The 246,923-nt window shown below is 48.6% G+C and overlaps 1 protein-coding gene across 4 annotated transcripts; it reads right to left on the bottom strand.

The window, feature by feature from the left end:
* Positions 1-10,147: 10,147 nt before the first annotated feature.
* Positions 10,148-246,679, bottom strand: Phactr3 (phosphatase and actin regulator 3). 4 transcript variants are annotated; one of them, XM_006976034.4, is made up of 13 exons: positions 246,452-246,679; positions 94,554-94,715; positions 91,109-91,186; positions 80,083-80,265; positions 70,633-70,842; positions 65,934-66,108; positions 64,785-65,029; positions 42,020-42,173; positions 18,399-18,454; positions 15,129-15,190; positions 14,066-14,206; positions 12,932-13,008; positions 10,148-10,708 (listed from the first exon to the last, which is right to left on the bottom strand). In XM_006976034.4, the coding sequence occupies exons 1-13, from the start codon at positions 246,552-246,554 to the stop codon at positions 10,693-10,695; spliced, it is 1,662 nt and encodes a 553-aa protein (XP_006976096.1). In that variant the 5' UTR covers positions 246,555-246,679; the 3' UTR covers positions 10,148-10,692. The 4 variants fall into 4 exon arrangements, with proteins under 4 accessions (XP_006976096.1, XP_006976095.1, XP_006976098.1 ...); XM_006976033.3 differs by lacking the exon at positions 246,452-246,679 and adding an exon at positions 220,675-221,488; XM_006976036.4 differs by lacking the exon at positions 246,452-246,679 and adding an exon at positions 161,205-161,850.
* Positions 246,680-246,923: the final 244 nt, after the last annotated feature.

Raw genomic sequence — 246,923 nt, 5'->3', positions numbered from 1 at the left:
ATCTTTATTTACAGATGATATTGTAGTGACTAAAATCTACTGGAAAACTCCTGCACTGATAAATACTTTCAGCAGAGTAGCAGGATACAAAATTAACTCTCAAAAATTAATTAACTTCCTATATACAAATTACAAATAGGCTGAGAAAACAGGGAAACAACACCAGCTTTCACAAATCCTCAAATAATATAAAACATATTGGGTTAACTCTAACCAAGCAAGTAAAAGACTTGCATGTAAAAACTATAAGACATTGAAGATACAAGAAGATAGAAAGATCTCAAGTGAAAATGGACATCCTACCAAAGCACTCTACAGATTCAATGTAACTCCATCAAAATTCCAACACAATCTTCACAGATCTTCAAAGGACAATTTTCAGCTTCATATCGAAATACAAAAAGAAAAAATATACAAGATAACTAACATAATTCTGAGTAATAAAATTGCTAGAGTTATTACTATCCACAACCTTAATTGTACAATATAGCTATAGTAATAAAAACATTATGGTATTGGCACAAAAACAGGATACATTGATCAATGTAATTGAATTGAAGACCCAGACATAGATCCACATGTCTGTGAACACCTGGTTTTTGACAAGACGGAAATACACAGTGGAATAAAATAGTATCTCCAACAAATAGTGCTGGTCAAACTAGATGGCTGCATGTAGAAGAATCCTAATTAGATCCATACTTACCACCCTGCACAAAACTCAACTCCAAATGGATCAAAGACCTCAGCACAAAACCAAATACACTGAACCTGATAGCAAAAGTGGGGAATAGCCTTGAATGCATTGGCACAGGTGAAGACTTTCTGAACAGGACACCATTAACACTGGTGCTAAGATCAATTAATAAATGGGACCTTAAGAGACTGAGGTCCTGCACAACAAAGGACACTGTCATTTGGACAAAGTGGCAGCCAAAGAATGGGAAAATATTTTTTACCAACTACACATCTGAGGGAGGGTTACTATGCAATATAGATTAAGATAAAAAAAAATATCTCAAAACAACCTGATTAAAAATGGGGTATGGATATAGACAGAATTCTTGAAAGAGGAAACTTAGATGACCAAGAAGCACATGTTCAACATGTATTTGAAGTCATCAAAGAAATGCAAATCAAAACTACTTTGAGATTTCATCTTACACCCATTAGAATGCCTAGAATCAATAGATGACTACTCAAGCTGGTGAGGATATGGAGTAAGGGGAAAACTCATCCATTGCTGGTCGGAGTACAAACTTGTATAACCACTATGGAAATCAGTGTGGCAGTTCCTCGGGAAGATTGGAATCAATCTACATCAAGATCCAGGTATGTCCCTCGAGTATATACCCAAAGGGTGCTTCATCTTATCACAGAGATACTTGATCAATCATGTTCATTGCTGTTCCATTCATAATAGCCAGAGTTGGAATCAATCTAGATGTCCCTCAAGAGGAGAATTGGTAAACAAAGTGTGGTACATTTACATAATGAAATATTAGTCATAAAAAACGAAATTATGAAATTCACAGGTAAATGGATGAAATTAGAAAAAAATCATACTGAGTCAAGTAACACAAACCTAGAAAGACAAATATGGTATGTATTTGCTTATATGTGGATATTAGCTGTTAAGTTAATAATAAGTAAGCCACAATCTGTATAACCACAGAGGTTAGATATAGAGAAAGGACTAAGAGGGACAGACTTTTCTAGTTAAAGGAAATAAAGTATTCTATTTCAAGAAGTGTGAAGTGAAACAGGAAGACCATGCAGGGGAGAAGGAGAGAGGAGGACTGCTGTGGAATAATCCTCTTGTGAACTGTAAAGACTGGTCACTTGAATTGGTTTAATAAATGCTGACTGGCTTATGGCCAGGCAGGAAGTATAGGTGGGATAACCAAACTAAGGATGCTGGGATGAATGAGGGCAGAGTCAGAAGAGTTGCCAGCAGACACAGAGAGAAAAGCAAGATGAACATGCCATTCTGAGAAAAGGTACCAAGTCACATGGCAAAGCATAGATAAGAAATATGAGTTAATTTAAATGTAAGAGCTAGTAACAAGCCTGAGTTATTGGCTGAGCATTTGTAATTAATGTAAGCCTCTGTGTGGTTACTTGGAACTGGCATCTGGGAAAGAAAAGTCCACCTATACAGAAGACAAGGGAGGGAATACAGGGAGAAATAGCTAAATTAAGGGTCATTTGAGGGATAGTATGGAAACAATACAGTAGAAGCTTCATAAAACATACACATATATGAAGGCAATCTAAATGGAATTTCCAAATAACAGGGGACAAAGAGCCCCAACTGAACATCTCTTCTTACCAAACAAAGCTTCTACTACCAGGAATGGGTTCCATTTAATGGAGTTGTTGCCCAAATAGGTCCCATGTTTGGGAACCCCCAAATAACCCAGGCTGCTGCCAGGGCTGTAGGTTGCTCTCTACAAACTAATGGCAAGGCCCTATTGCCAGAGACAACACCTTTACAACTTTTGAGTATAGAGGAGTTAAGTCTGGTGCCTACCTAGAACCTTCACCCCTATGGGCTACTGTTCTTGGTACTGGAAGGTACTCTGCACACTACCATAGGAGAAACATAAACACCAACTGAGCTATAAAACCTTTGATTTACAGTTATGTTTTACCTGCAAGATGTGTTAGTGCAATGGCACAAAGCTTCTGTGAATAACTAACCAATATCTGACTTGACTTAAGGTCCACTTCACAAGATGGAACCCATACCCAGTGCTGCTTAGGTAACCAAGATCCTGAGAATAGATAGACTAGATACCTCCAGGGTAAAACCAAATACTACTGTTCTACTAAAGGAATATCAGCAATAAAATGACTCCTAATTACATTCTGTTATACTAATATATCAGTGCCTTGCTCAGCCATCATCAGAGGAGCTTCCACCTGCAGTAAATGGAAGCAAATGTAGAGACCCACAGCCAGACTGTATATAGAGAGTGAAAGACCTTGGGACACTCAGCCCCAAATAGGATATCTCTATAAAATACCCTCCCTCAGGCCTCAGGGAACCCTGTGGAAAAGGAGGCAGAAAGTGTTAGAACCAGAGCAAATGGAAGATACAGGGAAATAAGGTCTTCTAAATACAACAGGACCAATGTACATATTAACTCACAGAAACTGAAGCAACATATTGGGCCTGCATGGATCTGCACCAGATTTGGTTCTAGAACTGAAAGGAGAAATATAAACATGCCCCCATCCCTATCCCAGAAGCTATGTCCAATTGATAACTACTTGCAGATAAAAATTTAGTCTTCTCCAGTGGAGTTTCATTGGGGAAACAAACCACTTTTAATATAGGCCACATGCCCAGCAGTAGATGGCCAACAGAAAACAGAGAATCTTTGGAGGTTCATGGCAAGTTTTGAAGTTTTCTTTATCTTACATCCCAACCTCAGTTCCCCCCCCCCACTTCTCTTCTCCCAGGCCCTCTACCTCCACCTCCCATCTGGCCCCCCATCTACTTCTCCTCCATTGCTATTCAGAAAAGGGCAGGTCTCCCATTAGTATCAACAAAACATGGCTTATCAGGTTGCAGTGAGACTAAGCACCTCCCCTTGTATTAAGGCTGAACAAGGTGACCCAATATGAGGAGTAAGTAGGTTACCAAAAGTCACCAAAAGAGTCAGAGACAGCACCAACTCCCACTGTTAGGAGTCCCATAAGAGGACCAAGCTACACAACTGCCATATATATGCAGAGGGACTAGGTCAGTCCCATGCAGCCTCCCTGGTTGTCAGTTCAGTCTCTGTGAGCTCCTGTGAGCCCAGGTTAGTTGGTTCTGTGTGTTTTCTTGACATCTCTGGCTCCTACAACCCTTTCTCTCCTTCCACAGGATTTCCCAAGTTCCACCTGGCTGTGGGTCTCTGCGTTTGTTTCTATCAGTTGCTGGGTGAAGCCTCTCTGATGACAATTGGGCTAGGTACCAATCTATGAGTAGAGCAGAATGTTGCTAGGCATCATTACATTAACTTTTTTGTTTGTTTGTTTGTTTTGGCCAGTCCTGTTTGGTTCTATCCTAGGTCTCTGGGCCATCCAGGCTCTGTGTCTTGGTGCTCCAGGCACACTCATGACTTGGGTCTCAGGCTGGACTAATCATTGGTTGGCCACTCCTACAATCTCTGTACCATTCTTATACCAGCACATCCCATAGGCAGGACAGGCTGTAGGTCAAAAGTTATGTGGCTGGGTTGGTGTCCCAATCCCTCCACTAGAAGTCTTGCCTGATCACAGGAGATAATCAGTTCAGGCTACATATCCCCTATTGCTAAGAGTCTTAGCTGGTGTCATCCTTGCAGATTCCTGGGAGTTTCGCTTGCACTGGGTTTCTACCTTACCCCCAAATGCCCCCTTTTCCAGTGGTCTCTTTCAGTACTCTCCCCTTTCTCCTCCCACCTGACTCCTCATGTTCCCTCCCCACGAAATCTATTTCCCTTCCCAGAGTGATTCAAGCATACCCCCTAGAGCCCTCTTCTTTACCTAGCCTCTCTGGGTCTGTTGATTGTAGCATGGTTATACTTTACAGCTAATATCTACTTATAAGTGAGTACATACCATGTTTGTCTTTCTGGGTCTGGGTTACCTCATTCAGGATGATTTTTTTCTACTTCATCCATTTGCCTGCAAATTTCATAATATCGTTGTTTTTAATGGTACTCCATTGAATAAATGTACCACATTTTCTTTATCCATTCTTCCATTGATGGACATCTCGGTTGTTTCTAAGTTCTGGCTATTATGAATAAAGCTGTTTATGAACATAGTTGAGCAAGTGTCCTTGTGGTAGGATGGAGTTTTCTTTGGGCATATGTTCAAGAGTGGTATATCTCAATTTTGAGGTAGATCAATTTCCAATTTTCTGAGAAGCCACCATATTGATTTCCAAAGTAGCTGTAAAAGTTTGCACTCCCACCAGTAGTGGAGGACTGTTCCCCTTGCTCCATATCCTTGCCAGTATGAGCTGTCACTTGTGTTTTTGATCTTAGCCATTCTGACATGTGTAAGATGGAATCTCAGAGTCATTTTGATTTGCATTTCCCTGATGGCTAAGGATGCTGAACATTTAAGTGTTTCTCGGCTGTTTGAGATTCTTCTGTTGAAATTCTCTATTTAGAGCTACACCTCATTTCTAAATTGAATTATTTTATTGGTTGATGTCTAGTTTCTTAAGTTCTTTATATATTTTGCAAATTAACCCTCTGTCAGATTTAGGGTTGGTGAAGATCTTTTCCCATTCTGTAGGCTGTTGTTTGTCCTATCAATGGTGTCTTTTGCTTTATAGAAGTTTTTCAGTTTCATGAGGTCTCATTTATTAATTCTTTTTAAAATATTTTTATTTTTTAATTTTTTGTCCTAACCTTATAGATCTTTTGCATACACACACACACACACACACACACACACACACACACACACACACATATATATATATTATGGCTTCTAGTTTTGTGTTTTTATGCTGTTCGTGAGTATGCAAATGAATGTATCTCTACTTCTGTTTCTTGTGCCTTTTCTTGGGCTCTTTTCCTTCTGTTTGTTTTTGTCCTATTCCAATGTTTGTTTTCATTTCATCTTATATTTTATTGTGATCCCTTAGATGCCTATTTGTTTTCAAATAAGAGATAGAAAGGGTGTGGATCTGGATGAGAGAGGAGGTGGGGAGGAACTGGGAAGAGTAGAGGGAGGGGAAATCATTATCAAGATTAATAGAAAAAAATCTTTCATCTATAAAAGAAAAATTTTCTCCTTTGGCATATCTACTTAAATGTGTCCTGTTGATCAAGATCATCTGAAAAGTGAAAGTGCTCACTTCTTTCCATTTCTTTCTATTTAAAACTTATTTTTTTTGCAATCTTGTGTTTTAAGCTATCATATTTCAGTGAACTTACATTGTATTTTATATTTAAAAAAATACCAGAACCATTAGCTAATGATAATTTTAAATGATAGCTGTTCAGATTTGATCTGTGGGCTACAGTTTATAGACCCTCCACATTTAGGAGATAGACTTTTTTAAGGTCAGAACTTGCTGTTATTAGTTGTTCACTTTTATTCAACTAGAAACAGTTGTGATTGTAGTTCCCACAGTTGAAAACCTGAGGAAGAAGAACATGTTGAACCTAGGAGAGGTCAATATGAGCAATAGAGTAAGACCCCATCTCAGAAAGGCAAAAGCTTTTCTCTGTTTCTTACTTTTCCACAGAAATAGTAAGACAGACCATTTGCTCAATGCCAAGTATAAGTGGAGAAAATTCTGCTAAAATTTTAAGTTATCTATTACAGACCTATTGAAAATGAATGGTTGTTTTGATTTTCTTACCTGGATTGCAATCCGCTACTTTTCTGGTATAGTTCTACTCCTTCTCAACCAGATGGAGGCTAATATCTGTACCAGATATATACATGGAAAGAAGACAAAATAGAGAAATAATGTAAGTATAATTAGGTAGAAACTTAAACACTTGACTGCATATTCCTATACTGCATATCTACATACTGCCAAATCCTAATACCACACCAACTTAATAGGCCAACTTGGCTTTTGAATTCATGGTAGACTCTAAAGTTTTTCTATAGCTTTTAATTCCATACCAAGTTTTCTAAGTAGTTTTGCTAAATCTGTCTCAGTACTAGTATGAAATTCTAATTGCTAGAATAGATTTCTTCAGCCATTTTATCATCATCACCCACCCTGTGAATGATTACCTAATCATTTACTATACATGATGGGTACACACTTTAAGTTTCTTGGCATATTTAAGCATTGAAGTAAGAGTAAGAATTTAAAAAGAATTCTGGGCAAAATAACCACCTAAGAAATTAATGTCAACAAATAAGCCTAACATGAAATGTAAAAAGAGTAAGATTGTGTTTCCTGAACCATGCGTTGTGCATACTTCACATTCCCAGGTGGAAATGGAAGGAATGGGATAGTGTTTACTCAGTAGGCACTAGAATTACACCAATGTATTGTATTTCTGTGGAAAAATAACAAGCTTCATTTAAAAGTGATAATGTATATAAATAGCATTTAGGCATCTGTAGAAATAAAAGACATCACTTTCAGATTTATTCCCTGTTATTGACGAGATACTGTAACTTTTAACACATTTTCAGGTTAAAAACTTTTAAAATATTCTTATTGTTCTGAACATAAAACTTGTTTTCAAAGAATCATGACTGTTAGTATCCCATTGTTTATTATATTCCTATATCATTCTTTGTGCACAGGAGAGAAGTCAAGAATAAGTTACAGGTATTGGCTTTTTAAAAAACTGGCATATACTGTTTTATTTGTGTATTTTTAGTTGCTCCATTGAAAAATAACTGAGTAAATGGGTTCTGAGAAGATGTAGGATGAATTTGGGTTTTGTTTCACTTTTATGATGCAGAGCCTCGTGTAGCTAAGGCTGGCTTGAACCCATGATCTTCTTGAAACCTCCAAGAAACTGTATTTACACAAGTACACTACCCTGATGCCCATATTTTTAATGGGTTTGAATTTGCTTCTGACAGATTTGTAGCTAAAACCTGACTTACATGTGACAGTAAGCTTAAGCCTGTAGTTACCATAGATCTCCACAAGATGGACCTCTTGATCTTAGGTGGTCTTCATTTTCCTGATTCAATGATCTAAAAATTACTTAGGTAAGAAAACTTTTAGTTTCCTTAAAATTTTAAAAATCATGTTAAAGTTACAGATTTTTTAGTAAAGCTTTGTAAGCTTTTTAAGGTTAGCATTATTTGCATTAAATATTTTTACTTTATCACATTTTATGAAAATATAAGCCAATGATGTGTAAAGTTGACACCTAACAACCTCACTCCTCAGAACCACTAGTTATGAGGAAGAATTCTAAGGCAACAGAAATACTTTTCTTAATCCTCTGGACTTGAATGTTAATTTTGTTTTCAAGTTTAGAGTGTCAGAGGTGACTGCATATGCTTAGCACCTTGCCTGTGTGAGTTGTGAACTGCTCTGTATAGTGTGTACCTCTAATTTGGAAGGTACTTGGCATATGTTATATACTTCGTCACTGTGGAGTTAAGTTGATGTAGCTGGTAAACATACTTGATTCACATCTGTCAACCCTTTTATTCCCTTTATGACACTCATAGGAATATGAAACACAGAAGTACAACTAGAGAACAGTTATCAGTAAAGCCAAACTAGTAGAAGTTGGGTACTTTTATCAATTCCTTCACTAATATTAAATTTTTCTGTTACTTTTCAAGTCATCTTGAAACTTCTGAGGTTAACCAAACTTGAATCCTTCTTTGGATGTCCTATACATTTGGATGTCCTATACCTTAAAGTTTTATTAGCTGTAGCTATAGGATTTGACTGGAGCAGAGACCTAAAGGTTTCTGTGTCCACCAGGTCATCTCGACAAAGGCTCCACTTGGCTCTGCTCTAAGCAGTGTGGGTCTTTTGTCTACTGTGGGTGAGTAGAGTTTCTAGAAGAGCAGCAGATTCCCCTTTGTTCTGTAATAATTACATGGGTATTTCTGAGAGATTGAAATTTCAGGTTTTTTGTTATTGCTTTGTTTGTTTGAAACTTTGACCTGCTCACATTTTAAACTGAGCAAAATATAAAATAGGAGCTGCTAATGTGTATCTTTTTTTTTTTTTTTTTTTTTTGGTATTTTTGAGACAGGGTTTCTCTGTGTAGCTTTGCGCCTTTCCTGGAACTCACTTGGTAGACCAGGCTGGCCTCGAACTCATGGAGATCCGCCTGGCTCTGCCTCCCGAGTGCTGGGATTAAAGGCGTGCGCCACCACCGCCCGGCTACTAATGTGTATCTTGAAATAGGAAAAAAAAAAAAACCAAAACAAAAAACCACATGCTTTGATGTTAACTGGCCACAACTAAGCATCAATGGACTCTACCATACACAAATATTCTACATGCATGAGAAATTCAGTTTGTAGCTTCCAGTTACAAAGGCTTTAATTGACACACAGCATAGAAGAGGTAAAGCTAGAACTTTTCTGCTGTCATTTCTTATTTAAAAACTAATTCAACTAATAGAATGCTTGCTAGTATTAGGACTGTTCACAAATTTCTTAAGCCAGAGCGCTATCACAAATGTCAAGCAGGTTTCATAGACAACATAGTCCACCAGCAGTTTTTAAAGAGCTTGGAGAGCAGTGAGGTGTGGAGGATGTGTGAATTTGTGCAGGACACTTGGTTGGTCCTGGTGCTATTTAGCTAACACACTAAATGCTGAGAATGTGCTGGGTTAATACCAGCATGTTAGCTACTTTACCTCATTTATATATATTACAGAAGTACTGAGATCATCCTAAAAAGCAAGTCACTTGCTTGGAAGAGCATAGAGCCTAGATTTGAGTGTCAGTCTTTGAATTTTGAGATCACGCTCCAAGCCATTGTTTCCTGTTAGCATGTTGAGCAGAAGGGAAGGAAGACTTCTTTTGGAAAGACTTAAAAGCAAAAAGCAAAACAAAACAAAACCACCACCACCACCACCCCCAAAAAAAACCAACTAATGTAGGGGATTGTTAATTAGCTAACTTTCTCTCCTTATACTGGGGTAAACTATTACTCCAAATCTCCATTCCATCTAAACCTTTTTGCATAGGGGTTTTGACAATGCAGGCAAATAAAAACTTACAACTCTTGTTAAATAGGGCATAGATTTTCATGTTGGTAGGGTTTCCAGTACGTTACTTCTAGATTAAATGCATTCAATACTCCTTCATAAATTTTCAATTTTACTTGAAAAAAATAAAAGGAAATAAAAGGTTACTAGCTTTTTTTTTTTTTTTGGTTTTTCGAGACAGGGTTTCTCTGTGTAGCTTTGCGCCTTTCCTGGAACTCACTTGGTAGCCCAGGCTGGCCTCGAACTCACAGAGATCCGCCTGCCTCTGCCTCCCGAGTGCTGGGATTAAAGGCGTGCGCCACCAACGCCCGGCTTAGCTTTTCAAGACGCAAACCTTTATGTATGCATCAGAATCTACAGAGAACAAAGTTGGAATTTTCTTGTATTTAGATTCTGATGGTTCAAAGGTGTTAGGAATTGACTTGTTTTTTCACAGTCTCCACCTATACCTCATCCCAACCCCAAGAAAATGAAAGCCTGTGTTCATTTCCTGCAATAAGTAGTCATTTAATTAAAGAACAAAATTAACAGGAATCAAAATGTTGGAGCTGTATTTTTTTGTTAGACATCATATAAAAAAGAGAAAGTATAATACAGTAAATCACTCTATAACATGAACTTAGTTTTCAAATCATCAGGATAAAAATGTCTTTTCAACAAAATACTGAATGACACTGGGTCACATGTCCCTCGTGGCGGAGGCTGGGAATGTGAGCCTGCACATGCATGTCGCCCATCCTCCATGACGCTGCAGAACTGTAAAACAAGGTTGAAGGCAAACAAGTTTTCTTCTGGGAGAGTTACTCTGGGCCTTAAGTGACCCCAACAGTTCACACTCCTCATACACCAAAGAAGGGAGTGAGTGTGTCCTCTGGGTTGCTCCTCTGTAGGTGAGTGGTCAGGATTGCTCCTCTGTGTGATTCTGTTCTTCTCACAAACACAGCAGTTAGTCTTGAGGAAAGTTCCCTGATGAATGTTCAGTGTTGGTATCAAAAATTAAACACAAATTCTTCTCAGAAGAAAATCTCTATGGCCTGTGGAATCTAGAAATGATTTTTAAAATTAGATGATTTAAAAACAGTTAAAGCTGAAAAAAAAACAACTTCCACAAACAAATTTACTGCTGCTCAAAGTTTCTTAGATTTATGTATAGGACTTCAAGGAGGGAATTGCTGTAGCTGAATAGCCTCACAGAGTTTCTCATGATCAACAACTTCATGTGAAAGCTGCCAGTGAGGGTCTCAGAAGCTTTAGGACTCAGTCTAGGTGGTCACCTCCTCTTGAAAATATCTTTAAATTCATGATAATGCTTAATATATTCAAGAAAATTACATGAGACTCAAATACTGTGTTGACTTTGTAAAGTTGCTATGAAGTGCTAATCTGAATGATTTCCTCACTTTTAGGTTTGGAGGCTCATTCTTTAAAATTCTGTCATTGAAAAAGCTATCAAGAACTTACAGAAACACTAGGAAACAAGGAGGACCCTAAGAGAGACTCGTGGATTGCCTGGGAAGGGGAAATAAATGAGGTCCCCTGGGTAAACTGGCAGGGGGGGAGGGGCATATGTAGAGGGGGAGAATGAGGGATCAAGATGGCTGAATTGGGGGAGGGATGGAAAGGGAGAACAATGAAAGAGATATCTTGATAGAAGGGGCCATTATGGGGTAAGGGAGAGGCCTGGTGCCAGGGAAACTCCCAGGAATCCACAAGGATGACCCCAGCTAAGACTCCTAGCAATAGTGGAGAGGGTATCTGAACTGGCCTTATCCTGTAATCAAATTGGTGACTACCCTAATTGTCATCATAGAACCTACATCCAGTAACTTATGGAAGCAGATGCAGAGTCCCACAGCCAAGCACTGGGCTGAGCTCTGGAGTCAAGTTGAAGAGAGGGAGGAGGGATTCTATGAGCAGGGGTGGTGCTGGTCAAGATCATGATGGGGAAAATCAGAGACAGATGATCCAAGCTCCTGGGAGCTCACAGACTCTAGACCGACAGCTAGGAAGCCTTCATGGTACTGACCTAGGTCCTCTGCATGTGTGTGACAGTTGTGTAGCTTGGTCTGTTTGTGGGGCCCCTAGCAGTGGGATGAGGATTTGTCCCTGGTGAAAGAGCTGGCTTTTTGGAACCTATTCCCCATGATGGATTGCCTTGCCCAGCCTTGATGCAAGGGAGGAGCTTTGTCCTGCCTCAATTTGGTATGCCATGCTTTGTTGACTCCCATGGGAGGCCTCACCCTTTCTCTGAGAAGTGGAGGAGGGGGTAGAAAGGCAGTAGGAGGAGGAAACTGGAGGGGAGGAGAAAGGGGAAACTGTGGTTGGTATGTAAAATAAATAAAAAATTTAATAAAAAAAAAACTTGACAGAAACAAAGGTTGATTTCCATACACAGGCTTGTCTATTTCTTTAAAATAAAATAAGCACTAAAATGTGTTGTAAAGAAGAATTTTATTTCCTAAACTTAGATTAAGATTAATAAGGGCTAGGCTAACCTGTCTGGCATGAGAGGAAACTTTAAAATTTTTGTTTGCATAATTTTCTTTCCTTACAACCCTGACACAAGTCGGGGAGTTTCATAGTTACTTTCAGATTGCAAAGCAAATCTTTTAAATAAGTGTAGTGGCCACTTGGGATCCATCACTGCAGTTGAAGGCAGTGTACAGGAGCCAGGGTTGCTTTTCTTTTTCTATTTGGGGCTTGAGCATCCTTCAAGGAAAAGGACAATGGGATTGTTATTGGTTAAGTTCTCATGTGCCTGTAAGTCCTGAGAAAGGACTTGGAAAGTATGCAGAGCACTAGAAGGAAAGTTTTCCTCCAGCTTCTTCCATGCATCAGCGTGGGCATAAAATGTGCTGCTCAACTTGATGGGGAAAGTTGGGCAGGTGCTTCCTTTGTATATTACACTGTCACAGCCTCAGCACCTGTTTATGTTACACATGGTAGATTGTCACATATGTGCTAAAGAAATGAATGAGCTTTGTCGTTTGATGAACAATGTTAATATCAATATAGATACAGGATAGGAAAATGTAGACTGTTCTCACAGCAGTCTAGATGTGGCAAATTCTGTAAGTTAATTTTTATTACTGGAATTAAGTAATTCCAGAATATTTTAATCTGAGACCAATTTTCTTAAACATAGCAACTATGTATCCCTTCTCACCACCAACCCCTCCTTAGTAACAGTTTGTCCCAAGGAGGTGGTACTGAGTATAAAGCTCCTTGTGGCTAGACATCATGCAGTTCACACAACAGAAAATTACCTTGTCAAGTGCTTGCTAGATGCGTGTACCTCCATTTCATTACTTTTATACTCATTTAATTCTTTACGAATTGCTGCCTGAAATTTAGAAAGGGTAGATTTTTCAAGTTAACAAATTATTACCTTTACATATTGTCAGCCATTAATATGTGCAGAAATATTGTGATCAATAATCAGGAAGGAATTAATTTGCTGTATTGTAATGGGGCAGACAACCCTTCCCACCCTAACTAATGAACCTAACACAGTCTTGGAGAACCAGTAAATAATAAGATCAGCTTTTGAGCATCTTTTTATTGGGCTATCAGAAAACCCACACGTCACTGGAACTTTTGAGCATATATTTCTGTTTTGTGCTGTGGCAGAAGTAGAGTTAGGATCTGTTTTAGGGCCTCTAGTCTGGCCCTCCTCTAGTTTCCCTAAATACTCTATCATGACTGTCTCAAAGATGAGCCCTTCAGGGTCCAGGTGAAACGAGTATCTATTGGAAACAGAAAGCCTTTGAGGTGAGCTGTTTTCCTATATTCATATAACATTGACTGCTAAAGATATTCTCTCCCTTTGATCATCTAAGCATGTTCAACTCCAGTGTAATAGCATTTTTCCAGGTTGCTACAATAACTGAATATTTCTAAGCATGTGTAAGAACAAATAACTAATTCAGTGGTTGTATAAGTTTTCTTTTCCAAGAAAAGTATTCTGAAAGCTTCCTCTATGCGTCTGGGCTTATGTCCTACTAGATAATATATTTCAAACATGGACAGTCACTTACCCTATATGCTTGGGTCATTTTATTTCCTTTATACCATCCTTGCAAAATTTTGCAGTTCACACTTCCATGGCACTTGGAAATTGCCGTTTCTTAGGAAAAATGCTTGCACACTCTGTGATGGCCACCCACTGGATATGCCAGGTAGCACTTGCATTGACAACCCCAAATGTATAATGATACTTCCAAGTGTCCTTCAGAACAAAACTGTTCCCTGTCCCCTAGCTCAACTCCACCCTAAATTATCTTCATGAAACCAACAGGGTGTGGGACATAATTCACCTAGTGGTTCACACTGTCTTGGAAAGCCCCAGCCTGAACATAAGATGTGATGCCCACTCCCCAGCCAGCACAGAAGCAGAGAACCTTATCTGCTGCTGACAGTCTTGTCCAGGGTTTGTCTGCTCTCCTGTCATAGTCCTGTGCTCTTGCTACTTCCACATAGTCGCTGAAACGGATCAGGATTTTTCTGTCTCTCAATTCATCAACAGTGGGTCTCTGGTTAAGCTAAAATAAAAGATGAATATAGTTAGGCATCATATGCCACACTTGTTTTCTTGTAGTAAGAAGACATGAAGAGCTGGAAGGCTGTTCTGGTAGCTCCAAGTTCAACACAGCATGGGCCTGGGTCAGCTAGGCAGTAGAGTAAGCAGGATGAAAGGTAGATTTGAGCTTTTGGAGTTACTTCCTAGACCAACCATTGTAAATCTAACTCGATGTCATATAAACCCTTGATGCTGATTCTGTAATCAGAGAACTAAGGCAACTAAGAGTGACAAGTCTAAAAGGTATGTAATTCTTAGTGTAAAAAAATAATGCTCCGTTGCCTTCTGTCAAGGAATTGTAAGTGGTATTTGGGTATCACTGCCTTCCCAGCTGATTGCTGCTAGGGCCTTGCCACCTAGGTGCAGGTAGACACTGGGATATGTGCAAAAGGCTTTGCTTTTGGAGCAACTGACACTATGTTGCCCCGGAAAGCACAAAGTCACAGGTTACTTTACACTCCCCATCAAAATGCTGCAGAAGCTTTCCCTGGTTCTTATCTATTTATAAAATAAAGTGCTTTGATTATAATCCAGTGCAGGTTAGTTTTGTCCACTCTACATAAGTTAGGGTCATCTGGGAAGAGGGAATACCAATTGTGGAATTGCCTCCACCAGCTGGCCTGTGAGTATGTCTGTGTGGACATTTTCCTGATGACTGATGTGGGAGGGCTGAGCCCACTGGAGGTGGTGCCACCCCTAGGTAGGTATCTCTGAGTTGTATAAATAAGCAAGCCAGAAAGTAGCACTTCCTTATGGTCTGATTTAGTTCCTGCCTCAATTTCTCTCAATGATGGACTATGACTTGGAAATATAAACAAACCCTTCCCAAGTTGCTTTTGGTCATGGTGTTTAACACAGCAATGTAAAGCAATCTAGGACAATACCTTTCTTGTCAATCGTTGCTTGATTTCTCTCCTTTCTTCCTGCTCTGTCTGATCATTCCTTTCTGTGAAAGATTAAAACAGAAATAGAAGTAGGTTGAGCATTTCTTGTCACACAAGCAAGCACCAAGTTTCCTAGAGCCGCTTTATAGATGGCACCTTTTGACATACTAGTTTCTATGTTTGGGGTCACTTTCCCAAAAGCTGCTCAGGACATGCTGGCCTGAGCTGTCATGCATGATTATCCTTCCTAATCTAATTCTCCTCTGCCCTATACAGAAGTATGTTGTTGCTGCTTACTTCTGGGGAACAGCTATCTGTTGGTCTTCAGTCCACTCAAATACCGGTCTATAATATCTAGGAACATAGGGAGCATACAGTTGCTATAGCACAATAATCAAGCATATGCTCAGCTCTAAATAGTCATCACAGTTTGTGTTCTGTCTTTCCATTTTACAGATGTGTACACCTTTTAGACAACTTGTACAAAACATGAACTTCAGATTCTAGGCAACATAGCATCAAATATGAACATATTCACAATCCAGCTTCTTCTCCATTGTTGAAGCATAACTACTTGTATATGACAGTATCTTCTAAGGGGCCAAAGGTCCTCAGAATTGGCTTTGCCTCTTGAGTTGTGTTCACACTATACTTGGGAGTTAAAGGTAGGCCAACATGTTGAAATACTGTAGTAATGTAAGCCTGGCCCTTGGATGCAAAAAGAAAAATGTAGTCCTATTTCTGGCATTCTGGTTGCTAAATAAAGCCTCAGGTCCCCAACCTTAACAGAACTCCTGCCTAGGAAAAAGATCTCACCCACCAGCACACAGAATAGCAGTACAGTGATGTCTGGGGAGGGGATCCCTTGAAACCTACACCAAACATAATTTTACATTATCTGCATTTATTTAAATGTTGCATTTCAAACACTCCTGTATTGGGGGAACTGGGTATGTGGGTGTTTAATACATCTGAATGTGCTTCTCAATACTTTTTCATTTAAAAAGCTATCTTAGACTAGAGTATTTTAGACAAAAACACAATCATGTTATATGCTTGCTTAGTTCTTCAGCCATATATGGTAATAGAAGAAGCACTGTTGTAAGCTATGGTCACAAAGTAGTGAAACAACCAGGAAACGGTGAAAATGTCATCATACCAGGCCTGAGAGGCTAGAGCTATGGCATGAAAGCTGTTCTGAACAAACAAAGGCCCTGGACAAACCCCAAGTATAGTCTCCTTGTGAAAAGACTGAGGAAAAGCGGGATTCCCCCATTACCCCTTAGTCGTGAAAATATCATCTACAACCCAGTTTGGAGAAGTTATACCAGCACCTTGGACAGCTCCATGTGCGTCTTCTGTAAGTATCCAGGACTATGTGCTTGCTTCTAATGTGGTGACTAAGAACTTGGACAGCCAGAGCGGTGAGACAGTATTCATGTGTTAAAATGTCACATTTCCTCAGGGCCTTAGCTGCTTCACTAGTAAAATGGGGACAACAGCCACCTCTAAGATTTGTGGTAAGGATTAAGGAACACATTCCAGGTCATGTCTGGCACAGACCGAGCCCAGTCACCATATTTGATTAGGCCACCAATACATGGAATTCTGAGTGTGTGTCAGATGCACTGCCATTTCATACATCTCCCCTTGAAGAGAAGAAAGCACAAAGTTCAATCACAAGTGGAACTACATGTAGTGTGCACAGCTAGGTGTGCTACTCTTACTCCATGTGTGGTAGCCCGATCCTTGCCATAGACAAAACAGAACCTCACAAATCAAATAGTGGGTTCCTTAGACCCTCCCACTCAGGACACTTGACAAGGCTTCTGGGCTAAGGATAAATCTAGCCTGCTGGTGAAGGTGCTGTGTTTACAGTGTGTTGCCATGGTCATCACAAGGAAAAATCCACTTTGCTTCTGTGTGCTGAAGGTAAGTACAGTAAGTTCCAGCTGCTTGCTAGCTCCACTCACTGAGCACAGTCTATTTTTAAGACTTCACTGTTTATTTCGTATAGTAATTAGAAGCACAGGTGTGGGGCTTGGTGGGGGGACCTGGTTACACACATGGAAGAGAAGACACTTGCTATGGATGGAGGGAGTGGGTCTGGGGCTCTTCCTGTGTCAATAGCACACCTAGAGTATGACATGACCTAAATATAGAACAGCTTTGTCTAAATCTAGACCACAGCTTTGAATAGCATCAATGACATAAGAATAAATTTTAAATAAGTGGCTTTATATTTTAATATCCAAATAATTGCTAACTAAAATAGCTTGACTCCTATTGACTAGCTCAAGCGTGGTATTGGCCACGGTCTAGGCAACATAAAGTACTCACCACATAAGTTTAAAAACAGAATTCCTAATCCTAGATGTTTTCCCCCAGCAGTCTACAAAGGAGGGGATAGCTTTAAGGTTAAAGGCAGTATTGAGGCAAAGACAGGAGAGGAATGAATTGAGCTGCATGTGCAAATCAAGACTCTGCAGCCTCACTGATAGTACCAGGTCAGTCTTGGTACTGTTACAACTTTGAAAAAGGTGTTCACAAACAAGATGCAGGCAAGTGGAGTGTGCAGCACACAGCAGGAGAAAAGCTTAAGAGTCATGCTACTGGACTGACTTTTGTGGAAAATACTTTAAAAACCAGTCTGTTAGCCAGGGAAACACTACTCAGGGTACCCCTTTGGAGGGTTTGACTACCTTCCACAATCAAAGACCATGAAACTTCCATACAGTGGACATTATTGTTAGACACCTGGATTCGGCACATTACAATTACATACCTAACTAGGCTGAAACCCAAAGTTCTGAGCCACAGAAGTTTCAGTGCTCTAGTGAGCTGTCATTTATGTCTTCTAGGAGGAACAAGTAAGGGGTGAACCATACTCTGGGACAACTCCTGCCTGGGTCTGTGATTTCTAACACCTGTAGGATGCCCACTGCCAATTCCCTAGAAGCTTTGCTTGGCATCCAACATGTACAGGGTTAATGATTTGTTTCCCTTGGGTCTACAGGACTATCTAATAAACCTGAAGATAAGAGCATCTTTAATTATGCTAGGAAGAGAGCTATTTTTATTTCATTTTAGAAAGAGCTTTCTGAATGCAGCTACTTTGAGTCCTTTCTTTCAGAATTGCTTAGCTACTCAGATTTAAGGGAACCCATCATATTCAGTCTGCAGAGCTGGGCTGGGCTACTAGAGCTCAGATTCCTGCAGCAGCCTCAGCACATGTGAGGGAAACCTCTAGAGGAATCACCCGCTACTCACGTTTCAGGATATTTCTTCTCTCCAGCTCCTCCACGGCTGGTCTCTGGCTCAGCCTTCTGCGGAAAAACACTAAGATTATGTTTTGCACCATGGTGGCTGCCTGGAAGTTCTACCCAGGGTCTGTGCAATGAGAGGTGCCTGGCATACACCCTTGTAGTTCCAGATCACCTTCCAAAAGGGAGACGAGAGTGGACCACTAGAGCCTCTTGCTGGCAAAATCAAGTCAGACTTCCATATGGGAGGGAAAGCTGGTCCACAGAGCCAGTGCTGAGGAAATCCTTGTTCCACTCCACATCATCACCTGCCCCCTGCCTGGTGTGCACAGTTCACCCAGCCACATGCATGTTTAATCAGTGCAGAGCTTCATTCAGGAAAGTCTTCTTCCTGCCCATTAGCTTAGGCAGAGGCAGGCACCACTGCTGGGCTTCAGGCTTCTGCTTGCAGCCATGCCCCCAGATCCCTGCTTCCAGGCATCAGCTCCATCCTCCATCCTCAGCACAAGGAAGTCAGCCCAGGAATACAGCCACCTGCCTGCCAGGCTGAGAGGAGCCTTCTCTGCTCTGCCCCACCCAGGGGGAGTGTCTAGGGCCAGCAGAGGGGCCTTGCCTCCTGTCAGTGAGCACACAGCTCTAACACCAATGACAGCTGGGGATCTCCCAGCTAACTAGGAAGGGAGCCGCCCACACATGCGCCTCCCGCCTCCCTTTCTCCCTCTAGCAGCCCAGATGAGTGTGCCAGTGTGCTGTGTGAAGACAAATTACTATTTCCTTTTCAGATGGTCTCTGGCTCGGGGAGTTGGAGGACACAGCCCAAAAAATAAAACATCAAAACATAAACAAAGGGCTTGTCAGGAGAGGGAGGCATAATTAGACAAAATCAATGCCAAGCTCCAATTATTTTTATCTAAAATAATGGCTTTGGGTTGGAGCCAGAAGCCTCCCTACTTCCGGATCCTCAGCCACTGTAGCAAGACAGCAGAGCCAAATCCCTGAATACTCAGAGTCGGGGGCTATAACATTTTGCCCCTGTGAAAATGTGTATCTATTTATAACCCCTGTCCCAGCACAAAGACCAGGGCGTGGTGTGTCTGTTCCACACCTCCCTCTACCCTGGAGCACAAGTTTGCTTTGGGCTCACCCAGAGCTTTGTCTGCGAGCTCTTTTGGGGCGGGGGAATGGCCTCCATCCTACTCCTAATGTTCTCTGAGATTTGAACCTGGACCCTGACAACCTCTGTCTGGCAACCAGAGCCAAGAGTCTCCCCATCTGCCCTAGGTAAAGCTTGCCAAACCTGGCCCCTGCTCCCTGCTGCTGTAGCCCTAAACCCTCTCAAATGACCCTGGACTACCAGCTATGCATCAGACACTGTTCCAAGCCCCATGGACACACTGCTGGGCCTGCAAGGTTTGGGAGAGCTTGCTGTCCAGAGGGAGAGACAGCTAAACAAGAAACAAATCAGCAGCCATTTTCCAGTGGCCTGCACACAGAACAAATGAATTGAGGGATAAGGGACCAAGCAGGACAAGGGAGTCTGGGCAAGGTGCAGTTGTACTGACCCCTGGCGACAGGAAGGGATCTAACTGCTCACTTTCTGGGCTTGAAGACTAAGGGAAGAAGGAGAGATCACATGACAACCTGCTGCAGTTAAGCCTACAAGGTCTTGGAGGACATATGCGTGTAGACTGTATCTTGACGGTTCTGGGGCTGAAGAATGGCATGCTCTAAGGTGTTCTCCCATTCTTTCCAACCTGCTCAAGAAGCACTCCATTGACAGAGATTGTTCAAGCAGGCTGTGGTACCACAGGCAGTATGACAGGGCAGAGGATGGGCTTTGGAAGAGGGAAGACACACCCTGATGATCAGAGCTTGTCATTTTCTAGCTGAGCATCTGTAAGGAGGGCACTTGGCTTTTCTGAGCCTTACTTCTCACATGCAAGGAGAACAAAACAGGTCTTCAAGGAGCTGTGTACATGCAGTCAATGCCAAACGGTGTTTCATAATATTTGCTTGGAGTTAAGAAATCTCTCAAGAATTCCTACACCTCAAGGGTGGCCATACCCAAAGGCTCTATGACCCTTGTGAAATCAGGATTTGGGCCATCAATGCATACTTTTTTTTCCTGACATTTATAAGTAAATGTTTTCTTCAGAAAAGCAATCCTAGCAGGGTATTGTTCCATGATATCTGATTATTCTTGTTATCTGTGTGAAGTGGTCACCTGTATCAGGCACTTCCTCCTAGCCCCAAATGTCATTCTTCAAGTTCACTACCCAGCAGAAGACAAGCAGAGGCCATAGGGAATTAGTTCATGGGCTGGGCCTGGAAACAGCCAGACTGTTCAGACTCTCCCCTCTTTACCTGAGTCCCTACCCACTGGGGTCCACCATACCAAGGCAATGCTGCCGCACGGCCCCTTGACTGCCTAGTCTAAGTATCTCATAGGACCGAGCACCTCTGACCCTGGGTAGGTCACAAGCCATCTGCCAAGCCAGGGGTGGGAGGTTGGACTCTTCCTTCTCACAGTGCTGTACCCTTAGGATAACATGAGAAAGCTCAGCCCTAGGTCAGGTGAACAGCCCATCTGAGCAGCCCACCGCTTTGCTTCAACACTGTCACCATTATAATGACAACCTCTGTTGTTAGCTTCTCAACCAATGTTTGTGGAATGAGATGGAGGACTTCCCACTCCAAGTGCAAAACCCTGGAAAGAGACGGTTCACAGAGGCATCTGACCACCTGAGCTCAGGGAACAGGACCTGCACCTGAGTTAATGAGGAATCCCCTGCCTCCACCCTACCCCAGCATCTCAGAGCCTAACACCTGCCAGGTCTGCATGTGGCAGATTCGAAACAAGCCAGACACCTGGTCTCAACTCAGGCCACAGGAGCCCTGGCAACAGGAACCAGAACCCACAGCTGGATCCAGCAGGGAGGGCCACAGCAGCAGTGGGCAGCAGACGGCAGGAACAGACAAGCCTGACCTTCAGGACAGGTGGTCAGGCTGAGGCTGGTGGAAAGTGAGGCACACAGGCCTTGGCTGGTGGTGCAATGGCTACTCAGGCCATGAGGACATGGACATTTTATGGTCAGAACTGCAGTCTTGGAAAGGAGGGTTGGGCTGAGGGAACACCTCCCTTATGATCCTAGAACTTCCTGATAGTGGAATTGGCGCACCTTGCTGCCAGTGAGCCCAGAGGGGCAGCAACAGATGTTGGTGAAGAATGGACAGAATGAGTGCTGGGTCTTTTCTCATTCCCTGGACTGTAACATTCAGTCTGGACAGTGCTACTACTTTAGTGCCATTGTCTCAGGGACAAGGAGGCAAGAAACAGCAAAAAACTGCCTCAGAAGAAGTGCTCTGGGAGCCAAGGAGGCCAGGAGCATCACAGACCAGTGGGATGCCTGGCTCATGATTCTCATTGCCACCGCCCTGTCCATGATTTGGTGACAGTGACTTACCATCTGGAGCTGACTCCCCACAGTAAGGCTTGATGTAGTAGACAAGTACATCACCACAGGACAGAAGTCCCGCCCCCCCAAGGAGAGAGGCATCCTGACACAATAGCATCCAGGGTACAGAGGAGGGAGTGTCAGAAGGCTGGAGGAAACAGTGTGGGCTGCGGCTTACTTCACCCACTGCCAGGAACATCGAAGAGCCCAGCTCTCTGTGAGTCCCTGTAGGTCCTGGTGCAGGAGAACTAACAGGACAGTGACCTCTCAGTGGCTTTCTGGAACTGTCAATCTGAAAGTCACCTATTGTGGTGATATGCTGTTTGTGATCTAAGGCTCAGAGAGACAAAAGAGCAAGACACAGCCACCACCTCTTACGTCCCCAACTATCTCAGGGTCATGAGTTCTTGTTTTGCAGAGAAAAACGGGAGAGTTGGCAAGGTAAGAGGTGGTGGTAGTGGCTTGCTCTTTTGTCTCTCAGCTTCAGGCAAACTTGATTTGTTAGATCACAAACAACATATCACCACAACATACAGCCCTGACGTGCACTGTGAATCCAGCCAGGAGTGGGCAGTAAGGGCACAGGGAGGAAGAGGTGGCAGAGGTGGAATGGAGTGTGGAGGTAGAGGCGGCCAGCACACAGTGGGTGGAATGCACAGGTGGATACTGAAGATAAATGGGGTGCCTGCACCTCAACATTCCTGTCTGTGGAAGGCTGGTGAGCTTTTGCTCCACTGGGTCAGCACCTGGAGTCAGGGTACTCTTATGTGCAAGCTACAGCATCTGAGCTAACAGAACTACAGAGTGGAGACAGGAGATTGCTGCCCGGGGACAAAGCCACAGCCATCATGAAAGAACAAACCCTGGTGCCCTGTCCCTTCCAGGATGAGAACGGTGACAACGCCATTTGTATATATCATGTATAATTCAAATTCTACACACACACACACACACACACACACACACACAGTGTTTGAGATGAGAGCTGGCAGCTCAAGAATCCCAGGGTTGGCCTACGTACAACATCTTAATGTTTCACACTCTCAAAATGTACAGCGGTTGTCTGCCCATGAAAACCATCCCAAGATATATCACCAATCCAAAAAACAAGAAATCAGATTTTGTGGGCAAAGAGGTCTCGATGCTTTTCTTACTATAACACATCCCATGGCATTATATGTGCATATCAGAATGACAGGACCCTTCCTGTGAAAACAGGGCAAGCCCTAAGGTTGACTCTGTGGAAAGAGCCTTGTGCACACCCAGCCATGGCAGCTCAGGCCCAGCCAGGACCCCAGAGGAGGCCTGATCATCTCTGAGCCCGACTGCTTCTCCTCACAGCAGGGACCTTCGGAGATGAGGACGACCTGGGAGCGTCCATGCAGAGAGCACACGGACACACAGCCTACTACCTCTTTCTCTCTGCTGCAGCCATGCTCCTACATGCCCTTCCTCCCCACACGGTCCTCCCCACATGGTTCCCCGGGATACCTTCCCCAGGTTACTGTGTTCAAGCCTTAATCCACCCTGGGATTCTAATTAATATACTGTCCGTCCCTCTCTGGGCAATGGCTTCCCTTCACCTTAGCGCTAAGCTCTCTGGGTATCCTCAGCTTGTATAAACTTGCAGCTTCCATTACTCTCATCCATCCTATATGAGAAGGGCCTTGGTTCAAGGCAGAGACAGATATGAATGCCCTGAAAGCTGACTCTAGACCTACGATGTTGATAAGGTACCTGATCCCTCTGATGTTTGGTTTCCCTTCTGAACAGTGGGCAGATGCTACACCATGTCTCGGGTTCCCCATCAGGACCAGCTGAGGCACAGGAGCATGAGGCAGCAGGCATCATGCTCTCAGAGGACAGCAGTCTCCAAGTCCTGCTCAGCACATGGTCTTAACGACCTGATGCTCTGGGCTGGATAACTACAGGTTCACCTCACGGTGGATCTGCTTACAAAGGATGCCAATGACAGCTCTGTAAACATTGACTCCCAGCTGCCAGTTTCAATGCCACCCTAACCTAGACTCCACTTAGGGTTTCACCAGGTCAACTAAGTGTTGGGCCAACATTGAAAGATTCCTTCCAGAAGAGGCAGATGCCTCCTAGAGACAGGCTGCATCTGGAGAGCAGGCGGCGGCGGCGCTGCACCCCCGGATCCTGCGGCTATTTTGGGAGGTGATCCTGCCCCCCAGCTAGCCATGAGTCACTATGAAACTGGGATTCCCCAGTGAGGGGGTGCCAACGCCACTGCTCAGATCCAGATCCAGGCGAGTGGAAACTTCTTTCACTGCTGACTGCTGCCATCAAAGGCGACAGTGCACGGCCACAAACCACGGGGTGACAGGAGAACACCTAGAGAATGGGGGTCAGGAGGACAGTCTGCTCCAGAGGGGTTCCAGGAGAACAGCCCACATGACAAGGGCACGTTGCCACGAGGAAAGAGTGCGCCCACGTCGGAATCATACACACACCTGAGCAGTGGACTATCCACTCACTGAAGGCTTACCTAGGGAGATGCCAGCTGCTACCCCCCCCTCCCCCCCACACACATACACATAACCTCTAGGGTGATCCTGTCCCAGCAGCTACCTGCCCCAGCTTTCTGAACACAAGGGTGGGTGTGGACCCAAGGCTTCCATTCCCATGTCCAAAGCCAACCTCTCTCACGTCACCCCATATCTCCGGCTTGTTCCGTGTCTACTGCCCTGTCTTAGAGTTTGTTCCCACCCAGCAACCCTTTGTTTCTAATTATACCCGCTCCCAATATCCTAGGGGTCACCGCGTCTGATCATAGTGACAGGCACCCAGAGTCTCTGTCCCTTCTAGCCCCACCATAGGCTGGCCTTCATGAAACCCCATGATGAACTCAATCCAAATGTCCTCAGCAAGGCTGGGCAGTCCATGGTGACTCCTGCATCACTTTCTGCTTCTGCTCTGTGCTCTGTGCCCTGTGCCATAGAACACAAGCAATGGCTTCAAATGGCTCCTGGTGCCAGGATGCCCTTCCCAACTCAGGGTCCCCAACCCTACTAGGCTTTTATCATTATATACCTATATCACTGCACAGCACAGACCAGCACCAGCTTTACCTCTAATCAGCCTTCACACTCACTTTAAGACATATCAGGGGCGAGAGAAAGAGCTCATTGTTAGGTAAGGTTCTTGCCATGGAAGCATGGGGACCTAAGTTCTGATCCCTAGCACCCATTAAAAAAACACATAAATTAGTCAGACAAATAATATCAAAATGGGTAAACGTTTTGACAAGCAGTTCATAAAACCACAGATGGCTAATAAGTGCATAAAATGCACAATTTTATGCACAATATATAAAATAAAAATTAAAAACAACAACAACAAAACAGGTCACAGCATGTCATGCCTGTAGGTCACAACATCCCATGCCTGTAATACTACCACTAGGAGGTGGAACAGGATGACCCTGGGGCTTGCTGGTCAGCCAGCCAAGCTGAATCAGTGAGCTCTGAATCCAGTGTGAAACCCAAAATATAAAGTGGAAAGAGATGGAGGAAGACACCATGGACCTCTATCCTTCACACACACACACACACACACACACACACACACTCACTCACATCGATGTAATGTCCTATTCAGAGAAGAAATGGAGAAAAGGAAACCAAGTTTCCATAAAACAGGATACATTTATGCAGGAGCTCAGACACGACCTCATCAGGAGATGGCGTGAAAACTGCATTGCTCCACCTCCTCAGTCATCAGGATGACATCAGCAGCTAATGCACCAGGCCCCGAGGGATGCCATCGCATCACGGGGCAGATGTTTCTTGAAACACAGGAAGGATTCTTGGTAAGGATTTGGACAGAAAGAGGCTCTTTCTTCCCATCCAGAGCCCTTGTCTTCCAGGAAGCAGTCTGAGCACCTTTCCAACAAGATACTTCATGTCTGTCCATGTGCCTCAGCCCACATTCTTGGGAGCAAGAGGGGACATTCAAGTGGAAGGAGCAAGTCTTCACTGCTCAGGGGCTGGCCCTTCATCTGCAGAACACTTACCCCAGGGCTCAGGACAGAATCACTGGAAGAGCCTTCAGCACTGACCCTCCATGACCCTATCCCAGAATCCCCAGAGGCCCGAGGGATGGCTCTGCCAATGGCTGCCACGCACCCCTGCCCTCAGTGAGGAGTGGTGGTGGCAGAGGAGGAGGGAGTCTGTTTGGGCCCAGGTGCCCTCTGAGCTGTACTATGGCTTCTGTGAGGCTCGCTGTTTCCATTTGCCCGACACAGTGGCCCTGCCATCCTGTGTGAGGAAAGGGTGTTTCCAAGCTGCCCACAGAAGCCTGGGTCACCCTCTCCCCTTGCAGCAGGAGTCAGGGCCCCTGAGGTGCTGGGACTGGGAGGGTCCCGCTTCCAGTCACGTGGCACCCAGGCCGAGGCCAGCAGGCCAAGAACACCTGCCTCTCTAGACGAGTCCCAGGCTGCCTGAGAGGCACCAACCTGACCTTAACACCTGGGGCCCTTCCCGCTCTGCTCCCAATAGGGACAGCACTGAAATGGTCACAAGTCCCCAGACAAACATGAACCCCAGAGGGGCACTAGAGAATCCTCCAGGACACTGCTGTTGCACATGGTCTCAGGCATGTGGGACACAGACAGGCTGCCCTGTGGAGCTGGGCTCTTATCAAGTCCTGCAGAGGCACTGGCCGAGTGGCAGAGGGCAGCAAGCTTGGTACGGTAGTGCTGCCAAGGAGAGGGACAGGGTGCCCAGCCACAGCTGACGAGAGTGGAGATGGGACCTGCGACCATCACTGCTTGACAGTGTCAACAGGGTGCCCCCATCATGGCTGCAAAGAGTGGAGGTGGGACCTTCCACCATCATTGCTTAGTCCCTTCCTACTGGGGACATCCCAGTCATCACTGGTGGGACCGTAACATGGGCCATATAGGTACATTCTCCCGTGGTAAGTTTTTGTCAAAAATGATGAATGTGACCAGGCAAGGTATCGCACCCACCTATCATCCTAAAATCTAGAAGGCTGAGACAGAAGTGTTGTGAGTTCAAGGCTATCCAAGGCTACATAGTGAAATTCTGTCTCAAAGACACCAACAAAATTTATACAAGTACCTCTTCTCAGATCACCAGACCCAATTCCAAAAACATGTTTTCCAAGCGTCTCAAATAATATCACACACACATACACACATACATGCATGCACACTCAGTCTCCTCCCTCTTTTACACACACACACACACACACACACACACACACACACACACACACACACACACACACACACGATGTCCACTATGGTGAAGGTACAGCGTGAAAACAGCCAGAACCTCTATGTTGGCCCTGGTGTGGAAGGCTTGACAGACAGACTCTAGAATAAACAAAAGAGCATAACAATGAGTGGTCATGGCAAGCTCACACCATCTGCAAAAATCTGTCAGGAGATGGCTCAGTTGCTAACACCTGACATTCAATCACAAGGCCTGAGTTCAGATCCTCAGAACCCAGGTATGCTCATCTAGCTCATCTTTACTACCCAGGTGTCTGCTGGGAGGCAGAGACAGGAAGATCCCTGGGGCATCCTGCCAGCCTAGCCTCATTGGCGAGCCCCAGGCCAATGAGAGACCAGTCTCAAAGGAGGTGAATGGATAGCATTCCTGGGGGCGGCACCCAAGTTTAGCCTCTGGCTTTACACATGTGCACACACGTGGTCACAGCCACATCTCACCCTACCCACAAACTCACAAAGAAACCTGGGCTCCACCCAACCTTTGCCTCAAAACTGGCTTCTCCATGAATTAATGGTAGAGTCCTATCTGTCCTTGAACGGAATTCCTGCTCATCTCTCTCTGAAGGTCAAAGTTGAGCAAGTTAGAGATCTCAACCTGAAAAGGTGGTCACCTCCATTTACCCAACCAGATACTCAAAGAGCTGAGGGGCAGGATCCATAGCTACAATTCAGCCCACACCAGCTGCCTCAATGGAAAGGAAACTGTGAGCTTAGTGTGGAACCCCAGTGGGTTCCTGAAGAGGAAGGGAGTCTACCCGTAGACACAGCTCTGAAGGGGGAGGGAGTCCATCTGTGGACGCAGCTGCAGACATGCCTGAGAGGCCACGCTGAGCTCAGGGCCTGTCCTCTCCCAGGTCCAGTCCTGCACGCCCATCCTTGCCCGCCACGGATCCCACAGCTCTTTCCCATCATCCACAAGTGGCAGCGTCTGTTCCCAGCCCTGCGGTACCAGCTGTGCTTAGTGCTGGAATTAGGTAATTTAATTAAGCTTTCTGTACATTGACTGCCTGATTTACTATGGTTAGAAAAGGAACATGTCATTTCTATGAAAGCCAAGTGGAACACTCTGGAGCCAGGGCTAGGAAGCTTCCAAGGCTGCTGTGGGGTGAGTGTGGGGCTGAGTGTAAGGATGGGGTGTCATAAATGCCTGGGGAAATCTGTGCAGACTGCTCTGGGTGGCCATGCTCTCACACCTCTTGTGGAAGATGTGTCAAGGCTGTTCCCACTCGGAGCTCCTACCTCGAACACTGGATGTGTGGCTGGGTAAAGCATCTGAAGCAGGGACAGCCGTGTGTGATTTCATGTCCTAAGCAACCTAGTGACAGATCTTCAGGGCTTGGAGCTGAGGCGGGGCTCTGCCCTGTAGCCGTATGCATCATAGAGGGCCACACAAGGACAGTGAGGAAGTCTCTGTGGCTAAACCGAATTGCAGTGGTAATGGAGAAAGGGGGTCTCAAAGGAGGAGAGGCACCACTGGTCCAGCTGTCCAGGGTCCTCGGAGCTCCCACATCTCCTTCCCTCTCCAGCTTCTCCCAGACGCCCGCATCCTGGGCAGTACATGAAGATCAGGGTGAGCATTTATAGAAACCCCACAGGCCTCCTAGAACCAGCTCTGTAGAAACAGCTTCTCCCTAGCTGTGAGACACCACACACCTCCCCTTGTGTCTCTGAGCCCCTGCTTTCTTGTCTGTGAACACTTAATGATAGCATTTGCACCTGCGCATTGAGTGAAATGAGAAGGCACACGTGGCTTCAACACATGTCAGCTTGAGAGCATGACCACAGTGGCCATGCCTACAGGTTTAAGTCTCAAGGCCCAGGAGAGCAGGGCTTTGCTAAATTCAGTCCCAACAGGTGGGGGTCACATACCCATATGGCCAGCTCCAGCTAGTTAAGGGACCTCACCTGGGTTCTCTCCATCCAGGACTTGCAAACAGGTGGCCTCCAAACACCTGTCGCCTGTCCCTGGGGTTTGGGAATCAGGCTTTAGAGACATGAATGGCAGCTGGTGGCATGCTATACCCTTTTTCCCAGACACACCATGCCATCCTCTAGATTCCCAATTGCATGGAAAACTATAGCAAGTGGCTTTTCTGCGGGACTCAGGGGACATGGACACTGCACAGATACTGAACCAAGGCTCTGGGCCTCTCCTCTGCTCGGACGTGCTCAGGCTCTACCTCCTGAGCTCCACGCACAGGCAGGCTCTCCCTCTCTGCATACTGTCTCTCTTGTTCAGAGGGATAAAGCTTTGCATCTGTTCTAGGCTTATGCTCCAGCTAAACTCTTCCCCTGAAGCTCTTTGTCATTTGCTTCCCTCCATTCAAGAGCTGAACAGGTCAGACCCTCCCAGCTCCCTCACTGCTCTGCTGACCCGGGCAGGCCCTGCCTTCCCAGACTGCACCACTCATCTGTCCTTCCAGACTGCTGCCTGCCTCTGCCCCGCATACACACACATATACACATGCACACACACACACACACACACACACACACACACACATATACACACAAGCATATTCACATACTCAGACATGCATGCATAGACACACACGTATACATGCACTCATACACATGCTCATACACAAGCATATATACACTAATACATACACATACATGCATACACACAAAGAGAAAGATTCTTGTCTCCTGACTTCCTTTGCCTTTCTGCAATAAAATCTTATGAGAGTTTTGGGGGTTGGGCATGTAACGCCATTACACGTTCTAGAGCACGAACGGTGTAGACATCTGCATCACTGTCAGAAGGTTGGACCTGCCTGCGGACCTGGAGGGAAGAAGTGGTGATCTCCACAGAGGTGGAGCAGGAGAAGGAGCCAAGGACACCTGGGTAAAGCAGACCTGAGATCAGTTTGCTGGAGATTGCTGATCAACAACTGGAAGTCCCAGCAACCAGGCTCAGGATTGCCTGGGATCAAAGGTCAGCCAGACTTCCTTCTTGCATTCGGACATACAAAAATGGAGGTACTGAAGAGAGCCCTCCCAGGGTGGCCAATGGCTTGATGCTAGCTTCCCAACCACACCACTATACCCTTGATTAGACCAGCGTCTGCAGTGTCCCTCCTCTGCCCCACTGATTCCAAGAGCCCCCTTCCCTCCAGGCAGGGGTGAGCACATGCTTCCTGACTTGGCTTCACATATGGGCTCCATCCCCTCACAGGTGGGACCCTGGGCATCGAGAGGACCAGTAGCCAGCATTGCCCAGGTGCTTTCTCTGCCAGGAAGATGCACCAGGAGGGAGTATGGTAAAGATGAGGGTGAGGCTGTTGCTGGGACAATGGTGACGAGGAAGAAGAGGATGTGATGAAGATATTGATGAAGATGATGGCAATATGGGAGAGGATTGGACACTGAGAATGTGACAATGGAAACAAAGTTGAAGGCCATGATCACCAAGGATGCTCACGGTGTCATAAAGGTTTGGCAAAGACGGCCATAGGCACCACACTCACTCCAAATAATTGGGAAACCGTGTGGATTAGGTGCTGCTCTGGGGGTTGGATTCCAGCTAGTGAGCAAGAGACTCCTCTCTGTCATGGTGGAAACATCCTCAGACAGACTGGGGATGGACACAAATGCCCCAGATACACGAGACACAGGGCTCCAGCTAAGACAGCACTCACTGTCCTTGGCTGCAGGGCAAGGCCAACTTAGGACAACACAGGGATGGCATCTCAAGAAAGCAGCTCAAACTGCCCGACTCCTGTTCTCACCACCTCAGCTTATTGGTTTTCTTCCGCAGGAGTCCCCCCAGAATCCTGCCCACAGCCTGGCCCACTTTACAAGGAGGGAAGGGAGCACCTGCTGTGGAGGAACCAACATTGCTGATCAGCTTTTGTTGCCTGAGCCAAGCCCTACTCCCCGGCACCACACACAGACTCCCAGCAAACTGGAATCTGAAGGAGGGGGAGTCACACTGCACCCCCTTTCAGGGAAGAGAGTGAGGACCAGGTGAGGCCACACACTGAGTCGACCATGCTCCAGCATTCACTGAGTAGATCGCTCACTCCCAGACAAGAACACACTGCTCAAAACAGAAACACAAGCTGGGCACGGTAGCTCACAGCTGTGACCCCAGCTCTCAGGAGGTACAGACAGGAGGATCAGAAGTTCAAGAGCATCCCCAGTGAAAGTGAGGCTACCTTGGGCTAAATGAGACCCCATCTTAAAAAATAAAATAAAATTAGAAAACTCAGAAACAGAGAGGGAGGCAACAGCAAGGGGTTGGGGCTGGAGAGTGAGGTGGGTGTAACTATGAACAAATGCATTACACACGTGCGTGCAATTGTGCCATTAATAGATGCAAATAAACTCACATCACATTAGCTCATTTCCATGGATTCCGATGTGTGACCCCAGGCCAGCTACAGTCCATATGTGCTGTAGTATCCACACAATGCTTTTGAAAATTCACACAGAATCTTAATATTTAAATGATGTTCCATGTAAGTTTTTCAGTTTATATAAAGAACTCCCAAATTCTTAAAAATTCAGTAACAATAAACCCTGTTTTAGCAGTTAGGAGGGCTTATCCCTTACTGCTCTTGAAGACCAGAGTTTAGTTCCCAACGCTTGCATGGAGTGGCTGACAACCACCTGTAATTAAAGGGGATCCTTCTTCTGGCCTCCAAGGGCACCTGCATGCATATGCACACACATGCACATATAAGTGTGTGCATGTGTGCATGTGTACACACACACACACAGACATAGAGAGAGAACAAAAACTTTCTAGTTAGGTCTGTTGCCCACATATCCATATTAACAAGTAAGAAGTATATATACCCATCAGAGACTTGAGGTTCACAGCTCTGAGGTGTAGCTAGCTCCAAGACCACTTCAGTCTAACAGGAAGTGTACCGATTCCAACCTAGGTGCACCTACTACAACTGAACTCACCCCTAGAGTCCTGTGTGTGTCCACTATCTGTGTCCACTGAAAGCCCAAGGTATACTTCTGAACACACCAGTCACATGTCAAATCTGTAAACAGGACCCTCATACCTCAATGTGCCTGAAAACCTGCCACACAGAGGAAGGTATTCATCCAGTGCACATTCATTCTGTAGAACTCAATTCTTGTCCCTTCTGCCTGATGTACCCTAGTAATTCATCCCTCTTCCTCAAAAAAGTACAAAAATCACTTGACTATTCATATCTGTCCATCCACCTATCACATATCTACTCACCTGTCTACTTATCCATTTGTCAATCCATCCATTCTTCCATCCATTTGCCCATTCATCCATCCATTTGTCTATCCTCATTCATCTGTCCATCCATCAATCTTTATAGCCACTTAAAAATTATCTATTCATCTGTTAATTTTTCCAATTGTCTTTCCATCTACCCTTCCATCTAACTGTACAGTGATCCATCACCCATCCATCCTCTCACCATTTTTTCCATCCAGGTACCATCCAACTAGCCAACTCATCTTTTGATCCCATTTCCCAAGCATAGTCTATCCCACCCATCTATTGGGCAGGGATTATCTGGGAGCCTATGTTGTTCTAGGCTCTGAGAAATAAGCACTGAGAAAGGTCCTTCTTTCAGTAGTCTACTTCTCACATGGAAATCAGGTAAGCTAGAGGACAGCCAGGGATGGGCCAAGACCAGGTGCTGCATGAAGATGAAGGAAATGGACTCCATAGGTACCAGGTTCTACTCTTGTCTGTACCCAGCTGCTGACTGGCTATAAGAAGTCTTTCCCAGGTTCTCACATACAGCCAGGATTACAAGGCCCATCATAAAGGAACTGAATGCTGTAATGCACATTGTACCCTCGTTATAAACCAAGTGCCCTGGCCACACAGGGCTCATGAGAGGTGAAGTTCCTTAAGGCACAAGAAACCGCTGCCCCCGCAGGATGCATGGGGCTCCTAGAAGATTCTCAAGCACATAGCTTTGAAATGGAAAGTGCTGCTTGCAGCTTTGGGGCCACTGTGAACCCTTGAGAGCACCTCACCCTGCCTGACTATAGTCTTTCTTCTTCCTACTAATGGGACTCTGCTGTTGAGTTAGCTGTTTGTCCAAGAGCTACTTGGAGCATAGAGAGTTCTTTCTTAGTCCACTCATTCACTGTCTGAAAGTCCCTTGGATGCCTCCATCCTCCTAGAAAATTCGAAATCCAAATATCAGGAAGTTGTATGCACTCTTCCAAGGAGTGTCTTGCATGCTACGGTCCATGCTGGGGACATTATGCCTTCCCTGCTAAAGCCTAAACAATAACAAGGACCCTAAGGACCCTTTGGCATAGCATCAGGTCAAACTTGTGAGCCCTGGGCCTTTGATCCTGGAGAACTCAGTCCCTAGCCCCACATCCACCACTGAAGAACATCTCAGCCATACAAACAGAAGCACATGGCTCCTCACATGGCAAACCTGAACTCTTTACTCTCTCAGGAAGGCCCCCTGATAGGATCACGCAGGCTTCCAGGACAAATCAACAGGCATTTCCTGGGGCTGTATTTTCAAAGGAAGCCAAATGCCATGATTTCCAGGAGATGGACAATTTAGTATCCAGACCACCCTGGAGCTGGTTCTGGTCCCTGCAGGAGCATGAACAGCCATCACCCACTGTCCATCATCAAAGAAATGATGCTAGACCAGAGTGAAGATGCTGGGGTGGGAGTCAGCCCACCAAGCATGCGAGGAAATGAGAAATCTAACAAATGTCAGACTGGCCCGGAGCCCTGATCTCTGGCTCAGTCACCTGCAAAGCTTCATTTTACTTGGACGGAGCGCCCCAGCCATGCTAAACGCCAGAGCCCCCCACAGGCCTGTTTTCCTGTCCCTCATGCAACCTCCCTCAAGCTTCCCTCCTCCTTCCTACATTCTCCTCCGGCACAGGCCACATCGTGTCCCCAAGCTGGAAGATCCTCGCCTCTCACCACTGCTCCCACTCCTTCTGAGTTCTCATTCTGTAGCTACGGCCTCTACACTGAACTGCTCCCTCCCAGACAGAGGCTCCTAAGTCTCTGGCAGCTGCTGAAACTTCTAAGATCCACAAGGCCCCTTCTGAGGGTTACACCAGCAGTGACAATGGCTGAGGAGAGAGAGAAAGATGGAGGTACAGGACACACACACACACACACACACACACACACACACACACACACACACACACACCACACTTCCCAGGAGCATTCTGTTAGGACTCTTTGGGTAACCTGTCATGTTTCTCAGACCTTGTTTCACAACAATGTACCAGCTACAGGGACCTACTTAGAATACCAAGTCTCCAGCAGTACAGAGTGAGCAGAATCCAGCTGGCATGCTCAGACTGAGGGTGTTACAGGGAGCTGGGACAAGGTGATAGAGACAGAGTGGAGCCATGCCAACTGGGGTAGAGGGTGGACTCCGTAGGGTTAGAGAGAAGATTCAGCAGTTACAAGCACTCCATCCAGAGGACCTGGGTTTAATTCCCAGCACCCACATGGCAGCTCACAACTGTCTATAAGTCTAGTTCCAGGGGATCCAACACCCTCACAGAGACAAATGTGCACATAAAATAAAAAATATTTAAAAAAAAAAAAAAAACAGGTCTCTCTGGGGCAGTGACGTTAAGCTGACCAGAAGCAGCATGTGCACGCCTGGAGCCCCAGGAGACGGTCACCTATGGACCCCTCCAGCAGTTACCCATGACCAGGCAGGCACAGGCCCTGCAGCCCACAGGCCCATCACTTGACCACATACCTTCCTATTCATTGAAGTCAGGCCTGAGTATCACACCAACCTCTGATGCCCACTGTCGTGACATTTTATCTGCGACTCTTCCTGCAGGCTAATCTTTACCCCCTGGAGCCTTCTGCAGGCAGCTGGTCCATCTAGCTGGCCCACATGCAGTGGCTTACTGATATCTCTGTGAATAGATCTGCTCATGCTGCCCACTAGCACCCATCAGCTGCACACTGCAGGAACTTGAACTTTCTGTAGTTGGGTGTACACCATGACAGGCATTCAGATGCAAGGGCATTTGAAACGGTTGGGTAACCTGGGCCCACTCTCCTGCGCCTTCACCTTCTCCACAGTGTGAGCATCACGTTCTGGCTGGCAGCTATGGGTCCACCGAGGGTACCAGCCTCTGGGAGGAGGACACCATGAGGGTGGCATTTAGTGCCTGGTGGCACGGTGAGGCCATATTGCTCGCTGTCACCTGTGACTCGCACTCATTTCTCAGCAAGAGGCAAACAGTGTTATGGGATGCTGTGACATTATTAAGGGCACAGGTACGATGTCCCACACCATGCTGCACTGAGAGCGGGGTCCCAGACTTGCAGACACTGGTAGACTATCCAGTACACAAGGATGTGATGTTACCAATCCTATTAATACAGCTGTATCAGACTATGGATTTTAGACACAGGACATCATCAGCTGCCTGAACATGGGTGTGTGCAGTCAGCATCAGCAGCTGCTTGGTGATTAGGAGTTGGGCACTGAGGTCAGAGATCTTACTGAGATGTTGTGGCCGTGACCTGAGTCCTTTCTTCCTCCACAGAGCAAGAGAGGTGCTCCCCTACAGGGCTGTGGTCAGAGCTGAAGGCCACCGGCACCATGCCAGCCTGTAAGAGTACTGCTGTGGACAGAGGTTCACGTACCAAGCCCCAGCAGCACCAGTACCCTGGTAGGACCCAGATCATCCCCCGCTTGGCCTAGTACAGACAGTGTCTCTCATCACAAACCCTCGGGGGAGGCTGTCTCCAGTGTGTTCTGTTTTGAGATCTTAATGTGCACTGAGGCGAAAGCATTGAACGTGGCTGTCACACTATGTCCTGCTCCTACTGAGCACAAGGACAGTTGTGGGGTGTGAAGCCACCTCCCGACAATGTTTTATTCCCATAGGACATTGATCTGCAGAAGGAGCACTGGAGAGGTCAAAGGAGAAGCCAGCGTGTGCCTGGGCTACACATTCTATACACATGCAACACCCATGTCACTTGTGAGGATGCAATGTGGAAGCAGGAATGGATGGTGTCCACACTGCAGTGAGAAAGGGGACCCAGAGGATCCAGGACAACTTGACTTGGGGACACTTCTCTCTTCAAGCCTGAACTTGGGGTTCCCTACCACTCCCATCTACACTGGCTGTCCCAGCTCAGGGCTAAGATGGTGTCAACCTCGTAGGCTTGCTCTGGGAATGCATCTCCCAACAGAAATCACTAGGGGTTTCACCTGGCATTGACCTTAGTACAAGTCAGGAACCCAGGAAGGCTCAGAGACAATACTGGACTAGCCTGTGAAGGACAGAGTGGCCAAAGCCCACAGGGAAAGATCAAAGTTGCTTGTTCTGTGAACAACATTCCTTTGTCTCCTTGGAGACTCAAAAGGAATGACTGAGGAATCCTGTCCCTTCTACACCCTCTCCTGCCCATCTGTTCTCAGCTTCTGGGGTACAGGTAAGTCCACATGTATTAACACCGATGGTCATGCAGCTCAGTGGCAAGCCAGGGAGGTTGACAGCCTGGCTAGGCCGGGCACTGTTATTTAATCCCCTCTTACAATTGATATGTCCACACAGCACTGATCAAGCATTACATTAAAGATCTATTATGTAAGTGTCTTGTAAAGTGGGCAGGAGAATCCCTTTGTTGTTACATAATGTCTATGTACACTGTTACCCGGGTGCCTCCTCCACACACACCTTTAGGAAACCTCACCACCCTCCATCCATGATCTCTTGGGGTCCACTGTAGTATCAGACAATTAGTTCACATTTGGGTCTGATACCTCCCTTTTTTTTCTTATTTTTTTCCTTTTTTAAAATACACGATTTTTGGTTGTTTTAAATATTTTCAACACTTGGCATTACCATTTTGAAACATTTTTACATTTGACACAAACAATCCATAAAAAGAAAATATATAAGCCTCAGTTATATTCCCAGACCATCATTGCTGCCTTATCTGAACTGTGAGGTTCTTGAAGTCAAGAGTCTCTTCATGCTGGGAGAGAAAATACGCCGACATTCCTATCCAGTGCAATGATGTCACATCACTGTTGCCCATGGACACCCGGGGCAGGGCTGTAACAGGGAAGCCTTGGCCTAGAGGACACTGGACAACAAAGCGTCCAGTACACCGACATGGCCCCCATCAAAGAGGAGGTGTTCCTATCGAATCTTCCAATCTAAAAATAGACTTTGAAACTATACATAAAACTGTGTCCATAGCAATAAACAGAAGCAAAAAGCGCCTACACCAGGAGCTTAAACACAGCGCACACTTCACAGGACAGAACACATTAGTCACAGGCAGCTGTGCACTTCGCCCTGGACTTCTTGTGGACAAAGCAATAAAGGTTAACACAATTAATTATAAAATGTTCATTACCCTTCAAATAGCAACAGGCTAAGCAGAAACACAGAGCACTTTGATACTAAAGCTCAGAGGATTGTCTCCAGGGGTCTTAGGGAGGTCACAACAGAGCACAAAGTGGCAGTGACACTGGGGGGCAGAGCCTGTTAAGGTGCCGATCCTGGGGAGATGGTTCAATGGGTGAAGCATGTCCTGAACTGGCATGGACCTGAGAGTCCTCAGAACCCACATAAAGCCAGACACGGTGCACATCAGTAACCCCAGCACTGGAGTGAGATGGGAGGCGAAGACTGGTTCGAGACCTGCTGGCCTGGTGTAAATGGTAGCAATGACAGGAGACCCTGCGTCAAACAAGGTGGGGACAACACCTGAGGCTGTCCTCAGACCTCCACACTTGCACTGTGGCACCGGCTTCCTCCGTGTGTGTGCACACTCACAGAAACACTCTCTTCTCTCTCTCTCTCTCTCTCTCTCTCTCTCTCTCTCTCTCCAGCCCCCTCCCCCATCCTACCCACTTAGGAGATGAGAGGAGGTTCTGGAGGTCTGCACTTCACAAGCCTCCTGAGAACCAGATAAGAGAACCAGAAAGCATGGGAGGAACAATTACCCACCAATAGTCCCTGCCATGTACTTCTGGAGGCACCATGGGGCTTGCCCTGTGAAGGGATGAGTGACTAAAGGCCTCGGTGCACACCCCACACCCCACATAAAGGGGATAACAACAGAGCACAAAGTAGCAGTGAGTTTCAGAGCAACATTGCTTCTTGTCTCATCCGGACTGATGGCAGAGACCACATTGCTTGGCCACACCCTTTCCTATGAGTCTAGTTGCTTCCAGTGGGGGCAGTGTTGAGTTTAAGCTTGTTAACACAACTGGCCACCTGGCTTGGTGGTGTGTTCATTTTCCTCATAAGAAAACTGGAGCTATGCAGAGTACCCACCCCAGGGCACGTGTGCAAGCCTTCAAGGAGATTGTGAGTACACAGCACCAAACAAGCAAAATGGACTGAGCAACAGCTACCTTATGACCATGGCTGTCTCCGAGGCTGATGTTCACAGGACCGGATTTAAAGCACCCAAGGTGAACTGGGCTCACACCCATTCAACGTCAGGGCAGGAGAGAGACTCAAAGCAAGACCCTCTGAAGTCTGTTAACAATGTAACCTCTGCCTATGCGGTGGATGTGCATACTCCAGACAGGACTGGCTTTTGAGCAACTAGAAGCAGCAGATGTTTTTTTTCTGTTAAGTCTAGATTACATATTTCCAAAGCCCTGCGTCCACGGACTCAAGAGCTTGCACCATGCCTGGCCTCCGTAGCAACCTCAGCAGAATGTGTGACCACCAAGCACATCATCCGGCGAGGGAGCAGTGCCCAGTGTACACACCACCCTTGGTTGCATCACACAACCCCCAAAATGCTGCAGAGTTCTGGTGAACAAGGTGAGAGGCAGCTGGCTGGTGGTGCGAGTGTGCCTGGCACTGTTTTCCTTGAGCCCCTGCGTTCTCCCTGGGCATAGTGGTAGCAGTCTGTTCTGGATGCAGCAGAACACAGTGTACAGAGAGAAGTTAGGATCGTTTAACTGCTGTGCTAATGTGCTAAGCGCCAGCCCCTGGAGGAGGCTACTGAGCTCTAATCAGCCTCTCACTCAGCCCCAGAACAAAGGCCTCCCCCAGGGAGCTGAACAAGAAGCCATACAATGTATCACTCCAGAGGCGCCTGTCCAGAGTCTGATCCCAGGCAAGCCATCACTAACTGTCTAGGCACAAGTTCGTCATGGGCTCTAAGGCCACTTGGGTTACTGGTACCTGTGGCCCTGTTTATTCAATTCTCAGGAAGCCTGTTGGGGGCTACTATAGCTTGTGCCTATGACAAGCAGCCCATGAGGACACCTGGCCATGACAGTAGCAGTTCTCAGTCAGTACCTCCTGCCAGGAATGTGATCTTGTTCCTCTTAAGTGACCTGGAATCTTAAAAAAGCTACCAGCCCCCACTGTCCCCACTTTACAAAGTGGGGGAACCCCTGGCCATGGCTGAGACAGGGCATTGCCATCTAAATCTACCTTTCTGAGGACTCGCTCACTTCTGGATATTTTCACAAAGTATCTCTCCATCTCTAACCTATGTGGGGGGGGAAGTTCGCATCCCTTCTACTGCCCCCTAGGGGTGTAGACATCTTTGCTCCAGACATAGTGTTTTGGCCAGGGCTCTGAGCACACCCCACATGAAGCCGAATCCCACAGAAGACAGCTCCACCTGGTGACTCAGACAGCACACCTCTTGATGCCTCACTGTCCAGCATGCTTCACAGGAGGCTGGCTGGGTCCTCCACGACTGTCTGATTCCTACGCCCACTTCTCCTCCCACAGCACCCTGGCAAGACACTTTACCCGCTCACTCCCCAAAGTGTACTAACAAGAAGTGAGGGCACCTCGCAGTCACTCCGGAGCTGCCAGGATTACCTAGATGGAAGCAGATAACCTTAACTGGCAGCATGCAGTCAGTGCCTGAGAGTGACAGCCAGCACACACTTGTGCCTCCAGGCCTGGGGAGGTTGAGGCAGGAGGGTCTGGAGAACAACCCAAGCTACAATATGAGACCCCATCCGTGGTGTCTTTATACTTAATGTTTTTGAGGAAGGTGTGTGGACAGGACCAAGGGGGCACTGTAGTGGGTGGCTGTTTGAGCCATGCCCTGAAGCACCACCCCTAGTGCGGCAGCTGCAGCTCTTACATCTGCCTGTGACCTTGAGGTACCTGCTCCTGGGGCACGGTCACCAGGGACCCTTAAGACCCGGGATGCATGTATGCCCTCTCTCTTGGATACCTTGTGGTTTTGGATGCTGAGATCTTGGACTGAGCTGTTCAGCATGGGATATAGCTCAGGTTTCCTGGACCCTACAGTAAATCTCCCCCAAATAACTAATCTCCATGGATTAATCTCATTAGGGCACACAGGCCTTTGCTTGTGATTCCCAAGGAATCACACTGGTATTTCACACTGCCATGTGAAACCAGGACTCTGCACGCTCACCCACATGCATTTGAAGGGCAAGCTCAACAACCCTGAAGGAAGGGATGGGCATCATCACAGACCTTCAACTCCTACAGAGGGTACCCCAACCTCACTGTGGTACCCAGACCAGGCCTGGAGGAAATGAACGGATGGGAGACAAGGAGCATGTCACTCAGGGAAACCCCAGAGCACACAGAAGATAAAAATTTTAAGATTTTGAAATAGCAAAATAAAACACTATGGAAACCCCAAACACTCTTGGGAATACCATTGATGATGTGTTGCCATGGCAACCAGAGGCTGGATTGTTCAGCAGTAGAATGCGGAAGGTCCTAAGATGGCACACAGGGAGGGCTAATTAGACTGTTCCTGCAGGGAAGATACAGAGACACCAGAGGCCACCTCTAACCTCCAGGGGAGACTCACCGTCTGCTGCTCTCTGTATCTAACTCTGGAATGCTTTTCCATTTTCAGATGTAGTGGCAAGCAACTGAGAAAGCTACACAGTATCCTAGAGTCTAAAATTAGCATCCAGTTCTGTGAGCAGAGGGGAATCCCGGTCCTAGAAATTCCCAAACCAAGTAGCTCCACAGCTTCCAGGCCCACCCTTTGAGGCTAAGCTGTTCGCAGCTTCTCTGCAGCCCCACCCTCCACAGTCCCACTCCTGAGGGGCTGTGCAGCCCTCCTGGCTGCAGGTGATTGACAGCCCCACCCTCCACAGTCCCACTCCTGAGGGGCTGTGCAGCCCTCCTGGCTGCAGGTGATTGACAGCCCCGCCCTCCACAGCTCCACCCTCTATAACCCTGCAACCCTGCCTTCTGTACTCCAAGACCAGGCAGTTCCCTCTGGCCCGACACACAGCACAGTCTGTCCTCACCCAGGGTGAGTGACCACCAGGTTACCGAGCAACCGTCACCTGGTGGCCTTCAGGGACTGTACGACATGACTTTTTCTTGTGGACCTCAGACAAGACTTTGAGGCAAGGGGAGGAGAGCCTGGCCCAATCTGTGACTTAGTGTAGGGATTGTTAGTGTATTCCTCATCTTGTAGCACATAGGAAGTGATGCACATTCTGTCCCCCAAAGTGTGACACTGTATGTAGACATTCATGTAAGTATAGCTTTTCCAACAGACTCAGATGATCTAGCAAGGCTGGACCCATGTTCTTAGAGGGAGATAACTAGGTGGAAGCTATGTGGAGTAGTATGTAGCCAGTCCCACCACAGAAAACACATGTCCTCAGCAATTTGGTCCAGGCCCTCCCTCCCTCCTTCACACATCTCCCTTGACTCATGCAGATCACTGGTTCACCTTGGGGTATTTTAGGGATAACTGAGAAAGTTTTGATTGTCCCAGGGAACATGAAGGCACAGGCCAGGGATGCTGCTGAGCCACAGGCACACGGGCAATCCCATCAGAGAGCTATTTGTCCCCAAGCAGTGTCAAGGGCTGAATGACCTGCTGCAGACTCTGCATCTATCTATATGCCCTGCCCAGCACTGGGCAGAGGCCTCTGCATTAGTCTGCATATAACTACTTACTTGGATAGCTTCATTTCTATCTGCTGTCGGATCTCCTGCCTCTCCTCATCAGTCCTCCTGGGGAAGATGTTCCGGTCCTCCAGCTCCTGCTTGCTCGGCCGGTTCCTCAGCTTCACCGCCAGCAGCTCCTTCTTGCATTTCCTTGGCAACGTTCCTGTGAGACCCACCAGGATGAGAAACATATCTTAGAGGACTGGCTTCCTGTAGCCTTCAGTGGATGCAGTCAGGAGTTTGGACTGGGGACCAGGGGCTGAAACCGGAAGACCCACACATGCTACACTGTGCTGCTTTCTAGAGGCTCAGTGGTCAATGGGCAGGGCAAGGTGCATGATGCCACATGGTGGGTCATTAGTCCCCCATTCAGGGGTCACATGCTCCACAGTAGGGATTATTCAGGAACTAGACACTTGGGTGGTCATGGCCCACATTGCCTTTCAAAGCCATCTGCACTTGGGCCATGAATTACAGAGAATCTCTACCTGTGGTGGCTGTGACTCCAGCCCTGGGTAAAGCTGACTTCTCACCCCGGTGCCTTCCACTGTCTAACTGCATATGTGTACTTTCGGTACCGAGAGCATGCCACCCAAGCTCCTCTGCCTGCCCCCTGCCCTGCTGACACTGCCGATAGATGCCCTCTCTCTGGACGGAGGACACCCCTGGATCAGTCTCCATCATGACCCAGCACCTTGTCTGTCTTCCCTTGACCAACATCTCTATTAACTGCTGGTTGTCATCTGTCTCCTTCACTAACTAGACTTTGGTTCAGTGACAGCCACTCTCCTCAGAGAGACATGTGGACAGCAGAGGCACTCAGTGAAGAATATTGCAAGTGCATGAATGACCAGGCTGGCCCTGGGTCTGCCTGGCTGAGTTGCATCTTAGCATTTGTACATGCGCATGCACACCATAAACAACACTTAAGAAATAAACAGCCTGAGACAGAGCCAGCACACACTGTGCAGCAGAACACACAAAACAAGCAAATATATAGAAGATGATCCTTTAGGAGGAATTCGGGAGATAAAACACAAAAACAGAACTCTTCTGAGGCCTGAGTTTCTAATGGGAAGTTGTTCATCACATGCCTTAGAGAGAAAGAAAAAGTTATTGCAAGACACTTGGGCATGGATTCCAGTCTGAGTCTGCTTTACCAGCTTTGCCAATGATGGTATCCTCACAGTCTCATTTCTTACAGTCTGAAGAAGCCATACACAGTTTCAGTTGGTGTTTCTGTCCATTATTAAGGATGCAGAAGCTATAGTGACTTAATGACCTTAAGACATTTCAAGGATCTAGGGATGAAGCCTTCATGAATGTCAGGGACTGCTCCCTAATGAAGGAAAAAAAGGCCATTCTCTGACCACTGCAGCATGTTCAACCACAAAACTCCACTGACTGTGTGGCATCCTCATATTTAGTGAGGTGTGTCTTAAAGTCACTGTGAATGTCTGTAACACAAATCTTAACAGGTCTTATTAATAAAAACAAACCTGGAGCCAGGTACTGGGGTCAATGCTGGAAGATCAGAGAAGCAGAACAAGCCACAGCCACTTCGCCTCGCCAGTTCCTCAGCTGATCCTGTTTCCTCTGAATCCTCATCCAAATGGATCTCAGCTGAACTGCTTCTCAAAAGTCTGAAAGCTTAACCAGCTCTAGTTCCTGGTCCTCACGTCTTATATACCTTTATGCTTTCTGCCATCACTTCCTGGGATTAAAGGTATGAGTCACTATGCCCGGCTGTTTCCTGTGTGGCTTTGAACTCACAGAGATCCGGATGGATCTCTGCCTCCCAAGTGCTAGGATTAAAGGCATGTGCCACTGCCACCGTTCTTCTGCTATGGCTTGCTATTAGCTATGAACCACAAGCACTTTTATTTATTAGCATACAAATAAAATCACATTTCAGCACAAATAAAATATCACTATAATTGTCTTAGTATCATCACTACAGATGTAATCAGATTTGTTCTTAACTGAGAGGTCCTCTCACTGATACTTCTGGCCAGAAGTAGAAATTTTCCCTGCATGAGATCTTTGCAAATTAGAAAGTAGTTCTTATCTGTGTATGCCTGGTCTCCAGGACCACCAGAGGACACACAGTAGGGCCACAGCAAGAACTTCTGGCCTGCCTTCACCAAGGTTTAAGCTGGAGGCTACCAGAGTTTGCTATTTAGCACTCAAGTGGCAATAGCAACAAAAGGGAGATTCCAGAAAAAAGAGTCTACAATAAGGACTTCTCGTGGATTTGAGTGAGCCTTCTGTCTGACGGGGCTGGTCGTCAGGAATGTATCTGGAGAATAGACTGTCTGCTAGAGAGAGAAAGTGAAGGTTGAGAAACAAGCAAGACTTCTGTCCCCACAGCTCCAAGAACTCAGGGCCACACGTACTTCCTCCCAGTCTTTGATCTTTGATCTAGAAATCTTACTTTTAGGGAGCCATCCCAACCCCCTCAAAACAAATCAGAGAAGTGACAGGGAACAGACAGGACTCTCTCATGTTCTATGGACAGTTCTGTAGTCTGTGCTGCAGATGGGACTTTCTCACACATTGCTGGCGGTTTGTTTTCTTGGAGCTAACCTCTAACCCAGAGGGTGCCTCAGGAGGAATTTGAGGCTCCTAGGCAGGAGTGACAGAGGACAGTGAGGAAAAGGGCCTAACAGTTTTAGTTTCCACTCAGTTTCCTAGCTGATGGGTGTGGCAGACCTTTGCAATGTTAACCCTCTGTTACCCAACTCTCTGAATAAAGCACAGCTTACAGATTCAATTCCTGCCTCTGCATCTGCCTCCTGGTGACAGGCAGCATGGACTCTGCCTGCCAGCTACATAAGAACATAAAAGGAGGCCTCTCTCCAATGAGGTAGGTAGGAGGCAGCCATGGCTGGGCACCTGTGAAATTATGGTACATATTCCCACCTGTGTTCCTCTATGCCAATTCAAAATGGCAGAGACACGTGCTGTATAGTTTTGTGCCAACATGATGCAAGCTAGAGTCTTCAGAGAGAAGGGAGCCTCAATTGAGAAAATGCCTCCATAAGGTAGGGCTGTAGGCAGGCCTGCAGGACATTTTCTTAGTGATCAGTGGGGGAGGGCTCAGCACATTGTGGCTGGCACCCTCCCTGGGCTAGTGGTTCTGGAGTTTATAAGGAAGCAGCTGAGTAACCCAGTAAGCAGCACCCTCCAGGGCCTCTGAATCAGCTCCTGCCTCCAGGATCCTGCTCTGTTTGAGGTCTTGTCCCAACTTCCTTCAGTGATGAACAATGATATGGAAGTATAAACCCTTTCCTCCCCAAGTTGCTTTTTGGTCATGGTGTTTCACTACAGCAATAGAAACCCTAAGAAAATATGTTACTGAAACACAAAACATTCATGACATCACCAAGGGAAAAGAGAAATACATTATAATGGAGATACATGAACATGAGACCAATTTTGTAAATATTTATAATTTCACTATAAATTGAAGGTGAAAGCAGGTCAAGAATTATTTTTCTCACTCATTTTTGTTTTCTGTATTGGAGGTTTGTCCTGACATAAATACACTCTCCTGGTGTAAAGTAAATAAGGGCCTAAGGTGAATGTGTCTGAGTGGTTTTGATAAGGATGCTAGGGAAAGTTTCTCCTCCATAAACAAGGAAACTTGGTTTCATTCACAAATTTCCAGAACCAGCATTTTTAGAACTCTGGGAATTAACCTAAATATTTCCACAATGTAGAAGTGTTTATTCAAGAAACATGGGCTGAAAGTCTGAGTGTTGGGAAGGAAGATGGGATGCTGGCTCCTTTCTGGGTACCAGAGTGGCCCAGCCAGCAGCTGACTGCAGCACAGGGCTGCACCTGGCCTTCCACTCTCCATGCATGCTGCACAGGGCTGCACCTGGCCTTCCACACTCCATGCATGCTGCATAGGACTTCACCTGGCCTTCTACACTCCATACATGCTGCACAGGGCTGCACCTGGATTTCCACTCTCCATGCATGCTGCACAGGGCTGCGCTTGGATTTCCACACTCCATGCATGCTGCATAGGGCCATACCTGACCTTCCACACTCTATGCATGACTGCTACACAGGGCTGCACCTGACCTTCTACAATCCTTGCATGACTGTTGCACAGGGCTGCACCTGGATTTCCACACTCCATGCATGCTGCATAGGACTTCACCTGGTCTTCCACACTCCATGCATGCTGCATAGGACTCACCTGGTCTCTACACTCCATACATGCTGCATAGGACTCACCTGGTCTTCTACACTCCATACATGATGCATAGGACTCACCTGGTCTTCTACACTCCATGCATGACTATTGCACAGGGCTGCACCTGGCCTTCCACACTCCATACACGCTGCATACTGTGTGAGATTCAGCACCCCTCCCCTCCAAGTCCCAGCCTCGTTAGCCTCCATGATCCACCCCAGAGGGGAGATGGTGGGTTCTGGACAGCCTCTGCCTCCACCACCCTGACGTCACAGAAGCACAGACACCCTCAGCTGCTGCCTGTTGTGTCCTCCCAACCCTGTGTCATGCCTGCCACTCTGTCCACACATAGACTTGTTCATTCAGGTGTGCTCAGGACTCATTCCTTCCCCATCTGTCCATGCCATTCCTCCATGCCTTCCTCTGCCCCTGGACACCAAGCACTGACTGCTGAGGGCTCAGTATTTCCATATCCAGACCCAGCTTCCTCCTACCATAGAAGCCTGCGACATCAGCTCCTATGCCAGTGCCTGCGCCTGCACCTGAGTGTGTGTATGTCCACCTTGGCACCCTGCCAGAGCACAGAGAATTGAGTGACAGGCCTAGAGGGAAAACCAGGGCTGCCCCAGCACCCACACTCCTCACCCTGATGCCATGAGTCCTAGCATACCTTTGTCATGTGCCTGCCTCACTCCTAGTACCCACAGGCGACAACAGGGAGGGAAAGACATAGGACAAGAGCAGGTGCAGCGGCCTCAAGTGCAGCGGGTGTGCTCCGCTGTGTGCCCTCTCCACGGAGCTTTCTGAGTGCTCTTTTGTTTAAAGAGCCTGGAGCACGTTATCCTGGTGCAGGGGTGGGTCAGGCGAGCTCAGCAGTGGTGGGGGCTCTGCTTGCTTGTTCTGCTACATCTGAGCTTGGACAACGTCTACGGGGTCATGCTGCACAGACTATGACAAATAAGCCCTACAGGGAAGGTGCCTCCATATCCAGAAGGAAGGTGAGAACACAATGGGAGTTCAAATCCAGCTTGGGCTGCATCAGGAATTCAAGGCCAGCCTGGGCTACATATGGCACTACCAAGAAAGAACAGAAAAGAGAAATTAGACCATGAGAACATCAACATCTACTTCTGCCAAGTGTGTATGGGCCGGATTCTCTTTTCACTCCAAAACAAAGCATAGTAGAAATATAGGAATGATTTTCAGATGCTGAAAACAAGCAGCAACAGAGGGCAAGGGGAGAGACGAGCATTGAATGAGGCACTCCCTAGGGGTCCAGCAGACGCTGGGATGGATGCCGGGCTGTGACTGACAGGGGCCCAGGAAGAGCCTTGGAAATTGTCTGAGTTGAGAAGGTGAAGCAGAGAGGCCGAAAGGGCCCACAGCTGGAGTTTGTAGGACAAACAGCTGGAAAAACTGAGCAGTGGCCTCAAGATGTGCTGAGTCTCTTACGCCTTGAGTTGGCATATGCCTGGGAAAGAGGGCCACAGAGGCACTACCTGGTGCCCAAGGACATTGGGAGACCTGTGGCTGTGCCCCATGCCCGTCAGTCAGGCTGGAACATGAGGTGATCATCAAGACACTGGGAAGGGTGCACAGATGGTCCTGGTCTTTGGAACGAACAGTCATCAGCCGGATGGAGCTTAGTTCCACTTCTGTCTAAGAAATTGTAAAAGCTAGACCAGGATGCGTGAGGCCGTTTCCAAGTAACCAAGCTGCTTCCCAGAATAAAACTCAACAGATATTTATAGGACTGGAAGAGCATCCGACAACCAAGAAATAGATTCACGATGTGTGTCAGCCAACCCAAACTCCCCACGCCTACAGAGAAGCGGGAAGGGCTGGGCCAAGCTCCAGCGGCACAAAGGGACCGTGTGGAGCCTGTCATCACTGTCACTGGCAGTGAGAACACCTTAATGGCCTTGAGAGACAGAGAGGCACGCTGCTGTGGCATGATGAAGGGAACCACCCAGAAGCAACACACTGAGATGACACTCACTGGAAGACAACTCAGGCAATTCCGACTCAACACACGCCAAAAATATCTCAGGATAAAGGCGAACACTGTTTCAGAAATTAGAAAGCGACAAGAACCAATGACTGAAGGTAATCCTTCAGGCGGTAGGGAAAGGATGGACTTTAGATGGAAACCTGAAATCCGAAAAGGAAAGAGGCGGCATGGGGCTGCCACCTGCAATGCACAGATGTATTCTTATTTAATTCTCTTTAAAGAAGCTGGCTTTTAAAAATTATTTTTAAATTATGTGTATTTGCATGTGTGCATATAGGTCTCTTTGAAGGCCAGAAGAAGACTTTGGATCCCCTGGAGCTTGAGTTATAGGCAATTGTGAGCCACCCAACACGATTGCTAGGAACTGAACTCAGTCCTTTGAAAGAGCAGTGTATCATCACCTTAGCTGCTGAGCTGTTCCCCCAGGCCAAGAAAACTGAGTTTATCAATAAGAGCAGTGGGGAACAGAAAGAAAAGGAAGCAGCTACTGTACGGTGACTGCCCCAAAGTGAAGGCAGCATAACCAGGCTTCAGGGTGTGGCTCAGTGGGCAGACTGCCCGCTCAGCAAGCATGAAGCCTGCAGCTCAGTGCCCAGCACTGTGTAAGAGCCACGCACGCAGGCAGCCACCCATTATCCCAGCACTAGAGAAGCTGAAGTGGGGGAATCCAGAGTTCAAGGTCACACTCAGCTATATAGTTGAGGTTAGCCTGGGCTATACAAGTCCCCACTTCAAAAACAAACAAGGCTAGAGAGATAGCTCAGCATTAAAAACCCTGGCTGCTCTTACAGAGGAACCAGGTTTGATTCCCAGCACCCATATAGAGGCTCAGAACCATCTGTAACTCCACTTCCAGGGACTTGACTCTGCTTCCTTGGGTTCCTTCATATGTCTGGTGCACATGTATACACTGAGGCGCATGCGCGCACACACACACACACACACACACACACAAAACTATTTTCAAAAGAAAACACATGCCACACAGTAAATCGAGATGTGATGACCAGCTACATTCATGTAGATATTCTGAGCATTTAATACAGAAAGGAATGTGAGTGAAAAGCAGAACAAAAGTTCAAGCTGCCACAAAACACCTGCTGAAAAAGCAGAGGGCAGGGCGCCCCTATTCTCATCCTGGCCAAAGAAAGCTGAAGGAGGTCATTAGCAGACAGGGGGAATTTCAGGGCAAACACCTTAGTCAGCAGGAAGGGTCACTCTGTTGTCATAAAGAGGTCACTCCACACATAGGTCATAAAGAACCTACATATGGGGGCCTTCTCAGGGCTTCAGAATACGGAACAAAAACCTGAGAAAACATGTAGGGCACAGCTGCGGCCAGGGGTCTCAGAGTTTTGTCCTGTGGCATTCAGAGTAGTAGGCAGAAACTCAGGTACTAGGGCCGACTTGCATACACCCACCAACACCACAGGCTGACACAGAATCCAGGCACAGAACACTGTCAGAGATCATGTGCTCCCTCCAAGTACAGGAGCCCCCTGTACTGGGACATAGCCTGTTCTGGGCCATGAAACAGGTTGATAGATTTCAAAGACCTCAATTCATATAAAACATGTCCTCAGACTAGAGTGGAACAAAATTGGAAATCAATGACAAAAAGATCTCTTCAAAAATAACCAGACTGAATTAAAATATATATTTAACTTCTGAGAAACCCAAAGTTCCAAGAAGAACTCACAACAGAAACACAGAGGATTTTGAAGCAAATGGAATCTATCAAAATGATGCTAAGGGGGTGTTTACAGCATTGAGTGCCCTTATTAAAACTACTGGCCTTAGAGTCGACCTCAATAACCTGGAAAAAGAACAAAGTAAACCATGGAGATGGACATAAAGCAATACGAAAGTACAGAGCAGAAACTAACTAAAAATAAAGACACTAACATGAAAAGTCAGTCAATGAGAAGATTGGCAAAACTGTAGCAGGATTGATCTGAAAGGAGGAGGAGAAGGGGAGTGAGGAGTGGTGGGTATTATCAGGAGCAGAAGAGATGACATGTCATCAAGTCTGCAGATCTTAAGAAGATACAAGAGGACATTTTCAGTGACTTCATGCTAATAAATTGGCAATTTAGATGACATAAACCAGTGCTAACTAGTTTTTATATCAGCTTCCCAGGATCATCTGGGAAGAAGAAATTGAGAAATTGCCTCCCTATAGGATTGAGCTGTAGACAAGTCTATAGGGTATTTTCTTGCTGGATGGTTGATGTGGGAGGGCCCATATCACTGTGGGCAGTGCCACCCCTGGGCTGGTGGTCCTGGGTACTATAAGAAGGCAGGCTGAGCAAGCCATGAGGAGCAAGCCAGTGAGCAGTGTTTAGCCATGGACTCTGCTTCAGTTCCTGTCCCGGCTTTTCTGGATGATGGACTCTAGTCTTTAAGATACACCCTTTCCTCCCCAAGTTGCTTTTGGTCATGGTATTTGATCACAGTAAGAGAAAGGTAGCTAAAAACATAATTTCTGGAGCAATATAAATTGCCAAAACTCAACTGAGCAATCATAACTATCTTAGGCTATATCTATTAAACAAAAGTAACTTTTAGATGATTCCATGGGCTGTGTTCTCCGGGTGTCCCTGAGCCCTCTGGATCCTACAATTCTTCCTTCCCTTCTTCCACAGGGTTTCCTGAGCTCCAAGGCACCTGATGAATATCTCTAATTTGAGCTCTCTCTCCACCTAATGTTTGGCTGTGGGTCTATGCATCTGCTCCCATCAGCAGCCAGCAGACGCCTCTCTGATGAGGACTGGGATAGGCACTGGTCTATGGGTATAGCAGAACATCATTAGGATTCATTTCATTGATTTTTTTTTCCTATACTAGGTCTCTGGGCTATCCAGCCTCCAGTTCCCGGTCATCCTGGCAGTGTGCAGCATGGGCTTCCTCTTGTGGAGTGGGCCTCAAATCAGACCAGGCATTGGTTGGCCACTTTCACAACTTCTGCGCATGCAGAGCTCATAGGGGCTCAAAGAGACTGAAGCGGCAATCATGGAGCCTGCATGGGTCTGAGCTAGGTCCTCTGCATATATGTTACAGTTGTTAGTTTCGTGTTTTGTGGAGACTCCTAACAGTGGGAGTTGGGGTATCTCTGACTCTTTCACCTGCTTTTAGGACCCTTTTCCGCCTCTTGGGTTGCCTTGCCCAGCCTTGATATGAGGGTTTGTGCCTAGTCTGATTGCATCTTGTTATGCCATGGTCTGTTGATGTCCCTGGGAGGCCTGCACTTTCCCGAAGGGAAATGGAGGGGTGGATTTGGAGAAGAGGAGAGGTAGGGGGAACTGGGAGGAGAGGAGGGAGGGGAAACTATGGTTGGGATGAATTATATGAAAAATAATAAATTTTTTAAAAAGTAACTTTTAGTTTAAAACTTACAAACATACAACACACACACACACACACACACACACACACACACACACACACACACACACACACACCATGGTGATTTTAACAAAACATGTCATGTTAAATAACATAGGTACTGTACAAATGATTTCAGAAAATTGAAGAAAAAATACTTCACAATTCATTCAGTGCAGCTAGAACTTACTTTGAAGGAAAACCCAGAAAACTAAAGTTTGACATTTCACAAGAACAAACACGGATATAAAACTTAAAACAAAAATCATCCCCAGCTCTGCAGAGCAATGGACAGGGTACCAAATTTCTAAAACAAAAATTTAGTAAATCTAACAGTTTATAAAAATGGGGCCTCTACACATGTGTGTACACAGGCATATATGTACCTGAACACATGTGCATTTGCACATACATGAACACCCATACTAAATAAAAAGGGGCTAGCACTACTCAGGTTTACAACTTACTAAGCACTGATAACCAGGGTATGTGATGTTGGCAACTAGAGAGGCAGCACATCAGAGGACGAGGAGAGAAAGGCCAGGGGTTGAATCCCACACATAGAGATGACTTTGTTGACAAATATGAAGAGTGTTCAGATGAAGAAACATCTTTTCAACAAATGGCCGGGGGGAATGAACTTTGATTCATCATTCATACCATGGCATATACCTAAAGATATGCCACAGACACAAATGTAAAACCTAAAAACAGACTTCTGGAAGAAAACAGGAGGAAACATTTGTGACCTTGGGGTCCACAAGGGTCTCCTGACACAAACCCAAAGCCCAAGCCACGAAGGAACTTGGTTGCCGCTGCTCTTCCAGAGCAGGAGCATGAGAGGAGACCGGACTGGAAGAGAATGTACGTCAAGTGGCATCTCTTGGAGGACTGTCCTGAGTGTATCGCCTGCTTAGGGAGATGATCAGCCTTGTTTTAAAAATTAGGCACATATTTGAGGAGATGGAAATATGAACAACATTTTAAATCAACATGGAAACACAAACACAAACCACCTGAAACACTAATGCCTGCCCTGAAACAAAGGGTGTGTGGGAGCTTGAACTCAACACAGTGCTGGTGGTGACAGGAAATGCAGGCAGTTTTGGAAAACACTGTCAGAGAGTGTGCGCGTGATCATGGGCATGCACGTTCACGTGAGTGAATGTTTGTATATGCACATGAGGGTATATATGCATACGCATGGATATCAGAAATCAACCTCAAGTGTGTCTCCTCAATCTCTATCTTATATTTTGAGACAGGTTCTCTTACTGAACCTGGAGCTCACTGAATGGTCTAGACATTTTGGCCAGTCAGACCCAGGGATCCTCCTCTCTGTGTCCCCAGAGATTAAAGGCACATGCTGCCATGTGGACCCAGTTTTTTTTTTACATGGATGCTAGCATCGTAACTCAGGTCCTCCAGTGTGAAGGGCGAGCAAGCACTCTACCACTTCCTGGCCTTGGCCAGTCTCTTCAACCGTTAACACCTTCATACGACTCAGACGGTCTACTCTATGTATTCCCCCAAAGAAATAGACGTGTGTGCACACAAAGGCTTCAACACAAGCAGCTGCCAGGGCTGGGCCTGTGCTAACTTTATGCCACCCAGGTGTGTAGCAGCAGCTGCTACAGCTGACCAAAGACTAAAGACTAGTTACGTACTCAACAGTGGAAAGGGGGCTATAGATTCCTTTTACAGGAACATTACATTACAGGAGAACAGGAAGTGGGTCAGGAAGCCAGGCTGTCTCAAGTGTGGTAATGTTGCACAGATAATGTATGCTTCTTATGTGGTCAATCGCATCTCACTGGAGATCCATAAAAAGTGATTGAAGATATCCTTACATGTAATTCTGGCAAACAGTGGCAAAACCATGATTTTGAATTATTTTGTGTACCTCTGTTAGAAGGCTCATCCATGGCCTTGTAAATCTTTGAGAATAAACCTCATTCTTCTCCCCAGGGCTACAGAGGACACATAGTCTGCGCCCAGCCAGGCATCCCTTCTCCTCTGCTACAGAAACTTCCTTCCACTTCTGGAGTATGTCCAGGCCTATCTCGTCTTTGTGCCAACTCTTCCCCCTGCTCATAATTCTTCCTGCATGGCTGGTTCCTTCTCGGAACGCTCCAGCTCCTGGTTTACCTCCCGGAGACCATGGGGGTTACCATGCTGTGTGGAGGCAGTCGTTACTCTCAGGCCCATCAACTAGGTGATGCCCACCACAACACATACTCCACTTGGCAATTTGCTTGCTGGCTAGCTGGCCTGTGTGTTGTCTATAGAGTCCCTAAACCATGGGCTCCAAGGGAGAAGAGAACCCTACCTGCCTTGATCACACTTGATCCCCAGGGCCCAGAACAGGGCCACACACACAGAAGATGCTCAGATGAACTGGCCAAGAGAGGGTGGGTCTAGACCTGTCTAACCATCCCAGACCCTTAGTCTGCACCTAACACCACCACTGGCTGTGCCATGAGGACCACACTGGCACCTTAGGTATCACAGTTACAGCTTCTCTCTAGAGAGGAAGAAAGCAGTGGATTAGGAAAGGCTGGCATGGGGAAGGCCCTCCTGCATAGTTCTATGTGGTGAGGGGATGGGGAAGAGCAAGGGGAGAGGGTTGAGTCTCACTCATCTTCAAGAGGGAAAGTCTCACACATGCACCTGTGCCTGGATATGTATTGAATGTGCCCCCCTCCTCCATAGTGGGTAAGAACTGGACCCTAGGAAACCCCCTGGAGAGGCAGCTGTACCTAAGAGACGGAAGTGGAAGTGATTCTTTTTAAACTGACACAGTGTGAACATGTCACCTGTTCTCACACTACGAGTAGGCACGAAACATGCTTGCATGGTCTCCAGGTGGTCCCAGCCTCCCTGCTGTGAGGCAGCACTCTTCAAGATCAGGGGTCCCAGGAGAGCAAGACAAGTGGTGATTTGTGTCCACATGGAGCTGTAGCCAGGCCACTCTCAACCAACTAGGGCTTGTCCCAGCTACTGAAATTAAAGCTGAAAGGAGTCCAGGGCTCTGCAGGTAACTAATGAAAGGATGGTGATGCCCATGGACACCTGAGATGTGCTGGGATGTGGCCATCTGAGAGCAGAGCTGGCCACCTGCCTCAGGGAAGCATGGCCTCTGCTTCAATTATAAAATGTCTGTGTACTTGCTTACTGCATATGTCTTAAACTGGCCATAGCCAGGAGAAAAACCATCTCTTTCCCCACTCACCCCTCAGCTCTAGAAGAAACTATGGTCCAGGCTGGCTTGGGCAACGATTTATAGAAGTGCTGTGCCTGGGTGTTTACTCTGGCAATGGTACCAAGATAAGCAGAAATTCAGAAATTTTCTCTTAATTTTATGTGTGCGGTGTGTGTGTGTGTGTGTGTGTGTGCGTGCGCGCACACCACATGCATGCTGTGCCCCTGGAGGTCAGAGGGCCATCAGATCTCCTGGAATTGGAGTTACTGAAGGTTTTGAGCTGCCATGTGGGTGCTGGGAACCAAACCTGGGTCCTCTGGAAGAGCAGCCAGTGCTCTTAACTGTGGAGCCATCTCTCCAGGCCATAGCCATAAAATTTTAAAGACCTCTGTGCATCTAAACATGGATGTCTTCCTCCCTCCATAACAGTAGACAAGGGAAGCATAGGGAGGTTGACATTGTTGAAAAGATCTGTGTGTCCAACAGAGAGAGCCCCATACAAATACCCAGGAACTCCTAACCTTACACAAGATCCTCTATAAACACTAACTGCCCAGAGGAGCCTGCACAAACATCAGTTTGAACTTTAAAAGTTATCCCTCTGCTGTTCGGGTATTGTTGATGTAATAGTGCTGGGGCTCTGGGGCATAAAGCTTTTTGCATTGGGAATGTGACAAAGACACTTGTAAAAGAGACCACACAGGGCTCAGCTGGCTTCCCTCTGCCTGTGATCCTCCAGTGGATCACAGCCCTCACATATTCAAACATGCAGCACCTTGATCATGGAGTCTCCAGACTCCAGAAGTGGGAGAAAAGAAATGCCCATCCTTTACAAATTGCCTGATGTCTGCTATTTTGTTACAGCAACACAGAACAAAGATGACACTCTAACCTCAGGCCCTCCACAGCGCCTGCCAACCTCGAGAGCCTCAGCATGTCCGCACCAAGTTAGGGCAACTTTGGATTGGGTCCATTAATAAACTTCACTTCAAAAACTGATGATTGAGCTGCTGACTTGAATTTGACTTAAAACTAAAAGGTTGTTTGATGAATTTTGGCTTGAGATTAAGACAGAATTTCTAACACTTTCTGATATGGCCCTAAACACATCTGTCATTTTTGAACCCTATATTTAAGCAAAGTCATCTTCTTGGCATTGATGACTGTAAAATCAAAACATCGATCAACTCTGAAAGACACTCAAGAGTCTCCGTGACCTGCGGCCTCAAACGTTCAGCCAAGATTTAGCGCTTTCTGCAAACAACACATCCATCTCGCTGGTGTGCAACTGTGCTTTTATCTTTAGTAAATGGTGAAATGATGATATTCATACCAAAGAACTGTTTTAATTAAATTTATTTATGGCTTTTAAGCAGTTAGTGTGCTGTCTGCATACCTCTTTTGTAGTTCTATATACCCATGGTTGAAAAACAACATTTCTCAAGTGAAAAGGAGCCATGGGGGTGGGAGTAAGAAGCCTGGGCCCAGCAGCATCCCCTTGTCACACTTGTCCACTCTTCTCATAGCAAAGAGACCTCCAGGAGCCCCCTCCAGCTGTGTGCAGATGTCTGTAAATGCCTTTAACGGCACAAAGACTTTAACATGTGAGTGTGGTCTCATCAGTGAGATCATGACCTGACAAGAAGCAACCTAAGATGGGGTTGGAGAGATGGCCCAGGGGTTGAGAGCACTCTTACAGAGTGCGTCAGTTCATTCCCAGCACCCACGTGGTGGCTCATAACCACCTCTAACCCCAGTTCCATAAGATCTGGAGCCTACTTCTGGCCTCAGTGAGCACCACACATATTTGGTGTATATATAGACAAATACTCATACACATAAGTAATAAATAAATAATGAAAAAGAAGTAACATGAGGGAGGAGAGTTTATTTTGGCATATAGTTTGGTGGAGTACAGTCATCACAGGAGAAAGAGCTGGTAATGGATCTGTGGATGCAGCATGAGCCTTAGGTGGCTGCTCACACTGTGTCCTCGGGGAACAGAAAGAGGTGGGTGCCTGCTCAGCATCATCTTCTGCTCCCTTCTCCCCTGCCTCCTGTATTCATCTGCATAGTTATCCATGCTTAGCATGAATCCTTCCTCTGCAGTTAAACCTCCCTGGAAACACCCATCTGGGTGTGCCTGTGAAGATGTCTTTTAAGTGATTCTAAATGCAGTCAAGTTGATGAGGAAGATTAACCTTTACACCACATAAACCTGCTAGCTGCAAAGATAACTCAATAATTACCTATTAACAGTCAGAAAGCCCTCCATAGACACCTGTACAAGGTGTAAACTACTCAATAAACATACATTGCCTGCATAGAGATCACAATAGATAGGACTTTATTGCACAGGCAGAGCAATGCAAGCCCTTGACAATGTCCTCAAACACCTGTCACCAGCTAGCTGCTGGCTTCACACTGGAAATTCAGATTCTCTTGTAAAGTTGTTACAATAGAATGGCGCCAATGGGAGAAGATAGAGAGCCAGAGATAGACCCTTTGAGTTCAGCTGACTCCCTGCAAAGGTGCCAAGACCACACAATGGAAGAAATAACATTATCTCTGATGCCCAGGGAAAATGGACATTGGACCTGAGCTACTACAACCCACACAAGCTCTTGCCTCACACCTCTAGCTCCCATCTCACACTATAATGAAAATCAACATGAAATGGGTAAAAGATGTTAGCATGAGGCTTGAAACTGCAGAATTATAACAAGAAAACACTAGGTAAATGTTCCACAGCATTGTGGGCAAAGGTTTCCTATATAAGACCAAAGAGCAAAGTGTAAAACAAAAATGAAAACAACAACAACAATAACAACAATAACAAACAGTGGCATAGCATCGAATTCAAACACCTCTACACAGTAGCGGAAAATGGGCAGAATAAAGAGACCACACCACTGGGGAGGCAGTTTACACAAACCGTCCATTAGCTACGAGGTCAACACCAACACGCAGAAGAAATTCACTCCAGTAGCAAGGAAACAAATCAGCATCCACTTTTAAAATGCGGAAAAGGACATAAATGAACAGAGGAGGCCTGGAGAAACGCTCAGAAGGCTGCCACACAAGCACGGGGAACTGAGTTCAGATCCCCAGCACGCATGTGAAAAACAAGGTGTGGCCTCATGCTCCTGCAGTCCCACTACTGGGGAGGAAGAGGGGGCATCTATGAGTTGCAGGTTAGCCAGTCTGGCCTGATTGGTCGGCCCTGGGCCAATGAAAGGCTTCATCTCACAAAAGCTGAGGGGGGGGGGGGTAACCAGTGCCAACCTCTGGCCTCCAGAGGCGCGCACGCACACGCGCGCGCACACACACACACACACACACACACACACACACACACACACACACGACAGATGGAGCTCCCGTGTATACATGCGAAGTCCATCATCGCCACTACACACCAGGAAAGCTGAGTTACACCACAGGGGACAACAGTCCTTGTCCACCGGAAATGGCTGCTGGGGGAGAGGCAGACAACAGTGGTCAGGGTGCAGAGAAAGGACCATCTTCATGCACCACTGGTGGGAGCTCAGATCAGGCCAGGCAGCCCAGGTGAGCACAGCTACCACGCACCCACTGCGTCCTTCCTGAGTAAGAATCCAAAGGGATTAAAGTGACGGCTCCACAGTTAAGATCACGTATTGTTCTTCTCAGTCACCCATGTCCTACAGCTCAACTGCCTGTAACTCCAGCTCTAGGGGACCCAACACTTTCCTCTGTCCTCACACATGGCACATATACATAGACACATAAACAAAAATAAAAATATTTTAAAAATGCAGTGTGCCAGAGAGATATCTGCACACCTATTTTTATGGAAGCTTGTTTTACTAAATCTAAAACAGAAGATAGATCTGCAAATGAATGGATAAAGACAGCACGGTCTCTATACAGACATAATGCAAAGGGAAGGGGAAGAAATTCCATCACGCACTACCCTGGTGCACCGTGGAGGGCACTATGCTGAGGAAAGCCTGCAGCACAGAGAGACAAGCACCATGTGCTTCCAGGGATGTATTTTGAGCTGTCGAGCTCATGCGAGTTTGGGGTGAACTGTGGTTATCTGAGGCTAGAGTGTGGTGTGGGAGAAGAGATGCGGATGGAAGATAAGTCTCTTGGTGACCTTGTGGGAGGAGCTTTAGTGAGCTTTGGTGTGGGTGGGGCTACAATAAAGCTCAACACTGTGTTTCAAAATGGAGAAAGGAGAATGTGAATGTCAGTACTTCCTGTGTATGAGGGGTGCTAAGTGTATTTACTCATCCTAGCTCAATCACTCTGAAATGTGGTCATCTGTAAGAACATCACAAGGTACCAACACATAGTTTAAACAGTTGTCCTTTGTCACCGAAAACAAGCTAAATGGTCTACGCCTGGGGAAGGCCATGGGTGAGGCGTGCTTGCTGTTGATGAACTCATGAAGACCTGAGTTCAAATCCCTGGGGACTGTGTAAAAAGCTGGACAGGGTCACATGCATGCCTGTGTGGTGGGGGTGCAGAGACAAAATGTCACTGGGGCTTGCTGGCTGGCAGCCTAACTCCAGGTTCTGTGAGACCTGTCTCAGAAAGTGATAGAGCAAGACAATGCACACACACACACACACACACACACACACACACACACACACACACACACACAGAGCCAGGCAAATACATAAAGACTTTGTTCTCAACTGTGGCTGGAGTTTAGGACTAACTGGTGAATTAGTCTGGTTTCTCCAAAGAAGCTCAGGCAACAGAATGCTCACACCACCCACAAAAACACACACACACATGTACATGCGTGTGTGCATGCAGATTCATGGGGCTATCAGCAAGCACAGGCCATCCAGATGTGGGTGGTGACAAGTTCAAACCTCAACAGCAGCCTGAGGGGCTGGGAGCTCAGCTGGGCTGAGATCACAGGACTAACAGAATGTCTTCCCTGGAAACCAGAGATTAGTGCTGAAGGGGTTTTCAAGCCCTTTGTGGTCTTCACACAACACTCACATCCTTGAGGGCACCCCTTCCTGCAAGTCACCCAAGGGCACACCCCTACAGCACATCTTCCCAGCACCCCAGGAGCATCTGATGAAAAGTCTAGAAGGACTCTCTAGCTAGGGGGACACACGGGTACTAAGAAGGCTGAAAGCTACAACACCCAGGCCTTGGGGCAGCCACGTTAGTTCTAGGGAAGGAGCACCTGAACACTTTTGAAAGTGGTCATACTTCCATAGAGAACAGAGATCACAGTATAATCTATGCTGCTCAACCTGTCACCTCCAACCACCTCTCTGGAAGTCCTACCGCATGCCCTGGGCCGCCTGCATCCAGAGATCAGTCACTAGCACCATGCAGGATACCTATGAGAAGGAAACCTACAAGCCTGCATTTGAACTGCAGCCAAAGACCTGGATACAGTGGGCCAGCAAGCCCCCTTCCCTCTGCCTCAGAGAGAAGGGACAAAATAGAGCCTGCCACATCAGGAAGTCCTCCATAGCGGCAACAGACCACACACGAACTCTAACAAGGGGAACAGAAAGAAATGCCGAGTACCAGCTCCACAATGAAAATCTGAAGGCGGCACTGACTGACTGTGACTGTCACTGGCCACAGAGCTCCACCCTGACATCTCGACCACTTGGTGAGGATAAGCACAGCCTCTTCCTCCTTTATCCTCACTCCAAAGACCCACCAGGTTGTCCCAGAGATCAGAATCTAAATTTCTGCAGCTGAGAGAGAGAGAGAGAGTGAGAGAGAGAGAGCACAGAGAGAGACTGTTCACGTGTGCCCGTGTATGCCCCCCCCCGTCCCCCTGTCCCCGTGTGTCCCCATGTGTGTCCCCGTGTTCGTGTGTGTGTGTGTGTGTGTGTGTGTGTGTGTGTCCCCGTGTTCCCCTGTGTGTGTGTGTGTGTGTGTGTGTGTGTGTGTGTGTGTCCGTGTTCCCCTGTGTGTGTGTGTGTGTGTGTGTGTGTGTGTGTGTGTGTAGCTCCACCTGCTGGCCACAAAACACAGATTTCCCAGCCTAGAGCCCCAACCTCCCAGGTTTTGATACCCGCATTCTGTGGACTCACCACAGCGACAAGTTCAGGTGAGTCTTGAACCATCAAAAGGAACCTTTACACTGTCCTCTCTGCACACAAAATGGGATCAAATGACGGACACTTTTGACATGTCCACAGAGGATATGCATCCAGTGGAGAGTCACACTCCCCCTTCATATCTAGACCGTACTCGGAACCAAGAGCAGCACTCTCTACAATGTTCACCATGCTGTCAAATGCCTGCACCTACTGTGTCCTAGGGCTCCACCTCCAGTCATGTCCTCGCTGCCCTGACGACCTCTGTAATTGGCTATTTTAAGTAACAGAAATACAGCTGGCCGGTCCTAATCATATCAAGTTAGAAACATTATGCCTTCTTTGTATTATTTAATCTTATTACGCTGACAAAACACCTGAGAAGAAGCAACTTAAGGATTTATTTTGGCTCAGTGTTTGAGAGTGAAATCCATCACGGCGAGGGAGACATGATGGTCACCACGTCCAGTCAGGAAACAGAGAAGTTTGCTGGAGCTCAGCACGTTCGGCTCGCTTTCTCCTTTTATCCTTTTTATCATGTGTGGGCCCTCAGCCTCTGGGATGGCGCTGACCACCTTTAGGGTGGGTCTTCTCCACCTCTGAAGAGTTAAGCCCCTTGTGGACTACCCAGGGTGTGTCTCCTAAGTGACCCCAAATCCCGTCCAACTGACCGGTGGTGATCACCATAACATTTTCTGTGTCCCTTCTTTATACTATGGCACATAGCTAGGTGCACATATGAGTTTAGTTTAAAAGGCAACAAAAGAGGATTCTCAAGGCTTGTCTCCTCGGAGTATCTTGGACATGTTTGTTCCCCAGACCTCTCACATCTTGTCATCTGCACAGGGGTCTACTATCCACATGGGGTGTGACTGACTGACTTCTATTGACCCTACTCAGAGAACACCCAGGTTCCTGTCGCAAGTAGCATCACTGTGAACCTCTGCACAGCCCAGTTCAACAGACAGCAGTTGCATGGGAATACTGGACCATGACTGAAGGTATGTGGGGCTGTCTCAACTAGGTTAAGAGTTACTACCAGCACCTGGTGAACGGGGCTAATGGGTGATTCTCAGCACCCTACAGGACATACATGACCTGTAGAAAATACATTTATGGCCTCAAATGTTCATCGTGGTACCCAGTGCCCATCAAAAGTCTTTGTGGCCAACAGCTGTTCTTTGGGTGTGTGAGGACCTTGAGGTAGACTCCAGAAGCAAAGCCTTTGGGGCAGAGACTATGAGCTTTTAAATTTGTATAGCTCTTTAGGCAAGTCACACCTAATTCAGTCAGAGAGATGAGCAAGCCTGACCAGGGTCACAACGCTAGGAAAGGATGTATCAATATGTGGTGACTGAGCCCTAAAGAAAGTCTCTGTGTTCCAAGAGCCCAGGAAGGAGGGCTGTGTGAAAGGACAGATGGCCCTCTGCTGAGAAGCCCAAGTCACAACCAATACTTCCCTTCCTAAATTCTATTTTGAAGCCTCAGCCTTTACAGCCTTCATGGGACAGTAGTTACCAGGTCGTATGGGGGAGAAGATGAAGCCTTCCTCATGGGATTAGTGCTTCATAAGACATACCACCTAGGAGCCAGGAGCCAGCCATCGCCAGACATCAGATCTTGGGTTTTTAGGTAAGTCTACAGCATTCTGTGATAGTAGCCATGCTATGGCCTCCTGGGTGAAGTTAGGGACCTGCCTCATCATAGCTGGGAACATCCACTATGTGTACAGTCCTGCAGCTTGTGTGCATGAATAACTGGAATGGATGGGATCTAAATGCAGGCACAAACTATGTAGGGAGATGAGAAAGGCCCAGAACCATTTCTTTCTCACTCACTGTGGTAGTTTGATTGTAATTGGCCCCCATAATCTCACAGGAAGTGGCACTATTAGGTATGGTTTTGTTGGAGTGGGTGTGTCCTTGTTGCAGGAAGTGTGTCACTGTGGGGGTGGGCTTTGAGGTTTCCTATGCTTAGGATATCACTGAGTATGTCAGCTCACTTCCTGTTGCCTGCAAGATGTAGGAGTCTCAGCTCCAGCACCATATCTCCCTGCCTGCTGCCAAGCCCCCCACCATGGTGATAATGGACTGAATCTCTGAACTGTAAGGCACCTCAATTAAGTGTTTTCCTTATAAGAGTTGCCATGGTCATGGTGTGTCTTCACAGCAATAGAAACCAAACTAAGACATTCACCTTCCTGCAGAAGCACCTCAGATCCATGTTTCCACCCTCAATCATGATTCCTCTGGTCCAGGCACAGAGATGATATGACAGACAAGCCCATGTGGGCTCTAATCATGGGTTGAAGACAGGAAAAAAGACAAACCAAACATCTCCTTCTAGACACATATTGAAATGGTTCCTTGTGGAATTTGCCTCACATTACTGGTGGATTCTCTGAAGGTCCTGCCGTCCCTGAAGCTGACCATATGCACTCAGAGTGACTGAGCCTATGTGTGCATGCAGGTGTGTGTGTGCATACAAGAGCCTGTATGTGCCAGCATACATACACAGAGCTCTGCATTCAAGAAACACACAAGCCCAGAGCCCATGAAGTCCCTCACTACACTGCAGACATCACATTCCACCTACAAGTCCAACTTCCAGGATCTGAGCACAGCAAATGTCTATGGCACACAGTGGGGCCAGCAGATGGCCTTTGTCCCAGACACTCAGAAGCCAGGCCTTCCCCTAACAAGGCTTCCATTGTTTCCAAACATGAAGTTCTGATGCAAGAGGTCTCAAGAAAACTTTCCCTGGAACATTCATATGGGGCATCTAGAGTGCACACATGGGACAGATGCTAAACCTTGACCCTCGCTGATGGGAGCACTGAACCTTGACCCCTGCTGATGGGAGCACTGAGCCTTGACCCCTGCTGATGGGAGCACTGAGCCTTGACCCCTGCTGATGGGAGCACTGAGCCTTGACCCGTGCTGACGGGAGGAGGGTGGGAGATATATGCCACAGGCCCACCTGCTGCCTCTACTTTCCTGTCTAGACCACACAACAGCTGAGATGTGAGAATGGGGTCTCAAGTTAGGAGGCTATGACCAGGGTTGAATAGTTCTGTTTGTCCTTGTCTGCAGTTGTCAAGGAAGAACGGCCTCATGAGAAGTCCCACTGTGAATAATTGTCTTCCCCAAAGCAACATTTATAATATTTTTGGGGATGGGGAAAATGGTGCTGAATTCATCTTCCAAACATTTAACCTTAAAAATTTGTATCTTTGAAGAGTCATGGTCACACTTGAGAATATGACAGCAGCTGTCTGCACTTGATTTTCGGAATCAAGGCCCCTAGGCTACACATCTTGATAGTGACTCCTGGGCTCTCTTTGCAAGCAGCAGGGAATTCTGTCTCCCCCAGGAGAATACAGAGACACAAACACAGACCCAGAAACCCTGTGAAAAGCCTGTCTTGCATAAGTCTGTCTGTCTGTCCATTCAGATCACTCCTGATGTAGCTATTGGGGGTCAGTCGATTACTTGACTTTTGTCTTCTCTCTCTCCCTATTTCATCTAGTTTTAAAATCAGAATGCACAATGCTGGTCATGTGCACACTACCTCCATGCTGTTGGCCAGGCATGCTTGGGAGGCCATCTCAAGTTCACTCACAGCCCACTTGTGTGTATTGTCAATGTCCATTGGAACAAATACCCAACCTCCCAGATACAAGTTCACCCAGTGTCTTTAAAGTCCTCGCTGGGCCTTGTACTCCCACCCCCAGGGAACAGCTCACTTTCCAAAGAACCCCCGCCCCCCATCCCTTCGGAGCAGGCCCTTTACTCTGCCCATTCCAGCCAATGGCTCTCAGAAAAGCACCAGATTCGTGTGGCTCTGGGTGACATAGCACTGGCTGATATCCCTCCCCCGGCCGTTGCCCTCCTCACCGGAGATGATGGAGTCGTTGAGTGCCTCCTCATCCTGATACAGAAGCAAGTCATCTTTGAGCTCGGAGCTCAGCATCAGATTCTCCTTGTTCTCCTCCGAGTCTTTGGCAGTCCGCTTGTTCTCTGAGGACCCGTCAAAGCTCCATGTCTCCTCCCTTTCCTTGCCCCGCTCCATGCTGGATGTCCTGGACAGACGCATGTCCATCCGCTTCTTTGGAGACCCTCTGCATTCCCGTCCTTGAAAACTAAATGGGAAAGATGGTTCGTGTTACACGTGCCCATTTTGCTGGAAGCCCATAGGAATCAATGTAGGACCTGGTGGACACTCCAGTGGTGGTGGCCCTGAATGATTTCTCAGCTTGGTCCTGGGCACCTTGTGCAGAGAGCTTTGAAAGGAACCCGGGGCTTTGAGCCTATAGTACTTGGCTTTACATGTGCCCTGTCTGAAAAGAGGGCATGCACTAAACCCTGCAACACATGTAGTTCAACCATTCAGACCGGGGCTTCGGGGGCCTGAGAAAGACACTGTATTCCCCCAGTAAGCCACCAAACTAGCGTGTGGGCCAACTATGCCAACCCTCTATGGGCTAACTCTCCTCCAGCAAGGCCCCCTTCCTTCACACCAGCCATAAGCCATCACAATCAAGAGAGCTGTGGCCACAGGGCAGCTTGTGTTCTCATCATCAGATCCCTGGGGCCTTCAGGGTCCTAAGCCATTCCCTCTCCCAACTATTTCCTCCCAGGAAGCCCCCAGTTCCCCCCCCCCCCCGCCCCCGTGAAGGATCATGTAGGCAGTCTCCTGGTTGGCTTTCCATGTGCAGCGTCCGTCCTACTTAGAAAATCAAGATGGGGGGCTGGAGAGATGTCTCAGTGTTTAAGAGCACTGGCTGCTCTTCCAGAGGACCCGGGTCCAATTCCCAGCACCCACATGACAGCTCACAACTGTCTATAACTCCAGTTCCAGAGAATCTGGCACTTTTACACCAATGCACATAAAATAAATTTAAATACATTATTTGAAAAAAGAAAAAGAAAATCAAGATGATTCTGGTGGAACAAGAAACCCAGTCCAGGCCCTGGGTGACTAGGAAAGATCCTCACAGGGATGGTCCCCATGGGTACCCCAGGTGTGCAGGGTCACAGCCTCACCTGTCCTGACGGTGCTTCGTAGCCAATGCCCTGTGTAGCTCCTCAATCACGCGGCTGGGGGGCAGTGGCCGGTGGACAGTGGTGAGATGAGGGGACCCTGTGGGGGTGGCAAGCTGTCCTCGGAGAGCAGGCTCATTGCTCTTCATGCCGGGGCCTTGGAAGAGTGCGGCTTGACCTGGGGTGGAGCAGGAACATACACAGGCATCACCTTCCACGTGGGGACCAAGGCCCCGAGGGAGATGTAAGGGCATATACTCCTCATGCCCTGCCAGGCCACTTCACCTACATGGAGGCTCAGTCCAGACTCTATTCCCAGGGAAGGGACCAGGACTTGACTGCCCAAGGCCCTACATATATAGTGCCATTCGATTGGGGGAGAACTCTTCAATGTCAAAGCCAATGTTGTTTGGCAAGATCTGGGCAAACAGTACCCATTCCCTCGTCCCTTTGAAGGGTCAGCTTCCTGGATCTGTTCTTTGTTACATGGGAATCATGAATCCTTCCAGAGCCCTGCAGCCATCCTTCCTTCTGCCTCTGCTCTCCAAACGCTACCTGTTCCCATTCACTTCCAACCTCTCCCTGCACCTCAGCCTTGGGGCTCTTTCTGGACTGCGAATCCTCTCTCATCTTTCTCATCCTCCTTGTGATGTGATCAGACTCACGGCCCAGTCCCAAAGCCCCTTGGGCTGCCCTGCTCAGCCCCCTGGCATCATCTCCTCCTGGTTCCCAATCCACTCTCTTCACTCTGCCCCATGAAGACCCTTCTAGTTCTTGAAGCACCATGCTGCCCCAACTCTGGGCCTCGGAAGGCTCTTCCCCTCTATCCCTTCCTTGGTGAGACCTTCTCTGAGTCTCATTCCTGTTTAGAGTCCCAAGTACCAGTCCAGGAGGACCACTCCACCTTTTCCTCTCTCTCAGTCATGAGGGAGAGGCTGAGGCTTCTTTACAAAGGTGTTTAGCTGTCACCCAAAGGATGAGCAGTGCCTGTGTGGGCAGACAGGATAGGGCTTTGGTTCTTCCTGGGGACAGTCCCTGCTTGATATGTCAACAGTGCCCTGAACACCCACAGGGATGCTGTGTTCCCAGACTTCTATTTAGTTAGCATCGACTCCAGTCCTTGCCAGAAAAGTTGTACAAACAGAGGAAGGCAGCATCCATGACTTATCCACTTATGCAGCAGCCAGGCTGGAGCTGGGATCTCACTAAAGCTCTCTATGCCAGTCAGTCACATGTATATCACCCCAGCACAATGCAGAAACAAAGACCCCCACAGTAAGCACAGCAAACCAGCACCCTTCAGCATTTCTGAGGATTATGCTAGCCTACCGGCAGACTAACATGTGCCCAGCACATCTCTTACTGTTCCCATTTCTGAAAGGGAAAAACTGAGGCTCAAAGATGGCCCAGGGGTGTTGCCAGGAGGCACCTGCTCCAACTGCACCCAAGAGAGGCCGTGAGACCCAGCAGTAGAGTGGGCTATCAAAACAGGACCAGGCCAAGAAAGGGTTTGAGCTGAGCAGCCTCTGGAGGCCAGGCAGGTGACATGCAGGGAGCCACAGGCTGCCGGAGTCATAGGAAAGGGAAGAGCAGTGGCAGAGGCTTATAATCTCATTTCGACCCTCAACAGGGCTTCCCTGAGCCAGGAGTGTTCACCATGAACACTTTCCAAACGGGGCCAGCATGGCTTGGGAGATGGTTCAGATGGTAAAGTACTTGTCTTGTGAGTTGGGGACCTGAATTCAACTCCCCCAGAATGTTGTGGAATATTTAACTATATAAAGATGTGTTGCATTTGTTTAATTATATAAAGATGTGTTGCTGTTTTACCTTGCCTGCCTAAGGTACCTAACTGGTCTTACAAAGAGTTGAACGGCCAATAACTAGGGGGAGTTATAGGCAGAACTTCTGGGCGGGGAAAGTAAGTAGAAGAAAGAAGAAGAGATGCCAGGGGTCAGCCAGCCAGACACAGAGGTAGCAGAAAAGTGGGACATGTGGAATGAAGGAAAGGTAAAAAGCCCTGAGACAAAATATAGATAAATAGAAACAGGTTAAATTAAAAGAGCTAGTGGGACAAGCCTAAGCTAAGGCCAGGCATTCATAATAATAAGTCTCTGTGTCTATTTGGGAGCTGGTTGGTGGCTCAAAGAAAATTCCAACTAAACCAGAAGCTGGTTTTTTGTTTGTTCATTTTTAGTTTTGTTTGTTGTTGTTGTTGTTTAAGAAAAAGAGTCAAGTGTGATGGACAGTGTGTGCTTGTAATATCAGCACTGGTGAGAAGGGGTGTGCAGGCGGGGAGGGGATATCCCTGGGGCTTGCTGGCCAACCAGCCAGCCTAACCAAATGGGCAAGTTCAAGGAAAACAAGAGACTATCTCTTCTCTCCTCCCATGCCCCCTGGCTTCCACAGTCATGCAGTCATATGAACACACATATGACACACATGTCTAGGACCAGAAACATGCCCTACAAATCCAGAAGCAGGCCCCTACCAGACTTCACACAGGCTAGCAGTAGTCCAACCCAGAACTTACGGCCTCCAGGACTGTGGGAAATAATCTGCTGCTGACAGGTTATTTTGTCATAGTAACTCAAGGAGATGCAGACAGCAGGGCCCTGGTGTCAGGCTAGGATGTGCCTCACCGGCCTCACCAGTGCCAAGGCAGCGAGCTCAAAGATAGGAACTCTGATTCTCTGCTGTCACCTAGCGCTCCTGTGTGGAAACAACACGTCCCAAGAGGGAAAGAAACAGGGGGACCTCAGAGGCAGAGCCACCCGGACGTGGTCTCAAAGGTACAGATTCCAGACAGAAGTTCTGAGCTCATGACCACTTCCTGTTCAGTCCAACTAGTGACATCAAAATACAAATGCCTGCTGCCCCTGAGTTCCTTCCACTGAGAAAGGGCGAAGTGTTGCCAGACAGGCTGTGGGCAGATCATGGGGACCCAGAGGGGGTGTGTGAGGGAGAGCTATGGTGGGAGAAGTGTTCGCACTCTGAGGTGGGAGTCTCTCCCAAACAATGGAAACAGAAAGTCAACAGACTATCAGAACCCATTGCATTTTCTGTGGGAAAGGGCGGCATCTGCTGTTCAATCAAGTGATTTTGAAATGCTTCAGATGTCCACGCTTGGAAAGGGGGAGTTACCACGAGCATGGAAACCAAATGCTTAATTTTCTCTCTGTGTGGTCATGCCAGGCAGCAACTGAATTTTTTATTCATTTCCAGTGATGCAGAAAGCAGAGTTATGAGTACTCACTCATTCATACCTCGTTTAAGTACACAGCTGCCTGCACCCACTTGGCACCTGTCACATGCCAGACACACGGCTGCACCTGCATATGACTGTGATGCAGAGACTGAGTTCCACTGGGGCTGATTTGGATACAGGGTTTGTGGGAACAAAGCAGGTGGCTTAAAACATCCGGACAGCTCACTCTAGTCTGGAGGCCAGACATCTAAAATCAAGGTGAGGTCAGGGTGAACTCCACTGAGGACTTAATCAGGGACTATTAGGGTTAGGGCTGGGGTTACCCCCACTGAGCTCCATCCCCCTCCTTATGCCATCAGCAACACCCCAGGGTATCAAACATTCTTCTGGGAAAACCAGGAGAAGGTCTATGTGGTGGTTTGAATGGGAATGGCCTCCGTAGCCTCATAAATTTGGACGTTTGATTCCTAGTTTTCAAAACTGTGAGAAGGATTAGGAGGTGTGGCCTTACTGGAGTAGGTATTATGTTGTGGGGAGAACTGTGTCACTGGGGGTGGGCTCTGAGGTTTCAAAAGCCCGCAGCAGGTTCAATGTCTTTCTCTCTGCCTGCCTGTGGTCAGGATCTAAGCACCCAGCTGCCTGCCTGCATGCCACCATGCTTCCTGCCATGATGATCATGGACTAACCTTAGGAAACCAAAAGCAAGCCCCCGGTTAAAAGATTTATTTTAAGTGTTGCTGTTACAACATGAAAGGGCAGGATATTGCTGCTGGCCCATGTTTGTGTGTGATAGCAGAGTTTGAGTCTGTATCAGCTGCAGGATCTGGGACAAGTTACGTTCTCTGTCTTTAGTGTCCTAAACTGTGCACGGAAAGCTTGCCTCTCCTCCCTCAAGGCTCAGCCTAGTGAAGGATGTTTGTAGTGCCTGTCCACAGGGGGCTTCACTGAGCTGGGCTCTACTCTCTGGTGTCTTTCTGTGCCCACTGCTTCCAAGAAGAGGACATAGGAATGTGCTTTTTTTTATTAAAAACAAAAAAGCCACCACTCAGTGGATAGCCTGACTCTGCATGGGACTGAGATGAGTAAAAGCTGACGTCCTGCAGTTACTCCCCCGCGAGGCCAGAGCTGCAGAGGAAGGGGACACAGGAGGAGATGACAAAGGGACTTCTGCCCATGTGTGCTGTCCCACGAAGGGCCAGGGCTGACCTGGGCTCTGCCCCAATGCACACACAGAGCATATCAGGGAAGGCCCCATCCTGAGGGCTGGCTGCATGCCCTGGATCCGGGGTCTAGAAGGTTCCCCTCTGACCGTTGAAGGGGGCACAAGCAGTCTGCACTCAACAACCAGGGCCTTGTAGGAACTCTCTCTAGGGCCTGCCTGCCAAGCCTGGGCACGGGCAAACGTGAGAGTCAGCCGGGAGTCAGGCAAGATGGGCTGAAGACAAGGACAGAGTGTGTGGCCGCTCAGCAGGGAAGAAGGACATGAAGACCCACCTGTGACAGTTTTTGTGGCTTTACAGCTGGCCTTGGGTGGCGGGGTGGGCAGCAGTGGAGGGCTGGGGAGCTGGCTCGCAGATCTCTCCAGGGGTCTGGGAGGACTGTCCGGGGAGTCAGACCCAGCTAAGGCTTGAGAGAGCTCGTCAGTAGTGGGCAGGAGGCTGCCACCATCGGCTTCTTCCACACTGGATGCAGATGGCATCTTGGCTGGTTCAAAGGCAAAATAGAGTATTTAGAGGGGGCTGCCATAACATGGCTGGGATAAAACAAGACCTGGGGGCAGTAGTCTTGATGGAAAGAAAACACACTGACACCTCCCCACACGTGGACTTAATTGCCTGGACAGTCAGTGAACAAGAAGAGAGCATGAGAAACAGCGGGAGCCGGGAAGTCACCTCAAGCATAGGTCACCATGTCCCTCCCCACACAGCAAGCCTGGGCTCCTCACACCTGTAAGCATGCCATCTTGACAGATTCTGGAGTCAGAGAGGTGAGTGCAAGCTGGGTGTACTCTTTGGCCTGGCTTGTTGCTAAAGCTCTGTGTACTTCTGCTTACTAGTAGTGACTATCAGTGGTGACAGCTGCGTGCAGGATTAGTTCAAGGTTTAAAGGAAGGAATGGGTGAGGCCACGTGTGCTAGTGCACACCTGTTGTCCCAGAGTATCCCGAATTGGGAGCCAGGCTAATCTCCACATGAAACTATATCTCAAAGTCAAGGAGCAAGAGCAACAGCTTCAGGACAAGGCAGGGGTGACGTCTACGTGAGTGTCTGATACATGGGGACCTTACACCAACAGCTATGATTTGTCTATGTCTGGGTTACAGGAGACCTTCCCTGGCACACAACTCTGGGTGAGGTGGTGGAGGCAGGAAGGATGGAATTTCCAGGGAAGGCCAGCCCACCAAAGCCCCTGTCCTCTCTCCAGCTGTTCCTCCAGGCCCTTCCTCCTCTGTGAGCTCCCACGGACCGCCCTGTTTTCTCCTGGTCCACCACCCTCCCCTTCTTGCCATTCTTTATAACCAGACCACACTGCCATCCCAACAGCTTGGCATCCTCTGAGGAAGGCTGCTCTCTGGATGAAGACACTGTTTAATACTGTCCCTTCCCCCACAGGACCCAGCCAGGGCCTCTCCTGCAGGTGTCTGTATCCAGCCTCTGCTGTCTGTTCATATCTCCAACTGCTGACATGGTCCCTCCACCCTGTCACACATCTGAAGCTTTACAGAGGCAAAGGGGGCCATCAGACATAATGGAGCTACTCGGTCTCCTCATCAAACACGCGTACTCTCCTTCCCCTTCAAGGTAGCCGTCTCCCTCCACCACAAACGGACATCCCCTTGCTTCCTGCTTTGCCGGCACAAAACCCATGGTGCCAAACTTTCTGGAAGGCACTTACTGGACACACAGCTGCCTGAAGAACTCCCTCCCTGAGGGGCAGGACTGGTCCCTGGGGACTGGGAGCCAGTCATGCCAGGTCTTGGGACCTGAGCGCTGTCCATGGTTCTGAAGGCCCCTCCCTGTCTTGCAAGCATCCAGGGTAAGCCTCTGGGCTCTTACACCTGTCCAAGCATGTGAGCCATAGCTGGTTCCTGTGTATGCAGCATGTTGCAGTTTCTACCTCTTACATCAGCTCTTTCAAGTTCATGGAGATTCGGCTTTTGCATCCAGGGCTGGCTGTCCCAACTCCCATGAGCAAAATCCCTTGAAGAGCTAACAGCTCTGTGTCACTGGGGTGGGCAAAGTGGCCATAACCCACACCCTAACTGTGTTCCTGCCCTGTGTTGGATGGATGCAAACTCACTGTTTTTAGTTTATCATGACTTAAGCTGTCCCTAGGAATGTCAACTGCTAAAAGGAGTTTTTCCTTTTAGAGGACCCCGGACTCTGGAACAATCATTCTACCCCATTAACTATAATGTGTGGCACATAAAGTCTCCACTCCTCATTATGTCATTTAAGTTTTGCCCTGATAATATCACAAAAAACATTCTGTGCTTTTTGAGGTAAAAATGGTTGTGATATCTAGGTGAGAATAGAGATGGCCCATCTCCAATAGACATGTTGGATCTTCCGCATCGTGTAAATCAGCACAGGGTGGTGGACGCTCTGTCCCAGAGCCCAAGCTTTTACAGCCAAGCTCATAGTCATGGCCAGCAGGCTCGGGGCACACATCTACTCTGCCTGTTCTCACAGTCATGTATGAGACATTCTACTACACTGAGCATCTGCACATGACAGGATGTGCCAACAGCTTGCTCTGGCTGGGTTTGCATGACTTCCTGTCCTGATTGCTTCTGAGTAAGCATGTTCTCTGGGGAACAGCTCTTAACATGTTTCCATGGTCATGATTTGGGGAGAGACAGAGTATCAGCTGGGCGACACCTTCACTCAGACCAGCACACACTCTTCTTCCATGTACTGACACATTCCAGACAGTTAATTGTTCTCTACCTCTATAAGCCTCATCTTCTGCTAAGGAGGGAGGCATGAGGAGGCCCTAGAGGTGTCTGGGGATGTGAAGCACTTGTCTGGTTTGGTCACTGGAGGCTCCGCTAGGAGAGGTGAGGGCTTTGGCAGGTAGATGGGTCTCCTCTGCTTAGGAAGGGGCTCCTGTCCTTGATACACCACTGCAGTGGGTGACCAGGCTGATCTCTGTAGCTCCTCCATGGCTCTGATGTATTCTTCCTGGCACGGGCTTCAGACCTGCACACTGGGACAGGCTAGATTCATTCTCTGGGACCTGGTTTCCTCCTAAGGATTTGGATGCAGCATCCTGATTGGACTCCCTGCGTCTGTCTTGGGGCATTGCCACAAGAAAGGTCAACATGGAGACAGGACAGCCAGGGCTTGGGTTCTTGCGCTGGCTGAGCCAGTGGGGTCAGTGCAGGCCTGTCTGCTACGCTGGAGCTCCACGTGAGATCTGGCCGAAAAACCCCGATTTGGGCCAGTCTTGCAGCCCTATCATCTATGGACAGACCTTACCCTGTCTGTCTCTCCATTTCAGTCACATGACATGGGGAAAGCAATCCAACACTCATGAACTCATATGTCAGCATCTCTACCTTGCTTTAACTGTAAGTCACTGTAGACCTCCTACTCTAGAGGCTGAGGCAGGGGGATCACAAGTTCAAAGACTGCCTGGGTGGCAGGGTAAGTTCAAAGCCAGCCCAGGTAACTTGTTAAGACCCTGTCTTAAAACCAAAAGGGAAAGAGGGGATGTAGGTCCATGGAAGAATACCCGCCTAGCATGTGTACAGCCCTGAGTTTGATCTCCAGTACCACAAAAATAAATGAACTAACGAGTGCAAATTAACTCATTAAACACAGTCACCAGAGCTGTGCCCCTATACTCTGACACCATTCTGTCTTCTACCTGGGAAGTCCTTCCCATCCTTTCATCATGGCTGCACTGCTAGCTCACTCACTAACCTCTAATTCTCTTCTTGGCATTTGGCTCCCACACTTCTCTGCTACTCTGGCTGTACCTGATAGTTCCATGTTCCTTGTGGGCTCTGTTCCCTGTACCCACCCCTTACTGCAACATCAGCTCTGGCCTGGGTCTTCCTCCACAAATACCCTGTGGCTACTCATTCCCATAGCTGGTCCTCTGGCTTCTGCATCCAGCACACTCTCATTTGATGAGTCTTCTGAGATTCTCCCCCTCCCCAGAGAGTCAAACAGGCTGGAGGCCCACATATGTCCTTATCCAACTCTTTATCTTCTGTACAGCAATTGAACCCAGGGCCTTGATGTGCTAAGCAAAGAAGACTTATATATAAAAGTCCCCCCTTTTTTTCTTCTGTGTGTGTTGTATGTACACACACACACACACACACACACACACACACACACACACACACGCATGGGATGGGCAGAGTTTGACATCATGTCTTCCTCTACCACTCTCCATCTTCCATTGAACCCACCGCTTGCCTTTTCTGCTAGGCAGGCCAGTAAGAGTCTCCAGGATCCTGTCTCTGTCCCCCACAGCACTGGGGTTACAAACACATGCCACAGCATCCACCTTCTGCATGAGTTCTGGGGATCCAGACTCAGGTCCTGATGTGTGTGCAGCAAGCACTGTCCCCACTGAGCCACCTCCCCAGGCTTCACTTTATGTGGGGACCGGATGTCACTAAGTTGCTTTCGATCTCCTGCTTCAGCTTCCCTGGTGGGCGAGACGACAGGTCTGCACCTCCGGGTTGGGCTCTGACCCACGTCTTGATTTCTCATACAAGCCCTGTACGCCTTCCATGCTCACTGTCAATCTTCCTGCTGAGCAGCACCTGGATCCAGGCTATCTTCTCCAGACCGAAGCGTCACCCTTCCCTGGGCCGAGTCCCACGTGGCCCACCACGCAAGAGCCAACAGCCCAGCCCCTCCCATCTCATCCTTTCCACACTACAGCCCCCCTCTTCCCTGCAGTTCATGGACAACTCCTGTCAGCTCCACCCCCTTCCTCCTCAGAGATGTCATGTATCCCCACAGAGGGCTAGCAGAGGCCTTCGGGGACCTGGCCCACCTAGTCTCAGCCAGACTTCCTTCTAGCCTCCAAGCATCCCATCTTTGCCTCCTCCCCAGCCCCAACATCATCCCCCAAGTCAGAGACTGGACATTTCTCTGTAGATGGCCAGATGGCAACTGCTTTCAGCACAGATTACATAGGCTTTGCCACAATTATAGCCTCTGTTGGAACGGAAAGCTCCGGAAGGTCTGGCCAACCCAAACATCAAACTCTCTCTTGGCTTCACATGAGGATGGACATATGGCTACCTCTCACTCTCATCACTGCTCAATAGATCAGTGCCCCCATCCACGTGTCTTCCACATCCACAAGCGGCCACTGACAACCTGTAGCTAATGTGATTGGAGTCCTGAAACTCAATTGTTTTTACACTGATTAAATAGTGATGTGACTACTGGTATGCACTGAGCAGAGAGCTCTGGGTTCCCTGAGGGAGTTCCAGGGTTCCAGGGCCTCCATTCTAACCAGTGGGAGATGGAAAGCAGCAGAGGAAGACATGATGTCAAACTCTGCCTATCCCATGCATGCATGCGTGTGTACATACAGCACACACAGAAGAAAGAAAAGGACAGCAGGTATGGGCCTTCACTTGCTTAGCACATCAAGGCCAGACCCTGAACTGTCCCATGGAAGTTAAATGCTGCCATCTCTGCCTCCTGGTGGGCACTTCAGAGAATGAAGCCAGGAAACACAACCTCCCTCAAACCCAGGAGCTGGGTCAACATGGACCTCCAAACCAAAGGAAGGTTGCAGCCGCCCCTTTGACGGTGTCTACACCCCAGATGCTGCAGTATTCAGACAGATTTCACCCCTTCCCTACACACACACACACACACACACACACACACACACACACACACACGAGAGAGAGAGAGAGAGAGAGAGAGAGAGAGAGAGAGAGAGAGAGAGAGAGAGAGAGAGAGAGAGAGAATCAGGTGTAGTTGGGCCAAGTAGCAAAGCGGGTGGCACCTTCTCTTGTGTCTGTGTTGTGTGTGTGTGTGTGTGTGTGTGTGTGTGTGTGTGTGTGTGTGTGTGTGTGTGTTTGAGTGGTTTATGTGTGGCTCTGTGGTTTGTGTGTGTGTGTGGTTTGTGTGTGACTGAGTGGTTTGTGTGGCTGTGTGGTTTGTGTGTGGATGTGTGCATGTGTGTTCAGGCCAGAGGTTAACCTTGAGTGTCCTCTCTAGGGTTGGACTGGGTAGCCCTTCTGTTTCCTCATCATCATCCTTGGAATCACAAGCAAGCAGCACTGTGCCCAGCTTTTTACGTGGTCCTGGGAATCGAACTCAGGTCCTCACACGTGGCCAACACTTGACCACTGAGCCAGCTCCCAGACCTAGGAGTCTTCTCTTGGCTGTGGGGGCAGCAGTGTCATCTGTATTGAGGTCTGCTGACCCGAAGCTGCCATGGGAAATGCTACCTAGAGCAGAATGCTGGACCTGCAGACAGGATGAGGCTCAGGTGTGACCAGGCACCATTACATAAACAAGAAAGGAGGTTTGGAGCCAAGGACTATGACAGTGCCACGGACTTTCCAGTGACCTCTCTCCCTGACCTCAGTTTGGGGAAGATCTGATTTTTAAGAGAAGGCACCTGACACTGACACTGACCCTTCTAGAAGGCATCTGAGTGTTGGGGACAGGAGCCCACCCAAGGTCGGGGAGAGGTTGAAGGAGCGAGTGTTTGCCTTATCTGTTCACCTGCGAATCCGGATTTCTCTGCTGTCAGATGACATCTGTCTGTTATGAAATGAGCTCCGCACAGAAGGACAGGGCGCAGATGCAGCTGCTCCCTCGGGCACGGAGCAGGACGTGGGACAGTAAGGGGAGCTGACGGCTTTCGGTCAGCATCTGGTCTCCCCAGCTCTAAGGGAAAGATGAGGACCAGGGTAGCCTCAGGTTACAGTCACTAAATAATAGAGTCCCAAATAGGGACCAGAGGCTCCAAACCCCTCACCCTCCAAAGGAGGGGGCAAAGCTGGGGCTGTGACTTGATGGCTTAGAAGAAACAGTTTGGGTGTTGTGAGTGGCTGTCCTCTGAGCTGGGCAAAGCAGCTGCCATCTTGAGGTCAGCTGTGTCCACTGGGGAAAGGATCCTCCATCCCAGTCGGGTGTTCTGACTGTCTACATGTACCTCACCTTCTACACAGCTGTTCTCTACCACCTGATGCGCTTTCCATGCAAGTGAGAAAACCAGGACCAGCATCCTCAGAACCCACAAACATGCTGGTGGGTGTGGTGGTTTGCCTGTAATTCCAGCCTCGTGAGGCGAGCCTGCTAGTGAGACCAGCCATGTTAGCCAGCTCTGGGTTTGACCAAGAGACTCTGCTTCACAGAGTGAAGTGGAAGAGTGACCAGAAAAGATTTCCAGTATCAAACTGAGCCCTCCACATGCACCTGCATACATACATGCACACACATATACCACACATACCACACACACACACACACACACACACACACACACACACACACACACACACACACACGTAAAGAGAGGGAAATGAAAAACTCTCTCAAGATCCAGGGTGAGAAGTCTGTATGCCACTGGCACTAATTAGTGAACACAGCATTATGGAGATGCTTTCTATCTATCCACATCACCCATCAAGTCTTCTCTCATCCTTGAGAACTTAGGACTCACCTCTATCTCAGCTGGGAAAACGAGAAGCCTACTTTCCTCAGACCCGCAGGAGCCAGGCATTACCCCGACTGACCACAGCCAGAGCTTGTCATCAGTAAGTCCCTTTCCACTCTCCGCTGGGCTTTCTACTGCCCCTGGGTTGTACCCAGGCCCTGGGAACCATGGCAGCTGCCACCCTCCTTTCTCTGTCTAGCCCAACATAGGCCATATGTCACCATATTCAATTCCCTAGTCTCTCTTACTTCCTAGATGACCAGGGCCACCAGCCCAGCTGTGGGCAGTTAGATGACCAGGGCCATCAGCCCAGCTGTGGGCAGTTAGATGACCAGGGCCACCAGCCCAGCTGTGGGCAGTTAGATGACCAGGGCCACCAGCCCAGCTGTGGGCAGTTAGATGACCAGGGCCACCAGCCCAGCTGTGGGCAGTTAGATGACCAGGGCCACCAGCCCAGCTGTGGGCAGTTAGATGACCAGGGCCACCAGCCCAGCTGTGGGCAGTTAGATTACCAGGGCTACCAGCCTAGCTGTGGGCAGTTAGATGACCAGGGCCACCAGCCCAGCTGTGGGCAGTTAGATAACCAGGGCCACCAGCCCAGCTGTGGGCAGTTAGATGACCAGGGCTACCAGCCCAGCTGTGGGCAGTTAGATGACCAGGGCTACCAGCCCAGCTGTGGGCAGTTAGATGACCAGGGCCACCAGCCCAGCTGTGGGCAGTTAGATAACCAGGGCCACCAGCCCAGCTGTGGGCAGTTAGATGATCAGGGCCACCAGCCCCGCTGTGGGCAGTGGCCGGGAGCAATCTCTAACAACATGCTGAGCCTTTCACGCCCACACCCCTGGTGATTTGGGGCAGATGCACTTTGCTGTCTGAATCAGATGCGTCAATCCCTGAGATGATAGCTTTCACCGTGGCCCTCCACAGAAGACTCATCAGTCCTGTTCTCTGTTGCTGTGTGTGTGTTCTCCAAGGGCGAGCTTCCCCTCACCCTGCCAGGACCTGTCCTGAAGGGCCAGCATAAGCCAGGTGGATCTCTGTGAGTTCAAGGCTAGCCTGGGCTACAAAGTGAGTTCCAGGAAAGGCACCAAAGCTACACAGAGAAACCCTGTCTCAAAAAACCAAACCAAAAGAGAAAAAAAAAAAAAAAAAAAAAAAGACATGATGGCCTCAGCAGACTCACTCTGCTCCCTAGAGGCCATCTCCAAGTCTTGTACCTGGAAAGCCCCCGAGGTCAGACATAGGCCTCATCCAGAGCTATTTAGAGCCAAGTGGGAACAAAGAACCACCAAGAAGTAAAAGCTACCAGTATGAGCTGCGAGCAGAGACCCAGCCATGCGGGAGTGCTTGAAGGCCAAGTCCAGGGCTGGGGAACAGTGACCACAGAGTACAGGCTCCACTCACAGATCTGGAGAAGCACAGATACCCAAGAGGCAGAGCACACACCATGGCAGCTGCTAACATTGCAGGGAATCTGGGGACAGACAGCTGGCAAAGAGCACCCGGTGACTCTGGCTTGGTTAAGGAGAGGCCAGGGATCAGACACCCACGGGGCTGGAACAGAAGCCCAGAGGGTTCACCTACAGCCTGCGTTCCCAAGTCCCCTAGAGAGTTGTGGCGTTCAAGCTCCAGCCCCAAACTGTGCAGCATGGATCAGGCACGAGGCAGCAAACGGGCTCCCAGGGCTACAGTCAGGGGAGAGGGTGGGGCCTGAGCCCCTTCATGCTTTCTTTCTTGTCACCAAGGGTCCTGTCCCCTCCCTTAAAACAAAAACACCAGCCCAGTCCTGACCCCTCCAACACTAGCTACTTGTGGACAGAGCACCAAGTCCCCTCATGCTCCACACAACCCCAATGTTGATCCTATAACCTCTCCTGTGTAACACAGGGCCAATAGCCGGGCCACCTGTCTGAGAAGCTGCAGAGAGCCCCACTCAGGCCACAGCACAGCATGCCTCTCCCACCACACACACCTGCTCTGGCATCTCTCAGGGGAAGAGCCATCTGCTCCACGATTAGACCACTGCCCCAGGACACACCCATTTAGGGGCTGGCTGAAATGTATGCCTGCATTTGGTGACGTCAGGAAGCATGCTGCAGGAGTGGCCATTTTAGGTCCCTCACTCCTCCTGCACCCAATTTGGGAGAAACCAGGAGAAGAGACTGTTCCAGTGAACATTTAAGTCCCCCAGCCATGGGATGAGGGCGGCAGAGGGTACTCAGTCTTGGCAGTGAGTCGACTGTCTAAGCCCTGGTAGGGAGTGCTCAGACCACCATCCGGCTGGTACCTGTGTCATCCAGATGGGCATCGGAGGACAGAAGCTCATCCTGGGCGGGCTGATCTGTCCCACTGGCCGAGGGACTTCCAGGCTGGACACCCTCCGAGGTCAGTGTCTCCTGCTCGGCAGTGGACGGCTCACTCTGCGCAGGTTGGGGGCCTTCACTGGGACTGCATACTTTACTTTCAGAATCTGCAAAGAAATTCAATGTCAGCCAGGCCACGCCTCCTTCACACCCTTCTTTCACACAGAGACCTTCCTGCAAGATGTGGCACCCCACACTCCACTGGGAGTTCCTCTCTCTATGCTGTGCTTCTAGATGAGCCTGGTACCTTCACGCCCAGGTCCATTCTCCCCATGCATCCTTGTCCTGTAACACCTATGACAGATGGGTGATCCCCTCACCAACTCCCACCCCTTTGCCATGCACCTTTAAAATGGCTTCAAAATTCTGTCTGTCCCCACTTGCTCCCTCCCATACCATGGTCCTCATCTGTGGGCCACAGGGATATATCATAAGAACTCAGCTGCTGGTTATGGCAAAGTCACTACCTGGAGGGATCAAGGATTTCCTCCAGAGGAAGCCAAATCCCAAGGAGTTTTTGGTATTACTTGGCTTGTTATATATCAGCTGTCTTCTGTTATGAAAATCATGTGTGCCTTCATAGTTTTCCCAATTGACTTTTCCCTAAGAAGGGCTAACAGTGTAGACTGATCACTCTCTGAATGGAAATACACATTCCAGGTATTTGGAGGTATTTGGAGAACAGCCTCAGGAAAGGCTTTCTCTAGAATCAGATATCTCCCTTGGCCACTTTCAAGGACTAGCAGTAATAACAGTCCACATGCAACTCTCCTGATTTAAGACAAATTCCACAAGGAGACACCTCCTAGGTCAGGTGGATGTTAAGTAATAGCTTCACACAATTCAGCTTGGACCCTCCTTTCTTACAGCCTTACTAACTTTATAGAGCTCTAACTCCTTACTTAACCACTTCTAGGAATATTTAGATAACCTTCTGCACTGACAGCTATGCTCAGCCAGAACCCCAGTTCAAGCCTCCCTGTAATTATCATCATTGGCAGCATCCGGCCAGGTCCATCCCCAGATGGAGGAAAGTACCTTATCAGAGATACCTCCATACTTTCTAAGAATAGACTTAAGCACCCAGCCTACCTGTTTGAGAAGGCCTGGCGGATGTGCCAATTAAGCCTTACTTCCTCCTTTCCCAAACCTTACCTCCAGTTCCAGATCTCCCTTTAACTATCACCAGAGGCATCTAGCTTTACACAGGTTGCCTAGCGACTGAGCACAATTTCCCCCACCCTGCAGAAAAACAGCAGATAGCTTGGACAGATATGAGTCACAGGAAAAAAGAAGACAGTTTTATTTTCTCCCATTGACCTAGCAACTTACAGATTCTTAACATTTTCTACCAATCACATTTAAGATTATAGTTGAGCACATAGCAGCCCTCTTCTTAGATATTACCTGAATTCAGCCTTTAGTTAATTCATTTCCCCATTGGTCACTTCCCTTTGGGGTTGCAAATTATAATTAACGGTTATTGCCTCTCAGTGTGATTCTTATCACCCCTCTGTTTGACCCTGGAAGCCTGGCTTTGCACTGCCAAGGGATTACTGCTTGTAAGTGTATGTATACCGGGACTCCCAGGGCACAAGAGATAGAGAAAAGAGAATGGAAGAACTAGACGGGTAAGAACTTGAGAGGAACGAATTGAGATGGGGAAGAACTAGATTGAAGGGCTAGAAGAGAGTACTAGAGGAAGAATCAGATGGGGAAGTACTAGCTGGGTAAGAACAAGATGAAAAGGACCTAGATGAGGCAGAGTTAAGATGAGAGAATTAAGGTAGAACTTGGAGGGAGCAATAGATAAATATAGAGAGAAATCAGGCAAGAAAGGAGCCAGACATGAGAACAGAACTGAAGCTGTGTATAAAGGATGTTATGCCAGAGGAATTAAAGCAAGTGGACTACAGAGCTCCGTGTGCTGAGATTCTATTTCCTGAAAATAGTCCTCGATGTTAGTAGTTCTCTCTCCTGAGCCCCTGGGATGTATAATATTAAGGCTGGTCCCTCTAATATTACACAAGACTTATCCTAACAACAGACTCAGGCAACTGAGCCAGGAACATCTGACACACGGCAACAGATGTTGACTGTAGGTGACCCTAAGGTGCCAGGGATGTTACACAATGTGGCTGCAGACAGATATTCATCTTGGTACCCACCCCTGACTGTCAGTCACCAGGAAGCAAATGCCTGTCAATTGCCTACTGTGTGCCTGGAGATTAACAAGACAGACATCACCCTTTGCCCCAGGTGGTGAACATTCTCAAGAGGCCTCAGAGATAGCATCTCAAACCCAATAATGGTCAAGGACAAGGATGGAGCGAAATACTGAGAATTTACACAGCAGCTTTCCCAGGATAAGGGGAATGGAGCCTCTCATGAGGGCTTCAGGAAGGCTGGCCCCTTCTTCCTATGGCTCAACTGCTGGGGTATCTGAGGGTCTGTCTCTGGGCACATCACCCTCAGAATGGCTTTAATTAAAACATCAGGCCCACAGGGTTAAACACCCCAGGAACCTAGGCTGGGAGGGAAAGTCCAAAGCCCTGGTGCCAGACAGCTCACTTCCCAGGGAGGACAGTCACCCTTTCTGGTGGCTTACCTTACAAGTAAGTCACCATGTGCAGTTTCTAGCTTCCAGGAATGTCAGTGAGGATGAAAAAGCTTCCTGTGCCCCAGTTTTGGCCAAACTGTAAGCCTGAAACTTACTCAATAGGTCGGACTGGCCAGCCAGTGAACACCAGAGGCCCAGCAGTCTCTGTCTCCCCTGTGGCGGGTTCACAGGGGTCACCACCACACCCAGCTCTTTCACTTGGGCTCTATGGATCAAACTCAGCTCCTCTTGATTGTATGGCAAAGGCTTTACCAACTGAATTACCTCCCCTCCTAAAGAAACCAGCCTTCCTTTGCCAATATTGCTACCTAATTTCTTTTGGAATACAGGGAAGCTGAGGCAGGAGTTTCTAGGCCCCCCAGTGCCTAGGAATAAAATGACTTTTCCGGCCACACAGCTCCAGGGAAGATAATCAAACGACCCTTCTGAGATGCCAACCCAATCTGATGGAAGGCACTCACAGTCTCCCATGTTTTTGGCCATGCTTTTGGCCCCCAGTTTATGGAGACACATACAACACAGTGTAGCAGTGTGGCCTGCAGAGATTTCAGCCCTGGGTCATACCAGGGTGCTCTCCTGGCTGTGGTTCCCATCACAGAAGTAGAGGATCCATTTATTTCAGAGCCGAAGCCCCCTTTTACAGTCTTGCCTCACCCACTGCACCGGGGGTCTCCACGACTGCCCACTTCACCCCATCATGCTCTGCTGGACATTCCTCTAGCATGTGTCCCACCCACTGCCGCCCAGCAGCACCTTAGTTTCCTTATCTACAATGTGGGTTACTAATGGCTTCCTGAATGAGAATTAACTATGCCAATGGAATGTTCTAGTATAAGTGAGCCACAGGTGCCTGGTCTCCTTGCTGCTGATTGTAAAGAAGACAACAGAACTGGCCACCACCCCTGTGGCAACAGCCTCAGAACAGCACAGTTCTCTCCCTAGGGTCCTTCCCAGGCCCCAGCCTCCTGACTGATCTAATTCCTTCCCTCAACCCTCAGGAGATCTGAACCTGACTAACTGTTCACTACCTTCCATCAGGGTACTTCCCTCTCCATGGGGGAAGAGTTGAAAGGCTGGCACAACCAGAGGTCTATACATCTACGCCTGGGGGGAGCTCCTCTTTGGGCCACATCCCCTGCCCAGAGGTTCTGGCAAGGCCAGCTGCCTCCTCAAGAGGCAGAACCAGCAGCAGATAATCCAAAGTGACCACTCACTGCTGGCCACCAGTAACCACTCACTGCTGGGTACACAGTGACCACTCACTGCCAGCCACGTGGCCTGCTCTCTCCCACAAAAGCCCTGATAAGCCTCAGAAGTCTTAGCAGGGACCAAAGGTGTGCAGGCTGTGACCACATCTGGCTTCTGGCTCTTGCTGCCAGGGACAGATCAGCATAACCAATGACATAGGATCAGACATCACTAAGCTTGAGACTGAATTTTTAGTCCCCATGACTGGCTTGCTTGTTCTTGACACACCTTTGAGACAGTCCCTGTTGCCAGGCTCCGCAGGCATTGTGAAAATGTCGTTACCCTAGAGAGTGACATGACATGATGCTGAGCACGGTGACCTGGGCATCGTGAAGCTCTCTGGAATCCAAACACTGAAGTCTGACTAGTTTCTATGTGATAACAACAAGACAGGATGGGGTGTGTATGCTCCTGTGTGTGTGTGTGTGTGTGTATGTGTGTACGCTCCTGTGAACATATGTGTGTTCCTGTGTGTGTGTGCTCCTGTGAACATATGTGTGCTCCTGTGTGTGCTATGTGTGTGTGTGTGCTCATGTGTGTGTGTGCTCCTGTGAAAATATGTGTGTTCCTGTGTGTGTGTGCTCCTGTGAACATATGTGTGCTCCTGTGTGTGCTATGTGTGTGTGCTCATGTGTGCATAACTATGTATACATGTACACACACATCCCAGAGTGCACACGTGCTTTCAGTGTGCATGTGTGCTGTATGTTCACATGTGTGCTGTATGTTCACATGTGTGCACTGTGCATGTGTGCTGTATGTTCACATGTCGTCTGTGGCAGGTATGCACACTGTGACTGCTTAGTGAAACAGTTTGACAGACAGGAGGGTCAGCTTTACTGTCCCTGTCATGTTGGAAATGGAGGACTCAAAAGAAACACTCTTGTCCATCTGGCTGACATTGGTCCCCAAGGAATTCATGCTGGGAGGAGGGGAAGGAAGTCTGTGCCAGCTCAGCTGGGGAACCCGGGAAGAGATGCCACACGGTCTTGACAATTTGTTAGACCACCTTGCTGGAGAGACAGCTGGGGCCTGTGGGGCTGAGGGGCCATGCCCTGACCAAACGGCTTTGCTGTGTACCCCACTGCCTTCTGTTTAAACATAAACCTCTTGTCAGGACCTAGAGAGCCACTGGACCACTCTGTTCTTCCCACTGAATAAATCTGCGTTTTCTCTACTATTGAGGACAGGTTGATGAACCTGACTTCTAAGTGACTGCCAGAGCCAGGCTCTGACCCTAACAACACCCCAACAACTCTGTTACCTCCACCAGGGTGGGTGCTGTGCCGGAAACAGGTAAGCATGTGGTGGGTCCTGCCACTCTGCGCCCCCCACTGCCCTGTGCAAGTGTGAGTGGGACAGCTGTTCACTGCTTAGTGGACTCAAGCCTGACAAAGGGCCCCGCCTGCTGTTAATTACAACCATATCTCATCATCATCATCATCATCATCACTATTACAAACAGCAGAAATAGCAGCAGCTGCCCCTGGAAGCCCAGCGGGTCCCAGCGAGGCTGCACAGGTACTGCAGGCCTGGAACCTCCATCTGTGCCTGCAGCTCAGCAGCCCCGCTGTCCCGTTCCGGTCCATGCACCGAGGTCCTGCCCAGAATCGCACTCAGTGAGAAGCTACAGTTCCCCAAATAGTCCTGGTGTCAGGGCCTGTTGCTAAGAAATGCTGGGTGGGGCCCATGCCCTGCTCCTCTCTCACTGGTCAGCTGGCCTCCTCAGGTCAACCTTTCTCCCTATCACTGCCCCTCTCTTCCCAGAGCTGCAAGGGGAAGGCAGAGCTGTGCACCCGATCTATGCTGTGGGAGAGGAACCTGACACAGACACGCACAGAAACACATACACACACACACACACACACACACACACACACACACACACACACACACACACGCATACATGATCACAGTGGGAGCACTTGTGTGCGTACCAGGGAGCGTGCATGCAACATCAGAAACCAGTCAGACTTCCACTGTCCTGCTCCTTGGGACACAGCAATAACATAATGTGTCTCTTATAAAATATCCAGTGCTGGGATACAGGAGTTCGTAACTTACTGAAGAAAAGATCAAGTCACAGATGCAGGGTAAGGGAAGGGGCCATTCCATAAATGGTATTGTCTGCCCCAGAAATGGGCAGGACCCTGTTCTTACTCCAGAAGGTGGGTTGGAGACATTCTCAGACACAGAAAATGGGCAGAGGCTGAAGGGGAAAGGTCACCTCTCCTGCCCACAGCACAGTTGTCTGACGGTGTCACAAATAGGGTCCTTCCTGCAACCCAGCAGATGACCAGCACGGCAGAGATGTGAGGGACAGGGGGCCAAAGTACTCATGGAGTGTACTAGTTAACCACACCTGAAAACACCGCACTGGCGGAGTGCAAAGTGTCCCCGACACTCCTGGGGACATGCAGGGTCTCTCCTACCATCGGTGTTCAGAAACCAGGCGATCCCTCTGCCTGACTGCTTCAGAAGCAAGCTCCAGAAGAGTGTGTATGTGTGCCCATTAACAGTTGTGGGTGTCAGGTGCAGGACTCTCCGGGAAGATGGCATTCAAGTTCTTGGGTCACTAAGGATTCTGGGCGTGTCTAGGGTCATCCATGGCCAGGAATTCCCTCTCTCTCATTACCTCTTTGCAGCCTCCCAAGCTGCCTGGCAATGAAGTCTGGTCTCAGTGTGACAGGCTCCATGAGGGCGGTTGGCCACAAGGGGGCACCCCTGGCTGCAGATTGAGCCCACTTGCCTGGGAGAAGGCCAAGCTGAGCCAAAATCCATAACCCAGCCAGAAAGCTGGCCCCCACCCCAAACTGCACATTTACCCCCAACCCCCACATCTACCCCCGCAGGAAAGGTGGAGGTGCAGTGATTCCTAGTCTTCATACTGACCCCTTCTGGACTCCAGAGCTGCTTGACTTGGGAAGGTGCAGCAGTTACCAGGTGCCATGAAGTCCAATCCTGGCTAAAAAGAACCCCTGTGCTCCTGGCCCCTAGCTTGGCTCCACTCAAGGTCAGCACTTTACCCAGCAGGGGTCTGCTGCAGCGTTTGCATATGTTTTATGGTGCATATTTAAAAGCAGGCAAAGGACTCCACCCCATAAGAGTCCTGGGAAAAGCAAGTCACCTGCCTGCAGAGACAGCCTCTTTGGCCCTTTGCAGCCTGAGCCCCTGGCTTGGCTCACAAAGACAAGCTCTCTGCACACCCCCAGACCCTCTCCCAGGGACGGCCTGGGCACGCCCCTGTCACTCCAGCCCTGATACGTGCATATGTGCCACAGGGAAGAAAGGGCATTTTGCACCTAAGCCCTTCTTCTCCCTCACTGCCCTCCAGCTCTTCTAGTCTTCTGGTCCCTTCCCTGAGCCCCTGAACCCTGGCACCTGGTACTCGCTGCTCCCAGGGCTGCTGGAGAGTCAGTCTCCACACCCAGGAGAGCCACTTCCCCATCTTCTCTGCAGGGAACTGGAGTCCGCTGGGAAGGCTTATCAAGTACTGACTGTGGCCCTGCCCCCGAGCACCCCCTAATTTAAGTGCTGCCCAATGGCAGAGGGCTCCTGAAAGAGCCCAGGTGTAGCTCAGCAGGGACAAATAAGCTCCCATGTATTCCTGTGCCACCACATGAAAGCCATGCTGGCCTCCGAACTCACCTTTAGTCCACAAGCAACATCTCTCACACCTCCCACCATTCACCCCGCCCCCAGGCCTCCAAGTGCCCCATGGGTGTACTTCCTTACCATTCTTCTTTCCATTGTGATTTGTATTTGGAGGGCCCCCTGAAGCCTGTGTCCCCCACCCACCCACCCCTGGCTCTGTATTCTGGGAGGATGGTGTCTCAGTAGCTGGTATGTCTGTCAACTAACACAGAGCCTGGCACAGAGTGGGCACTCCGTAAAAATTTGCAGCACTGAGCTGGACGGTGGTGGCACCAGCCTTTAATCCCAGCACTTGAGAGACAAAGGCAGTGGATCTCTGTGAGTTCGAGACCAGGACAGCTAGGACTGTTACACAGAGAAACCTTGTCCTGAAAAAAAAATTTTTTTTTAAATTGCAACATCAGTTAACACCTGAATGCTCAGCTACCTAGGATGGGGACTGCTTCAGGCCACTCTAGTTCTCAGACCAGTCGCTCTGCAGGATTGAAAGGGTGTTGTCTGGGAGGCAGGCTGGGCCCAAGCCAGCCTTCAACCTGTTTTATGTGTCCTTGAACTAAGAATGGATCTCACATCTTTAAATGGTTGGAAAAGAAGCCAAAAGAAAGACAATAGTTCATGATTCATGAAATGATTGAGAATTCAAATCTTTACACCCATAAATGAAGTTTCCTGGTGCATAGCCATGCCGATCAGTATGTGTTTTTCTGTGGCTGTTTCTGCTACAACGTGCAGTTGCACGTTCCCTGCGATCAACCGGCCCCCACAACTCTGGCAGGAGTTCAAGTCCATAAGCTACAGGTTAGTGGCATTTAAAGGGCAGAAACTCAACCCAACAGTCAGGTAACTGGGAAGTGATTGGGGCTCAGTGCGGGGGAGAGACACTGACATAGAAACAGAATGCTCATGCACACAGTTACAGGATGTAACTCCCGCTAACACAATGCTGTGTGCTGCCTTGGTACTCTGCCAGCAAGAAGGCTGTTTTGTGACTATTGTTATCACCATGACCAAATACCTGAGAAGACATAACTCATGGAGGGCAGAGTATTTGAGTTACCATGCACCATGGTGGGAAATGCATGAGAGTGTGTGGCGGTGCCACTGGGGATGTGAGGTGGCTTGCTTCCACCTTCGAGAGTGGGCAAACAGAGACCTGACTAGAGGCAGGGTTAAGCTTAAACCTCAGGGCCCACTCCTCCAGTGACACACTTCTAAAGATTTCACAACATTCTAGATATCACTTGCTGTGTAAGCCCCTCTCCCTGTGGCCAAGTATTCAAACCCAGGTGTCTGGGGAGTCATCTCCTATCCAAGCCACAGCAAAGGCCACCATCAGAACTGAACGAACACTCCAGGGCCATGCCCTTGACCCTCCAAACTGTGAGCTAAATAGACCTCTTTTCTTTATAAAGTGATCCTGCCTCTGGTGTTTCATTATAGCAATGGAAGGCAAATATCCCAAAGCCTAAAATGTTCACTATCTTTTTCCAGACAAGTGCTGTGGGACGGTCTGTATGTCAAATTGCTCTGATTGGTCAATAAATAAAACACTGATTGGCCAGTGGCCAGGCAGGAAGTAGGTGGGACAAGGAGAGGGGAGAATTGTGGGAAGCAGAAGGCTGAGGCGGGGAGACACTGCAGCCGCCGCCATGACCAGCAGCAAGTGAAGACGCCGGTAAGCCACCAGCCACGTGGCAAGGTATAGACTTATGGAAATGGTTAATTTAAGATAAAAGAACAGTTAGCAAGAAGCCTGTCACGGCCATACAGTTTGTAAGCAATATAAGTCTCTGTGTTTACTTGGTTGGGTCTGAGCAGCTGTGGGACTGGCGGGTGACAAAGATTTGTCCTGACTGTGGGCAAGGCAGGAAAACTCTAGCTATAAGACAAGGCTAGCCAGCTTTTTCCTAATTGTGTCTAGAAGCTAGAAGGTATGTGACATGGCCAGTGGACTCACCCCACCCAGTCCTGTGGCCTGCTGTAACTGAACATCACCACTGGGTCTCCGATTTGACTTCATCCATGTGACAGAGTTTAGTAAAGCCCATGGTATTCCTTCTAGACGTTTTCTTCATCCATTATTCAAACTAGAACTTTATTGTTGACCCAAATCAAATTTCTGTCTTTATTTCCCCCTTATTCATTGAACATAATGTTTGTAAAGTATACAGCTGTTTTTATTTTCCTGACCCAAGACCTAAAGGAAAAACCTGCAGGCGAGGAGACATGGCAGTCAGACATACCACACAGGCATGGGGACCTGAGCACAGATGCCCACGCCGAGAGAGACAGGCACAGAGGCAAGTGCACACAATCTCAGCATGGGGGGCTGGGGAGCGCAGAGACAGGGGGATCTGTGCTGCTCACTGTCCAGCCAGCAGCGCTGAGTCCACCGGAGACTTTGTCTCACACAAGGTAGAGAGTGAGGGAGGCCTGGAAGTCAACCTCTGACATGTACACACATGCCATATGCATACATATGCACACATACCCACATACACACACAACTCTGGACACTTTGAAGACCCTCTCCAAATTAAAACTACTTCAGATTTCTACTCAGCAGTGACATTCCACCAGTGCCAGGAGACTCAGAGCTTTCAACATCCACAGGCCACGGGCCACAGGCCACGGGTCACAGAGCAGGGCTTCCTTCTGTGAGGAGCAAAGCACTGAAGGCATCATGCAATCGCCCTGGCCAGTTGCCCCCTGAACGCAGCATCATCACAGTGTTCCAACCAAAACTCAGGAAGGGAGATGATGTGAGGAGCTGTGGGCTTCAGCCACATCAGAAAAGACTCATTCACTTCCTGAGTCCCCTTCCCAATTCCTGGCACTTGGGTCAAATTACAGATACCAGCAGAAAGGGGGAGACAGGAGTTTGATTGCATGCTACAGCTGTGGGTGGGGGTGGCCTTGGCACCCAAAGGCAAGGTTAGCAGAACACCCAGCCTACCCGACAGTCAGAAATGCTAGCTATGTGGCCAACACAGGGATGGTTATCATTTGTTCAAATCGAGGATTTCATGTGTGAATATGAAGAAAACTTAACACTTAAATTAAAATCCATGGCTGCCACTTAGAGACAGACAGCAGGATGTTCAATGAGCGCCCTACACATGCCCTGGTGAACAGTCACTGGAAATGTCAATGGAGGAGGTCGGTGCTGTGCTACCTCAGCTGCTGACGCAAGCCATCACTCGACCCTTGGGGAACTGGAGAACAGTACCCACCTGGCCACGGGACACCCCCTTCCTTCCTCGGATGGATTCTCTGAGCTCTGCAAACCATCAGACTCGACGGGCTCTACCATGGGCCCACGCCCCTGAAGACCCTGCCTCCTCTCCTCCATGCCCCGTGACTCCACCCAGTGTCTTCTCTGCCCTGGGGGCTCCACTTAGGTCTGCCCCTCCCAGGAGCCCACTTACCTTGCTCCATCATCTCCAGCAAGCCCTGCTTGATGAGCTCCTCCCGGCCTTGCCTGCCCGCCATCTTCTTCTCCAGTGCTGCAGGACACAAACGCCTCGTTAAGTGACAGCTGGAGGCGGTGCAGCCCCCACCACCACCACCATGGTGCAGCCCCCACCACCACCACCATGGTGCAGCCCCCCACCACCACCATGGTGCAGCCCCCCCCCCCACCATGTGCTGCTCTGGGTGAACAGGGAGAGGCGCAGAGACAGTAGACGCCTGAGGCTGGGGACCTGCCCCCTGCCAGCCTGGGGTGCAATTCTGAGTTTGCTACCTAAGCCATCTAATAAGCAGTGTCCCCAAACTCCAGCCATAGGAAAGCGGGTTCAGGGTCATGTTCAAGAGATCATTTCTGCAGTGTGCTATCATGATTCCCTCCTTGACTCTGGCTCCAAGGCCATGTTCACTCTCTACGACAGCTCCTTCGCTCAGACAATGAAGCCACCCTCCCTTTACCCCCAGTGCTCAGGATACACTTCTGTGGCTAGTGCCAGCTTTCACTGACTCTGCCAGTGCATCTCTCCTCAGGAAGCATCTTCCAGCCAACCCCAGGTAAGAGCATTCAGAGGATCCACCACCAATTGCACTCTGGTCAACCCACTTCTGACTGTCTCTGGGGTGTTCCCAGAAACCATGCTAGGGCACAGGATGTTGCCTGCACTGACTTTGGTCCAGCCAAACACACACACACAAACACACACACACACACACACACACACACACACACACACACACACACACACACACACAAACACACACACCCTACCTTCATTTGTCCACAGGTGAACCTCAAATACAGAACCACATAGTTGCTTAGGTCCTGGATGCTTTCTTTGAAAGCTCAGAGTGGAGTCTACTTGTCAGTAGGGTCCCAATACCACTGCCTATGTGGAGCAAAACCCTGACAGGTGGCCAAGAACACAGCCAGCCCACCTGTCAGAGCTCAGAGTACCCACAAGGGCTGACAATGCAAATGATATGCTAAAGTGTTTAGCAAGCATGGACTTCAAGCCGTGCTCTGAGTTAGGTGCTGGGAGTCCCTGAAGGAAAAACCAGTCTGTCCCCATCCTTGTAGAGTGTGGAATGATAAGGCCTTCTGTCCATTACAGCTAATCTCACAGTGACTGAGCACCTACTCTGTGCCCTGAGTATCAGGCATTGAGCAGGACAAGCCTGGTCTCTACTTGTGACCGGCAGGCATGGGTGGCAGAGAGGACACATGTCTACAGGCTGAAGTGTGGAATCAGAAGCAGGGAAGGGAGCCCACTGGGGCCACCGAGGTGAAGGATGGCAGGGATTCAGGATGCTGCAGGAACAAGACACTTTGAGGTGATAGCTTCAACTTCCAAACCAATTTCCAGTGTCAGTGGTGTGGAGGAGGGGCAGTGAGGGTTGACTGGAGGACAGGCTGAGAGGGAGGAGGAGGAGGAAGAGAGAGGGTTGTAGGCACTCAGGTTAGCCCTCCCCTGCTCATCCCTGGGTTGTTTCGACTGGGCAGGTTGGACAAAGGACATCGCTTGCACTGACTCAGGTCTGATCGCTGACCCAGAGTCAGCTAAGGACAGCAGACCCACTTGCTCTTTAAAGCTCAGAGGCCTCTGCCTTGCCTCATCCTGAGGTCAGGACTGGACATGTTAAAATTTACAGCATCAAAAGGTAGGGGGAGTGAGAATAAGGATGTGGGAAACAGAGTGCTGTCACCCAATTTCCAAATGCCTACATGGGGAACGCAAGGGCAGGGCTACCACAGGTGTCACCTAGAGTCTCTGTGCCCTTTCGGGGCCCCCAGAGCAGCTTGACAACCCCCGGCAGAACAGTACTGCAGAATGTTGAGGACCGGAGCAACTGACCCAATCTTCCCAACCTTCCAGTTCCTCAGCACCTCAGGGTCACAGGGTCACGTGCTCTGGCCCCTGGACTCCCGTGTATCCCTGCCCAGTGGCAGGACCTTAGAGATGGGGCCCAGCTTTCCATCTGCTTTCTGCCTGGCATGCTGGGAGTGCTTGCGAATGCTTGAACAGTTCATCGTTTTCGTTCTTCCCAAGAATAATCTGTCCATCAGCTTCTTGAGTGGTTAAATAATTTGGGAAGATGCATACCCAAGAGTGAAAGCCACGCCCTCTGCTGCATCTGCCGTTGCCCCGACCCCAGGCTGGACGCTGTGGGGGCCTGGGTTTTTGTCTCCCCCATCCTCGAAGCCCTCAAGCATGTATCTCTTTAGAGCTGGGCAGGAAGTTGGGGCCCCTGGGACCCCAGAGGCAATAGCCTGAGACAGGCACTTGCCAGGCATGTCCCTGGGGCTGGGAAGGAGCTGCACACTTACAGCAACCTCACTAATTGCTTACAGCTGCAGCTAATAGGCAAGCGGCTCAGTGGGAGGGCCCTAAGGCCCAGGCTTCTTGGCTCCTGGGGTTGGTGGCTCTGGAGGCTGAGGCTAAGCTTCTAAGGGACCAGGGGTGGTAGCCGGTACCCAAGTGCCCACCAGCACTCCCGGCCCTGGGTGAACAGCCTCCTCTCCGAGTCCTTTCCTCTCTCAAAGCAGGGTAGGCTCACATGAGAGAGGGGTCCTCACGGAGAGATGCACACTTGCCAGATGCTGCCAGCCCCTGCCCGGCAGCACCTGATGCTGTGGCCTCTCCTTTGGCCCTTCTGTCCTGGACACCATGCCACAGTGCACTCTTGGAACCAATCATATGGCTGATTCTGAGTGGCAGAGGCAGTGGGACGACACGGGGCAACCCACTTCCCTCCCAGCTGGGTCTAAGGGTGCAGGACAAGTGAGTGGGGACCTTCTGGGTCCTGGGTAGGAGGTGGTGGGGAGAGCATCCCTAGACCGTGCTTAGAACTGGGGTGCAAGCCTGTCTGCTCGCAGAAACTGCACCACAGCATGGATCTTGACCCCAGGCAGATCCTAGGAGCAGCGAGGGCCATAACTAGGCCCCTGCTTCACCTGAAAGGGAGGGTCAGAGCCATGAAACAGTCATTTGTGAGCTGAGGGCTTGTGGAGTGTGGTCTGAGAGTGAGAACAGCAGCCCTTGGGGCTGGAGAGATGGCTCAGCACTTAGGAGCACTTGCTGCTCTTCCAGAGGACCTGGGTTCAGTTTTCTGCACCCACTTGGGCAGCTGACAACTGTCTGTGACTCCAGTTCCTAGGGATATAACCCCCTTCCTGGCCTCTGCAGGCATCAGAAACGCACATGGTGCACACACAGGCACATACATCCAGGCCGGACACTCATACACATAAAAATCAATCTTAGGTCAAGTCTGCCCGTGGCACTGCAAGGCCATGGCCGACCCTGTGTGCCCTGTGAGACCACCCCTACCAGGTGGGAGGCTGCACAGCTCTGTGTGATGTGGGGACCGCCAGCTCGCGTCACCCTCCTCTCTCCAGGCCCTTACCTGACGTCGTCTGCTTCAGCTTCTCGTTTTTCTTTTTCCTCCATTTCCACGGTTTGAAGATCCGGCCCAGCGTGGCCAGCTTACTGTTCCTCCGCACGGGGGGAGTTCGAATCCCTGAGACCAGAGGCTCGGAGCGTGCTGGAGGAGTTTGGTCCATCTCATCTGCAAGATAAGAACAGGGATGGGTCTCAAGGGATGATTATCAGGCTCTGGGGACTCAGGCGATCATCCCACCATAAGTGACCTCATAAAGCATATAGCTCAGGGAATAGGCCCAGCACTGGACTTTCTCTAGGCCGCCTCTGACAGAGTACACACAGGAGGCAGGGTAATTCATGAGTGGTGTGATCCATTTTCCTTCTGTGGAGACCCTTCTCCTTAGCCCTCATGGTTCACAGCCCTTGCCCACCCTACCTCTTTGCCATGGCTGACTGCATGATGAACTGCCTTCTGCCTCAGGACCTTTGTACATGCTGTGCCTCCTGCCTGCACTGCTTTCTTTCCCAGATTCCCTGTGCCTCAGGCAGGGGTATCCAAGTTTCGACACTGGATGTGACATTGTCATTTACGAATGTGTTGGCCTATAGCCATAGCTACCCTGGGGTGTATGCTGCTTGTGGGCTGTAGATTAAACACACATAGTGGATGTAAACAATGTACTCAGAGAAGTGGTTTTTTCACTCTAGGAAATCTTCACCGTCTTCCTGCCCAGACTGGGCCAAGTCCTTGGCTTATATACTATACACACATGCATCAAAGAAGCACAAAGTCCCCCGAACTGCCTTCCCCTGTTCATCAGCACAGACCAGGCCCAGCTGCAGAACACAACATAGGTCTGGCCATCAGACCACCATAGGGGACGGATGCAGAGCAAGCTGACCCCTGAGTAGACATATGGGAGCATCTGGCCTTTGGGTCCCTCCTTGCTGGTGACTCAGGACATGTGCACACAGTGGAAGGTGCACACAAACAGATGGCCTAGGAAATTCCAGGCAGTGCAGTGTGTCATGCTAGGGACGGGTAGCAAGCTGCAGGTCCACCTGTTACCTGTGGTCAGGGTCTGGGCAAGGTGTTCCCAGACTCCTGGTCTCCTATTCAAGGAACTGAGACAAAAAGTGAAGCCATTTTTGCAAATGTAGTGAGGAGGCAGAGTTACTTAGAGCAGAGAGATAAAGGAACAATGGGTCTCATGAGTCAAGGACCCAATGATAGGTGTTTTGTGGTTCCTTTTGTGGGGTTCAAGAGAAGGAGGGGCTGGCTGCTGTGAAGCATAGTGAGGGCCATTCTCTATTCTGACTGATGAATTAGGTCATGCAGTCATTTCTCTACCGTGCACGATGCTTCTGATTTTTATCACATGTGTGTCTAATTATGCATTGGCACAAGATGATAAGTAGGGGGCTTCCTCCCTAAAAGTTGACTTTGAGGACATAGTTTACCACGAACGTACCCAAAGTGAGTTCAGGTCAGATCATCCTATTCTGGTCTCACACCTGGACACAGAGTATGATAGAATGGAACTATCTTTAAGTTTGGCGGTTGTCAAGGGAAGAAAAACGGCCCTTGTTCAGCAAGGAGTGTATGTGCACCCCGATACAGGCAGGGGCCTGGGTGGGGTTCAGGAGCACTTTTTGTAGAGGGGGTATGTGGACGTAGTTCAGGCAGGTAAAGGAGCTGGGTTGCCAAGTGTGTTACTAGAAGAGGGGGTGTTTACCCAATTAAGTGGCACCCAGGTTACTCAGTTATCCCTATGTTTGCCTGCCTCAGATCCACTGGGGACGGGCTAGCTTGCTCTCATCTCCCTAACCAGGATACAGATGAGGAAGAGAACCAGGCAATGCCATGAGCACAGACAGAGACAGACCCAAGGAGAACCACTAGGTCAAACAACCATAGATGCAGAGGCAGAGGCAAGGGGGTTGTTACAAGTTTGAGACAACCTGGGCTACATCAGGAGTTTCAGGCCAGCCATACACACAGGGAGACCCTGTCACAAAAAACTTGAAAAATGTGTGTAAAATCATGTTACACGTGCTACTTCAGTGTGCAGCCCAAGCTGGTGTGTGCAGAGGATATATTTGTACCTGTAGAGAATCAAAGGATCACTGCTGTGTCTGGGCAGGAGGAACAGGGACACCCCACACAGGATGTTCCAGAGCCTCTGACGCATCGGGCTTGTAGGAAGTTTAGCTCAGATGAAAAACAAAATTCAACAAGAACGGCCACAGGACACGACTGGGTCCAGGGCAGTGCCACCACTTTCTGCTCACCCTGGATCCCCATCCAGCCGTCACAGCTTAAACAACAGTCCAAGCACCACCCTAGAGGACCCCTCCTGTCACTTCCAACAGCGCTCGGGACCTGAATCCCACCCAGGCTCTTGGGGAGAAGCTGCAGACCTGATTCCAGGCACTGGATCTTGACCAAAAGCTCCTTTACCACTACCAAGCCCCCACACCGTGCCCATGACCACACTACCACCCCGAACCTCCCACAGCCTGGGGTCCATTCACCACCAGGGGAGGAACTGAGACTCTGGTCTGAACAGACTCCAGAGCTGCAGCAAGGCCTAGAGAGCCAGGCAGAGCTCTGGGTGTGACTGTGCCTCAGAAGCACCAGGCTCTGGGAGGTGAGGGAGAGTCAGTCTTTGGGACCCCAATGGGTCAAGAGCTCAATCAAGCTTTCAATCAAGACTTTCTACAGCCCACCTTCCCCACCGTCTGCTGCACACTGGCAAAGCAGCAGCTGCAGATGTCAGGTGGGAAGGACCAGCACGAGGCAGATCCTGAAGGCTCTCAGATTCATGACTTCGCACGTTTCACTCAGGACGAGCCTAGGGCTGCTCCGTTAATGTGACCTCCCTGCAGGTACCCACAAACCAATAAGTAAGAGGGTCCCAAGCTGACATTCCTCACACAGTGTCACAGGGTAACAAAACACCTGACAAAGAGTGAGGAACAGAGAACCCTACCAGGGACAAGGACAGCTGAAAGATGTAGGTCGGTCTTGGACGGCTCCCACCATCACTTCCCCAGGGCCACACAGTCCGTGCTGGATGCAGACAGTCTCTTCCTTCCCAAGGCAAACTATCCCGTGATCCTCCCCTTCCCTTTCCTTCCTCCACCCACCGGTGCCAGATGGGTGTGGCACTGCCAGTCTGTTGGTCCCAGCAACATTTTTGTCCCAACAGGACACAGGATAGGAATAGGCCATGTCTCCTAAACCTCTGGCTCACTGGATGGAGATGGTGACTGATGCATTTGATGGTGGTATCTTGCTTCCTCTATACCCTGTAGCAGTCACCAGAGAGGCACACGGTATAGAGGATAAGGGTGTCTCAGAGGGAATCTAGAGGAAGGGGGGTCTGGGTGGGGATGTCCATCAAGGTGACTAGTAGATTCCCACAAGAGACACCATGAGGACTCTAGAGGAGGACACATACGGCTGAGCCTCCTAGCAGCCAGGGTAAGAAGCAGCACACATAGATTACACTACAAGTCAGCCAAATGACTCCATTATAATTACGCAGATCACTAGGACCCTGGCCAAAGTGCTAGCATCTCAGCCCCACATATCTACACTGGACTTCTGCCCGGTGTTCTGTGAGCCTTAGACATAGGAAGCCAGTTACATCACTTCCTACTCAGCCCCACCTCCAGGGCTTCCTGGCCAGGGGGACACAAACTGCCAGTATAGTCTGTGCTCTGTCATGCCCCGGCCATCATCACTGCCCAGCCTTCAAGATAGTACACACTCACGGCTGGTGTGACTGTGAGATAGTACACACTCACGGCTGGTGTGACTGTGAGATAGTACACACTCAGGGCTGGTGTGACTGCGAGATAGTATACACTCACGGCTGGTGTGACTGCGAGATAGTACACACTCACGGCTGGTGTGCTCTGTCATGCCCCAGCCATCATCACTGCCTAGCCTTCAAGATAGCACACACTCATGGCTGGTGTGACTGTGAGATAGTATACACTCACGGCTGGTGTGACTGCGAGATAGTACACACTCACGGCTGGTGTGACTGTGAGATAGTACACACTCACGGCTGGTGTGCTCTGCCAGGCCCCAGCCCAGCCTCAAGACAGTACACTCAGGGCTGGTGTGACTGCGAGAACACAAGGCCAGAGGCAGCCCTGGTCCCCATCCTGGCCCTGATGCTTAGTAGTAGAACAAAGTGTTGGCCATTCTCCTACTGTCCTTGTGCCCTCTCTGCACTCTGGTCTGTCATGGGTGGGGGCATCTGTCTTTGCTGTGACATGTGACTCGCTTCTACATGGGGTGAGGGCCAGCTTCTTCTCCCTCTTCCTCCTCCTCTTCCTCCTCCTCATCTTCCTCTCTTTTAGTCATTATCATCAACCTCTCTTTTAGCCATCATCATCCTCTCTTTTAGCGATCGTCTTTTCCTAGGCCTCCTCCACGTACCCCTCCTCCTCCAACATTCTCACTATCACCATCACTGTGCTTGGATCCCCCAGCCTCTCTGAGGGCCTTCATGGCTATTGGCTATCACAGGTTCAGGGAGGGGCACCCTGCGGCTCTGACACACATTCAGCCTCACTGCACAGAGGAGAGCAAGGGGCACTTTGGCTTCTCATCAGACTGCATTCCTCCCTTCACTTAACTCATCCATCCGTCCATCCACCCATCCGTCCATCCATCCATCCATCCATCCATCCATCCATCCATCCGTTCACTCTACCATTCTGTAAAAATGCACTGGCACCAACTGTGCACCAGGGATTTGTTAGGAAAGCATGTAAAGAGGAGGAGAAAACACAGAGCACCTTCCTTCCTGGGTTGTAGTCGCCTGTGGGACAGGGAACAGAGATAGTCAGTAGGGATAGAGCGTGCTCATCTATAGAAGGCAGTTGCGGTCCCTGACATTCTTTACTGCCCATTTCTTCATCTGCCTTCATCCCATCCATCACCTACCATGGGTACCACATCACACACATATTTACATTGTGTGTGTGCTGCATGGTCATGGAGGTCTCCACTCTTCTCAACCTCATCTCCCACTGGGAGCTCCATGACAGAGTTCTGGTCAGGGAAGGGAGGCACTCTCTCTGGGACTCAGGGAATGCAGGGACAGTACATGCAAGACGGGACCAAGGAGCTCCTGATCCAGAGTTGGGGCCGCATGCTGACCCTGCCAGCAGGAAGTATCAGAAAAGCTGCACAGAGTTCCTACGTCAGAGGAAGCTGGTGTCCCTGTAGAATGGGCTATGCAGCTCAGAGAATATCTCAGGAGAGGGATGCAAAGGGTGAGAAGCAGGACTCCATGAGACATTTGACCCTTGATTAACAATTCAGCAGGGAGCTACAGCAGAATTTTCGGCTCAGAAATTCCATGTATGGCATCCAGTGAATCACACAGCATAGAGCAGTTGCTCCTTGTGGTCCTCACACCATCAGGGAATCAAAGGGCGTTGTGGGGGAGGGGTGGGACAAGCTTGCAGAGGTCCGAAAGTTGTGTACTTGGCCTGCTAGCCTCCTCCTACCCTGAATGTCTCAAACCTCCGGCCAGGCGGGAGTCCAGGAGCAGAAAGGTCAAGATGCATGTCCTGGCATTTGGAGAGAGATTACCTTCAAACACCTCAGGCAGAGATGGGCAAGTGTCTTGAACTTGTGTATGGAAAATTCACTGAGTAGGAGAGAAACTTTGTGCTGACTGAGCAGGTCAGACACCCCACCCACCCCCACCCCTGTGACTGTGCTGACGCACAGGGAATGCGCCATGTGCACATCTTGGTAAATATTTAGTAAGGACCATGGGCGTGTCTACAGAGGGATGGGACAGGTGAGCATCCTGATGTCTCCTTCCTGTGAGTTCTTCCTGGAGCCTGTCCCTGGAGTAACAGACACCACCTTCTTCTGGTAAAGAGACTCTGGGAGGTGCAAAGGCCTCATTAGTGGGTCCTATTAGCAGGTCTCTGAGTAACACAGTAGTGCTAACTGCCGGGCTACCTCTGCCACCTCTGAGGCATTAGCAGCTAATTGCTGTAACACCACTTTCCATATCTAGTGGCTGCCTCCCACGTGCCCCTGTGGTAACCTTGAGAGAGGCTTCCCTCCTGAGACTCCCAAGTGATGGAAGGGTTGGGTCTGCTCTGATGACTTATTTACATGCAGAGACACATCCAGCCCATGGAAACTCTCATCCCACCTGCCCCACCTCGGGTTCAGGATAGCCCATGCACAGTGCCCATGAAGGCAAGCATCCACAGCATTTCTGGCCCCCACATCTAGCTGGCTTCAATAAACTGCAGGGCTGGTTTCCATGCCTATTGCATGGAAATCCTGGTCCCAAGCCCTTATTCATAGTCTTCACCCCTGAGCTCCTGTCCCCTCAACTCATTCTACAGCACCCACAGATGCTAGAATGAACACCTGCTCAGCCAGAGATGCCAGGATACAGGCCTGTAAAGGCTGGAACCAGGACCCTCCCAGTCCATCACTCTGATACCCAAGCAGAGTGTCAACGGGCATTTCTGCTTCTCCTCAGCAGCCCTACCCTCTCTACCAAGACGCCTTCCCTTCTAAATGCTGTGAGAAGAGACCCCCACCTCCCTGGGGAATGAAGTCAGACACTTGGGACCCAGTGGCCTCGGGGTGGCAGGTACTGTCTATACCAGACCACAGTGGACAAATGGTTTTCTCCTTGATTACTTCATTCATTCACTCACAAACTCACTTATCAAGTGTCTGAAGAGGGCTTCTGTGCACCAGCATGGCTCTGACTTCCAGACAGAGCAACGGGTGCCCTCATCCTCCAAGGTGTTATCTCCTTCTGAGAGAATGAAAGGTCAGATATGGAGGCCCCTAGTAACTGCAGAATGGGACGGAGAACTCTGCATTCTGTACGGAGTCTTTCCCTCTCCCACAATCCAACTGAGAATACCAAGGGATCGTCACAATGGAACAAAGCCCGGTGCTAGATCTGAGAGTTCCCAAGTGGTGCTGGGCACTGTCTTTACCACAGAGCTTGCTGACCTCGAGGGAAACCAGGAGGAGCCAGGGCAGGACCTGCTGCTGGAGGAAGTCCTGGAAAGTGCCATGAGAGCTGCTGAGGGTGGGTGAGGGGGGCCTTGCACTCAGGCACTCCAGTAGCCGTGAGAAGAGTGTGAAGGGTGCAGGGTCCCAAAGGCCTGGCTTTCCTGGGGGTGCAGAGTGGGGTAGAGCCAGCCCCAGACGCTGGAGCGCCCCGAAAAATATGAACATATAAGACTCAGATGTACCTGAGGTGTCTTAGAGACAGTTTGCGACTGCTACCCACACACAAACAAGTACACACCCAAACACCCAATCAGCAGCAGCATCTCATTGACTGAAAATAATCTCTAATTAAAAAAAACTAAATTTGTTAACATCGATACATGAAAAATGAACATTTGCTAGCAGGGGTCTGTCCACTTGATTTGAAAGATCACAGGCTAGAGGACAGAGCAGAGAGCTCAGCTAAGAGTGGTGCGTGGCCGTGACAAGTGTCCTGAGGACCACAGGGGATCAGTGAGGGCCCCAGTGTCAGACCAGCCCTGAGACCATGGTGGGTGGCAGACCATAGGCTGACAGGGGTGAAGGTAGGAGGCCCCAGGACAAGACCTCGAAGTCAGGAAGCAAGGCTTGCTGTGGCCTTCCCACGGGGCACAGCAGTGGATATAGTGTCCTGCTATACGCAGTGTTCTCTCCTTTGCTCCTAACATGAACTAGAACCTTCTACCCTCTTCCAACCCCAGCAGGTGGAGCATCACTTTCATCCTTGTGCCCACACCGGGAGGAACCAAGATGTTCTGGAGACATCTGTGCCCTCCCGTCCATCTGCAATCAGGCTAGCAAGACAATCGACTCCAAGGAATTGTGATTTCTTCCCTGTGAGTCTCATGATGGGAAAATGGAAAGGTTGACGCCTGTAGCCAGCCACAGGAATTTATCTCCCAGGAAGAGATTCGCTGGGTTCTGATGGCTTGTCAGACCCCCTTGCAGGAGAACCTGGAGCCCAGACATGACTGATGGTCCGTGATGGGTGGGATCAGACTTTAACCAGGATTGCTTAGCTATGCAGACCTCTTGCCCTCTGTTTAAACCTAAACCTCATGTCAGGACCCAGAAGATAGACTTGGGGGTCACTGAACCTCTGTTCCTCTTCCCAGTGTGGCCACACTGAATAAATCTCCTTTCCCTGCATTTACATTTACTTTGTCTTTAATTGACCTGTTGAAGACTGGTGGCCAAGTCTGGCTTGTTAGGACTGCCAGGACCCAGGCTCTGACCCTAACAGCTCCAGCAACATCACCCCTGCATGACTGTGGACAGTGACTCTCCTGATCCTGAGCAGTGATGGAATGCAATGGGCAACAAGAGCCAGAGCCTCATCTTACCCCTGTATACCCCGTCAGCTGATCACCAGTTGCCTTTACAGAGAAAAGGGAGGCGGAGATTGGGACTTGGGGACTAAACCACCAATGTGACCTGAAACAGAATTTCGGGAAGCATCAGGGGCCAAAAGGCCCATTGCCTATGGTAAAGCAGCAGGCACAAGGTTTCACAGCCATCCCGAAAGTGCCCAACATGCATAGGTACGAACCTGCAAAACCAAACTTGAAAAGTTTCAAGTCTCATATGCAAAAGCACCCCATCTGTGACCTCCAGACCTGGAAAACTGCTGAGTAACATAGCAACAGCTCACTGTTCCTGTCAAGCATGCTCAATAAAGGCAAAACAGGGCCATGCCAGTACAACCTCCAGGGGCAGGATTAGTGCCCCGCCCCCGGGCTTCTCTTATGCACTGCTTATGTAGAGGCAGGAGCTGGCCACTGCAGGGGGTGATGCTAAGAAGTTTATTTATAAGGGGGTTGGGAGGGATGCTAAGATGTTTATGTAAAAAGTAGGGAACAGTAATATTCCTATTCGTTTTTTGGAGACTGCAGGCTGTTTCCTCCCTCTGGGTCAGCTTACCCAACCACACACCTTGGATCCCATCATAGCTCACTTGGGCAGAAACTCGACCCTCTGACTTTTCAGTGTGGAGTGAACAGGGCCCTTCCTGTAAGAAAATACAACCCTAGACCCACACAGTTCCCAGCTCTGCACCATGCTAGGACCTGCAAATGGACAGAACGGAAGGGTGAATGAGGATAAGGGGAAGGGTTAAGGCTGGGCACACACTCAGATGAAACATACTGTGGTCTCTCAGGACTCGGAGCTTCCTGGGGCCCTGAATTCATCAACAACCTCAGGCCCCACAGCACCAACCATGGGGAACTGGCTGCCACCCTCATCTCCTCTCCCCTGCTGCATTGCACACCTACTAACATGCATTCCTGGGGGCCCAAAGAGAGGCTACTGAAAGCTCCTGGTTCCTTCGGCTAACAGCTCCAGGAGGCAGGAAGCCTCAGCACAAAGCAGATAATAACATTTGCCTCTGAGGTAGGCAGTGGAGCCCAGACTATGTGACCTAGTTCATCCTCGGACACTATCTGAACTAGTCAGTGACACCAGTTCATGACACTGGTGTTGTCTGCAGGATATTCCAGGTGACCCCACAGAGGGATGCTCTGTGTATGGGAGGAAGAAGTAGCTAAGAAACACCGTCTACACCACAAAGTCCCTCTAGAAAAGCCCCACTCCACACTGGCACAGTAAAGGCTCCAAGAAGTCCTGTAGTAGGCAATCCTGGTCATCCTGTTTGATCCCGCCTGGCAGCAACAGCCCCACAAACTGCTCTAAGACCAGGCTCACCGTCCTCCTGTTAAGAAATGTTAATGATTATTTCTTATTTTGAAAACGTAAGTCTTCCCTAATATCTGTGATACAAAGTTAATAAGAATTCTCCAAGATCGTACGAGAAGCTGGTTCTCAGAACCTCCAGGCCCTTGTGTTTCCTTGCTGCCCAAGGCCCTGTCTGTACCCAGGAGTCAAACTGAAATCAAGGCATGAGAAATGGCCACATTGCCACCTCTGAAATAGCTCAACAGCTTTTCTCACTCAGATGAATTGTGGACAAGACAGTGATCTAACCAGGGCGCCATCTGCTTAGAATCAGCCTGTGGTTCTGCCAATGGTCGCCAGGCCTGCCGGGCAGATGGCCAGTTCGCCAGGCATACGTGCAGGTCTGTAGCTCTGGAGATGCTGGGCGGAGCTGGAGGCAAGAGCACAGATAGGAGGTGGTGGGGTCCGGAGGAGGAAGGGGACCATTGCCAACAGCGTTACTCTTTCTGCTGTTTAGATGCTTCTAGATTTTTCTCAGAGCAAACTCTGAGACGAAGGCTCAGGCAAGAAGCCACCTACGTCTTCATAAGGGCTAAAAGCAGACTATAGAGACGTTCTCCTAAAAATTACATCTTAAAGAAAGGAGAGGGGGGGGAGAAAGTATTTGGGGAGACCTCAGCACTCCGGTACAAATCCAAGCAAAAGTGTGATTCAGAGTTCATATGCCTGAACTTTCTGAAATCAAAGAGCAAGGTTAGCTCCTTCCATGATGAAGCTGTTTCCCTTGCCCCAAGACACCCACTTTTAGAATCAATCTTTTCTTGTCTGAAGCTGTCACTGCCATCATGGAAGGAGGCAAGAGGTGCTGTGGGATGGTCTGTATGTCAAATTACTCTGATTGGTCAATAAATAAAACACTGATTGGCCAGTGGCTAGGCAGGAAGTATAGATGGGACTAATAGAGAGGAGAAAAGAAAGAACAGGAAGGCAGAAGGAGGCACTGCCAGCCCACCAGGACAAGCAGCATGTGAAGATGCTGGTAAGCCACAAGCCATGTGGCAAGGTATAGATTTATAGAAATGGATTAATTTAAGCTATAAGAACAGTTAGCAAGAAGCCTGCCACAGCCATACAGTTTGTAAGCAATATAAGTCTCTGTGTCTACTTGGTTGGGTCTGAGCGGCTGTGGGACTGGTGGGTGACAAAGATTTGTCCTGACTGTGGGCAAGGCAGGAAAACTCTAGTTACAAAGAGGGACTGAGTTCAGTCCCCAGCAGCCACGTAAAAAGCCAGGTGGGGCAGTGCACACTTACAATCCCAGAGCTGGGAAGTCGAGACACAGAGGTCCCTGTGGCTCCCTGTGAGTCAACCTGGCCTAACTGGTGAGCCCCAGGTCCCAGTGAGAGACCCTGCCTCAAAAACACAAGGACAACACCCAAGGAACAGCACCTAAGGTTCACTTCTGGCCTCCACACATTTGTGGGACATGAACCTGAGCACACATGTACTGAGTACACAAAAACACATGTGTACACATCTTTATACACAAAACACACATGCATACATCTGCATACACAGAACACATGTGAACACATCTGGATAGACCAAAGCAGGTGTTTTGCTTGGTTTAAGTGTTAGAAGTCTCTAAGCCAAAAGATTTTGTTTTAAACTTTTATTTTGAGGTTAGTAATGAGCAGATGTCTTCTCCAAAGTTCAGGTGGCAAATGTCAAGGGCTCTGCTGGCCACCCAGCCTCATTTGTGGGAGCAGGGAATCAGCCAGAACTGATAAACCAAGCAAAGAATGTGAGTATATTTTAATAAAATTTTATTGACAAAAACTAGTGGTAGTTAGATTTGGTCCATAGTACAGCTACTGTTCTGGGTGGGACCTTTGAAAATGTCTTGAGAGAAAAACTACTACTGGTCTCTCTAAGCATAACAAGGCAGGAAATAACTGACTGAAGGTCCCAGTTTGTTCTTTTTCATCCTCAGGACCCAGGTCTGCATCATTCTCCCACACTACCACAACCTGTGACCTGTGTTGTCCGCAGCAGTAAGTTTGCTGCCTTAATTTTAAATGCCCTTTTTTGTCCTGTCCCAGTTAAGTTGTTTGTGTGAAAAATGTGCAGATGGATTCCAGAAGGTGCTCGGGATCAGTTCCCCTGTGGTTTTTCCTGTTTGGAAAACAGTGTCAGGCTTGCCTCTGGATACAGAGTAACCATTCCTTGACTCCTGCTGTTGGAGGGGTATATAAACCCATGTTGGTATGAATAAAGAGAGCTGCTTCCCTGAGGAACTGAAACCACGGTGTGTCTAGAGTGCTGTTTAACCTTGGCGTCCCTTGCCAGATTTTGTGCTCCAGCTGTGCGGATGCAGCACTGCATCTCAGCCTCTTCCCAGCAAGCAGGCCTTCGGCTCAGTGTATAATTCACTCTTGGCTTACAGGTTTATTCATTTCACATCCTCGGTGGATACCTCACCAAAAGGATGAAAATTAAATAAAGGACCCGAAATAGTCCAGGAGGGCCGGGTCAGAGCTTGGTAAATGGGCGAGAACCAGATGGAAACAAGCCAGGATTCTCTTTGGCTGAAGGTCCCTCATGGGAACCAGTCCAGAATCTTCAAGAACACAGCATGTTCCTGCAGGTTTACCAGGAACTGTTCCTTCACAATTTCTATAAATTTGGGGACCCCATGGCATGACACACCATGCATGGAAGAGACCTTCCACTCAGGAGCAAAGGACCCTGAGAAGCACGCAGGGCGTGTGTGATCTGTCTCTCAGGAACTGATTCTGCTTCAGGCCCCTACCTTGCTGGCCCTGCTTCCTTTGGTGATTGTCAGAGAAGCAACAGAGCGAGATGGAGATATGCAGCTGTGAGGGGGCCTGTCCTCTTGGTGGCCTGTCTGCCAGGTGACCTTGAAGATGGCCAGTGTTGTGAGAAACGACCCTTGTGTACCCAGAGAGATCTAGCCTCACTATCCCACTAGGCAAAGACATGGCCAGCCTCATTTTCCCTCTCCCCTGGGCCCAGCTGAGCAACTTGCATCACACTGGGAGTTCCAGGGAGTTCCGCAGTTTCTACAGGGGTCTGGGAGGGCACATGACACCAATTTCTCTCTCCCTCGGTGCATGGCACTGACCCCTGGCACCTCTGATCCCTTTCCTGATGAGACCAGCTTCTGCCCTTGTGCAGTCTAGGGGCAAAGGATAGTGCCAGCAAGTGGACAAGACACCAGAGCAAGAAGATTCATGGTATCTACCTTCCCCAAGCCAGCCTGACCCCTCCAAAGCCCACCCCACACTCTCTGCACACATCCACAAATGCAGCCCTCTAACAGATTCTGTGGCATTTCCCTGTCCTCACACCATGGAAATCTCCCCATCTCCCATGACCTCAGAAGCTTCCTCAAGCTCCTCACCAGCTCCAGACTCCAGACTCCAGCTCTACAAGAAGGCTATTCCCCATACCCTCACTGTAAGATGAATTGCTAAACGGTCTTATTAAAGGAAAAACCCGGAGCCAGATATTGGGGTAAATTCTGAAAGATCAGAGAAGCAGAACAAGTCACAGCTAACCTCACTTCGCCAACTTCTCAGCCAATCCTGTTTCCTCAAACTGGAAGCCTCTGTGTCCTCATCTGAATGGATCTCAGCTGAACTGCTGCTAAAAGCCTAAAAGTTTAACAGCTTCTAGTTCCTGGTCCTCATGCCTTATATACCTTTCTGTTTCCCGCCATAACTTCCTGGTGTTAAAGGCGTGAGTCACCATGCCTGGCTGTTTCCAGTGTGGCCTTGAACTCACAGAGATCCAGATGGATCTCTGCCTCTTAAGTGATAGGATTAAAGGTGTGTGTGCCACCATTTTCTGGCCTCTATGTCTATCTAGTGGCTGTTCTGTTCTCTGACCCCAGATAAGTTTATTAGGGTTACTAGTATATTGGGGGACACAATATCACCACACCCCACCAAAAACCACTTCCTGCTTCTGATTGTTCATGCCTGATGGAAACACCTCCTCATACATCCGAACTGTCGATAACCCCAGTACCCCACAGAGCAACTCAACTCTGACCCTGTACCCCACATCATGCCTTAGCACTGATACCAGCATCCCACACCATACCTCAACTCTACCTATGAGCACTCACATGAACACACACACACACACACACACACACACACACACACACACACACACACACTTCTGGAAGCATGCCATCTCACAGACTTGGTATTGTCCGTTTCTCCCCCACTGCAGTGATCCTGTTTGAAGCAGGCACCTGACACACCACGCTTTGGCAGGAATCAGTGGATGAATTCATGAGTGGAAGGAGTCAGGAGAAAGACTGGAGCAGGCTCTGGGGTTAGAAAACAAGACGGGTCTCCTAACCAGGGAAGGACTTCCTGGGAAAGTAAACAGAGTGGAGAATCAGTGGGCACTAAGCAAGCTTTAACAAAGACAATAAGAGGTAACAATACACTACTGTGTGGTCATGTCATATTTGTGAGCCCATGTCCTGGGTGACTGCCATTCAGGAAGCTGTTCCTGTGACTGCTGTGGCATTGCTGATGAGAGCTTCTGAACTGTTGGGTTCTTTGGAGTTTCTGCTTTCAGCTCTTACAGGCATACACATAGTGTGGGAGTCACTGGGAGGCTGGGTAGTTCTATACTGAACTCTCCACCACGGCTTACGTTGGCTTACTGACCCACAGGGATAGAAGTATTGGTTCATGCTGCCATCCAGATCACTCCAAAACGTGAAAAGCCCATCACAAGAGATGGTGTGTATGTGAGTTCATTTGTAGGTCAATTCACACGCATGGAAAGCATGAGTGGCCGCCAGGCACTGGGGGTTGCAGGGAGGTGAAGGGCAGTGTCTTCTGCATACTCAGGAGTGACACAGGAAATGGCTGGATGACCGCACTCCGAATGTCACAAGCTGTCCATGTCACTGTGTCGTGAACTTGACCTCAACTGCCCCCAAGTAAAGAGGTGACTACCCACTGCACCAGGCAGATTTGTGCTATGTCCTTTGCATACTACCACACTGAGCTTCTGCTTCAAACCAACACATGAGTGTGTAAATCTCCCATGGGCAAGAACTGTACTCCTGTCAACTCCACAAGGCCCTCACACCCCTGAGCTGATGCAGAGAGGAGCAGAATGCACACCTGACTCACACACAGGGCTTGTGCACCATTCGGGAAGTGCAACCAGAGGTGTGCGGGGCCGCATGTCCTCTGCGGAGGCAGTAAAAGGCAGCACGGAGCTCCTGAGGTCAGCAGGCCCAGAGAGAGAAGCCAGCAAGGATGGCTGGACATCTCAGGACCCTATTGTGAGAACTGCCTTTAGAGTCAGGACAGGACTAGTGGCTACTGGGGGCCACCAGGATGTGGGGAGAGGAGTCCCTTACTTCCTGTTAAGTGACAAAAATGATTTGGGCTTGGCTATGGTGCTGATGTGTGGCAAGACAACTTCACTCAATGCCACCGAATTGTACCTTTACTATTTATTCATTCATTCATTTATCTGTTCATTCATTCATTCATTCATTTTTATTAAGAATTTGCCCAAAGGCCAGGGCAATGACTCAGTGTATAGTACACTTGCTTGATAAGCATGAGGACATGAGTCTGAACCTCCAGCACCCATGTAAAAAGGCTGACCGTTGCTATGTGAGCCATAACCCCAGCATTGGGGGTCACCATGGCTATGCGAGACTATAACCCCAGCATTGGGGTCACCGTGGCTATGAGAGCCATAACCCCGGCATTGGGGGTCACCGTGGCTATGCGAGCCTATAATCCCAGCATTGGGGGCCATAGGAAGGGGGAGCTAGAGAGCTTGCAGGCAAGCCTGGCCCCCAAGGGTGAGCTAATAGTTCACAAAGGAAGAAACCCTGGCTCAAAGCAACAAGCTGGAGAGCTGTAGAGGACAACACATGGTGTCTTCTGACCTTGACCTGTATGTATGTACACATAGGCACTCACACCCACAAAACTCAAGTGCATGCAACATACATGCACTGCACACATACACAGAGAATCTGATCAAAAAGCATCCTGAAATGAAGAGCCAGAATCCAGTCAAAAAAAACAAAACAAAAAACATTTGCAACATATTTAGCAGACCCACTCTGGTTTCCATAGCATGGAAAGACATTGGGGTTGGGGCAGGTCAAGTGTGTGCGTTTCCATGGAGACTGTACAGCACAGAGACGAAACCCCCCCAGAAAGGCTTGGGGTGCAACAGCCTCCACAAGGGCTGACTGAACACCCCAGGCTTCAGGCCTCTCCAGGGAAGGAGACTGCACCCATCCCAAAGCCATGCAAAGCTGGGGTGTCCAGACCAGAGTCGAAGAAGGCACACACTGGTCAGCTGCTCCATGCACACATCAGCGACCCACTCAGCTGCCTCCTTCCAACAACTCACTCTCCAGCTGCCTGAACAACACAAAGGGTCTTTGATTGCAGTTTGTAGCCCAGCAGGCAAGTCTGCACGTGTGGTTTAAAGGTTTCCGCCAAACTGAGCCTGGGGACCACTCAGGTCTCAGCCTTGGAAATCATTTCTTCCCTCATCCATTAGGCAAATGTAATCAAGGCCAAGAGCACTAGCCCTTGCTGTAACTTGAAACGAGCCTGTATAAGAACAGAGGAGAAGACCCTGCTCCTGAACCCACCCATTCCTCTGTGGGGTGTAGACACAATGGCTCCGCCATGGTCAACTCCTCAACATGGTGACTATCAAAGATGTCCTCGGTCAGCTGTGAATGAGGTGAGGCAGAGATGTCAGGAGCCTCATACACACCTGGGACTGGGAGTTAGGGTTCAGAAGCAGCTGGCAGCTCCTTCAAAGCATAAACAGCTACCACTTAATAGTCCTACTCCTGAAAACACAAGCCGCATGACATTGGTATGTGGATATCCATAGTAGCGTTGTTCCTAACAGCCAGCTGGTGAGACAACAGCCCAGAAGTTCAGCAGTGGTACATGCAATGCAGTCAGTCTATAGGTAGAACAGACCGGGATATTAAGAGTAGCAGCATGGATGAACCTTGAAAACAGGGTACCAAGCAAAATATATGAATCATAAAAGACCACACACTGAGCTGAGGCGATGGCTCAGTGGATCAAAGCACTAGCGATGCAAGCGTTAGGACCTGAGTTCAAATCTCCAACACCTAAGTAACAAGCTGGGTGTGTCTGTACATGGCTATCACCCTAGCACTCTGAGAGGAAGAGAGCACCCTGTCTCCAGAGAATAAGGCAGAGGATGTTAGAGCAAGACACCTGACATCCTCCTTTGGCCTCTATGTGGACTCTTGTATCAGCATACCCAACACACACACACACACACACACACACACACACACCACATTTTATAATCTTATTTATATGAAAGGTCAGAACAGGACAATCCACAGATAGAGTGGATGATGGCCTCCAGGCTGAGGAGGGAAGTGGAGTATGATTCAGTAATAAATGGACACAGGGTTTCCTTGCAGGGTGAAGATTTGAAAACCACTCTGTGATGGAGGCTACAGTGAGGGCTCCCATAGATGCCACGGAACCTAACATTGCACATGGGGACTTGAGGTGTATGAATCATAGCTCCACAATGGGAAAAGCAGAACTAAACCCCATCGCTGAGCCATATGACAGCCATGAATCTCCCTCTTCTGGAAGGCACCCCTGACCTGACTGTATGTGGAAACCCAGGATCTGGCACTGCGCTCCATTCCCTGAGGTCTGCACTATCCCCATCCCCAGATACAGGATCCATGTCAAATCAAGCACAAGCATTTGCCAATGTCCCCAGACCTTTCGGCTCCTCCCACAGTTGACTCCACTTGTCTGTCCACTGCCGCCTGCAGCACCAACTGTGCCAAGAACCATCAATTGTCCAGCCTTACCAGTTCCCATTTCTGCTACCCAGCTGCCCAGACCACCCAGAGAGGTCAAAAGCTCAGACCAAGCTCAGTCGTTTTCCGGCGAAGCCCTCTGGAGGCTCCAGGCATACAGAAGGTGAACACAGATTCCCCTGTAGTCACAGGTCATACTTGACACTCACTTGACTTGAGTGCTGCACTCCAGCCACACTGAGGACCGCACTCACACACCCCATCTGTGCCCCCACCATGGCCGCCTCATGGCCTCTGTGGTGACTCTTACTGCGACACCCCAACACTGTTGAATTGAGGACTCTTTGCCTCTGAGGATCCGCTGAACAGAGGCACCCCTCTCCCCCCACCCCCCAGTCCTTTGCTATGGTGACTTTCCTTCATGGCCCAAGGAGTCACCTTGCTGTTCTTTCCTCGCTGGCATTGATTTCTTCAGCCATCTGTTCCCTTCGCCACTGGAACAGCATTTTCTTGAGAGCAAGGATTTGGTCTGCTTCTCATGACTTCATGCCCTAGGGAAGTGGGGCTCAGGGTCCCTCCCCTGTTAAAGTCCCTCTGCTGAGAAGACAGGGAGTCCACAGGCCTGGTGTCCTTCTCTGCCGGTGCTAGCCATCCCCTGCTGTGACAAAATGGCTCTTCTTTCTTCCATGGCCTCTCTTTTTTTTGGTGTCTAGAACAACACTAGACACTCTTCCATTTGAGAACAATTCTCCCCCACGCCCTGGTCTGGCCCACTCCCATTTCAGGTTACAGCTTAAACTGCTCTGGAGAGAAGACTGAGTCCTGTTCGTCTCCAGAGCTCCAGCACAGCCCTCATTGTATTCCAGAGTGTGCAGGCCACTGGCAAGTTGTTCTTACTAGTGAACCAATTTCCACACCAGGGCAGGGTCTCTCACAAATCCAGTAAGACCTCCTGAGAGGAAAGGGTCTGTAGGTGTGTTTGACACGGCATGGTTTGGTGTGGCCAAGCTTCCTTTCCAGGAGCCAGCATGCACTGGGCTTGAATGCAAGTTCTGATGAAGTGTTGAGACTCGAGGGAGTGACGCCAACCCTCTGAGCCTCAGTTCCCTGCTCCTGATGAATGGAGATAAGCCTGTCCCTGTCACATGCGATGGCCATGAGGATCCCTGGATGACGCATGTATACAGTGATTCAGTGTCCAGTGCTCAATGACAGTTCTCCTATCCTCCAGGCCAAGCAACTACCACCTTGGGGAGTCCGGCTGAGCCCTCCAGCAAAACCATCTCCCAGTTGGGCATGCTCACTGTGCACACTCTTCACAGAGGGCAGGATGGGTCACGAGAGTCGCCAGCTGCCCTCTACCACCTGTCGTATGCAGCTCTGCCTTAACTGCACGTGGCCTCTGGGGGGGGGGGGTAGAGCACACAGTCAGGAAGGCTAGGAGAGGGAGCATCCATCTGAGCAGTCACAGGGAAGTCTTTATCCCCTGCTGGATAAAGACTTTCCAGGTGCATCCTGTTAGGGGCAAGGAGGCGTACCCGATAAGTAACCCCTCACCTGGGGTCTTGTCTGTAAGGAAGCCCAGTAAACTCCTTGGTTTCCCCAGAGTGAACTTCAGCAGATTTATTGGTGGTTTGTTGATTGGCAGCTTGAGTTTGTTGCTGGGACCTTAGGACAGGGAGTTGGCATTGTCTCTGTGTCCTCCTGGGAAGGAAGGAATTTTAGCAACACTACAGCATCTTCAGCATCAGCTTTTCTTTTCTTCCTCTCTCTCTCTGTCTCTCCGTCTCTGTGTGTCTGTCTCTCTGTCTCTCTGCCTGTCTCTGTCTGTTTCTGTCTCTGTCTCTCTCTTTCTTTCTCTCTGAGTCCCTTTAGCAGTCAAATGTGACGGAACTCTCATTAACACTGGCCACACTGGTGAAGAAAGCAGAAAAGGCAACTCCAGGGCCCACGTGCCTTAGCAAGCTGGCTCATTCTCCCAAACCTTTTAAAGGCCCCTACAGACCAGGCTCAGTGGAAATGGCAGATTTATTCTATCCATTTCTCTGGGGAGGTGAGCTGAGGGCCATTGCTGCTTCCTGTGAGCTAAAAGCCCACCATCCTTTCAAAACCCTGCACAACTGGGCAAACTCAAAATTGTCGTAAGGAAAAAAGTAAATGATAGAAGATCCTGTGATAATAAATAAGAGAAAGTGACCCTCCAGCCTACTGTCCATCAAGCTGACAGCCCCTGGGGGGCAGCTTATTACTAATTTATTCATCTGGTATTGGTGAGTACTGCAAACTAATTTATTAAAACAAAACAAAACCTCAGGCCACTGTGCACTTAGACGCATTAAACTTTCATAAGACCTCACGGGTCCTTGTTGAGAAGAGGAAGGACTCTTAGAGGAGCTGGTACTGCCTGGGGAAACAGCAAGGCCATCTGGTGCCAGCGTGAGGCCCATGTGACTTGGGCCAACTGGCATGATCTAGCAGGAGAGAATCAAGTCCACAAAGTCGTATTCTGACATCCATGTGTGGATTGTGGCAGGTGTACACTCACTGTCACACCTGCATCATGCATGCACAAATAATAATAATAAACTTTAATTTTTGAAACATATACCTTAAATCAGAGCTCTCTGTTACCCAAGTAATTTTCTTCTTTACAGATCTCTAAGGAAAGACAAGTTCATGTGTCATGATTCAGGGTGGCACAGGAATGCACAGGCTGGGCTGGGTCTTCTGGGTGTGACTTCCAGTTCCACCACTTAATACCATGGAGCCATAGTCCAGTTACTTGTCCTTTCTGAGCATGAGTGTCCTGGCTCTAGACCATCATAGATTATCTAGTCATGATACCATCTACCTCCCTTCCTTTCATGGAAAGGGAAGGAGATGAGGAACCACACACAGGCCCTGAACATGCTAGGCCAATGGGTATGGTCTAGTGAATTCTAACCATGTCTCAGTCCTGTGGGCAGCTGTATTCCTGTTTAGTTCTGTGGGATCCACAGCAGACTCCACCAATGTCAAGGTTCTGTTTGGTACTGGGAAGAGGGGACGAAACCAGTCCATATTATTCCTCACAGTGGCTTAGCATCTACAGTCACCACAGCCAAGATTACAAATGAAATAAGTTAGCCCATGTTTTTTCCATTATTAACATCATCAATCTGCCCCCTAAGAGAGGATTCACTGAATAAACATGCCGGGTTCTTTTAATTTTTCATGAAAACAAGAAATAATTGTCTTGATAGGCTGCTTGAGATGGAAAGAAAATGAAGGTAGGAATAACTTCCAGAAACCATCTCATGGTGACAACTCTGAGTATAGCACATGCCATACCTCTTCCATTCATTTGCTTGTTCTTCCTGCCAGTGCTGAGGAAGCACCTGACACTACATGGCACTCACTCGGGCAAACTGGTGTCAGTGCTACTCAGAATGCAGGCTTTGGTCTAGCAACAGCCTTTTGGCCAGGGCCAGCTGTGTACCTGGCCTTGCACTGAGCATGGGACTTCCTTGGTAACCAGAATACACACAGACCTTGTTCTTAGACCCAACGCTTGATGGGCCTCATCCCATTTGGTGGAATATTGATAAGAAAGCAGAAAAATTATCAAACTATAGGACGAGCAATATAGCACATTCATAGATTGCAAGGCCAGGCATTTTAAGAATAGTATTTAGTCTCCAGATATTAAAACAAAGAATCACATGAACAAATGTGTGGTTACATGCAGGTGACTATTAGTAGGTGAAGACAGGTCCTCTGTCCTGGACTAAAGAGACTTCCTGGGCAGGAATGTCCTCTGGGAAGACATAAGGCTTAGAATGAGCAAGATCTGCAGATGATGAGAGGAGCAGAGAGGAGGAAACCTAATTTCAAAAGCTATAGGGAAGAGTCCCAGAGGGGAGTGACCCTGGAGAAGCAGGAGAGCTTAGGTCACAAACCTGGGACCCTGGAGCATATGGGGAGGGAGAGGCAGGGTGAGGGATGCTGAACACTCACATTCATGAATTGAAAATAGGCCTCCAAGGGGGAACATACTCAGGAGAGGCTTTCATGTTTGGTGCCCCATGGCGCCAAGGGTGCGATAGACAGACATTTTTTGCTGAATAAATATACAAATTACTATTTTCTATTTTCTCCTATGGAAAAATATGGACAGGCCTTTCAGCCTCTACTTTTAATTTCTTTTTTTTTTCTTTTTCTTTTCTTTCTTTTTTTTTTTTTTTTTTAGTTTGCAACCTTCTTAATGCTGGTGTCTGCTGAATAACCAGCTGGTGTCCTCTGAATTTTAAAAGTTCTGAAATGAGAAATAATACCATTCTTACACAGATCTAGAGAGAATGAACCACAGAGGACCTGCTTCCTGAGGCCAGGACAGCCCTATGAACCTGCTTCCTGAGGCCAGGACAGCCCTATGAACCTGCTTCCTGAGACCAGGACAGCCCTATGAACCTGCTTCCTGAGGCCAGGACAGCCCTATGAACCTGCTTCCTGAGACCAGGACAGCCTTATGAACCTGCTTCCTGAGACCAGGACAGCCTTATGAACCTGCTTCCTGAGGCCAGGACAGCCCTATGAACCTGCTTCCTGAGGCCAGGACAGCCCTATGAACCTGCTTCCTGAGACCAGGACAGCCTTATGAACCTGCTTCCTGAGACCAGGACAGCCCTATGAACCTGCTTCCTGACACCAGGACAGCCCTATGAACCTGCTTCCTGAGGCCAGGATAGCCCTATGAACCTGCTTCCTGAGGCCAGGACAGCCTTATGAACCTGCTTCCTGAGGCCAGGATAGCCTTATGAACCTGCTTCCTGAGGCCAGGATAGCCCTATGAACCTGCTTCCTGAGACCAGGACAGCCCTATGAACCTGCTTCCTGAGGCCAGGACAGCCCTATGAACCTGCTTCCTGAGACCAGGACAGCCTTATGAACCTGCTTCCTGAGACCAGGACAGCCCTATGAACTTGCTTCCTGAGACCAGGACAGCCTTATGAACCTGCTTCCTGAGACCAGGACAGCCCTATGAACCTGCTTCCTGACACCAGGATAGCCCTATGAACCTGCTTCCTGAGGCCAGGATAGCCCTATGAACCTGCTTCCTGAGGCCAGGACAGCCTTATGAACCTGCTTCCTGAGGCCAGGATAGCCTTATGAACCTGCTTCCTGAGGCCAGGATAGCCCTATGAACCTGCTTCCTGAGACCAGGACAGCCCTATGAACCTGCTTCCTGAGACCAGGACAGCCCTATGAACCTGCTTCCTGAGGCCAGGACAGCCCTATGAACCTGCCTCCTGAGACCAGGATAGCCCTATGAACCTGCTTCCTGAGGCCAGGACAGCCCTATGAACCTACTTCCTGAGGCCAGGATAGCCCTATGCTAAAGTAGAAAAGTATTCCTAGAGTGAAAGTGGCAGACAGCCTCTCCTGACTCAGTAACAGAAACACTACAGAGAACACCAGTAAACATGATCTAGGACAGACAGGAAGACAGAACCCTGCTACACCGTCAGGCTCATTCCAGAACTCATTCAACATCCAAAACCATTGCATTGACTTCACAAAAAACTATCACAGGGTCATTTTCAACAAATGCAAAAACAGCATTTGATAAAAACCTGCACCCATTCATGATTAAAAAGTGTTCCCAATCTCAGAGACCTTCCTTAATCTCATAAAATATGTACACCATGCTGGCTTCAGACTATGTCTTACAATGAAATATTGAAGCATTCCCTCTGAGGTCAGAAACAAGACAAGAATGTCTTAGTTTAGAATTACTAGAGGTTTTACCAGTATAATAAAAAGAAGAATTGTAATGGAGAAAAAAAGGGAAGTTACCCTTCCTCTCCAGAGAAATGTTTTATAAAATCCAAAAGAATTTCTAAAATTAGAATAATTTACTAAGTTAATTACACAGAAGGTCCAAGAATCAAAGAATTGGGAAATGATATTTAACTAATGAGACAATCTTACTGTCATTTAAAAAAATTTCTAGAATAATTTTGGTGAAACTTGTTCATTAAACATTGTGCAGAGCCGAGCGGTGGTGGTGCACGTCTTTAATCTCAGCACTCGGGAGGCAGAGCCAGGTGGATCTCCGTGAGTTTGAGGCAGGCTTGGTCTACAGAGCAAGATCCAGGACAGGCTCCAAAACTACACGGAGAAACCCTGTCTCAAAAAAAAAAAAAAAAAAAAAAAAAAAAAAAAAAAAAAAAAAAGATCTTCTAGGCCGGGGAGACGGCTCGAGCAGTTAAGAGTATGTATTGCTCTTGTAGACCAGGGTTCGTTTTTCAGTACCCACCTTGGGTGGTTCATAATAGCCAGAGGACACGATGCCCTCTTCTGGCTTCCATAGACACTGAACTCACATGATCAAATCCACACACAGACACGTAATTAACAATAACAAAAACAAACCCTAAAAGAATGATTACAAAATAAAATATTAACTTTCATAGAACGATTTCGTGAAATGAATCTGAAGAGAAGTCACACTGAGGAGTACCAACCAAACACTCACGTCTAGAACACATGCTTTTTCATTTCTAGCAGTTTCTATTTCAGAAGTTTGACAGGTTGTCCAGGTGCTTGGGAACAATGCATGCTAACAGCCTGCGAGACAAGGAAGAGTTAAATTGAGGTCGGGAAGGAAGGTAGAAGTTTGATGTCGTTGATTTTCAAGAAATGCCTAGTGACCCATGGTGAGGTTTTTCCATAGGCAGACCACAATAGCTGGAAAAATTTAAGTGACGGTCACTAACAACATCAAGGGAAGGGGAAAGGAGATGGCAGAGCACGCAGAACTGCTGGGCTGCAGGAGAGCTCACATCAAGACGACTAATCAGGAAAACTCTGGAAAAGTGTCTGAGAACATCCAAACGGGCTGCAGTTCGCACCAGAGAACGTCAGGCTGAAAACAGACAAAAAGCACAAGTCCTCAAGAGTTCCTAGTGGCCCATTCTTAACAGCCAAATACTGGAACAAAGTGATTGTCATTGACAGCCGGATGATACCAAGGTAGGGAACAGCATGAGGGTGAATGTGGTATTCGCACAGCCACTGCGAGACCAGCCTAAGAACTGTAAGAACCAGCCACCGGGAAGCTGATGCGAAATACTATGCACTGCTCTATTCCGACAAGACTCAAACACTGGTAAAATTAGCTTTGCCGGTGCAAGTCCTGGGGGTGATCCTCTTGACAGTGCTGGCAGGGACAAGGGTGACAAGGGTATGTCAGGCCACTGGTCATGCTCTGCTTCATAGGCATCTAAGCCATTCCAAGGGTGTGTGCACTGATTGCCTGCACATTCAGGGGGGTTGCATTTTTATAAGCATCAGTAAAGATCTTTATTACAATTTTAGGTTAAAAAACAAATCAAAACAAAAACAAACGAACAAAAACCCTGTCTATTGTGCAGTTATCCTGTGCAGGATAATTCCTGGTGGGAAAGGAAGGGACACACTCAAGGGGTTCCTTTGGGTGTGAGACTTTAAATAACAACCAATTCCTAGGATTGACATTTCTCTTGGTCTCTCCTTGTTTTTCGAAATGTAAACAGATGTCCAGGGTGGCTTGTGCTCAAGGCACACTGGGAAGAGCCCAGAAGGCAAACTTTCCTTCTTTCAAAACAAGAAGGCAATCGAGGGCTTTGGGGATAGCCCACAATGTTTGGGGGTCTTTGGGGCCTTAGGGGTCAACAACTCCAAAAGAAGTCATTCCTGGCCCTGGGCGGTTTATTTGTTCACCTCTGGTGTCTAGCTGGGGCTTTGCTGCATTTTTCTAGGGTAACTCCACTTTAACTCTATTTACACACTGTGGAGACGTATTCAGGAAGCTTCTACATTAGCAGGTTTCCACAGGACTTTTTTGAAAAGTCTTTAGTGTTAACTTTTCCTTCCGATTCCTTCCTCTGTTCTACCCTCCTTCCTGACCTCAATTTAACCCTTCCTGTTCCATTACTCCCTTCTAGCCCCTTATACAAGTCCATTCAATCTCCCTCTGCATGGTCCCTTTGTAATTTCCTGATCTCTGTGAGTTTCCACATGAAATAAACATATATGAAGATTCACAGAACAGCCACAGAGGAGACAGAGGAGAGAAAACAGGGGGTATTTGTGACCTGGGTTATGTCACTGGGAATGATTGTTGCATGACATTCTCAAAGAAGAGAGAGAGCACAAATAAACATGTAACACACACACACACACACACACACACACACACACACACACACACACAAACTAGAAGGACAGAGTTTGAAAGTTTCTGCCATGAAGAAGCAGTAAATGTCTGATGTGCTAGATGCCGTAACTTAGTTTATAGATGTCTTAATCAGGGTTTCTATTACTATGATAAACACCATGGCCAAAAGTAGCTTGGGAAGGAACTCTCAGGTTATACTCACAGCTGAGGGCAGGCAGTATGGGCAGGAACTGAAGCAGCAGAGACCATGGAGTATGGCTGTGCAGTAGTTGCTCTCCAGGGCTTGCACAGCTTGCTTTTTTAACACCCAAGCCACCAGCCCAGGGATGGCACCACCCACAGTGCGCCCAGCCCTCCCCCATCAATCATTAATCAAGAAAATGCCCCTAACAGACTTCCATACAGGCCAATTGATAAAGGCATTTTCTCAGTTTCCTCTTCCCAGATAACTCTAGCTTGTGTCAAGTTGACAAAAAGAAAAACAAGAACAACAAAACAAAACAAAACAAAAAAACCACAACCAACCAGGACAGCATTATACAATATACAGGTATCAAAACATCCCACAGGGACTGGGGATGTTGCTCAGTGGGTAGAACACTTGCCTAGCATGCATGCAGCCCTGGGTTTAATCCCCAGTCTATAATCCTAGCACTTGGGAGGTGGAGGCAGGAGGCATCAAGACAGGCCTGGGATGCTAAGACTCAGTCTCAAACAACCAAAACTCACTGATACCTATAAATAGGGACAATTTTTACATTTGATTTATCAGCTAGTTTTGCTTATGTTTTTGATAAACCTATTTTCAAGAATAAATATGAATGGCCTGCTAAAGAAAGTCTATATTGATATACTTGGTGTCTGGAAATCCCAAATAACACTGTGAGCTAAATTAGCTTGGGTTGAAGAAACTCAAAACCCTATTAAATACAACATGTATTTGCTTCCAGAATTTAATCAAATCATATACCCGACTGTCAATTGTCTAAAATTACAAGTTAACCAGAAAATGGCACAAAAGAAATGGAACCTTCAGCATAAGAAGAAAAAAAAATCTGTTTTTAGTATATTCTCTAAATGTAGGGGGCTCTACCATGAGGCACGAAGTTCATCTTGTCACAAGAGTTGTCCGAATCTCCTGAGAGTGTGAGCAGGGGTCCTCTCAGAGGGGGCAGGGTGGGGAAGAGCACCTTGAGACACAGCCCAGAGATCAAGACCACCACAACTACAGGGCGGCTGCAGGCAGCCTGAGTTCCTAGGCACAGGCGCACACTCAAGTGAGCTGCATGACTGAGGCCAGGAGAGGAGGAGGCAGCATGCGCCAGTGGGGATCACAAGGAACATCCTAATTAGGTATTTGGGGAAAATGGCAGTAGAGATTTTCTCACTGACACAGAAGTGGATTCCAGGGCAAGCTGAGAAAATTTGGGAAAAAACGAAACTGACTCTGAGTCAAGATAAGCATTTTACATTTAAAGGCCAGAGGATCAATCTGGAACAAAAGCCTCCCCGACCCCCTGCAGCTCTCATCCGGCCAAGGTTCCAGCAAAGGTGGCGGCCTGGAGGTCATCTGCCTGACCTAAGCCTCAGCACATAACCTCAGCTGCTGTGAGTTCATGGGCAAGACAGTCATGCCATGTCTCATACATCATACAAAATTGCATACATGTGGGAAAATCTCAAGAATAATAAAGATTACAATAAAAAAGAAAGATCATTACCTTGAGAAACACACAAAAAGAAACAATGGTCCAAATCACTTAAGTTGAAACTTCCACTTCAATATCTACATAAAACAAAACCAAATGATACACTCTGAAAAAAGTTCACAATAATGACAGGGGGTGAAGCTTTGGCTACAATGAGATATTTAAAACCAACAGGAAAAAATGAAAGCTGCCCTCCCTTTGAAAAATGCAGTGTTTTCAAAAGAAAAAAAAAAAAAAAAGGACAAACAGCAAACACTGAGTGGCGAGGCCTGCTCTGTGGTCTCAGAGAAGCACAATCAAGGATGAGTTTCATTTTTGCCAAAGCAGTGATTGATTTGTTTTTTTAATTAACTCATCACATTTAAGGGATTTGGAAAGATGAGCACACAGTACAGATGGGAGCATTGAGTGACACCAGCCCTCCAGAAAGAGCTGGCAAAGCCTGTCCATGCCTTTGGGGGATTCTGCACCCTGTGCCTCCACCTCCACCTAATTAATTAGAGACATAGACGAAGTATTCTTTTAAGGTTTCTGTACAGGTGTGTATGTGAGAGTATGCACAGGCATGTGCAGGTATGCAAGCATATGTGTGTTCATGTACATGTGGAGACCAGAGAGCATCCTCAGGTGTCATTCCTCAGGAGTCATTTACCTGTTTTTTGAGACAACATCTCTCATTGGCCTGGAACTTACCAAGTGTTAAGTAAGCTGGGCTGTCTGACCAGCAAGACAAGGTTGGGGGGAGGGGGAGAATCTGTTTGTTTCTACCTTCTAATCACCTAGGTGACCACATCCACCCACCTACCTCCTTTTTAAAATGTAGGCTCTGGAACTGAACTCAGCTCTTCATGGTTGCAAGGTAAATATTCTATTAACTCAGCCCTCTCCCCTGTTCCTAAACAAAGTTTTTACAAAGACAATGTAAACAGTCCAGAAGTAAACAGTTTGGGACAGATGGGACAAGATTTTAAGCATCCAGCAAAAACTGGGTAGCTGAAAAATGTCACAAATTGGAAGACTTCTCAAAACACAATGTGGTGATCTCTGATATCAATAGAATGAATTAGTGCTTGTGTACATTAAGAAGGGTGAGTGAGATGTCTGCAAATATTTGTAGTGATTGTGGAACCAAAATAAGACCAAAATGCTCTCACCCCAAAACTAAAGGCCTAAGACTGCTCCTTTTAGCTACAAGCCATAAGTTACTGGAACAGGCCAGAAGTTACTGAGACCAGTCAGTTCAGATTCCAGAAACCAGGAAGTGTAAAAGTACAGACCCACAAGATAGTCACGAGGTAATGCCTGCCAGACTATGGAATGTCCTCTCCCTGGTTTCCAGGGTAACTGACCACAGAAATGCCCCCACCTGAGGGCAGCCAATGAGAAATGGTGGCGGGCAACCACTCCCTTAGAAGTAATTTCTAGAAGTCCCTAGAAGCGAGCCAATCAGAATTGTACCTGTACTAGCACCCCTAAATGATGTAACCTTGTGACTTTTCCCTTTAAAAACTGAGCTTGCAGACAGGTGGGCGCTTCCTCCAGCCTCCACTGTGTTGGATGTATTGGACGAAGTCCCTGCCTAGGCTTGTATTGCTTTTGGATATCCAGAATTAAACCTTGCTTTTGCATTCCGGCATGCTCGTCTTTGGTGGTCTCTCTGGGGGTCACGATCTGGGCACAACAGTGATAACTCTCAAAGTTACAATCCCGGGGACTTTCACTTTATTCATCAATATTGAATGATGAGCATATGCCACTCAGACTCAGGAAAAAGCCTCCATTCCCCATCATCATCACCACCACCACCACCACCACCACCACAGTGGGCCTCAAATGCAGAGGGGACTGAGGAGTGGGAAAGAACTTTGTAGTGCAGACAGAGAGGTTAAGAGATAAGAAAATCATGGGGAGAGAAATGTAGAAGAAAATGTGGGGTGTGGTATAGTCAGCAATCCAGAAGAGCTGTGTGCTGGCCTTAGGTTCATCAGGATGAGATAGATGTAGATAGATGTAGATGGGTCATGGGAAGCCGATGATAGGTCTGATTGTTAGATTGGCAGCAGAGAAGGCTCCTCATGCAGATATTAACCAGGAATCATGCAAGAACTGGAGACCATGGAGAAGGCATGCATCTACCTAAAGGCTGGGGCCAGTGGCCCCAAGGCTGCCATGTCCATTATGTCCATTCAGCAGACTTCAAATCTAGCTTGACTGTACTGCTGTCTCCCAAGAACAAACCAAGCCCCCAGATTTTAGGTCCAGTAGTAACACAAGGAGGACCTTTAACACCTCAGGCCTCACAGCTCCATCTGCCTGCGTCCACTTAGACCCCAGGAGTGTCCTGGATTTTGACCACATTGGAAGGACAGAATGGATAAACAAGGGTATGTCTATTTTGTCTCTTCTTATTTGCAAGACCCAAATAAATCAGCCTCTCTTGCCTTGTTACAAAAAAAAAATCCAAGAACTATAGGCATGAACCAGCAAGGATTTCAAAAACATATTTTCAAAAAACCAATTTGTAAAAACAGAGATAAGAAAAAAAAAAAAAAAAAAAACTCCAAGACAGGAGCACCCAGGTCAAACATTCCCATTGATAACACCCGACCTGACACAGGATTGGCCTCCTGTCAGGCAGAGGAAAGGGGGCCCAGCAGGGCCCTCAAAGGGGGAGATGATGCAAGACAGGAGAAAGGCCCCAGACAGGCTTATAGGGTGACAAGAATGGCATGAGCCATAGGAGCTAAGGGTTGGTGTCACATAATCAGGAATGCACTCAGACCCCAGAATGGAAATGGCAGAGTCGCCCTCAAGACCACAGCTCCAGGGCTAGTGACATGGCTCAGTGGGTAAATGTGCCAATTGCCAAGCCTGACAACCTGGGTTCAATACCCAGGACCCATGGTGGAGGAGGAGAGTGCAGACTCTCAAAGCTGTCCTCTGGCCACCACATGAATGCTGTAGCATGGGAGCAAACTCTCCTACCACACAAAATAAACAAATAAATGTTTGGAGAAAAAAGAAAGAAAAAAGCAACGTCCCAGACAGGCAGCCATCCCCACCTCAGCCCAAAGCCCTTTGGTAACTGATGCAGCTTAGACATAGGGAGCCTCCAGGCATGGAAAACTTAAAAGTCCAACTCCCCCATGTAGTCAGACTTTTATTTGGGCCAGCAGTTCACAAATAACACGAAGGCTTATTATTAATTATGAAAGCTTGGCCAATAGCTGAGGCTTATACCACTAGCTCTTATGACTTAAATTAACCTGCTTTTATTAATCTATGCTCTTCCACATGGCTCAGTTACCTCTACTCTGTAACGTATGTCCAACTTCTTCAGTGTCTTCCTGGCATCTCCATACTGCCCATCCTGTGTCCTCCACATCTGGCTGGAGAGTCTGTACCTCCCCACCCCCACCACCACCCCAGAGTCCTCTCTGTCCCTGAAGTCCCATCTAACCTCTTCCTGCCTAGCTATTGGCCATTCAGCTCTTTATTAAATCTGTACCTTGGCAGAGACACATCTTCACAGTGTAAACAAATATTCTGCAGCCCCCCATGCATACTAATAGTCAGCTCAGAAGCCAAGCCATCCTTACAACGGAGGAGACCAGCTGTGTTCTCTTTATTCACCACCTAAGTGGTGTATGTAAGGACAATACCCAAGCAGATGTCAGGGCCCAGAGATGAAAGAGACCCCAGAAATTCATAGGTTTGCACTACTGCAAAAAGCCCCTGGCTCCTCAGCACCCCTGAGCAAAACACAACAAAACAAAGCCCCTGAGCTCTGTGCCCTGTGCCTGGGGTGTGGCTCAGTGGGTAGTGCACCTCCTATGCAAGCACGAGGACCTGAGTTCAATCCCAAGAAACCACATTTTTAAAAAAAAGGAATGGTAGTGTGCACTGATGGCCCTAGCTTCTCCGAGGTGGTGACTGGTGAATCCCTGGGGTACACTGTTCAGCCAGCATCACCTACTCGATAAGTCTCAGGAGGAGGAGGAGGGGTGCTTCTCTAAAAATAGTCGACATTCCTTGAGTAATGATACCTGAGGTTTTCCTCTAGTCTCCACACATATGTGGACATGTGTGTTATGTGTGTGTGGAGTGTATGTTGCATGTGTGGTATGTAAGTGCGTGTGTGGTGTGTACACCAGGTATGAGTGTGTCTGTGTGACTCACCTGCTGAGAATGCTGGGCTTCTGCTCTGAGGTCACCCCAGAGCACCCTGAAGACTCTGCCATACGGATGACAACCCAGGTGTCATTTGTTCATGTTGTTACCTTCCCCAAGGCCTCTGGAAATGCCCAGCCATATTGGACGAAAGCCTCAGATGAGCATGGACCCAAGGACCATGGTTCTGAGGCCTCAGGTTCACTTCCCCACCAAAACACTGTGCCTTGACCTCATTTTCATCCTGAGTGATCCCATCAGAGTCTTCTTACCAGGGACACACACCATCCAAAACCCCTCATCACTCTCTCATAGTCTGCAGTGTCCACATGCCACAGGCTAGCACCTCTGTGGTCAGGCACACCCTCCAAATACATTCCAGACAGACAGTCAGGACCCCAACAGGACCCAATTTTCATGAGTATTATCATCTTCCTGACACTTGTAGGTCCATGTTTTCCAAAAGGAATGGTTACTGCCCACCGGGTCCCATCATGGGTGACACCCATGGCTGTGGCTCTGGAGCTCACAGTCCTTGAGGACAATGGAAAGTACCTTGTCATGAAGGTAAGGCCTGAGGATAGTGTCTAGGTCTGGGTAGGTTTCCCAGAGGAGGTAAGTCTGGTCGCAATGTGGCAAGAAAGACAAGAAGACAGAAAGAGTGGAAGCTCCTTCCAGGAAAGAGAATGGGACATCACCATTTAAGACTAGGGAGTCAACAAACGGATACCAGAAAGTCACGGGAGATGAGGCCAAGGCAGAAAACATCTTGCCTACCTTGCCTGGCCACGTGCCAGCAGCTAGAGATAAACCTTGAGCTTTAGGGTCACCCCTACATAAGAGCACAGATGAGGTTAACCTTTCAATGTTCAAATACAAGGAGAGTCAGAACTCCAGCATGGATGTGGGATGGGACATCGGAGGATGGAGGTTATTTGTTCCCAGCCCATGCGGCAGCGTTTCTGCCATCATCCCTGTTTTTGCTGGTGTGTATTTTAATAGTGTCCTCAGTCAATGTCCACATCATTTCCTGTTGACACTGGCATCCTAGAGGGTGGAAAGCTGAGGCCATACAGTACTAAACAAAATTCACTTAACATTTCCTGGACATGGCTGGTCTCCCTAGGGGTCCCCTAAAAACTGTGACTAGTATGCCCATATCCACTGTTTCCCTTGGTCCTGTCCCGACCCCTTTGCCATCGTGGGGACTAGACAGACAGTTGCACAGACAGAGGTTTGGTGAAGCCTCTCAATGACTCTGAACCATTCTGACCCTCAGGAGAAGCTTTCCAAGTCAAGCAAAACCTGACGCATAGAAAGTTGCCTCAAATCATCTGCTTTCAAAGTGAGAAAACCCATTCTGCTATGCATTTGGCATAAATGCATCTTCAAAAAATGATAAAACTTTACTAAAACCTTTGCAAAGGTTACAGTAGGTTAAGAAGCCTGTTTAATGCCCTGATGGTCGAGATCACAAAACAGTGAGGGAGAATGTGCTAGAATGAGCATATATGTTCAGCATCATCCGGGAGGCACACACCAGGCACTTCACCCTTAATACCCAGGCTCTTCCAAAGGTGGTCCCTGTGCTGAGTGCCGGTGTTCATGAGCATGCCCAAGGAACCACCTTGCATGCCCCCACTCCAGGTCAACAAAGCTGGGAGAGGCCAGTCTCGCAGAAGCAGTGTATTCCCTAAGCATCAAGATTGCATGTATAAGAGCACAATCAAACTCAAGGATCCAAATGTCTGTTGTTTGTCACATGCATGGATCTCTCAGGATCATAGCAGGCCTGCCTGCAGGAGGCTGCAGGCTCTGGAACACAGACAAGTAGGAGGGACCCTGGAAGAATCCAGAAGGCATGTGTGGCAGAGATGGGGCCTTGGCCTTTGGATACTTCCAAAGTATCTGGGGATACCAGAGTTCAGGAAGTATCCCCAGGAGATGGTGTGACAGTGAGACACTAAGAGGAAAAAGCTCTACCTGGACACATGAAGGGAGATCAGGAGCAGGATTGGGAGGGCTGTGTGCAAAGATCTGATTTGACCAAAGTAGAGCCGTTCAAAATGCCCAGAGTGGCCAGTGGGGTCAAGATGGCCCCATGTTTTTTGTTGTTTGCAGTACAAGGATTGAACCAAGCACACACTACACAATGCTCTGCCTCAGACCCACAGAGGTACAACCACAGATACCACGTGACATCGCTTTGATCCAAACACTGTCCAGCTGACTATGTGGAAACATGGCTGTAGAACTGAAGCTCAGTGCACCAACCTCTGCCTCAGACCCACAGAGGTACAACCACAGATGCCATGCGACATCACTTTGATCCAAATGCTGTCCAGCCAATTATGTGGAAACATGGCTGTAGAACAGAAGCTCACAGCACCAACCTCTGCCTCAAGCTAACTTGACAACTGGAAATTCCTGCTTTGGGAGGCAGGGTGGGCATTGTCTGTGACACTGGCTCCCAATCAACCTCATATCTAAGGGTCTCTATCCTCCAAAAGGCTGAAAATCTCTTTGCCTTTCCTTTGTCTCAAAGCCAAAGCCTGAGACAGACACCCAAGGGCTCCTCGCACTACCAGGCAGACGGACTTGCTTGAATAACCCTTTCCTCTGGGCCCACATGAAGGCAAATGGTCACTGACACTCCATAGGAGACAGGGAGGAGGGTAAGGAGCAGAACTCGCTTGAGCCAGGACCTCCTCAACTGGAAGCTACTGAGGCCTTCTGGACATGGCCCAAAAAGCAGCTGCCCCCTCCTCATTTGCTCTGTGTGATGCAGCATCCAACCTGTACTTGGAGAGTTAAAGAGAAGCAACCGGGAAGCCCTGCTCAGTTCTGGGAGAGTACTTAGAATAAATGTTAAATAAGAGGTAATAATCTAGCCTAAATACTAAGAGCGTGTTTAAGGCAACTCTTACAAAGTGGATGGGCTCAGATCAATATTTTTCCCTAACCAGTTAGCAAAGATCACCCTGGTAATTTAAAAGGGAATGAAAATCCCATTTACAATAAAGAATGCAAAATATTACACAGCAGAAATAAAATGTGCAATAACTGTTGATGCCTCAGGAGGAAAACAGTGAAATTTAAACCATTCTCAAATAATAGGCAGACATTCCTGATCTTGACTGGGGCTACTTAATTTGGTAAAGAAGGCAGTTCTTCCAGATAATTAAAAAATATGGATTATACAATTTAACTGTACTATATAATGTAAACAATAAAATTCTTCTTGTCTAATCCATATGAGAGAATGGTTTCCAGATGGAGACGTTTAAAACTGTAGTTATATATGTACAGTTACACACGCATGCACAGGTGTGTGGGGGCCAGAAGTAAACCTTGGAGACAGCCACCTTGCTTTTCAAGACAGGGTCCCTCACTAGGACCTGGCTTTCCAGCTGGGCTAGGCCGGCCAGCCAGCAAGCCCCAGGGATCTGCCTGTCTCTGTCTCTCCAGTACTGGATTATAAATCACACCTGGCTTTTATGTGGGTGGCAGGGATCGAACTCAGGACCTCATGCTTGTACTGCAAGTGTTTTACCTACTGAGCCATCTCCCTGTCCTCCACACTGTAGTTATTACAACAGTTAATAGACAATCCAAGGAGACCCAGATAGCGAAAGAAAATGCAGAGCCTAGAGGGAGTTCTGAGAAGCAGGAAGGTTATAATGCTCACACCTTCCCTCAGCAGTAAGATGTAGATGATACCTAGAATACAGCCAGTTGCTGGTCTCACAGAACCAGATGTGGCCAGGTCTCTTGAAATGTACACAGTGAGTATGGATGACCAGTCACCAACTTGAGACACTGTAGCCTGGCCAAAACTGCCGAGAGTCAGTCAGTCACCCTGTAAGGATGCTGGGTGGGAGCTCCCTGGACAAAGGGAAGGGATGAGAGGAAGGAGTTGACACAGGTCCACTGTGGTGGTATTGTGTTCCCCAAAATATTGTACACTCTAATAAACTTATCTGGGGTCAGAGAGCAGAACAGCCACAATATTAAGCATAGAGGTTAGGCAGTGGTAGTACACACCTTTAATCCTTGCATTCCAGAGGCAGAGATCTGCCTGGATCTCTGTGAGTTCAAGGCCACACTGGAAACAGCCAAGCATGGTGACTCACGCCTTTAATCCCAGGAAGTAATGGCAGGAGGCAGAAAGGTATTTAAGGCATGAGGACGAGGAACTATGGCCTGGTTAAGCTTTCAGGCTTTAGAGCAGCAGTTCAGCTGAGATCCATTTGGATGAGGACTCAGAGGCTTCCAGCCTCAGAGGCTTCCAGGATCTGCTGAGGAACTGGCAAGTTGAGGAAGCTGTAGCTTGTTCTGCTTCACTAATCTTCCAGTGTTCACCCCAATACCTGGCTCCAGATTCGCTTTTATTAATAAGAACTTTTAAGATTCCTGTTACATCTGGCGGTTCATGCTACACACATGTCACATAGAAAAGGTAGAAGAGGTGTCAGAAATGGTTCAGAAGTCATTTTTCAAACTGAAGTGGGTCTCACATGGGCCAAAATGTGCCCAGAGAAGCATAATTGTGTAAGTAGTTACTAGACTGTAGAATGGAACCATTAAATACATAGGTAATTAACATAGCCCCAGAGAAAATCCACCAATAGATTGATCCTAACCATTTTTAAAAGTTCTAAACATGAAAACACATCACAAATATCAAAATGATGCTGAGAAACAGGAGAAGTCAGGGAGAAAGAAGCCTCGATGCTGCTTCCAATGAGAGCATCAGAAAAAGATTTCACTCGCTGGGCTGATGAGAACAAAGTTGGTACATTCTCTCTGCAAAGTTCTTTAGTGAAAGTAGATAAAACACTGAGAATGTTCCAGGCCTTTACCCCAAGAATCCACCATGACAAGTTTACTATAAGGACAGAGATTAAGGTGGCTGAAAGATTTCTGTGGCTTTCCAGTGAAAGGTCTCTCCAGTAAAACTTTTCATACAAGTAACATACTGCTGTTCAGAAAATCATGTGTGTTCCATCAGGAATATCCGCAGACCTCAGGAAATTACTAAGTGGTCACACAGAAGATGACTTTCGAGGGAGGGGTGATAGAACACAGGAACACAGAACAAGGAGGGCTAAATTGGAGTGGGGATAGGAAAGCAGAGCAGATGGGGTAATGTGGGGAGAAATGACCTTTGAAAGAGCCATGTGGAAACCTACTCCTATGGAGGCTTCCTTCTGGAGAGAGAGGGGGGTTTAATGGGACCACCCTATGATGCAGGCACCATACCCCAATACCCTGTGCTGGCAAATAAAAAAACAACTCTAGTACTAGGAATGGGTTACTCCTTGTAGAGTTGTTGGTCAATGAGATCATATAGACCCCCAAGCATTGCAAGCTATTTGCCAATACTCTTAGTTACCCTCCAGAACTTGAGGGTATGACCCTATTGCTGAAGATATCACATACTTGCATCAGAATATGGAAATATTAATCTGGTACTGACCTGGAGGTTTCATCTGGACAGCTTTAATGGGAAGATGCTATGCACACTACTGGAGGAGGAGAGCCATCATCAGTCTCCCCCAGCTGTGAACTCCGTGAGCCACAGTAACGACTGGCCTGACAAGACATGCACATTGGTGAAATAGTGGCACCAACGTTACTGGAGTAAGTAACCACTTCCTGATTGGATCCAAAGCCTATTGCGTAAATGGAACCCATCCATACCTGGCACTTCCAAGAAGGCAAAGAGCCTGTGGCTAGATAGGTCATAAGGCTATGGAGAGAACCTACTGTCATTATTCCCCTAAATTAACCCAGTAATAAAAGGAATCATCACGACTCATTATCATACTCACAGATCACAGCATCTCTCAAGCTTTATCAGAGGGGCTCCTCCTTGCAGCAGATGCCAATCAACACTGCGATCAGCTTGTCACTGTGTAGAGAAACTGTAGGATGCTCAGCCCTAGAGAGGATGTGCACACCACACTGATGCCCCCAAGAATCATAGATCTTTGCAAAAGATTGTGAGAGCCAGAGGTGGTGGATAACATCAAGGAAACAGTGTTTACAAGACACAACCGAGAAGGTGAACATACGAACATACAGTGATTGTGACAGTATGTACAAGGCCTGTGCACGCTCAAGTCAGACAGAATCCCAGTGCAGACGAGGGAGGGGTCAGCATGAAATCTCCGCAGTAGCTGAGGAGCTATTGGCAATTAGTAGCTACTGGGAGAGAGAGACAGTCAATGTCCTTCAATCACGTGACCCTGGTAGGTAGACCACATGCCAGGACAGACCCCACCCCACTCCTAAGGCCAGTTGGGCAACAGGAACTAGACTAAACCAAGTGAAACAGAGGAGGAAAGAGCCCCCAAGTTAGGGGGGAGGAGAGGAGGGCAGTTACGGGAGGAGTTGGGGACAGGGGTGAATGTGTTCAAATCACACTGTATGAAATTTCAAGGAATAAAAGTATTGTTTAAAAATAAGATCACAATCTCAACTGTTGATATTTTATTTATTTTGCATATGTGCATATGTGTGTATTAATGTGCATGAGCATATACATACATGTGGAGGGGTATGCATGTGTATGGCCACGCATGAGGAAGCCAGAGCTCAATGTCAGGTGTCTTCTGCAGTCTCTCTCCATTTTGATTTTTGAGACAGTGTCTCTCACTAAAACTGGAGCTTAGCAACTTGCTAGGCTGGCTGGCCAGGGAGCCCTGAAGATCCTCCTGTCTCCACCTTCCCAGCGCCGGGAGCACAGGGCACGTGCCTCTGCATGGGCCGTTTTACATGGTCTCTGGGAAATCAGCCGCAGGCACTAACTGTCCAAGTACTTTACAAACTGAGCCATCTCCCGACCCCAAAGAAGACTTCAGTGGGGAGCTGCTGTATGAAATGAAGGAAACGTAAAAGTCTAACATAGAGAACGATCCACCTTCTTCTCAGTATGTGATCCACACACATGCAAGCGTCACTCATTCAATAAACCAATGCCAGGCCCTTGCTCAGGGGCAGACACTGTCTACCAAGCAATGAGCAAGACATATAGGCCACTGCCTGCGTGCAGCTTCCAGTCTGGCAAGACCAGACAGGCATGCAGGCACCCCTCAAGGATGGAGACACTCTTTGAAGTGTTAACGATATTTAGAGCAACTGTGGATAAAAATGATTTTCTTTCTTGTACTTATCTGAAAATATTTCCATCATACACATGGCTTATTTGCATAATTGGAAATGAGACTTTGGTTAAAAATCTCAACACTTCCTACCTAGAACCCAGTCATCCCCCACCAGCAGAGGCAAGGACCCTAGCAGCATGCCTGCACCGCTCTATTCTGGGCTGGCTGTGCTGCATGTGAGCCTGTGTTCCCCCAAAATAACTCCCTTTGTTAAAAGCAAGAATGGGCGAGGAGAAAGAAAGTGAGGCAATGACAGGCAAACGCTGTTTGAAAAATCCGCATGACCTTTTGAAAGACTGAGGCTGAAAATAAACGCATGACTCAGGGGCAGGTGATCTCAGGGACTAAACGTCCTCGTGAAAATACCTTCAGACCGTCCCTCCCTGCAGCCAGTCACTACACCAGAGAAAAGGCTATCTGTGCCCAGAAAGACTGGAGAGGACATGGGACTTGTGTCAGTCAATTTTAAGACCCTCTTAAAACTAACATTTGTGGAGCCTGTCTTCACTGAGGAGTGAAGCGTGGCAGAGTATGTACAAACGTAAGTGTAGGCTGGGGCACTGGGGCAAGAGGGGGCATTTAAATGCCATCTCTTTGGACACGATTCCTGCAACATGGGTGTTGAGAACAGTACTTCATTTCCATTTGGAGGTTACCATTCAGGCCAGCTGCCAGCAGGTGTATGGAAACCACAGTTTCCTGAGGCAGTGGAGTCTCTTCTGGGATGAATACATGTAGCCAGTGTGGATGTGCAGTTACCAACCTGAAGAGCTTGAGAGTGGGCAGACAAATATTCAGAGACTGGGGTGGAACTTCCAGCACTGAGAGAAGGGTTAGCAAGAGGGACCTGATTCCAGTCCATGTGTTGATGTGTTGTGAGGGAGAATAATGTGAACCTGAGGTGGGAAGGGAGGCCATGATGGATGTGGAGACATACAAAGGACATGAGAGCAGTGGTCATCAAGGATGAAACCTAGCCTCCCTGAAAACATCGAAGGTTGAACCCCAAAATTTGCAAGAAGTCAAGATGGCTTTTCATGGGTCAATGAAGAAACAAACTGTACATCCAGACAATGGAGTATCGGCCATGAGAAGAAATGCACTGTGGAGCCACCAAGAGATAGGGAAGAGCCTAAAGGGCACATCACTCATAAAAGGATGACCTGGAAAGTCTGCCTAGGTGCATGACTTGGAACATGCAAATTCTTGTAAATAGCAAAGCAGTGTCAATGTCAATATGGTGATTAGCAGCCACCAGAGGCCTGGGGGAGGGGGAGGACATAGACAGGTGGAGATCAGAGGCTTCTGGGGACTGAAAGTACTGTTGTGTCAACTACAGGACAATGCCCATCAGTCAAAGTCCATACAGCTTGCACATTCCCAGTGAGCCCTAATGAAGGCTGTGGACTTCCATCAGCATGTGTCAATGTTGGTTCCTGAGCTGACACAGTTGTTTCACACAACACAAGATGTTAGTGGCAGGAGCAGCTGGAAGGAAGGAGAAGCTGCTTGTGAGTTCTCACTTTCTGCACAATTTTTGTATGAATTGAAAACTGCTCTCTAAAAAATAAAATAAGTTCTTTTTTTTTTTTAAGGTTCATGCAATGCATCTATTTCTGCTTCACTCTTTCCCGTACTCCTGAAGCTTGTCTGACAAACCCTCAGAGTCCCTGGAGTCCCCTGGGTCTGGCCAATAGGGGTTCCCTAGCAGGAGGTCCCTAGTCAAAGGACAAGGGGGCAGGCGGGAGTGCGAGTCTCTTTGATGGGAATCTGGCTCCCTTCTGCTAAAAGACTTCATCTCTTGGAACCTGTGTTCTCATCTGTGAGACAGAAGTGAAAGCACTGATGATGCTCAGCCACACTGGATACTGTGAGGCACCAGAGGGGCCCTGCCCAGCACGAGCCTGCTGCCAGCACGCACAGGAGCGGCTAAACTCAACCTACTGTCCAAATTTTCATTACGTGGGTCAAATGGTGAGGTTCTTTCTCCCACATCTGGCGTGATAATAGGTGTTATAAAAAGAGTAAAAGAAATGTGAGCGCCCACAAAAGCACACAGCCCAGGAAAACAAACAACTTGTGATGTCACCCAGCATAACCCTCCTGCTACCAGGCTGGCCTCTTTCTAGCCCACCCCATCTCCAGACTGGGCAAATGGCTTGAATTTAAACCAAAAAATTTAAACCAAAGCCGGCCCAGAGAGTAAGAGTACTTACAGGGCAAGTCTTCTGTCTTCAAATCTTCCTCTTTTAATGTGTCTGATGTCTGAGAGAGGGGTTGGGAAACAGTGCTCCTGTTAATGTCAGATCGCAAGTCTCTGTGATGCCCCTGCCCTCGAGTTTTTGTTTTTAATGTCACCAGTCTTAAAGTGTGCAGATCCCTTTACTGGCCCAGCAGTTGCAATCATCAGAACACATCTTGTAAATAAACCAGGTTCTGAAAGCCAAGACACGTTGGAAACACAGGTACAAAGACATTCACTAGGGGTGTTGAAATGTGTTGGGCAATGGCCTCAGTGCCCACCAGCAGACACGGGAGAAGAACACTTGGCTCCACAGCGCCACAGCATATTCCAGGTGGTATGTGAAGAAGAATGGGAGACTAGAGAGTGCTGACGTGGAGTGACCACAAAGTAATGCTGGAAAGTAGGAAAAGGCGCAGGGGCTGGGGAGCCGGCCCAGTGAGTAAGAGTACTTACGGGGCAAGCGTGAGGGCATGAGCCTGAATCCCAGCACCCTGTAAACGTCTAGGCTTAGTCTCACCTGTGAGCCTGCAAACCCAGCACTGTGGGAAACAGACAAAGGATCTGTGGCATTTGCTGGCCACCAGCCTAGCTTCAAGTTCTGTGAGAAGAAAGGCAAAGAGTAATAGAGCAAGACATCAGACACCATCCTCCAGCCTCCGAACCTGCACAGGTATTCACATTCACACACACATGAATATATGCCACACACACAAAAGAAAAGGCCCAAGAGAGCATGCATGGACTGCCATCACTGGTGTAAAGAACAGGGACACATAGGCGCAAAGGTCGAGTGACTTGGATGTCCCCAAGGAACACAAAGAAGCAAAGGAACATCGGCTTCAGGAAAGGAGAACTGGCTACCAGAAAACAAGCTCGCTATGCAAACTACACACCGTCTGACAAAAGCGAGGGTGATGTAGAACCCATAAGACCCACATGGACATTTTCATGACGCTTAGATTTGGCACAAACATGAGCTGTCCACTGCAATCCTTCGGAACAAACACAAGGAAGGGAGGGAACCAAACTGAATACCCAGCCTCGAAAATTTGAGAAGAATCATAGCATACAGACAGACTGAAGTCCGTGAAACTGGAGACCTTATTTCAACATCACAGCAAGGTCTAAGGGTTCTTTTTGAGTCACAAGGACTGAATGACAAACGGGTGTTGCCATCAAGAATCAATGACGTGTGGCCATAATCAACTTCTTGGGGCATGTGAGAGCTTTGGGGAATCATTGATCCCAGCCAATATTTACAAGTTAAAAAGGTGTTTGGGTGTCCATACAGATTACACCCCTAACTCAGGGCTTTGAGGGCAGAGAAAGACAGGAGTCACCTGGGCTTTCTGTGAACGGTTTCTGTGAACGTAGTAGAGAGTTCCAGGGACCAGTACAGGGGACACATGTGCCATGTGTCTGCTGAAAGCTTCTCCATGAGAGGAATATTGTTTTTAAAGTAACTCAAACTAGACCTTGACTTTAAAAGAGAAATCCTAAGAGATCTGTCTTTCTCGTTCCCTGCTAAGTAAATCTCTTAGAAAATCATGTCTCTCATTCCTCTAAATAATTATAAAATCAAAACCATGGGACATACTGCACCTTATACATAAAATGGGAGCTGTGAAGGCCCTCCTGTATGGAATGCTTGTGTGCACATCTACGCACACAGGAAGAGGTAGAGAAGGCTGCTGAGTGTTCGGGGCCTGTTGAAAGAGAGGAGGCCACAGTGGTCTAGGCCATTCAGGACATGTAGATGTGCTAATAACATGAGGACAGTGGTCATCAAGGATGAAACCTAGCTTTCCTGAAACCATCAAAGGCCTGAACCCCAAAATTGCAAGAGTCTAAGATGGCTTTCCATGGGTCACTGAGAAAAAAACTGTACATCCAGAGAATGGAGTATCGGCCATGAGAAGAAATGCACCACCAAGAGATAGGGAAGAGCCTAAAGGGCACATCACTCATCAAAGGATGACCTGGAAAGTCTGTGTGGTGCAGGACTTAGCCAGTGGGACACCCCAGATTGATTAGCATCTGATGAAGGCAGACACTCTGGGTCCATTTAACATTCAGAAAAGGAAGCCATGCCTGGCCCTGGCCCAAGTCTTTCTGATTCTCTGACTGAAACTCTCTCTTCCCAGCTCTCTTCTCACCACAGACACAACATGGAAACTACCATTTTTCCGAGGCTTTGAGTTCACAAATCCCACTGTACATTTGTCCCTTTTCTGAAGGAATTTAGTTCACCACTTTTCTCTACCACAAGGAGTCTTGTGGTAAGAATGTAGCACATTAGTTTGGGACCATAAATTCTGTTGTCTGATGGTCCCTCGGGGTTGTTTTTATTTTTGCTTGCCATGCAGTGTGAATGCTTATGACAAACGCAGGCCTCTCCTGCCCAGTTCTTAGAAACAGACTTAGGGGTAAGAGTACTTGCAGCTGCAACCTTGCTGAATACTTCAAGGGCTTCTGCCAGAGGTTGGTGTTCACTCACATGGGGGCATGTGAAAGCTAAGTCCCTGTAGTGCAATTTTTAAAAGTTTTTTTTTTTGGTCAAGTCCTGGATAGGAAGTATCCTGTTCTTACTGCCTGAATTCTTCCTAATCTCTACTCCCAATGGTTCCATGTGATGGGCCTCACAGGGGAACCAGAGCAGCAGATGCCACCTCGAGCTGAGGAAGGCTGGGGACTTGCCACTGTTCCCTGGTTAGGAAAGGGTGGGGCAGATCAGAGTGAAGCCTTCTGCTGCCATGGTCCCTGTAGCAGGCAGGGGCAGGGACACAGAAGGGGCTGTGGTAGTTTCTATGTCATTGCCCCCATAAGCTCACAGGGAGTGACACTATTAGGAGGAGTCGCTTTGTTGGAGGAAGTGTGTCACTGTGGAGGCGGGCTTTGAGGTCTCCTATATGCTTAAGCCGAATATGTTCACTCCCTGTTGCCTGTGGATCAAGACATAAGGACTCTCAGCTCCTCCAGCACCATGTCTGCCTGCACACTGCCATGTCCCACCATGATGATAATGAACTGAAACTGGGAACTGTAAGCCACCCAATTAAATGCTTTCCTTTATAAGAGTTGCCATGGTCCTGATGTCTCTTCACAGCAGCAGAAACCCTAACTAAGACAGGGTTATAAGCACCCTATCCCCTTCTTATTTTATGCTGTGCCTTGTGAAGTCTCTGGAATCAGTCTCTAGAAGCAATCAACAAAACAGGCTGGAACCCCATGCCTTGCAGACAGGGTACCTGGGCACACATACCTATGTTCTGTGACAGGCTCTGGGAAGGGTTGTGGGCTCCTTGTCAAACCTGGGGAGTTGACCGCAGCCCTCTGTGTCTTAGTTTTATGACCTGTGAAGTGGGCAGCAAGTTGAACCACTTTGAACCCTGAAGAGAATTCAAGAGGATAATAATACCCATTTACTTCCTACCTCATCCTCTGACTCCCCATGGTCCAGGAGTCTTTCGTAGAGCCAAATTGTCTCAAATTTATGAGGAAGGTAACTTCAAGCTCTCCCTATATCACACATGGGTACAATCAGCCTCAAGCACTCCAGTGCTGGCTAGGCCCTCCACAAAGACCATTGGACAACTGCCCCAGAGGCCCAGCAGGACAGAGCCATAGTGGAGGTTGCTCCTTAGTATTCCCCAAGTCACCCCTGCACCTTCTCGGTGACATTGGCTGGCATACAAATGTCCAGCGCCTGAATGAGCTGATTCTGCTGTACTGTGAGAAGCATCTCAAGGAGGCAGAAGGCAGAAAGGGGGAGCCGAGGTAGACTCCACACTCACTCAGCCCCTTGAAGAAGGAGCAGAGTTTCCCTATACATTGAGGCCTTCATATGTCTCTAGTCTCCATAGTGACCTCTCTCTCCTTGGGCTCTGGAGGGCCTGGTAAACATTGACTGTCCACTGCTTGGTGCTGAGCGGGGCTGAGGTGAGGCTCAGGGATGGTTCAACTGGCCTGTTTCCATCATTTATCTATTTTTTAAAATTAACTTATGTGTACATTTGTGGGCTATATGTGCAGGTGTGCACATGCTTTGTGGAGGTCAGAGGACAACCTTGGTCCTTTCCTTCCCCCTTGTTTGAGACAATTGTGTTGTGTAATCCTGTGGCTGCCAGGCTGGCTTGAGTGTGACTCTCCTCCTCTCTCCCAGGAGGGACATGCTGGGTTACAGGTGCGTGTCCTCCTGTGCACGGCTCTTCACATGAGTTCTGGGGTCACCAGGCTTGCATGGCAAGTGCTTTGCCTGTGGAGCGTCTCCCCAGCCGGGCCCCGTCTGTGTCACCAGCCCCCATAGTGCTCAGCGTGCCCTTCCTTGGCCTGCATTTGTGTTTGCTTTGCGGCAGCCACAGAGCACACAGGACAACTGCCCCCTGACAGACAGCCCAACAGAGTGATTACTCTCCTACCCGGTCGTATAAGTTGGAGAAAGGCCACAGCTGATGTGGACAGAGAAGCTGCCATTACCCCGCCCCAGTCAAAGCAAAGCAAACCTCCGTGAGGCAGGTACTATTATCCCATTTGTGACAGAAACAGGGCACCTAAGGGGATATGAGAAATTCCTGACCCCCCAAATGCTCTAGAAATAAGAATATGCTTACAGAACAATCTTATTAAAATTATGATATAGCTGTGGTGAATGGTTCAATTGCAAGAGATTTTGCTTCTCATCCCCTGCCTCACCTTCTCTTGTGATACTGGAGATTGGAGCTAGAGCCTCATGCATGGTAGGCAATGCTCTTCCACTGAGCTGTAGACCCATCCCCAATTACAGTTTTATCTATAGAATTTGTATCTGCATATGCCTCAATAGGGAAACATACTGTAATGAACTGAACTTGGATGTGAAGTGTCTCTAGATGGTGAGATAGAAACAGCCTTGATCTATGAGTGGTGGGACATGGGCAGCCTTTACTCTGGGTGGTGGGACATGGATGGTGTTTTTGCTTTGGCATGCTTCCACTGTGAGGGAAGTTGTGAAGAGCAAGTGAGTGTGCGCACAAAGAGCAATATCTGAGAGACCTCATAGCCTAAACTTCACTATGTGACTGATGCTACTTTACTCATCTCTGTGACCAAAATACTTGACAGAAGTGACTAAAGAGAGGGAAGATTTATTTGACTCACAGTTTCGGGGGTTCTTAGTCCACCATGGCAGGGAAGGTAGCTTGGAATACACTCTAGTGGAAACCTGTTGCAAATCAATTAATGTCATACAGGCCCAGGAAGAGGAAAGTGGCCAGTGTCAGGGCCAAGCTACAACCTCAAAGGTTTGCTCCTGTCTATACGTCCACCAGCCAGGCCCCACCACCTAATGGCCCCATCGTCTTCCAAGACAGTACCACCCAGTGGTGAACAAGTATTGAAAACATGCACTTACCAAGGAAGTTTCCAATTCAAGCATTATCATTCCAGCCCTGACCCTCGACATCTCATGGCCATGCATTGAGTCCAACTTCGAAAGTTAACAGAGTCCTAACAGTCCCAACATTGTAAGTCCTGTCTTCCCTATGATCCAAGGCAAACTCTTAACTGCCAAAGTCTCCATGAAACTAAATGCAGTTTCTACGCTCTCTATATAATGACACAGGGTAAGCAATCCAGACCCAGAAAGGAAAACATTAAAACCTGTAACTCCATGTCCAGCTTCCAGGGCATATGGTGTGTGGTGCCATGATGTGAACACCAATGATACCAAGCCACCCATCCAGATGCCCTGTCACCTGCATGTCCTGCTGCCTTCAGCCCCACATGCATGTCCTGCCACCTGCAGCCTCATCTGCATGCCCTCCATCTGCAGCACATGTGGCCTTTCTCTTTCGCTCTTCTCTACTTACCGCTTGAAGTTTTCCCAGCAGATATCTCATGTTCCTGATATCTCCAACATGGGATCTCCACTACAAGCTGAGTTTCACTGTTCAAGTTTCACGCACAGCATGATCTGAGGCCCACAGAGGGAATCTGACCCTGCCACACATTGCCTGGCCTCCAGGCTTTGGGGGTGGGGGAAGCCATAGTGCAAGCCTCCATTCCATAACTGTATAAATCCTATATGCTGTATGCCTGCAATACCAGCACCACACCGATGATGTCAAGTTTGATTGGCAGCTCAAGAAGTAGCCTCTGGGTATCTTCATGGTAAACAGCACTTATATGGGCCCCTCTGTTTAAAGGGAATAATTCCAATAGCTTTTCTTTTCTATTCACTGGAACCTTTCTTGGATGGGATCTCACTATAGCACATTCCCTGTATCCCCCAGCTTCAAAGCATGTACCTTCTCTGTAACTACACTAACCTCTGTGACTAACCAAACCATGTTGTCTTCAATTTTAAATAAACCCTCTTTCTGCTCAGACTGAATAGTTTCCAAATCTTCCTGGCACTCAGTATATACCTGGCCAAAAGCAGCTAGCTATGACCATGCCACAGCCTGAATTCTATGCCGTCTCATGAGTTTTCCATCAAATAAATTAGTCTATGACTTTTTAATTCAGCCTTAGTGAATGTTCAGGATATAAGCATAACACAGCTGCATTATTTGCCAAAATGTAACACAAATGGCTTCTAGCCAAACTGGTAATGGTTTCTGCTACCATCTGAAACTTCCTCACTCACACAAGAACCACCCATAGCACAGACCTTACAGCATCCTCTCAGCCTACAGCTCTAAACTCTTCCAATCACTTCTGTAAGCCAGTTCTCCAGACGCAAAAGACAGTCAGTACAGTCACAGCAATGACCTCACTTCTTTGGTACCATTTTTCTGTTCCTTTTCTCACTTCTGTGAACAAAATACCTCACAGAAGCAAGTTAAAAGATGAAAGTTTTATGTAGGCTCAGCATCTTAGTCCATTCTTGGGGGTAAGGCACAGCAGCATTCTCAGCAGTAGAAGCTGGACATGGGGAAGCAGGACAGGTAGCAGAGAGTGGCTGGAACCACCTATCCCATCCAGCTAGACACCCCCACAGCTTCTCCACATAGTACCACCAGCCAGGGAACAAATATACAAAACACCAAGAATGTGGGGGTGGGTTTCACAGTCAAACACTGTGGAAGCTCAGCCAATGGTTGCTCTCAGCCACACCTAGCACAGACAGCGCAGTGAATTCTGCCCCGCCCCAAACTGCCACCCACTGCTCCATCCCAGCATCCTCCAAGGCCTGCATCACTTCCTTGGACCACAGCAGCCCTGCTGCACAGTCTAGAGTTTGTTCTGTCTTTAGGTTGATGGTGTCTTAACCATCAGCAACCAGGATAATGGTGAGAACCACCATCACCATGAGCACTATTCTAAGACCCACTGTGTGTTACCATCTGGCAGAGAAAAGGTTCTACTGCGGGTGAACGCTGCAGATGAGGTCTGAAGAGGAAGCATCAGGCTCCACAGCCACTGTTCTCACTGCTGACATTTAAACTCTTTTCCTTCTCATCTTTCCACCCAGCCATACCTCAGCCTTCTTTCCTCCAGACTATCTGGTTCCTACTTGGGCATCTGCCTAATTTCCTAAGACCATTCCTTTCTCAAAGACCATTTGCCTAATGGCTGTGTCTTGGTTGCTATTCTATGTAGTAAGACAGGCCCATAGGGTTGAGGAAATTGGCTCAAACCAGTTGCCAAGGCATGCACATAATATACTTCCTTATGAGCCTACCTGGAGTCTGTCTGAGGGCCTAGCAACAGGCACTGTCAGAGTTCCTAATTGTGCCCAGTCAATGAGGGGCAACCAAACAATGCCACCAGATTGGGACACAGCCTGGGGGCTGGGAGGAGGGTATACATAAGGCTTTCCCCATTACTGAATAAATTAGTCTGCTGTTTGCCTTTCACCTGACTCCCGGTGTCTGTGTCATTGACTCCGTGCCTTTTCACACACACACACACACACACACACACACACACACACACACACACACACAAACACACACACACACCCTACCCCTAAGAGAACTGTTAGGATCCAGCAAAAGTTCTATTACTGTGAAGAGACACCATGATTATCATGGTGGGAAGTAGAGAGGCTAATCCTTTCTAAACAGTTCCACTAACTGAGAATCAAGCATTAATGACATGAGCCTATGGCCCAGTGGAGGGCAGGAGGGAGACAGTCTTATTCAAACCACTACAAACCAGAAGGACCATCTTGTTGGGGCCTGCCTAGCCTCCATCTCCTGGGGGAATGACAGGTTTCCCACTAGAGAAACAAGAGGAGTTCTGTCTTTGCAAAGTCCACAACGAGACACTCGTTTAGCAGAGCACCAACTCTCTTTAGCACATAACACACAGGGGAGCACCACAGTGTGAGAAGATAACACACAGGGGAGCACCACAGTGTGAGAAGATAACACAGGGAGAGCACCACAGTGTGAGAATATAACACACAGGGGGAGCACCACAGTGTGAGAAGATAACACACAGGGAGAGCACCACAGTGTGAGAAGATAACACACAGGGGAGCACCACAGTGTGAGAAGATAACAAACAGGGGGAGCACCACAGTGTGAGAAGATAACACACAAGGGGAGCACCACAGTGTGAGAAGATAACACACAGGGGGAGCACCACACTGTGAGAAGATAACACACAGGGGGAGCACCACAGTGTGAGAAGATAACACACAAGGGGAGCACCACACTGTGAGAAGATAACACACAGGGGGAGCACCACAGTGTGAGAAGATAACACACAGGGGAGCACCACAGTGAGCACCACAGTGTGAGAAGATAACACACAAGGGGAGCACCACAGTGTGAGAAGATAACACACAGGGGAGCACCACAGTGTGAGAAGATAACACACAGGGGAGCACCACAGTGTGAGAAGATAACACACAGGGGAGCACCACAGTGTGAGAAGATAACACACAGGGGGAGCACCACAGTGTGAGAAGATAACACAGAGGGGAGCACCACAGTGAGCACCACAGTGTGAGAAGATAACACACAGGGGGAGCACCATGGTGTGAGAAGATAACACACAGGGGAGCACCACAGTGAGCACCACAGTGTGAGAAGATAACACAGGGGATCACCACAGTATGAGAAGATAACACAGGGAGAGCACCACAGTATGAGAAGATAACACAGGGAGAGCACCACAGTGTGAGAAGATAACAAACAGGGGGAGCAACCCAGTGTGAGAAGATAACACACAGGGGAGCACCACAGTGAGCACCACAGTGTGAGAAGATAACACACAGGGGAGCACCACAGTGTGAGAAGATAACACAGGGGGAGCACCACAGTGTGAGAAGATAACACACAGGGGGAGCACCACAGTGTGAGAAGATAACACACAGGGGGAGCACCACAGTGTGAGAAGATAACACACAGGGGAGCACCACAGTGTGAGAAGAGCTCTGGCATTGAGAATGGAGAACCACCATCCCAGAAAAGAAACCAGAATTCTCCCAAATCCTCACAAAACCTCAACGATCTTGCTTCAGGCAGGAGGCAGCTAAGCCATTTCTACCTAAGGCCATGCATGTGATGTTGATGGGAGCACAACCCTTCCAAACACTTGAATAAAAAGCTCCGAGAACACACAGCCATCCAAGATGCACAGTGACGGCTTCACACCCATATTAGAACACTCGGGCTCCAAAATGCCATGTGGATAAAGAGAAAGAGAATCTCCTGGGCTGAGTGGTGCTCTGAACATTTAGTCTGTACCTTTTCCTTTAAACCCCATAACCTATAACATAAATACCATCACTCCGTCTCACAGGGGGAGATTCAGATTTGGAGCTCTATAAATTGCAAAGGTCCTCTGGGTGGAGCTGAGAGTCTCCACGAGGTGCTTGAATGTCAGCTCTCACACAGCTGCACCAAGGGCAGGTGTGGCCCGAGGGACACACAGCAGGTTGTGCATCCCTGCACCAGCTCTCCCATGCATCTCTGGGACTGTTTGCTGCACTTGTAATGTGAAGAAGAAGAGCACCTGTGTCAAAAGGCTGCATGAAAATGAGCTCTGGGCCGTGCACGCAGGGTGTAGAGAACGGTGCTGGGCAGGGTGTGACGAGAGGTCAGCTGCTGACATCACCAGCAGCAGTGCCACTGTCCTCTGCCTTCCTCCTCTTCTGAGGCCACAGGAACCCACACATACTCACATCCCAGCTACAAGGGCCCTGGTGAGGGACAGCCCAAATCACCGCTGGGCAGTTGGCCGGATGCTATTTATAAATCGATGCAGAATCGGAGCAAGTACAAACAAGGACGCCTCCAAACCGAGCTGTGTGACCTTCTGGATTGCCGCCTGATTCTGGACATTTTCGTGATAGCCAGCAGCTCCGACGGTGGTGCCTGCAGGTTTCCGTATCTCAGGATGGGCCCAAATTGTTTACTCGATAAGAACAACTCCCAGAGTGTGGTCAGTTTCCAATAAGACCTGGGGAGTCAACTCCAGGAGAGGATGAAGTTCCAGGGATAGAGGGGTGGCTCAGCTGACTAAGAATTTGCCTTGCAAGCATGAGAATCCAAGCACAAAAATCCAGGTGTGGTGATGTGAGCTTGTGATCCCAGCGTTGGGGAGGTGGGGACAGGTGGATCATCGCCAGCTCCAAGGCCAGTCAGCCTAGCCTAGTCAAGCCAGTGAGAGACCCTTTCAAAAAACATCGGGTGGTACTTACTGGAAGAAGTCACCTGAGGGAGACACACGTATGCACACGGGCGCACATGCGCACGCACACACACACATACCACACATACACACGTGCACATACACTTGTACAAATACAAGAACACACATGTGCACACACACATACATATGTGCACATACACTTGTACAAACACAGGAACACATACATACACACACATGTGCACATACACTTGTACAAATATGGGAACACACACACACACACACACACACACACACACACACACACACACACACACTGAACTTTAGACTCCAGCCACTCACACTGTGGCCTGTCTCAGAATGGGAACAGGAAGAGGATACAGCTGAAATCTTAGCTCAGCTCCATCCTCTGTACAACAGGGTAGAAAGGGCCGTTGTAGCTAGGGATGACAGTTACCAGATGAAGTCACAGGATGAGGTCACCGGGTGTGCACAAGGTCAAGTCCCAGCAGCCTGCCCACAGATGAAAGGCTCTGAGTAGGGGAAAGGTAAGGGTGGAGGGGGTTGGATTCCTTCCTTTATCAACTACCCCAAATACAGCCTCACCTTGACACAATCATTGTGCTCCCTAGAAAAGCGGTCAGGCAGAAGGCTCGGATGCCCTTCTCTCATTAAAATTTGGCGATTCCCACATGACCAAAAATCCCATCAAGTTTTCAAAGATTTGAAAGAAATACAGTAACTAAGGTAAAACTTACACTAAAAAGAAGAGACAGGGAAGGGGAAAGAACTGATATTTGGTTATTAAAAAATATAAATAGGGTGTGATGATTAAAACACAAAAGTTCCAATAACAGACAGACCTCAGTGAGTAAATAAGATACGCCCAGCATCATGTGGGAGTCGAGCACATTCATGAAAGAGGAGACAGAACCGGGCGGGATTAGTCAGTGAAGGGACCAGAGCAACTGCTGAGAGTCCATAATGAAAGTCGGTTACGGCAAATATGGTGATATGCACCTGTTATCCCGGCACTGGGGGATGAGGCAGGGGTGTCCCAAGTTTGAGGCCGGCCTGTCTTCAGTAACTCGAGGCTGAGGTTAGAATTTCATGGTACAAGTCCCCAGTTTGAGCTCCAGCACCAGAAAAATAAAAAAAGAAGTTTGAATGTACTCCTTACATTTCATATCAAAATAAATTCCAGATTGAGCAAAGTTTTAAATATTAAAAAAAGACATTTTAAAATAAGACTAAAAGAAGACATTTTTAAAACACTCTTCAAGTATGGAAGTCCCTTCTAACTGTGACACAAAGCCCAGACATCATAAAAGAAGAAAGGCCCAGATAAATTTACCTCCATAAAAATGACAATGTCTATGTAACAAGAATCTCTACAAGTAGTCAGTATGTTAGCATCAAGCTAAAACCAACTGTTCCTTTACCTCAGACTGAGGTCTGGATCCCTAACACACAAACCTGTAGAAATTGAATAGAAAAGCACTACAAAAGAAGGGAAGACGAAGTCGGCCTGCTGACAACCTGAGGTAGCTTCCCCAGGAGAAGACAGGCTCTCTCAGGACAGAGGTGCTGTAGAGCTTGTGTGTGACTCCGTGCCCTCCTTGCCTCTGGCCATGATAGCCCAACCTCAGCCACTTCCCTCATGTGAGCAAAGGCCCCTGCTTGGTGGAATCTAACGCTGGGCTGGCCCTGACTTTCTCTTGTACCTTCTAGAATCATCCAGCCTTTGCCCAGCCCATGTACGGGGATGTCATCCTAGCCCCTCACGGCCAAGAGCCTCAACTGAGACTGATAGACGGGTATCTCTGGAGGGTCTCAGTGGCATTACAAGACCAGAAGTAGCTCAACATTCACTCTGTGCCTGAGCATCTGATGCTCCAGGGTGTGGTGGGTCGACAAGGGATATTTTCTTTCCCCAGGAAACCTGCAAATGAAGCCACAGTCCATGCAATGCTTAGCGGAGAGAGAGATGGTTGGTGAAGGGAGACAGGAAAAGAAAGACCCTGCCCTGACCTTGGTCTGTGAGCTTCTCTGTGACATACAGACTCTCCACAGTGCCAGCCAAGGCTCTGCCTGCATGAGATGACCACATCCATGATGACCCATGATGAAATCTAGGGCCAAGGTCTAAGGAGGCACAGAGCTGGGCTATGCAGAACTGACACACTGTGGGTAAGAGGGTGATATACAGATCCACTGGCACCACGGACAGTGGAGTGATGCCCAGCAGGACAAGCGCAGATCAAAGACACCAAGAGGAGGCAGTGTTGAGCAGGGAGTTGTGCAGGGCAGCTATGGGAGGCCAGAACAAGCAGGACACTGCTGGGCACAGGCCTGCTGTCATGACAATGGAGGCGGAGCTACCTGGCTGGTAACTCTACTGGTTAGAGCAAATCTCCAGGTTTCTAGGGGAGAGGACCATGCCATCACCAGGCTGCCGTAGCAGGGAAAGTGGAACTGGTGTGGTGGCGAGGGAGCTCTCTTATTACTTGAAGGATATCATTTGTTGGTTTGTTTCCTTTTATAAATCCTGGTTAAACTACTGAGGAATTTTAAGCACTATAGGAACATGGGCATGGGACAGCATGAGTGCTCAGCCCTGATGACACTTCAGATATAAAAGATGACACCCAGGCTAGGGAGACAGCTCAGTGGTAAACAGTGGGCTTTGAAAGCATGAAACCTGAGTTCAATTCCTAGAACCTTCACACACACACACACACACACACACACACACACACACACACACACACACACACACACAAGCCAGGTGTGGAGTCATATGCTCATCATCCCATTGCTAGGAAAGTGGACACAAAGGATCCCTGGGACTCACTGGACAGCAAGCCTAGCCCACATGCCAATCCCTAGATCCCAGAAAGACGATCTGAAAAACAAGACAGATGAGGACGTAGGAATGGCACCTGAGGCTGTTGACCTCTGGCTTCTACATGCACAGGCACATACCTGCATCTACACATGCATGTGTTCACACTGGAACATACACATGCACACAAAGGTTGCCAGGGTTACCCATCAGAGACTCAATTAGAGGTCCTAACAGAGGAGGGGATGGAGGAGCCTCTGCAGTCGTCCAGAGGTCGTTCCTCAGCACGGTGGGTGGAGGGGAAAAGGTAAATGGAAGTGAGCTGCACTCTGCATGATGCCAGGAGAAGGACGGGGTGGGGGTAAGGTGCAGGGGGCGGGGGCAGTGGCTCTCGGGAGCTGGAGGCAGCAGCAGGTCATGCAGTCCCCTGGCATCCTGCAAGAGGGCACCAACAGCTCAGAACCTGAGCCTTGCCCTCCCCCAAGGCAGCCCTGTCTCCTGCAAGGAGCACGGTGCCCATTTGTGAACACACATGGCCTGTGTTCCACCTGCCCCAGGACCCTGAAAACCGCATGGCAGCTCCCTGGTACGGTGATGAGCCTGTACACGACTAAGAAGCTGGGTCCGCAGAGACGCATTTAAAAATACCCAGGAGATGCTGGGTATATATAGCAAGAATGAAGCCAGGCACCTCGGCCCACACAGGATGCAAATAGGAGCCTCAGAGAGTTCTGTGTTGTATCTGAAATAGAGGTCTGAGATCTGAACACCGGTAAAGAATAGAAATTAATGCTGGGAACAGGCGTGACATCACCCATCCTGAGCTGGGGAACAAAGCCAGTGTCCCACAATGCTCTTTGCCCCTCTGTCCTGATCACGTGAAGAGATCTCATGGTTTGAAGTTTTGTCATTATTTATCTGTTCACCATTGATTCATTACCCAACATATTCAAAATAAAAGGGGGGGAAGGATTGAAAGGTCACCTACCATTTTTATGAGGTCTGTGATGGGTGAAACAGGACAGCCAGGAAGAGAGCAGGGAGGAAGTACCCAGCAGGGAAGACACGTGACTCAACCTCTCACACACGCCAAGGCACGGGTCGGGTTCCGAGCAAGGAGTGGAGGCTTGATAAAAGTGGGACACTGAGCCTCCCTGGGAAAGGAGTGATCAGCCCCACATTCCCAGATACCACACCTAAGCCGGTCTGTGGTTTCTCACACTGCAGGGGTTTGTGATGAGGAAGCTGGCCCTCTTCACGGATGCCGTAGAACAGTGTGCATGACCCCAAGTGACCCTGAACTTCTACACCCTCCCAACGCCACCTGCTGGCCTGAGCTCTGGCAAGAATACTCTGCAAAGGTGTCCAGAGCCCTCCTGGTGCCACCTGCGGGGGTTTGCTACATGAATACATTCAGATGCACTAACTGTATAATTTGTATTTTAAGGAACTTATTTTAGGCACCTAAATGAACTTCTCTATGAGAAGAACTTTACATATTGACTCTGCTAGGAATATCAGAATCAATTTCCAGAAATGTTATGCAGCCACAGAATAAATGCAATGGACATGAGTCAATGTAATTACTACATCCTGGCAAGGCTCTGTGCCCTTCCATGGCTGCACGCCCGAGACTGTTCTCTGCTCCTTAAATGAGGGAAAACAGCCAGTATCGGGTATCAAAGATAGCTCCAGTCACAAGTAAAACTCTCTTCTCTATATGAACACTCAGCCTGCTGAAGAGATGTAAGGGAAAGTGGCCATTTGACCGGGGGCTCTGTAGTATGAGTCACACTACAGTGATGCTCTCCAGTAGCATGATAGTGCCATTGTTGATGGTGGTGGGGACAGCAGTGGCAGTGATGATGATGCAAAGATGATGGTGATGATGATGGTGACGATGGCAATGGTGACCACGGACCAATGGCCGCCTGGAAGGTGTTGCTATTGGCCATGAAGTAAGTATTTGGATGGTGCAGTGCACATTCCTGCACCCATAAGAGAAATGTGTTGATGGTGTTTCTTTCCACATCCATGAAAGGATCAATGTGTAACAGATTGGAAATCTTAAAATGGGTCCTGTGCCACAGAGGAAGTGAGAATCACAGCTCCAAAGTCATCTTTGACACTCTTGGAGGCTCTAGGCCACACTCAGAAAGAGCGATCCTGCCATCAGCCTGTGTGGATTCCAGTATTGTGAGTCTGCTACATCCATTTGACACTGCTAACAAAGATAGTACCATCCCCAGAAATACTGGCCGGTGTCCTAGCTCGCCAATGTACTCTCCAGGATTTTCACTAAATCCACTCTGCTCCATGTGCTGAACTCTATTACAAAGGACCACATCTGTTTCTCCATCACACATTGCTACTATCTCCATCGTCATGGTTACAATCTCCATTGTCGCCATTCTCTTCCTCATCACCATCGTCACTCTTGCCTTCACCACCACCACCGATAGTACCGTCATAATACCTCTACCATTGTCCTTGTTACCAACAGCATAATCATCACCATCACCATCGCCACTGTTACTTGCATCCCCATGTCATCATCACTATCATCCTTGCCAACAGCAACACCAATATCATCACCACCATCTCCATTGTCACCATTATCATCCACAATACCGTCATTTCAACATCACCATTGTTTTCATCACTGCCAATAATATCACTACCATCATTGCCATCATTCTCACTATCATTCTCACCATTACCATGACTACCACTGTCAATACTACCACTACCAGGAGCACTACCAACAGCACCATAGTCAAAAGCACACCATAACTACTCACACTATTATTACCATCACTACCATCATCACCATCACCACATTATACCACTACCACCATTACCATCATCATGATGATCATCAACATCATCACCAATATAATCAGCATCATCACCACTGTTGACAATCTCACAGCAGCTCACATTCAAATACTACTTACTATATACCAAGTGCTATTCCAGTTCTGGCTAGTTCCAGGGCTGTAAATGTAACAGACTCATTTAATCTGCCCTACATCCCTGGAAGAACGTACTACCATTTCCTCTGCTTGTATGGGGAGGATAGTGAGCTACCGAGGGCTCAGTTTGTCAGGGTTACTTGGTGAGTAGACGGTCAGGCTGAGGACACCCAGACAGCCAGGCGAGCCCATACTCTGCCCTCTCTCTTCACCCTCATTCTGCTCCCAGTCAATAAGGAAACATGATTCAGGGCCCCCAAAACTTGACACCCTACAGGAGGTCTACCACATGGCATGGGGCATAAGGGATGGACGTGCCTTAGAAGTGGCACCTTATAAACTCTTGTAGGGACAGGGAGAGCAGGGTGCAAACCACACTCCACACCCCAAACTTCCCTTCATTAGCCACTCAATTGTCCTGAGGGACTGCTGCTCCAGGAAACATGATATAGGCAGAGACTGGCAGAGTGGCCACCAGTCTGTCAGGAACGCTCTGACCATGAAAAATAACACACCATCAAGCAAAGCCATGATGGAGAACCCCAGTTGAGATGGCTCTTTAGGGTGACTGTGGAGGGCTGCTCTGAGGGGGTGGCATTTGATGGGAGACCCAAAGAACAATAGTCTGGACAAGCCACAAGTGCTGAGTGTTCTTGGAGCAAGAATAACGAGCCTTGAGGCTGGGAACTGTCTGTCAAGTTCAAGGAGCAGGAGAGGAGGGCTGGAGTGGCCAGCATGCCTTGAGTGCAGTAACAACAAATGCCTGCACCAGGCAGGGCTCAACACCCATGCGTCCTCACTAAGCCTCATGATCCACTGCGAGTGGAGGGAACCTTTTGTCATTGACACTGTATAGACAAGGAAAGAACGGAGCAAAGTGGCAGACCCAACACACAGTGGGGCCAGGGTTCAAACCCAGATGGCCCTGCTCCCAGGTCCAAGGTTCAGCCACCAGGCTGCATGGCTTGTGTTCTCCAGGAATGGAGGTAAGATGGGATCTCAGAGCCTGGGTTGAGTCTGGAGTTTATGCCCAGGGTGATGGGAACAGGGGATGAAAGACGACATCTAATAGGCTGTTGGGCAGAAAACAAGTCAAAGACCGGCCAGAGCATGAGGCAGGAATCCTGCAGGAAGCTGCCTGATTTTCAGGGTCCATGTGTCTTACAGTGACTAGGAACCCAAGGCCCTCTGAACTGGGGTTGAGGATGGGGTGACAAGGAAGACTCGAGGTTCCATAAAGCAGGGCCTAGATGTGAAGGGCTGGCAAGAATGGAGCGGCTATCCCTGGCCAGGGGACCATGTAAGCATATGGTTGAACGCTAGACTGTGGGGTCAACAAGGCTCAGGGGCCTAGGGCCATGGCTGGCCTGTGATGGCAGATCTGTCCATTCACCTATCCTTCCATCTGACACCTTCCAAGCATCCCAAAGATGCTCAAACAGTGCGGGGTGTGATTGGAAAACTGGCCCCAGTCCAGAAACAGCTCCAGGATATTGGGGGATCTCCATAGGATTGACCCAAGGCAAAAACCACAAAGGTACATCAGAGGGCACCTCAAAATTCCAAACCTCTTTTGCTATGCATGTCTCAACAGCCATTATGGACAGTAACTCCTATCTCCAATATTCAATGCTCAGATACCAGCTGATTCCCAGAGCACCCCACAAAGAAGGGCAATGGCTGGCTGTGGCCCAGAAACGCCACAGCCAAACCAGCTAAGGAAACACCCAGCTCTGTGCTGCATAGCTCTGCAGGGAGAGAGGTCAGATCAGGCATTGAAAGCTAGCAACCAGAGAAGGAGACTGAAATAAACACCCAAGGGGAAACTCATTCAGTGCAAAGAAAGTCTAGTCAGGTTGGAGAGATGGCTCAGCAGTTAAGAGCACCCATGTCTCAGCCAGGGTTTCTTTTGCTGTGAGGAAACACCATGACAAAAGCTACCTGGGGAGGAAAGGGTTTATTTGGCTCACAGTTCCACAGCACTGTTCATCACTGAACAAAGTGGGGACGGGAACTCAAACAGGGCAGGACCTGGAGGCAGGAGCCAATGCAGAGGCCATGGCGGGTGGGGGAGCTGCTTACTGGCTTGCTCCCCATGGCTTGCTCAGCTACTTTCTTACAGACCCCACGACCACCAGGCCATGAATGGCACCACCCACAATGGGCTGCCTCCCCCATCAATTACTAATTAAGAAAATGCCCTATAGCACAATTTCATGGAGGCACTGTATTTTAGTTGAGGTTCCCTCCTCTCAGATGACTTTAGTTTGTGGCAAATTGACAGAACCATACAACACAACCCAAGTTTGGTTCTCAGAACCCACATGGATAGTTCATAAACCATCTATCTGAGGATACCTATACATACTAACACAGAGACCCATAAACATAATGAAAAGAGGCCAGCCTGGACTACCAAGTGAGTCCCAGGAAAAGGCGCAAAGTTACACAGAGAAACCCTGTCTTGAAAAACAAAAAAACAAAACAAAAAAAAAAAACATAATGAAAAAATGAATGGATGGATGGATGGATGGATGGATGGATGGATGGATGGATAAATGAACGATTGTGGAAATCTCACTCAAGAAGGGGGTTGCTTAATTTCAAAAGACCAAACTCTAGTGGGAATGCTCAGAGAGAATGGAAGCCTGTGGGTCACTAGCCTTCCCAGCAGGGTCAGTGCTGCTCCTGGAACCACCTGAGATATACCTCACTTCCTCTTTATCAAGTTACCATCTTCAAATCTTTTGAGGAGAAACCAGCTTTCCTGTAGATATGGTTTGAATGTGAAATGCCCCTATATGCTTAAACACTCCATCCCCATCTGGTACTGTCTTTCTGGAAGCTGTGGGGCTTTCAGTAAGTCAAGACTACCTGGTAGAAAAATAGACTTCTGGAAGCTGGCCCTGAGAGCCTGGCCAGGGAGCCCTGAGGGATATAAGAAGTCCCAGTCACACTCTTCTCCCACTGTGAGCTCTCTTGTGTCTTTATCTCCATGAGGGCCGCATCCTCTCACACTGTGAGCACAAATGAACCCATTCTCCCTGAACTTGCTTCTAGTGAATATTTCGTCTCAAAGATGAGGAAAGTGAACCAAACGTCTGCCTAGGGTCAAGGCAGACCCCACGCTTCCTTGTTCTGTGCTCCCCAGGGAACAGCTGCTCCACTCCGCGCCTCCTCAAGGATCGGGCACAGAGAAGGAGATCATGAAGTGACTTGGGCATCTGTGGACCCGGAGGTCATAGACATCAGAGTCTCTGCAGGTCCTTCTAATCTTCTAATACCACCAAGGGAGCCTTGCCTTAATCTAGCACTCAGTTGTCTGTGACATCCTAACACCCATTCCTGCCTTATTTACGAAGTTCAGCGGGTCCTCCGGCCTGACACCCTCAGTGAGAGACCACGTCTAATGTGAACTGCACGTGTTGTTTTGTTTACTGATTTGAGGTGTGTGTGTGTGTGTGTGTGTGTGTGTGTGTGTGTGTGTGTGTGTGTTGCATGAGTATGCACCTGTATATACATGTGCACACATACCCTGATTGTGGAGGCAATGGTTATATTTATTCTTATTGCTGTCCATCCTCATCTTTGAGACAGGAGCCCTTGGTGGACCTGCAGCTCACTGATTGGCTAGGCTGGCTTGCCAGTCAGTCCCTGGGGACCCTCCCAATCCCCTCCCCAGTGCTGGGATTACAGGCGAAGGTGGCTGTGCCTGGCTTTTATGTGGGTTCAGGGATCACAGCTCCAGGCCCTCAAGCTTGTGCAGCATGGGCTTTTCCCACTGAGAGTCTTCCCAGCCCACTACATATGGCTTTACAGTTACTGTCTCAGGTAACGGCTGCCTTTCATCAGACCCAGTGCTACTGGATTGCTGCTTCCAACAAGAGATTTCTTTTTAAAAAGAATTCCTTTTTTTAAATAAAGACTTTGATTAAAAGAAAGGATTCAGCAAATTGGATGCAGGCAGCAGATAAATAAGTGAATCTGGGAAAGAGTATGTTACTGCACACCCAGCACAACTGTGGCCCCTACAGGGGTCCCTTCAGCCCTGGTCACTTTCCCAACTTTACAACACAGATCTCAAAGTTGTCATGGTCACACCTGTACCTCCATCTCCCCCACTGCTCTGCCGAAGCCTCCCTTCCCTCCCAGGTCAATTCTTCCAGTGCTGAGAACGAAGCTAAGTGCCCCTGAGACAGCTGCATGTCCTGCTTCTCTAGTCACTCCTCCGGCTGCTCTTGCCACCTCCGTCTTTGAGACATGTCCCTCCCTGTGGCCATCCCTCATCTGCCAGGTTCACAGCCACCGTGGCCTCACAGCCACCACGGCCTCCAGCCTGGCCAGCCCTCTTTCTCACTGGTCCGTCCCCACCCTCGTGGTCCACAGGCTCTCTTAAATCAGTGCTGGACACTACTCTGAATTTCAAACCTCAGGTGACTCCCATCACATTCAGACCAAAGCCAAAGTGATCTCCATGCTGCCTCCTGTCTCTCAGCAGGGAATGCATGTAGCTCCAGCTGCCCTGGGCTCCTCATCTCAGGCAGGTTCCTACGTGGAGCCTTTGCACTGGGGCGTCCATCCCCTGCTCACAAGGCTTCTGTCCAGATAGAAATCTACTATTTTCACTGGGCAGTGGTGGCACTCGCCTTTAATCCCAGCACTCCAGAGGCAGGCAGATCTCCATGAGTTTGAGGCTAGCCTGGTCTACAGAGTGAGTTCCAGGGCATCCAGGACTGTTTTACAGAGAAACCCTGTCTTGGGGGAAAAAGAAGAAGAAAAAGGAAAAAAGAAATAAATTTACTCTGCTCATTTCCTAACCCCGTCAGGTCCTTGCTCAGACGTCACCTCCTTGTGGCGTCTCACTCTGCCACTGTAGTTAGCACATGGTCCCTGCCACCCGCCACATCGACAAGTCCCTTCTCTGTCCCATTTCTCTATTCATTTCCCACAATGCTCACTGCTAGCAGGCAGGATACGGGGCGCTGTTGCTGTCCATCCCCCCAAAAGCATGCGAACTCAGGGCAACAGCAAACTTGTTTGTTCTGCTCACACCACCCTGTGTACACCGATAGTTGCCTGGAGACCCTGAAAGGTCTGGTTCTCGCCCATCCTGAACCCTAGGTGGGAGGGGGTCCATGAGCTTTGCAAACCTGAGTCCCCGGAGTTTACTGACAGTAACCTCCTGTGGGCTCAGCCTCTCACACACACTCTGCTGACTGAGGTGCCTGCCATTGGGTTCGGGAGCACATGGGCCACACTGATAAGATTCTCAGGGGGATGGCCACACAGCCAAGAGGATATGGACAGCACAGATTGAACTTGATTGGTTTAGACAAACAGAGGAAGGAGGGGTGTGGATCTGGGAGGAGTTGGAGAGGGTGAATATGATCGAAATACGTCATACAGATTCTCAAGGAACTAATAAAATTATTTTATATCAAAGTTGTATAAAATGAGGTTTAGACAAAAAAAAATATTGATTTCCACCTTCTTCCTAGGTGACAAATGTGCCAAGTTGGTTAGGTCAGTGTTGAAGGCTCAGATCCTAGAACGGAGCCCTGTGGCATTTCCGTAGAGACCCAGGTTACTGCTACAGTTATCAAAATGTCTTATGAAGGTTTTGAACATAACAACAGGAAAATACTGCAGTGGATGACTACATGCAGACCCACTGGACTCCGGAGCTTCGACACCTTGTTGTGTCTGCCGAGTGAATGTGCTTGTGGTGGACCTGGATGTGAAAAAGTGAGTAAGGGTGAGCAAATGCTGGCATCAGCCAGTGTTTCCTGCCGGGTGGGCCTGTGGTTTCTGCCTTGACTCCTTCTCAGCTGTGCTGGCAAGAAGCACGAGTCACGGGCAAGTGAGTGGAACCATTTATCCCACAAGCCAGGCCACAGCATGGCAGACCCCAGAGAAACAACTTGCACTTGACACACCTCCCCTCTGAGTGCATCTGTAGACATCCATGGACAGAATGCCTGTGGACCAGATTGCTATCAGGTGGCCAAGAGGAGGTAGGAGGTAGGGAAGTATCGTGTGCAGAGATGGGGAAGAGGGAAGTGGAGAGGAACAGAAGAATATGAAAACATGAAGGAAGAACAGAAGATGGAGGAAAGCCGGAGGAAGGAAATGAAAGACCCTTGACTGAGAGGGGGTGTGGCATGTGTGTGTTTGTGCTCATATATACACACACACGTTCCCACAGCAGCTTAGCTGAGACAGGCCTGTTGCATCAATTTATTCTCTGCTATGGTTCTATGTCCCATTTTTCTTTTGTTTTTGTTTGTGATGGAGTTGCAGCCCAGTGCCTCAAACACGCTAGCAAGACCTCTGCCATGGAGATGCTCTCCCAAGTCTCTAAGGCCTAGCTTGCGTTTTGAATACTTATCAGATATCTCCATAGGCAAAGAAGCATCTCAAGCAATGTGATGCCCACAGCTCCAGCAAACAGCAACACCACACTGCACTTTTGTGCTCACCGGCAACAAGTTCATTTGTACCTGTATGGACCCAACCAGCAAGTGTTTCAGAGCCAAGTACATGGCTCATACCCCTCAAACTCCAGACAGTTGAACCTCATCCTCCCAAAATACCAGAATCATACCTCATAGTTGAAGGAATCCTTCCTGCCATCACCCGGTAGTACTCAGCCCCAGCTACCACGTCTGACTAACATGTTTAGTTCTTTCCCAGTCAAGTTCATCTTACAACTAATGTCACCCGCTCTTCCATCTATTTCTGAAGTAGACTCTTTACTCTTTCAATTTTTGAGGTCATCCAGGGTAACCTAGATCAGGGGCACAGGACACGTCCCCAGCACTCTCATCCAGGACTGCCGGAGAATCAAATCTTCTTGCTGCTCCTTGGTTTTAAGACTCAGGAACCCCACATGTGAGCTTTGCATGATGCAGGTGCTCCAAGCTCAGGACCATGGCCCAGTGAAGGACTAACAGTCCTTACCCTTGGTGGTCATGGGCAGACAGACTGATGGAAACAAAATAAAAAGGATAGGCTTTACTTTGTGTCTATGCATGCATGTGCATTCACGTGCACATGTGTGTGCTTCAGTGTGGAGGGCTGGAGGTCAACCTTGGGTGCCGCTCTTGAACAGTCTTTTCATGGACAGCCTCTTACTGGTCTGAACTCACCACTTACGCTCTGATGACTGGCTGGCTTGGGAGCCCGAGGGATCTCCCTGTCTCTGCTTCTGCAGTGCTGGGATTACAAGGTCCACATCCAGCCTTTGTCCATGTGTTCTGGAGAATCAAATTCAAGCTCTCACACTTGCACAACTAAGCTTTCTCCCCAGCCTTATTTTGTATCTTCTAAAAGTAATTTATATCATAACTTCCCCCCGATAATAAATATAATATACAATAAATAAATGTGCTTAGGTAAAGACTATTTTTGTCCCACAAAACTCAGATGACAGAGTGCGGTAACTGCCTTGCACAGCGGAGACTCAGCTGTGACATGTCAAATGATGTCAAGATGCATGAAGGAAGAGAGCTAAAAATAGCACCACCCGGCTCAGCATCAAGAGCTCCAGAGCATTAGCCTTGGGACCCAAGAGAAACTGGTTTCAGCTACCTCCATAAGAGGATCTGACTGGGTCTTCAGGCTGGGTACTTCCTGCTAGCAACTCTCCAGCTTCACAGTGTGTGACTTCAGGGGAAGCAGGCTGCTCTTAATAATGATATTTTAGATTTTTAAAAATGGAACGTTCTGAACATACATGATACGAACCATCACCTCACAAGTCAGGTGACTGCATTATGTAACAACAGTGTACAGACACCAGGCTGAGGGTATGTGACACTGACAGGGGCTGCTACTCCTTGGCAATCAAGGAATTAATATAAACCATTGTCTGTAAGAAAAAAATGCATATATTGCCTGTACACAGAACTGTAAACTACTTGAGCTACTCACTTATGATGTGGCTTAGGGAAGGACCACGGTGTATGTAAAGAGATGGCGTGTTTCCATGGGGGGCTTCCTGTTTTTCTTATTTTAGTTCAAGTTGTGAAGCTGAATAGCAGTGAATTCACAGATCTTTCTGGGAATGTTTACTTCTGCAAGAGTTACACTTAGGTGACAAGTGAATGCCAGCTTCCAAACAGCTCTCCCTGGATCCTCTCTGTGCCCAGACAACCCAGCTTTGATTATTTCTGAATGAATTTCAACCATGACTTTTTTTTATAATTTATTATTCTTAGAAATGGTGTTTTTAAAATGAGCATGCATTTCACCGTTCTGTACCTCATCCACAAAGCAGAACATAAAAACCAACCATGCTGCACACATACCAAGTATGTGAGCTGACCTTCTTTCAGGGCCCCCTAAGGAGAAAGCAGCTTTTGGGGGGATGGGGTGAGTCTGCCAGCATGCAGACCTCTCCCTTCTCCTTAAGTCCTCAGGATCCAGAATGCCCAGTTCCCACTGGGTCGAAATATCCTTGCAGCCTGGAACATAGCAGGCACCTTAGGAAACCATGAACTTAAAATCACATACCTCTCTGACTCAGTTTCCCTGTTCCTTTTCAGGCTCTAACTTGAGACTCCCAACCTTTCTTCCAAACCATTGAATGACTTCACATGCAGAATCAGACAGTAGCCTGCACACATCCTCAAGCTGGAACACTGGGACAGAGACCCCAGGGGACAGTAACTCCTGACAGTGGGAGATTTATCCCCCGACATTCATGAATGCTGAAACGGCCACCAGGGAGGTTCTGCTGTACACCGAATTTTCACAAAACATTGCTTGAGAGCAGGACGCAGGCAGACCCAAGGAAGCAATCTATTGTTTCCTGGAAATTATCCCGCAGTTAGTGATGAAAAGGCATGCAGGTGGAGCTTTTATGTCTAGCCCAGAAGTAATAGGTTACAATGACATTCCCTGGAAACAAAGGCCAATGGGCTCTTTCTGGGCTCTAGGACACAAGCTCAGGGCTGATGCTGATCAGACTCACAGGGACTTGTAAATAAGACCTGCCTGCAGGAGAGGATCAGCACCCTTCCCGACCCCACATTCCTATCCCACATAGTCCTTTGATTCCAGAGAAAAAGTCATTCCCCGGCAAGGCAGCAGCGAGGATTTGCTCAGCCTTTGCCTGTCAAAGGTCTCCCCTAAATAGATGCCCACGTTGGGGGGATTCGACTTGCCTCATGGCCAAGGTCAAGGAGTGGCTCTGGATGGAAGTCTCCATTTTCCCCAGCAACTCAGCTTCCCTGCGGCTCCTGGATGTTCTGAGTGCCCTGGGAGGCAGAGGCTGGCAAGGAGCCCCAGGCTCCACTCGCTCATTCAGACTCGGAGAAAATCCTCCAGCCCAGCACCTCGCGCAACACTGCAATTGCCAGGAAGCTTCCGTCTGCCTTTGGGGGCTGAAGCCCATTATTATCTGTAAACATTCTTAAATATAGACATGCGTGAGCGGTGCAGGGCTGGGGTGAGGAGGGCAGCCCAGGGCCAGAAGAGCAGCTCAGGGGACCAAGGCCTGGCCCCTCCCAGCCTCCACTCTGCTCCATACCTCCAGGAATACAGCCTGGGCTGGCAGCTGATGAGAGCAAGGCAGAAATCTCCAGAACGGGAGTCCCAAGCCTCATCTACAAACCCACTCTTCTAGCAGCTGCTCTCAGACTTGGGAGAGTTCCGAGGATGACGGTGACAGAGTTTCTTGGAGGTTCTGGGACTTTCCCACACCCCTGCCTGCAGTCCTGATGCCCTCACCACGTCTGGAGCTCAGCCTGTGGGTCCATGGTTCCCGAGGGCATTCTGACACCCAACCCATGGACAAAGACACTGATCCCCAATCATGCCACAGAGTGAGCGGCAGGCCAGCATCCGAGGCTCATCTGACACCCCACATCCACTCCAAGTCCCAGGGTTGCTGGCTCAGGCACAGGACCAGAAGGTCAGTCTCAGGGGGGCGAGGGTAAGAATGTCCCTCCCCAGCCTTGGTGGCATGCATGGAAAAGGCTTCTGTGAGGCAGGGCTTTACACCATGGGACTTGAACAGTGTGCCTAACCTCCACCCCCTGGATGCTCTCAGGACCCCCCTGTTCTACTTCAGTTATAGTGCCGAAGTGCTTGGCACACTGCCCCTGTCCCCTGAAGTCAGAATAGCCCTGGGATGAGAATCCCTACTTGGAAGAAACGTTGCTCTGGATGGGAATGGTGCCCACACCCTTTCTTTACCACGAATAGCCAGCCGGGGCCAGAAGCAAACAAGCCAAACTCTGCCCCTGGGTCCTGTGATGTCAGTGTGGCCTAGATCCTTCCCTGAGTGCAGGAGGGAGAGATGGCCCTGCCTCTCCATCACAACAGGGCATCCTGCTCCTCACTTCCCAGTGTCACCTGGGTAACAGGTGCCCCTCCCCGGGGCTGAACGGAGGTAGACAAAGAGTTCAGCAGAAAGTAAAGGCTTGGGGACATAAACTGGAGGAGGTAGAGAAGAAGGGGAAGGAGGAGGGGACAACAGAGATGGAGGAACACCAAAAGTGAGCCCAAACACAGAGCCAGGCCTCCACAGAAAATTCCTGGGGCAATTGGACATCCATTGTATGTTTGCCAAGAGCCACTTCCCATTAAGGATTCTGGGTAATCTAATTCAGTAATACATTTACTGATGATCCTGAGGGCTTGCTTCTGTCCCTTAGAGAGTCCTTGCCCTGTTAATGACACCTTTGAGCCTCATCCTGTCTCAGAAGAAGCCAGCCTAGGGCACTCAACTGGCCCAAGGATCCAGAAGGCAAAGGTTTTGAAAGAGTCACGACTAGATCCAGGGCCATGATGGGGGCAGCTGTGGAGTCCAGGGGGTCTTCTAGTGCTGCTGAGCTGGCCTCACTCTGGGTTGATCTGTAGGCAGATTCTTCTATATCTGTGAGGAAACAGACTACACAAAGCCCCCAGCTGGGGTGAGATAGAGGCTGGTCACAGGAAGCCACTGAAAAGTCATTTGAGGGTAATATTGTTGTGCTTCTGGGCAACAGTAACAAGCCATTATGTAAGAAGACACAAGGTGAGGAGCCACAGTCCACACAGACTGGCTCAAGTGGGAAGTGGGTGATAGAGTGGGGCCTCCAGATTGCCAGGCTCCTGGACTACAGCCAGCCTTCTACATGTGCCTCCTCTCTATCACTCTGACTGACCCCTGACCTGCTTGGTGTGCAGGGAAGAACCAACTACTCTCCTGCCCATCTCTGCTTCTGTCTCTTGGTCTATGTATTTCCTGATCTGTCTGTCTTTATCTCTCACTGTCTCTCTGTCTCTGCATCTCCAGTGTAGCTGTCACAAACGGGCTTTCCTCAGCCCTGGACCCACTACCAACCCATTCTGCACCCCTCACTGGTCCTCTGAGACATTATATCTAACCCTGTGTCCCTGTGCAGCAGACCAGGGGCCCAGTGGTTTGGCTGGCAATGGGCAGACTTAAGGCATATGTGGGTGTAGGCTAAGACGAGATGCCCAAAGACCCACGACCCAGGCTCTAAGCTGATGACCTGCTACTTGATGCCTAAGGGCATTTTCACACGGGTACACTTGTGTCAGACTCTGGGTGTTTCTGTGAGGTTGGGGAAAAAGCCATGGGTAAAGTTGTAGTCTACTGAGCCATCCAAAGCCCAGGTAAGAAGGAACCAGCTTTGTCTACCCCACTTCTCACCAGGGCTATCCAGCAGACACCAGACCTGTGGTCCCTCTTCCTCTGGGTCCACTTCCTGAGTCCAGGTCCTTTTTGAATCTTCAAGCACACTCACATTGAGATCACTCAAACTGAGCTTGGGGTTCTGGGCCCTGAGAGCTCCTATATTCCTGCTGATTAAGCATGCTATATCCAGGAAGACCTCAGTGCCGGCCCACATTAACTACAACCTTAGTATCCCTGTGACCACTGATGCCTATGGCTGCCTCAGCTGCCTTTTTACAATTCCTAATGCCCCTGGAAAGATCAAATCCTCCCCTTGGTAACACAGGCCCTTCACACTCAATGCCAGCCTAATCCGGTCACCACAACCAGGCTACCTCCCCATGAGAACACGACATACCTGCGCTTCTCCTTCACCCTGACCCCCGATCTTGTCCTCTACTCAGATATGGAAGCCACAGTCACTTCCCTTTCCCCAGTTCCTCCGTCAGCTCTCCCACAGAGTACTTCTACCCAGTTCAACCTGGAATCCACGGGCAGCATTTCCAATGAGGGCATGGCCATTATTACAGTGTCCTGGCTCCACCATCTGTTTTTTCTTGTTTCTATGCCCAAGCACATAGGTGATGGTCCCAGCATTGTGCTCCAGAACAAGCTCATTGCATTTGACTGGAGTGAGGCACAAATATTGTCATTGTCTTTACTCAGCCCAGCTGGCTCTCCATCCTTCCCCAGGCCTTATGGGGTACACTGAAATCAAGCACCTTGGTGAAGGGGGAGCATCCCAGGCCTTTGGGGCGGCAATTCTTTATTTTTCAAGAAACCCAGAACATTCATCTGCTCAAATTTATGTCTCATATCCTAAGAAAAATATAATCTATTGCAAATACCATGAATGCTACAGACATGAAGGAGTCCCTGCAATGTTAGTAATCACGGCAAATGTTTCAAAGCTCTGAAAATGCCCCCACACCAGGGGCACAGCTAAGTAAATTTTCTAAAGTGGGTGTTTCCCTGGGAGACTGCTTGTGCTATGCCTGCAATTTGGGAAATGAAACTTCAATTTAGACTACTTGAAATAGATGCTTTCGCTTGATTACAAAATAAGACAAAACCAGCAAGCCAGGTGCAAAGTAAGCACACTGTACTGGTGAGGAGAGAAGTACATTGTTCACCAGAGAGGGGGGAGGAGCCTGAAGAGTCCTGCTCTCTAACCTCCTCGAGACTAAAGGGCATTTGTAGGGCTTACACAGAGGCTCAGCAGGAGCTGACTGGTGATGAGGGCATCTGGCAGGGCTGAAGAAGAGGCACAGTGCTCATGGTAGTGTTGAAGGTGAGCATTGACCTCACTTGAAGGCTCTGAATGCCTTGGCTGCCCTGATCCCACCATACTCATGGGCAAGCAACAGGCCCTTTGATCTCAGCCCTGGTGGGAAGCACTGAACTGAACATATCAAAGTGTACGTGTGATCTCTGCAATGAGGACCCCACACCCCAGGCTCAGGGTGAACACTGAGAGCTGGAAATGGAACAGAGATAGACAGTCAAGCTGAGATCCAAAGGCACATTAGCCAAATGCAGTCTTGGGGATCTAGGATGGTCAGGATGTGGTTAGAACAATGCCACGGAAGGAAGAACTCTGGAGAAGCCTCCTAAAGGGCTGGAGAACAGGTCACCAGGAGGCTGAGTGGTAGGACTGTGATCAGGCTTATTTTGGAGGAAGAATCATTCTGCACAACCATGGAGGTGAGCTGATGAGAGAAGCTAGAGAGCCATACTTTTGATATCCCTTCAACCTGGAAGTTCTCTTTATCGTCTATATCCCATATCCTTTAGGGGTGTTTGTCACACTGACCCCTTTAATTTATTCATTTTTATACCTATTTAAATTTATTTTTTTGTTTTTGTGTATGTGTGTGTGTAAAAGGGTATGTACATGCCACAGAATGTATGTAAATGTCCAAGGACAACTTGTGGGAGTTGGTTCTTTACTTCTACCATGTGGGTTCCAGAGTAATGAACTCAAGTCCTCAGGCTGGGCATCCAGCACCCTTACCCTCAGAACCAAATAGCCCAACCCTTCCCACCCCCTTTCTATGGGGAATGCTTGCAATTACCTTCATTTCCTGTTTTCTACTTTCTCATGTGCTATTATTTCCTGGTCCATTATATAAAGCAAATCCTTGACAGAAAAGAATGTACAGTGAACTGAGTCTTTTCTCTCCTGACGGTGGAGAGGAAGAAAGGACAAAGGAAAATACATGCTTGTCAATCACGTATGCTCCAGAGGGATGTCGGGATTTCAGAACCATTGTGTGTTCTCTGTTACCTTCCTGTCCATGTGTTTGGTAGAATCTAAAACCTGATCCTTACACATAATGTCCTCTGGGAGCCCAAGTGGTGGCTCAGCAGTCAAGAACACCTGTTGATCTTCCAGAGGACCTGAGTTCAGTTCCCAGCACCCACAACAGGCAATCTTCAACTGCCTATAACTCCAGTGCCAGGGTATCTGATGCCCTCTTCTGGCCTCCATGGGCACTACACTCACATGCACACACACACACACACACACACACACACACACACACACACACACGGAGAAATGGTTCAGCAGTTAAGAGCAATTGTTGCTCTTAAGAAGATCCTAGTTTGGTCCCCAAGACCCACACAGTGGCTCACAACCATCTATAACTTCAGCTCCAGGGGACTCAGTGCCCTCTTCTGCCCCCTTGAGCACAATGTAAGCATGTGATGTATAGATATGCAAACAAAGTACTCATTTGCATAAAATAAAAAATACATCTTGTAGTGATATTGTGTTCCCCAATATATTGTTCACCCTAATAAACTTATCTGAGGTCAGAGAACAGAACAGACACTAGATATAGAGGCCAGAAAATGGTGGCACACACATCTTTAATCCTAGCATTCCAGAGGCAGAGATCCATCTGGATCTCTGTGAGTTTAAAGCCACACTGGAAACAGCCAGGCATGGTGACACATGCCTTTAATCCCAGGAAGTGATGACAGGAAGTAGAAAGGTATACAAGGCGTGAGGACCAGGAACTAGAGCCCTGGTTAAGCTTTGTTAAGCTTTTAGCAGCAGTTCAGCTGAGATCCATTCAGATGAGGACACAGAGGCTTCCAGTTTGAAGAAATAGGATTGGCTGAGAAGTTGGCCAGGTGGGGTTAGCTGTGGCCTATTCTGTCTCTCTGATCTTCCAGTATTCACCCCAATACCTGGTTCCAGTTTTGTTTTATTAATAAGACCTTTTAAGATTCATGCTACAACATCTTTAAAATATTTAAAAAATTTTTAAAACGTGGAACCCAAATACACAGAACCAACAGGGTCCCCTAAGCACATTCAAGTGCTCTACAGTTTTGTCTGCAGCCCTACTGCTAAGACTTTTCATCTTTCACAGAGAAATAGATGAAAGCTCAGAGAACCCCAGAGTCCACCTTGAAGCCACACAGCTAGGAGAGGGCAAGGCTGGGATGAGAGACCAAATCAGTGGGCCCCAGGGCCTACACTGCCAGTGGCCATGTCAGAGATGCTGGTGACTTTGTCAGAGGAGCAGCAGATGGCAGTTGACTTCAGGGTGTCAGCCCACCAAGAGGAAAATCCCTGATGGCTGAATCTCAGGTAGGTAAGACCCTGAGACCACAGACCTGAGAGTGTCTTTTGCTTCTGCTGTGCCTTTACATGTTTGCCGCTGCCATCTTTCTTTGGTATCTGACATGGTGAAGAACCCTCCCCAAGAATCTTCAGACTGTGTGTGGCCCTGCTCACATCTTGACTACAGAATTTTCACCTCCAGAACTGTGGGAAAGCAAACATCTCTCACATAAAGCAGTTACGTTGGAGGTCATTTGTCATGGATGCCCAGAAAAGTGAAGTATATAAATATACTACACACACACACACATACACACACACATACACACACACACACATACACACATATACACAAACATACACACATACACACACATACACACATATACACACATACACATATACACACACATATACACACATATACACACATACCCATATATATTCACATATACACACACATACACACATATGCACACACATACACACACATATACACACATATACACATATACACACACACACACATACATTCACATAAACACACATACATATACACACATATACACATATACACACACACACATACATTCACATAAACACACATACACATACACACATACACAAACATACACACATACACATACACACATATACACACATACACACATGCATTCTCTGCCAAATCACAGGAATTTGGCCTCTTGTATGGCTCTGGCTTACTTACGTTCCCTCTGCTGATTCCCATTCCCAGCCGTGGCTGCTCTCCTACTCTTCCTGCCTAGGTAACTGCAGAGATCCCCCTCTATCCTCTAAGGCCCCTGACCCCCACCCTTCTCCAGAAGAGGAATGTCTCAGGGAATGAAGACCCCATCCTACTGCTACCACACTGACCCCTTCCTTGCTAGGATCGAATCCCGATGTCTCTCCAGCTACAGATCCCTCTGTCCGACCCCACCTGACCCATCCCTTAGCAAGGGAGGCACACACTACTGATAAGTGTGCAGGCACACTACTGATGATAAGTGTGCAGGCACACTACTGATAAGTGTGCAGGCACACTACTGATGATAAGTGTGCAGGCACACCACTGATAAGTGTGCAGGTCCTCTCTCTCCTGCCACTTTCTCACCCTCCTTGTCGGAAGAAAGCTGTTCCCTGGGGAGTCTCAGAGTGAGGGCCACTCACACATACACGGAAGACAATTAGGGAGCCCTCCTCTGAACCGGTCTTTCTGTTCTCCATTACAGTCTGATGGAGTGGTCGGCTAAGGGTTGTCCTTCCTTCCAACTGCAGCACCCTGAGGGTGGGGTGAATTATTTTAGTCACCATCACAATCCACTGCCCTGTGTGGTATCTGGCACTCAGTTGATGCTGGGATGAGAAAGTGATTGGATGAGTGAAAAAAGGAAGGGAGGGAGGGAGGGAGGGAGGGAGGGAGGGAGGGACAGAAGAAGGGAGGGACAGAGAGGGAAAGTGGGCACACAGAATCTCTTAAGCACCAGATTGATATTTCTACACTGTCTTCTCTGCAACCCTTGTGAGTCCTTTCCATGGGAATCAGGAGAAACTACATAGTCACTAGTTGTCACATAGAGGACAAAGAGAAGCCTCCATCTACCTGCTGGAGCCATTCATGTGTACAGATCAAATTTCCATCTGAGTCAACTTCCTGGACCTCCCACTGAGAGGCACGTCTGTCACTACATGGCCAACCTGACATCAGAGTTGCCAAAGCCACAGGCATGTGGGAGATAACATTCATCCTCTCAGGTAGCCCCATGGAAGCCCTAGAGAGCCAACTTTTAAACATGTCTCGGAGGATATAGCCAAATAACCTTTGCCATTTCCCCTTCTCTCTGGGTCTGAAGACTTAGGTGTTACAGCCCAGTGTGGAGGGACTCTGTCACAAAACCGTGCAACTGTGCCGTCTCCACCTGCTCATCAGATCTGGGAAGGCACAGGACAGGTATGAGGTTCAGCAGAGCCTTCTCCAGTGGTCTCCTGATTTAATGTCTTCCTGTGTGTTGGGGGCCCAGGCAGTAGCTGTTGTAGAGCCGCCCTGTGTTAACTGTTTAATTGATAACCTGGGCTCTCTGGGAGAAACGCTGTTCTCACTGTAGACACTCGGGGCTCATACGCATCTTTGTGATAAAATCACCTGGCAAAAACAACTTAGGGATTAAAGTCTATTTGAGTGTAGGGTTTTGGGAGGAGTCTATAATGTCAGGGAAGGCATGGCAGCTGGCGGCCAGAGCAGGAAGCTGGGCGGTCACATTTTCATCTACACACAGGAAGCAAAAAAGAGTGAACAAGATGTGAAATGAGCTCACCAACCCTCCAAGCCACCTCCAGTGACACATTTCCAAGCAAGGCCACAGCTCCTGGAGATTCTACAACCTCTCCAAACAGCACTGCCTCCTGGGGACCAAGTGTTCAAAGGCATGAGCTCCTGGGGGATATTTCTCATTCAAACCACCACAACATATGACTGACATCCGTGGAATCCAGTGTGGAGCGTGGAGTGGCAGGGAATATTGTCCAGCCGACTGTTCCTGTCCCCGCCTGTTTCAGGACAAGGGCGATGGCTTGGTCGGAGGAAGGAGAAGATTGCTAACATTTTTGTGAAATGCTGATGGCAGGGGACAAATGCAGCACAAATCTTAGAAGGTCTTATTAACAAAAACAAACCAGGAGCCAGGTATTGGGGTGAACGCTGAATGATCAGAGAGACAGAACCAGCCACAGCTTCCTCACCTCGCCAATTCCTCAGCTGATCCTGTATCCTCAGACTGGAAGCCTCTGAGTCCTCGTCTGAATGGCTCTCAGCTGAACTGTGCTGCTCAAAAGCCTAAAAGCTTAACCAGGCCAAAAGCTTCTAGTTTCTGGTCCTCACACCTTATATACCTTTCTGCTTTCTGCCATTACTCTCTGGGATTAAAGGCGTGAGTTACCACGCCTGGCTGCTTCCAGTGTGGCCTTGAAATCACAGAGATCCAGGTGGATCTCTGCCTCTGGAAAGCTAGGATTAAAGGTGTGAGTGCCACCATTTTCTGGCCTCTATGTTTGTCTAGTGGCTGTTCTGTTCTCTGACTCCAGATAAATTTATTAGGGTGCATGATATATTGGGGAACATACTATCACCACAGACAAATTAGAGTATGGGGAAGTCCCAGTCCAATGTCCAACTGGCCAATCTTCAGAGAGAAAAGCAAGAAAACAGGAAGGCCCTAGAGCTTGATGGGAGCCTCCCCAGGTAGGATGCAGATGCCCTCTAAAATTAGGCGGACCAAGGATGAAGCTTAAAAGAAATGCTGGCAACTCCAAGCTCAGGTTCTGAAGTCTGGGGCTTAAAACAGACCTTGGAAAGCTCCTATTAGAATCACTCTCTCTTCTGCAGCTAAAGCAGTGGTCCCTCAAAGCCTGGGGAGCTTAGAGAAGAACTCCCCTTGATGTAACACTAGAGCTAGGGTGTCTCCTTGGGACCCCTACCTCAGCTAGCTGGGATGCAACCTGCTTCAGGCTGTGCAAGGTTCAGAAGGCTCTTACACTAGGCTCAGAGTGATCTCGGAGGGCCTGTGTGGTGACTCTTTCCTGGGGTGCTTCAAATGGCAGTGAGCAGAATCAATTAGAACTACAAAACACCACGGGCCCAGCTCCACTTGGACAACGTTGACAGTGTGCCCAGCTCTCATGGCTGGAAAGCAAGGGTATACACACTGTTATGTGATAATAAAAAAAATGCTAGGCATCCAGGACAGAACAGGATTCCTGGAGAAGCAAGACAATCTGAATTACAGTCAAAAGGAGAAACCACATATGCACACAACTGCTTTACTATTCAAACAACTAAGCAGGAACTTTAAAGTGATGACAATTTAAAAAATGGTGTGTGAAAGGTTGACAATATGTATAAACCTAGAAAAAAAATGATACAAGAAGGATAAAAAAATACCCAAATGAGCCAGGCAGTGGTGGCGCATGCCTTTAATCCCAGCACTCGGGAGGCAGAGGCAGGCAGATCTCTGTGAGATCGAGGCCAGCCTGGGCTACAGAGTGAGTTCCAGGAAAGGCGCAAAGCTACACAGGGAAACCCTGTCTCGAAAAACAAAAAAACAAAACAAACAAAAAAAAAACCAAAAAACAAAAACAAAAAAACCCAAATGGAAATGGTACCATGAAAAATGCAATATCATAAAGGAAAACCTGATAAGATTGCCTTAGTGGTAGACCAGACAGAGGAGAGAAAATAAAGAGCAGCCGTGGGACAGGTGTAGGATGCCAATAGCTCCACAGCAGCACCAAGCCCCACGACGGGCCAGCTGACTTAATGGAAAATCAAAGGCAGAGGCTGCTGTGAGAGCCCTCCCGGCCAAACCTCAAGGACTGGCCTCAAAACCGGCCTGCGAGGGGGCTTAGACTTCAGAGGTTGCACTACAGAGTACTGTATGCTCCTGGACACTGTCAAAAAATACAGTACTCAACAGGCAGTTGGTGGAGGCTGGCAGCTTGGTATGATGTCAGTGAAGACAGACAGCTTCCCAGAGAGGTTGGCGGGGGCTGGGGAGGGGGGAAGACAGAATGGGGCAGTCAAGAGAGACCCCCAGAATGGGGCAGTCAAGAGAGACCGATAACCCACCTTTGGATAAACCACAGTTGTCTCAGGTGACTATGCACACTGCAGTGGCTGCATCTCCAACTGTGTGCATTTGGAGGAGGAATGAATCCTAAAACAGCCATGGCATGTCATAAACACTTAAACAAGTGAGTGGTGGCAAGCCCTCAGCTAGAGAAACCAGTGCCCACAGCTGCTATAATGTATTATCTAAAACGTCTAGTTTTCAGGATGTATAAGAAGATGGGAAAGTGCCACCAACACAAGACTTAAAAAAAACCTATGAAATGGCTAACTCAGTTATCACACTCAGCAAAATCTTCACAGCAGCCATTACGTCCAATCAAATAGAGAGTTTTGACAAGACAGGGATCATCCACAAGAATCCAGAGCAAAGTCCAGTGTGGAGCAGCGTAGTTCAGGGGACTGAATGGAAGAGAAAACGCCACTGAAAAAGGCTGGTCAGATCCTGGCTAGCAGAAGAGTCACTGTTTCGAAATATTTTTTTGTTGTGATGACCAGAGAGAGATGTACAAAGGGAAGGAATGAAGAAAAGCCCAGACGTGTGCCATGCAGTGGACCCACATATGTGTAACGAGAGTCCCAGAAAGACGAGAGTTAAAAAGAGGAGAAAAAGAGAAAACAATATCTGAAAATCTCTCCCTCCAAAAAAAAAGTGTTTTAAATAACTTAAGCCACATGTCCAGGAAGCTGAGCAAACCCCCGATAGGAGACTCACACCCAAAATCACTGAGATCAAAACAGCCACAGACAAAACAAGGAGGACATCTTGAAAATAGCAAAAGGAAAGGCAGCCCAGCACGAGAAATGGAGGCTTCTCTTCCAAAACACGGGCAGTGCAGTGCCACTTCCAGAACACGGGCAGTGCAACGCCACTTCCAAAAACTGAACTGGGGAGAAACTGTCTCCTGTGAACCTTAAAGTTAGCAGACCTTCCCAAAGGTCTGCAAGCCCGGTATGGTGATGCGCACCTTTAATCCCAGCACTTGGGAGTTAGAGGCAGGTGGATCTCTGTGAGTTTGGGGCCAGCCTGGTCTACATAGCAAGTTCTAGGCCAGGCTGAGCTACATAATGAGACCCAGTCTTTATTATTATTATTATTTAAAAAGTGAATTATAGGCATTTTCAGTGAAATACAACATAAGATATTCTTAAAAGATTGTCTTAGCAAGAAAAGCTAGGGATATTTGTTCTGGCTAGTTTTATGTCAACTAACACAAGCTAGAGTCATTTTGGAAAAAGGGAACCTCATTTGAGAAAATGTCCCAGCAGATGGGCCTGTGGGCAAACCTATGGCACATTTAACTGATGATTAATGTGGGAGAGTCCAGCTCACTATAGGCCATGGCATCCCTGGGAGGGAGTCCTGGGCACTATAAGAAAGTTAACCGAGCCGGGCGGTGGTGGCACACGCCTTTAATCCCAGCACTCAGGAGGCAGAGGCAGGCAGATCTCTGTGAGTTCAAGGGCAGCCTGATCTCAAAAGCGAGTTCCAGGAAAGGTGCAAAGCTATACAGAGAAACCCTGTCTCAGAAAACAAACAAACAAAAAAGAGAGAGAGAGAGAGAAAGTTAGCAGAGCCAGGCATCAGTGGTACACACCTTTAATCTCAGCGCTCAGGAGGCAGAGCCAGGAGGATCTCTGTGAGTTCGAGGCCAGCCTGGTCTACAGAGTGAGATACAGGACAGGCACCAAAACTACACAGAGAAACCCTGTCTTGAAAAAAAACAAAAACAAAAACCAAACCAACACACACACACACACACACACACACACACACACACACAGAAAGAAAGTTAGCTGAGCAAGCCATGGAAAACAAGCCAGTAAGCGACACTCCTCTATGACTGCTCCTGCTTCTGCCTGGAGGTCTTGCCCTGACTTCCCTCAAGGATGGAGTGTGACCTGAGAGTTGTAAGATGAAACAAACTCCTTCCTCCCCAAACTGCTTCTGGTCATAGAGTTTTATCACAGTAATAGGAACCTAGATAAGATAGCGTGTTTTAGCCGAAAGCAAGTTCCAGGAGCTCCGTCAAGGAAATTCTGTACCTGGAAAAGGCACCAGAGAGAGTTCCTCCTAATCTATCGACTGACTGGACAAACAACAGCATGCATGGCCCCACCCACACGCATTACTGCATCTGTGCTACAGAACTATGAAATGTTAGCAAAAACACCACAGAGGGCGTGAGTGGGGTCAGGTGCCAAGAAGCGAGAAGAACAAAGGAAGAGAACCGGAAACAGGAGATAAGAAGGCAGATGCAAACAAACAAACAAGCAAAAACCTCCTAAGACATGCTTTCTCTCCCTCATTCTCTCGGCTTCCTGAGATGGATTCGTGTCAATCAGTGAGTGTGGTGATGTACTGTAACACTTACGGCATCTCAGGCATGGCCCCTCTAACCGCATGGAGGGGAAAAGGAACAATTCTTTATGGAAGAGGTGTCCATACCCACTTAGATTCAAGTCAGCATGGCTTCTGCACATTATTCTGACAACTTGGGAATATATGGTTATTCCCAGAACAAACACTAAGAAAATAACTAACAGTCATTAAGAACATAAAATGTCACATTAAAAGGTATTCAATGTGTCGGGCACTTGGGAAGCAGAGGCAAGCAGATCTCTATGAACATGAGACCAGCCTGGTCTACACAGTGGGTTCCAGGCCAGCCAGGGCTACATAGTGAGACCCTGTCTCAAAACAAGACAAACAAACAATCCAATGCAAAGACAGCCAAGGAAAGATAGAAAACAAGGAAACAGGGGCTGTAGAAGCAAAAGGACAATGGCACAGCAGTCTACTCACAAGCATAATGACACCAAATGTCAGTGGGTTAGACAGTCCAGGAGAAACAGGAGACCCCTGAAGGATCAGCTCCAGCTACATGCTGTCTACAAGGCACAGGTTAGAGGGCGTCACAGGAGGAAAGTAACGCATGGTTAAAGACACATTAGGCAAACAAACCATTCAAAAGCTAGAGTGGAAATAACAGGCAATTTACAACAAGTTATGAGAGGAACAAGAAGGGTTTTTATGATGATGAGGGTTTGCTACATCAACAGGGAATAGCAAAAGCACATGTGCGCGCGCGCGCGCGCGCGCGCGCGCGCACACACACACACACACACACACATCAAACATCAGCTTCAGGGCTGGAGAAATTGTTCAGCCATTAAGGGCATTTGTTGCTCTTGCACAGGACCCAGGTTTGATTCCCAGCACCTACATGGGAGCTCAGAACCCTCTGTAACTCCAGTCACAGCGGATCCGACACCTTCTGACTACTGTATGTATCAGAATGCACGCACTACACAGCATACATGTGGGCAGAAATATTCATACACATAAGATGAAAATAAATCTGACAAATTAAGAAAAAAAATTAGAGCCCCTAAGTAAAGAAAGCAAAGGCCGGGGACTAAATGGTCAGTGTGCAGACACTTGCCTCCAAGCCTGAGGACTTGAGTCCGATTTCTGAAAGCCACGTCATAGAAAGTCAGAAGTGACTCACAAGCTGTGCTCTTACCGCCACATGTGTGTTGTGGTACATCACCCTCACCCCCAACATACAGTAAAATAAGTAAATAAAAAATGCTAAAGCTAAAAAAATTCGCCAAATTGATAGAAGTAAAAAAAGTGAACAGCTCAAAAATAGGAGCAGGAGACGTCAGCAGCCCACTTCTGGTTACGAATAGAAAAGTGGGCAGAAGCTCACAAAGAAAACAGAAGGAACTGACTGAACAACAGATTATCACCCCAGAGGATGGACACCATGGGGCACTTCCCCAGCAACAGCAGACAACACGTTCTTTCCAAATGCACATGGACCACGGAACGCAGTCAGGACACCATATAAGCTAAGATGTGTAGACCTACACTCAAGAAACTGAGAGAAACTGAAACCATATATATGTAACAGTAACAATTAAAGGAAAAAGGGTCGCGTATTTGGGGAGCAGTGGGAGGAAAGAGTGGAAAGGGTGGCAGGAAGGAGAAAATGATATAGTTATATTTTAATTTTTTTAAGAATAAAAGACCACATACTTAAAAAAATTAAAATCATATTTAAACTCTGGCTTCGGGCCAAAAAGGAATGAAACAAGAAATCCATGACAGAGCTGGCGTTGTGGCACATGCTTTTTTTTTTTCTTTTTTGGTTTTTTTGAGACAGGGTTTCTTTGTGTAGCTTTGCGCCTTTCCTGGATTTGGATTTCGCTCCGTAGACCAGGCTGGCCTCGAACTCACAAAGATCCACCTGCCTCTGCCTCCTGAGTGCTGGGATTAAAGGTGTGCGCCACCACCACCCGGCTGTGGAGCATGCTTTTATTCCCAGCACTCAGGAAGCAGAGGCAGGAGGATCACTGTGAGTGTGAGGCCAGCCTGGTCTACATAGCAAGTTCCAGGACAGCTAGGGCTACACAGAGAAACCTGACCCTGTCTCAGAAGGAGGAGGAAGAGGAAATTATTATTACTATTAATAATAATAACAATAAAATTTGCAAAATTCAGTATCTAAATTCTTGGGGGGAGGGGCTTCTCCCTACACTATGATGGAATGTTGGAGGGTCCAGTCTTGTATAAGATCACAGCTGCTGTGAGTTCCAGAGAGTAACAGATATGGCATCACATCTCTATCGCTCTTTATTCTCTGAACTTTGAGGCTATTTAACTCACCGAGGTGGGGGACTCAAAGAACTCCAATCAAGAGTGCACAAGGGGCTGAAACCACCAAATTACAGAAGCAGCAGGAACTGAGAACGCTGGGAAGTGCAGGGCAGACATCGGCGACTTGATAAATTTCTGGAGAACTATGGATTAGGGTAACAGCTCCACACTTCCTCGAAGACATTAAAAACCATTAAAATGCATACTTCAAATCAACAATTTTATGGTACATGAGTACATTCCTATAAACCTAAATATGAAAATAATTTTTAGAAAGTTGAAGGGAGGTGTCATTTCCACACACATCTGGATGGCAAAATGAAAACAGCCTTCAGCAGCCACTTCTAGAAAGGACAAGGAGCAGAGGGAACTCAGGCTGTAAAGAACTGCAAGTTCTCTAGGATGCTAATTCTGACAAGTTCACTTTCGCAGTTTACCCAAAAAATAAAATCATCCATCTACAAAAAGACATACATAAGAATTCTCATAATCCAAACTTTTTTACATTGACTACAAACTGGAAACAAATGTCTCCCAACAAGAGAACAGACAAAATAGTCTGACAGTAGCATTCTACCCAACAGGAATAAAGAACACACACTCAAATACGGATGGTTTCTCAACCATGGTGTTTGGTGAAAGAACACACACACACACACACACACATGCACGCACGCACGCACGCACACACACTCACACACACACACATACTCACACACACACTCGCACACACACTCCCACACACACTCACATACACACACACATACACACAGATACACACACACATGCATACACACACATGCATACACACACACATGCATACACACACATGCATACACACATACACACACTCACACACACACTCCCACACACACTCGCACACACACTCACACACACACACACACACACACACGCACGCACACACACTCACACACACACATACACACACACCACCCACACACATACACACACACACTCACACACATGTGTACACACACACATATGTACACACACTCACACACACACACATACACACACACATACACACACACATACACACACACTCACACACATGTGTACACACACACACTCACACATACATATGTACACACACATACACACACACACATACACACACACATACACACACACTCACACACATGTGTACACACACACACTCACACATACATATGTACACACACAGACACACACATACACACACACACACACACACACCTATGCTGCATGGCTCTATAGTGAGTAATCTATGGTGTTAGACCTTTGTAAGGTAATTGTCTGAGTTGAGGTAGATTGACTTCGAGCCTCTGGAAACTTCTAGGTGTCCTGGGACTTTTGGATGTCATCTGGGAGGTGTTCATCTTGCTAACACCTTCTTCTTGCCTTGTCTCCCAAAAGGCAGTGGTGGAAGGTGACGTATCAAGTTCACATTCGAGTTTTCAGGCAAGGATCTCTGTGGAGTGATGTGTGTTTCCAGTTGCCTTTTAGGAGTTAGCAACAGGCTGATCTACATTTGGAGGGTGAAAATCGGGACCAGGTATAGGTGGTTATACCTGTCTGACCCACCCATTGTAAAGTCCTGTCATCTCACAGAGTGACATCAACATTCGTTGATCATGATTCCCTGGATCTGAGATTTCTTCAGGGTCAGAGAAAGTTGTCCTACTTATATATTTCTGCATATATTAACCTAAAAGTGTCTATAAAGAAGGCTGTTAGTAATCAACTACATGTGAATTTATATGATACAGATATTATAGATAGTGTGTGGATGAGTACATTGTAGTGACAATACATTGTTTTCTCTGTGGTGTGTGTGTTGACATTTTTCAAAAGAAATTTGTCCATTTAGAATGCGTTCCCTAAAATGGTGGTGGTCTTCATATAAAAAACAGAGGAAACCATAGATTTCTATTTATATAGATGGCTGGATGAATAGATAGTAGGTAGGTAGGTAGCTAGATGATCAATTAAATGAATGGATAGATTTATAGACTAATAGATAAGAATAGATTATGGATGCATGATAGATATATAGTAAATCAGTAGACAGACAAACAAGATGGCAGACAGACTGACAAGAAGCTAATATAAACTGGAAATGCTTGCCAAGGCAGTGGTATTCCATTCTGACCCATAACACCCTCATTCTCTCGACTGACACGAAACACTCAGCCTCTGTTTAACCAAGCGTCCACTATTTATGCATGTGCAGGCCATTTCTAACCTCCTGTAATAATGGAGAATGACAACATGAACAGCCTGACATATGTACTGTTTTATGGTTTGCCAAGATACTCTGACACAGAGTCCTCAAATAAAGCCGCATTAGTAGTTCAAAGGTGACCCGAAGATGCGACTTTCCTAAAGACAGTCAAACCTCCTTCCATAAGGTTTTTCTGGTCAGTTTATAATGACAAAATGATATAGTCTTTTAACTTTAAATATTCCCATTTTATATTTCATATTAACTAATAGGCTCTGGGAGGATAGACCAGCAGCCAATAACGCAGGAGATGGCTCAAAAGTGAGTACGAGCATCACAGTGTGGTGTCCTCTGGGTCCTGATATGACAATCGCCATCATGCTATGGAATGCAGTCTAACTGGGCTCATTTCTTTGCAACAGTTTCTGTACACATACACAGAAAATGAACGTGCATAGTTCTACAGAATTATCAAAGAGAGACACTGTGTCATTGGTGTTTATGATGAGTTCTCTTTGCAGTCAAAGAAACAAAATGATAAAATGAACAAGTGCCCATTCGGAAAGAAAGAGAAGATGGGGAGAAGGAAGAGATGGAGGGAGGAAGGGGGGCAAGAGTACATTAGAACTGGAGTTTATGTCCCAGGAGCGAGCCTCAGTCTCCTCAACTCCCACCTGCCCCCATCCCAACCCCACCCCATCCATACCCCCAGCCCACACCTTACCCACACCCACACCCCAACCTACACCTAACCCACACCCACACCCCAGCCCACACCTTACCCACACCCACACCCCAACCTACACCTAACCCACACCCACACCCCAGCCCACACCTTACTCACACCCACACCCCAACCTACACCTAACCCACACACACAGACCAATCCCCACCCCTACCCCACCCACACTCCCAACCTCTACCCCACACCTATACCCCAACCCCTACCCCACCTACACTGCACCCGCACCTAACCCACATCCCAACCCACACCCACAACCCCAACCTACACCCAACCCCCACACTCCCACCCCACACCCACACTCACCCCCTACCCTGCCACCACTGCATGAGCAAGACCCTGTGGCTCAGGTGTGGCCCCTCCACCATTTGCCAGCTCTCCAGCATGGACAGGGCGTCACTTGTTATTTTATACTTTGCTATTCAGACAAATCTGCAGTGAGTATCCTGGATGCCTCCTGCTGCTCTCGGATATGATTTTCTCCAGGGCAAAGGCCCAAGGGGCATTCTGAGGCCAGAGCATCCCCAGCTCAAGGAGATGTGTCCCCCTTCCCATCACAGAGTCTGGGCCCACTCAGCCCACAGTGTGCTCACTGCTGCCGTGGTTTAATTCGGCTCTTCTGACATACAGACTTAGCATCTGGTTGGTTTGTTTGCATTGAGTGCGGTACTGTTTTAAAGCATGGCTTCTGACTCTGAAGAGAAAAATCTATATTTGCTTGGCTTTTTAAAACTCAATCCCTACTCCCACAGGAATGATCAGCACAGCACACTCCACAAAAGACAGGGGCTGGCTTTTCATACTTCTCCTCTGAGAGCCTGGGCCATTTGAACCTGCAGGCCTTTGTGTGAACCTTGGCACAACTCATGCAGCATGGACTGCCCTGATTTTAGAGGAAAACACAGGCAAAATCACACAGAACTTCCTTTGGAATTCCCTCTGATTTTTTAATTGGTGGCTCCGCCAGTGCAGAGAGTCTCCTTTTTTCTTTTTCCTCTTTTCCCTGTGTATTGCAGTGAAAGTGGAGATTTCTAAGAACCTCATCATAGAGAAAACTGACTGGAAACTCTGCTGGATTCCTGTGGGCTTGGGAATAGTATTCAATGCAAACCCTCGTGTTTCATGGTTTATGGTTTGATGTGTTTGCTCCTTTGCCAAAGGGAAATCCTTCCAGATCCTGTTACATCTATTTCTATACCTGTAAGAAGAAAATACGCACACACCTATAAATTATTCATCACCTTCTGACAGACAACTTTGCCAATTTTACCTTTTGACCTTCAGAGGAGAAAAATAGGAAAGAAGAGAGGAAATAACATTGTGAGGGTTGGTATTGGTTTTATTTTTTTTATATGTATTTGTGTGTGTGTGTGTGTGTGTGTGTGTGTGTGTGTGTGTGTGTGTGTGTGTGTGTGTGTGTGTTCAGGTGAGAGACAACCTGTACTGTCATTCCTCAGGGAAGCCCCACATTTTTCTTTTGAGACAGAGTCTCTCACTGGTCATAGGCTGGCTGACCACCGAGCCTCAGGCATCTACCTGTCTGCCTCTAGACCAACTCCACAATACATACACAAACCAGCAGGCCTGGCTTTAGCATAGGTAACAGGGATCAAACTCAGGTCCTCATAGGGGCTAACACTTGAGCCACTGAGCCACCTCTCCAGGCCCAGGGTTTGGTTTCTTTTTTTCAATATTCTTTTTTAAATTATATATATGGGGGAAGAGAATGTGCACATGCCAAGTGTAAGTGCCTATAGGGGCCATAAGAGGGTGACTGATACTCTGAACATAGAGTTACCGGCAGCTGTGAGCAGCCCAACATGAGTGTTGGGAACCAAGCTCAGGTCCTCTGCAAGAACAAGCATTCTTTTTTTTTTTTTTTGGTTTTTCAAGATAGGGTTTCTCTGTGTAGCTTTGCGCCTTTCCTGGGACTCACTTGGTAGTCCAGGCTGGCCTCGAACTCACAGAGATCCGCCTGCCTCTGCCTCCCGAGTGCTGGGATTAAAGGTGTGTGCCACCACCGCCCGGCTTAGAACAAGCATTCTTAACCAACTGAGCCTTATTTCCAGTCCCAGGGCTTGGCTTCTTATGTGGACAGACACAGATCTACATGAACTGTGCTCTGGGCACCTGTAACTGTGACGGGAGCCACACTCCAGAGTCAGCAGTGACTGTGACGGGAGCCACACTCCAGGGTCACCTGTAACTGTGACAGGAGCCACACTCCAGTGTCAGCAGTGACTGTCACAGGAGCCACACTCCAGGGTCACCTGTAACTGTGACGGGAGCCACACTCCAGAGTCACCTGTAACTGTGACGGGAGCCACATTCCAGAGTCAGCAGTGACTATGATGGGAGCCACACTCCAGGGTCACCTATAACTGTGACGGGAGCCACACTCCAGGGTCACCTATAACTGTGACGGGAGCCACACTCCAGGGTCAGCAGTTAACATCTATAGCTAATGGAAAACACTGCCAAATAACACTGAGTCAAAAACTGGGGGAAAAAAACCCTAACCCATTTGTCCCATGCTGAGCTGGAGTCAGCATTTCTAACTAACTGTAACTCTGATGGGAGATGCTTCAGACTCAGGGACAAGCAGAACAAACAGAGGTTAGTAGCACTCCAAATACCTAATCAGAACCACACCCCCTAGTTGTGGTACAGCTCCAAAGGACAACATGAGGTACAATTGATATTAAGGGAAAAGCAGGGGGCCCCACTTGTAACCCATGTCCAGCCATCCCACTCTGGTGACCAGTGAGAGACTTATTAAGTATGCTTCACTAGGAAACAACAAGACTCTTCAAATGTATGCTTCAAAATTCCTTTTTAAAAAAAGCCACATTTCTTCTGGGGATAGAACCCAGTGGTAGCCCATCCTCCCAGTATGCACAATTTCAACCCCCAGTACGACAAAAGACACAGAGAGCAGGAGGCAGCACCTCTGTATCTTCAGCTGGGCTCCCAGAGCATCACATATCAACAGAGTTGTTCTGTCTACTCGCCACCTTAGCACCTCGCTTAGAGCAACTTCATAGACGGTCGTTTTGCTGTTTGCTTTTTCAATATGCTTCCTATAAACATCTCACTCTCATTAGCCATATATATATATATATATATGGGAGAATCCAGGAGTTAACTCAAATGAGCAATTACACAGCACATAAACCTTAGGGGCATCATCTCTCCCTAAACCCATCAGTCAACATGGCTGAGCTGGGAGCAGAGGAATTTGCAGTTTCGTTGTCCACGCTGCCAGCCAGCTCCATTGCTGAAGCACGTGCTTCCCTTATGGAAACACAAAGCCCTGACATGTGTTTTGGGTGGGGATAGTTGCCAAGGCACAAGCCCCTCCCATGAGTGAGACTGGTGTCAGCCACAACACTGAGGTAGTGTCTCTAAGGGCAAGCTTGCCTCTCCCTCAATCTCCCCTGTATTCAATGACATCCACCCAGTTCCATCATTTACTTCACTAATCCAAACATGACCTCTCTGGTTAGTCCCAAAAGGAAGGGACAGTGATGGGTGTCCACAATCTGAGGAAGGACAAACACGCCCGTGTGGGGCCATGTATGTTACAAGCCTGTTCCTAGGAAGTAAAGTCCCACAAGTTGGTCCCAAAAGGTCTTTGGAGTCCCTTCTCCTAGCCTCCCATGGTCTTTGAATAACCAGACTAAGCCACCCTCTTGCTGGCTGGGATCCTAAACTGCCAGAGATCCTAAAGGACCAGCCTAAGATTTCTAAAATGGACTTTGTCTTCTTGTCCCACAACTGCCATGCCCTTCTAAGGTCATAGCACCAATTTCCTACGCTTCCCTCAGGCAATGAGGCAATTGAGGTGGGTGACAAGCTTCAGGCCAGCAAGATATTTCTTCTTGGGTTCGACATTTTTCTTTCTTTCTTTCTTTCTTTCTTTCTTTCTTTCTTTCTTTCTTTCTTTCTTTCTTTCTTTCTTTCTTTCTTTCTTTCTTTTTTCTTTTTTCTTTTTTCTTTTTTTTTTTTCTTTTTTTTTTTGGTTTTTCGAGACAGGGTTTCTCTGTGTAGCTTTGCGCCTTTCCTGGAACTCATTTGGTAGCCCAGGCTGGCCTCGAACTCACAGAGATCCGCCTGGCTCTGCCTCCCGAGTGCTGGGTGGCGTGCGCCACCACCGCCCGGCTTGACATTTTTCTTAACTAGTAGGAAAGAATTCTTCTCTTTCCCAGAGTTGACTGGCTGGAGTCTGGTGCTAATGAGGAGGGGGTGGCCTATAAGCAAGGTGACACAGAGATCCAGGCTATGGGATAGAGAGGGAGACAAGGCCAAGATGAATTAGACCCTCCTGTCCAGGAGTCTGAGCCTTTGATGGGAACAGGTTTCTTGATGACAACTAAAGCTATGTGCAGCTGAAGGGATCTTGGCTAGGAGATGAGACCTTTCTTTAGGGAAGGCAGCCAGCCTCCCTCTTCCACAATTAACCCTTGGCATGCTCCAGCATTAGCCATATACACAAAGCAGAATTACACACAATGCTCCAACATCAGCCATCTACACAAAGCGGAATCACACACAATGCTCCAACATCAACCATCTACACAAAGCAGAATCACACAGTGCTCCAACATCAACCATCTACACAAAGCAGAATCACACACAATGGTCCAACATCAACCATCTACACAAAGCAGAATCACACAGTGCTCCAACATCAACCATCTACACAAAGCAGAATTACACACAATGTTCCAACATCAACCATCAACACAAAGCAGAATCACACAATTCTTCAACACTGAGCAAAGAAAGAAAAGTTCTTTGATTCGAGTTGAGAGTCCTGAGCCAGGAGCAAGCAAGTGTTCCTCAAGGGTCATTAGGGGATCAATGATGTCACTGGGACCTGGATCTGAGACCTGACTTTTCTCCAGAAACCAGAATATGGAGTTGGGCCTGTGGGAGCAGGACTATAATCTTAGCACTATATCTTTCTTCCAGGAAATACGGACCCCAGCCAAAGCCTTTGAAGGGCAATGCAGAGGGGAACAAAATAAAAGAGATAGGAAGGAAAGAGGTGAAAGAGTAAAGACACTTCCCCTGGACATCACTTCACTGAAGTTATATGTTCTTCAGCGGCAGAACCCGTGTGTTCTAGAATGTTCCTCCCAGAACCGCCCTCCACTCAGAACCAACTGGTGCCTGTTCAGCCATCAGAATCTGGCAGGAGACCCATTCTGGGAGACTCTTACTCAGCTCCAGCCTAGACCAGGGAGGTTAAATTGCTGCTGGTCACTCAAATGAAGCATAGTGTCCCATTAGCCTGACTCACAAGGTGACAAGAAGGACCAGCTCACTTGCTGATGTCTGAGAAAATTGATGAGCCTCAGTAAATCTCATGGTGAGGAACTTTGGATGGGGAAAGGAGCGAATTTAAAGATTGGCAGAGCTACCATTCACTGGCAAATCAACCAACCTATCGCTGCTTTAAAAGCCACCATGGGCTATTAAAAAATACTGTTTTAGGGGCTGGAGAGATGATTCAGTGGTTAAGAGCACTTGTTGTACTTAAAGAGAGGACCCGGGGTTAGTTCCTACCACCCACATAGTGGCTCACAACTATCTAACTCACTAACTACACTTCCAGGAGATTCGATGCTCTCTTTTGGTTTCTATGAACACTGCATGCATGTGGTACAAAGACACACACACACATAAACACTCACACACATTAAACAAATAAAAAGAAAAAAGAAAATGCAATTTTCTTCATGTTATTTTTGTAATGCACTGTAATACCTAGGACCAACCTAATTTTTGAAAAATCTCCTATTCAACATCTATACTCTGAACCTGAAATACAAAGAAGGCAGACTGAGGCTACAGTCAGAGGGGATATAGGTTCAACCGTGTGTGTGTGTGTGTGTGTGTGTGCGTGTGTGTGTGTGTGTGTGTGTGTGTGTGCGCGTGCGCGCGCGTGCACATGTGTGTTTGTGAATGAATATATAGAGAGAGATAGATGTATATGCATATGTGTATTGTATGTATATATTAAATGCACATTAATATGTAATAAGGGACAGAGCCAAATCAAGACTCCTTTCACTTCAACATGCAATATATATGTCTTAGGGTTTCTATTGCTGCCATTATGCTAGTTTCTGAGAAGGGCTGTTTCTATCAAAATGCAATGATGTAAAACTCAATGGTTCCTGTTCCCATTACACATAGCTACTGGGCTGGCAAGACGTCTCAGTGGGTAATGGTGCTTGCCACTAAGCCTGATGATGCAGATTCAATCCCCAGAACCCACTTTGGTGGAGACAATTGATTCTGCAAGCTGTCCTCTGACCAGTCTGGACATGTGTACCATGGCATGCACACATCCACATAATTACACACATAATCAAATATAAAAAACTTATTAGAAATCTCTTCACTACTCCTCTGCAGCATATTCTGATTATGGAGACAGATACATATATGTACATAGGCTTGCACATACCTATGTAAATAGATGTACTATTGTATTTATTTATAACATAAACAACATTTGACTGTGCACAGTATCACATCTACACAGTGATGAAAGTGCTAAGAAGAAGAAAGACGTGAGGAGAGAGGACAGACAGTGGCCGGGAGGGATCGCACTGAGCTCTGGTGTCTGTGGAGGCCAGCTGGGTTGGGACATGACTGAGGGGGAGCAGCACCACACAACTACTTGAAACATGCATCCATGCCAGCAAGATGGCTCAGTCCATAGAGGCACTTACTGTACAAACCTGGAGACCTGAGTCAATCCCTGATCCCACAACAGAGGGAGATAATTGACTCAGGAGGACGGTCCACATGACCTCCACATGCTGCCTCTTGTGTGCACGCACACACACAGGTGTGACCTGAGGAAGTGTGTAACACAGTCAAGAATAATCAGAATTCTTCATGACTCTGCAGAAGAGGCAGGAGAGGAAAGAAAGACAACATGTCTTTCACCTCCTCTGTAGGGACATCCATCATTGCATGGAGGGCTCCCTCTCACCTCTGTCCCAAGTCCATCTGTTCTTCCACAGCCCCCCATAGTGAAGTATGGTCCTTCTCTAGCCACTGTCTGCAATGTGCAGGGAGCTGGTGGCAGCCCCCTATGAATGTAGTATGGGAATGCCAGGGCAATGGACATTCAGCCCACTCTACAAAAGACAGCCAGCCCATCTTGGTGACCCTCATGTGTGCACAGATCCTGTCTATGCAGATTTACCTCCTATGCTGAGTGCCAGACCCTGAAGTCCCCACTGAGAATCAAAGACCCCACCCATTTAAAGCTTAGAATTCCCTGTAAGGGTTGGAGGGGACAGGGGGCAGGAAAGGGTTAAAATTGTGCTGATAACACCATTCATTTCCTCCATGTCACAAGGGACAGAGCCAAGTCAAGACTCCTTTCACTTCAACATGCAATACATATGTCTTAGGGTTTCTATTGCTGCCATGAAACACCATGGCCAAAAAGCAAGTCAGAGAGGAAAGTGTTTACTGGGCTTATGCTTCCATGTCACAGCTCATCACCAAAGGAAGTCAGGAACTCAAGCAGGGCAGGGACATGGAGGAAGAAGCTGATGCCGATGTCATGGAGGGGTGCTGCCTACTGGCTTGCTCCCCACGACTTGCTGAGTCTGCTTTCTTATAGAACCCAGGACCACCAGCCCAGGGATGGCACCACCCACCATGGGCTGGGCCCCACACCAATCGCTAATTAAGAAAATGTACTACAGGCTTGCCTGCAGCCTGATCTTCTTGCCTCACCTAGGGCCCCCTCCTCCCTGATGACTCTAGCTTATGTCACGTTGACATGAGACTAGCCAGGACAGCGATTTCTCTGGATACTCAGAGACTTCACTCCTGTCTCCTGCTCTCTCGCTGGTGCTGAGTCTATGGGACCTGTTGTCACTTAGGAGCTGTATGCCCTGTGCTCATTAGGGTCCCATGCCCCTGGCTCTGCCATGCACAGTGAGACTCTGCTGGGATTTCTGACTTCAGGGAGGAGCCTTCTGCACCCCCTAGAAGCTCCCTGTTGCTTCATAACTTTTAACATTTGTTCTCTATATATTTGCAGACTGGAAGTGGGGTTTGGGAGGAGAGCCCAAAGCCACTTTGCTCAGTGTGCACAACGCCCTGAGTTTGATTCCCAGCCATGCAAAATAATGATAATAATAATAATAATAATAATAATAATAATAATAATAATCCTAGGGGCTAAGGAGATGGCTCAGTCAGTAATGTTCTTGGCATGCAAGTGTGAGGACCCAAGATTTCCAGAAACCACACAAAAGCCCCATGTGACATCAAGTGGTTACAGTCCCAGCACAGGGGACCTGGAGACAGGAGGATCCCTGAAGCCTGCTGGCCAGTGATCCATGGTTCAGCAAGAGACCTGATGCTGACTTCCAGCTCCCCCCCCCACACACACACACTCGCATGCATACACACAGGTAAGTGCAAGCACACACACATGTACCTGCACATACACACACTCACTCACTTGTGTGACCGACTCCCCCCCCCCCCCCCCCCCCCCCCCCCCCCGCCAAAAAAAAATGGACAGCGGGTGGAGGAACTTCTATACAAATTTTCTGGACTGCTGGTGCTGGAGAAGGAGCCCCAAGCCCTTTGACCCACCTCAGTCCTAGACCACAGCCAGAAAATGTGTGTGAGGGCTCACAAAACAAAACCCAGTTGGGCTGGATCCCTGCTGAGTGCCACAGATTATGCAGCTGTGACCACGGAGGATTGAGGAAGGCGGCTTTCAGTGCCCAGCCTGAAAGCTGGTGTCAAATATTTTTAGACAAAGTCAGGGAATTGTGTTCAGTGCTTCTGTGTGCTTTCCCTGGGCACTCCACGTTGAGCGCCCTCCCTCTCCCCTGCCCCGTCAGACACGCATCAAAGTTCTCCAGCACTGCCAGGAGAAGCGAATTCTCCCGCTGGGATTTTATTTAGATGCATTTTAACACACAATGCTTGCTTTCCAATTTTAGAGCTAATCACCCTGTGAAGATGAAGTAAAATGCTGTCCTCTTACAGCAAGGGCATGATTCTGTACAGAATTACCCCCAAACAGGCACGGCCCGGAGACAGACAAAATGAGCATTATCATCTCAAACTACGATGTCAAAATGTAATAAAAATGGGGTTCCCAGTTCCCCTTTGATACTGCACAGTCAGGGATTTTAAAACAGAGAGGAAATAAGCAAACGTGGTTCCTACAGAAAGGAGAGACGCCACAAATGAGGACAGAAACTAACACTTACCCCATTCCCATACCCAGAGGATGCTCTCTTCACTGCTGTGTGACACACTTTCTCACCAGACCCTCATCTCTAACTCTCTAGAGAAGAAATAAATTCTTTAAGGCTATTTGATTGAACACAGAGTTCTTTTTCTATGCAAAGCCCCAGTGTCAGCAGGGCAACCTGCTTCCAACCTTCAGTCCTCCTGACCCAGGATTCTGCTTCTAAGAATTCATCCTCAGGAGCATTGTACTCATTAACACAATGCAGCAGTCATCCCCTGCAGGTGACCCCGCCCACCCTTCCCTGAGACCCCGCCCACCCTTCCCTGAGACCCCGCCCATCCTTCCCTGAGACCCCGCCCACCCTTCCCTGAGGAGCTATCTGATAGTTAATGGTTGCTAGGAGAGATGGGCATTTTCTCCAGTGGTGTAGCTAAAGGTAAGTTGCCCATGCCCTGTAAACAAACCCCTCCAGACACTAAGCTCATGTTAGTAACCCTAATGAAACTCACTGGCTCAACAGCAAAACGAAGGCAAGAAAGTGGAAGATGGACTAGCTGGAAAGAGGAAGATGATGAGCAGGAGTGGGAAGATGAAAGGGAAGGTGAACATGACCAAAATGCATTACATGTGTATGGAGACGCCACAGTGAAAACCTTGGGAGATATATATATATATATCCTATACGTGCTAATAGTGGAAACCTTAGTGTACATAGCCTATATGTGCTAACAGTGAAAACCGTGGTGTATATAACCTGTACGTGCTAATAGTGAAAACCCTGGTATATATAACCTATATGTGCTAATATAAAAGGAGGTAAGCTGAAAGGCACCTCCACAGATGTTCACAAAACATGTCTCATGAAGTAACATAGCAATGTGTTACAAGAATACAAATGGCTGTTTTCAATGCAACGGGCAGACAGATAAGTGGTTGCAAATGCATATCATTGCATTTGGTTTCTTGCATCCTGAGCACAGCAGGGAAATGTTTAATGTATTGTATTAGTGAGGGATATTGATTTAGGAAGCATAGTATAGTAAAAAACAAAACAAAAACACATAAGAAAAAATTCTGCCAACAAATAGGAAAGGAAGCACCATGTGGCAGAACATAGCTTAATATAAATGGGCTAATTTAAGTTATAAGAGCTAGTTGGGGAAAAGCTTAAGCTAAGGCCAAACTTTCATAATTAATAATAATTCTCCATGTCATTATTTGCAAGCTGGCTATCCAAAGATAGTCCAACAAGAAAGCTTGCTACACTGTAGTTTATGAGTTTTCAACAATAAATACAATTTTCTTTCTAATCAGAATTTAAAATCTAAAAGAAACTAAAATATAAAAATACCCCCAAGGAAATATCTAAATACTTCAGTATTCCCCAAAGGTCCAGGAAGCCAGGGGAAGGGGAACCTGCGGGTGCGGCCATGGCCAATCCCTTTGCTCTCTGTCATCCTGATTCCAACCCTCAACAGAAAGGCTCCTCTCAACATCGAGGCCATGTTCCCATGCCAGTGCAATCACAGGACACAGACCAGCAAGATCCCTTGCATTTTGGGCAGTTAAAGATGTCTGCTCCCTTGTAGAGAGAGGAAACTCACCCCCTATCTGCTCAAGGTTCCCTCGTGACAGAGACCAGATCTCCATGAGTGGAACAAGGGATACATGAGACTTAGCTGACTTTAAAGAAACAACAGGAGATCAAGCAGTAACAAGGACCTCAGCATCACTGCTGTGAGATTTACTAGTAAGTACAGAGACACTGGAGATGCCAGGTCATAATCAACCTCTGCCTTGAGACCCAGCACCTCTCAAGAATGTAGCCATGGACTGTGTGTGCACACAGGAACATGCACACGTTCACATGACAGTTAAATCCATGTCAGCTGGACTTTAGGGTGCTGAGACATTTATCCAAATGCCATTGGGAATACCTATGAGGGTTCTTCTAGACATCAGAATTGGAATCATAGACCCAGTGAAGTAGGTGTCCCTCCCCATCAGAATGCTTTATCTAGCCAAAGGAAGGGACAGCAGCCTTCAAACAAGAGCTAAAATTCGTATTTTCAGGTTTCCAGGTCTTAAAATTGAACCTCACCATCATCAACCCAGTACTCAGTTTGTTATACCACTGAGTTTTCTTGGCCTCCAAGACTGCATAAACCAGTCACCCTAATAAATCCAGGTATGTAGGTGACTGGTACATAATAAATGGGTGGGTAGATAGATAGACAGACAGATAGATAGATAGATAGATAGATAGATAGATAGATAGATAGATAGATAGATGATAGATAGATAGATAGATAGACAGACAGATAGATGATAGATAGATAGATAGATAGATAGATAGATAGATAGATAGATAGATAGATAGATAGATGATAGATAGATGGCAGATAATAGATACAGATGATAGGAAATAAATGATAGAAACTCGCCATTTTCTTTCCTGTTGCCGTCACTAAATACTGTGACAGAAGCAACTTAAGGAAGACAGAATAAAAATTTAACTTAGCTCTCAGGTCCAGGTTACAGCCCATCATTGTGGGTAAATCAAAGCGGCGAGAAGTAGCTAGTCTTATCACATCTACGGTCAAAAGCAGACAGCAGCGAAGTGATACAGGGTAGTGCTCGGCTCACTCTCCCCACTCGGATGTAACCAGGGTCCCCTGCCCAGGGAATGGTGCCGCCCACAGAGGATGGGTCTTTCCACTAATCAAGACAGTCACCCACAGGACGGCCACTTCTATACACTCCCTCATTGAGCCTCCCTTCCCAGATGATTTGAGATTGTAACAAATTGACAATTCAAACCAAGCCATCACAGATAGATGATAGGTAGATGTAGTCTATAGATAGATAGACAGACAGGTTGCAACAGATTTATTTCTCCATTTCCTGTTTATTACACTTTTTTCTGGAGAATCTAGACTAATTTAAACACATATTTGCATATTCTGTCTCTATATAAACATACATATTTATATAACTATATATTATATATATAACTATGTATAAAATATATATTATATTATGTAACTGCATCTCTCTTCTCTCTTTCTTACACACACACACACACACACACACACACACACACACACACACAAACACATACACACTCAAGAAAAGAAAGAGACCTACAAATTTGGTCAGGGGCCCTTACTCTGCTGGTCCACTTTGGTAAATTTTTAGAATCGAGCACTTGATTTCCAAAGACACATTGGAGATGCTTTTACAATGGTAAGTATATTTGCTGGCATCCTCTTCACAGCTCATCACATGCATCCCTCCAGTCTGCGCCACCTTCCTCGGAGAGGCAGGACATGACACACAGTGATCTCTCCAGAGACGAGGCATGTGCTCCCAGGGCTGCCTTCCCTGCCCCCGGCTGGACATGGTCACCTTAGCACTTCGTATTTGCTGCTCAGTCCTGTCGCTTGTCATTTCTGTTCTCATCTCTGCTGTCTACAGCATTGAGTCCAGAAACACACCGGCAGGCACCAGGTTTTGAAGAATGTAAACTGAAAGCTGACATTATTAAAGAGTCAGACAGCTTCTGCTGGAAACTCAGACTTTCAAATGCAGCCTTGAGTGCCTATCTCTACCAGATCACAGTTGTCTGGGCCACAGCAGCACTCTGTCCAAGCTGAGAGGCCACTCTGGAGGTCTCTGAAGTCTTTCAATAAATAAATATATATATATTATATATATAGTTATATAGTTATGTATATTTACATATAAAGAGACCTAGCATATATGCAAACATGTGTTTAAATTACTCCAGATTCTCCAGAACAATGTAGCCGACAGGAAATGGAGAAATCTGTCTGCCCCTTCCCACATCTTTTTCTCCACCCCTCCTCTAAGCCCAGCCCACATCTAGACAGGCTCCTTAGGGTGTCTTTCCTCCCCACCTCACCCCAGGCCTCTGTGCATGTGCCGTAAGCTCCTTGACATCAGTATGACAAGGATGGTCATTCCTTCCATGGCTGTTATGTACTGAGTCTACAGCAGGTGCTAAGCATTCCCAACATCTACAGCTTGGTACTACCAACTGCCAAGGTTCAGAATCTTTCCTGAGATTGCTCAGCTGATGAGGGACTTCCTACAAACTGCCCTATTCACAGGACCCAAGGACCAGGATGCTTGAAATTCACTGTGTCTCATGAACTCCCCACAGCGCCAGAGCTACAAACAAGAAGGGAGCATCATGGTAGGGTTTGCAAGTTCAATTCTTTTTCCCATTCTCATAGAGTTCATGGAAGAAGAAAGAATGCAAACGTAAAGAAATTAGATTCCAGTGTAGCAGGAATGTTAAAAGTTCTTATTAATAAAATCAAACCTGAGGCGAGTTATTGGGGTCCATGCTGGTTGATCAGAGAGACAGAATAAGCCACAGCTATCTCACCTCGCCGGATCCTCAGCTGGTCCTGTTTCCTTAGACTGGAAGCCTCTGAGTCCTCATCCAGAATGAATCTCAGCTGAACTGTGTTGCTCCAAAGCCTGAAAGCTTAACCAGCCAAATGCTTAACCAGCCAAAATCTTCTAGTTTCTGGTCCTCACGCCTTATATATCTTTTTGCTTTCTACCACCACTCCCTGGGATTAAAGGCTGGCTTTCTGGGATTAAAGGCGTGTCACCATGCTTGGCTATTTCCAATGTGGCCTTGAACAGAGATCCAGAGGGATTTCTATCTCTGGAATGCTAGGATTAAAGGTGTGAGTGCCACCATTTTCTAGCCTTTGTATCTAGTGGCTGTCTGTTCCCTGACCCCAGATAAATTTATTAGAGTACATAATATTTTGGGGAACACAATACCACCACATTCCAGCATGGTCCATCTTTTCTGAGAGCCTCATCAAAAAGAAACACGAGTATGAAATGGAAGCTGAGGTAAGGAAGTGAGCGCCTGCTAGACCCATTGAGTGTCAGGAACCTTCCATACAGACACATCATGCCCATCCTCAGGAGTATCACAAGACTGGAGTCATGATGAAGGATGAGGTCAGAGAGAGGCAGTGACTTGTTCAAAGCCACACAGCCAGTTTGTTCTGGAGTTAAGACACGAGCATAAACCTAAAGCTAGCCTGGTGGACACTGTCCATAGGCCACCCAGAAGAGACCCAGAGTGGACAGGCAATGTTCATGTTGAGAGAGTCAACAAGCCAGACATCAGTGGGTACCAACTCATCTCTTAGAATTCCTGTGAGAGCACACCACCGTGGAGCATCTGAACCAAAGTACAGATGGATGGACATGTAAAGCTTTTCTGATAGAGGCTCCTGATTCCTAGAGCTGACACCAACAAAGCTGGGGACCTTGTGGGTCATGACCTCACTCCAAACAATATGCAGACTCCCCCTCAAGCACCTGTCCTTCCAACCACCTGTCCTTCACCATCTTCCATCCAGCAGCTTGGTGGTCCATAACCCAATCTTGTAGGTTTGTATAATTCTCATCTATCCCTCCATCATCTGTGCCCCCACCACTTATATATACCTCTACACCATCCATCTACCCATCCATAAATAGGAGCACCTACACATTAACATATCTATCTAAGCATCCATCACCTACCTATCTATTTACTACCCATATACCAATCCACCTTCTACCTATCCATTCATAGAAACACCTATTCATCTATACACCTACCTATGCATGTGCCACACACCTATAACCAATCATCCACCTATCCATCCACAGAACTACCTATTCATATATTCACCTATCCATCTATAGGACCACCAGTCTATATATTCACCTATCCATCCACAGGGATGCCAAGACATATACCCACCAACTTAACTATAGGACAACCTATCTATATATTTACCTATTCATCTACCTATCCACCCACAGGACCACCCATCTATATATCTACATAGCTATCATAGGACCACCTATCTTTGTCTCTATCTAGTCATCCACCTACCTATCCCATCAATACATCTTCCTATGTATCAACCACCCACCTACTCATCGACTTTCCCACCTACCTACCAATCACATACATGTCCATTCACCACCCACTTCTCCATCTGCTCTACCCATAATCATTCTAGGACCTCATTGTGTACAAAATGCTTGGCTACAGAAAAGCTGGGTACTGTCCCTGTCCATACAAGGCTTTGGCTGGGTCCATATACTCAATCTTCTACTACTGGACATTTAATAATAATTCAATGACAGTTTAGAGAGCATTGCAGAAGTACCTTCAATGTACTAAAGCTCAGAGCAGAGATGCCCACGTGATTGGTGGCATGAAAGCAGATATCAAGAAACCCAGGCAGCAAAACTATAGCACTGATGCTGAGACTGGGGCCTAGAAAGGACCACCTGGATTCATGCCTGGGCTCTGAACTTTGCTCTTCTGTTACATGTAGCTTCAGGTCCTTCCCAGGGTCTCTGCTGCTTTATGTTCAAAACAGATAATAATGCTGGGATCTGGGAGCAGTTCAGAGAGTTGATGGAGGAAAAGAATGAAAGGGTTCCATGTCCAGAGGATGGTGCAGCCCCCGATAAACACAGTAGATGCTACTTCACCCATCACTGACCTGCTTCGAGTGTCTTCTCCACAAGAAACAAAACTCATCTGGACCAACCATGAGAAGAGTACCAGGGGCCTGGTTCTGACTGAAGAATATCCCCTCACTATGTTGGATGTTGGTTTTTACTGTGGCATGCCTATTTTTAAGGATCATTTTAAATCCATTCAACTTGGGTCCAATGGGCGGGACAGTCAAGATCTATGACAAGCGCTCTGTCTGTTTCTCTGTCTCTCTCCATCTCTGTCTCTGTCTTTCTCTGTGTGTATATTTACATACATACATACATCATACATGTCCATGTGTGTGCAGTTTGTGTGTCTGTGGAGCCATAGGTTGAGATCAGATGTTTGCCTCAACCTCTTTTCCATTATTTTGAAACAGGGTTTCTCATGGAACCTATAGCCTGAGATACAGTGGGACCAGCAAGCTCCAGGGATGTGCTGGCACCAGTCTCCCGGGTGCTGACTTTCACATGGGTGCTGGGATCAAACCCAGGGACTCAAGCTTGTGCAGAAAATCCTTCACCGCTGAGTCATCACCCCAGTGATGTCATTGCCTCTTGCTGATTAAATGTGATTCCCAGGAGAGAGGCATCCTTCGTTGATGTGAGTTTGCATGGAGAATTTAATCCACAGAATTTTCATCAGCCATGAACTTGGAACAAACTGTGTCCCGGCCCCACCAACTGTGTAACCCCAGGGAAGAGGGAGGCGCAGATAGGCTGAACTGAAAGTCACCGAAGGACACATTCACAGGGTGACATCTTTAGCAAAGGCCATTCTGGGCCGCAAGGAACCATCACCCTGACTGAGCAGGTCAGGCACTGCAGTAAAATGTCATGTCTCGGCCCCACAGGCCCCGAGTCCTACTCTGACATGGAACAAGTGTGACGGGCTGGAGGGCTGGAGGAAAGAAGACAGAGCTCCCAGGGAGCTTGAAGCTTGAGCTGCTGTGTGTGTGTGTGTGTGTGTGTGTGTGTGTGTGTGTGTGTGTGTGTGTGTGTGTTTGTGTGTGTATGTGTTTGTGTGTGTGCATGCGCACGTGCACATGGATGTGGAGGCCAAGGCACAACCAGGAGCCCTTCCTCAGGTACTGTCCACCGTGGTTTTTTGGCACAGGGTCCCACAGACTTGGGGCTCTCCAAGTAGTCAAGGCCAGGTGATCAACAAGCTCCATGCGTTCTCCTGTCTCTGTCTCCCCAGAGTTGGGATCAGCAGTGCATGCCACCACACCTGGCTTCTATTACCAAACTCAGGTCCTAGGGTTTTTACAGAAAACATTTAACTGACTGAGCCCTCTTCCCAGCCCTGGAATGGATTTTGAAGTCCATGATACCTCTGCCTGAATCATTCTAAAATGCTATTGGCCACCTCGGACCAAGTCTACTTGTAAAATAATGGCTTTGGCTGCCTCTGTCCCCTGGGAAGGAAAGCTTCCCATCCTACAATGTTATAGAGTGTGGAAATATACCCTGTCACCAGGGAACAAGATAAATAACAGCTAGCATTCAGGCAGCTACTGCATTCCCCATATTATGCATCATCTCTGCTTGCTTTCCACCATCACGTTAATAATTGCTGCTGATAGTCCAGACAACAGCCACCATTTATCAAGCATTGACCAAGCACAAGGAGTCATGCCAGGTCCTGTACTCACATCTCCATTTATCTTAAAAAAAACCTTCCTGCAAGGGAAGTACCTCACTTACCTCAGTGTGTAGAAGCTGTGGTTCTGGGGGTCACAGACCAATGTCTACCCCACCACAGGCTGCAGTTGAGCATTCCTCTCCTCTCCATGACACCTCCCACCATCTCTGACCAGAGTGTGAACTTCTGGAGCTTGAATGTGAAATGTCTCCATGGGTTCATGTGTCTGAACACCTCGCTCCTAGCCAGCGGTGCTGTCCTTTCTGGGACATTGGGCCTAGCTATGAGGTCTTTAGGGGTAGGGTTTGAGGGTGATGACCTAGCTGTGCTTCTTGTCCACTACAAGAGCTCCTACTGCAATGGACCAAGCTGCTCTAAATGCCATGCCTTCTCCCACAGTAATGGACTGTATCCCCTGAGCCATGAGTCAAAACAAAACTTCTGCTCCTAGTGAAAGACCCCAGCATACTAGCTTAGCCTAACGCCATTTCGAGTAAGGTCTGAAAAGCACGGGGTGTCTACGGCCGGCCACCTGGCCCCAGAAAAGGGTACTAAAGGTCAGAAAAACAACTTGGAGCCAGACAGCAGGCGTGTCAAGCTCGGGGAAAAACCACGAGCTGTCCTGAGTTTGAACCTGGCCTCATTTGAATCGTCCAATCAGAACCCTGTAAACCATGCTCCTCGTGCTCCTGCTGCCAGACCCTATAAAAACCCTCCACTCCAGCCCGTGGGCGCGCCAGTCTCTTGAGCCTCTTGAGGGACTGTGTTGCCCCGGGTACCCGTGTTCCTGAATAAAGCCTCTTGCTGTTTGCATCTGACTTGTGGTCTCAGTGTGATCTCTGGGCGAGGGTCTCTCCAGAGGGAAGACTGCCTACGGGGGTCTTTCACTAGAAGTCACTTCTAGATGGCCTTCTGTCATGGCAATGAGAGAAGTAAGTGATACACATGTCCTATTCAGATCTAATCTAAGCCCTGCATATCCCAAGGACTTGGGGATGCTCAGTTTCCTCCTATACACGGGCGAAAACATCTGGTGCTTGGGAGGAACTAAATCCTGCAGATCATATAAGGAGCTTCCTTAGAAAGAGTCTGCTGGATGGGACAGATGGCTGTCAGTCAGTCAGTGGTTGCTGGGCAACCCTGAGGACCACTGACACCCACATAAAAAGCCAGGTGTGGTGCCCTGCATGTTGGGGAGATGGAGAAGAATATCAGAGATTTTCTGGCAGTCACTCTAGCCAAATCAGTGAGCTTTTAGGGTCAGTGAGAGACCCTGTCTCAAAATAAGGTGGTGAGAGACTGAACAAGATTCCTGACATTGACCTCTGGCTTCCACGCACACACACAGGCACACAGGCACATGCACGTGCACAGAGGCACATGCACACAGACATATACACATAGACATACACACACTCACACAGAGAAGTGGGGGCTATGCACAATAAGCCGTGACCTCCTCAGGAAATTTATTTATTTATTTTTCTGGTTTTTCGAGGCAGGGTTTCTCTATGTAGCTTTGCACCTTTCCTGGATCTCACTCCATAGACCAGGCTGGCCTCGAACTCACAAAGATCCGCCTGCCTCTGCCTCCCGAGTGCTGGAATTAAAGGCGTGCGCCGCCGCCGCCACCACCACCCGGCGAAATTTATTTTTAAAGGGAGATGCATGCGCAGACAGTTAAGTCTTCACTAGCAAACTGGAAAAGGAGGGAGGGAGGAAGACATGATGACACCAGAAAGAACCACAGTCTGTCTCTTCTTTCACTGGAGCATAAACTCACCCAGGCTCCTTCAGGAGGGCCTCAGAGACTCCAAAACGTCCAGCAGCTCAAAAACGCCGCAGCACTGAGAGGCCGTCAGCCACTCTGGATGCTCTCTGCTGCTGTGAGAACAGTGTGGTCACCGCCCTGGGACCCCCGCTTCTGCAGTGTGCGTAAGTGAAATGCCACTAGGTACGCAGGTCAGAATGCTCCCCTGGCTTGATCCCTCCCACTTGGGATGGGTCAGCTGGACTTTTTCTTCATGCTTTCTTATGTTTCACAAATAGTTCACACACGAGTGTGAGTTGAGTTTTTATGTGTGTGTATGTTCAGGGACAGGCTGTGACTCAGTTGGTGGAGCGCCTGCCTAGCATGCATGGTGCCTTAAGGTTAATACTTCACTGTATAACACCAGGTGTTGCGGTGCACACCTGTAATCTCAGTACTTGGAAAGTGGAGGCAGGAGGATCAGAAGTTCAAGATCGTCCTTGACTACATAGGGAGTTCAAGGGCACCCTGTACTACACAATACCCCACGTCTGAAATTTTTGTGTGTAATAAAGGAAAATGGAAAGGAAAAAAAGCATCCTTTCTCCTAGTTCAGCCAGACACAGCACCACACTCTTCCACCTGGCACCCCAAGAATTCTAGAAGAGTGAAGGCACACAGCTCTACCATTCAGTACTCTGAGCACTGCACCATCTGGTGGAAGACCACAAGCCATGGGTGGCTATTTGGCTACAAACTAAGGTAGCTGAATAAAGCTTCATTCTACAGGTATGTGAGCATCACTTTAAAGATTCTGCAGCCCAGAGCTGACCTAGAACATCTCCGCTATTACAGAACATTCTAACCCTCTTCTGGCCTCTATGAGGACCTCCTACACACATACACATATAGACACACACACTTACACACCCCCTCAACACATGTATACTTACATACACATCCCACACACACATTTACACACACACCCACTTACACCCCCTCAACACATACACACTTATATACACACCACACACACACACACACACACACACACACACACACACACACACCACTCCAGACACACCCTACATACATACACACACTTACACCCCCTCACTTACATACACACACTTAAACACAAACACTTAACACTCCTTCAACACATACACACTTACATACACACCATACACACCACACGTACAGTACACACACTTGCACAAACACCACACACACATTTACACACACACACACACACACACACCACATACAAAATACATATTACCCCAAAATTACAACTACCAAGAAAACCAAACAGCAAACGCTGAGTGAAGGAGGGTGGATTTGCACTGAGGCCAACTTATAATTGGCAGCACAGGGGACATATATTCCCTCCACAGATAAAAAGAAACATTGTGGTTCTGGCCCGGACAGCATTCAAACATGGCCTATGTTGCATTCTTGCATGGGATTCAGAAACTCAGGGTCCACCTTGTATATTTCACAGGTCATAAAAAGGAACCACAGAGCTCTGAACTGAATAGCTATGGAGCACAAAGAACAGTTGCATATTAAACCCAGCACATATATCAAGATTAGACACTTTCAGTAACAGCACACACTTGAGTGGTTAAAGTGAAGAAAATAGGCTGTAGAAATTCAAGATGCTAACAGGATTGGGGAAGTATCAGTGAATCTGTGCCATCTCCACTTCTGTAAAAACCTCTGTCTGTGTGTTCTGAATAATTGATCACACTATCCATTAACCTCCACACTATGACCACCCAAGAAACCACAGTCTAAAGCCACAGGAAGTAATAAATTGTGGGCACAGGTCCTTCATTATTAAAATTAAATGCATCATTAGCGGCTCCCAAGAATATCTTCTTACTGACTTAGAGAACCCTCTGTGACACACGAACCCAGGTGTCACGAAAGTATGCAAACAAGCCCATTTCTACAAGCCTTCCCTTATGACAGAGAGCTGTGAACTCAGCACTCACTCTGTCATCCCAGGTCAGACAGTTCTTTTTCCTGCTGGAGAGGCAGCACCCACAGGCACCGCGCCCATCAGCTTCCACTCTCCTCTATAGAAATTATGGGAAGCCTTTGGGAAGTTTCAGCTAGGGGACACCCCAAATACTGGTGGGGTGTATTGGGGTCTCCCTGGGACTGAGTAGGTGTTTCAGTAGGGTAGTGAGGCATGGGAAAGCAGGTGGCATTTGGATTCTGTCCCAAAGGCTGCCATCAGCTCTGTGATCTGGGAAGAGCAACTTCACACCTCTAAGTGCTTACAGGAGTGGGAAAGAATGGGACCCCAAGTCAATGAATGTGAGTAGAAAGACATGCCCAGGGCAAACTCACCTGGTGCAACACTCAATTCAGAACTCCAAATAATGCATCAGGAACCTGACCCTAAGTGTCCCCTAGCTTGGCTTTCCTTTGGGCCATGTCTTGTTATTCTTTTAGGCAGGTAATAGTGCCACCCACACTGGGCAGATCTTCCCACCTTTAATTAATGTGATCAAGATAATCACCCACAGGCATGTCCAGAGATCAATCTTCCAAGTGATTCTAGATTTTATCAAGTTTACAGTTAACACTAACTATTATGGGCTGCATCCATTCTCAGGCATGCCCCACCTGCCCTGGAAAATCTAGGCCTCCATCCCAGTTCAATGCCTTCCCTAGAGAGAAAAAATAATTACCTTCAAAAGGTTTTCTCCAATGTTCTGGAAGAAACTCCTAAAGTCATGTGCTCACCACTCAAGAGCCAATCACAGAGCAGAGGGAGACAGTGGAGGATGACAATCAATTCCACACCATGGAGACAGGAGGGGATGTGTTGTCTCACACAGACACTGAGGGATAGGGTGGGCAGGACCTCCTTCAGCAGGACCCCCTACACACATACATCCCTTCACTGGGGGAAGCTGAGAAGCAGTTGCAAGGACTGTGGCTTCTACTAGATTACGATGACTTTGTAGGAAAAGATCAGGAAATGTTGGCAATGCTGAACAGAGACACCTCTCGGGTGGCTGAGCACAGTGGCAAATGCCTGTGGTCACAATACTTGGGAGGCTGAGCTGGGAAGATTGCCCGTCTGAGGTCAGCCATGGCTATGTAGCAAGACCCTGTCTCAAAAAATAAATCATAGCACATATGTGCATATGCACATACACACAATGCCTTGCAGCTAGCTGCTGCTCCTCCTCATCTCATCTTCCCTCAGTCTCACCACCATAACCTCCAGACTCTGCATTTGAAGAAGAGCTGTGGAGAATCTTCTAGAACACATACATCCACAGGCAGGTCTCGGAGCCTATGAGAAGCCAAGGGAAATGGCCTGATCTTCTTGCTCACTTTGTGTGTCTTTGTATCCGTGTTGCTTTTGCCAAGGAGACCAAGGCTAAGAACAGGGCTGCTTTCTCCCACAGCCCCGGCCAGGCCTCTGCACGTGGCTGCTCAGAGCCCTGCTCCCAGGCAAAAGCTCCATTCACACGCTGGCTCTCTCGGAAGCTCTCTTTCTGTGAAATGCCTAATTCTGAGTTCCCTCCATGGCTTGCTATTCCACAGTGTCCCCGGCCTGCTCAACGACAAGCCTTGTCCACGAGAAGCACAAAGCTGCCTTTGCCTAGGAGCCAAGAACAAGGATGAGGGGAGCCACAGCTGAGGGAACTGCTGTCCTCATCACCCTGACTGGCCCTATTCTTCCCCTGTGCACGGGGGTCACGCTGCCAGGGAGTGTGCACAGCTTGGAACTCCCAAGGGCCCTGTGCCTAGCAAGTGAAGAGGGTAAATAAATCTTGGGGAGAGGGACTAGGAAGGAAAGAATCTCAGGAGAACAGTGCTCTGAAGTGCCCCCCACCCCGAGTTTCATACTTCTAAGCTAAAGCCTCAAGAGGGAGGGACTTCCCTGCCACTTGGGACAAGATGCTGACTGGGTAGACTTGCTAAAAATGGGATGCTTAAAAGGATGGGTCAATCAATGGATAACAGAGACATAGGTGCTACATAATAGACAGACAGACAGAGTACAAATGGACAGACATAAACAAACATACGTGCATAGATGGTAGACACATGGATGACTGATAAATGCACAGATGACAGATAAGATACAAACAGGATAGACAGACATATGATAGGTAGATAAATGATAGATAATACATAGCAGATAGATCTGTGTGGGTTCTATAGAGGTAGATAGTAGACAGGTATTTAGGTAGATAGATTATTGATAGGTAGATAATAGATAGTAGCTAGGTAATGATATATGATAATATATATATATATATATATATCCAAACATGTATGTATAGATAATACATAGAAACATAGACACATAGATGATTGACAGGAAGATAGATGATAAATAGATGGTAGATGAGAGAGGATAAGCAACCAGGCTATTATCTGACTAAATCCTGTAAGAATTTATGTATTAGAAACTTGGTCCCCATAAGCAGAGTTAAGAAACAAGACACCTGGGAAATAACTATGTCCTGAGGGTGCAGCCCTCACAGAAGACTAGCCTGTTACTGGCTTCATGGACCATCCAGGGAGTATCTCTGTTAGAAAGTAAATTCTCAGTGGCCCACTTATCATATATCATCATCACCATCATGGTGACCACGAGGCACCCTGGCCATGCTGACAGGCTGAGCGGGCTGCAACATCACACTCATAGACACTGAGCCTCTAGGAGCATGAACCAAACAGGCTTTTCTTCTTTATAAGTTGCAACATACAACTGTCAAGACAGACAGACAGATAGAAACTTAGCAAAAACGGAGGTACAGATGAGCTGAAGACAGGGATGGGGAGGTGGGTATCACAGGTCATGTGTAGTGGTATTGTGTTCACCAAAATATTGTGTACCTTAATAAACTTACCTGGGTTCAGAGAACAGACAAGCCACTAGTTAGTCAGTGATAGCACACGCCTTTAATCCTAGCATTCCAGAGATAGAAATCTCTCTGGATCTCTGCGAGTTCAAGGCCACATTGGAAATAGCCAAGCATGGTGACACACACCTTTAATCCCAGAAAGCCAGCCTTTAATCCCAGGGTGTGGTGGTAGAAAGTAGAAAGATATATAAGGCGTGAGGACCAGAAACTAGAGGCATTTGGCTGGTTAGGCATTTGGCTGGTTAAGCATTTAGCTGGTGAAGCTTTCAGGCTTTGGAGCAACACAGTTCAGTTGAGATTCATTCGGGATGAGGACACAGAAGATTCCAGTCTGAGGAAACAGGACCAGCTGAGGAACTGGTGAGGTGAGATAGCTGTGGCTCATTCTGTCTCTCTGATCTACCAGCATTGACCCCAATAACTCGTCTCAGGTTTGATTTTATTAATAAGAACTTTTAAGATTCCTGCTACAGTCATGCCCAAAGGTTTGTCTTCTAGGTGATTCTAGAGCCTGTCAAGTTGACAATCAATATTAGCCATCATAAATGTTCTCTCATATGCCGCCCAGCTTTGGTTCGCAAGCTGCCCATTCTTTCCTGATGCTGGCATCTCCTATTGAACAGACACACCTCTATCATCACAACCTACCAGGTGTACTCACAGATGCTGCTGGAATATCTTCCAAATTGCACAAGTCACAGAGAAAGCCTGCAGGACTCATGGGAGGGGGTCTGCACACCCGAATCTGGGGACAAGGGTGGGAAGCCAGAGGCAAGCAGTGACAAGGCCAAGTAACCAGAGGAAAAGGGAGGTCAGCACCTTCATTGCCCACAACCACATAATCTTAAAAGTGAGTTCTTGGCGGCAACAGCAGCTTTGGGCAAGGGCTGTGAACTCAGTGTGGAACTCAGGCCAGGGCAGACGTGAACTGGGATATTCCCATTTCTGCAAGTACCCAGCACAGGACAAGAAGATGACACCAGCATCATAGCTGACATCTCTGAGTCCTTCCCTCACCTCTGTGAGCCCTTCAGGCAGCACACCTCCCAGAACAGGAGCCAATGGCAAACTCTCCAGACCACAAAAGCCAGGAGCCAGCCTCAAGCCAGCTGAAGCCTCCACAGAGCTGGCGCAGAGCTGGCTGGTGTCCCATGCCTAGAGTGAGGTGGCATGACCACAGGTAGGCAGAACTCAGAAAGAACACAGAGATGAACCTCCTGCACAGCTCGGGGCTCCACGGACAGGGAGCAGATGGGAGACTAATAATCAAGTTCTGAGTTGACGTCCCTTCTAAACGGCCCATCAGCCATCCTCACAACTGAAGGGTCACGGGAAGCAAAAGGAAGGGTCCCAGCAAGAAGACAACTAAACGCCTGGTGGCATCTAAAGGGAAGCCTGGGGTAGAGAGAGCTCTCTGCAGGGAAGCTGAACGGTCCCTGAGTGCAGTGTGTCAGCTGAGAGTGTGGGGGTGGGGTGGGGGAGGCAAGGGACACAAAGACAAAAGTGCAAATCACGTTGAATGTCAGAAATAGGGAAGGGGCGTGGGCTACAGGGAGAGTCTCTCTTCTCTCTATATAGTTTTTCTGTAAAACTAAAACTATCTAAGATTTAAATGATACTAAAAGAGACCACTACTCTTTATATCAGGCTCAGTTAGAGGCTCTCAGGTCAGTTCAGTGCCTGGGACATGTGTCCTGCAGATGGGACCAGCAGATGGGCCCTGGACACCTGAAGTGTTCACATAGGGCAAAGCTGTGCGGGGTATTTGTCTGTACCCAAGTTACTGGCAGGGATTCCTGCAGTGTCCTCAGGCCCCAGGGGTCATGAGCCATGTATACTGGCCCTGTCTAGTCCCTGGTGCGGGGTTTGACACACGGTTAGTTCCCAATACAGGGCAGGAGCAGGGGTTCAGTCATGTCTCAACACACCACCTGCCCGGGGGGTATCCAAGGTACATAAGTCTGTGTGCCACCAGATCCCTTCCCAAAAGGGTCCCAGAGATGAGGGAGTTGCAGGCTAACTGCCGGCTCACCTCAGGCCCTCACCCCACCTTCATGAATTCCATGTCCTGGCACCCTGTTCTCCTCATACAACGGCTGACCTGTGAGACCGAACAAGTGAGGGCACATCCAGGAAGTGAGAGAGCCCTGTCCACAGGCATAGAACCACCGTGAAGACGCCCTCGACGGCCAAGGGCTTGGGGTTTGTACCTCAAGTGGAGAGGGAGCCCTGTTTGGAACAAAGCCCTCAACCGATGGGATCTGCCAATTACTCCAAGTAGATGGTACTAGGATCCAGGTGAAGAGAAAGACCTCCAGCCAGTGTGTCCTGAGGGACTGATGACTGAGCAGATGTCAGAGGAACCTGAGAAGCTGAGTTCAGTTTGCCTCCTTTCCCAAATCCTCATGAGGACATCAGGAAGAAGACAGGAGAAACTCACTCAGGTATGTGAAGACCCCTGTGGTGGTTTGAATAGGAATGGCCCCATAGACTCGTGTTTGAATGCTTGGCCCATAGAGAGTGGCACTATTGGGGGTGTGGCCTTGTTGGAGGAAGTGTGTCACTGTGGAGACAGGCTTTGAGGTCTCATATTCTCAAGCTACACCCAGTGTGGTACATAGTCCCTCCTTGTTACCTGTGGATCAAGATGTAGAACTCTCAGCTCCTTCTCCAGCATCATGTCTGCCTGTATGCCGCCATGCTTCCCACCATGATGATGATGGACTAGACCTCTGAAACTATAAGCCAGCCCCAATTAAATATTTATTTTCCTTTATAAGAGTTGACATTGCTGTGATGTCTCTTCACAGCAATAGGAACCCTAAGACAGTCAGTTACTAGAACTGTGGAGCTGAGAGAGACAGCACCCAGGGGAACAGCAATGGCTGCTGTTCTGCAGTCCTACTCTGTGACCTCACATCTTCCCATGTGACGTGAGGACAGTGGCAACCCCCCTGGTACTTCCCACCTTTACAGGACATGCACTTAGCAAGCATGCATTAGCCCATGGCTCTGTGGACAGAAGTCTGGGCTCTCAAGTCCGGGAATTCCGCGGAGGCCTCCCAGGCTGAAGTCAAAGTCACCAGTTTGTATTCTGTTTCCACACTGACTTGGGACTTGGGTCAAAACTCAATTGCTTATGGCCATGTCCTTTGTCAACAGCCAGCAAGAGCCAGACTAAGCAATGGTGGTCACAAGTACTTCTTGTCCCATACAGGCCCCTCCCACTTCAAAGTCACTGTCCCTAGCCCGTGCCAAGCTCCAATCTCAAACACATGAAGAGTTTTGTCCCTTCTGAAGGGACTCACCTGATGAGGTCCGTTCTACTGAACGTTGCACTTTATTGAAGTGAAATGTTCCCATGCCACACAGCCTCGACACAGTGACATCACCCTTGTTACTGGCCCCTCCACACACATGAAGGGGGACTTGCAGGACGTAGGTTGCTAAGGGTCTGTCCCTCCCTCCTGGAGGGGAGAGCAGAGTCAATACTCAGTGTGATCCAGCTGCCACCATCCCAGCCCCACATCCCAGGAGGAGAACGTTATTCTACATTTATGTCCAAGCTCCCAAAGTTCACTATGGCCCAATCACTTCCCAAGTCAGAACATTCAGCCTGTCTAGCCATCAGCCTCTTCTACCCATGTCCTAAGGGAGAAACCACTGCCTCTCATGTAGGATGCATGCCCCACAGTTACCCCCATGTTCATGCCAGACAAAGCCCTTGGCTTCACTCCCATATGCCCAAATATCATTCAGATGCCCCAGGAGACACATTGTCCCCTGTTCTTCCTACCAAACCAGGGTCACAATTCTCTCATAGGCATGCTAGAAACTCTGTGAGTTGGACATTTGGCCCAGTGAGCTCAGGTCCACGCCTCACTCTGCTGCTACCCCAGAACCCCTGAGTAGAGAAAGGTCTTGGAAATACGTGGGTCAGACTCACTGTATCAGCAGTGCACATGCCGTGTGCATATGAACCTCTCTCTGACTTTCCATGCTCTCACTTAGAGGGGACCAGCATTCCCCCAAGCAGGCCCTGCACAGTCAGGTTCTGGCTTTTCTCCCCGCACTACACTGTGCCCCTCTCCACACTCTCCAACTAGAGGCTCCAGTTGCTCAGACACCCCAAGTTCTCTCTTGCCATGGGGCTTTTATAAGTGATCTTCTCTTGGCTCAACACATTTCCCTTTCCTCTTACAACAGTAGCCTATGCTGCCTTTCTGTTCTTGTTCAGGTGATCTCCCCGACTCCGGAACCTCCCCCAGCTTGCAGAGCATGCTGGCCCTTGTGCTTCCTTATGTGGCAGCAGGGCAGGCTTCCTCCAGCTTGATGGTAGAGCCAGTCACCTGTGCCGAGCCCACCAGAGCCCACGCCCACCAGACCACCCACTGCGTGAAGGTGGGGCTGTGGGTTTGCTCACTGTACATGCCCCATGCCTGAAGCATGCTGGGTACTGTGATTGGCTCACTATGCTGGGAGGGAGAAGGACAGGGACCACACGTGCAGTGAGCTGAGCAGTACGGCTGCTATCTGTATCTGTCTTTTTCTTCCTCCCAGACTCTCAGTGGTGAGAAAAGCTACTGAGTCCTGTCTCCAAGAAGCGCTAGTACCGGAAATGTCACCCGTGAAATGCTAGCAGAGCCCAAGGATGCTGAAGGAAAGGGTCCTGTCAAAGGTCACCGAGATGCAGCCGCTAGCTCAAGCCCAGCCCTAGGAGAGCATCAGAGAGGGAAAGACAAACGGTCAGAAGACAGTGCACACGCTCCCCCAGGAGAACAGCTGCTCTGAGCACATCCTCCTGGAATAAACTGGGATCTGCTCATTTTTAAAAGCCGCACAGAGACTAATTATCCACAAATGTGCGGCCTGTTTTAGCAATGTGTGAGCGCTGAGCCCTGCGCTGAGCCCTCGGCCGGTTTTGCCAGATCCAGGAGTTTCCAGCAGAGTAACACCATTTAGCCTCAGGTCACCATGAGGTTGGTGGCTTAACCTTTCAAATTTTCTTTTTAATCCCCGGTTTTGCTTTTCTTTGTCACCTGTGAACAGAGCTAAGAAGGGGTGACCGGGACAAATGCCATCAGCTGCACATTCAGTCCTGGTGCACAGTGTTGAGCAAAGACTGGGCGGCTGCAATGCTGAGGCAGCGCAAACCCCCAGATAAAGGATGCCAGAATATGCCAGGAAGTGGGAAGACTTGGGAGAATGTTAGAGACAATCAAACCAGAGTGTCCACCCTGCTTGGAATAATTACCTAAGGGGCCAGAGAAGTCACATTAGCTTCCCAAGGCTGGCAAAGAGGACACTGGCTCCTCCCCTCCACCAGAAAGCCTGCCAGACCAGGGCAACTGAAGCACAGGGCAGCATGCTTAGACGGTCCTGCGATGTGTCAGCAAACATCCCAACCACTCCCCTTCACATGGAAACCAAGGAGGAGAAGCAAAAATTCTTCTCAAAGCTTCAACTTCAGCCACCACAAGGACTCTGAGAAAGTGGGCCAGCACATAGTGCAAGAGACCACACAGACAGACACACACACACACACACACACACACACACACACACACACACACACTCCTTCCGAAGCTCAACACCAACCTCAGAACCCAAAAGGCTCATGGTTAATGGAGCCAATCTCAGCCTAGAGCCCCAGCTGCCCTATGAATCATCCCCCGACCTTGGCGTTCTGGTTCTCCTAGGAAAATGAGAGCCAACGCTTTGAAGGAGGGGTCCCCTGTGCACCCACTCTGCTCCAGGCTGTAAAAGTGGAGTTGAGAATTCCTTGAGGGAGGCTAGATTCTCCTTGGCAGCAGTGAGCCATCCTGGTGACCAGTGGAGACTGGGGCATCTGGAAGTTTAGGGTACCAAGACTCAGAGAGTGACCACAGTGGGTTGACAGGAAAACCCAGACATTCTGACCCTGGCCTATATTCCTGGTGGTGTCCTTCAGGGCCTGGCCAGTTGACCTCCTAACATCAAGGTGCTCCCCATCGGAGATGACAGGAGACCCCAAGATAGACCTGACTACAGGAGCCCACAGAACCCCGAGACCCGCTGGGAAGCCTGCTGGGGCCTGCGGCACTGGTCAGTCTTACCACCATTTCCCTGTGACCATCAAAGGAATGCAATGGACAATCTTTCCTAGGCCTAAAGCCGGCCCATGTGTCAACTCCAATAGAATCTGCAGGAGCAAATGCTACAGTTGACCCTGAAAGGTCCTGTGTGTTTATTTCCACCTTTGCCAAAGACAGACATTGCTGGGCTGGACCACAGGCCTGCAATACATGGAGAACAGCCACATCTGAGCCCAACCTAGATCACCCATCCTATCAGCTTACAGACACCCCACGACTGGAAGTGTGCTACTGCAGGCCACTTGGGCACTAGGGTACCTGTGCAAGTTTGTGACACTGCAGGAAGGGGCTAGAAACAGTATCAAAGAAGGCAGACTAGACTGTCTGGCATGTGTCATATACACAGACCATCCTTTTGCTTGTGGATACTCCATCCAGACAGGGAAGCTCTAGGCTGTGTGGCCCTCTTCATAGCACCCCATCCCACTCTCCATGCACACTGCAGTGTGTAAATATCAGCTGATAGAGAAATAACCATCAAAGGACCATGGGCCAATGTGGTGACTGACAGTGGTGTCTGCACCGTGCTGGTGAAGCCATCATCTGCATCTTCCAGGAAATGTCTTCAGGATCTTTCTATATTTCAATTATCTACCGCTATGGCATTAGTAATATTGTAGGCCCATCTTTTTTTTCATTGAAATATATTTGATTTAAAAATTATCCAGTCCTCTCTGGTTTCCATCTATCTTCCTGGGCACTTAAAGTCCTCTCTAGAGGACGGAGGACGCCAAATACACTGGAAATACGATCTTAATTGTTGCGTTACCATGTGGCCGAGAGAACAGTGTCAAGTCTTGAAGTTTGTGAGGGGTCCAGGAACGCAGCTCAGCAGATGAGGGCACAAGCCTGACCACCTGGGTTGGACCTCCATGTCCCACAAAGTAGAAGAAGAGAGCCAACACCAAGTTTTCCCCTGACCATCCACACAAAGGAGCTGTCTGAGCACGGCCATACACCTGCAGTCCTCGTTCAGGGGAAGAGGGTGGACCCCGCAGCTTATCAGACAAATAAGTGCTGGCTTCAGTGACGGAGCCTCCACAGAAAGACAGGGAGAGGAACAGTCCAGAAAGATACCCCATGTTGACCTCTGGCCTCCACACAAACACACACAACACACACACCAAAAGCTGTTCGTAAGAGCTGAGGACAGAGCTTCCTGGGCATGCTTGCCAGGTATTCACAAAATCTGGGTTTCTCTACAGAGAACCTACATCCCTGTCTACACAGAAAGCATAAGAGAACAAGAAAGGCTGTGGATGGTACAGGCACACCCTTCAGAGCAGGGGCAGAGACAGCCCTGGGGCTGCAAACACATGCCAGGACCTTAGCACAGAAGACCGGAGGGAAGGGCAGCAGCTCATGTAATCTGAAAAACACATTAATCCTAGAATCAGCTCCACCTAAGCCAAGGTTCTCCTCCAAGTAGAAGCAAGAAGGGGATGTATGGCATCTCTCTTGATTTTAATTAAATCCTCAGGATGATTCTTATCTGCATGTGGATACAAATGTTCAAGAAAAAACACAAAGGAAAAGGAATAATAATCATAATCATAATAAATATAATAGCAATGTGGTTCATTAGTAAAAGTATTGAGACAGACAAATGTTTGGACAACTTTTGAAAGGAGCTCTATTCAAAACAACTGCATAATCATGCAATCATTTATTTATCAAGTGGCATAGACACAGCTCCTACCCTCTCCTCATGTCTTGGTAGAGTCATTTTATATCTGCCAACTAAGCACTGTCAAAGCCAGTTGATGTGTCCATTAGGACGGTGGATTGCCGAGCTACATATTCAAATGGTGTTTGTTAACAAAGAAGAACATGAGTCACAACCATCAGAGCTGGGACCTTCCACAACTCTGCACAAGGCCGACTGATTCTCGGTCATTAGCTGTCTTGATTTTCATTTGCTTTGGTCATGAGTCTTAAAAGGTTTCTTGTAGTCAGATTTGTCTTTGGATCACCAACTCACAAATAATGACAGAGAACTCTTACTAATTGTGAAAACTTTGCCTTAGCTTAGGCTTGTCCCACTAGCTCTTATAACTTAAATTAACCCATATTTTTATTAATCTACATTCTACCATGCGGCTTTTACCTCTCTCCCATTCTGTGTGTTTGACTCATTTCGTGTCTCTATGGCATCTTTCCCATACCTAGATTCATCTCCTACTGGAAGTCCCTCCTATAGCTCCTGCCTAGCTATGGACCATTCAGCTCTTTATTAAACCAATCACAGCAATATATCTTTACACAGTATACACATACTACACAAGATTTCCCCCCTTTTTGTCAAATAAAAAAGAAACATCTTCAGTTTGTATTGCTGCGACAAAATGCAATGACCTAAAAAGCAAGTTGTGGGGGAAAGGGTTTATTCAGCTTATACTTCTACATACAGTCCATCACCAAAGGAATACAGGACAGGAACTCAAGCAGGGCAGGGACCTGGAGGCAGGAGCTGATGCAGAGGCCATGGAGGGTGCTGCTTACTGGCTTTCTCCCCAGGGGTTGCTCAACCTGACTTTTTATAGAACCAGGACCACCAGCCCAGGGATGACACCATCCACAATGAGCTGGAGGCATTTTCTCAATTGAGATTCCATCCTCTCAGATGACTGTAGCTGTGTCAAGTTGACATTAAGGCTAGCCAGCAGAGTCATGTGATGTATTATTTTTAATTTGCTGTGGCAGCGATCATAGAAGTAGTTGAATCCCCCATAGTCAGTCCCACCCTCCTTTCTTCTGTACTGGCCCCTGTTTTTTCTTTGCAGTTCTGGGAAACAAACCTAGAACCTCCGAGGTGTTAGGGAAGTGCTCTACCACTGAGCCACACCCTCAGCTCTGTGCTTTCTCCTGCTAGGAGCTTCACTGTACTATTCCACTATCAAACTCAAAACAAAACAAAAAAACTATACTTCCCATGTCCCTTGCCACTGGGAGTGGCCTTCCAATGCCCTCCTAGCCAAACAGGTGTACATAGATGGATGTCACCAGAAGGGCTCCAAGAAATCTAAGTCACACCCAACATTTGGCACCCTGAGCCTTTCACTGACTCCTTCATCCACCTGGAGAATTCACGGGTCTCTAGAGAAGGAAGAGTAATGCTGTAGCCAGAGTGCTGTAAGAAGGTTGCAGAGTCACTTTCCTGCCTGAGGAAGCCTCTGATCTAATGTATTTAAGCCACCATGTCAAAACAAGCCGATAATAAAAATCACATCTTCCATAGGAATCCAGACTTCCAAGACAGTTCCTCAAACAGACTGACTACTGGGCCACTACCTCACAGAAGTGACCACCTCTCTAGCAGGCTACTTCCCTGACTCTGAAGCCCTATAAACACTACATTTGGGCTACTCAATAAAATGGGATATAGAGTATGGGATGAAAAACTTTTCAAAGTTAAGAATAATGGATTTCACATACTTAGTTGGAAGGAAGCTGCCTTTATTCTCATGACATTTCCATCTACTCTGTACCCAGAGACAGAAGGAGCCCAGGACATCCCAGCCTGTGCACCCACTTGCTCCAGTGCCTAAGGCTTCAGTCTGCACTGTGACACCCTCCTTGCATCTCCAGAGCACCTCCTTTTCTAGAAGTCACCATACACTTGCAAAGAAAAAAAGCCTCCACAGCAAAACAACCTGTGGAGACACATCCAAACCTCACTCCCAGATAACCAGCATGGCAGCCCACAGCTGTTAGGACAGAGGAGAAAGTAGACTCAAGGATGGTCCTGGCCAGGATGCAGAAGAAAGTGAGTACAATTCCCACAGTGAGCAGCCGTCTAGAGGATGACCCAGCAAGCACACAGAGGTGATGGCAAAGCCATTGGAGCCAATGGCTGGGAGTCAGGTGTCCACACATCATGTGGCTTTGACATATGGAGAACCAGAATCCAGAAAAGAACCTGGATCCTCCTCCAACATCTTGTCATCACTGATTTGAAATGAGCCCCAGACCCTGAGGGACATTGTTCCCCAACTCCTGACAGAGCCAGGCACCAGGGGACTAGAATGGACCACATATTGTCCCCTCAGACTCCCTACCTTCCTCCTACCAACTCACAGCCTCCCTAAACTTGTTAATGACAGATGGGATCATTCCAGGAGATGACGGGGTGTGAGGAAGCCTAATAACTACGTCCCCAAATGTCCTTGCTGTGGACAAACAGAATTCACTATTCCTTGCTCATTCTAGATGTTGGATAATAACCATTACCATTATTTCCTTTTCTTCAGTAGTCAGGTGGAGCCTGGGGACTTATGCATAGTTGATGGCATTCTGCCACTGAGCTGTTTCTCCAGCCCCCTTTCAATTTTTAACTTTAAGACAATGTCTAAGTTGCCCAGGCTGACTTTGAATTTGGTAGTCCAGCTACCAATTCACATTTTAAAAGAAACTAAAGCTTAAAGAAGTAAAGAGGTTTGTCCAACGTAAGAGCATATACATAGCAAAGCAGCAGACACAGGACTCCATTGACCCCCAGGCAAAGGATTTCTTTGGATTTCTTTGTTCTCTTTGCTAAAAAGATCCAGAAAGACCAAGCAAATTACATGTCAAACTTTGGAAAGCTAGTTGAATTGAAATAAATTAATCCTGTATAAATAAATATTTTGTGTTTAGGACTTTCCCCTTAAAGACAACACGATCAGTCCAAGGGAAGCCGAGAATCCCTCCAGCGGGAGAGTGGAAGACCACTGAAACACACTGGTGTATCTGTCAATAGGTGCTTCCTTCAGGGCACCTCCAGGCCAGAGCATCAGGGCCCAGCCAAGCTGTGTGCAGACTAGAATATTCTACTGCAGTATCCAACATGTAGGCCACAGTGCCACATGGTCACCAAGCACTTGAAAAGTGACTGATACAAGTAGGGAAACGCCACTGTCATTTTAACTTACTAAGTTTCATTTGGAATTAAGATGCCACCTGTGGCTAGTGGCCACAGTGATGGTCAGACCACAAGATGTCCATCAAATGGATAGCAACCAAATGGTGAAGTGTAGAGGAAGAGGGGGCTGTGTGATCAAGAAGAAATCAGACAGAAAGGGAGCAATGCTCTGACGTATTGGCATCCAAAACACTAATAATAACCAGCCATGGCCAGTGCCCGCGGCACGGCTCGTGGTCACTGGCTTCTGTGTGGGAGACTAGGGACAGGAATTTCAGAAGTGTCCAAACATGCTCCGTGTGGACACACACCACATTTCCATAACCAACAGAAAACACTGTGAGTTTTTAAACTCTGTTTTTGTAAAGCTTGTAGTTTTTATTTTTAATAACCCTAAAGAAACTGACAAGGTAATTACTGCATAGTTTTACTGCTAATTAACACATGTAGAAACTCTGCAAGGGGCCAGAGGGAGATCCCCAGAACTCAGGACTCCAGAGGAAGAGAACACTCGAGGAATGCAAATAGAAAGAGCCCTGATCGAGGCAGGTTCAAGGCTGTGCTGTGCTGTGCTGTGGCCCTCACTATTGGAGGACAGAGGACCCCACTGAGGGTTGGAGATGGAGGAGTACCCAGAACCAATCAGCATGTCAGAAGACTTGCCCTCTGTGGAGTAAATGAGAGAGAGAGAGAGAGAGAGAGAGAGAGAGAGAGAGAGAGAGAGAGAGAGAGAGAGAGAGGCCAGAAGTCAAGGTTGTGCCTGTCTTGGGGGTGGGATGGGCGGCTCAGCCCAGAGCAGGAAGACGCGGAAGAAGTGAGGGTCTCAGGAGGCCAGGGCTGTGGGAGGAGAAGATGTCAAGACTCGCTGTCACATGCTCAAAATGTGAGGTGAATGCTACAATGTGAGGGGTTTCTGCTGAGCTACAGGAGGAATGGGCTATGAAGGAAGGCGGCACAGAGCCTAGGAGGCAAATCTATACATCAGTGTGCAGCTCTGGGAGGAGAGACCCTCTAAAGGATTCCTTCTTCTCTGAGCCACAGGCATGGGTGACCTGTCCCAGACAGCTGACTGCAATCTCCTGCTAGCCCATTCCCACCTGGCCTATCCCAAACCATATCAGGTGATAAAGGATAAAGGCCAGAGTCACTCAGAACCCTATAGTGCACAGATAACCCTGTCACACAGAGAGACCCTGACCACCAATGACAAGATACTGAGCTGAGAAGACTGACTGGGTCAGAAGTCCTGCCTAGTTGTACAATGACCCCTCCAAAGCGAAGCCTGGGTGAAAGTCCATTTGAGGCCACATGGAAACACTTCAAAAATCACTACAAGTGGCTGCTGGCTGGTCTCTGGTCCCGATCTGGGGCCCAAGTCGATGATCTGGGAAGGGAGGAAAGTGATGTAGATAGAGAGCAGTGCAAAGAAACCCAAACACACCAGGAGGAGGAGAGACTCCAGACAGGAGAGAGTCAGAGAGGGAAATGCCACGACAGCATGGGGCAGGAGTGGCCAGGCACCTGACAGCACAAGGTGCTGGATCCCTGAGACCCTGAGCCTTGGGAGGGGGGGTACTCATGGGAGCACTCCCTGGCTACTCATGGGAGCACTCCCTGGCTACTCATGGGAGCACTCCCTGGCCTGCTGCAGGTTGTGCTCTGGAAGAAAACCTAACTCCACGTTGGGTGCAGAGAACAGTTTACAAAGCGACCTCTGCAAGGAGCAGATGGAGCTCCATGACGGGAGCTGAGACGCTGACACGTGGGAAGGACCAATTTAGGAGAAAGAACTCCAGCCCTGCAGTCCAGTCTATACCATAGGTGGGGATGCTGGGAAACTCGATACACAGGGCAACCCCAACAATGTGCTCAGGGCAATCACAAGACCCCATTTGTCACCCTTCATGCTAAGGAAAATGCATTCACAGCCCAGGGTGTTGGCAAGGTTTTAAGCAGTGGGTACTGTCACAAGCAGCTCCCGTAAGGAGTGTGAATCGGTATATTGTGACCAGGAGGTGCAATGTCATTAGGATAACAAATGTGGCCCAGGCATCCCATGGGCTGGCATCTATCCATCAGATGAGCATAAGCCAGTTTATGCTCTCACCACTGTGCTGCTTATGATGGGCAAACACTGGACACAGCCCAGCTCCTCATAGCCAAACTAGAAGACTCATTCCTTAGGAAAACACTGCATGACTGCTCCGAGGGAAGCTGCTATAGAATGCTGTCCTCTGTGTAGAATAGCTGCCATCTCTATCCCATCTACTGGGACTGTCTACAAAAGACTCCTGAGATCAGGCTTGGGGACTGTGGGGGTTCTCTTATAGAAGGAGGGGTGGGAGTGCTCCTGAACCCCCACCTGCGATCCCAGCCCCTCCTTCCTTTACCTCCCTGCTAATCATATGCAATTCTGTCCTAGATTCGTGTGGTCTTGCGGTCTTGGGCAGTGCTAGAGTACAGGAGACCATGGAAGGCTGGGTGAGGAACTCCACCCATGCTACCATGCACAGCTGTTGTGCATGCTGGGCTTAGACTCTCTGGTAGTGTAGTTGTTTTGAGGAAACCCACATTCCAGGAAGTAACTCATTGGTTTCTCCCCATTAGATTTTGATAGCATTGCATGTGGATTTGTTACTGGTCCTCTGTAAGGAGTGGATGGGGCAAACCCCAGGGGCTGTCTTTCACTTGTGTGGACCTGTAACGGGGAGGGAAGAGGGAGGATCAGAGCAGAGGATGCTACAGGACAACACGGACAGAGGGAAAGAGGCACCACAGCACCCTTGAGTCTACTTTTCCGAGAATGTTTTTTAAGTTTTGACTAAGAGAACATGGTTGAATTCAGAATGCCTGGGGTGGGGGGTGAGGTAAAGCAATCTAGGAATGGTCTACAAAATAGAGAATTTGGATGGAGGGAGGCAATTCTTCTATGTACTTGAATCTGGTCATTGCGCAGCTAGTGACTGGGTTCAGCATCAGGTGTCCCCAGTGAGAGCAGCGGGTACACAGAGGGAGGAGACCCTAAGTGCAAGGTTAGATGACAAGCTGTGCTAAGAACTCCCTAGAACACCAGATTCTCTGAAGAGCCCGAGTCACATGTGGTATGGGGTCCACACCAGGGTGGACATGTGGTGTGGGGTCCACAGCAGGGTGGACACGTGGTATGGGGGTCCACACCAGGGTGGACACGTGGTATGGGGGACCACACCAGGGTGGACACGTGGTATGGGGGATCACACCAGGGTGGACACGTGGTATGGGGGATCACACCAGGGTGGACATGTGGTATGGGGGACCACACCAGGGTGGACACGTGGTATGGGGGATCACACCAGGGTGGACATGTGGTATGGGGGACCACACCAGGGTGGACACGTGGTATGGGGGATCACACCAGGGTGGACATGTGGTATGGGGGATCACACCAGGGTGGACACGTGGTATGGGGGATCACACCAGGGTGGACACGTGGTATGGGGGATCACACCAGGGTGGACATGTGGTATGGGGGACCACACCAGGGTGGACACGTGGTATGGGGGACCACACCAGGGTGGACACGTGGTATGGGGGATCACACCAGGGTGGACACGTGGTATGGGGGATCACACCAGGGTGGACATGTGGTATGGGGGACCACACCAGGGTGGACACGTGGTATGGGGGACCACACCAGGGTGGACACGTGGTATGGGGGATCACACGAGGGTGGACATGTGGTATGGGGGACCACACCAGGGCGGCTGGGTGGCAGGTGTATCAAGACACTTAAAGAATTCAAAAAGGCAGGCCCAAGACAATCAGGCAATACGCCACCATTTAGCATGTCTCCCACCAACAGGAGTGTGCAAGCACCTTCCACACCCCCACCCTTCCTCTTCCAGGCTTGTGGGTCTCTTCCAAACTAAAGATTCTGACTCTTTTTGGCCAGAATTCCTCTGCTGAACACAATCCATGGATGCTCAATTACCTGGCCCACCATTGATGGAATTTATATCCATTTTAAGACTTCTCACTCCCTATAACTGCTCACTTGTTTCCATTTTGACCATTCTAACCAGACAACAACTCCAGCACATGTCCTTCTGTGGCTTAACTTCACCACGGGCATCAGAGCCCTCCTCCTTCTCCCTCCCTCCTGGATGGGCAGCAGCCGCCTGCCAAGCCCACCACTCCACCCACGAATGCATCAACTAACAGACAGCCGCAGCAAAGCTAAGTCCTCCATAATTTCCATTTCAAGTTTGCCTCTTTTTACTGCCAGGGAGACAAAAGGAGCTGGAGAGATTATCTGGTAACGGACCATTCATCTCCATAGTAGGAAGTGTCTGTATCTCAGAGAGGTAGAAAAGCCATCCTTCATGGGTGTTTCCTCTCAGATGACTAAACGAAGGTTTCATTGGCAACTTAAGGGTCTGCTTGCTGCCCTAGAAACTCCATGGAGACTAACTTGCCTGCCTAGATGTGGCAGATTAGGGGACTCCCTCTGCTGGCACATTGATGTGACCTGGTATGACTACTGACATTATGTCAAAGTCCTAACAAAGACCTCTTAGAAGACTTGGATGGGTTTATGTTTTAAAATTTGAATATAAGGTTCAGGTACCCACAGAGCTACTTTTCTTTCTTAAAGCTTTATTTATTTAATGTATACAGTGTTCTGCTGGCATGTATGCTAGCACTCCAGAAGGCACCAGATCTCATTACAGATGGTTGTGAGCCACCATGTGGTTGCTGGGAATTGAACTCAGGACCTCTGGAGGAGCAGTCAGTGCTCTTAACCTCTGAGCCATCTCTCCAGCCTCCAGAGCTACTTTTTACAGGGAAGATTTTTCTGGGCAGTTCATATAGGTCTTGTGGAATGCCTCTCCACCAAGCCAGCTTTCCCTGGCCCCTGGGATCAGCTCAGCTTTAATGCCATCACTTAACAATCATTTAACACCATAAAGTCCCCATTCAGGGGTCCTCACATTTAGAGAGAAGTCTACAAAGGAAGGCAAGATGTTATCAAACAGCATCTATGAGGGAATGTGCTTCATGAAGACATAGACCCGAGACCCTCCGCTTGGCACCATGCACCAGCTTTGATTTTTTTTTTTTTTGAAAGATCCATTTCAGAAGCTCTGACTTCTCCCTGAGAAGTGAAAATTGCCTTCTGGTGGAAAAAGGTTTTAATGATCACTTTGCTTCCTGCGTCTCCATGGTGACAGGGAGCACACAGCCTACCCCCTCCTGCTTCATTAGGCCTTTCCTGGTCCCAGGAAAGTCATCAATCAAGCCGCATAGACGCCTCTGTGACCTGTTTATCACCTAAACAATCCACGTTGCTTTGGGTGTGGAGGAGTGGACAAGCCCACAGAGTGGAAGGAAACCCAGCTCTGCCGGGCGCACACCCTTCATCTCCCCACAGCAGCTCTGTCCAGCACACCTGCCCCAAGAGGCAGGCGCGCCCAGGTGGGCCAGGCCTTGCTGGAGTCCTGGTGCCCAGTGACAGCACTGGGCGCGGTGGCCACAGCAGTGCAGTACTACCCTGACCCTTGGGGCGGGGGGAACACAGGAACACAGGAGGGCCTGGATGGAGGGTAGAGCAGGCACCAACCCTGGGCGGAGGTGGCCCGTGGACCCTTCCCCTGGGCAGTCAGCTGCACCCCAGGGCAGCAAGCCCCTGGCGGGGATGCTGCGATGCCCAGCAGCAGTCTGCGAACAAGGCATACTGCAGAGCATCCAGCTCTACCCGGCAAAGCGGTTCCTCTCCGGACAAAAGGCTCCGAGGCGCCCCAGCCCCCCGTTTTAGGGACAGGAACCAAAGGCCCTGGTGGTGCCTGAATCGGGCCGTTCCCCCCGCCCCACGGTGAAGGCGGGGGAGCTCTGGCGCGTAGGGAAGCGGTCCCCATGCCACCTGCCTCGTGTCTCCCCCACCCCGCCTGGCCGCCCCCGCCTGGCCCTGTACCTGGGTTCTCCCCGGCGTCCGTGGAGGTGGCTGAAGAGTCGCTGAGGAAGCTGGGGTCACTCTGGGAGCGGCCCCGCGACACAAGGCAGCTGCTGCCTTCCTCGGATGCGGCCATGGGCAAGGCAGCGCGGGGGCAAGTTGGAGGGAGACAGGGAATCAGAGCATCCTAGGCAGCCAAGGTCACCGGCGAGGGGGCTGGAGGGGGCGTCCTTTTTTAAAGGAAAAGCAAAAGGGACCAGGAAAGGGAAGGAACGGAGGAGGACGCCTGGGCTGGCTTCAGGGAGGGGAGACAAAAGCCGTGCAGGCTGCAGCCAGGCGCATCCCGGCGTGCGCGGCCTCGCTTTGTTATTTATTCGTATTTATTCCCATTCTTCAGTTTATATTCCAGGGGAAAAAAAAGTTGAACCAGGAAATAAAAACTTTTTCTTATCAGTGTTTATAGCGTGCTTGGGGCTGGGGGAGATGTCCAGGAATGTCTGGGGGTGCTCCCTCCCCCCACCCCACCCCCCACCCCCCCGAAAAAAAGGGAAAAGGGAGAATCTTTGCTCTTGCAATTGCTTTAATCTGAAAGCTGTTCTTGGAGCATCTGTTGGAAAACATTAGGATTCTCCCATCATGCCAAGCGAGGGGCATGACGTCACGGAGCTGGGAGTGAAAATGAGTGGTGATGGGGAGGGGTCTCAAATACCTGGACTGCACAAGGCCAGGGGGACTAGGGGCTGGATCTTGGGTTATGATCCGCCCACCCGCATACCTGATGCTCTAGGACAGAATGCATCCACGTGCCCTCCTGCTCCCCACCCCCACCCCCTCCCGCCCACAGGAGAGGAGGAGCCCTGAGGCGAGGGCGGTGCCTCTCTTGAATGCACTCTCCAGGCTGATCCAGGCAACTCTTGGCCCCTGGTTCGCTGCCCCTTTTCTTGGGAATGGTCTTTCCGTCCTCACCTATCCATCATGGAAAGGGGGTATATAGAGTGCGCGGCCAGGGCCTGTGGGGCCCTGCTCTCACCTCTACCCATCCCTGGGGTCCTCAGCCAGTGAAGGGGGCATAGGCGCCTTCCAGGGTGTTTCCCTCAGACACCGTTAAGGAATCCCAGGGGAGCAGGGACAAGAAGGAACACCACAGAGGTTCCCCCTCGATTGTCTAAGGTGCTAATGAGTCATTCTCACTTTTCTAAGAGGTACTTGGAGGTGAGCGAGCGCAACTCCCCTCCTCAGTAGTAGTAGCTAGGAGAGGAAAGTCCAGTACCGGGTTGGAGTGGGGCAGGAACCATGCTGCCACCTAGCTGCCCAGGGGACAGTCAGAAAAAGGAGAAATGCTTGGGCTTCACCCACCCCAGGGGCAGGTGATAGCTCAGGTTCCAAAATAAAAAGTTTTGAAATTCAAAGCAGCTTAGCACCCCGACCCGGGCTGGTCACTGGTCACACACCAGGCAGGAGAGCCTTGGCCTTCAGAATAGGTCATCCTCAGACCTCAGACCCTGGAGGGCCCATGCACTGTGAGGATGTGGCCTCCTGGGTATTGTGAAGTCCCCTGTTCAAGGAGTTCCCAGCCTCAGTAACCAGGGGGTTGTGTGAAAGTCTCACTTGCTCCTCTGGTGGCTCCCTGGACAAAATGACAAAAATAAACAGGAAGCCCCCCACCCCCTTCCGCCCAAAGACCTAGCAGTAGACATTGCTTCACGCCGGTCCGAAAGCACAAGTAACCCAGACATCTATCAAATGATAAATGTCACATGGTAGGTCCTACCCAGAATCCCCACACTCCGGAGGCCCAGACAGGGGAACTGCATGAGTTTGGAGCCAGCCTAGGCTACACAGTAAAATCCTGTTTCTAAACAAAACAGTAAAATGCTAAGAGCCACTATTTGATGGGCCTTGGGAAAGACTCGTGTGAGAGGAGCCAGCGGTGAAAATCTTCAAACGGGGTCTCCTCTGATCCCATTGTGAAGAAGCATTCATAGAGTTAGAGCAAAGCTTTGGGGTACCTAGGACAGGGTAAGGGCAGGACAGAAGAGTGCAGCCAAATGGGTGCGTGGTTTAGAGTAACCCTAGATGCTCAGGGTGGTCTCACATTGGCCTGTGTGGAAAGCTGTTGGGGATGAGAGCCAAAGTTATGTTTTAAGTTTTAATGAATGTGTCCAAGAGATCCATGAAACAAAAATGCCGCTAACCTGCAAGCCCCTTGCCCAAGGACAGACCCTTTCTGAAATGCTGGAGGCTGTTGTTTATGGGAGATAATGAACCATTTGTTTTCATTCCCTAAACAAGTTTGTTTGACTCAGCTGCCCTGGATGTGCTTGATCACGTGTAGGCGGGAGGTATGTGGGCAGGAAATGTATGCTTACTCCTAACTGGACCTGATGGGAAATATGGTGGCCTTGTGGGCTTACCTTTTTAAGCTTCTGCAAAATGTGACTTGTTGCCATATTCTGGGAAGCCCAGAATGGTCCTGGCCAGAGTTCATCATCCTGGCCAGTATTTAATTAAAACTTGCTTCAAATTTGACTCAAAATCTGTGGAACAGGTTTTCCTTTTGTGATTCTCAGGTTTAAAGTTTCCTGACTCTGTACATCCGCTAAAAATCCACAGAACTATATATGCTACATGGGAGAGCTTTATAATATACTGATTATTTTTAGTAATTTTTTTCTTTTAAATTGTGCCTAGAGGTATCAGGATAGGCTTGGATCTGAAGAAAGTCTGGGTTTCCCCCCTCACCTGGCAGCCTACATGGCCCAACTCAAAATCAAATAGATGCCCATTAAGTGAACACCAGTGGGATCCTGGGTTAGAAAAAACAAAGCTGTTTTTTCAACTCAAGGAAGCCCTGAGGACTGAAAGAGGCAGGCTCAGTATAGTCAGTCCTGGTATACCTGAGTATATACAGACACACCGACAGAGAGAGAGAGAGAGAGAGAGAGAGAGAGAGAGAGAGAGAGAGAGAGAGAGAGAGAGAGAGAGAGAGAGAGAAAGGCACACACACAAGGCCCACCTCCCTCCCACATCGTCCAATGTGCATTCTTACAGAGTGCAGATTCATAGGTGTGTCCACCCATCCATCAAAGATTTCCTGAGCATCCACTTTGTGCCCAAACCTGTGATTTCCCAGAAAAGCACAGTGTACAAACAAGACCCAGCCTTGGTTTGATCACACTCCATGGATAACTCCCAAGCATACAATGAGGTCAGGAGGCCTCCCTGGAGGAGAGGGGGACCTAGTCAAAAGAGGTGACCTCAGGGAACAGAGACAGTCAGCCAATCAAGTCCTAGAAAGGTGTCCCCAGGCACAGGGAAGATCCAGGGCAAAGGTCATGAGAGGGAAAGCACAGAGTTCTGCCATCCCTGGGAGAAGCAGGGCCACCTACTGTTCAGTGCCCTCTGCAGGGCTCAGCCCCACTGTCCTGTGTCTTCCTTGGAGTTGTTCTAAGAATGGGAAAAGGCATTGGTGGCAGGGGTGTGTCTCCGAAGGCCCCTTGGGCTGCTGTTGGGGAGGCACTGGGTGAGTGGGAAGGGAGCATGGAGGTAGATTAGGACGCTGTCAAATTGCAGGCTGGAGGTGGCAGAAGCTGGGGCGGGCTGGAGGAGTCGGAGGCAGCGGGCAGGCTAGCTGCAGACAAATGGGATGAGAGGAACAGAGAAGCCAGATTTGGTGTTTGAATGGTGAACTGTGCTGGAGAGGGGAAGCAAAGGACTCTTCAAGTCTAAAAGTGATGGGCAGCAGGTGGGCAGGAGGATCAGAGAGGGTAAAGCAGAGGGGCACAGGGGTGTTTGCTCCATCAGCCTGGGCAGTGGGAAAGGCACAAACCATGGCAAGACTGCCCTGCCCTGATCAGCATTCACAAGGCTGGGCGGTCCTGCTCAGGCCTGTGTTCCCACATCTGTAGAGTAAACACACTATACCCTCCTCTGCTGGCCCATGACACGACTCAGGATCCAGTGGTGAGTGCTGGTCCAGTGCTGGCCGTGGCTCACACAACTTACGTGAGAATGCTGTGTCCTTGTGTCCTGCAGGCCTGTCCCCACTGCCGGCATGCACAGGCATGCTGTGAGATACAGGGAGTGGACAGCTGACGTTCCCAAGTCCTGGATGAGTGACATCCTGAGGGAATGTGTGCTGTTGACATGGATAGAGCCATGGCTAGGACCCCGGAGCCTCAAACCCATGGGGCAATGGCAAAGCCTCCCCCATGAGGTGAGGCTCAGGAGCATCCACACATTCCTCTGGTCCAAGTGTGGATGTTGAGAGTGTGGGCAGAAAAAACGTCCACCATCGCTTTCTCTACCCCAGCCCTCCACATTGGCAGCTGGAAGGCTGCTCCCCTACAGGACCTGCTCAACCAAGGCTAGCTAAGGCCATTTCCTCGATCCAGCTGTATACCACAAGTCCTGCCTCCTTCTCACAGGCCAGCCACCATGCTTGCATACTGATGGTGACTTGGGTCTTTATCTCCTTCACACAGTGCCCAGCAGCCCCTTGTTCCCAGGAACTAAGAATGCTGGCATCCTAAAAAGATGATGGTCCAAGCCACCCCCTCAGGGTGAGGAGGCAATGTCAGCTACACAGGGATTTCTGTGGAGTTTGTTTGCATGCCAGTGCCTGGCATGTGGCCAGGGTTCAGGGAATAACGCTGTTAGCCAGACAAGAGAAGGAATACATCCGGGGCTGTTTGCTCACACAAGCCCTGACAGAGAATCGAGGATCCAGCCCCATGTGACCTAAGAGACCACTCCAATTCCAGTTCCACTTAGTCCAAAAGACAACACACACGCATGCATACACGCACGCACGCACGCACGCACGCACGCGCACGCGCGCACACACACACAATCCCAGCAATTTCTCTTCGCCCTTGATGTGAAAACACGGAACCAGAAAACTTCAGATACTTAAAAAGAACTTCTCAAGCCATGTCTTTGGCTGAATCTCAGGGATCAGCTAACGAGGTACAAAAGACAAAATGCCCACAACTTCAGCAATGAGTCAACCACCTCTTCAGATGTCAGCTGGGCGAGCAAGCAGCCAGCTCTGCCCTCTGCTGGCCACTAAGAGGAACTGCAGAAGACAAGGCTTTGAAAGCTCTGCCTGTGAGACTACCGAAGGTGTGTCCAAAGCAAACCATCTGAGGCTGGGAAATGGTTGAGTGGGTTCAGTCTTAGGGACAGGGAGTTCTAATCCTCAGTTCCCTACGTGTTGGCCTATCTATAATCCCAGCACACAGGAAGAAAAGACGGGATTCCCTGAGCAAGCTGGCTAGATAGAAAAGTCAGTGAGCTCTTGGTTCAAGTGAGAGACCCTACCTCAAGACAGATGATAGAAATGAACAAGAAAAACACCAATGCCAACTACAAACCTCAAACATGCCAACACACAGGATTCCCCTCATAACATGTGCACCCACACACATGACAACAGACATACAATACATGCCCATACTTCTCAAGCCGAGAGATGGAGAGTGGCTCTGTGGTTAAGAACATGGCTGCTCTTGCACAGGGCAGAGTTTGGTTCCCAGCACCCACATGGTGGCTCACAACTACCTGTAACTTCATTTCCAAAGGATACAATGCCCTCTCCTGACTTCATGGGCTGCACATGTGTGGTAATTTCTATATATGCAGGCAAAACACTAATAGAGATAACAAAATTAAAAATACATTTTTTAAAATTCCCCAGCCATGAGAGATAGCCATGAGGAAGCTAAGGCAGCAGGATTATGAGCTCTGGGTAAGCCTGCTTCTGCATATGTACTAAATAGTGAGTTCCGTGCCAGACTGGGCTACAAAGGGAGATCCTGTCTCAAAAAAAAAAAAAAAGGAAGGAAGGGAGGGTGGGAAAGGGAAAGGGGAAGGAAGGAAGGAAGGAAGGAAGGGAGGGAGGGAGGGAGGGGAAGGGAAGGGAAGGGAAGAAGGAGAAAGAGTCAGAAAGATGGTGGAAGGGGAAGCCAAGCCCTTCACTCCCCTAGTCATCAACTCCCCTCTGAATGGTACTGGGCATTCCACTGTGGTATGAGACACACCACAGGCTTCTCATGGCTTCCTGGAGATGGCCGCTTTAGGGTCCCACCTACTCTGTCTTCCCATTGTATCCTGTAAGTCAGAGTTGAAGATCTGAGCACAAGATGGGGCTCTGGCATCTTTCATCTGTGTGGTCTTGGCTGGCGACTACATCAGCTCTCTGATCCTGGTATGAGGATGAGGATGTGTGGTATTGTGTTCCCCAAATATTGTGCATGCTAATAAACTTATCTGGGGTCAGAGACAGAGCAGCCACAATATTAAACATAGAGGATAGGCAGTGGTAGCACACGACTTTAATCCTAGCATTCCGGAGGCAGAAATCCATGTGTTCAAGGATAAAGCCAGGCATGGTGACTCATCACGCCTTTAATCCCAGAAAGCAAGCCTTTAATCCCAGGGAGTGGTGGGAGAAAGCAGAAAGGTATATAAGGTGTGAGGACCAGAAACTAGAAGCATTTGGCTGGTTAAGCATTTGGCTGGTTAAGCTTTCAGGCTTCTAGCAGCACAGTTCAGCTGAGAGCCATTCAGATATGAGGACACAGAGGCTTCCAGTCTGAGGAAACAAGATCAGCTGAGGATCCGGCGAGGTGAGGTAGCTGTGGCTGGTTCTCTTTCTCTGACCATCTAGCATTTCACCCTAATAACTGGCTCCAGGTTTGATTTTATTAATAAGACCGTTTAAGATTCATGCTACAAGGAAGGGGATGCCTCACCTCACCAGCAGTGTGCCCTTGGCATGACTCACAGACACCCTCATGTGCATTCAGTGTGGTCCACAGCTGCCTTTTGACATGCTCTTTACTGTCCCTGGCAGGTATAGGTGACAGGGACAGAGGCATCTGTGATAACAGTGATAAAAGATAGAAGACTAACAGGCAAGCAGGATGGGGGAGGAGACCCCAACAACACAGATGGAAAGCACCCCAGCCACCATTCCTGGGTTTCTGTTATGGACCACATGAACATTCTCTACACTGTCCCACAAAGCAATGACCCTGCTGATGATCTTTTACCAATCACAGCTCCCCCCTGCAGTGAGAGATCCCAACAAAAGGGAAGGCTAGGGGGGCGGGGAATGAATGGAGAGAGTCTTATGAAGAACACACACTGTGTATTACCTGCAGCAGCCCTGGCTACCTACTGTTCTCCACCCCTGATGACCTGCAGGGTCTGAAGCAGCAGCCCTGTGAGCTCAGTGACACAGACGGAGATGAATGGTCTGTAGCTGAGGAGGGAAACATGACCTGTGTTCCTAGATATCTTGTAAATGGAGTGCATGTCCTGATGCTAACGCCTGGGACCAGGGGGTCTCTCCAGTTTGTCGCTTTGCTCTTACAGCACGTTAATAGTGACCAAGGTTGACAGTTCCTAGCATCTCTGATGCCACAACTCAGACTCCATAGGACTCGGATGCTCCCTTTGTGCCAAGGGGAGATGAGGGATCCGGCAACAGGTGCTTGCCCTGGGCCATGATTGGGGCCCAAGTCCTAGCTTTAGCACTGAACTCCTTAACACATCCTCTCTGATGCAGAAGGTTCCAGGTTCCTTAGATTCCTGACAGCCACAGACTTGATGGTGGGAGAAGAGAAAGGAGGAAAAGGAGGATGAAGAGGCAGCACACGGTGGCAGCTTTTATGCAACGACGCGTGTGTCACTTTCCTGTTGGAGCTGGAGCAGAGCTGAAGTTTGGGGAGGGCTTGTGACTTACCAACAGTGCCCCACCTCACAGGGATCACAAGCTCTCTTGCCTGCCACTGCCAACCCTGGTACTGGCCCACTTCACCAAGTTCTCTGTAATATCCCTGCCTCATCTGACAGACATTCACTCAGCAAAGAGATTTTCAAACACCAGACCCCGTCACAGGATGATTTGGGCCCAGTCTGCGGGAAGGAATAGAATGTTCCCAATGCCACCATTGAGGACACAGGGAGACAGCAGAGTGCCTGACCAGGCCGGGGAGGGGTCACTTGATTCACTGCTGTGTCAAAATGCATGGAAGGGTAAGTGTGGCTCACAGTTCAAGGGTCCCCAGTCCATCATGGCAGAAAGGAGAGCCGCAGTCAGGAAGCAGACAGAGATGAACACTAGTGGTCAGTTCTTGCTTTCTCTTTTTAATTTAGTTCAGGACCCTACCCCATTGGCTGGGCACTCCCACCTCAACCCAATGAAGAGGCTCTTCACAGGCACACACAGATATCTGTCTCTCAGTTGATTCTATATTCTCATGAAGTTGACCATCAAAATTAACTCTCACATGGAGGGTGCTGGTTGGTGTTTTGTCAATTCGACACAAGCTAGAGTCATCTGAGAAGAGGTGACCACAAGCGGAAAAAATGCCTCCATCAGATTAGCCTGTGGGACATTTTCTTGATTGATGACTGATGGAGAAGGGCCTGGCCCACTGTGGTTAGTAACACTCCTGGGCAGGCAGACCCGGGGTTGTAAGAAAGCAAAGTGAGTAGGCAATGGGAGCGAGCCAGTGAGCGAGGCGTTCCTCCGTGGCTTCCTCTTCAGTCTCTACCTCCAGGTTCCTTCCTTCATGATGGACTGTAAACTGTAAGATAAAATAAACCCTTCCCTCCCCAAGCTGCTTTTGGTCATGGGTATTTATCAAAACAATAGAAAGCAAATTAAGACAGGGAAGGTCCGAGGAGGAAGTGGCATTCATAGCCTTCATGGGACCAGTGTGCACATGCCAGGCACTGAGATCTGGCATTGAGCAAAGACATGTACTAATGTCCCCCTGTGCCACCCCACACCATCTCTACCACCACAGAGAGAGACAGAAACAGAGACAGACAGACAGACACAGAGAGGGGAACAATAGGAACCTGTTGAGCAGAACTCACACTGGGTATGAAGTCTGGAGGCATTATACAGGCAAAGAGCTTCTCAAATCTGTCTTTCTCTTGCTGTTCTTTCCCAGAGAATGTGAACAGGCACCAAGCTGTGCTCCCCAAAGGTAACCACAAAGGTGTGAGAGGAACCAGACACAGGTAGTTAAGTGGGTGTCACGGCTTGCACATGAAATGCTCCCCCATAGACCTGTGTATTTAAATAACTGGTCCCAGCACCGTATTTGAAGGCTGCGGAATCTTCTGGACATGGGACCTACCTGAATGATGTAGGGCTGTGGGAGCCGGCCTTGAAGATTGTAGGCCAGGCTGACTTCCAGCCTAGCTCTTGCTTCCGCATCTGCCCATGTATTTAATAAATCTTGTCACAGGTTCCTGATACCAAAGAGCAAGCCCTGGCTGCCACACACGCCCGCCATGGAAGAACTCCTTCCTTAGCCTGAGAGCAAAGGAATGCCCTTCTTCCTGCAAAGTTCTTGGTCAGAAGGGTCAAAAAATAACTAAGTGGGCGTCATGGGACTAAGAAAAAGACCAAGTCCTGTCTGGTGCCATCTACAGGAAGATAAGAGTAGATGGTATCATCCATAGTACCAGGCTTCATTCCCTAAGGACAGTAAGAGGCCCTGGCTCCCAGGTGCTAGGGTGACTCCTGTCACCCAGGACACAGATGTCAGAAGCCGATACAATTGTCATCTTCAGGCCTTAGCTCCCACTTGACCCTCTAATATGTGACTATTGAAGTGGTGGGTGGAGTGCGGACACTGGGTACTGTGTAGAGGCCAAGGTCAGAAGCAGAACTTGGGGGACAGAGATGCCTGGAGTGCTCCAGGAGCTGTCGTTGTGTGTGAAGAAAATTCTGCTGAAAGGTACCAGGAGGACACCGCTCCCCCAGGACTCTTGACTTAGCACAGAAGGAAGGATGAGGCCTTCAGAAGGGACTGCAAGCATCTGACCATGAAGGGCCACAAAGGAGCCTCTGAGACCCCAGTTGCATCCCTGTTCTCACATGCGTGTTCATTGCACAATGCTCCCTCATCATTCGCGGTTCACGTTTCAGTAATGGTCTTGGCCATTCACACCCTCTCCCTTTCTATCCAGTGTGTGCTTCAACGTGATGACCAGATTCATAGGCTGGGGAGATCTGGAGCTCCACCTCCAGTTTACCATAACACGGAAATGGCCCCCAGAGGGAGTGGCACTATTAGGAGGTGTGTCACTGTGGAGGTGGGCTTTGGGGTCCCTTTTGCTCAAGCTTCCCTCAGTGTGAATTTCAGTCGACTTCCTGTTGCCTGTAAGACGTAGACTCTCAGCTCCAGCACCACGTCTGCTTGCACATCACCATGCTCCCCACCCTGATGAAAATGGATTTAAGCTCTGAATTGTAAGGGAGCCACCCAATTAAATGTTTTCCTTGTAAGAGTTGCTGTGGTCATGGTGTCTCTTCACAGCAATAAAATCCCTAAGTGTGTGCTACTAAGTCACTGCTCATATAGCCTAAAATGGGTCTATAAATCTCTCTCTCTCTCCCTCTCTCTCTCTTTTCCTCCCCCCCCTCCAGAGCACTCAGTTTATAGGTGGGAATTTAAAAACACATCACAAGTTCTGTGGCCATAAAGATGAGAATTCCAGGAATTGACTCATTCCAGTCTGTGTTAGCCACCATGCCTACTGCTCTCTCCAACAGGAGTTCTCTCCAACAGCACCCACAGTTGTGGGCCTCAGTACCATTTATCACAGTTCCTCTTAGATGCATTCACCAACATTCACTCTGGCTTTTGGCAGCCAACGGGATGATACTCACTGGGCACTAGCAGTGGCCCCTCTAATCCAGCACCTTGGGGTGCAACAGAAACTCTCCTGCCTTTCTGTGGTGCTATCTTGGGGGGTCTATGAGCCTCCTGGGTCCTCACAGTTGCTACTGGAGAAACCTATGAGTGTACATACTACAGTTCAAAGGACACCTATGGTTTTAAAACACTGGGTCTTAGGGCTGTCAGCCGAATGAAAGGTTGTCCTAACAGAGGAGTGTGCTGGGCTCCACTCCCTTCAGATCCTGAGATGACAGAGAGATAATGAGGGACTCAGTTATCCAAGTATCAGGGGCCCGAAGACCACAGGGTCCTAGGCTCACAGGCTCATCTGTCAGGGTGGAATAGTTCTATCCACCATTCACTGGTACCTGTGTCCACTTTTCAGGGCAGGTTCACAGGAAACAGGGCGTGTATCCAGTGGAGGGTGTGGGCAATGTGAACAGCTAGGGAGGTTTGGGGTGGGCGGAGCTGCGGTTCTGCTGTGAGCGGAAGTGGGGAGATGGCAGAACCCCCAGAACCCCAGAGCTCAAAAGGCCTCAGGAACCTCACGTGGGGAGCCACCCCAGAGGACAGCCAGCAAGAGCAGCATGGGGTATCCCTTTTCTCCCTAAAATCTTCCCAAGCGGCAGAGTAGCCAAGAGGCAGCCAGAAGAGAGGCAGAGCAGGCCGAGGACAATGAACGGGTGTCGCATGGGATGGAGCAGAGATGGAAGTAAGATGGCCGGCTCTCCCTGTGCAGGCCCTGAGCAGATGGAAGAGCCTGCAGATGCGCTACCACCAACCAAATTGTCTCTGCGGTGTGTGGGCTCTGTCCCTCGGGGGCTGTTTGTTTTAGGGTTAGACTCTCTGGGTGTGAGACTGGCAGCCCTGATCTCACACAGTGTGAGCAGGAGAATTCTCCCACCGCCTCCCACCATGATTCCCAATTCCTGGATTTCTGATCAATATTAAACCAGTCATCCCTGTGATGGGTGAAATCAGGGTCATGATCACATAACTGTAAGACAGCAGCCCAATCTGGATGATTCCACAGGCTCGGTGCCCTCTCAAGGAGCCCTCAAAAAGCCAAACAGAAGAGAGGCCAGGGGAGGAACGAGAGATTCAAAGGGTGAGAAGGATGTGGCTGGCTGCCACTACAGACTTGAAGGGAACATGACATCAGAGCATGTGGCCTTTCAAACTAGCCACAGCCAGAAGAAAAAAAAAATGGGGCCTCTGTCTTGCCAGGATTAGCTGACTCGTGACAGCCTCCAGGAGAGGCAGGTGGTGTCTCTCCCTGAACCTCCAAGGGAGGGGTATAGGCCAGTCCCACACCTTGTGTTCCTCACCTTGATCTCAGCATGAGGCCTAGAGGGGTCCAGCAGAGACACCTGGTCTTCAGGCCACTGGTGTGTGATGTAAATGGCTTGTATTCCAGGCTACCAGGTCTGTGGTCACTGGTCCTGTCGGTAATAGAAAGCTGTAGCCTCCTGTCCATTCTGGTAGCATCTCCCATAAAGGGAGAAGTGTATGTGGGGGGGATGCCATACAGAGTCACACAGTGACCCCAAACGTCCTTCCCTCACTTTTTAAAAAAGGTTTACTTTCATTGTGTTTAACTAAGTGTATTGTGTGTGCACATGTGTGTGCAGGTGCCCATGCAAGCCAGGGATGCCGGATCTCCCTGGAGCTGGAGTTAGGGGGTTGTGAGCTGCCCAACATGAGTGCTAGGGCCTGAACTCTGGTCCTCTGCAAGAGGAATGTGTGCTGTTAACCACGGAGCTGCTCTCCAGCCTCCCTGCCCTGCCTCCTACTCCCCTCCCCTGCTTAGATGACCCTGGGAGGGATGTGATTGTGTCTCATGTCAACCCGCGAGGTAAAGGGAACAAACCACAGATGAATATGGACAAGGAGGACTGTTGCTGGAGGGCTTCTCTCCAGGTTCCCCAAGCCCCGCAGTCCCACAATCCACATATAAAATAATCACTCAGACGCTTATATCACTTATAAACTGTATGGCCGTGGCAGGCTTCTTGCTAACTGTTCTTTTATCTTAAATTAACCCATTTTTATAAATCTATACCTTGCCACGTGGCTGGTGGTTTACCAGAGTCTTTACATGCTGCTTGTCCTGGCAGTGGCTGCAGTGTCTCTCCCTCCTTCTTCCTGTTTCCCCAATTCTCCTCTCTCCTTGTCCCGCCTATACTTCCTGTCTGGTCACTGGCCATCAGTGTTTTATTTATATAGAGTGATATCCACAGCAGAGGACCACCAGGGCCTCCCCGGTATGAATATGGACAAGGAGGACCACCAGGGCCTCCCCGATATGAATGTGGACAAGGAGGACCACCAGGGCCTCCCCGATATGAATGTGGACAAGGAGGACCACCAGGGCCTCCCTGATACAGGACACAATGTCCTGCCTGAGTAGGGCAGAGTCTCTGCAGGGCAGGACATCCCCCCACCCCCCAGCCTGCTTGTTCTTGCGGCCCTCAAGGAAGCATGTGGAACTGGAAAATCTTTTAGGCCCCTTGAATTAGACACTAAAGCACAACATTGACCTGCTATTGAACATGTCTCAGGAAAAGAAAAAGGTAGAAAATATAGACTAAGACTAGGGGTGGGGGGCTGGAGAGATGGCTCAGAGGTTAAGAGCACTGGCAGCTCTTCCAGAAGTCCTGAGTTCAATTCCACCAACCACGTGGTGGCTCACAACCATCTCCAGTGAGATCAGATGCCCTCTTCAGATAGAGCACTTGTGTACATAAAATAAATAAATAAATCTTAAAAAAAATAGGGGTGGGCAGAGGCAAGATGTCATGGGGGGCGGGGCAAAGGTCCCTGTTGCCAAGCCTGGGTACCTGAGCTCAACCCCTTGGTGGAAAGAGAGAACTGACTCCTGAAAGATGTTCTCTGATCCCCATGAGTCCACCCATGGTGTGTGTCACACAGAGCAGGGAGGAAGTCAGGGGACTGATTTACAGTAGGCAAGATAACAAAACGGCTGAGAATCCAGAGCCAGACGAGGTAAACTGCCCAGAGCAAGTCACTCCGTCCCTTCCTGCATAGGTCAAGGGAGTCCCACCGTAGTAAAGCACACGCCCACTGACAACCCAGGGCTGCAGGCAGAGCTGGCCCTCCCTTGGCACATGGCTATCACAGTCCCTACCAGACAGCTTCTCCTGAGCCCTGCACTGTGGTGACTCCCACACAGACCATGTGCCTGATCACCTGTGCCCACAATTCTCCAAATTGGAAATCACTTTGGTCAAAACCTCTTTCCTTATTTTATTTTTTATGATCCTAATGTTTAAAGTCTGGAGGTAATTTATCATGATTTCTTGTGGAATACAGGAAAAAGATAGCAAAGCCATTAAAATAAAAATAGACCTGGAAATACACAGCAAGCCTGGGCCACAGCCGGCTCATTATCTGAGTTAGAAAGAATTAGTGTGGTGAACAGACTTGGTCATGCAAGAAGGAGAATATGCACTTAACACAGCTGTCTTGCACACTCGGAAGCAGAGAAACACAGACTTGAACTTACATCAGAAACCTCATCTGGTGTAGAGGACCTATTTTTAGCTCTCCCCTCTGTGCAAGCGGCTATGACCCTCCTGTCCAAACATGTAACATGCACTAGCCAGGCAGCAGCTGCCCACTCCGCCTGCCGGGATCCTTCTCTGGTGGTGGGAGGTGGGACCCAACAGAAACTCACAACAGCAGGGAGGGGGGCTCCGACCAAAGCCAGAGGAAGGTCCACCAAGTGTCTGGTGCAGAGGTGAACCTCAATGTTGGGGGAAATGAGCCAGGTGTTGGGGTGCACACCTGTAACCTCAGCACTCCAGATGCAGAGGCAGGAGGATCATAAGTTAGAGGCCACCCTGGTCTACATAGTGAGTTCCAGGCCAGCCAGGGCTACACAGTGAGACCTTGACTCAAATAATAGTTAATTGGAGACATGGTCCAAATCCAAGCAGGCTAGACACATCCATTTCCAGTTCGGCGTATGCATGTGGTGTACAGTGATATCAAGCCTTCTGATACTATGTGCTTTCAGGAGAACCCGAGGCCTCCTCAACAGAAGAGCCATCTCCCACCAGAGACTCCCAAGAAAGAGTGTAACCCAATTCCTGAAACTGGAAAGGCACAGAGGTGGTGGATACCGATAATCTTCTGGAATCTGCTATGAATGGTTCTCCACTAGGAGACCCCAAGGCTCCATGTTAACATGGATACAACCTGTTAGCCACTGGGCTGAGTCTCTCTGTGAGTGAGGAAACAGGTGCTTTCTCTGCCACATTGTCTCTGTGCCATGGCCTTTCCACTCACGCTCCTGCTCAAGCTCTAGAGCCCACAGGCAACTGCTGGGGTCAGGCAGTAGGCCACAGGCCATGCCCTTAGAAGTGAGTGAGTCATGGCTGTGCTGAGCTGGCCCAGTGGAGAGAATGACAGTGAACGAGGTGGACATTGTATCAGGGGTCCCACAAACACTCCAGGCACTGAACAAGGTAGACATTGTATTGGGGGGTCCCACAAACACTCCAGGCACTGAATGAGATGGACATTGTATTTGGGGGTCCCACAAACACTCTAGGCACTAAACGAGGTGGACATTGTATTATGGGGTCCCACAAACACTTCAGGCACTGAACAAGGTGGACATTGTATTGGGGGGTCCCACAAACACTCCAGGCACTGAACGAGGTGGACATTGTATTGGGGGGTTCCAGAAACACTCCAGGCACTGTGATCCACAACTGGAAGTGCTGTGTCCCAAGGCAACAGGATGTGCTCAGTGTGCAGAGGAGAGTGTTGGAGATGGAGCTTGGGAGAGCAAGCTTCTGTAGGAGGGTCTCTTGGTGGAACTACCCCGGACATGTGAGATCCCTCTGGTAACACACAGGCTGTGACCATGTGATGATGAACGTCGGCACGGCACGAAGCCAGACACCAGGAGGGAGGCAGATATTACACAGAGACCCCGCCACCAACGCCTAGGCAGGCACGGGAAGGTGTCTTCCCATCGGGAATGGGGAGTCTTTGACAGACAGGTGCTCAACCCTGACTGAGGGACAAGCCAACCAGTGGCCTAGGAAGCAGTTTCACACTTGCTGGATGAGCTCCTCACAGCTGCACAGGTGTGGAGGCTGCAGGGAGCTGCAGAGCGGCAGGCTGAGCAGCAGCTGCAGGAGATGGCATAGCAGGTGGTATTGCCCAGGACAATACCCTTGTACGCAGAGCTCTCAGGCTCAGAGGGAGCTGTCTGCAGCCACCAGGCCTGAGACTATGGCAGAAGTGATGGACTGTGATGTTCAAGGCCCAGTCATCATGAACAATGGAATGATGACAGAATCTGGGCCCATTTCTCTTGGGAAGCTTGCATTTAGAACCTGATACAGGATCCAAGGGTAGCCCTCAACTCCTGTGTTGTATATTTTGTTTGTGTTCTGACAAATAAAGTTTGCCTGGAGATCAGAGGGTGGAGCTAGCCAGTAGTTAACCATAGAGGCCAGGCAGGGGTGGCACACACCTTCAACCCCAGCACTTGAGAGGAGGAAGCAGGAATGTAAGGCAGGTGGAGACAGGATCCCCTCCATTCAGTCTGAGGATTCTCGGAGAGGGGAATCCTCTCACTTTGGTCTGAGATTTTGGAGAGGTAAGAACTGACTGTGGCTGCTCCTTTGCTTCTCTGATCTCCAGGCAAGCTTTATTTGTCAGAACACAAACAAAATATTATACAACACCCCTGCACTGTCCTCACATGTATGTAGAAGTCCTGAGCCCTGGGAACTGTCCTCACATGTATGCAGAAGTCCTGAGCCCTGGGAGTTTAGACTGTGACCTTGTGTGGAGACAGGGTCTTTAAAAGGTGACTACAAAACCAGGCACACTCATGTAATCCCAACACTTAGGAGGCAGAAGCAGGTGGATCTCTGAGTTCATGGCCAACCTAGTCTACATAGTGAGTTCCAGGCCAACCTGGGCTACAGAATGACACCTTTCTCAAAACCATAAAAGATGAGCACAGCACTGGCTGAGGGTCTCAGTTCATAATGTGGTTGCTACAGCAACAATGAGGGTCTGATTAAGGTCCTCACTGGACATACAGAACTCACTGGACACACAGAACCCACTGGATCTACAGAACTCACTGGACACATAGAACTCACTGGACATACAGAACTCATTGGACACACAACTCACTGGACACACAGAATTCACTGGATATACAGAACTCACTGGACACACAGAACTCACTGGACACACAGAACCCACTGGATCTACAGAACTCACTGGACACACAGAACTAACTGGATATACAGAACTCACTGAACATACAGAACTCACTGGACACATAGGACTCACTGGACACACAGGACCCACTGGATCTACAGAACTCACTGACTCTACAGAACTCACTGAACACACAGAACTCACTGGACACACAGAACTCACTGAACACACAGAACTCACTGATACACAGAACTCACTGGACACAGAGAACTCACTGGATACACAGAACTCAATGGACATACAGAACCCACTGGACATATAGAACTCACTGGGTATATAAACTACTATTAAGGCCATACACCATGTCCAGCAGGAGATGGACAACACAAAATGAACTCAAGGGCATTTTTGGAGGTTCCTTGTCTCATAATGTTTTGTCTAGATATTATTACTATTTTTTAATCTTTTTCCTTATGGGTCCTTTGCATATATATTATGTTTTCTGGGTGTTTTCCTGGAATTTCTGTATGTGTGAATGTGTGTGTCTCTGGGTCTATATGTGCCTCTGGTGCTCTTTTCCTTGGCTCTTTTCTTCTTCCAGTTTGGTCGCTTCATCCTGTTCTGTGTGGTTTGGTTTTGTTTTATCTTATTTTATTTTGTAGATGTCTGTTTGCACACTAATGAGAGAGACAAAAAAGAAAGTATGGATTTGGGAGGGTGGGTGTTTGAGAAAGAGCTGAGGGCTGGAGGAAACAATAATCAGAGTATGCTGTATGAAAAAAATCGATTTTCAATAAAAAAATAAAGCACTGAATTCATTAAAAGACTAGAAATTGTTTAAGGGAGAGGGGGGTGGAGAGACACAGGCATGTGCCTGCAAGTCCAGGGCTGTGGGTGGAGACAGGTGGACCCGTGGTGCTTCTGGACAACCCAGCCTCTTTAGCAAGCTCCAAGCCAGTGAGAGAGCCTGTCACAAAGACCAAGGTAGTTTCCCTCTGACCTCTACATGCCTTTCTGCCCACATGTATCCACACATGCTCAAAAATGAGGCCTCCAGGGCAAGCCTTCTGATTGACAGGTGACAGATGTACTACACTAAAGAAGAGCCTTGGAGATGCCAGGTGCACACAGGCATTAATAAAGGCCAGGTGAGGCAGTGGCTAGCCAGCTGCAAGCCAAGGACAGGGGCCTCGATAAACAGCAGGCCTTTGACAGAACAGGAGTCATATTTATACCTTACCTGAAAAACAACACTATATGAAGCAGATGGGCCATCCTCGCTAGACTGTAGTATGGAACCCAGTAAGACGGTGGCTGCTGCTCCAGGCCCCTAAGGTGTAGGGGCTGCTGGGGAGGATACATGATTGACATAGGCCTCTCTGAGAAGGAGATGCTAACACTGAGGTCGGAAAGATGGAGGGAAAGGGCCAGGCTGGTCACTCACTGAGGTCTGGGTATCAGCAAAGGGAAGACACCCCCAGCAGACAGCATCAGCTAGTTCTGCTACAGTAACAAGCACTCCCAAAGCCTCCATAGCTCAGGGAGCAGGAGTCCCTTCCCACTTATCCTGTGGTTGTATCACCTACAGTCCAGAGCCAGGATGAAGAACAGGCCTTCTCTGCAGCACCCATGGCTTCCAGATTCTCTGTCCTGCCCTGCATGTTGTCCATTAAGTGAGGTGCTGAAGTACAGCCTCCATGGCTCGGGGTAGTTACACCCCCAACTTAGAAGAAAACTCTGAGAGAGAAAAAATGTAATTTCCTAATGTATGGGGGACTAGAAATGATGAGAGAACACAGAAGCAGCAGCTTCGATTTCATACACATCAAATCTGGGCCGTTCTGAGCCACACGGGGTAGGATGAAATCTGCAACTGTTCAGTGTTTGTTTGGACTTCCCCCGAGAGTGCTGTTTGTCTGACTCCCACTTGAGCACACAGAGGGTCCAGGGAGAGGATAGGTCAGAAAAAGCCAGGACCAGACCTAAAGAGAAAAGGCAGCCTCAGGAGTCCTGTGCTAACGCAGAGGCCTAAGAGGGCACAGGTCTAGACACACCCCACCCCCAGAGCAACAGGTTGGTTCCTGGCCGGCCCCCACCCCTGTGCTGTTCACATCGCCATGGCATCCAGGCCATCTTACAAAGTCCTGCTGCTGCCTATCCTAGATGTGCCTGGCTAGTGTGCTGGGCCAGCTCTGGGGAGGCAAGGATCAACGTCACATGAGTTAGGAGTGAATGGTAGGTACCCGGGGTCCAGGGAGTCATAACCCTCTCTGGATTTACAAGACAATGTGAAGAGGTGATGCACAGATGAGGTGGATAGACACTACTCATAGAGCCAGAGCCAGAGGCTGAGCCTGGAGCCTCTTATGAGAAGATGAACCAGGGCTGGTGAACACAGAAAAGGATCCCTCAAACACAAACGTGCAGACGCACCTGCTCCCTGCGTGCCCGCTCACACCCGTGTCCTCTCAACACAAACGTGCAGACACACCTGCTCCCTGCGTGCCCGCTCACACCCGTGTCCCTCTCGACACAAACATGCAGATGCACCTGCTCCCTGCATGCCCGCTCACACCTGTGTCCCTCTCAACACAAACGTGCAGACACACCTGCTCCCTGCGTGCCCACTCACACCCGTGTCCCTCTCGACATAAACGTGCAGACACACCTGCTCCCTGCATGCCCGCTCACACCTGTATCACCTGTTCAGCGCTTGCACACTTCGGCTGACAGTGTCAGGTGGAAACAGGAACTGAGTGAAAGTCAGCTGTCCAGCTTCCCTCCAACATCTCCCACCCTGCTCCCCTCAGGGGCAGCAGGACGGCATCCGGGTGCCCTTGTCCCCACCACTCAGAGGAACGCATGCCACCAGACATGACACACCAGCACGACGTCTTCCTTCCCGCAATGAATGCTGGTGACTGACACAGCTGATACCTGCCAGGGTGGGAGCCCCACTTTGGACCCCTGGAGAGTCCTCCACCCACTCTCCGTGGAGGCCCAGAGGGACTCAGTCTGTGGCAGGCAAGGCCCCCAAAGCACACACTCACCGGCGCACATCTGGTACTTTTTCAGAGAGTGCTAACTGTCCCTCTAGTACTCTCTCAGGTGACCAGGTAGATGTCCAAACAGCTGCACTCCCATCCCACAGGCAGGTCCTGCCCAGATGGAACCAAGGTGCCCAGGTCCACCATGTCCCTCCACACTGTACCCAAAGTATCCATCCAGGCACGAAGTCTGATGTAAGCAGTGTATGCCACTGTTTTGTTGTTGTTGTTGTTTTGCTGTGTGTGTGTATACATATGTGTGTGCATGTGTGCAAGTGTGTGTCAGCCAGAGATCAACATCAGGTCTCTTCCTCAGTTGCTTTCTCCACCATATTTTTGGAAGACGAGATCTCTCATTGAGTTCACTGGGAGTTCACTGGGATGGCTAGCCAGAAAATCCAGGGACCTCCTGTCTCTACCTCCCCAACAGTAGGGTTATAGACACATACTATGGCAGGCTGGGGGTCTAAACTCAGCTCCTTATAGTGGAATGGCAAGCGTGTTACTGACGGAGCCATCTTCCCAACCCCTGTAGTTCTGTGGAATATTTCTCTGTGCATTCTGGGCCTTTGTCCCAAATACAGCGAGTGTTGTGTTATGACGCTCACACAGAGGCCGGCTGAGCTCAGAGAAAGGCCTCCGGATTCTCTGTACAGAAGCACAAGCCAGTCTCTCTCCTGGGCCCAGCCTCAGAGAGCAGCCAGGACTGTGAGAGGTATGACCATTAAGGAGAATCATATTGATGAAGCCACGTCCGCCATTCACTCTGAAATCCAATCCTGGTCACAGCTCCCTGGCCTCTTCTCACCATGTATGCTGTCACAAGCGTGGTCGGCTCCCTAGGCACGGGAATAGCTCTTAGAATCTCCATTAAACACCTGAGCACTGTCTCATCATGTTCACAAGGGGAAGTCACGGTGGGCAATAATGAGTGGGACAGAAGAATGAGTACATAACAGTGAGCGGGCGGGCAAAAGTCCCTCTGTAGTCATCATAGAAAGCACGGGTGAAAACTAATGCTTCTGAACTAAAGACACTATAAACAGAGTTAAAAGACAAGCCGGAGATCTTGAAATAGCCACATGCAGGCAGGATTCTAATCCAGACCTAATAACAATTCTTACAAACCAATTAGGGAAAGATTAACACGGTGAAAAGAAATGGCCAATTAACACATAAAACACTCTCTCAAGCAATACAAATGCCAGCAACAAAATCCACCTTCTTCTGGGGGATTGGCAAAACTTCCAAATGGGAACCTCAAATGAAGTGAGAGGAGTATCACCAGGATTCCGTGGCAGGGCAGGCCCCATGGGAACTGTTGGGCAGCGGGGTACAGAACATCATATAATGCGACAATGACCTCCTCCTGAGCAGGGGCATTGCCCTTAGGACACACTTCAAGGAGTCAGAGAAGTCTGCCCAGGGGCATGGTGGCTGCCCAGGCTGAGGCTTCACTGCCTACATCACACTTAGACCATGACCTCTGGCCACCACATCGTAAGGATGACCAAATCTGGAATATTCTGAAGCAATTAGACAGAACCTGTTAACCCAGACAAAAGTTCAAGGCACACTGCTGAGGGAAACCATTGCTTTAGAACAAAGCGTGCTATACGGTGACCATTCTTTATGACCAGGCAACTATGGAGCAAGCTTTCCAACGACACCTTCAAGTTCAGGGTGAGGAAGCAAGACCAGCCCTAACCTGCAGCTGCTTCTGTGAGACAGCAAGGTGTGGGGAGAGGCTTGAGGTTTATGCTTTCATTTTTCATCTGGAGGCTGCATTGGTAACACATGTGTATGTCTCTGTTTGGGCACCAAGTCCTATGTAGAGGACACACTACCCATTCATCCAACAGATATTTGCTGAGTAGCAACTGCATCCAGGCCTTTTCTCAAGAGTGAGACTCTCTCTTACCCCTTAAAAAAAAAAAAAAAAAAAAAGAGCAACCGGGCTGGGAAGATGGTGTCACGGAAGTGTGAGCACCTGAGTTTGAATCTCTAGAACCTGAAGTCAGAGAATATTGTACTCACATCTGTCATCCCAGAGCTCCTGTGAGAAGGTAAGGGAATGGAGGCCAGGGAAGCCACAGAAGCTGGAAGGCTGGCCTGAAAACAGCAGAAAAAGCAAGAAAGACCCTGTCTCGAATGACACCTGAAGTCATACCCTGATCTCCACACTACATCATGGCATGCATGCATTTGTATTCACAAACATGAATTCATGAGCACACGCAGAGAGATAAAAGAATTGATCAACTCAGTCACAGGCCAAGTTGACAAGCAGGCAATGGTCCTTAAGGAAGAGAGGAGCAGATAGGTGTGCATACAGGGTTGCAGTAGGAAGATGTGGAAAGCCTGAACATCCCTGGCTTGGAAGGTATCTGTGTGTTCTAAGAATGCCCTGAGCTCCTGAGCAGAGAATCAGGAGGGACAGGGAGACCTTGGGTCACACTCAAGGACTTTGCTGTTCATAGATATCAGATTCTATAACTGTGTTCTGCCTCCAGGCACATACCTGTCACGGCAGGTTTTGTGGGCTAGGTGAGCACAGGTGTAAGGCTCTGCCCTGCTAAAGAGCAATTGGAGAGCTGATAGTTAGAAGAGGCTGGAACCCACCTCTCACCACCTCAATATCTCCTGATTCCCCAACAAACGTCTCTACCCTGGCTACGAAGAGGACACAATGCTATCCCTGGCCTGGAGGAGGCCTGTGAATTGAGCTTCAGAGGTCCAGCCCTCCCTGCTTCCTGATGATGGTAACTGGTTTGGGAGCCAGCCTGTGCCAGGGTCTGGCACAGGCACAGGGATACTGGCAGAAGTCTGTAGCCTAGGCTCTAGATTTCCAGCTTCCTGAACAGACTGGTGACCCTTTTGCTTCTAAGGTCTCCTCCATGGCACTCACTCTACCAGAAAAGCCTGCTGTGTCCAGCTGATTGTCATTAAAATTTCAAAAGAACCGGGCAGCTCAGACCCTGTGGGTCCTGGGAGCTACTGACTTTGGGAAGCCCTGCTCAGCCCCAAGTTGAGCAGAGCCAGCAAAACAAAGCATTAGGTTTCAATGCTTTTCATGGCCCCCTCGGGCCACCACTTTTAATGAGCCTTGGCTGGGACACGTCCTGATACCATCAATCATGCTTTTCCTTCCAAAAAAATTTATTAAACTCATTTGGTGCAGAAATATTCCAAGACAAGGCAGCGCTTCCCAGTCAGACATGCAAGCCTGCAGAACTAGTGGCTAATGGGCTCCTAAAATGCAAGGGACTCTAAGCTACCACCAAGCAGCTCCTTTTCCCTTTAAGCGCTAGGAGTCAGAAATCAGCACATGAAGCATGGGGGAGAGTCTCCATGGTTGCTCTCTGGATCCAGAAGAAAGAGATCAAGAGACATTCTCCAGGTCTCGTCTTCAAAGTGTACAGCATACAGCCTGGTCCCTGGAGCTTGTTCTAAAGCTGAACTAGGTAGCTGAATTCCGGTCCCCTCAGCCACAGCATAGCAATGCAATATCGAAAGCCAGAAACTGTCACCCTCTCCACCTCAGTCCCTCCCCACAAGTGACTGACCTCTTTTAAAGGCCAGCCCCATCTGCTGAGTCTCAGTCTGGAGCCTCCAGACCCAGCTCTGCCCCATCTCCAAGATTCCTTGGCAGGGTCCTCTGCACAGTAACCCCTTTGCATTGGGATTACTTTGCCACTTACCGCCCCCACCATCCTCTCTCCTCCCTGCCAAGCCTTCCACCACTCCATGAAGGGTGCCACCAATCACTGGGGCTCAAACACAGAAGTACAGAGCATTGGGTGTGGAGTAGGCAAGCCAACAGCTCCCATCAGCCCCTACCGCTAAGATGTTTCAGAGTGTCCCACCTTCCAGAATCCTAAAGACACCCCAAGAGGCTGCTGCCATATGCTAGCTGGGGTGAGCACTCTCTCCTCAACCTCAAGCCTGCCAGCAGCCTGGGACTGCACATAAAAGATGCAGGTGACTTACCACAGAACCTAAAGCCACTGTCCTAATGTCCCAAACTCAACTTTATCCACTCCCCTTGCTCAGAGCTCTTTAGTCTCCAGGATGCTCTTAGCTCCCCATCAGGCTGGGCACCACACACAGCAGTTCTGTTAGGAATGCTTTGTCCTACCCTCTGCAGCACCCCAGCATCTGGATCCATGTCTACAGTGCTTTCAGGGCCAGTGATGTCTGCTGACCCACTGACACCACACTCCCTCTCTGTTTGCCAAAAATGGGTCAACGATGGCCCAGCCTTGCCAGGGCCAAAGCCTGGGCGGAGGCCACAGAACTATTTTTAAAATGTGTTGACTGGAAGGCACATGTGGAACAGGTGAGGTGTTGCATAAGCTGGCAGGTAGCTCACACACCAAAGCTCCGAACACGCTGCCCTGCAGGAGGGCAGCATGAGTCCTGTCCTCAAATCTAACCCCATGCCAGCCTGTGCATCTGATGCCCAAGGGCCTCAAAACGGGGGCAGGGTGCCTCTAGACTCAGGAACACCCACTCTGTGCAGAAGGGAGGAAGGAAGGAGGTTTCTGCCGGCTAGAGGGCGTCACCCGAGAGAGGCCATCCCAGAGGAAGCTCGCTCCCTAGTGGGGAGCAGGGTACCTCAACTCTGGATCATGCCCCACTGATCATGGGCAATATAGCTGATGCTCAGTGTTTAGGAGGAATAGAGTTCTCAGTGGAATGCCTCCATCCTCTCTGCTGGGCCTCCCAGCCCTCTACTTAGTCTCTGAACAAAGCGCCCAAACGCTGGGCGGTGAGGAGAGGGTCTGTGGAGTGTCCAGTAACCCCAGCATCCTCCACAGTACCTGACTTCTCTTCTCAGCATTGCTTTGTGACTCTGGACTCTGTCTCGAGGTTTCCCAGTCCTGGTGCTAGCATAACTGTCTAACGATATAAAAACCAGCTACCTATATTTCAGATGAGGGAAAGAGCTTCGGGGACTCAGCAGCACATCCGGCTTCCATGTTGTAGATGCTGAAACTCTCACATCAGGTGAAGGCAGAACTGCTCTTCCTGGTCTAAACCAGTTTCCTGACTAACCTGGTCCCAGATCACCCGGGCCTCTGCTTGAAAGTTCAGGTTTTAGGTGACTGGGGTGGCTGGCCTGGAGTGAGGCCCCCCGGGAATGCTGGGCAAAGTCGACTGAGAAGCCCTGGCCTCCACAGCCCGCCCACCACCCCGATCCTGAGCCAAGGCCACGGAGGACAGGAGTAATCCTGGTCTTGTCACCAGGGGACCTGTGCTCCTTCTCTTCTGCCATGCCTCTGGACCAGGTGGGACTTCCTTAAAGACTCCCACCCCCACCCGACTCAGGCCAGTCCTTCGCAGCTGAACTCGCTCCAGGGTTCCAGGACCAGGTGTCTGTCCAGCAGGGGGCGAGGCGCGGGAAGCCAGCCTTGGAAAAATGCCGCACTCATGGAGCTTTCCTTACTGGGTAACTAGCGCTGTACCCCTGTGATCGCAGCATCAAGTTGAATCGCCCCCATTTCACGGAGGTGGAAACCGAGGCATGGTGAGGTCACGTGTCTGCCAGGTACACTAGGGCACTTATGATCAGAGGGGAGATTCCAAATCCGAGATGAGATCACAGGAACGCAACGCCAACTCTCCTGCCCACAGTACCCATTGCCCTTGTTTAGGGACAGAGCCCTGAGACTCTGCTGCAGGAGGAAGCAGGACGCGCCGGCGCTGTGGATGGGGCGCAGCGGGCATCCTGACTGTGGGCAGCAGTCAAGGACAGCACGGGGGCTCGGAGGAGGTCGCCCAGCCCCACGTGCGCCCGGGATCCCAGGTCCCCTTCGCACTTACCTTGCGCCAAGCCTTGGGCGGCGGCGTCCTGGGGCCCTAAGGCACGCAGCAGCGAGCGCAGAGGCGCCGGCCAGCGGGCGTGCCCCCTGCCTTGGCCACGCATCTCTCGGAAGGCCAGGGGCTTGCGGCTCCGGGCTGCGTCTGCCCCTCCGAGCACAGTGCAAAGCCGGGGCCCCGGGAGGCGCTGGCGGGGCGGACGGGGCGGGACTGGAGCGGGGGCGGCGCTGTCTTGTGAGGCTCGGCCCCTTCTCAGGGCGGAGGCGCAGAGGGGCTCAGCTGTGACCTTGACCTCCTGGCCCCTGTCCAGAGAGATAGTGGGAACCTTGACGCAGAGTCCCGGACAACCTGGCAATCGCTAAAAACTAGTGGGTCAGGAGCTGAACACTGGGTTAATTACCTACTAAGGAGGCTACGGGTTAGAGCAGCTCTGGGATCCTGAACCAGTCGCTTGACCTCCCTGAGCCTGGGATAT

This window comes from Peromyscus maniculatus, chromosome 4, assembly GCF_049852395.1.
Source record: "Peromyscus maniculatus bairdii isolate BWxNUB_F1_BW_parent chromosome 4, HU_Pman_BW_mat_3.1, whole genome shotgun sequence".
Lineage (NCBI taxonomy): Eukaryota > Metazoa > Chordata > Mammalia > Rodentia > Cricetidae > Peromyscus > Peromyscus maniculatus.
The sequence above is the reverse complement of the archived record's forward strand: the minus strand, read 5'-3'. Positions and strand labels throughout refer to the sequence as shown.

Excerpts from the sequence above, each read along its gene's own strand:
- Phactr3 (XM_006976033.3), bottom strand. The coding sequence starts at position 220,789 with ATGGCCGCATCCGAGGAAGGCAGCAGCTGCCTTGTGTCGCGGGGCCGC. Across the intron at positions 91,187-94,553 it reads GCTGAAGCAGACGACGTCAG|CACTGGAGAAGAAGATGGCG; the intron begins GTAAGGGCCTGG and ends TGTGTCCTGCAG. Across the intron at positions 13,009-14,065 it reads GACTGTCAGCAGCAGATAAG|GCAGCAATTCGTAAAGAATT; the intron begins GTTCTCTGCTTC and ends TCTAAATTTCAG.